General features: G+C 43.3%; 6 protein-coding genes across 15 annotated transcripts in view; 3 read left to right on the plus strand and 3 right to left on the minus strand.

The window, feature by feature from the left end:
• DNAJC2 (DnaJ heat shock protein family (Hsp40) member C2) overlaps window positions 1-14,063 on the plus strand; it is a 35,360-nt gene extending 21,297 nt beyond the window's left edge. The window contains exons 15-17 of the mRNA XM_069977876.1: window positions 9,981-10,091; window positions 13,646-13,803; window positions 13,939-14,063. Of these exons, the coding sequence (XP_069833977.1) occupies window positions 9,981-10,091; window positions 13,646-13,803; window positions 13,939-14,013 (344 nt within the window). The 3' untranslated portion in view covers window positions 14,014-14,063. The remainder of the gene's footprint in view (window positions 1-9,980; window positions 10,092-13,645; window positions 13,804-13,938) is intronic.
• A 7-nt stretch (window positions 14,064-14,070) lies between these two features.
• PMPCB (peptidase, mitochondrial processing subunit beta) lies at window positions 14,071-51,247 on the minus strand. Its single transcript, XM_069977902.1, has 13 exons — window positions 50,886-51,247; window positions 41,674-41,811; window positions 37,794-37,880; window positions 37,467-37,596; window positions 36,404-36,602; window positions 29,425-29,504; window positions 29,207-29,313; window positions 25,888-26,031; window positions 24,666-24,826; window positions 22,768-22,853; window positions 22,600-22,688; window positions 21,623-21,698; window positions 14,071-14,332 (listed from the first exon to the last, which is right to left on the minus strand). Exons 1-13 carry the CDS (start codon window positions 50,958-50,960, stop codon window positions 14,268-14,270), a joined length of 1,437 nt encoding a protein of 478 aa, XP_069834003.1. The 5' UTR covers window positions 50,961-51,247; the 3' UTR covers window positions 14,071-14,267.
• On the plus strand, window positions 44,676-77,280 carry NAPEPLD (N-acyl phosphatidylethanolamine phospholipase D). Of its 4 annotated transcripts, none has more exons than XM_069977929.1 (5): window positions 44,676-44,945; window positions 66,610-66,919; window positions 72,384-73,030; window positions 73,588-73,702; window positions 74,787-77,280. In XM_069977929.1, exons 1-5 carry the CDS (start codon window positions 44,929-44,931, stop codon window positions 74,916-74,918), a joined length of 1,221 nt encoding a protein of 406 aa, XP_069834030.1. In that variant the 5' UTR covers window positions 44,676-44,928; the 3' UTR covers window positions 74,919-77,280. The 4 variants fall into 4 exon arrangements, with proteins under 4 accessions (XP_069834030.1, XP_069834017.1, XP_069834022.1 ...); XM_069977916.1 differs by lacking the exon at window positions 44,676-44,945 and adding an exon at window positions 51,282-51,585; XM_069977921.1 differs by lacking the exon at window positions 44,676-44,945 and adding an exon at window positions 51,604-51,842.
• A 9,380-nt stretch (window positions 77,281-86,660) lies between these two features.
• ARMC10 (armadillo repeat containing 10) lies at window positions 86,661-92,416 on the minus strand. Of its 3 annotated transcripts, XM_069978011.1 has the most exons (6): window positions 92,110-92,416; window positions 91,520-91,674; window positions 90,311-90,445; window positions 88,609-88,785; window positions 88,441-88,512; window positions 86,661-86,949 (listed from the first exon to the last, which is right to left on the minus strand). In XM_069978011.1, the coding sequence occupies exons 1-6, from the start codon at window positions 92,291-92,293 to the stop codon at window positions 86,674-86,676; spliced, it is 999 nt and encodes a 332-aa protein (XP_069834112.1). In that variant the 5' UTR covers window positions 92,294-92,416; the 3' UTR covers window positions 86,661-86,673. The 3 variants fall into 3 exon arrangements, with proteins under 3 accessions (XP_069834112.1, XP_069834128.1, XP_069834121.1); XM_069978027.1 differs by lacking the exon at window positions 88,609-88,785; XM_069978020.1 differs by lacking the exon at window positions 88,441-88,512.
• FBXL13 (F-box and leucine rich repeat protein 13) lies at window positions 92,226-242,667 on the plus strand. 4 transcript variants are annotated; one of them, XM_069977951.1, is made up of 21 exons: window positions 92,226-92,693; window positions 101,150-101,253; window positions 103,914-104,007; window positions 106,763-106,830; window positions 112,358-112,512; window positions 119,525-119,634; window positions 125,746-125,850; window positions 129,982-130,077; window positions 134,652-134,787; window positions 166,480-166,532; window positions 166,755-166,855; window positions 173,072-173,201; window positions 188,010-188,108; window positions 190,684-190,804; window positions 190,877-191,039; window positions 192,390-192,509; window positions 216,957-217,083; window positions 224,076-224,159; window positions 235,426-235,560; window positions 239,147-239,310; window positions 242,172-242,667. In XM_069977951.1, exons 1-21 carry the CDS (start codon window positions 92,619-92,621, stop codon window positions 242,332-242,334), a joined length of 2,403 nt encoding a protein of 800 aa, XP_069834052.1. In that variant the 5' UTR covers window positions 92,226-92,618; the 3' UTR covers window positions 242,335-242,667. The 4 variants fall into 4 exon arrangements, with proteins under 4 accessions (XP_069834052.1, XP_069834079.1, XP_069834069.1 ...); XM_069977978.1 differs by lacking the exons at window positions 239,147-239,310; window positions 242,172-242,667 and adding an exon at window positions 224,243-224,279 and having other exon boundaries at window positions 92,228-92,693; window positions 235,426-235,469; XM_069977968.1 differs by lacking the exon at window positions 92,226-92,693 and having other exon boundaries at window positions 101,159-101,248.
• On the minus strand, window positions 139,673-173,277 carry LRRC17 (leucine rich repeat containing 17). Of its 2 annotated transcripts, none has more exons than XM_069977991.1 (4): window positions 173,142-173,277; window positions 147,625-148,455; window positions 144,493-144,648; window positions 139,673-140,207 (listed from the first exon to the last, which is right to left on the minus strand). In XM_069977991.1, exons 2-4 carry the CDS (start codon window positions 148,361-148,363, stop codon window positions 139,804-139,806), a joined length of 1,299 nt encoding a protein of 432 aa, XP_069834092.1. In that variant the 5' UTR covers window positions 148,364-148,455; window positions 173,142-173,277; the 3' UTR covers window positions 139,673-139,803. The 2 variants fall into 2 exon arrangements, with proteins under 2 accessions (XP_069834092.1, XP_069834102.1); XM_069978001.1 differs by lacking the exon at window positions 173,142-173,277 and adding an exon at window positions 172,544-172,615.
• Window positions 242,668-243,793: the final 1,126 nt, after the last annotated feature.

Below are 243,793 nucleotides of genomic sequence, written 5' to 3' on the forward strand. Positions count from 1 at the left end.
CTCTCCACAGGTGTAAAGGGTAAATGTTACAGCGTTTATTACTTATTTTATATCACATCTCATGGTGCTTGTTCTGGTAAAAATTCGTTTCTTGTGCCTGTCATTGGGGGACACAGCACCAGTGGGTATAGGCAACTGCCACTAGGAGGCGACACTAGACAGAAGAAGTGACTCCGCCTGGCAGGCTATACCCCTCCTACAGACACCAGGCGAACTCTGTTTTAGTCTAGTGTCCGTAGGAGGTTGACCCAGGTGCCATGCATCTCCTTTTTCTTTTAGGTTATCAGGGGGACCGTCGGCGTGGGCTGCCACATCAGACTTAGTTCCCCCTGAGGGTGCACGGAAAGTTTTCCTTCCCTGCGCCGGTCACCCATCCCCCAACGCCTGCTCCCTGCAACAGGATTCCGGTGCCCCACCAAGGTTTGAGGTGACCGAAGGGGTGACCCTGCGCGCACCTGAAGACGCCGGACAGGTGAGTATTCCTGTCCTTAGCGCCCCTTTAGGTCTCTCTTTAGGGGGTGGGGGGGGGTCGTCCCAGGGCACCCAAGTGCTGTCCCTAATCTCCACAGGGCAGCCTCCTCTAACCTCGGTGCCAGCCTTCACTGCACCACAGCCCTCTCTCCCTCATCTGCAGCCACAGTAGCTCCATAGGGGACCACCGGAGGGGTCATGGGTTTTTTCCGCCTTCCCTCTGGCGGCCACGTTTTTGCCATTCCACGCTGCCACTTCACGGCAGCCGGCCCACAAATTTAGTCCCCGGCTTTGTCCGGAGCTAGGCCGCATCTCCGTGGGCCGCACCTGGGGCTTTGCTGCAGCTTCATAGGGGAGGTTGCTGACTCTCTCCTCTCCCTTTCCTCCGGTGGGCACGTTTGCTCTGCGTCGCTGCCTCGCTACCGCCGGTTTGCCCCATAAATTTAGTCCCCGGCTTTGGCTGGAGCTAGGCCGCATCAGCGCACAGGTGTGACGTCACTGGGGGCGGAGCGCCCGCCCCCGCGCGTCCTGAAGCGCATCGAGGCACTCGGGGGAACCCGCCATTCTTGTCGCTCCTGACTGGCCGCACCGGTCCTGGTACGCCGACGTAGTGCACCTCCTGGCCGATGCACCCTGGCGTCTTCACCTGCAGGCCGACCTCCTTTCACAAGGGCCAATATTCCACCCCAATTTACCTCAGCTGAGTTTAACAGCTGTTGAAGCCGCGGTATTGAGGTTTCGTGGGTTCTCGGAACCAGTCATCCAAACCATGCTTAAGGCCCGTAAGCCTCAGTCGGCTCGGATCTACCATCGGGTGTGGAAGGTCTTCTTTTCCCTATTCGCCCTATGACAGCACCCCTGGAGAGCGTCCCTCCCCTTCCCAAAAGACAGGAAACAGCCGCCAAGGATGAAAGCTTTAAAGGGGCAGGACCGACCCCAAACTCCAGTTCTGTTTCCTGTCTTCTAGGAAGAGGGAGAGTGAGACCGCAGTCTCACTCTTCCAGGAAGAATCGCCGAGGAATGAGAACTGAGGCGCCCGGTCCCTATGATTAGTCCTCAGGACAACGGGTTACCTGTGCCTGGCGTAACTCTTCTGGGGGAAGCCGCCGGCCAGTCTGGATTGTCCCGGTCCGTCGAGCCTCCTGTTCACCCTCACCTCTCGCGCGGAAGTTAGCCGAGGAGTCGCGGTGAGTGCCGGTCGGTCTGGCGTCCTTTCCTGGGCCTCCCAGAGCGGCAGCTGGGTGTCAGGTACGAGTGCTCCTAAGGAGCGCTTCCGGGGTCTGTCGGCGTTCCGGCTGGCGTGTGACGTCACTTCCGCTGGACGTCTGACGACTTCCGGTGCGGCCTAGACGCGAACGGCGGCCTTTCCTGGGGGACAGGGGGGCGGCGGATCAGCCAGGTACGATCCGGAAAACCTCCGGGCGGGCTCCGTTAGTGGGAGGGGTAGGCGAGGGGCCGTGCTCCGAACCTCCACCGGAAGAGAGAGGGGGCAAAAAAAGCTCCCTTTAAAAGGAACAGGAGGCCTAGACAGAGGTGTGTGCTCCTCGGACGGGACGCCAGCCAGTTCCAGGACCAGGCAGAGTGGAAGTTTTTCCCGTGTATACTGCCCCTTCTGCTGATTCTGCAGCATGGAGGAAGAAGAGCACACTGAATCCCAAGAGACCGGGTCGGAGGTGACTGTCATGGTCGGGTGAGAGGGGTTGTACCCCAACATGGTTATTTCCCCTATAAGGGTTTTTTTTTTTTCATATGTTTTTTAGGAGAGTTCCAAAAGACCTAAAGCTAAAAAAGAATGTGCCATGTGTAGGAAGAGATTACAGTCATCCTATTCCAAGAACCTCTGTAATACATGCATTACTAAAGTCATGCAGGAAGAAGCCCCGTCTTTTATGGCTACTGTTAAGTAAGAATGTATTTTTTAGGGGGTTCTTTTTCGGAGTCTTATTACCCCGAATGGTTTTTGTCTGACAAGTTCTTAATTCCTTGCAGAACCCTCATTAAGAATGAGATCAGATCCTCCATTTCATCTGACAAGCCTTCTACCTCTACCTCTCAGCTAGAGGTTTCGGCACTTTCTCCCTCTGTTCCTATGTCCCCTCAGGAGCCTATCCAGATTGAGGATGAGGAGGAGGGGGAATACAGGGAGTCTTCTGATTCTGAGGAGGATTCTGCTGGAAAAGCGTTGTTCCCTATTGACAGTGTGGACGCTTTAGTCAAGGCTGTTAGAAATACTATGAAAGTGGAGGAATTCAAGGAACAACTGTCTGTACAGGACAAGATGTTTGAGGGTCTGGCTCCTAGGAAGAAGAAAGTATTTCCATTGCATAAGAATATTAAGGACTTAATCCAGAGAGAATGGAATAAGCCAGACCGGAAGTTCTTTGTTCCCAGAACCCTCAAACGGAAGTATCCGTTCGATGAGTTAGAAACGGAGTATTGGGACAGGCCCCCTATGGTGGATCCAGCAGTAGCGAAAATTTGTAAAGGGGCCTTCCTTCCATTTGAGGATACTGGAGTGTTGAGAGACCCAATGGATAAAAAGGCTGATGGGTTTCTTAGAAAGAGTTGGGAGGCGACAGCGGCTTTATTTAAGCCTGTTGCAGCTACTACTTCAGTTGCTAGGTCAGTAAAGATGTGGTTAACTGACCTTGAGTCTAGTATTAAAGATGGTACTCCTAGAGATGAATTAATTAAGTCTCTCCCATCTCTTTCTAATGCCTTAGACTTTATGTCAGATGCATCTGATGATGCACTTAGACTTATAGCAAAATCCACGGCTTTCTCTAATTCAGCCCGCAGGGCTTTATGGATTAAGGACTGGAAAGGGGACATGGCCTCCAAATCACGCCTCTGTGCTATGCCATGTCAAGGTAAATTTCTTTTTGGCCCAGCCCTGGACACTGTCTTAGAAAAGGCATCTGACAGGAAGAAGGGGTTCCCTTCAGTTGGGCCTCCTCCGGCTAAACGGCCCTTTCGTGGCAAGGGTAGGGGGGGAGCCCAATCTTCCTCAGCTAGGGGAAAAAACTGGAAAGCACAGGGGAAAAGCAAAAAATTTTTGTTTCCCAAAAATGCGACAAGTAAAAAAGATGACAAGCAATGACGCCAGGCCACCTGTGGGGGGACGCTTGACCCTATTTTACCCAGAATGGGAAAAGATAAGCAGCAGCAGATGGGTGTTAGATTCAATAAATGTTGGTCTAAAACTAAAGATGTCGTCTCTCCCAGGTGGTCGTTTTGTCATTACAGATCTCAACAGGGATCCTCAAAAGCAGTCAGCTCTAGAATTAGAGATCCAGTCTCTTCTCCTAAAGAAGGTATTAGTCCCAGTCCCTCAGTCAGAGATAGGGAAGGGTTTCTACTCAACCCTATTTCTAGTAAGAAAACCCAATGGAACGTTCCGAACTATTATAAATCTGAAGGACCTAAATCAGCATTTATGCTACGAGAGGTTCAGGATGGAAACGATTCAATCGACCATCCTGAATCTCTCGAAGGATTGTTTTATGATGACACTGGACCTGAGAGATGCATATTATCATGTTCCAATTTTTCAGAGTCATCAAAAATACTTAAGAGTGGCAGTTCGTATCCAAAGGGAGATACGTCACTATCAGTTCCAGGCTCTCCCTTTCGGGCTTTGTCAGGCTCCCAGAGCCTTTACAAAAATTATTTCAGAGGTAATGGCCCACATAAGGGAGAAGGATGTGCTGATAGTCCCGTATCTGGACGATTTTTTGATCATAGGCCCGTCAGTAGAGATGCTGACACAACAAGGACTACTGGTACAAGAGATTTTAGCCAAGCTAGGTCTAGAAGTAAATCTAGAGAAATCTTGTCTAGTACCAAGTCAAATATGTTCCTTCCTAGGGATCAGCCTCAATTCTATAGTCCAGACGTCTTTTCTCCCCCCGCAGAAAGTCTCGAACCTAGTATCAAGGGTGATGGAATTAAAGAGAAGAGGTTCCTGCACCATAAGACAAGCAATGTCGGTTCTAGGGTTAATGACCTCAGCCATCCCAGGGGTTTGTTGGGCCCAATACCACTCCAGGAGGCTCCAGGCTCAGATTCTGGAGGTTTGGGACAAACACAGGTCTTCCCTGGAGATGCAGTTCTCCCTATCTCCACAGGTTTTGAGGTCACTGGAGTGGTGGTTGGATCCCCAGAATCTATCCAGAGGTGTCCTCTGGGAAAAGGAGGAGATCTTCCAGATCACGACAGATGCCAGCCCAGGAGGGTGGGGAGCCCATGCGGAGGCCCTTCTGTTGCAGGGAAAATGGAATCCCAGGGAGGCAGAAGATCCACAAAATGTCAGGGAACTAAGAGCAGTGTTTTGTGCCCTGGTAGGCAGTTTAGAAAAGATAGAAGGGAAACATGTAAGAATTCTGACGGACAACTCCACAGTAGTGGCTTACCTCAACCATCAGGGGGGGACGAGATCAGACAAACTCATGAGGGTATCTCACTTCATTTTCAGGTTGATAGAACGGAAGATTCTTTCCCTATCGGCCCTCCACCTGAAGGGTTCAGAGAACGTGACCGCAGACTATCTGAGCAGAGTCTCTCTGAATCAGTCAGAATGGTGCCTCAGTCGGACAGTGTTCAGACAGATCACGGAATTATGGGGGAATCCAGTGATAGACCTGTTTGCCAACAGAGCCAATCGTCAGGTTCAGAAATTCTACTCTCTGAATCCAGTAGAGATGCCGTCAGGAGTGGACGCATTTGCTCAGGATTGGAGCAGAGATCTACTATATGCCTTTCCCCCCATACGTATGCTTCCCAGAATGCTAAAAAAGGTGAGGACAGACAGGGCCCTTATAATAGTCATTGCTCCCTTTTGGCCCAGAAGGGTATGGTTTTCCTGGCTGAGGAGACTCTCATTAGCCAGGCCATGGGTTCTTCCAGAGACCCAGGATCTCCTATTCCAGGGCCCAGTTCTGCATCCCACATCGCAGCATCTTCATCTGACGGCCTGGCTGTTGAGAGGCAACTAATGATGGATAGAGGTCTTTCCCCATCAGTTATTGATACACTCTTAGCTAGCAGAAAGAAAGTTACTTCACAGATCTACCTAAGGACGTGGAAAGTTTTTTGTGGATTCATGGGATCTCCGGTTAATGTCCTCAATCCACCTGACATAACCAAGATTCTAGAATTTCTACAAAAGGGTTTAGAGTTAGGGCTAAGCACCAGTACCCTAAAGGTCCAAATTTCAGCTTTAAGTGCTCTGTTTGATTTTCGTATTGCAGATCACCAATAGATAAAAAGATTTATAAAAGCATCAGACAGACTCAGACCCACAGTAAGATCAAACATCCCTCCATGGGATCTGAATATAGTGTTGTCAGCCCTAGCCCTCCCTCCTTTTGAGCCTTTAGAGGAGCTTTCAGAGAAAAATCTATCCTTCAAACTTGCCTTTTTATTAGCTATAACTACGGCTAGGAGGATAGGAGAGATCTCAGCCCTGTCTATTATCCATCCTTATATGACGGTACTAGAGGATAGAATCATTTTATCTCCTGATCCAGCTTTTTTACCCAAAGTGGTTACAGATTTCCACCGATCTCAGCAGGTTATTCTACCCTCCTTCTGTCCTGATCCAAAGAATGAGGGAGAACGTAAATTCCACAATCTGGACGTAAGACGTTGTCTCTTATTCTACCTGGAAAAAACTAAGGAGTGGAGAAAATCTCAGAGGTTACTCCTTCTATTTCAGGGAAAAAATAGAGGTCAGGCTGCCTCCTCTAGATCGGTAGCTAGATGGATTAAGGAGGCCATTAGCTTAGCATACTCCTCGTCAGGATTAACCCCTCCAAGGGGTTTTGGGGCTCATTCAACCAGGGCAATCTCGACATCTTGGGCAGAAAGAGCAGCAGCATCAATGTCTCAGATCTGTAGAGCAGCCACCTGGAGCTCACCACACACATTTTTTAAGCATTATAGACTGCAGCTTCCAGGGTCAGAAGACCTTTCCTTTGGGAGAAAGGTGCTTCAGGCTGTAGTCCCTCCCTAATAAAAAAGCCTATTCTAGTCTCCAGGGGTGCTGTCATAGGGCGAATAGGGAAAACGTAAATTACTCACCGGTAATTGTTTTTCTGTGAGCCCATGACAGCACCCCTCATAATACCCACCCAGAAAGAGAGATATATAATGTGTTATAGATAAAAATTGTACAAATTGGAGAGAGGGAATAAGACTTATAAGAAGTAAGGAGAAATGAAGATAAAAATTAAACCTTAGCTTCTTTTTTTCATTTTTTTCAGCCCAAACAAGGGCAGATGGAAAAAAATTTTTTCTCCGTGAAGGGGAAAGTGTTTTCTCTGCTGGAGAGCAGAGCTCTGTTTTATTCTAGATTCCTGAAAACTTGTTGTGAACTGGAGTTTGGGGTCGGTCCTGCCCCTTTAAAGCTTTCATCCTTGGCGGCTGTTTCCTGTCTTTTGGGAAGGGGAGGGACGCTCTCCAGGGGTGCTGTCATGGGCTCACAGAAAAACAATTACCGGTGAGTAATTTACGTTTTCCTGGTGTGAACAGAATAATTTTCACCCCATGGTGTGTTCCACGCCCAAGATTCTTTCCTTTTTGCAATCCGGTCTGGATAAGAGCCTCAGTCATTCCACCTTGCGTTTTCAGGTTTCCGCCCTGTCTGTTCTTTTTCAGCGGGCTCTTGCTTTTCGCCCTCAGATGAAGACTTTCCTTCAGGGGGTGGCCCATTTGGCCCCTCCATTCCGACAGCCTTTGGAGCCCTGAGACCCTAATTTGGTCCTCAAGGTTCTACAAGGTCCTCCCTTTGAGCCTTTACGGGAGGTGTCTCTTCTCTTTTCTTGGAACGTAGCCTTCTTGGTAGCGATTACGTCCATCCGAAGGGTGTCTGAACTGGCGGCACTCTCTTGTCGCTCCTCTTACCTGGTCCTTCACAAGGACAAGGTTGTGCTTCGCCCTATTCCTTCCTTCCTGCCGAAGGTCATGTCGGCATTCCACCTTAATGAGGATATAATTCTCCCCTCTTTTTGTCCTGCCCCTTCCCATCCTAGGGAACAGTCCTGCATTGTTTGGACCTTGTCCGGGCCATACCGATCTACTTATCCGTCACTAATTCCTTCCACCGCTCGGATTCCCTGTTCATGGTCCCGTCAGGTCCGCGCAAGGGGCTGGCTGCCTCCAAGACCACCATTGGGCATTGGATCAGGGCAGCCATCACGGAGGCCTACCGTGTTCGTGGCTGGGCTCTGCCTTTTTGGGTCATCACTCATTCTACTCGAGCGGTGGGGGCTTCTTAAGCAGTTCGCCATAAGGCCTCAGTGTCCCAGGTCTGCAAAACTGCCACCTGGGATTCGGTTCACACTTTTTCCAAGTTCTATCAGGTCCATGTCCTGGCTTCCTCTGATTGCCAGTCTGGGCCGCAAGGTTCTGCAGGCCACCGTGCGTTAGGCAGGCCGCATGGGGATTGTCATCTTCTTTCCCCACCCTCTGGGACTGCTTTTGTGTGTCCCACTGGTGCTGTGTCCCCCAATGACAGGCACAAGAGGATTTTTGTACTTACCGTAAAATCCCTTTCTTGTGGCTTCATTGGGCGACACAGCTCCCACCCTGTTTTTTTGAGGTGGTTGCTCCTAGGGGTTGTTCTGTTCTTGGGTTTTCCTTCCCGGGACCAGCCTGTTGTTTTGCCTGTTGTTTTCCTTACTGTGTACTACTGCTTGTGACTAAACTGAGTTAGCCTGGTGTCTGTAGGAGGGGTATAGCCTGCCAGGCGGAGTCACTTCTTCTTCTGTCTAGTGTCGCCTCCTAGTGGCAGTAGGCTATACCCACTGGTGCTGTGTCCCCCAATGAAGCCACAATGAGTACAAAAATCCTCTTTATCACCTGTGGATTGGTATATGTGAGGGGGGGCCTCACAGCCTATGTGCCACTTAGCCCCGCCCCCATCCGTGACACCATCACCACATAGGCCCCGTCCCCTTCAGCAGCCATTGGAAGGGCTAACCTAAAGCTCTAGGCCCAACACCTAGATTCCAAAACAATTTTATAAGGGCCAAAAGCCCAAATCACATCCAGTAAACCTACCACTAAGTAAAACGTAACTTTTAATAACTTTCAAATAGAAATAATAAGTATAAAGTTGTGCTCATTAAAATCACAGAGCTTCCATAACCTTCTACAGTGAATCAACCTATATCTGTATAGTCATAGTAGCTGCAGACTACTGACTACCTCGTAGTATATTACTATCTAACTGGGCTATGAAAGCAATGAATTTAAAATCATAAGCCCTCCTCCTGATGAAGCCCATGTGCGGTTGATTTTAAATTCATTGCTTTCATAGCCCAGTTAGATAGTAATATACTACGAGGTAGTCAGTAGTCTGCAGCTACTATGACTATACAGATATAGGTTGATTCACTGTAGAAGGTTATGGAAGCTCTGTGATTTTAATGAGCACAACTTTATACTTAACTTTTAATAACTTTCAAATAGAAATAATAAGTATAAAGTTGTGCTCATTAAAATCACAGAGCTTCCATAACCTTCTACAGTGAATCAACCTATATCTGTATAGTCATAGTAGCTGCAGACTACTGACTACCTCGTAGTATATTACTATCTAACTGGGCTATGAAAGCAATGAATTTAAAATCAACCGCACATGGGCTTCATCAGGAGGAGGGCTTATGATTTTAAATTCATTGCTTTCATAGCCCAGTTAGATAGTAATATACTACGAGGTAGTCAGTAGTCTGCAGCTACTATGACTATACAGATATAGGTTGATTCACTGTAGAAGGTTATGGAAGCTCTGTGATTTTAATGAGCACAACTTTATACTTATTATTTCTATTTGAAAGTTATTAAAAGTTACGTTTTACTTAGTGGTAGGTTTACTGGATGTGATTTGGGCTTTTGGCCCTTATAAAATTGTTTTGGTATTTGAACCATCCAGATTACCTACCTTTAGGGCACTTTATTTTTGGTTTGTTTCAACACCTAGATTGTCCCACACCAATGGCTGCTGAGGGGGCGGGGCATATGCAGTGATGTCCCTGATGTGGGCGGGGCTAAGTGACGCTAGAGGCGGAGCAAAGTGTCACAAAGACCGCAAGGACCTGCCCACATATCCCAATCCACAGGTGATAAAAACGATTTTTTACCAGAACAAGCACCATGAGGTGTGATATAAAATAAGTAATGAAAGCTGTAACATTTACCCTTTACACCTGTGGAGAGCAGTCAAAATGCAAAAAGGGGGTGACAGTGTCACTTTAAATAGTTTGAACAAGCCACTGGTTTTTAGTTTTCTTTAAAGGTTCTAGTCTTAAAGGACTATGTTGGCTCTTTACTATTTAAAGTGAGGGCAATAGTATGACCTGAAACATTTTTTTTTTACATAATTTATTCAGGAAATAAGGGTGAATATTCTGGCCCTACAAACAGTAGTTATAGACGGTTGCCTTATTACCCACCTACACTGCATGTTTGCTTATAGAAGATTAACATTTATTTTCCCTTTACTGCAGATCCTCAGCAAAAAGATGACATTAACAAGAAAGCTTTTGATAAATTCAAGAAAGAGCATAAAGTTGTAGCTCAGGCTGTGGATAATGCTGTGCCTTCTGAGCGGTTTGAAGGTGAGTCTGTGAGTCCATTTTTGAGGCAGCCATAACACAGTTACATTATTACAGCAGTATGTGATGGCTTATAACAAATCATCTAAATAATGCTGTCAACTGCAACATAGTATTGCTGTATATGTCTTTTGCTGTATTTTTCTAAAAGGTTTTATTCTTGCTGGGATAGTGTCCTGGAAGTTGGACCGATGGTTCTACATTCCCTACGATCATAAAGGCCCTGTCTAATTAGTCATATCCCATTTAAATATTTATTATTCTCTGCTGACGTTCAAGCCAGCATAGCATGGCCATTGTCACACACATACGTCAAGCTGTCCCATTGCAACGCAGGCATAGTCATCTGAAAATGTCACTACAATACAGGAGCTCACTGCGCCTGTGGGTAAACAGCAGCTGTTCTACACTCACCGGCCACTTTATTAGGTACACCATGCTAGTAACGGGTTGGACCCCCTTTTGCCTTCAGAACTGCCTCAATTCTTCGTGGCATAGATTCAACAAGGTGCTGGAAGCATTCCTCAGAGATTTTGGTTCATATTGACATGATGGCATCACACAGTTGCCGCAGATTTGTCGGCTGCACATCCATGATGCGAATCTCCTGTTTCACCACATCCCAAAAATGCTCTATTGGATTGAGATCTGGTGACTGTGGAGGCCATTTGAGTACAGTGAACTCATTGTCATGTTCAAGCAGAAATCAAGACTCATCAGACCAGGCAACGTTTTTCCAATCTTCTACTGTCCAATTTCGATGAGGTTGTGCAAATTTTAGCCTCAGTTTCCTGTTCTTAGCTGAAAGGAGTGGCACCCGGTGTGGTCTTTTGCTGCTGTAGCCCATCTGCCTCAAAGTTCGACAGACATTATGTACAATCTTCTGTCTCCTACTGTCACAGAACTGTTGTTCGCGCCACACTTGTCATACATACTCCTCCCTCTACATGATTAATCAATGCTGCCCGGCCTCCTGCTCGCTCAGCTGTTAGATTGCAGATCAATCCTCTGTAGGCAGGTCATGTCTGAAAGAATCTTTCCTCTGTAATGTGTTGCAGCTGTGGTCTAGGGGTAACTCACCTGTCTAGAGACCTGACAGCAGTTCATTCTCTGGTTTGAATCCCCTGATGGAAATTAAATAGATGTCTTTATATTGTATCATTTTTAAGGCTATGTTCACACACAGTATTTTGAAACCAAAACCAGGAGTGGATTAGGAACACAGAAAGGCTATGTTCTCACACTGTTGAAATTGAGCAGATGGCCGTCATTTAATGGCAAATATCAGACGTTGTTTTAAAAAAACCAGTAATTTGCCATTAAATGACGGCCATATGCTCAATTTCAACAGTGTGTGAACATAGCCTTTCAGTCTTTCCAATCCACTGCTGGTTTTGGTTGCAAAATACTGAGCAAAAATACTGTGTGTGAACATAGCCTTAAAATGATACAATAATGAGGGGAAAAAAAGACATTTAATTTCCATCATTTTAAGGCTATGTTCACACACACAGTATTTTTGCTCAGTATTTTGCAACCAAAACCAGCAGTGGATTGGAAAGACTGAAAGGCTATGTTCACACACTGTTGAAATTGAGCATATGGCCATCATTTAATGGCAAATTACTGTTTTTTAAAACAACGTCTGATATTTGCCATTAAATGACGGCCATCTGCTCAATTTCAATAGTGTGAGAACATAGCCTTTCTGTGTTCCTAATCCACTCCTGGTTTTGGTTTCAAAATACTGACCAAAACACTGTGTGTGAACATTACCTTAAAAATGATACAATATAAAGACATCTATTTAATTTCCATCAGGGGATTCGAACCAGAGAATTAACTGCTGGCAGGTTTCTAGATAGGTGAGTTACCCCTAGACCACAGCTCCAACTCATTACAGAGGAAAAGATTCTTTCAGAGATAACCTGCCTACAGAGGACTGATCTGCAATCTAACAGCTGAGCGAGCAGGAGGTCGGGCAGCATTGATTATTCATGAAGAGGGAGGAGGATGCATGACAAGTGTGGCACGAACAACTGCTCTGTGACAGTAGGAGACATAACATTGTACATAATCCACTGCATGGAAAATTACCCAAAAGGCACCATGCTCACTGGGGGACTGCCAGCTACAGCACACTGTCAACACCTTAGGTAGTGCCCGGGAGCTGACAGATTCCTTTTAAGTTTAAAACCGCTGCAGCCTGACAGTTAATGAGCAAAAATAAAACGATCACTGCTGGCAGTTTCTTTTTTTTTTTTTTTTTTTATAGTTTGAGCTTAAAAAAAAAAGCAATGCAAAAGTGCTGATGGAAGCCTTATGTTTTCACACAACATTATTCTCTTAAAAAAAAATCACCCACCCCCACTCGCACGCTGCTTCCTAGACTTCAATCTATGGTTTGCCAGATTTTGCAGTCCGCCTGAAGAATGAGCGGGTTCATTCTTTGCGCGGACGGAGGAATCTGGCAAACCATAGAATGAAACCTATGGGATCAGCGGAGATGCAAGCGGCGGGTGATTCACCTGGATTGCATAGTGTGCACATACCCAAAGTCTTTCCTTTTATATTTTCTACTCCTAAGCTATGCTCAAACTGACTATATCTGAAATTACTGTTAGGCTTCTTCCATGCCAGTGGAAGGATGCATTTACACAGAGATTTATCTGACAGATCTTTAAAGCCAAAACCAGGAATGGATTTGAAAAGGAGAAATCTGTCTTTCCTTCATGACGTGTTCTCTGTTTATAGTCTGTTCCTGGCTTTGGCTTTAAAAATCTGTCAGCTAAATCTGTGTGTGTAAAGGCACCCTAACGTGGACGTGTTGTGTTATATTACACTTATATCACAGCTCTGATAATGGCTGTAATAGTAGATTTTACATAGCAGCAATGGAAGTCTTTGGCTGCCATGGCAACAGATCCCCCCCCCCCCCATAATTGTATCGCAGAGGTGCTGATCAGGCAGAAAATATACAGTTTGCCTTTTAGAGATGAGTGAATTTACTGTATAAGCTGGGCAGTCTGCTTATCAGCCGGCTGTCTTTGAACTCCATGCCTCTCTGCATGCCTGGAAAACTTCTTTCAGTGTCCCAAGACTGAATCGAGCCTTTCCGGGCATGCAGAGTACCATGGAGTTCAAAGGCAGCCGACTGCTGGTTTAAAGCGCTTTGCTTCGTTACTTCTAGAGATGATCAAAGATTGCTGATGTTCAGGTTCGTTCGAACCATCGGCATTTGACTCCCGCTGCCTTCCTGTTCCGTGGGGAAGGTGGAGACAGCCTGAGTACCGCCTGGAAAACAGGGATACAGCCTAGGTAATATGCTGTATCCCTGTTTTCCTGGTGGAACTTGGGCTGTCTCCACCTTCCCCACGGAACAGGAAGGCAGCGGGAGTCAAATGCCGATGGTTCGAATGAACCTGAACATCAGCGATCTTCGATCATCTCTAGTTACTACTGTAAATTAGCTCACCCCTCAGACAGGCGCCACCTTTTTGAACTTAGGCAATACAAAACTTTGTGTACAGTTATGTTGTTCATTTTATTTTTAAAAGCTCCTGGTGCAGATTCCTTCACGCCATGGACCACTGAAGAACAAAAACTTCTAGAGCAAGCTCTCAAAACTTACCCTGTGAATACTCCTGAAAGGTGGGAAAAGATTGCAGAGGCTGTCCCTGGCAGGTCCAAGAAGGACTGCATGAAAAGATATAAGGTAAGCATGTGCAGTATATAAAATTGATCTGGACAGTAAAAAGTGAAGCCATGTCTATTGTTATACACTCTCACACATTGTAAATGTGTAAGGAATTTGAGATTTTTAAACTGTTTTTTACTATTTTCCCCATAGGAGCTTGTAGAAATGGTGAAGGCAAAGAAAGCTGCTCAAGAACAAGTACTTAATGCAACCAAGGCAAAGAAATAAACCTATCCTATCTGTTTGTGTGTTATGTTTTATAATAAAATAAGAAAATGCTGCACAATTTTTGGATACTTTTTTATTGTATATTTAAGACTAAATTTATGAATTTGTCAGTACTTTACAGAAAACAGTAAAAGTGGTAACAATTAGGAGACCTACAAGGCTCATAAAATACACACGAAAAATCTGAAGTTACAAAATACCCCAGCAAATTACATGGAATTTTAAATATACATCTGCAATTGTAATGGCTTTGATTACTGTCTAATCCAGTACATGCCACTGCAAATCCGATCATATTCAGGAAGCTGCCCAATGGGCCCTGATAAAAAAAAAAAAAAGTTAATACGTTAATACACATTTTCTCTACATAAAACCCAAAGGGACAAACGTATAATAAAAAATGAACCAGGACTGACAGATATCATGTACTACATTTATTGAGCAGGTTTTAAAAAGTATTTAAAGAAAGGGGTGTGGCTAAAGTCCTAAAATGTACCCGCTTTATTAACAATGGGCATTTGTGGTGCAAAATACAGTTGTAAACTAACATCTCTATTCAGATGCACCATTAGCTTGTCAGGTCAACTATTAAGCTGTCTCTGTTTAAAGGGAACCAATCACCTAAAATACCACTATTGAAATGTGATGCAGCAGTGCCCAGCACACTTTATATTCCCCAAACGTTATATTCTTGGCGTGCTGTATGCAAATCCCCTGCAAGCAGTCATCTTGCCCGGAGATCCAGCAATGAGTTCAAGGCTATTCTGCACCTGCCCAATATAGCACGGATCAGGGCCGCTGTACTGTGCAAGCACGGTGTAGTAAGAACATGGGCGCACCCCCTGAATGACGTCAGGCTTATTATCCAGTTTGAATCACGCCCCTGGGCGTGATTGATGTAGAGGAACACCGAGGGGACCATGACTAGATGCTGTTGGCTCACCGCCTAGATGACTACTTGCGGGGGATTGCATACAGCGGGCCAAGCAGGGCTGTGGAGTCGGTAAGCCGCAGCTCCGACTCCTGCTCCTTCATAAATGGCCAGTCATATACCAGGGGAGTTATTTATCACACTGGCTCAGCAGCTTCTCCCTAATGTACTACATGATCCTGGGGCAATTTCTGAGGGAATAAGGAAAGATATAAAGCAGCTTCTCCTGTGTTTGCAGTGGATGCAGCCAGTCTCCATGTCCTGAACAACTCACAAGTAGACTAGAAGGAGCAGGTGGTCTTTTCGTTTCTAACTAAATATTCACCATACACACAGAAACACTGCTAACAATGTCAAATACTTGTAATATAAAGGTCAGCCATAGTGATATAGAGGGCTCACTGTGGGTGTGGGGGCACGCCATAGCGCGCACACACAGCCTGCTGCAGCCATAGAACACTGAAGAAAAACACCACAATGAGGACAGAGGTTACTGCTACACTACTTATGTCATCTTCTTCTCCTCCTCCTCTACAATGTGTGAGTGATAAGGTAAGAATTTTTTTGTTTGTCAGTTAAAGGGGTAGTGCGGCGCTAAAAAATTCACAGAATAACACACATTACAAAGTTATACAACTTTGTAATATATGTTATGTCTGTGAATCGCCCCCTTCCCCGTGTCCCACCCTTCCCCCGTGTACCCGGAAGTGTGTGTTGCATTATACATTACCCGATCCGTGTCGAGCCCGTCCGCCATCTTGTGCCAAACGTCATCTTTGGACGGACGGATCGCTGCCGCCGTCACCACACACTTCCGGGTACACGGGGAAAGGGGCGATTCACAGACATAACATACATTACAAAGTTGTATAACTTTGTGTGTTATTCTGTGAATAATTTTTTAGCGCCGCACTACCCCTTTAAACTCATTGATGGTGATGTGTATCAGGGCTCTTTATATCACTGAAAGCAATTTCAAACACCTGTGCTAATTAGTTTGGCAGGTGTATTCAATTAAAGTCAAGACTACTTAAGAAGGCTGGCCCATATTATTAGGCATCCTACATTTTGAGCCAAAATGGGAAAGAAAAAGTATCTGTCGGCTGTTGAGAAGCAACAAATTGTAGAGGGTTTAGGTCAAGGCATGACTACAATCAATATTGCCAAGACACTTCATTGTGATCATCGCACAATCAAGTAGTATGTAGCTGATTCAGAGCGCACACTGATAAGGGAAAATTGAAGACTCTTTCCAACAGGCAACTACGTCAGGTTAAAAGAGCACCTGCAAAAGTGCCTTGTCATGGCAGCAGACGAGTTTTTGAAGCTGCTGGTGCCTTCAGTGTCCCCCGAACAACAAGATGCAGAGTCCTTCAGAGGTCTGCAGCTGTGCATAAGCCATCCCGTTGACCTCCTCTATCCACTGCACACAAGCAGAAACGGCTCCAGTGGGCCAAACAATACATGAAGACATTCAAAACAGTTTTGTTCACCGTTGAGTGCCGTGCAGGGCTCGAAGGTCCAGATGGATGGAGTGGAGGATGGCTGGTTAATGGACACCCCATGCAAACACTGCTACGGCGCCAACAAGGAGGAGGTGGAGTAATGTTTTAGGCTGGAATCATGGGGAGAGAGATTGTCAGCCCCCTTAGGATCCTTGAAGGGGTAAAGATGAACTCTATAATGTATGTGGAGTTTCTCAAACAGCACTTCCTGCTGTGGTTCAAGAAGAACAGTGCATTCCGCAGCAGGATCTTTTTTTTTTTTTTATATTTAATGTTTGTTTTTGGGTGTGGGAGGAAACCGGAGTACCCTGAGGAAACCCACGCAAACACGGAGAGAACATAGAAACTCTTTGCAGATGTTGCCCTTAGTGGGATTTGAGCCCAGGACCCAAGAGCTGCAAGGCTGCTGTGCTAACCACTGATGCTGCCTCAGCAGGATCATTTTCATGCATGATAAAGCACCGTCTCATGCTGCAAGTAACACATCTGCATCTCTGGCTGCTATGGGCATAAAAGGGGACAAACTTATGGTGTGGCCCCCATGCTCCCCTGACCTCAACCCCATTGAGAACCTCTGGAGCATCATTAAAAGGAGGGTCTATGATGGAGGGAGGCAGTTCACATCTAAGCAACAGCTCTGGGAGGAGATTCTGTCCTCATGCAAAACAATTGAAGCAAAAACCATCCAAAAACTGACAAATTTAATGGACGAGAGCTCAGTAGCTCCTTTCTAACAAGAGGCCCTATGTGCAAATGTAACATCACCTAGAATAAATTTTTGACTTGAAAACTGCTTGATTTCAGTTTGTAATAATCTGCTAATGCTTATAATGTCACATATGACCATTTATTTTTGTTCTTAATAAAAATGAAAAAGGTTGAAAACTCTGCTGAGCATAATAATTTAGAACATGCACTTTGACTTTTTTTTTTTTTTTATATATATACTTTTATCTTAGGCAGTTTCTTCAAAAACCTTTCAATTATACTCGAATAGTTGATGACTGGAAAATTACAATGACTGCAATAATTATAATTTGGAACCCAGTGTATATTACACAGGATATCTCCATATTACACTGCTACTTATATACAGTCACCCAGCATCCAGGAAGAGACCAGCACAGATCTCCCCCCACACAATGGATTCTTCCAGCTCAGAAACAAACTGCCGAGGGGCGTGGCCTGCACTCGAGGAGACCAGACGTGTCCTGCTTGAGCTCCGGCTTTCCGGGACTTTATTGGCGACTACACAGCTCTGTTTTTACCTATTTTTGGTCTGGAGTTCCCTGAGGGACCCCTCTACCCACCTGGATGTCCTCTACATCGAGAAAAGCTTCGGCGGCAGCTCGAAGAAATGCTCAATCTTCTCTACCGACGGCGGGGAGAAAACAAGATGGCGCTGGCCCTGTGACGGACTGCTGGCGGGAGGCTCTGTTCACTGAGATGTTTTGACACATTGCGATCTCCTTCCCCTCCCGTACTTTCAGCTTACAACCGGAGGACTGGGGAGAGAGATAACGTTCCATCCCGCGTGGCCAAACGGAGATTCCGAAAAAACAGGAAGGTACATCTGAATCTCCATACTGATCAGGTCGGGACTTCTGATAAGCTACATAACCATTTATGCCCGCCGGCAGGGTCTCCGCAGTCCGCTCCTCCTCCACCAACCGGAGAATCCCCGAACTCTTGCTCATCTTCCACCGCGGACCTTTCCTTACTGTTCTCAGAAGACGTGAGTATTCCGGGGGTTCTGGATTCAGATTTACCGTCCTCGACAATACCCTCCTCTACAGCTCCGGAGCCCCCTGCACCAAAGAGTGCCAATGAGACTGGGAATCTTTCCCCGATGGCTCCTGAATTCCATCATATACTCCCCCCGGACGCTGTAGTGACTGCTTCTGACTCTCCTCCTCTACCGGACGCTTTTTCATCGTCCCCTGATCTCTGCCCTTGTCCTTCCTTACCACCACATTTAATGGCATACGTTCCGACTTCTTTGATACTACTTGAGGTGAAGAAGGACACTGATCAGCAATTTGACTGTATGCCTCCATTACCTGTCCCCCTACTCAAAGATTGGCTTATCTCGTTCAGAGACTCCTTATTGAGGGGAATGGACCGGTTCTTTTCCTCCCTGTCCTCCTCGGTGAGAGCGGTGGAGGACAGGGCTCTGATGGCCGAACTTAAATTGAGCGAAACTATCGAGGCTCATAATGCTTTGTCAGAAGCGTGCAGGCGGTTGGAGGAGGAAACTCATCTATTGAGAGCCAAAACTATGAGACAAGACGATTTTAACAGAAGGAATAATCTTAAATTCCGCAATATTCCGGAGTCGGTTACTTCATCGGAGCTGCCTGCCTTAATTCAATCTCTAATTAAGCGTTCCCTGCCTAACATACCCAATCGGGATATAATTGTGGATTGGGTGAGGAGAATTCCTAAGCCCCAACATTTTCCTGCCTCATCACCCAGAGACACCATTGTGCGACTCCACTTTCTTCATGTAAAGTCTGCACTTTTGCAAAAGTCGAGAGAGGGTACGAAGTTGCCTGAGCTATACCGGGACATTGAAGTATTCACGGACCTCTCCCCGGAGACTTTACGTGCCCGCAGGTCGTATGCTACTCTTACTAGGACTTTGCGAACCAACAACATCAAATATAAGTGGATTAACTCTGCTCAACTGATGATTGATCACGGGAACTCCAAACACCATGTTACAACAGTAGAAGATGGACAGAGACTACTCAGTACCTGGAACCTTGACTGAGTTTTTATCTGCTTGGACACCTTCTGGTCCCTTGTTAGGCTGGACTGTATACCCCTCATGCCATTTTCTTGCCGTGGATGCCCCTTGAGTGTCTCGGCACATGCTTTGAAGCTTTCCATTTACCACCTTTCAGAGCTGCTTGTTTTATTTAATCTGCGCTTTGCATCCCAGAGATGAATGTTCTTCTGCATTGGCTAGCGCTCTGCTTAGTGTAATCTTCATTTTTATGCTACATTAATCTGCCATGTTTTAGCTTACTTCTACATACTGGGATGCAAATCTACAGCTATAAAAGTATTTCTTTGTTGTGTAGCCATGTTTTTCAGTCCATCATAATTTAGCGTTTTCCATGCTATAGTACTTGCTTCTTGCCTGTTTTGCAAGCGTAGTCTATGCTAATTATGCGTTGTTTTATATGCCTATGTCAGCATCTGTAAACCTTTTGGAAAACTTGCCAATAAAAAACTATTGAAACAGAAACAAACTGCCAAATAGCGACTGACAACTTTTCCCTGACCACCCTTATCTAATAGGGCCAGTGTAATATTAGAATGTTGCTCATAATATGTATTGATGAGCAAGACTTATAAAATTCATATCAAAACTCAATTCTAAATTGTTCTAAAAAAAAAATTTTCAAAACTGGAGTCTGAACATTTTTTCCGACTCAAGCCAAAACTAGCTCCAACTCCACAGCCCTGGCGCCAAGAATATAAAGTAAGTCTGGGGAATATACATTGCAGGGAGAAAAGTTAAAGCATGTCTGCGAAGTGTGCTGAGCGATGCTGCAGCAGATTTTAATAGTGGTATTTTAGGTGATTGGCCTGTATTAAGAGATTATATCTGCAATCCCCGGGATGGGGACCCCTAGTATTTATACATATAGCGGCAAGTTGTGCCGCCACTCCACTTATTGCCTATAGAGCTGCCAGAGAGTACAATGCTTGGGTACCTACAACAGGTTCATATGCAATGAATAAAAAAAGTGGCATGCACGCACAAGTCACTGCCCTGTTCTGGAGATCATGGGGGATCTGATCGCTGGGAACTGACACTAAACCCCTTATCCTGTCCTTGTAATCTTCTCCATGGTATCTGCTAGCCTGGGGACTGGTGGTTTCCATTTAATTAAAAGCAATCTGTCAGCTGCAATTTACGTTCCAAACTGCTGACACTTATATGAAAGTTACCAGGTGTCTCCTTGATCTGTCTGTTTCCAGGATGTAGAAAAATACTTTTATTATATAATGAGAAAAGGGGCTTTCCTGAGCTCCATACCTAAGCCTGCTCAGGACTCAACTTCCAGTTGTCAATCAAGCAGGAGGGGGAGAAGAAGCATTCAACATTGAAATGCCTCTTTGTACCAGAAAATAAAAGCATTTCTTTACATCCAGAAGCACAGAGATATATATATAAGGTACTATGTGTACCATAAAAATGCTACCTAAGCTATTGGCATCCATGCTATAGAACAGAATGAGCTGAACCAGGAGTGACACTGTCCACTAGTCTCTAACACAAAATGAGCAGGGATATCGATCAACAAGTTATACTGAATATTTTCCCCTAAAATATATATCAATCTGCTCAATTCTTCCAGCTCTATAACATGATGGCGATAAATTAGACAGCATTGTCTTGGCGACAGGTTCCCTTTGACCTAACCAGCAGTGTCAGCAGTTTGGAACAGGAATTACAGCTGAGAGATTCCCTTTATGCTGCGTTTACACGAACGATAATCGTACACAAAACAATTTTTCCGTACAATATATCGTTCCGTCTAAACGCTAATAGTTATTAAGAAAAATAAAAAAATTGTTACTTCGAAATCGTTAATTGTACGATCGGGTGAATTATCGCTCCGTGTAAACCCAGCATTATTTCTCTTATAATAATAGAATGCTGGTTAAGTAATCACTGCCAGCTGAGATCCCTGTTCTACGAAAGAGTGCAGAATCCTGGCAGTCGACCCCCAAGATCTAACAATTATCACCTATCTAGTTTTATCATTTAAAAAAAACAAACAAAGGTTGTGGGCTGATATGCCTTTGATACCAAGCACTTCAGTGCTTTTTGGCTTTACCATATTGCCATGTGCTGCTTGTCTCTGCTTCTACTTAAAAGCAAAGTTAGAATGCAACATCAAACCATGTAGCATACGGCCAAGACAACCTGGGAGGTAATGTTCTTAGTGTACCCCTCCTCTCAAACACGACAACTCAGTGCATGTAATTAGGTTAGAAGACGTTTGTGCAGGGATAGAGCAGACTTTAATATAAGGAATATCCACTGCTCGGGTTACCTTCTACCCCTCATTTTTAGACCGGATCATCATAAGTGATTCAAAAATATATATATTTTTTTAAATTAAATATAAAGATAGCAATATAATGGACTTACCAACTGCGGCTACTGCTGGACTCTTGTTATAAATGTATTTGGTGCACACGTCCCTTATGGTCTGGGCATCAATTAACTGGAATAAATGATATAGGGCAACTTTATATAATGCAAGACACATCACTATAAATCACAACAAATACACTAAGGCTCCGTTAACACAGGCAGAATTCTCCAACATGGAATCACATCATCCTCAGTGTCATAATGGAAATCTATGGACATGTCCATTCTTCGGCGCGGAGAGAGGATGTGTGCGAGCTTCCCATAGACTGTGAATTATGACACAGAGGCTGACAGAGAATTCCGCCAGTTTTACTCAGTGTGAACGGAGCCTAATGTAGGACGCACTGCGCCACCAATTACAATTGTCAAAACTGTTAAGAAGACATCAATATTGACTGAAGCATTTAAAAAATTAAAGGGAATCTGTCAGGACCTGGAGCCAACCCGAGGTGTTGACAGTATGCATTAAGTGACAGTTTACTAGTTAGAGGGGTACCTTAGCATTAGCTCTTGGGAAAGGGGATGCTTCACAATTTCATATCTTCCACTGTAATCAAGTGTCAAAGAGGAGTAGTGGTGAGGCTCTCATGCCACACTCTGACACACCTCACCACTCCTTACTCCTCCCTTTTCTCCATGAATATTCTGCGCCAGACGGTCTACTGTGCGCTCATGCCAGCCCCCATGTATGCACAGTCCTGACTGTTTGCCAATGATATCACAGGCTGTGCCCACTGTCAGGACGGCATCAGCGCATGCACAAACTTGGGGGCTGGTGCGAGTGTTATAAGCACAGTGACACTTTGTCTGCTTTGTTACTTACTAGTCTAGTAAATAGTGATCAACAATACTGCCATCCACTTCTAATGTATAAAAACACCTGTACTTTCAGACAGAAACTCACAGGATTTTCTTAATGTAAACCCATGCGAAAAAAGTTTAAAAAGCAATGTATATAATTTGATACTTACATCAATTCTTGCTTCCAGTTCAGGCAAAGGTATTCTTCGGTTATAACACAACATTTGCCGGCCAATGTCTTCGCAGATGGGAGTTGAACCTTCACACACAGCAAGTGACATAATTACAATACATAAAGTGCACAGAATAAATTACAATACTCAGATTAGGATTATTACCATCCAACTGAAGCAACATGTTTGTTTTCAGCAGGTTTTTCGCTCTTGCAACTTCACTTTCTGTAACACTTGTACAGAGTCTTATCCTAAAAGTTTAACACAAAGATCAGTCACATATTATCTGAGGTTTACTATACGTTAATTATCTCAACAATATAAACAATAATAAAGTAAGATGCTGGAAAAACAAGAGAGGCCTCCCAGTGGAATATTTTTCAATAATTTTTGGTGATATTTTTTTCATTTTACTATCTACCGTATTTTTCGCTTTATAAGACGCACTTTTTTTCCTCCCAAAGTGGGAGGAAAATCTAAGTGCGTCTTATAAAGCGAAGACGGCTCCCAAGCAGTGCAGAGCACCGCATGGAAGCCGTCCCGCCCGCCCCCTGTACTGCCGCTCACTATGCATATGCATAGTGAGCGGCTCTGAGCGATCCCCTCCGCCCGCCCAGCCTGCCCCTCCATCGCCGCTCAGCTGAGCTGATCAGAAGCCCGGGAAAGTGCAATGAGCAGCACTTTCCTGGGCTCCTGATCGGCTGTCAGCTGAGCGAGCGGGCAAAGGTGGTCCCGTAACTCACCTGTCCGGCGGCCCCAGCAGCTCCTGTCTCCCGTCGGCCGCGCGCACTTCCGACATCCTCCGGGCACAGGCAGCGGGGTACAGAGACTGCCTGTGTCCTGGATGTGTTCTGCAGCCTCTATCATTGATGATAGAGGTTGCAGGACACTTCCGGCACAGGCAGAGTCTCTGTACCCCGCTGCCTGTGCCCGGAGGATGTCGGAAGTGCGCGCGGCCGACGGGAGACAGGAGCTGCTGGGGCCGCCGGACAGGTGAGTTACTGGTTTGTTGTTTTAGGGGGGGAAATGGCTGCTATGGGGGGCACAGGGTACTAAGGGGGTCACTGGCTACTATGGGGGCACTGGCTACTATGGGGGTCACTGGCTACTATGGGGGCACTGGCTACTATGGGGGCACTGGCTACTATGGGGGGATTGGCTACTATGGGGGGATTGGCTACTATGAGGGGCACTGGCTACTATGAGGGGCACTGGCTACTATGGGGGGCACTGGCTACTATGGGGGGATTGGCTACTATGAGGGGATTGGCTACTATGAGGGGCACTGGCTACTATGAGGGGCACTGGCTACTATGAGGGGCACTGGCTACTATGGGGGGATTGGCTACTATGAGGGGATTGGCTACTATGAGGGGCACTGGCTACTATGGGGGGATTGGCTACTATGGGGGGCACTGGCTACTATGTGGGGCACTGGCTACTATGTGGGGCACTGGCTACTATGTGGGGCACTGGCTACTATGTGGGGCACTGGCTACTATGTGGGGCACTTTATGGGGGATTGGCTACTATGTGGGCACTATATGCTATCTCCAAACTGTGACAATGAGCAAAATATTTTTTTTTTCTATTTTTCTCCCCTAAAATCAGGGGTGCCTCTTATCAAAAGGTGCGTCCTATAAAGCGAAAAATACGGTATATTCTCAGATAATTCTGTAATCTTGCAGTGTTCATTCTCACCACTGAAGGTCCCCACACGCTTTACACTTTGGCAGGTTTGGCCATCAGTTAACGGTCAGTACACTGTGTATGGTCCTCTCCCAACTGCCCACCAACAGGTGATGGAAAATCACCGCCTGACCCCTTCAGTATAAAAAAAAAAAAATTCTAGGTGACACATTCTCTTTACGATTTAAGGGTAACACCTACCCAAAACTCTATAATCCTCCATAAAGTATAAATTACTATATTAATAGTCATGCTTTCTGTATGATACATTAGTATATTAAAGTCCCATGCTATCAACCTTTTCCTGTCACCAACTACATTCAGGTAATGCTGAATGCATAATTATTATATTCATGTTTCTTTATGAATCTTACCATTCCTTTTGAACAAAATGCATCATTTCTTCCACTGTATTTGGCTCACAAACCATGTATAGGCCCCAGAGTCCAGTGTCAGTATAACAGGTATTGAAGGACTGGAAGCTGTGACACAAGTTCCCATGACATGTAATCTGTGCAAGTTTACTGGACAAATTCTGCACAAAACAAAAAAATATATATATCTCATTGATGCCATATATCCAATAGATTTGATGTCTTTACTCTTTAGGGTGCCTTCACACGTACGGTATCGCTGCGAGTTTCTCGCATATAAATCCACAGTGATACTGATTGCTATAAGGTCGACGTATGTGTATTCTTACTGCGTGTTTGGTGCGATTTTTACATGCGAGTTTTGATTTTCAAATAATTTTCACAGGAGAGTTTAACACCACAAAAAACGCAGCCACTTTCATGCGAGTTTTGTGCGATAAATACGCAGCCCTACGGTATGTGTGAAGGCACCCTTAACAGAATTCAGTGAATACTTCAGGTCTATGTGTCTACACTAAAGCTAGCCATACACATGCCATAGGTGTCTGTCCAACATTTTCAGGCAACAGCTTTATCTTCTGATCCCTCTTTACACACGGGGACATTTATCAACGTGCACCACAGAACCAGCTGTATCCCTCACTCACTTGATGGGTGGGCAGGATTCATGATTAATGGCACAAATTAAAATCCCGAGCAGGTGTAGATTTGTGGCGCAATGCCTGCATCAGTACAAAGAGGCGTCAGACCAGGAAACTGGAGGCAGGGCTTTTTTTTTTTTTAAGACTGGCGTACTCTTATGCCGGTCTTGATAAATGTCCCCCATAATATTTTGGCAAGACAAAGCGTCCATATGGTTTCAGTAAAGCAAGGAGGGGTAAGCTGCTGCCAGATTTCTCTGGTGGCGGGTTATCTTTCTTAGAACAAAAGGAAACAGGCAGTTGGAATTCATTATGCCTAATCTTTCTCTGCCCCAACATTATCTGTCGGGAGAATGAGGAGGCACCCAAAAACATTAGACAGTCAGCTAGTCTTGCTAAAATCAGCAGATTCATATGACTCTTTCTTATGTATATTTGAGCATGATGCCATGCATTATTCAATAAATAATCTCTTTCCAATGGTCCTTCCCCTTTTTTTATCTTTATTAACAGCAAAATAAAATAACAATTGTAACACAAACTATACAAATTTGTAACAGGTGAAAGAAAAAGTGCCATACCACACCACCTCCAAAGGATCGATCCCAGTTGCCAATCAATGTGTTGGCCACCATGAGTGGAATTGTATCTGGATGTGACCAACCAACAGCCTCAACAGAAATGGCAATATGAGCAAGTGGCATTTTGTCATCACATACACGAATCTATAAAATAAGAGAAATGTTATAACTGGAAACCTCTTTAGTAATTAAAGAGTCACTGTAATTTTTTTTTATTTTTTTGCAGAAATCAATAGTCCAGGCGATTTTAAGAAATTTTGTAATTGGGTTTATTAGGCAAATCTGCCATTATCTGCATTCAAGACTTTTCCCAGGTCCCCCCCCTCCTCTTTTCCATTCACTGCAAATTATCAGGAAATTGTGACTTGTTGCATCAGACATGTCCCTGTCTTTTCTATGGAGAGGGGAGGGGGGAATGAGGAAGGAGGAAAATGAGTCCGCAGCAGAGAGCAGAGAACAAAGGATTACACCACAGGGAGCCGCATGAAAGCCCCTATTCAGAGGTCAGAGAGGTCAGTGCTGACTTAAGAGGAGATAGCCCAGTGATGTAGCTGCAAATTAACTCTTTGTTGTCCTGTTTTGGTGCCTCATCTCCTTACACCCTTCCCCTCTCAATAGACAACCATGAAGACAGGGGGGAGAGCTTCAAACTGCTTTTTGATGATAAAAATACATTTTTCAGCTAATAAACCTAATTACAAAAGTTTCTTAAATGTTTTTTTTTTAAATGTGTTATATTGGTAAAGAGGTACTTCGTAGAATTTTTTTTATTTTTTGTAAAATAAACGTGTCAGAAAGTTTCTAAATTACTCATTTTAAAAAACTAAAGCCTTTCAGTACTTATCAGTTGCTATATATGCAGCAGGAAGTTGGTATTCTTTCCACCTTAAGGGTCCTATTACACAAAGCTATAATCGGCCGATTATCGCTCTGTGTAACAGAGACAACGATCAGCCGATAAAACGATAATCGGCTGATCATTTCTTTAGGCCCAGACTTCTACTCTTTGGCCACCAACCGCGCATCGATACATGGAATAGCAATGTGTGGCCAACGGCTGACAACTGCCCACGCAGTTTACTTTACCTGTCCACGCTCCAAGTCTTCTCCTGCTCTCTGTATGCATCACGGAACCGCACACTGCAGCTTCAGAGCAGCCTGTCTTATCTGACAGGCCGCTCAGTCAATCAATGGCTGGGACTGTTGCAACCAGTAAAGGTAAAGTAATAACTGTTTGGGCAAGGGCTGCATGGACATTGCTAACAATGTCCGTGCAGCCCTTGCTAAACGACTATCGGGTTGTTTAATAGGCCCAGTAAACGAGATAGATCTGCCTTCTTTGGCCCGTGTAATAGGACCCTTACATACAGCCATTTGCCTTACACCAGAAGATGCTCCAGAAAGGAGTGAAACTAGTTGTTGAGGTGATGTCAAGCTATTAATTTTCTATACAGATATTCAGATCTGTCTTGGTAGTCTGCAGCTTCTCTAGTTGAGTTATACATTGAACAATGATTGGTCCAATGGCTAGTAAATATATTGATTTAAGGATCAGAATCCAGGATCTAGTGGGCTAATTGGCCCTTTGTGAATTCAGTTTCAAGTGTATATAGTGTGTGTTTGTTTCTTTCCAGCATGACACTGTGCTCTCTACTGCCACCCCTGTTCATGACAGGAACTATCCAGAGCAGTAGCAAATCCCCTAAGAAAACCTGCCTACTGTGGACAGTTCCTGTCATGGGCAGAGGTGGCAGCAGAGAGCACTGTGTCAGACGGGATAGAATACAACAATTCCTGCAGGACATACAGCAGCTGGTAAGTACTGGAAGGCTTAAGATTTTTAAATTGAAATAATTTACAAATCGATATAAACTTTTAGACACCGGTTGATCTGAAACATTTTTTTCCCTGGAGTACCCATTTAAATGGAAGCAGTGTTACGTAACGTTTTGTGAAAAAAAGTTCCAGAATAGCTAGTCTTTCTGATTGTCTCATGACAACACAAGATATGGGTTAAGAGGAAACTAACAGCAGGTGCACAAAACGCTGAGGTTGAAAGAATTTCCTACCTTCATCCTCTGTGCAGTTTTTAGGAAATCTTTATTTCATAAGCAAATAAGGTGGTTTGGTGCACTGGGGGTGGGACTACCATCTATAATACACCAATGAAATTATGGGCAATAGTGTTCTAGATGGCAAGCATTTGTTCTACTGTAAGACAATAAAAAAACAAAACTCTACAAACATTTTCATTAACTAGAGTCCATAGACAGCACAAACTGCCCACCCATGATAACTTGTTATTGTAAAAAAATACACTGGCTCCAGTTGGGTATTCTACTCAGTTATTGACAGCTCTTTGTATGCATCAAGTTATCCTGGAACCTTTCCCACAAAAATATACAGTGGTACCTTGGTTTAAGAGTAACTTGGATTAAGAGCGCTTTGCAAGAAAAGCTCACAATTTTTCAAAAATGCAACTTGGTTTAAGAGCATTGCTTTGGTTTAAGAGCTCCCTGTACTAGGTGGGACGGGGAGTGAGGGAGCGGCATGGCCTGCATAGCGAGGTCTACAGCACTGTACACTGACCCAGGAAGTCTCCCTCACCTTCCAAATCATAGCAGATCCACTTCAGGCTGGGGCTTGCATCAGGGCACAGGACTGTGGAGGCAATCTCTTCATAGGTTTAACCCCTGTATGTGCCCACATCTATCCTGCTCATTTCTTCATGCGCCCTGCAGTCTCTGTCAGTCCTTGTGTTTCCCACCCTCTCCATTCCTGCTATAATGGGTCTGCACTTACACTCAGCTATACACACTGCTGCTATAATGTGCCTGCACTTACACTCAGCCATTCACACTGCTGTATAGAAAAGTTTCTGTCACTGTCCTCCTGCACAGCTCTGTGATGCTCACTTCCTGATTGGTCCATGCTGTACACACCCCACCCCATTACTGTTATGTGATACAGTCTCATCCTGTATCTACAAACTGCTGCAGTTTTTTTCAGGTTTATACACTTACTATACATTATACTCCATATGCTGATTGCTATACTGTACAGTAACTTACGATATAACATTCAGTTGTTTCTAAATGTTTGTTTCATTTGTTTTACATGTTATTCAGAATTTTTTAAAAATCATTTTTTTGGGAACCAATTATCTGCATTTCAATGATTTCTTATGGAAAAATTTGCGTTAAGAGTGATTTGGATTACAAGCATGGTCCTGGAACAAATCATGCTCGTAATCCAAGGCACCACTGTATATATACTCAATGTGCATAACTTGTCTTCTGAAGCATATACAAGTACTAACCTCACTACCAGTGAAGGAGCATAGCGGTAAAGTCTCTCCTTCATAGGTTGCTGGCAGGTTACCAAAATGAAACTTGGCTAAATCGTGCAGCTCTGCGTGTGAGATGCCTGAAACCAGAAGTATTTATGAACATTCATGAATTAGGTTAATTTAAATTATGTGCTTTTTCCAATATGCATCATGTCATATAGATAGTTACAGCATCCCGGAACACTTACCACCAGCAGCAGCCAAAACAATCCTAGGTCCTTTATAGTGTGTTGTTATATATTCAACCAAGTCATTTCGGTTTATAGATCTGTAATCATAAGATGCATGAAATAAGTATACACCAACCAGCAAATCATAAACTAAAACATATTCATGTAAGCTTTATAAATAGATAGTAACAGTGAAGGCTGAAATTTAATTATAGAAGATTTATGTAGAAGACTCTTAAAGGGGTATTCCCCCCAAGAGCTAAAAAAATGAAAAGCCCCCAAACCTAGCTGGTCTTACTCACCAAGTCCCCCTGAGTATTTTGAGCCGTCTCCCGTCTCTCTAGCTGCTGCCATTCCTGAGTTACAAGTTTTTCTGAAAAATGGTCTATAACCAAGATAGAAAACTACATTTCCCATCATGCAGTGCTTCTGTCTGATTGGTCCATGATACAGTAAAGTTGAGGCAGTAGAAGGGAGCAGAGATAAGAGTGTGATATAGCAGAGCAGAGAGAGTGTGATAAAGCAGGGCTGAGAGAGAGTGTGATAAAGCAGGGCTGAGAGAGAGTGTGATATAGCTGCGCTGAGAGAGTGTGATATAGCAGGGCTGAGAGAGAGTGTGATAAAGCAGGGCTGAGAGAGAGTGTGATAAAGCAGGGCTGAGAGAGAGTGTGATAAAGCAGGGCTGAGAGAGAGTGTGATAAAGCAGGGCTGAGAGAGAGTGTGATAAAGCAGGGCTGAGAGAGTGTGATAAAGCAGGGCTGAGAGAGTGTGATAAAGCAGGGCTGAGAGAGTGTGATATAGCTGCGCTGAGAGAGTGTGATATAGCTGCGCTGAGAGAGTGTGATATAGCTGCGCTGAGAGAGTGTAATATAGCTGCGCTGAGAGAGTGTAATATAGCAGGGCTGAGAGAGTGTGATATAGCTGTGCTGAGAGTGTGATATAGCAGGGCTGAGAGAGTGTGATATAGCAGGGCTGAGAGAGTGTGATATAGCAGGGCTGAGAGAGTGTGATATAGCAGGGCTGAGAGAGTGTGATATAGCAGGGCTGAGAGAGTGTGATATAGCAGGGCTGAGAGAGTGTAATATAGCTGCGCTGAGAGAGTGTAATATAGCTGCGCTGAGAGAGTGTAATATAGCAGGGCTGAGAGAGTGTGATATAGCTGTGCTGAGAGTGTGATATAGCAGGGCTGAGAGAGTGTGATATAGCAGGGCTGAGAGAGTGTGATATAGCAGGGCTGAGAGAGTGTGATATAGCAGGGCTGAGAGAGTGTGATATAGCAGGGCTGAGAGAGTGTGATATAGCAGGGCTGAGAGAGTGTGATATAGCAGGGCTGAGAGAGTGTGATAAAGCAGGGCTGAGAGAGTGATATAGCTGCGCTGAGAGAGTGTGATATAGCAGGGCTGAGAGAGTGTGAGCTGAGCTGGGGGAAGAGAGAAGGGTGAGGGGGGGGTTGCGTTAGCCGCAGGTGAGCTGGGGGGAGAGAGGAGGGTGAGCAGTGGCAGCGGGTGAGAGGATGGGGTGAGCGGCGGCCGCGGGTGAGCTGGGGGGAGAGAGGAGGGTGAGTGGCTGCCGCGGGTGAGCGGATGGGGTTAGTGGCAGCTGCGGGTGAGCTGGGGAGAGAGAGAGGAGGGTGAGCGGTGGCAGCGGGTGAGCTGGGGGGAAAGAAGGGTGAGCGGTGGCAGCGGGTGAGCGGATGGGGTGAGCGGCAGCTGCAGGTGAGCTGGGGGAGAGAGGAGGGTGAGCGGCGGCCGCGGGTGAGCTGGGGGGAGAGAGGAGGGTGAGCGGTGGCAGCGAGTGAGCTGGGGGGAGAGAGGGGGTGAGCGGCGGCCGCGGGTGAGCTGGGGGAGAGAGGGGGGTGAGCGGTGGCAGCGGGTGAGCTGGGGGGAAAGAGGAGGGTGAGCGGTGGCAGCGGGTGAGCGGAAGGGGTGGGCGGCAGCTGCGGGTGAGCGGATGGGGTGAGCGGCAGCAGCGGGTGAGCTGGGGGGAGAGAGAGGGGTGAGCGGTGGCAGCGGGTGAGCTGGGTGGAAAGAGGAGGGTGAGCGGTGGCAGCGGGTGAGCGGATGGGGTGAGCAGCAGCTGCGGGTGAGCTGGGGGGAGAAAGGGGGGTGAGCGGTGGCAGCGGGTGAGCTGGGGGGAGAGAGGAGGGTGAGCGGCGGCCGCGGGTGAGGAGGGGGGAGAGAGAAGGATGAGCGGTGGCTGCGGGTGAGCTGGGGGGGTGAGAGGTGGCAGCGGGTGAGCTGGGGGGAGAGAGGAGGGTGAGCGGTGGCAGCGGGTGAAATGAGGGGACCACACAGTGACCTGTCTTCCCTCACTTCAGTGAGCAGGGTTAGAGGCGCTAACCCAGTCCATTGAAGAGACTGAGGACACGTGATCCCGACACGGAGGGTAGGGGCCAGGAGCAGGGAGTGTGTCGGGTTGGACTGAGATTTGATGATTTTATGTGAACAGAGGTGGTGAGTGCACCTAGATAACAGCAAAACTATGCAAAATCCATAATAGATTGATATTGGAAAGTTGGAAAGCTATGCTTGGGCAATGTATTAATGCAAAAATAATTTTGGGGGGAATACCCCTTTAAGGCCCTTTAACGTGTAGCGATAATCTGCCGACTTAAAACTTGCTTAAAAATCGTCCTCCGGCCGTGCATCGTTAGGTGTAGTCATTGCTGACAATGAAAAAATAATTAAGTTTATACTTACCTTTTCTTCCCCGTTGTCCTGCAGGCTTTTGCCGTGTTCCCCACTCACCACTGACGCTTCTGGCCCAGTCTCTTCAGTGACAGGCTGCGGCGCTGTCCCGTCTCAGCCAAAGATTGTCTAAGCAGCCTTTTACCGAAGAGAACGAGCCAGAAGCATCAGCAGTGAGCGAGGAACATGGGCAAAAGGCTGCAGGACAACTGGAGAGAATAGGTAAGAATAAACTTTATTATTCTTCATGTAAACAGCAAGGGCTGCACGGACATTGCTAACAGTGCACAATAATCAAGCCGTGTGTAGGCTCGGTAAGCGATTGCTGGTCCTTATACACAATAAAAGTTACACGTATTATAGATTTCCTTCATTACGTAAATGAATCAGAACAAGTAGTATGTTAATGTCACAAAAACTATTTCTCTATGCTGCTGGTCATAAAAGATTGAGGACATACTTTAACCCCTTAAGGTCAAAGCCAATTATATTATGTGATGGCTTTAAAAAAAATTCAAACCATTGTTAACAAATATATGTTCCTTAAAATCGCTCCATTCCCAGGCTTATAGCGCTTTTATCCTTTGGTCTATGGGGCTTTTTGAGGTGTCATTTTTTGCGCCATGATGTGTTCTTTCTATCGGTACCTTGATTGCACATATACGACTTTTTGATCACTTTTTATTACATTTTTTCTGGATTTGATGCGACCAAAAATGCGCAATTTTGCATTTTGGAATTTATTTGCGCTGTCGCCGTTTACCATACGAGATCAGGAATGTGATAATTTAATAGTTCGGGCGATTACGTGCGCGGCGATACCAAATATGTTTATTTGTTTATTTATTAATTTATATTTATAAAATGGGAAAAGGGGGGTGATTTGGACTTTTATTAGTGGAGGGGATTTTTTTTATTAATAAAAACCCTTTTTTACTTTTTTTTTTTACATCAACTAGAAGTCCCCCTGGGGGACTTGTATATACACAGCAATGATCTCTCATAGAGATCAATGCTGTGTATATACACAGCAAAGATCGATTAGATCGGTCATAAATTGCTTTGGCCTGCTGCAGGCCACAGCACTCTATTGCCGAGCCGGGATCAGCGTCATTGCGAAGCTGAGGCCTGGCACGGGCAGAAGAACGGATCTCCGTCCCACTAGACACCATGGACGTGAGGTCTGAAGCCCTTCAATACAGCTGTCAGGTTTGACAGCTGCACTGAAGTGCTTAATTAGAGGCGCTCCCCGGCTGCAGATCACAGCCGGGAGCAACGCCATTCAGAGCGGGGTCCCGGTAGAGAATACAGCGTGCTGTGAGGTGTTACAGGTAGAGAATACAGCGTGCTGTGTGGTGTTACAGGCAGAGAATACAGCGTGCTGTGTGGTGTTACAGGTAGAGAATGCAGCGTGCTGTGTGGTGTTACAGGTAGAGAATACAGTTCTGTGTGATGTTACAGGTAGAGAATACAGAGTGCTGTGTGGTGTTACAGGTAGAGAATACAGCGAGCTGTGTGGTGTTACAGGTAGAGAATACAGCGTGCTGTGTGGTGTTACAGGTAGAGAATACAGCGTGCTGTGTGGTGTTACAGGTAGAGAATACAGCGTGCTGTTACAGGTAGAGAATACAGTGTGCTGTGTGGTGTTACAGGTAGAGAATACAGTGTGCTGTGTGGTGTTACAGGTAGAGAATACAGCGTGCTATGTGGTGTTATAGGTAGAGAATACAGCGTGCTGTGTGGTGTTACAGGTAGAGAATACAGTGTGCTGTGTGGTATTACAGGTAGAGAATACAGCGTGCTGTGTGGTGTTACAGGTAGAGAATACAGTGTGCTGTGTGGTGTTACAGGTAGGGAATACAGCGCGCTGTGTGGTGTTACAGGTAGAGAATACAGCGTGCTGTGTGGTGTTACAGGTAGATAATACAATGTGCTGTGTGGTGTTACAGGTAGAGAATACAGTGTGCTGTGTGTTGTTACAGGTAGAGAATACAGTGTGCTGTGTGGTGTTACAGGTAGAGAATACAGTGTGCTGTGTGGTGTTACAGGTAGAGAATACAGTGTGCTGTGTGGTGTTACAGGTAGAGAATACAGCGAGCTGTGTGGTGTTACAGGTAGAGAATACAGCGTGCTGTGCGCTGTGTGGGTGGGACCACAATGAAATCATAAAATTACTGCAAATAATTCAGTAACACAATGAAACTGCAATATGTGAACACAGCCTAGATGTTCTGCAACAGTGGAGGACTGTGATGAACAGCTGAGGGAAAGCACACACACACACACACACACACACACTTCTATGGTCTATGGAGGGGGCAAAGGGGGATGAGTGAGCATAGGATGAAGAAAAGTCAGCCCTGCATGGCACAACATCCTGCTATCTTATCTCACCAAGTTCCCAGACCAGCACTGAGCAGTCTAACCTGTGACTCCAGCCAGGGGCATAACTAGAAATCATGGAGCCCCATAGCAGAAAAAAATACAGCTGTCAGCCAGTGCATCTCATTGCAGATCAGTTCTCTGTAGGCAGTTTATGTCTAAAAGAAACACTCAGGTATAGTTGAATCTCTGACTCCAAACGTGTTGGAGCTGTGGTCTAGGGGTAACTCACTTGTCTTTATTTTTTCTGATTATTGTATCATTTTTAAGCCTATGTTCACACACAGTATTTTTGCTCAGTGTTTGTGTCAGTTTGTTGCATTCAAAACCAGGAGTGTGTTAAAAACACAGAAAGGTTATGTTCACACACGGTTGAAATTGAGTGGATGGCAGTCATTTATTGGCAAATAACGGCCATTATTGTAAAACATTGGTGTTGTTTTAAAATAACAGCGATTATTTGCCATTAAATGGCGGCCATCCACTAAACTTCAACAGGTATTTGAACCAAAGAATGAATTGCTAGCCGATCTCTAGACAGGAGAGTTACCCCAAAACCACAGTTCCAACACATTAGGGTGTGGCACAAGCGACACTTTGACACTTCATTATAGTAGGATTGTGCATAATCCCCTGCACAGACAAATTACCAAAAGGCATCATGCTTACTATGAAACTGCCAGCTACAGCACACTGTCAGCACCTTAGGTAGGGCCCAGGTGCTGACAGATTCCCTTTAAGCACTGGCAGTGTGGATGGGGGACACAGCTTCTACCTAAACCCTTATGTACTGCAGTGTGTCACAAACTTCACCTACATGCTGCAACACAAAAAAGGGGTTAAAGAGCGGAAGACCAGGAGCTCTCTTGCTTCACTGCCCTGTGAACTGATGACCCCTACCTCTGCATGGAGCCCCCGTACTTCATTCTTCCTGCGGGCAGCTGGAGAACAGAAGTAAGGGGGGTTATCAGTACAGAGCAGTAAAGCACAGATCTCCTTGTCTTCTACTCTTAAATCCTTTTTTTCTGCTGCAGCATGTAAGTGAAGTTTGTGTCACTTAAACATTACCAGGTCCACAAGCTGGAGCACGGAGCGGTAGTGTATATACCGGGCCCGAGGGGGTTAAGGGGGCTGCCTTGTACATACTTGCAGCGGGATGACAATTCCGCTGCGATTATGTAATCTCATTGAAAGTGACAGTGAAGGGATCTTCAGTGGATTTCACTGCGAACTCGCAGCGTGAAATCTGCTGCGCATTTGTTATGTGTGAACCCACCCTAAAACTAATCTGAGACTTTCTGTTCTGAACAGATAATTTTCCCAGCAGTGCCCTTCTTATCAACACAGACAGAAGTGCAGTGAGAAGTGACACCCTCTACAACAGTGTTTCTCCACTCCAGTCCTCAAGACCCACCAACAGGTCATGTTTTAAGGATTTCACAGGTGATATAACTATAGTCAGTGCACCAGTAACTGCCACAGCTGTTCGCTGTAACTGCCACAGCTGTTCGTTGTATGGGATATCCGCAAAACATGACCCGTTGGTGGGTCTTGAGGACTGGAGTTGAGAAACACTGTTCTAGAATGACCGCCATAAAGGTTACTGGGCATACATAGTAGTCCTTCAAATTTATCTGAATGGGACAGGTCTTGCCTGTAGTCCAAGGGGCTTGCTGTAAATCATATCAATAAAATTGTTAAAACAGCTCAGGCAAGATGGCAGCCCCACAATAGTGTACAAAAAAAATTAAATAAAAAAAGATACAAGCAGAAAATAGAAACATATTAGAGACAGATACTGGAATAGGAATATGTTCTTGTTACTACTATTTTGTGCATGAGTTAAAGTGGAGAGTGAAACAAGCTAGTAGCAGGCAACGCAGAAATTAAGATGTTGTCTATGTGAACAGACACTATTTTCCACCTACTTGATGTTTTCTGTAGGGCCCAAGATGGTTCTTCCCAGAGCAGTATTGTGATAAGCAGTAGCATGTAGGTAGTCAAAGACAACTTCTTGTAGATTAGTCTCTACTTCTTGCATCTCGCGTAGGATGACCCCTCTTTCACGCTCAATCTCAGCTTCTCCCAAGGTACTGTTCTGTATAATGTCTGCAAGGATCTCCACCGCTGCAATAAGATTTCAAATAAGACTGAATATGCTATTATTTCTTTACATAAGGTATACTGGAATCCTGATGAATTATATAGTAAGATTTACTCAAAAGAAGCCCTGAATATTCTGTTGCAACTTTATTTTTTTTTTAAATGCTTATTATCTTGACAAAGGATGTTTTTTTAAATCAAATTTTCCACAGTGCGAAGCTTATTTTGATAAACTTCACCTTTGAGCATACCTCAAAAGGAAGAAATTTGAGCTGACATGAGGCGAGTGTGGTGACCAAAGCCGCTTTTAAATCCTCTTGCACAATGGGTCTTTTTTAAGCCTGAACTGTTCAAAAATGTCCAGGAACATAACAGTGTCCACAGTGGTGTCAAAGAAAATGGAGTGCAACTGAGACATCACACTTGAAACACTGACTTGCTACTGTTACCCATGGCAGTTAGTTGTTATCGGACACCAAGGAATCATTCAAACCAAGCATACAAGCATATAAATAATTAATATGTGATATGGATCTCAAAATATGGGCACATTTCAAGTGCCATGGAATCAGTATCACATTCGTATTTCTAGGCTTCTTCTAGGCATAAAATTGAACTATGGTTTAAGGGGTTGGAAAAAGTGCAACTACTTCCTTGCAAAAACAGCACCACCTCTGTCCCTAGGTTGTGTGAGGTATTGCAATTCAGCTCAGTTCACTTCAATTGAACCAAGCTGCAACCCCCCCTCCTCCGAGGACAGTAGAGGTAATGTTTTTGGAGGAAAATGCTATGTTTTGCTACGCCTTAAAATCCTTTGGGAAAAAAACAGATGCAAATAAATTAATCAATCACTGAAACAAACGAGTGATTTTTTTTTTTATCACGTACCTCTAGGCAGATCTTTGGAAAATGCCTTTGCATAATACACAGTCTGTTCTCTTGATGTATATGCATTCAAGTGAGCACCCATGTTTTCTATTTCAAGCTCCAGATCCAGTTGGGAACGTTTCTTTGTTCCCTAGAAGAAAAGGCAAAGAATTAGAGGTGAGCGATTTTCTTCTACTAAAATGAAAAATCCCTTTTAGCAGATTAAAAAAAACAGGTTGGGCCAAAATGGGTAAAACTGCCCTATGTCTTCTGCTATCTGGGCCTTTTCTGTTACAGATCCCATTAAAAGTAAGACTGTAACATGAGTTTTGTTGTGCTCAAACTCACCTTAAATGCCATGTGCTCCAGAAAGTGGGCAGTCCCATTATTCATCTGATTCTCATATCTGCTTCCAGCATCAATCCAAAGACCAACCTAAACAAAATGAGAGATACTTTATGCCAAACAGAATCTCTAACATCCTTAACAAATAGCTCTCCCATATCTTTGCCCCCTCATCTTACCATCCTAACAAGGGTATAGGTTCAGGTTATTACTTGAGTTAAATTAATGTAATACCTTACCCAAAGGCAAAAAATGGGGACACAAAAAGGCACTGAATGTGCAGAACATTAAACCTGTGGGTAAGGGTGCATATACAAAATGCTTAGTGCATGCTTACCTGGGCAGGTCATACTTCAGGCATGATTCTATTAAAGTGGTGATCCAGCAATAGGGAAAAAAAAATGGCCACTTTCTTCCAGAGACAGCAGGGACCATTTTTTGCTAACACTGGATAACCTCTTTAAGTGCATATGCTTATCAATTGGACTACTCCCTTCCACCTCCTGACGTCCCACATAAGCACTTCGGTAGACAATAGAAACCAACGAAATGAAGATGGTGGATCCGTGTGGCGCGACTCCCTCTGAGCCAGACTGGTTGAACGGTCCACGGGTGATAAGGAGGAAAACACTGGGACGAGGACCGTGAACAGTCAACTGTAGTTTTATTAAAATGCAATACATATCAAGCGCTTTAAGCACGTTGCATCGAAAAGTACAGATCATTGTAGTCCCTGCTTTGGATCCCATGCTATGTGCCAGACTGTGAGCAGCTCCTCAGAATTTAGGAAGCACTGGTCTACGTATTACATGCATTAGTTGGTTTACTTTGCAACAAAATGTTATGCGACAATTTTACTGCCGTGCCTCCTTCTCCAGTAGAGGTAAAACCCTGGTTTATCAAAGTGTGTAAAATAGAAACTGGCGTAAACTGATCAGAGCAACCAATCACAGCTCAGCTTTAATTTTACTAGAGCTGAAAGCTGAGCTGTAATTGTTTGCTCTGATCAGTTTACGCCAGTTTCTGTTTTACTCTTATTTACCTGTAACTGCTCCTGTACTGTAATCCTCTCTGACATTATTAAACTTAGTGTTATTTCATTACATCTAAAAAAAAGAAGGTTTCACCATCCTAACAGACAGGGAGTCTTTACTGTAAAAGCAGTGAGACTATGAAACTCTGTCACAATGTCGTAATCTGGCTAACTCATTTAAGGGAATCTGTCAGCACCCGATCCCTACCACTGGTATTGACAGTGTGCTGTAGCTGTCAGTCCCCTAGTGAAAATGTTACCTTTAGGTTATTTGTCCGTGCAGTGGTTTATGCAAAATCTCACGTCTCCTACCGTAACAAGGCGTCAAAGAGGAGTTAAGCCTCAGCGTTTGTGCAGCACTCTGCCATGCCTCATCACTCCTTCCTCCTCCCTCTTCACTCACGCTGTCAATCAGTATCTGCCAACAGAGGACTGATCTGCAATCAAATATAGTTGAATCTCCTAGCCTGTGTAGCAGCTAAGGTCTAGGGGTAAATTAGCCATTTAGAGGCCACAAGCAGTTCTTTCTATGGTTCAAATCCCCAGATGGAAACAAAATATAATGATTTAATTTTTTTCATTATTGTATCATTATTCACTTTTCGAAAAGATACAATAATGAATAAAAAAAAAAAAGACCTATATTTCATTTTCATCAGGGGATTTGAACCACAGCTCTAGACCACAGCTCCAACACATTAAGCTTAGAGATTTAACTATATCTTACGAGTTTTTTTCAGACATAAACCGCCTATAGAGGACTGATCTGCAATTACAGACACTGGCTGACAGCTGAGGGAGCAGAAGGCCGGGTAGTATTATTAATAAAGAATAGGAAAGAGGAAAGAGTGGTGAGGTGTGCTAGAGTGTGGCACAAACACTGAGCCACAACTCCTGTTTGACTCTTCATTACAGTAGGAGATGTGAGATTACCAAAGGGTACCATGCTCACTAGGAGACTACTAGCTACAGCACACTGTCAGCACCTTAGGTAGGGCCTAGGTGCTGACAGATTCCCTTTAAATAAGTTAAAGGGAGGAAAAACTAACAGAAAAAGGGCAGAAAAAGAGTACTGTATATTATTATATTACAAGTTATAGGTTCTAGATTACAAGTAATAGAATGTTGATCCATGGATTTATTGTGATTGCCATATTCCAAGCAGGGAAGGATTTTTCTCTGCCTGTAAATGTGCAATTGGCATCAGCCTCATGAGGGTTTTTGCCTTCCTCAGGATAAACACAGTGAGGTTATAGGTTGAACCTGACAGAGTCTTGTCTTTTTTTTTCAACTCTATTAACTTTGTAACTATGGAAACTACATGTGAACAACAGCCAGAGTGTATCTACATATTTATTTCAAGACCTGCACTGAGATCCATGATGCCTAATTAACCCCTTAAGGTCCAAGCCAATTTTCGTTTTTGCGCTTTTGCTTTTTCCATTTTATGTTTAAAAGTCCATAGCGCTTGCATTTTTTCACCTAGAGACGTATATGAGCGCTTATTTTTTGCGAAACCAATTGTACTTTGCAATTACAGGCATAATTTTTCCATAAAATATGTTGTGAAACCGGAAAAAAATCATTTGCGCTGTCAAATTGAAAAAAAAAAACGAATTTGTTTTGATTTCGGGGAGTTTTGCATTTACGCCGTTCGCCCTATGGTAAAACTGACTTGTTATGCATGTTCCTCAAGTCGTTACGATTACTATGATATATAACATGTATAACTTATATTGTATCGGATGGCCTGTAAAAAATTCAAACCATTGTTAACAAATATATGTCACTTAAAATCGCTCCATTCCCAGGCTTATAGCGCTTTTATCCTTTGGTCTATGGGGCTGTGTGAGGTGTCAGTTTTTGCGCCATGATGCGTTCTTTCTACCGGTACCTTGATTGCGCATATACGACTTTTTGATCGCTTTCTATTACATTTTTTCTGGATTTGATGCGACCAAAAATGCGCAATTTTGCACTTTGGGATTTTTTTGCGCTGACGCCGTTTACCGTGCGAGATCAGGAATGTGATTAATTAATAGTTCGGGCGATAACGCGCGCGGCGATACTAAATATGTTTATTTATTTATTTATTAATTTATATTTATAAAATGGGAAAAGGGGGGTGATTTGGACTTTTATTAGGGGAGGGGATTTTTTATTAATAAAAACACTTTTTTACTTTTTTTTTTACATACACTAGAAGCCCCCCTGGGGGGCTTGTATATACACAGCAATGATCTCTCATAGAGATCATTGCTGTGTATATACACAGCAAAGATCCATGAGATTGGTCATAGATTGCTATGGCCTGCTGCAGGCCATAGCAATCTACTGCCGAGCCGGGATCAGCGTCATTCCGACGCTGAGGCCCGGCACGGGCAGAAGAACGGATCTCCCCCCCGTGATCGCATCGCGGGGGGGAGATCCGTGCCACTAGACACCAGGGATAGTGTGCATAAAGCACTTCAATGCAGCTGTCAGGTTTGACAGCTGCATTGAAGTGCTTAATTAGCCGGCGCGGCAACGGGACCCGCGCCGGCTAACAGAGGCACTGCCCGACTGCACGTGTCAGCCGGGATCAGCGCCGTTCAGAGCGGGGTCCCGGCGGGACCCCGCTCTGAACACCCCCCGCGGCGCCATGACGTATTAGATACGTCATGGGTCACTAAGGGGTTAAAGAATCTTTGCTATATGGTGAAGAGTGTAAAAGAGGTAAACTCCTGAACAGATGTACGATTATTTCCATGTAGTAGATTAGAGCTGTAAAGTGAACAGTCTAGCCCTTCTTTAATACTATACTAATACTATCAATAAACTGTGGCTGGAAAGAAGAAAATCTTATCTTACCGTACAGGTAGAAATTCCTGAATCTTCAGAGGCAACTCGAAGCCCATTTTCTAATGTGGTGACTTTGGTCTCTGGTACATTCAGTATTGCTTGTGTGGCTGCCTGGGTAGATCGGTGTTTGCTTATACCAAACTGAATCTGATAGGATATTGGAAAATTAGATATAGGAAAAATAAGGTCACACTGTTAAACACTGAAAATTCTTAGTATCTAATATGTCCCCTATCCATATATTAAATGGATTTTCAGAACAGGGATATGGACAAAGAGCTTGCTCTGTCCTCTCCAGGCATTGAGCTGGTATTGCAGTGCACAAAAAAACATACTGATAACTCTGCTAAGTAGCATCACCTGAGTACATTATTAAAGTGCATGAAATGGCTAGATTTTATTTTACTAATTACAGCTAGATACTGAAACATGAACTTCCTTGTAATCTGTTAATATTTTCTGATTGTAATTTTTGCATTTCACGTTTTTATAGGAGTAGCTATCTTGTCTGTATTTTTTTAACAGCATTTAGTGACATGCCTTACAGCAAGCCACATGAACAATAATAGACAGGACCCATCCCATTGAGGTGAATGTGAAACATTACTGAGCATACTCTGAAGAGGTCATTCCACAGGTAGCTGTGCTATAGTCTTCTATCTACTGGTGTCACATGTCGCGGTAATCCTTTCCAATTCCTCATTATCCCACCCCATCTGGTCTGTTAAAATCATACAAATGACACTTTGCTGTATTAGACATTGAGTAGGGTAGTAACAATGCACAAATGATTTTTACCCTCTGCAAGATGTCAACTTGTATGCTTTAATGCTTTACTTTAAAAAATTCTTTAATAAAAATTAATATATATATATATATATATATATATATATATATATATATATATATATATCAAACACCAGGGTTGGGTCAGCGGAAAACACTTCTCAGATGCACAGTCCTCACGAGGTCCGGCTCAACACCTCCATAGGTAAATAGAAGAATGGGTTGAAGACAGCATCAATCTCGAATTAAGATCAGAACTTTATTGTGCCTGTTCGCATATACAAAAAGGTGCAACGTTTCAGCGCATATCCTGAGCCTTTCTCAAGCATAAAACAGTGTTGTACATAGCTCACTTTATATCACCCTCCACCAATTACACACAACAATCAATTAAAAAGTATCCAATGGGAGACAGCAGAATGGGCGTACATAACATATTAACATAATAAACTTCATATCCCAGACTTTCTTCAGAAACAAGCACCGTAAACACATAACATATTTAGAGTTCATCCAAACCCTCTAATGTACTTCATCCTGTCCTCCGATCCCCTCGGCTATGGACTCCAATCCATTCACGGTCATGATGTTGATCACGGCATTCCGCTTGTAAACAAACCAACGGAGGCTGCGCACAGTCCATTCAAATATTGGTATTCCTCACTGACGTCACATACTCACAGATCACATGTCAGGTCATCTGTTCGCCCGGACTTCTGTGCAACTTGCTCACACCTGCGCAGAGTGCTATCTGCCATGGATAGAGATGCCGGTATCTTGTGCTACGTCACAATCATGTGTTGAGTCACATGCTTCTTGCTATCAGCACTAACAGGTAGTCTTAGCAACATCGGACGCTCTCGCCAGCCGATCGCTCAAACCGTATCCACGGCAACACAGATCGCCAGCTTTAGCACGATCAGTTCATGTGGCTCACTGCACTCCGCCGATCACTGCACCATCCATCTTTAATTATGGTACGGAACAACCATTCTCAGTCGTTCTGTTGAAAAAAAACTTTTTCAGATCTGCTCAAAAAAAAGTTAATATCAGTTCACACACCTCTTTGGCATATCAACGGGCAATTGGGTGGAGAGATCATCATAGTCCAACAGTATCCATGTCAGGTAAAAAAAAACAATCGTCTCATGATTTTCTAACCATCGTTGAGTTCTTCTTGCAACTATTTAGCAGGTTCATTTGTAACCATTAGGCAGATTCATTGCAGCCCCGCGGTTGTAACTCGGGATATACCGTGAAGACAACATCCATGCCGATCCGTGATGTGTCGAGGCCGACAGAGGACCAAGAGCCACCAATCTGGATACATCTAAAAGGTAAGTGGAAGGCATTATTAAAACTACACATAATTAAAACCAAGATAAAAACAACAAAATGAAAATGTATCAAGACAATGGGAAAAGAAAGCGGAAGATTATCTCATTTACTAAAACACATTTAAATTAATATCTATATTCATGCCTTTGGGCCATATACAGTCCATTGTGTTATATGTATATTGTGTATATGGCCTAAAGGCATGAATATAGATATGAATTTAAATGTGTTTTAGTAAATGAGAATCTTCGGCTTTCTTTTCCCATTGTCTTGATACATTTTCATTTTGTTGTTTTTATCTTGGTTTTAATTATGTGTAGTTTTAATCATGTCTTCCACTTACCTTTTAGATGTATCCAGATTGGTGGCTCTTGACTCTCTGTCGGCCTCGACACATCACAGATCGGCATGGATGTTGTCTTAACGGTATATCCCGAGTTACAACAGCGGGGCTGCAATGAATCTGCCTAATGGTTACAAATGAACCTGCTAAATAGTTGAAAGAAGAACTCAACGATGGTTCGAAAATCGTGAGACTATTATTTTTTTACCTGACATGGATACTGTTGGACTATGATGATCTCTCCACCCAATTGCCCGTTGATATGCCAAGAAGTGTGTGAACTGATATTAACTTTTTTTTGAGCAGATCTGAAAAAGTTTTTTTCAACAGAACGACGGAGAATGGTTGTTCCTTGCCATAATTAAAGATGGATGGTGCAGTGATCGGCAGAGTGCAGTGAGCCACATGAACTGATCGTGCTAAAGCTGGCGATCTATGTTGCCGTGGATACGGTTTGAGTGATCGGCTGGCGAGAGCGTCCGATGTTGCTAAGACTACGTGTTAGTGCTGATAGCAAGAAGCATGTGACTCAACACATGATTGTGACGTAGCACAAGATACCGGCATCTCTATCCATGGCAGATCGCACTCTGCGCAGGTGTGAGCAAGTTGCACAGAAGTGCGGGCGAACAGATGACCTGACATGTGATCTGTGAGTATGTGACGTCAGTGAGGAATACCAATGATAGAATGGACTGTGCGCAGCCTCCGTTGGTTTGTTTACAAGCGGAATGCCGTGATCAACATCATGACCGTGAATGGATTGGAGTCTGTAGCCGAGGGGATCGGAGGACAGGATGAAGTACATTAAAGGGTTTGGATGAACTCTAAATATGTTATGTGTTTACGGTGCTTGTTTCTGAAGAAAGTCTGGGATATGAAGTTTATTATGTTAATATGTTATGTACGCCCATTCTGCTGTCTCCCATTGGATACTTTTTAATTGATTGTTGTGTGTAATTGGTGGAGGGTGATATAAAGTGAGCTATGTACCTCACTGTTTTATGCTTGAGAAAGGCTCAGGATATGAGCTGAAACGTTGCACCTTTTTGTATATGCGAACAGGCACAATAAAGTTCTGATCTTAATCCGAGATTGATGCTGTCTTCAACCCATTCTTCTATCTATCTATATATATATATCTATCTATATCTATATCTATATATATATATATATCTCTCTCTCTAAATATATATATATATATATATATATATATATATATATAAATAATCTATCTCAAACCTAAAACAAGTTTTAGTGATACTGTGTTTATTCAGAAAACCAAAGACAGATAGATAGATAGATAGATAGATAGATAGGTATGTTTAACTTAAAATATGATTTAAACAATAGGTCAGGGGTGTAAAACTCAAATACACGATGGGCCACAATTAAAAAATTAGACAAAGTCGCGGGCCAACCTTGATATTTATTAAAGAGGGCATGCGGTGCTCCTGGCACTGTCAGATTAGTGTGTAGTGTTCCTGGCACTGACAGTGATGTGTACTATGATAAATGATAAGATAAATTGCTATGATATGGTTAAACCCCAACCCCAATGGTTACCCATTATTTCCCCCAAGCAGTAGGTAATCCCATAACTGTGCCCTATGCAGTAGCCAACCCCTCCAATAGTGTCCCACATAGTGACCATCCCTCCCAACATTGCCCCACATAGTATTTAGCCCTACTATTGGTGCCCCTCATAGTAGCCAGTCCTCCCAATGGTAACCCATATAATAGTCACCCCTCCCCCCCCCAAATGTCCCATATATTAGCCAGCCCTTCCAGTAGTGCCCCATATAGTAGCCAGCCCTCAATAGTCTCTTATATAGAAGCCAGCCCTCCCCAATAGTGTCTTTTTATAGAGGCCAGCTCTCCCGAATAGTCTTATATAGAAGCCAGTCCTCTCCAATAGCCTCTTATATAGTAGCCAGCCCTCCCCAAGTCTTGGATATAGTAGTCAGCCCACCCCCATAGTCTCTTATGTAGTAGCCAGCAGGGCTGTGGAGTCGGTAAGCCGCAGCTCCGACTCCTGAATTTTATCAGGACCGACTCTGACTCCCGATTCAGACTCCTTCATAAATGGCCAGTCATGTACCAGGGGAGTTTTTTTATCACACTGTATTACATGATCCTGGGGCGACTTATGAAACATACAAAGGAAGCTTCTCCTGTGTGTGCAGTGGATGCAACCAGTCTCCATGTCCTGAACTACTCACAACTAGACTAGATGGAGCAGGTGGTCTTTTCCTGCTGACAATCTTCTATGTTTCTAACTAAATATTCACCATACTTAAAGAAACACTGCTAACAATGCCAGATACCTGTAATATAGAGGTCAGCCATAGTGATATACAGGGGGTCACAAATAGTGATATAGAGAGGGGTCACACACAGTGATATAGAGGGGTCACACATAGTGATATAGGAGGTCACTGTGGGGGCACGCAATAGCACGCACACACACAGCCTACTGCAGCCATAGCATACACCCACACAGCCTGCTGCAGCTATAGCACACACACACAGCCTGCTGCAGCCATAGCGCACACCACACACACACACAGCCTGCTGCAGCCATAACACACATACACACAGCCTGATGCGGCCATAACACACATACACACAGCCTGCTGCGGCCATAACACACATACACACAGCCTGCTGCGGCCATAACACACATACACACAGCCTGCTGCAGCCATAGTGCTCACACACACAGCCTACTGCAGCCATAGCACACACACACACAGCTGCAGCCATAGAACACTGAAGAAAAACACACAATCTTCTCCCAGAGAGAAAACACCACATTGAGGACAGAGGTTACTGCTACACTACTTATGTCTTTTCTTCTCCTCTATATTACACAGGATATCTTCATATTACACTGCTGCTCATATACAGTCATCCAGCATCCAGCGAGAGAACAGCACAGATCTCCCCCCACAAAATGGGCATTTCCAGCTCAGAAACAATTTGCCAAATAGTGACCGACAACTTTTCCATGACACCCCTTATCTAATAGGACCAGTTTCCTATTACTGATATATTCCCTGACCACCCTTATCTAATAAGGCCAGTGTCCTATTACTGATATATTCCCCAACCACCCTTATCTAATAAGGCCAGTGTACTATTACTGATATATTCTATGACTCCCTTTATGTAATTGGGACAGTGTCCTATTAGAATGTTGCTCATAATATATATTCATGAGCAAAACTTGTAAAATTCATACCAAAATTCAATTCTACATTTTTTAAAGATTTTTTTAAAGCTGGACTCGGTACATTTTTTTCCGACTCCAGCCATAACTAGCTCCGACTCCTCGACTCAGACTCCACAGCCCTGGTAGCCAGCCCCCCCCCCCCCCCCATAGCCTCTTATGGAGTAGTCAGCCCTCCCCCATAGCCTCTTATATAGTAGCCAGCCCTCACCCATCCGGCGCGGGAGGTGCCCGGCACCAGCCGCACGACGACGTCATCGCGCCTCCGGCACTGGACGCGCACGGACGACGTCACCGCGTTTCCGCTGCCTGGACAATTCTTACATACTGCTAGGCCGCAGGCTAAAAAATGCCTGCAGCCTACAAGATTATAATATGGGAGGTCTGAGCGGCCGTTCGGACCTCTCATATTATATTTCGCGATGTCGGCAGGCCAGAATATATATAAGAGTGGAATATTGTGGCGGGCCAAAAATAATGGCACCGCGGGCCAGAGTTTGACATGTCTGCAATAGGTCATTTTCTGATAACACATTCCCTTTAAGAAATTACCCTGCAGCATTAGCCAATTAGTGTGTATGGGAATCACTAGACTCTTCCCTAACAGCAGATGTTTGACGAGAGAAGGATTAAAGGGGTGGTGACATGAAGCAAAGAAGGTATAATCAGATGTGTACCACATACACATATGTACAGGAGAACAAATGTGCTGTTTTTGGTGAAGTCACTGTACTATTTGTCTTCCCCTTGTATCTATTTACATCCTGGTTTCCTCTCTTAAAGTGACTGTACCACCAGGCCCAGGCTGAAGCACTGGAGGTGGGCCGACCCACCCATGGGAAGAAACTCCAGCCACTCCATTACGTCACTCTATTAGAATCAATGGAACCCTATCAAAGAGGGGCTAGGGTTTCCTCCCACTAAGGGTGGGTCTGCCAGCCTCCAGTGCTTCAGCCTGGGCCTGGTGCTACAGTCACTTTAAAGGGGTTGGCCACTTTATAGTAAAATTGTTCAGTGGTGGACACTGGGGGGCGGGGCACAGTCACATGCTACTACATGTCGGACATCTTATGGACAGAATCACCACAGAGCAGGGCAGCCCAGCCCGGAGTAGGGGACTCTGATTTTAGTTATAGGAGATACACAGGGAGCTGCTGTCAGTAAGTAATGTGAGTACAATTACTAATACTGTAATTACTTATACTGTACCCTGAACTATTTTACTATAAAGTAGCCAAACCCTTTAGTTGTGACCCTGCTGCTGCCATGCAACTGTGCAGACACTTTCCTACAACCCCACTTGTCTGCATGTGAAGTGAAAACTGACAGGACTTATAGGACAGATAATTAGACAATGGAACTAAGCATGTGTGACACAAGAAAGTGGATGCCTGGTGGGCCATGACCAAGGGCAACAGATAATGAGACAAAACAGCACATGGGGGATTATTGGGAGTCTAGATCTTTCAAAAGATACATATTAAAGGGGTAGTGCGGCGCTAAGAAATTATTCACAAAATAACACACATTACAAAGTTATACAACTTTGTAATGTATGTTATGTATGTGAATCGCCCCCTTCCCCGTGTTCGCCCACCCCCGCACGTGGACCCGGAAGTGTAGTGTACCATACATACCTGACGCACGTTGTCCCCGTCCCTGATCTTCTGTCAACAACGTAATTTTCGGGAGGCCGGCTGAATCGCTGCAGCCGTCCCTGATGCTGGCTCCCCTCTGCCGCGTCATCAGCTGCTCAGCCGCGATTGGCTGAGCATAACTGTGCTCAGCCAATCGCGGCTGAGCAGCTGATGACGTCAGGTATGTATAGTGCACTATACTTCCGGGTCCACGTGCAGGGGTGGGCAAACACTGGGAAGGGTGCCATTCGCATACATAACATACATTACAAAGTTGTATAACTTTGTAATGTGTGTTATTTTGTGAATAATTTCTTAGCGCCGCACTACCCCTTTAAGAAATGCTTGAACATTGGAAATATGTTTCATTTTACATAATGTATCAGTATAGAGTCTAGACTTAGTTTTCTTCGAGACACGCACCCTTTAAGTATGCTGAAATCACACAGAGCAGGATCCAACAATACATTCTAAACAATAAAAGAAATTATGGAAAGCAGAACAAAGACTTTTACTTGAGAGATGTCTAGCCTAGTGGTTCCACTCATCCTCTCCTACAGAAAACCTGGAAGCTTCAAGAATAAACTATTCACCTAACATGCAAACATCCAGAAGATCTGGAGGCCATCAACAGGACTCTATGGCAAGTGGGGTGTCCGCTAAGTTCTCCAGCATAGACAGTGCTGCCATTGACCTGCTCAAATGCTCTGGCAGCAAACATCTTTGGGTTCTATCTAATTCAGCATCTGCAAAAGGTTATCATCAAGAAACAACTACATAATAATTATAATGTGTAACCCTGTTTAACTTCAGAATGTTTCTATTAAAAGTGAGAAAGGCCACTAACATCCCTAAATAGTAATGTATTGTACATGTTCCTGGAAAAGTATCAGCCCTTAGTCATAATGTGCACCGGCCCAGCTACCATGGTGGCGTGCTGCAGCTGCTATGGGTCCCAGACAACCGTGGCCTGTCTCCATGGTGGTACAACACTGACAGTCCCCCCACTTCCCCTAACATACTGTCCGAGAGCTGCCCACAGGGACTCAGAGCAGCCCCCACCACTACACACACACAAAAACACACAACTCAGGCCAAAGTATAATGGCAATCACCCAGCTTTCCCAGCATCTTGTATTGTAGACAGTATAATGGCAGTCGCCCAGCTTTCCTAGCATCTTGTATAGTAGTCAGTTTAATGGAGGTCACCCAACTTTCGCACCATCCTACACTCAGTACACACTGTTTTCTTACCATTTTGTACTCAGCGACTGACTCAGAGTGGCCCCCAGTGGGGCCTCACGGACTCAGAATGGCTCCCACACCTGCAGGAGCAGCCTCTAAACAACACCCCAAAGCCACCCCCCCCCCCAACACACATTGTCTTAAAGTGGCCCGCACCCCCATCACCCAACAGGGACTTCAAGTGTGCCTCAGGGCCCCCCCAACCAGCAGGGACTTCAAGTGGGCCACTACCCCTTGCCCACCCCAAGGCACAGTGTCTACAAGCTGCCAAAGGGGCACAGCACCACTGCCCGGGACAGGTGAGGATGTTGGGGGCCCCCCATACAGTTTTTTGCTATGGGACCCCATGGATCCTAGTTATGCCCCTGGTATTTAATTATTCATGTTGCCATTAACTATATCAGAGCTCAAAACTATTATATGTGACAGTATCAGTGATCTGTAATAATGTAGTATACATGTTCCCGGTTACAGCATCAGTAATAATGTATTATACATGTTTCAGACAACAGTATCGGTAACAATGTAGTATACATGTTCCCGGGGACAGTATCAGCCCTCAGTAACTTATTGTACATGTTCCCGGTGTTATCATCCCTGTCCCTCCCTTGTATACTTTGCTGCTCACCCGGCTCCTTACCTGGGTTCTGCTCGCTGCGTTGCTTATAACACTTCGCCCCAGAGCTCTGCCAAGTCTCAGCATGGAAGCCGCCATGTTCGCAGCAAGTTTCGCTCACTAACGTCACTTCCGCCCTCAAACTTCCCTAGTCATGAGGAATAAGCAAATTCCCAGCTTCCCTGCTGGCCGGTGTGATGTATGGGCTAGTGGCGGCCATTGCTTTGTACAGTAATATTACGCTTTTCCCTGTGTAGTCCTGTGTTTTAGGTTATAATACATTCAACTGTATACAAGACTGACGATTTTGCAGCAGGTTGCTTTAGGGCTGGTGGATAAAACCGGTAACCCTGGAGAATTGTCAGCCAACCACATTGCTGCTTTCATTTTCATAGGAGTCTGTAAGAACAGAGCCCTGAACTATAGGCAGCGCTCTATGGCGGTGCTGTCACGTGGTGCAGTGGCTGCAGTACGGGCCGGCAGCGTGTGGGGTGAGCCGTGCCCGGTGAGCGCGGTGTGGGCGGGGCCGCAGTGACATGGTGCTGCTGAGGAGGAGCTGCCTGCACGTCCTGGCTGCACTGTCTCCCGTAGCCTCCGTCTCCCGCAGGCTCCGCACTGACAGCCGCCTCCAGAGTATCAGGCCCCGCGGCGAGCTGCACCCTGCGCTCCAGGGGGGCATCACGGCAGACATGGCGACGGCAGCGGACGGGCAGGAGGCGGACAGGTGAGAGCCCGGAGCGCCATACAGTCCTATGAGACCAGGCTGTGACGGGTGTAGGAAGTTGTCAGCTCTGCCCTCTAACTTATATGGGGAGGAATGGGACTGTCAGGTGGAAAGTCTATGCAGCCTGTCCGGTCCATGTTCTAGATGACAGTCCTGACCACGGACACTACTGTATCCAATGCCGCCAGCTCATCATAGCGGACAATAGAGGCTCGGGCAATGCTGCTGCAAAGCTACTACTTCCTTCTGCTGCCCAGGTATGATGGGAGTTGTAGTTATGCGCCAGTCAGAGATCAGGAAGTGAAGAGGAGGATGAGCAGGGACCTGAGTGCTGTGGGCAGGTGACACACACACCTATAGGTACAAAGGTCACTGACCAGCAGCTCTTGTGTAGGAATCCTTCATAGTAATCCTGCCTGGGATGGCAATGAGATTATTCCAGAAACAAACACCACAGAACCAGAAATGTCAGTCTATTCTGGGGGTTGGATACTACACACAACACTGTTGAGCTTATAGAGTCAAACATATCCGTCTTCTTCATTTTAAAAGCAATTCATAAAGAGAATTACTCACACTCAATATGTAGTATATTTACAATAGCAGCAGATTCATGCATTACCACCATACACTGATACACAAACCATATTACTACAGCAATGGGGCGAAACTCCTCACTGTTATGTACAGGTGTCTAGTTAGTGTGTCCTTGTAGTCCAGCAATACTAATGGTGCCTTTACACAGACCGATTTATCTGTGAGTATTGGAGCCAAAGCCAGGAACAGGCTATAACCAGAAAACAGATTATAAAGGAAAGACTGAGATTTCTCCTCTTTTTAAATGCTTCACAAATCTGTCAGATAATCTCTGTGTAAACACACCATTATTTACACAGTCTTCTTTTCTGATGACACATTCCCTTTAACAAGCACATGAAAAGAAAACAGTGAAATGGCAATGATCAGTTGTAGGGTTTCTTTCCTGGAGGTATAAAAAAAGTCATAATAAAGTTGTAAAAGTGGATGCTCCAGGTTTGTTATTTTTTAGGGAATACAAGTACATCATAAACTTCCCCCAACTCAGAGTGCTGTGGAGGTTGATGATCTGCTCCAAATAAAATGGATACTTAGCAGTGGTCACTTCAGATGACCTGCTTGCCCTTTATTCAGTAAAGAAATGCAGATAGATGCAGAGCATGTCACTGCAGAACGCCCCCCCAATATTCAGTAGGAGGGCAGGCCAGCTGGGGGGCGTAGCGGTGCAGTGAGGGTGGTGCCCCAAACCACCTCATGTACATATCTAATACAATACAAGAAAATTACTTTCATCCCCAGCGCTCTGTGTCCTATAGGGACATATCGGCAGGTAAGATGCTTCTAACCTGCTAATAGTTTCCTGTTAAGATTTATTTATTTTTTCTAGTTAAAATCGGTTGTATTTTGTGCAACATTGTAAATGTTATGTAGTAACTGACCCTATAAAAAGTGTGGGCTGCAGTATTCATCCACATTTAGATCATTCCCCCTTTGGTTACATGCCTGCAGCACCATGTGTTCCTGCGCTATATGTGGCTGTCTCATTCTGTTGCAGAAGACTGCTTTTTGATTTGTATACAAAAAAAATGAGGCTAGTTAGCAAATAAATCTTATGTTGTATGTATTTACTAAATGAAGTAAGTTTTATGCTAGCATTTTATACATTTTCAGTTTTGGGGGGTTAAAGGAGAAGTTTGGCCAAAAGTATTTTTAATATGTTATTTCTTATTGAAAGTTAGACAAATTTCTAATGTACTTTAATTATGGGAAATGCACATACACTGCTATTCCCCTTAATTTAGTAGATCATGGAGACTTCAAATTCTGTCAAAAACCATGACATCACGAATCAGTTGTAATTCCTATGGAGTGTCCATCAGGGGGCGCACTATATATAGAAGTCAATGGTACTGATTGACAAATATATATACACACAAATATAATCAGTACCATTGACTTCTATATATAGTGCGTCCCCTGCTGGACATTCTATGGATTCAATGGATGTTTATGTAAAAATGTAATGTAAAGTATGTTTTATTGAATATATTTATGGAATACTTTGGGGAGCAAGTGTCCTTGCTCCCCAATGTATTTAATAAATACATTTGGAGGGCACCGAGCAGGGAGGGAGAGAGGTGCCTGTGCATCTATCTCCCCCCTCCCTCCCTGCTCGGTGCTGGACACATATACACTGCACTACTCCTCCCACCATCTGCTCATAGTATGAGCAGATGATGGGGGAGTAGTACCAGGGCTATCCCCCATCACCTGCACATCCCTGCCGCCACTGATACTCTTCTGTTCACATGCCCTGCCTGGGACTGACTGCAGAGCTCACAGCCGCCCCAGCCTCCTGCCGATTCGTTCCCTGATGTCACCCCCAGCAGGTCGGGTGACATCAGGAAACGAGTCGGCAGGAGGCTGGGGCACAGTGAGGTCATGAATCAGTTGTAATTCCTTTGGAGTGTCCAGCAGGGGGCGCACTATATATAAAAGTCAATGGTACTCATTAACATCTATATATAGTGCGCCCCCTGCTGGACACTCCATAGGAATTACAACTGATTTGTGACGTCATGGTTTTTGACAGAATTTGAAGCCTTCCTAAACTACTAAATTAAGGGAAATAGCAGTATATGTGCATTTCCCATAATTAATGTACATTGGAAATTTGTCCAACTTTCCATAAGTAATAACATTAAAAAATACTTTGGGCCGGAGTTGTCCTTTAATGTTGATGAGGTTTACTGGACATAATTATTCATTGAAAAACTATAAAAACTTTGGATGTTAGAATTGTCCAGGTGGAATTAAAGGGGAACTATCAGTAGGTTAGACAAACCTGCCGATAGCCCCCCTATAGCGCCCGGGACGCTGAGGAGAAAGGTATGTGTCTTGCCTTCCTTCTAGGTGCCGGTCCCGCGCTGTTTACACAGAGCGATAATTTGCCCAATCAATCGTTTATCGATTGTGAAGCTATGATTTGATTTTTATAACGATCAGCATTTAAACGAAGAGATAAATCACTTAAAAATCATTTTTGCGATCGTTTTAAGATCACTTAAGCCCATCTCACACATTAGGATGAATCTGTGAAAGACCGTTTAGATGAAGCAATCTGTGAATTTTTAGCAAACAACCAGCAACGATTTGAGAACATTTTTAAAGACAACGATGAACGATTTCTCACTCGTCACTTGATCGTTTGCTGTGTTTACACAAGCCGATTAGTGTTTAAATGCAATTATTATCACGAAAATCACTGTGTAAACGCACCATTAGTCGGAGCAATGTTTGTCCGGTAGTACTGTTAAGAGAAGTGCCCACCCCCACAGCGTCATCAGCCTGCCCCCTTTATTGATAATCCCTGTGCTTGTGCTGTGCCAGTTTCTTAAATCCCTGATAGATAAAGGAACATTTATTGCGGTATTGTAAACGGTAAGGCAGAAATAATTTCACAATTAGCCATTCAAAGATCTTGCATATGATAATCTGAAGCTGACAGTTTTCTTAGGCTAGTAGTGATTTATCACCTGAATGACCCAAAGTTTACCAAATCACTGTAATATGGTATTCAAACACTTATCACTGCGCATGTAAGCTAATGAGTAACTTTTATTGGATATATGATAAAATAGTAAAGTCCAAGAACACAATAGTAGAACATAAGGGTCACTAGGCAAGAATACAAAACAAAATTCTGTGGCCAAGTCTCAGTGTGTCAGGTATAATAAATTATTTAGCATACATCATTTGATAGCCATAGAGCAGAAATTTGTACATAGGACAAAAGACATTTGTCAAATTAACAAGAAGTAATGATAGACATATCAGATCTGATCAGATATGCATAATGCCTGGGCTCATTGGAGCCACTCACGTGATCCTGTATCCAAATAGGAGAAGCTAGAGGTTGCCAATCTTACAATGGACAATGGGGGGAAAACAAAAACACTGCTGTTTGTATTTGTCACATTTTAACATTTCCCAATTCAGTTGCAGGAGGACTGCGTGCATGTAGGCCTTGGAACAATAGGGTTCAAGGGAACACTTTTTTGCAGCATGACCACAATCTGAATCATGAACAGGGACATGAAACATACTAAAATACAAATAGTTAATGCAATAACATCCATCTGTTGGCTAGCTAGATGTACAACCATTCAGGTTGCAGCACCTGTTGCTTCATTCAGCACAACAAGGCAACATGTTGTAATAACACCTTACTCTCCCTAAGGCTTTGTATAGGTATGGGGAAAAAAATAGGAGAAAGTTAGTGGTTCCGTTGGCGCACACGCTTTAGCAGGAACCTCATCCTGGACACTGTAGTTCTCCACAGGATTTTACACAGATTTAGAATATAGATCAAAGATGATGTTTTATTGTCTTAGCAACACATTTCGAGGATTTAAAACTGATTCAGGATATGCATCAAAGATGACATTTAATTGGCTTAGTTTTGAACCTCAAAACTAAGCCAATAAAATGGCATCTTTGATGCATATCCTGAATCCGTTTAAAATTCTGTGAGGACTACAGTGTCCAGCCATCGACTTCTACATATCTAGTTCTTAATAGAGCTCAATGGCAAGCTGCAGGAGGTGTAAGCTGCAGCCCGACTGATACTTAAAAGGACTCTGTACCTGCAATCTGCCCCCTCCTAACTGCTTGTACCTTCTTATAGCTGCTTTTAATCCAAGATCTGTCCTAGGGTCCGTTCGGAAGGTGATGCAGTTATTGTCTTAAAAAATAGAGAACTTTTACACTTGCAGCCCTGTGTCACATTGGTGTGGCCTAAAGTGTCTGTGCCCTAGGCTTGAACCGCCTCTCCGTCCCTCCTCCCCACCCTCTTCACGATTAGGAATACCCCAGGCAGGTTTTTTTCTATTCATCACCTGTCTGAACACTGCACATGGGCCTGAACAATCCAGCTACTGTGCAGTGTTCAGACAGGTGATGAATATGAAAAATCCTGCCTGGGGTATTCCTAATGATGGAGAGGGCGGGGAGGAGAGACGGAGAGGCGGTGCAAGTCTAATCCACACACACTCTAGGCCACGCCAATTTGACACTGGGATGCAAATATAAAAGTTTTTTTTTTTAGGACAATAACTGCATCACCTGCTGAGCGGACCTCAGGACAGATTTTGGATTAGCAACTATCCAATGGTACAAGTGGTTTGTGGGGGGCAGACTGTGGGTACAGAGTTGCTTTAAGGGTACAAACACACACACCGTATATGCAGCAAATACGCAGCAGATTTGGTGGTGCAGATTTGATTCTGTGTTTAGTTATTTAGATTTAATCTGCTGCGTATTTGTTGCGTTTTTGCTGCGTATCGCAGCAGTAAATACGCTGCGTATATGGTGTGTGTGTTTATACCCTAAGGGTACATTCACACATACCGGATCCGGAGCCGATTTCTCGCTACGTATTCGCAGCGAGACCCACTTCGGATCCCTGTCCAGTAAACTCTATGGGCAGACAAACTCACAGCAGGATGCACATTCCTCTGCGAGTTTGTCAGCAGCCCGCCCTGTTAACCCCCCCCCCGCCAGAGCATATATATCACCTGGTCCCCACTCCGGCTTGCTTCTGGGCTCCTGGTGTCTTCACGTGCCAAGCGGGACGTGCCGAGAACCCCCGAAACATGCCGGAGCGGGAACCAGGTGATGTATAGGCTCCGGCGGCGGGGGGTTAATGTGGCGGGCTGCTGACATACTCACAGCGGGATGTGCATCCTGCTGCGAGTTTGTCTGCCCATAGAGCTTACAGGGCAGGGAAATCCACTGCAGATTCGGTACGTGTGAACATACCTTATGCGTTAAATATCGCTAAGTCTGTTTGTGTATGACTACGCCAGGTGAGCAATCACAAGAAGAAATTCCATCACTCGCTTGTTGAATTGTTATTAATGAGTTTTATTCACTCATAAAGTATATGCATATATGCTGCATGCATTCCGATCACAACAGTTCTCTTTGACAGCATACAAAGTATAGGTAGTCCAGCTCACCACACCTGCATGTAATTCTTCCTCCTCAGGTGCACGGAGGTGCGAGCTTCACCAATTCAAAGCAACAGAAGGAAGGATTCCAGCACTAAGGAAGTCCATAGCAAATTCTTTATTGTGACACAGTATAAAACAATAAAAACCTGACTGTAGCTTGGCAAAAGCTGATGCGTTTCGATCTATACAGATCTTAATCGTAGCATAGGTATATACAATGTATTACAGCTTATATGGATAATGCAGGTACATGGTAACACCTCCTTTCTAATCACACCCACCCACAAGGGGAGGGGACTCATTAACCCTTGCAATATATGCTACTAGTACAAAAAGTAAATATATGAATGGCATTTCATAAAATCAATGTATAAATTCAAAAAGGGATAAGAGTAGGGATAAGAAAGAAAAACATAGGAAAAATGCATCATAAAGGACATACAAAAGAAAAAAGTATATGATTCATCTAGTCTGGTGATGTAGCGGCCATACCCACCCTAGGAGATTACTTCAACACAAACACATTTAATTTAAAAATTTACGTTACAGTGGGACAAAATTAGTATCTCCTTTCTGGATCCACCGACCAGAAAGTGGAAACAGTCACCTACCGTAAACCCACATCAGGCAATACAATTTTGTATGCAAAATCATGCCATCCGCTACACACAATCAAAGCGGTGCCTGTAGGGGAGCTCATTAGAGCTAAACGTAATTGTTCAGACCATAACAAATGGCCACAGCAGAGAGATCAGGTCTTGGATCGCCTCAGTGAGCGAGGCTATAGTGGTTGGATGTTGGATCGGGCTGAGAAAAAAGTGTCTGCCCGATCTCGGGAGACGCTCCTGATGCCTAAGGATACAAAACACATAACCCCTCCAGCACCCCCACTACGGCATTGGTCACACCATATAGCACAGACTTTAGCGATGTAAAGCGTATTTTTTATAAAAACTTTCAAATTCTTCATCACGATGAAACATTGCATGACATCTTGAGCCTCGGCACATCTATTGTACCCAGTAAGGGCAAAACCTTGGGTCAACGTCTGTCACCCAGCATGTTTTTAAGCCAAAAACAAAAAAATAAAACTTGGCTACACACCACTGGCAATTTTAGATGTGGACACAATATTTGCAAAACTTGTCATCATATGCAAACTAAAACTACATTTAAATCCTTGACATCGGGAGTCACTTTTCCTATTAAAAGTTTCATTAATTGTAATACCACCTTTGGGCTGGGTTCACACACAGTATATTTCAGGCAGTATTTGGTCCTCATGTCAGGTCCTCATGGCAACCAAAACCGGGAGTGGATTGAAAGCACAGAAAGGATCTGTTCACACAATGTTGAAACTGAGTGGATGGCCGCCATATAACGGTAAATAACTGCCATTATTTCAATGCAACGGCCGTTGTTTTAAAATAGCAGCAAATATTTGCCATTAAATGACGGCCTTTCACTTAATTACAACATTATGTGGACATAGCCTTTCTGTGTTTTTAATCCACTCCTGGTTTTGGTTGCCATGAGGACCTGACATGAGGAACAAATACTGCCTGAAATATACTGTGTGTGAACCCAGCCTTGTAGTGTATCTGATTACCTGTAAAACTTGCCAGTTACAATATGTTGGTTGCACTACAGGTGCACTTAAAATACGCATGCGCAGACATATGTCTGACAGCAACAATGTTAATATGGTCAACATCTCCGCGGGTTTTAAGCATTTTTCCTCTGTCCACCAGGGTGATTTACGTAGTTTTTCTTGCACTGGCATTGAACACGTTTTCCAGCCCCCCCCCGTGGTAGAGACAGACGGAAGTTGCTTCTTAGCCGCGAGGCCTTTTGGATTTTCACTCTAAAGACCAGATATCCTGTGGGTCTAAATCACCGCTATGATTTGATGTATCAATACTGACTTATATATATGTCATTATACTTTTTTCTTTTGTATGTCCTTTATGATGCATTTTTCCTATGTTTTTCTTTCTTATCCCTACTCTTATCCCTTTTTCAATTTATATATGGATTTTATGAAATGCCATTCATATATTTACTTTTTGTACTAGTAGCATATATTGCAAGGGTCAATGAGTCCCCTCCCCTTGTGGGTGGGTGTGATTAGAAAGGAGGTGTTACCATGTACCTGCATTATCCATATAAGCTGTAATACATTGTATATACCTATGCTACGATTAAGATCTGTATAGATCGAAACGCGCCAGATTTTGCCAAGCTACCGTCAGGTTTTTATTGTTTTATACGGTGTCACAATAAAGAATTTGCTATGGACTTCCTTGGTGCTGGAATCCCTCTTTGTCAGCATAAGTACATCATTACAAATGGCGATTTAAATCAGAAAAAAGAGACAAAAACGTACAAAGATGTCATCACGTACATGTCGTTTGACTTACAAACTGGAATGATATTCAGCTGATCAAATTATCCTATTCAGTGAACAACAAAGATCACTACATGGCATAAAGTAACATAGCTGGTTAGTAAAATACATCACATTATCACTCAAGAGAATGTCGGTGTAATCAGCTTGTCCACCGATATGTAAAGGAAAGAAAGACAACTAGTATCAGTAATCAAGTGGCTAAATGAGAGATTTCATAATCCCTATTCACATCCTGCGGACATTAGAACCGCAAGGTATGTATCCAAAATGCTTCGCTTGCTTCAAATCACCTCATGTCTGGGTAAAAGAACTTGCTTAATTACTTGGTATTGGAACTGTAAGAATGGTTACATTGATCAAAGTGATTTGGGACTGGTAACAGAAAATTGCAACGCCTAATGTTCGATTTATGTTGGACAATTCTGTCTCATATTTTCTGCATTGTTTCTCTCGCATACAGAAGGTCACAAGGGCACTTCGGCCGTCACACGTGAAGTAATCTCTGATATTATAAGGTTTGCCTGTTTGGGGGTTAAAAAATACATCTCCCTTTATTACATTAGAGCACTGCATACATCTCAAGCAGGGGTTAGTGCCTGCTGACCAACTTTTCTAACCTTCCTAACTTTCAAAGGACCAACCTCTTCTCTCACCAATAAATTCCTCAAGTTGGGTGCCTTCTTATTACATATCAAGGGGCCATGTTAAAACTCTCTGATTGTTGGATGGGTGTCTGTCTGTCAAAATATGCCAATACTTTTAAATAGTTCTGTCCATTATGTAATTTATAGGGTGGAATTCCATAGAAAAAGGAATGTGGGACCCCACATTCTCTTGTTCTCCACAAGAGGACCTTGTGCAATTGGTAAGAAGTTTGCGAGGATAACCTCATTGTCTGAACCTGTCCGTCACTTCCAATAGATGTTCCTCCTGTTTAGATGTATCTGTGACAGTGTGTTAACTCTTTCAAACTGGTAACATGGGATCGCTTGCTTTACAGAATAAGGATGCCAACTTGTGAAATTTAGTAAACTGCTGTGCTTTGTATGTTTCTTAAATATGTTATTAGGATACCCGACTGATATTTGATCATTGTCGATAAAATGCTGGCATATTTTATCATATCTTTTAAAATCGGAACAACTGTAAACATACTGTTCCTCAAATTCTGCCATATAGGTGTTTGCTTAGGGACTGGCCACATTGGACCCATCACAGATCAACTGCATTGTATATAGAAGGTATCGCCTAACACGAAGAAATTCTTGCTCAGAACAATCTCTAACAGATCCACAAAGATAAATTGTTGTTGGGGTGTGTAGTCACTTTTCAGTAACATTGTGAGATCTTTTTGGCATGGACGTGTCCAAACTTTCCATGTTGATCTTCACAAGCCAGGCATCTCTAGATATGGGGCCTAGATTTTTGATAACAGACAAAAAATGGAGCAAAAAAATCAAGCAAAAAAAAAACACCTTCTCTAAAACAAAATAAAGGACTTTCATTGGTGCAATGATTGGACGACTAGGTGGATGCAGCTTGAGAGAATGTATACTACAGGTGATCAGAAATTCATACATTCTAGCATCAATAACCCCTTTATATTTATTCAGTACCTGTTGTATTTTTTTGTTTAATATGAGGTGTTGGATTGCTAGAAATTGATCTGTCTGCCAATTGCCGATATATCTCTCTTAAATATCCATCCATGTCCATTACAACTATTGTACCGCCTTTGTTGACGGGTTTTACGATACAATTTTTGTCTTTGAACAAAGATTACAAGACCAAACACTCATATTAAGGTTTTTCTGAAAACGCAAAAGTTCCATATTGTTTTCCATTATGTTGTCATCTGGTCATTTCAGTCATTGTTAACCCCACAAAAGTTTCCACAGCATGATCTGTTTTAGGAGGGTTAAATGTACTACGATTCCTCAGACCTATAGTAGATCTATTGGATATAGGGTCTTATTTGAAATAGTATCCAGAGGGATCTTAAAGTCTTTCATGTCCTTGGCGGAAAAAAATCTTTAAAGGGTTTATCCAACGAAAATCTTTTTCTTTCAAATCAACTGGTTTCAGAAAGCTATATAGATTTGTAATTTACTTCTATTTAAAAATCTAAAATCTTCCCATACTTATCAGCTTCTGTATATCCTGCAGGAAGTGGTGTAAACCGAGTGAATATGTTCTCCTTCAATTTAGTATACTCCTCCGATGACAGTATGTCTTTTAATTGGGTCTCTGAAATTTTAGTTCTATAGTGCCTTTCTGAAGTCTCGTGATGGTCAAGAGCGTAATATCATTAGTCATTGCAATATTAATCATCCGCAACAAAAAAAAGTTGGGCATAACTTAACACGCATTCCTCTTGGGATCTTGTGTGTTCTTACATATTCAGCATTCAGCGTTTTCTGAATTTACTAGGTGGTATTTTCAGGAAATCACCTGCTTGAGTATGCATGAAGTCTCATCAGCGCTGAAGGCTTTTGTAGTAGACATCAAGATGACTCCCGGTGCACAAATTGAAGTAGCACAATGTCAATGAGTTGACCAGCAGTCTGGTAAGAATCTATTAGAAGTGAAGGACAGGTTCAGACAACAAGGTTATCCTTGCAAATGTCTCACCGATTGCACATGGTCTTCTAGTGGTGACAGCCTGAATGTTATCTTCACACTGAAGTGCCCTTGTGGCCTTCTGTATGCAGGAGAAGAATTGCAGAAAATATGTGACAGAATTGGCCAACATAAATAGACCATCAGGCGTTGCAGTTTACTGTTACCAGTCCCAAGTCACTTTGATCAATGTACCCATCATATCTCACAATTACGGACATGGAGTGAAAGGAGAGCTGCACCTCACACCTATGGCACTAATGCTTCTCGGCTACATTTAAAAACCCATGCCAAGATGTTGGTATATAATTTGATCAAACAATTTTGCCTCATGTACAACGTGCAGGTCCCCTGGATCACATGAGTCCCTACACTAACTCAAGACTGAGTCAGTCAGAGACCGCTAACCCCGCAAAGCGAGCGCAAGCAGGGAAGGGAGACCATAGAATGGCCCTGCAACCCCAATGTCACAGGACCAAACCCCAAGGGCCCCCCAAGCCGAGCTGGCACAGCCGGCGGAGAAAGCTGCCACCAAGCAACACAAGTGTGAATATGGTCTTACTACTTACCATTGCTCCTGCAGGTAGAATGGCAAAACTAGGAGGTACTTGCCATGTGTGCACAGGTGCTTCCTGCCAATTGCGGCCATATGGGTCTTATCGGAGAAGTGCGAGCGCTGAACCTCACACCTATGGCTGACACTAATTCCCCTCGGCTACATTTAAAAACCAAGGCCAGGATGTTGGTATATAATTTGATCAAACCATATTGCCTCTCACAATTACGTTACCAAGTAATTAAGCAAGTTCTCTTACCCAGATTTAGAGGTGATTTGAAGCAATGCGAAGCATTTTGGATACATACCTTGCGGACATTAGAATTGCAAGGTATAAATAGGGATTACGAAATCTCTCATTTTAGCTTCTTGATTACTGGTACTAGTTGTCTGTCTTTCCTTTAGATATCTGTAGATAAGCTGATTACATTGACATTATCTTGAGTGATAATGTGATGTATTTTACTAACCAGCTATTTTACTTTGTGTCATGTAGTGATCTTTGTTGTTCACTGAATGGGTTAATTTGATCAGCTGAATATCATTCCAGTTTGTCTTGTGACATGTACGTGATGACGTCGACTGTCCTCTCCCTTCTCTCCTTGTGATCTTTGTAAACTGCCAGGGCAACGCTCCCCTCTCTTTCATTTTGCCTCTGTAGGCAGGCAGGAGCCAGAGGCCTGATGTGTCCGTGGCTACAGTGAAGACTCTGCGATCACCTTGCAGAGCCCCGTTGGTGAACAGAGGGAGAATTTTCCCTCTGTACAAGGAGAATTTTCTCTCCGCTGACCGAAGCATTTATAGAGTTAACTGTCAGCATTGGATAGTGGATCCAGTGATGACAGTTGTGGCGGGCCACAGCTAACACTGACAGCCAGTACCCACCACAAATGACACAGGCACAGCTTCTCTGTACCCATGTCATCCAGAGAGTGCTAATTACCAGGGAAGAAGGGGGGGTCCCAATGGCTGCTGGAGTTGCTCCCCGCAAGGCACCACAAGGCTGCTTTGGGTGCTGTTCCTAGACACTATGGAGCCCCTTCTTCATCCTCCCAGCTCAGCCATGCCTCCTCCTTCTGCCCTCCACCCTCTCTCATCCTGCTTGCGTGCTCCCTCCTTCATCATGGCCCTGTCAGTGCTGTCAGGTTGCAGTTTTAACTTGTAAGTCCTGCTTCTGTTCTTCTATAAGAGAGAAACTGTCCATAGGAAATAATGGTTAGAAAAATCGGTCCTAAAAAAAATCGTCTAAAACAGACATGTCAAACTCAGGCCCTCCAGCTGTTTTAAAACAACCAAAGCTAAAGCTGTCCAGGCATGATGGGACTTGTAGTTTTGCAACAGCTGGAGGGCCTGAGTTTGACATCCCTGGTCTAGAAGGTGGTGGTCTTCGCAAAGAAGTGGTCTGCTCCGAAGGTTTCACTCTATGTACGAGTAAAGCATGGGAAGACCTAAATTTACTGTTTGTTTTTTTTTAATTCAACCCAATCAATTACCACTTCAGATCTGCTATAACATGCAGTTGACAAAAAAGAGTCATGTACATAAAAGAAACAAAAACTTGAAAAATAATAAATGAGCAGGTTTACCTAACCTGTTATCTCCCTATAGCACATTGGTGCCGAGGTGGCCGTTTTCGTGCGGTTTGTGATTAAATCCCTAGGCTAATAAGTTGTTTTAGTGCACTGAATTTGGTTACTTGGAACAGGTCTGGGTGTTGCATCTGTAATATGGACACGAAAATACAGCTACATTATGGCTGTCTGAAATTGTCTGAGAGGAAGCCGAAAATATTTGGGACAAATAACAACAGCCTAGCTTATCTAACTGTTGCATTAAAAACTAAATCGTATGGCCTGGTAGATTTTTGCCTCTTGAAGAAATATGGATTTCGGTTTCATCATAGACTCCATTAATTTACTTTTAGGTTGTTGGATGTTTTTTTAATTGGGTGTGTGTTTTACTTGAGGGATTAGGTTATTTACATGCAGATCTTAACAATTTGTATTTAAATATCTTCATATGTTTGTCCATTCTGATAACTGCAGTAACAGGTACATGTTTTGTGTGTGTGTATATATAATTAATTTTTTTAAAATTCTTCTTCTAGTATTTTGTTCTGCTTCACCACTCACTGATCATTTGTTGAAAAGAAGCTCTATTGTTCAGCTCTGATAAATACCTCTTTTAGAACAGTCCACAGTATACTGGTGGTGTCTTGCTTGCTGAGCTCAGCTGTCACATTTTTATGTAAATGGCTCTTTTCTCTTCTTTCAATTCTTATATTTTTCTTCTGGCTCCACATCTTAATAATAATATACATTCATTCCTTCGTTTTTTCCTTTTACTGCTAGATGTTGACTTAGACGTTCTAAGTCGTAGAGATAACTCATAGTCGTAGAGATGTAGAGATATCTATACTTTTAGTTGTTTTATATTTCTATATGTTGTGGAAAACAGTTGCATTACAGACCATGGGCCAAGCTGGACACAATGTATTCAGCTTGACTTTTCTTCTTCTTGAATGGACTCTGTCACCTCCAAAACACCCGCTAAACTTAAGTTATCAATAGATTATACATCAGTAGAGTATAGAATACTGATTCTATATCTTGCATTCCTTTGCTATAAGCCATAAATGAAGGAGTCTTAAGTAGTTCTCTCCATCATATTCTTCAGCTAAGCAGTCCTCTCCATTATATTCTGTAGCTAAGTAGTCCTCTCCATTATATTCTTGAACTAGGTAATCCTCTCTATGCATTAACATGCCCAGTTTTTAGGCTTACAGAGGGGGAATACAAAGCAGTAGAAAGCTACACATTACAGATTTGGAATCAGCATCCCTTATCCTACTTACAGATGACTTTAGTTTAGGGTTTTGAGGAGGGTGGGTTGGAGGTGTCAGAATCCTTTTAAATGAAGGGTGAATTAAAAGATATACTAACTCCTTTGCTTTTTCTATTCAGGGCCACTTTTTATGGGCTGAATGTCCAATAGTGAATAGTTACTTTCACTTTAAAAAAAACTTGACATATCAACGACTTGGGGAGAGCAGCAAGTCGGGGGTTAGCTTTATCTAGTGAACAGTTGGCGTCTGAACACCCAGATCAAGACTTTCAATCTTTTGACATGTCTGTGGTGTGATCCACCATCTAATGTGGATGGGGCCCACCAAACTGTTTCAACAGCTGTTTTCAAAGGAGCGTGACAACAACCACTCCTATATCCATTAAGAACACGTGGACTCTCTGCTGTGCCGAGATTGTACATGCAAAGCTTTTTCTGGAAACATTTTATATTATACATTTAAAAGGAGCGGTACGCAGCAGTGATAACCCACTTATAAATGGCAATTTTTACATATATACTTACTGATCAATATCTCATCTTAGATTACAGAAGCTTTTAGAAGCAGATGACATGGATGAAGATTGTTTAACCTCTACCAACCAGTACCCTAAAGAGACTGTACGCAAACGTCAAAACTCAAATCACAGCTCCAGAAGTAGTGACTCCTCACGGTCTTCAAGAAAGAGTTTCAAGCTTGATGCCAGATTGGAGGAAGAAGTCACCAAGTCAATCAGGGGCAAAGATGGTCGATTTGTCAACCCTTGGCCTACGTGGAAGACCCCTGCCCTTAAAAATGTTGCGAAATGGGCTGTAACTGAGAAGAATAATAGCAGTGTGCCAAATTCAAAAGAGGTATTTCCAATGCAAATCCTACACATACCCTGTACACGTTGATTTGAAAGCATGCCCCTTTCCCTGCTCATACATTCTCAACGCTTACATGACTCAGTATGCAACCATAAAAACACATAGGTTTACACAGAAAACAAATTAAACTACTTTGTAATTCATTTTATGCACTGGAGCACTACGAAAAATAGATACATGTAGACATATGCCTAAGATATCTGGAGAATTTAACAAGTTTTTACAACTTCATTCCTCTTTTAAACAGAAGCACTCTATTGTCCCATACATTTGTTTATATCCTAGTATCAGCAGCATTGGTAGTATACCGTCACGTGTAAATTCATGGTCTCCAACAACAATGTTTAGGTATAAAGACATAAATTAAAAACACACAGCATTTTGTATTTATGTATTGTCTGTGTTAAGAGATTACAGGCAGCATTAAAGGGGTACTCTGGCCTGGGGCTTTTTTTTTTTTTTAATGTGGCCGGGGAGGAGGTGGGCTGAGGGCAACGACGTTCACTCACCTGCAGCAGGTCACGTATTGCGGCGCTCCAGTCCCCGCTTCCCGGCGGCTTCCTGGTGTCTGACGCAGGCTTGAGACGTGACGTTTTAAGTCCACTCAGCCAGTCAGTGATGGAGGTGGGATCCCTTAAAACGTTACATGTCAAGCCCGCGTCAGACACCAGGAAGCGTCTGGGCAGCAGGGACCGGAGCGCTGCAATACGGGACCTGCCGCTGGAACTGGGGAGGTGAGTGGACATCGTTGCCCTCAGCCACCTCCTCCCCGGCCATATATTAAAAAAAAACAAAAAAAAACAGGCCGGAGTAACCCTTTAAAGGTTTTTGATCAAGTAACTTTTAACTAACAATCGATGCTCTATACAACTTTAGTTGAATTTATTCCAGCCTCTCTTTTGTTAACTAGATATTTGTGGCTTGAAAGTGCTACTTTTCACAGTAAATGACAATAACTGTGAGGATAGGAGAGCAATTTGTGTTGCTGATGTGTTTAACACACAAAGGATTGTATTCACTGGATATAATTGTAACAAACTGTCAGGTGTGAAAATGATCAGTAAGAACTTAAAAACAATCTATATTAGAATGATGCAATGTACAATAAACTTATTGCCATATTCATGGTTCAACACTTGCATTATATGGGGAATTTCTCTTAGGCTTATGTGCACAGCCTCAGGTATATGTGTTAGATCACTGCCTCTACTGCTAATTCCCCACATTATTACCACAGTACCCACCACTGCAGAGGTATTGGGAAGAGCTGGTTACCATCAGTCCCCTGGTCTGGAGCAGTAGCAGGCTAGTATAGGCTGGGAAGGATGAAAAATAAGTAGCCCTTCCTACCCTGGTGTTACTAGGATGTCTTTACCTGGTTGGTTATTGAAAAAGGGAGGGGGGAGCTACACACTTAAAAAAAAAAAAGTGTTTAATTTACAGCCCCCTCTATTCCATAACCAGCCAGTAAAAACCAAAGCCATTTTTCATTACGTGCAGACATGACAGTACCACTTAGAGACTGATCCCATTAGGCCTAATAGGAACAGGAAACACAACAGGCTGCTCCCCAATCACCCCTGTTTTTCTGTTCCTATCAGGACTTACCTGGAGATTTATTCTCTGTCTTGTGTCCCACATCGGGTTGCGAGGCTCTGCTCTGCCTCTTGGTCCCTTCATTCCCCTGCTGCCGCACTCCGGAAGCCTAGTCGGCAGGGGCACCGCTTCTCTGGCCATCAGCCAGGACTCAGGCACACGCGTGTGCTTCCCCTGGCTTCTTCCGGTCCCAGCCTGCTGGAATGCTGGGACCGAAAACTCCTTCCCCAAGATGGCATCATCCATCAGAAGTTCAGCCTCCATAGAGTATGAAAAGGGCGGTATAACATTTGCTTGGTGCCACGTTCAAACAGCTGACTGATATTATTTAGGTAAGGATCTCCTGGCATCTATTCCTATGCTCAAACTGGCCAAAGACATTCTGTTTGATGTCTCCGTCAAATCAGTCAGGTTTGCCGCTAAGTCTGTGACTATTTTTGATGCCGCTAGAAGGGTGCTGTGGTTAAAAATTGTCAGGGGGATAATGTTCCTAAAAGTAAACTCTGTGCCATTCTCTTCAAAGGTTGCCTGGTCTTCGGTCCTGCCCTTACACCATCCTAGAACAGGCAGCTGACAAAAAGAAGAGCTTCCCAGAGCATAAAAACTCCAGGGGGAAGAGAAATTTTCATTCGTTTAGGCAGAATCTAAACAAGAATTACAAGTGTAAAGATAAAATCGGCAGGTGGAGCTATCCTAAGGGAGCAGTGGCGCCATGCCAGTGGGAGGGAGGCTTTCCCTGTTCTAGCATCAGTGGAAAAGCATTACAAAAAATCCCTTGCTATTGAAAACCATAGACAGATGTTACAAAATAGAATTTTTAAACCCCCTCCATTAATGTATTGTATTACATCTCTCGGGTCAAAAACCTTAAAAAATCAGTTATGGAACGGCATCTCAGAACTCATAGCTTTAAAAGCTATCATACAGGTTCCCCTAACAGTGGAAGGTCTACATCACTATTCCAAACTATTCTTAGTGCAAAAGCCAAATGGGTCCTTCACAACCATAATAAATTTAAGACTTTTAAATCAGGCCATCATTTACAAAAAATTCAAGATGGAAACTTTGAAGTCTACCCTTCCTCTCATACGCAAAGGGGTCTGGTTAGCCACTCCGGACTTAAAGGATCAGAAATATCTAAAGTTTTCCTTCATTCACAACCTGCAAACTGTTCATTTCCAATTCAGAGCCCTGCCATTTGGAATTGGATTTGGACCCCGGATTTTCACCAAGGTCATGGTCAACGTGGTATCCCACCTCAGACTAAAAGGGGTCATGGTCATACCTTATACTGTAAAAAAAACAACCTCCTGTTATTGTCTCAGTCCAAAGCTCTGTGGAAAAAGACATCAACCTAACCATATCATGTCTCCAAAGATTTAGGGGGATTGTCAACCTGGAAAAATCAGACTTGAACCGATCTCACAAGAAGAAGTTCCTTTGGATGATGTTAGACATGGAACTGCAGATGACCTTCCTTCCTCAAGAAAAGATCTCTTCTCTTCTAGACGAGTTCAGGAGGTCCGTGAGAATGTCAGTAACCAATCAGAAGGAAATGTCAGTCATCAAAGCAGTTCTGTGGTGTCAGAGCTACTGTCGTGTCCTTCAATCACATATCCTAAAGGCCTGAAATCACACTCTGCTATCTCTGGACCGGAGGATAACCCTGTCAGGACAGGTTAAAAGGTCCCTAGACAATTTAAACAAGGATCTACTTTGGCTCCCCCTGAAATAGCGACTCTGACCACAGATACCAGCCACTAGGGCTGGGGAGCCCACATAAAAGGTCTTCTCTTCCTGGGGCAGTGAATGGAAGAAAAACAGTACTGTATACAGAACCTAAAAGGCAGTGTAAGATCATCTTACTCTCCATCATGTCAAGGTATACTCAGACAATTCCACAATGGTGGCATACATAAACATCACTGCGGTACCGAACAAAAGCCCCTACAAAACACAGCAACAAAGATCTTGGCCTGGGCAGGGTTACATCTTGCATCTCTGTTTGCTGTACACCTGAAAGGCTCCCTAGACATTGTAGCAGACTTTGAGTCGGGGAAAAGATCCATCCAGGGGAATGGAGCCTCAATCAAGAGGTCTTTCAAAGTCTAAGGTCAAGATGGGGATGTCCAGGAAAAAACAGGTGGTGAGCCGTTTCTTCTCGTTAAAGGGAGAGCCCATGGGCATTCAACCTGGCGTATGCATTTCCTCCTTTCACTAGTGGTGATCACCTTACAAAACTACTGACAGGCCACACTTAAGTAATATTCGTAACTCTGGTATGGCCAAAAAGGAGCTTGTTTTGAATGCTAAAACATCTGTGTCTAGAAGAGCCAATCCTTCCCCTCCCCCCCCCCCCTAAGGAGTGATCTCTTTCTCCAGGGCCCTCTAAGGCACCAAGGGTAAGAACACCTCCACTTAGTAGCATGGCTGTTGCCTGGAAGGGGTTGTCACTAAAGGCCCTATTACACGAAACGATTATCGTCTGTATTCGGCTGATATTGGCTGTAACGGCCGATAATCAACTAGTGTAATAGAAGGTAATGATCAGCCGACATGAACGATGTGGGCTGATAATTGCTGTCATTTGTCTTTCAGCATATTGAAAGACAAACAACTAATATAGCAACAATCTGCTGCCGTCGCTCTTTGGAATAGGAGCAGGGGCAGCATGACACTGCTATCTGCTATAGGCTGCCTGTACGATTTACCCCCCCCCCCCCCCTGCAGCTCCCTGCGGCCCCCCCTGTACTAACCCGCTCGCTGCCAGCGCGTGTAAGCTAGCAGGGAATGAGGAGCAAGAAAGCAAGCTGACATTGCTTGTTTGCTCCTCTCCATCGCCCCTTGTAATAGGGGCTTTAGAGTGATAGATACCATGTTTAAAAGCAAGCAGGCAGTCACTTCTACCATATATCTGCAATAGTGGAAGAAGTTTTCTGCATTGTGTGAAGATAACCCTTCTGACCTGCATAATACAAATTTTCCTCAGATTGTAGACTTCTTACAGGATGGCATGGACAAAGGACTCGTTCTGAGCACATTGAAGTCCAAGTTGTGGCGTTGGGGTGTTTCTTTGACTCTCCTGTTGCTGATCATAAGTGGGTCAGATGATTTTTCAAAGTGGTAGGAAGAATGAAGCCAAAAATTGCTTACCTTTCTCCTCCATTGAACCTTTACCTTGTGTTTCAAAGTGTGACCCAAAAAACCTTTTGAGCCTCTGGATAAAGCATCCATAAAATTTTTCAAGTTAAAAAAATGAATTTGTGAAATCCAGGCTCTGTCTACGGGAGAACCCTACCTGACTATTCTTGATTATAGAATCATCCTCAAATTGGATCCTTATTTCCCTTCTAAAGTTGTCTCTAATTTTCTCAGGTTATAGAATATAGTACTACCTTCCTTCCTTCTGTCCTTTCACACTCTGGATGTACGCAGAGCTGTGATTGCCTACTTGCAAACAACCAAGAAATAGAGAGAGGATTCAAATTTACTGATACAATTTCAAGGGCTTAACAAAGGCAAAAAGGCCTAAAGTGCTGAAAGCTGTTTTCCCACATTGCGTTTTTAACATAAACACAATGTTGGAACACAGCCCAACACCTTTTCTGCTCCTTTGGTCGTTAATTTAGGGTGTCAGCACTCAAAGTGCCTAGGGCAGCATGAATAATAAATAATAATAATAATATATTTATTTATTTGTATAGCGCCAACAGATTCCGCATGAACTCCAAATACAAGCCTGGAGAGTACCCCTTGTAATGTACATGCTTTAAGTAGAGTATTATACATTTGATATTCTGCAACGATTACAAAATATGTTTGTCATAATGCCTTTTTTTTTCTTTCTTTTTAGGAACTTGACAGAGAACTTCCTATTATTGAACCATATTTTCTGCAGCACCCTGAACTTACTGGCAAGACAAAGAATGGCATAAGGATCACATGGTTGGGGCATGCGTCCGTCATGGTGGAAATGGATGATGTGGTATTTCTTACTGATCCTGTCTTCAGTCAGAGGGCCTCTCCATTTAGCTTTGCAGGTCCAAAACGGTTTCGAGGACCACCATGCACAGTAGAGCAACTTCCCAAAATTAATGCTGTTGTGATAAGCCACAACCATTATGATCACCTGGATTACAATACTGTATTAAGCCTGAATGCTCGCTTTGGTACCGAGTTGAGGTGGTTTGTTCCTTTGGGTCTCTTGAACTGGATGCAGAGCTGTGGCTGTGAAAATGTGATCGAACTGGACTGGTGGGAACAAAACTGTGTTCCTGGACATGATGAGGTGACCTTTGTTTTTACTCCATGTCAGCACTGGTGCAAGAGAACACTGTTTGATGACAACCGAGTACTGTGGGGTAGTTGGTCTGTACTCGGACCATCAAATAGGTTTTATTTTGCAGGAGATACTGGTTATTGTGCTGCATTTGAACAGATTGGAAAACGATTTGGTCCTTTTGACGTAGCTGCAATTCCTATTGGAGCCTATGAACCAAGGTATGCAGTGTATTTAGTACTTAAACCATGTTTCTGAATATAAATGATACTTAAAGGGCAACTATCAGCAGGTTATGTGAATCTAACCCACTGATATATCACTACATCACAGGAGACGCTAAGAAGGAAGGTATGTGTCTTACCTTTCTCCTCTGCGCTCTTCTGGTGCAATTAGTCTTTTGTTCCATGGTCCGGTGAGACTGTTAGGAGCACTCATGCACCCATTAGGAGCACTGCCGGCCTCATAGCGCCGATCCGCCCCTGGACGGCCTTCCCTTTTCTAATGATAATAAATAGACTTGTCTAACCTGCTGATAGTTCCCCTTTAAAGAGGTTGTCCAGCACAAAATAACTGAGTAGACGCTAACTGCTTCTGGCCCCATTCTCCCTGTAGTGTGGGTGCCAAACAGCTGATTGGCCAGGGGGGGTATTGGTGTGGGGGGACATTACCCTACCGTACATACAGTAACATCGCTTGATATATCTCCCATATAAACACTTGGTAGTGAACACTTGAATGGATCTAATTTTTTTAATCTTTTTATTTTACTGCCTAGGTGGTTTATGAAATATCAGCACGTTGACCCAGAAGAAGCAGTGAGAATCCATGCTGATATTCGTGCCAAAAAATCTGTCGCAATACACTGGGGAACTTTTGCTTTAGCAAATGAGGTTTGTTCTAGCCTTTAGATTTGATGCTGAAAACATTAGCCACCAAAAATCTATATATATAGGAATGTCACTAACAACACCCACAGATGACAAAAGCAAGTGACTTTGGACCCAAACCATTCAATCTAATAATTTCTTACTGTAGATCCCCTGGTGTTCTTGTACGGCATCAGTCCAATGTAGAGATATAATGGAAGCCGCACTTGCCATCCAACGTTTACAATTCCTTATTTCATTGCAAAAAAACAACAGACACCGTGTGGACAAAGATCAGGACTGACACCAGGCAGGTAAGGTAACAGTTTGTTTCACGCTATCGTGGTTCTACAGACTGTTCTATGGTCCGTAGAAGCGCGATAGCGTAAAACAGGCTGTTACCATACCTGCCTGCCGTCTGCCCTGGTCTTTGTCTACACAGTGTCTGTTGTTTTATACAATGAAATAAAGAATTGAAAACGTCAGTTGGTGAGTGCGGCTTCCATTCTATCTCTACATTGGACTGATTTGTTATAAGCTTTTGTTATGGAGCCTACACCACTTTGGACTTTTACTCCTAGCGGAACCTACATGAAGTAAGGTTTGTAGTGCCGAAGTCTCTGACTTTGTTCTTCTACGGCATCTTTGGATCCAGACCAAGACTATTCTGCCTCTACCTCTGAGACGGACTCATCTTGGCAGTGACAGCCCTTTCAGCCCATTACTGGCAACGGCAGTGATTGGCTAAGTGGTCTGTAACCCCCAAGATGACTACATCTCAGAAGTGCAGTCGGGTTTGCCAAGACCTGAAGATGCTGTAGAACACCGGGGATTGATACACTGTAAAATGGGTGCAAATTCAAGTATAAAAAAGGTGCATGGTTTTTTAAGATCAGCTGCAGTTTTTCAGACGCAAAGCATGCCAAATCCTTTGTAGAGGTCTCTTTCCCATAAATGGGAATGTTTGGCACAGCTTGTGCTTTCTACAGGGAGGGGTAAGTCGAAACCAGTCAGCTCTGTCGTGGACCTTAACATTCTCTTGCTTTTTCATAACTGAAAGACACAAGGTAGATGTACGCTTACAAGTTTTGTCTGCTTTCTTTTGTAGCACTACCTGGACCCACCAATAAAATTAAAAGAAGCCCTTGAGCGGTACGGCCTTACGTCACAAGACTTCTTTGTATTGAACCATGGAGACTCCAGACTCCTGAACACATATAATGACCCATCTGAAGGATGAGTGAAGAACCTAGAGGAATGATTTGGATCCTGATTGAGATGCAGTGTTTTCTATCTGGAGAAGTTTTTATTCTACTTTTTTTTAACAACCAAAGTGTATTTACTTACTTGGAATCAGTGATTTACTTGAATAATAATTATTTCATTACCTACGGTGTTCAAAAAAGCATGAGTTTCTCAATTTTCTTTGATCTAGCCCATTAGCTGTATGCATATTGCTTTTAGATATTTTTTAATAATTGTGCCTTTTGCAGAACAGGATAACACAAAACAAAAGGTGGCAATTCCTATTTTGTATGTTAGATAGCATTGATTGCCCATGCTCTTATTCAGCATGTTTAGCTGTATTGATTCTTTATCCTCTTAGGGTCCTTTTACACATACAGATAAATCGCTTAGGCACCCGGTTAGCAAATGTCAAGCAATGATTTTTTTTTTTTTCTTTTAAACATTAGGCGTTTTGATAAATTGCTATGAAAAGTTGTTAATGTTATAGTAATTACGTTTGTTCACAGTAAATAGATAGGAATACAATTACAATCATTAGAGATTAGCGAACCGGGGTTCGGGTTCGTACGAACTTAAACAATCGGCATTAGAATCTCGCTGTTTTCCCATTCCATGGAGAAGTTGGACACAGCTCAAGTCCCGCATGGAAAACAGGAATACAGCCTAGATCATAGGCTGTCTCAACCTTCCGCACCTAACGGCAAGACAACGGGATTCAAATGCTAATGGTTTGCTCATCTCTAATGATCGTAATTGCATTCCTATCTGTACCGTGAACAATGAGTATTTACGCTGAAAGACTTGAGAACGATTAACAATGATTTTGAGGTCAGTTGAAAAGCTGCAATCAACATCATATGAACGAATTTTCCTTCATAGTTTGATCATTGCCGCATTTACACCAGAAGATTATTGCTTAAATTCGAACAACTTAAGGGTTTTTTTACACAATAATCTGACCGTGTAAAAGGCTCCTAATACTTCTATTGCAGTGCAGTAATGTTTTAACATATTTTGTACCATTTTGAAATGATCCTTAGGCCCTTTAACACGGGCTGTTTATCCGCCAAGAGAGTTGCTAGAAATGCTCCTGCTAAAGAGCAAACAAATGCCCAATCACATCTTTTGTTCATGCTCTAAAATCTATTGGTTTCAATAGCAATAGATTTAAATGGCCATATGAACAATACAGCAATAGTTTCTGCTGTCCAGCCGCTCAATTTATCTTACCTTCTGAAGGCACTGCAAACAAGTGTCGACCTCACTGGCACTTGTTTGCGGCCTAAGATTGGCAAGTGTAAAAGGACCCTTACTGGACTTTGTATATCCCCCTATGTGTAAGAGCAGCTCTTATCTAGTCACCTCCTGCTGCTTCTAAATGGCACGATATAGCTGTTACCAGAAGTTTCCCTGGTGGACTTTTTCCGTAAACAACCTGGTATGTCACAAATATGTCTGTATTTGTTGTTTCTTTGGAAACGGCATATTTGAAAATGACTTATTGCCAAATGTCATCAGGAATGATGAAGACTGTTCATACACTGCTCAGTTTTGTCTGGATGTATGGGAAAGTTAATGAAGACTGCTTTGAAAATGTGTGTGATGAACCTTATACAGTATGTTACAAAGCTGTCTGGGGTGAGCTACAAAAAAAGTTGAAACAAAGCAGTTAGCAGTGAGGGGGGGGGAGGTGAGTTTTTTTTTTTTTTTTACTCTGTGGATAAAAGTGGCATCTTTCTCACTTTTTAGTAGGCTATTTAGTCTTACATAGATTAAACGGTACCTCTGATTTTACACAAATTACATGATTGAGTTAGGATGAGAGGAACCCTTTAAATACCCTTTTCAGCTGACCAGAAATCTGCCTTCAGTTAACTAAAGGGTCTCAAAAGTAGAGAAAAGAGGTTGTAGCTGGAGAGGATATGCCATTGTCCAGTGCTATCTATAGCTCTATAAGGAGTTAGGGCATCTGGAAACAATTGCTGAAAGCAAAGAAAGAGCCTTACAAACTTTTGCTGTAAAGATGAATCCTGCAATTACAGATACAGAAGGATTTAACAATGCCCACAAATTACGCATTACAGACCAAATAGCTGCAGTACATTATATTGACTGCTAAGGTGTTGTCCACACTGCAGTTTTGCACCCCTTGGGGGAATAAATTAATAAATTAACTGTTTGATTTGCCCATAGCAACCAATCAGAGTTCAGGCTTCAGTGTAACAGAACTTGTTAAGAAATAACAGCTGAGCTCAGTTTTTATTTATTCTCCCCACTATCTAAAAATATATATATTTTTTTCTTTTCTTTTCCCTTTACCCTGACGGTGCTGGCGCAGTTTTTTTTTTTTCTTTTTAAATAACACCCATTCTGTGACGTGTACCTGTTAATTCTAATGGATGTGCGTCACAGAGCGGAGGGGATATCATCACACTAGTGAGCCTCAAGTGCACAGACAAGCGTGGGAACCGGGTGGCATTTTGAAAAATGTACCACGCCACCAGAATCACTATGCCAGCGCATTAATGTAAAAATGATGGTACATTCGCTTTAAGGCTTGACCTTGATTGCATTGCTGCTGTGGATTTAGAAGTGCAATAAATTTATAGCATAAATAAATACAAATCTATTTGAAAGGATTCACACCAAAATCGACAACTGTGGATTTATTGTAGATTGTGACTTCCGTGTTGAAGTCTATGGGGAAAATCTGTGACCTAAATTAACATGCGAATCCTAAATTGCCACATACAGCTATAGGCTGGGTTCACACTATGTATATTTCAGTCAGTATTGTGGTCCTCATATTGCAACCAAAACCAGGAGTGGATTGAAAACACAGGCTCTGTTCACACAATGTTGAAATTGAGTGGATGGCCGTCATTTAATGGCAAATATTTGCTGGTATTTTAAAACAACGGCTGTTGTATTGAAATAATGGTCGTTATTTACTGTTATATGGCGGCCATCCACTCAATTTCAACATTATATGAACAGAGCCTTTCTGTGTTTTCAATCCACTCCTGGTTTTGGTTGCAATATGAGGACCACAATACTGACTGAAATATACGTAGTGTGAACCCAGCCATAACCTGTATAGCTATAATATGCCTCCATGTCTGCAGGTAGGATACAGTTGAGCTCTATTTACAAGTCCACAAATATCTCTCCTCTTGTGGATAGTTTATTGGTGGTACTCACCAATTTATTTGTGGCCTTTGTTTAGAGCTCATGCAGGTAAAACATAGGCAATGGTCAGTGTGTGTCAGATAAATACATGGTGAGGTTCGCTAAAAGAATACAACAGGTACAATACAGGGTTCCTGTAGGTTGGAAGTGCCTTTCTGTAGGGCAGGAATGGAGAACCTTTGGCCCACCAGCTGTTGCAAAACTACAATTCACATCATGCCTGGACAGTTTTGTTTTGCAACAGCTGGATGCCCAACGGTTCCCCATTCCTGTTGAATGTGAGAACAATGTGCATACTTAGTTACAGGTTAATGTATGTTCGGAAAGAACACTACTCTTAGTAGAAGAATGTATGTATAAAGAAAAAAAAACTAAATGGAAATGGTTGAATGTATGATTAAAAGTTATATAGGAGTCATAAAAAAGAAAATTGTGATCACTAGTTGCTTCTCTGGTTAATTCCTTCTTCAGATGTTTGCAATTCCTCTACAGTGACTGTTTCCTGTGTATAGTGTTAAACAATGGAAAAGTCACAGGACAGTTAACACTTTACCACTCCTTCTGGAGTTTATCTTTAATATTTCAGCATGTACTGATTTTTAAAACCATACAGTTTTTTAATATTTTATGTGGAAATGCATTATTTAATGCTAAATGAAGTGTATTCTTAAGTCATACCAAACAGGTGTTTATATCTCATTTTCTACAACTTTTATCATTTGAGTAACATTTAAATACTATCAGTAATTCCAGCTTAAGTCCAAGCTGTTTCGACTAAGCATGAGTGTTAAAAAGAAAAAAAAAAACATTTGTAAAATAAAATGTTGAAATAAAATGTTGAAATAAATACTATTTGTGATCACGTGTCATCTTTTTTCCAACTTAACAAGGCTGTTCAGGGCTGTTTTCTTTTTACAGCACATGCTACTATTACACTATTACAAAAAATATAATTTTTCATACGACATAGACGCTGACCAATTAGTAGAATGAGCCAAAAGAAGTCTCTCCCACCGTGGGGTTAATTGCACAAGATGGCCTCCCAAGTGTATTGTGCTGCCTTGCTCACATAGGCACAGGGTGGGCATGCCTCTCTACTCGCTTCTTCTGCTGATTGGTTTGGGTCTAAGTGTTAGACCCTGACTGATTTAAGAATTTTTGACACGTCATAAGTTTTTTTTGTTTTTTTTTTTGTTTTGTTTTTTTGTAAAGTGTATAGTTTAATACAGTTGAGGCTCTTGTGGAATCTTAATCACTATCTTAAGGCCTTCATGGTCCGTATAAATTCATCCGTATTTGCATTCGTTTCTATAAAATTTGAATAGTACTAGTTTGCTTATATTTGTTCTGTGTTATTGTGACATCCGTGAAAAATACGGATCCCATTGGCTTCTATTGGTAATCTGTACCGCTAAAAAAATCCACATTAGAGCATGTCCTTTTTTTTTTTGTCCCTAAAGGAACAGAATATGGATCAGAATTGAAGCGGACTGTGTGAATAGCCCAATAGAAATTAATGTGCTCTAAGTTAAACCGTGATTACGGATCTGCAATTATGTGAATAAGGCCTAAGTGCAGTAAGTAGTAGACCAGTGATACATAACTCACACTATAAAGTATTCTCTCTCCATTACTGTAATTCTTACAGGAAAGCAGTGTTGGATATCGTCACAAAGGACATACTGGAGACTCAGTAACAGCAGTGTGAGCCAGGGCAGTGTTATAAGGCTAGGTTTAAGCTGTTCTGTTTCCATTTAACTTATGTTTTATACATGCATATGGAATCAACTTCTCATTGACTTGCATCATAAAAAAACAGCTCATTTTTTGTGGTTGAGTATACAATGTGAACCCAGCCTAAATCTGCAGCTAATCAATGTTTGACCTTGCCTAATACTGTATATCTCTGCACTTCTGGTTCCATACAGATAGAGCGCTATTCTGTAAATGAAGAACATAAAGGTATGGACTAGTGGGCTGTGCAAAGGTCCGAGAGGGATCTGATAAATCATGATGTAATCCCATAGGTCAGGGGCCGTAGGCTGACACAGAAAATGCCATTTAGGCACAAATCATATTTTAAGAAATTCAACGCATAAACAACATAACAGACATTGATTGTGGTTACATATAAGGGACTTAAAGTGTAACTATAATTTAAGTAGCCAAAAAATTAAATTTATCCAAAAAAAAGCGCCCAGATTTTACCCTTTAAAAAGAGCCCTAAACTGCGTTGAGAGCTTGTGCGCTTCCTGAGATGTCTCCAGTTTTGCTTATAAAAATAAACAAATTTTTCTTTAGGGTGCATTAAAATCAGGCGTGGTCTCCCCCTTTCCATTGCCGAGTCCCTTCATTCACTGACCAGCTCTTTAGCTGATGGTATACCACACACGGTGAGATTGGATACAGAGCCCCAGCAGATGGTCACAGTGGGATCAGATACAGTGCCTCAGCATGTAGTATCACACAGTAAGATTATATACAGAGCCCCAGCAGATGGTATCACACACGGTGAGATTGGATACAGAGCCCCAGCAGATGGTCACAGTGGGATCAGATACAGTGCCTCAGCATGTAGTATCACACAGTAAGATTAGATACAGAGCCCCAGCAGATGGTATCACACACAATGAGATTAGATAGTCACCTGCTCTTATAACACTGTAGGATAATGTTAGCCATGCAGGTGGGGCACCTGCTGCAGATATCTGATAATGTTTTGTGTACTATGGAAGGACTACAGCTGTGTTGTGCTGGGGTTTGTAGTCCTCCCCTCAGTGACTCACTCTCCCTCCGTACACCTGAGTCATGGCTCACATGTTCCCTCTTGTTGAAGCACATTTGTCTCTCCATCCAGCACTTCCCAGCGCTGCTCCTCACACAACACCCGGGACATCAGTTCTGCTAAATGAACCCTGTGAGGGAAGGGGAAGAGAACATGCTTGCTGAGTGAAGGAAGTGGGGGAGGATGTTTTGTTTTTTAGGGTCCGATTACACGGAACGATTTTTAACGACTAACGATAAGCGATCGCAAACGAGAATGTTTGTTAACCTAAAATCTTTCACCATATTACACAGAACGATGGTCATTATTGCGATCATTTATTCCTTCTGATCTCAGGAAAACAATGGGCAATGTGCAATTACACTGAACGATTAGTAAACAAATGCGGAACTTGACCGAACGTGGAATTACAGCAAACGATTAACAATAATTTTTGGTTCAGATCTTAATCAAAGATCGACATACGAACGATTTTTCGATTGTTGCCTGTAATTACACAGAACGATAATCGTCCCGTGTAATAGGGCCCTTAGTGAAGTCCATTCGGAGGATTGGGGAGGGCTGCGTACTCTGAGCTTACATATAGTAATAGGGCAGAGTATGGGTTTCCAGGGGGGTGTGGCAAGCAGGAAAGAACAAGTAACACAGAAGCAGACACAGGGCTAACAGGACATTCAATTGTTAATGTACATTACAAAAATTCTTATCATGGGCTAAGCTCACTAAAACTAAATGGTCAAAATATTTTACTGTTATGCTTTAACTCCTTCGGGACCAGGCTAATTTTTGTTTTTGCGTTTTAGTTTTTTCCTCCTTGTGCATAAAAGGCCATAGCACTTGCATTTTTACACCTACAGACCCACATGAGCCCTTATTTTTTGCGTCACTAATTGTACTTTGCAATGACAGGCTGAACTTTTGCATAAAATATGCTGCGAAACCAGAAAAAATTGAAAAAAAAACACAATTCTTTTTCTTTGGGGGGATTGTGTTTTTACGCCGTGTGTCCTATGGAAAAACTGACACATTTTATATGTTCCTCAAGTCGTTACGATTAAAACGATATATAACATGTATAACTTTTCTTTTATCTGATGGCCTGTAAAAAATTCAAACCATTGTTAACAAATATACGTTCCTTAAAATCGCTCCATTCCCATGCTTATAGCACTTTTATCCTTTGGTCTATGGGGCTGAGTGAGGTGTCATTTTTTGCGCCATGATGTGTTCTTTCTATCGGTACCTTGATTGCGCATATGCGACTTTTTGATCCCTTTTTATTACATTTTTTCTGGATTTGATACGACCAAAAATGCGCAATTTTGCACTTTGGGATATTTTTGAGCTTACGCCGTTTACCGTGCGAGATCAGGAATGTGATTAATAGTTCGGGCGATTACGCACACGGGGATAGCAAACATGTTTATTTATTTGTAAATGTAGAGTAATAGAATCTCGCACTCACCAACTTCACAGCTGCAGGTGGTTTATTGCAGACACATCGGAGCTGGTGCAGCGGGGAGAGGGAAGGTGGAGAAGCAGGTGCGTTCACAGGGGAGCAACAATGTTTCACGCCTGCTACGGCGCTTCGTCGGGCTCGGAAAAGCGCGTACGTGAGGGGGAGGTGCATATATAAAAGTGAACAATAAAGTTACAAAGGTATCAATAAAGTTACAATAAATTACAATGCAGGTAAACAGATGGCAAAACATCAAAGGAGAGTGTTAAGATCGTTTCTCTCGTTGAGGCCACAAGGTCCTGTAGCGTCTAGACGCATAATCCATAGAGTCTCACGTTTGAGAAGGAGTCTTAGCCTATCTGTGCCTGTGGCAGGGGGGTTAACCCTTTCTAGGCCGATGAAGCGAAGCAGCTTAGTGTCACCTGAATGTGCAGACCGTACGTGTTCTTTAAACCTTGTCCAAAGAGGACGTTTGGTTTTACCTACATAGTACCTGTGGCACGGGCAAAGGATGGCATAAATCACGTAGGTGGTCCTGCACGTAATAAAATCGCGAATTAAGCAATCCTTGCCCCCTAGATTAATGAAGGCGAGACACAGCATTTGGGGACAATATTGGCAAGTGCCACACCGCTTATTACCTTCCGGTAGACAGCGGTCGAGCCAGTTCCCTGGTCTAGTGGTCTGACCTTCTGTTAAAGCATCTGCTATAGTCTTGCTTTTCCTAAAAGTAATCAGTGGCTTGCGATCTGCCACCGCTTTCAGGTCGCTATCCTGTTGCAATAAAAAACAGTGGTTTTTGATGATCTTCATCACTGTATCGTTGAGATTACTATTTTGTAATGCAAATGTGAATCTTTTAGTATCTGCACTGAAAGTTTTTTTGGGGTGGCTGCTGGATCTGGAACGGGTAAGGGAAGATCTATGGCGAGCGATGGCCTTAATGAGGGCTTCCTCCACTAAAGGTCTGAATTTTTCACCTGTAATGGATGGGAACTATTAAAGTGAAGAAGGGAGTTGGCGGCTGTTTTTTTTACGGAACACCGAAGTGCGGAGGCCCTGTCCTGAGGCTTCTACCATAACGTCTAAAAACTCATGAGTAGCACCACCAAAACATGAAGTGAAAAACATATTACATGTATTTTTCTCATTCAAAAAGATAACTCATTAAATTTGACTGCTGTGTTTTTCCATATCACGTAAATATCGTCAACATAACGATGAAACGAAACGATATCAGTGATAAAAGGATTACATGGTGCAAAAATAAAGTCCAACTCAAATTGTGCCAGGAAGAGATTGGCATACGTGCAGGAGACCGGTGTGCCCATAGCAGTGCCGGTCTCCTGCCGATACCAATCTCCCCTGTAGGTGAAACAGTGGTTGCCAAGTACAAATAATGAGTCCCGAACAAAATGGGTCTGTCTCAATATCTAGATTGGGCTTTGCGCCCCATCCTATCATGTTTCGTGTCATACCTCAAGGACACTAACGATTTCTTGCAGGTTCTGGATAGCACCCATTGGCTCCCTGGTTATTCTTTGGCTTCCGTGGACGTCGAGAGCCTCTACACCCGCATCCCTCATGATGCGGGTGTCGAGGCTGTCGATCGCATCCTCGGTCGCCTAGGTAAGCCACCTGTTTTCAGACATTTTGTTCGGGACTCTTTATTATTTGTACTTGGCAACAACTGTTTCACCTACAGGGGAGATTGGTATCGGCAGGAGACCGGCACTGCTATGGGCACACCGGTCTCCTGCACGTATGCTAATCTCTTCCTGGCACAATTTGAGTTGGACTTTATTTTTGCACCATGTAATCCTTTTATCACTGATTATCGTTTCGTTTCATCGTTATGTTGACAATATTTTCGTGATATGAAAAAACACAGCAGTCAAATTTAATGAGTTTGTCAACTTTTTGAATGAGAAAAATACGTGTAATATGTTTTTCACTTCATGTTTTGGTGGTGCTACTCTTGAGTTTTTAGACGTTACGGTAGAAGCCTCAGGACAGGGCCTCCGCACTTCGGTGTTTCGTAAAAAAACAGCCGCCAACTCGCTCCTTCACTTTAATAGTTCCCATCCATTACAGGTGAAAAATTCCATACCTTTCAGCCAGATGTTGCGCTTAAAACGTATTAATAACACCGAGAAGGGCTTTCAGCACCAAGCCGCCGCATTGAAATAACGTCTATTAGATAGGGGTTACCCCAGACCTTTAGTGGAGGAAGCCCTCATTAAGGCCATCGCTCGCCATAATCTTCCCTTACCCGTTCCAGATCCAGCAGCCACCCCAAAAAAACTTTCAGTGCAGATACTAAAAGTGAAACATTGTTGCTCCCCTGTGAACGCACCTGCTTCTCCACCTTCCCTCTCCCTGCTGCACCAGCTCCGACGTGTCTGCAATAAACCACCTGCATCTGTGAAGTTGGTGAGTGCGAGATTCTATTTCTTTACATTTACATTCGCTTACAGCCGCAAATCTCCTGTCCCATACGTCCTGACCTAGTGTTCCCAATATCAGCTGGTGCCGGTCATCATTTTCTCCACACCATGTTTATTTATTTACTTTTATTTATAACCTGGGAAAAGGGGGGTGATTCAGACTTTTATTAAGGGAGGGGGCTTTTTATTGATAACAACACTTTATTTTATTTTTTTACACATATACTAGAAGTCCCCCTGGGGGACTTCTAGTATATACACTTTGATCTCTCATTGAGATCTTTGCTGTATAGTTATACAGCAAAGATCAATGAGATCGGCACTCGTTTGCTTTCGGCTGCTGAAAACAAACGAGTGCCGAGTCGGGGACGGCGCCATCTTGGAGCGGTCCCCGGCTGGCTTCAGTAACGGAGATCGCTCCTCCGGGACGCGATCTCCCCCACTAGACACCAGGGGACGGCTGAATCCGGTAATCGGAGGCAGCTGTCATCATTGACAGCTGCCTCCGATTATCTAATTAGCGGGCACAGTGATCGGACCGTGCCCGCTAATAGCCGCGATCCTGGGCTACATTAGGCACCCGGGATCGTGGCCCCGCTCTGAACGCCCGCATGAGGACGTACAGTTACGTCTTCATGCGGGAAAGGGTTAAGGACATACCAATATTCCTTAACACAAAGGGAAAAACAACTCTGAACTCCCATGAACAAGCCTGGGATGGTAGGACAGAGTTCTGATGAGAGAAAAGCACAGAATGGGAAGGAGGAGGAGGAAAGAGGAAAAAAAAAAATGGACCCGCCACATCACTGAGCTACAAGAGTTTTGTATTCGTCCGTTTTGGTGACTTGGTCCTAGTAGAACTGGGTAAGCAAGAAGCAAGAGGAATGGTCATGGAATTGTGCCATGAGGTTTTCCATATGCTTGATGTCCTCAACCTTGTGTATCCCCATAGATATGCTATGAGGGTATGGGTTTCTCCACAGTGTTGGTATGCAAGACCGAACAGTGTTGAGCAGGTGGCAGAAGATAGAATGGCGATAAATCTTTAAGGACTTGTCAGATATATGCAAGAGGAAAAAAGGGGGGTTGAAGGCAAGTTAGCGATCCGTAAAAGTCGAGATGATATACAATATCTCCTTCCAGAAAGGAACCAATTTAGGGCAGCTCCAGAAAGTGTGCAGAAGGGAGCCATCTTCCCCACCGTTCCTCCAGCATAGTGGGGAGTTTTCTGGGAACATCCGATGAATGCTGGTGGGGACACGGTACCAGTAAAAGAGTTTAAAAGGGAGTAGGTGTCCAGACGGGGAAGGAAGAGAAAGGAGGAAATGATGGAGCTGCAAGGCTCTCCCGAGAAGAGATTCTGGATTCCACAAGACAAAAAAAAATCAGCAATTTTACACTTTGGGATTTTTTGCGCTTACACCATTTACCGAGAAAGATCAAGAATGTGATTGTTTACTAGTTCTGGCGATTACGCATGCAGTGATACCAAATTTATTTTAAGTTTATTTATTTAGAAAAGGGGTTTTTTCACACTTTTAATAGGGGAGGGGACTTTTTTTTTTTTATTAAAACAGCTGCATTTGAATGGCTTAAATGGCTATTGCCTGTAGTCCTTGACTGCACATAGCAGCCGATAGTCACAGGCTGCAGAGCCTCTGAACTCCCTTAACCCAGGCTAGCTGTTGGCTAGGAATACTGTCAGTCAGAAGACATTACACTAGCAGCCAGGTTTATTCTATGAAGGTCTTAAGGTCTTTGCACTACTATACATTAACACAGGGCTATGAATTTTTCTCCCTCGAATGTGTGGATATTGGTGATCACTTGGAATGATGATTTGAAGAAAAGAAATACCTATCAGTGTTTAATGTTTCAGTCTTTCAACATTTCTAATACACCTATTGACTTGTTCTTTTATTTCCATATCAGAAAAAAGTAATAATTGTAATATAGTTCCTTGGAGTACTGCTGGATCTTCAAACAGAGTTCCATAGAGAGAGTCTTCTTTGTAGGAACACGGTCTATTATCTTGCTGTTCTCTGACCAGGTTCTCAGAAAGGTTTGCTGCAAATGTCAGCACCCTTATGAGAACGTCCCTATTAATGTTCCTGTCAAAAAGAAATATCAGCGATGCTGGTGCCTGCAAAGAGACAAATGTTGCTTGTTACACAATTATTTTCCATGTGCTTCACATCACTTCTTACAGCTCTATAAGTACACCTGGTGTACATCTAAATACCGATGAACAAAACAACATTCAGCCTCCTTCCACTTAACCCCATGTAAATTATCAGGCCATATGCCAACCCATTACCATACTGATAAGATCTATGTCAGTATTAATGTAGTATTCAGCCGCCGACCACCCACCTTCTATTACACAAAACAATGGGGGGGGGGGGGGGGGGGGGGGGTTGTCAACCGATGATTTATCTTTTCCTGGCTCCTTGGCTGAGTGGCCTGTTTTTTGTTTGTTTTTTTAATTCATTTTATTGAAAATTGTACAGAGAACAATAAAAGTGTACAACAGAAACATGAGTGTCCATATTCACTAACCTTGCAGGGGTGCGGCACATGCATACTCCAACAGTATCAACAATCTCAGGAACAGAACCACAAAAGTAATACCACTGCTCTGTGCAGACCAGGAGGGTCTAAACTTCTATAATGCCTATTTCCTAGCTAGACATTGTTGCCATAATAGAATCTCTGACCATTCTATAGTTGTGTGCTGTGTACAGCATCAATGGGTTTGCACACCAAGGACCCCATACTTTATCAAATTTTTAAGGATGCTTCCTGTTTTTAAACAGGATTTTACTTGAGAAACTAGTATCATGGTGGGACCAGTTTTTTTCATCGAATATTCTAAATAAACACGCCAATGGCTCCAGGAGAATAGGTTTGGAGAGCACCTCTTTTAATAAGGCAACTACATTCTGCCAAAAAGAGTGTACATACGGACATTGCCTTATCGTATTACAAAAGTCTGCTAGGGGAGTGTGACATCTATTAATTAATGGTAAGTCAGATATAGGACATCGGGTTGGGAAATTGACTATTAATAGCCTGTCGTAACTGCAGGAATTTGTAAAATGATTCTCTGGGAACAATTTGCAGTTTGCAATTGTGTAAACGACTTGATGTCCAATGGTTGTCACACTTTGTGCCTGCCAGAACCTTGGGTCCAATGCGGTTGTCATGAGTGTAGTTTTTATTACATGGGGTGATATCTGCCTGATTGGGCAGAGAATGACCCCATAAAACAGGATCCCAAGAACCCATGAATGGTCATATTTGTTTGTTTCCTAAACTCTGGATAAAATTGCAATAAGTTCTAAATTAGTCAATAATGTTCCTAAACCAGAGATTATTGGAGGCAGGGAAAGGATTGTGCACCTTATAGACACTTTTGTGAAAACTGCCTCCCCAACGCCCTGCCTTGAGAAGCATTGGTCTAGATGGTGCTATCAGCCAAGCCCTCTCCATACCTCCTTAAGAATGCCCTGACATATATAATTCATTAAGACATTAAAGGGTCAATACTTTCTGGTGCATTTACAGGTGACAGCAGTAATTCCTCAGCTCTAAGTTACATTATGCAAAATAAAAAATATTATTAACACTTTACCTTACTAGCAAGGAGAGGTATAGTCATCAAAGGATTTGCAGATAAGTTCACAAGAATTTTTAATACGTGTATCTGATGGTGAAGAATTTTTTTTTATATTAAAATATATATCCAATATTTTATATACCTTAAAATACAGATTTTATATTTAATAATGGTAATGCATACTTTGGTAATGTTGTTCCCTTTATCCACTAAGCCGAGTAAACTGGGGATAGACTCTTCCAACTTTTCATGGTAGTTATCGGTCACTGACATATTAACTACCAGTCTCAGGCCAGCCAGCTGGACTTCAGAATTTAATGTAGATTCCTTGATATCCTTTAATATGTCAATTAAAAAAACCTGGATATCAAAACAAACATATTGGCTAAGTGGCTATAATGCACAAAAAATGAAGCAACAAACACCATTTTGTTTATACTGGAAATTCACTCATCTCTAATTTTAAGAAACTTCATTATGTAAAAAAAGAGACACACTACCATAATACTGTTGACGAAGTACAATGTGAAATCACCCCCCTTGTCCAATCCCAAAAACAAGATCCTGACTGCTGTGCTCTGGCAGTTTCCCATCGCTACTATAAAATCTGTTTATTTTCAATAATCAATGCATGCCCAGGAAAAGAACAGCAATAGACCAAACAGTCACCTCAATGTTTTACCATCAGTGACACAGTGACAATAATTGTGTTAGTGGTGAGTGGACAAACTGTTCAGCTTCAGCAACATTCAACATTTCACTTGCCCCAGCTACAGTAGTTGGATGCAGCCTTAGGGAGTCCTGCAAAACATAGATACAGCTAATAGCCATTTATTTCCAGGACTTACTAGGCTGCTTCTAACTTCTGCAGCTGCGGGGAATCAAATCAAATGTTCATCTCTACTCCACAGTAGTCTTAAACATCACTGATTTTACCTTCTTAAACTCATCTACAGTACATAGGGGTATTTAATTTGTAGTCTGATTTTAGCGCTTGAATCATATTTCACAATAACCATTCATACTACGAAGATTTCCTGGAAAAAAAAAACTGCTCCTAAAATCCCTTGGGCTCACTCACCGCCTCCCCGGGGGTCAGTTTGACACCTCACCTGCTCTTCCACACTGCTCCCATTGTCTGTTTCAAACTTTACTAAATCCTAGTTAATTTACAAAATAGTGCTGCTCGGGAAACTACATTTTCCGTCATGCAGCACATCTCGTTTTTTTCTACTACATGCCCCCACCCCTGCCTCTGGGCCAGGTTGGCACTCGCTTAGTTGAACTAACCTGGTGAGGAGGATTTAGGGTTCTGCATTTATTACCTTGTTTCTCCAAAAACATAAGGGTCTTATTTTTTACCTTCTTCACCCATCTGTGATTGTTCCCCTTTACTGCATACATCCTCCCTCTGAAGGTGGTCCCCATACCTTATACCCCCCCTCCTTCTGTAGTTGGCACATGTACTCTCCGTCCCCCCATATTCATCGTCCCCTACTGTGCTTCTTACCGCTCCTGTCTCGCCTGCAGCTTGAGGTGATCAGGTGGGGGCAGGGCATAACAAGTCTGGCACTGATTGGCTGATGCTCAGCCACCCAGTGTCAGGGATCTGGTCAGCAGACTGTTACTAGAGCTTATTTTTGGAGTAGGGCTTATATTTCAAGCTTACCTCAAAAAGCCTGCAAAATGTAGCTGGGGCTTACTGGGGTAGGTTTTACTTTCGGAGAAACGGTAGTATTAAGAATTTTGTGGCCGGAGGTTTTTTACAGTATTGCACATGATTATTTTCTTCCACTAATTCAGGGATATACAAAACAAAAAGTTCTATATAATCTGCAGCTTATGATGACAAAAACTAGTATAATGTCACCTAAGGCAATCTCACCTGTATTTGTTCCTGATTTTGTAGGTTCATACTGAGGTTGTTGAGTGCATTCAGTGCACCAGTTTTTATTCTTGGATTAGAATGTGAAAGTGATTCTCCAATAATATGAATACCATTGAAATTTCGAATGATATCCTAAAACACACAACAAATCAAGATAAAATTATTAGTATTTTTTTGGGTCTTACCCAGAGAGACAGGGGTTCAAGGTATATCTGGTGACTTCTCTGATCAGTTGTTTACTTTAAAGCGAATGTACTAGCAAGTACATCATTTTTTCCCCATTAGGCTCAGCTCTTTGCACCAGTGTGCCGATATACCCTCCCCTCTGTGACTCAGCTCCATTAGAACCAAATCAATGGAGCTGCATCACAGAGGAGAGGGAAATAGTCACACTGGGGGGTGGCGGGCCTGCCCCCAGTGCATGGCAAAAGATCCCGGCGCCAATCGCATAATGTAAAAAAAAAAAAACAATGTTCCCCTATCTTTTCTATCCTGCTCACCAGACCTCTACAACAATTTCTTCTGATCAGACAGACACACATATGTATGCACACACATGCATGTATAGATACACATATACAGACACAAATGGGGGAATTTATTAAAGGAGAAGTCCGGCAATTTTTTTTAATTAAAGTATTGTATTGCCCCCCCAAAAGTTATACAAATCCCCAATATACACTTATTACAGGAAATGCTTATAAAGTGCTTTTTTCTCTGCACTTACTACTGCATCAAGGCTTCAGTTCCTGGATAAAATGGTGATGTCACGACCCGACTCCCAGAGGTGTGCGGACTGTGGCTGCTGGAGAGGATGATGGCAGAGGGACACTGAGGGACACAGGGCACTGGAGGGGCACTAAGCATCCCTCTGCCATCATCCTCTCCACCCGCCACAGCCCGCACAGCTCTGGGAGTCGGGTTGTGACATCACCATTTTATCCAGGAAGTGAAGCCTTGATGCAGTAGTAAGTGCAGGGAAAAAAGCATTTCCCTTGATAAGTGTATATTGGTGATTTGTATAACTTTGGGGGGGGGGGGGGGAGTACAATACTTCAATAAAAGTTTTCTCCACACTTCTCCTTGGACCTCAAAATACATCCTAACAAAGCTCAATGCAATCTGTCCTAACGTATATTTCTAATGTTTCATCCCGCGCCTGACATATATACAGTAGATATTTCCCTTTGGATACAGTCAGCTTACATGGTTTGCAGAGAATGCTGCGCTGTTACAGAGGGTGACCAGGATTTGCTCTTGAGTTGAGGAATGGGAGCAGCTTGACAGAATGTGAAGCAGTGTTTGTAAATGATGTGCTTCCAGATCCCCAGCAGGCTTAGGAATATTTTCTGATTTGGTTTCTATGGGAAAAAAATATTGTGTAAAAATTCAGCTCTGCAGAACACTCTGTGATTTTTACCGTAAAAATAAGCAACAATCATTCCTATGTATCCACCATAGGAGGCTGCGATTAGTGCTGTAGCTATAGGGGATGCAGGCAGAGCTCAGTGCTGCCCCCTATCAGCGTGCAGGGTGTGGCAGGACGAGTCCGGAGCAGAGGGGGTGCTGGTGGGTATAGGGCCTGTGATGGAGTGATCAGCTCTGGTTCACACTGCTGACAGATAACGGAGCAGAACCGTGTGACGCTGTGGTACATTATCAATAGACCTGCCATAACCGGACACACCGGCATGGGACCTCCCACAGCACACACATGGGACCTCCCACAGCACACACGTTTTCCTATCCTATGTGCAGCACATCCTAGGTGTGTCCGGTCCAGGGCCCGTACTCACCTGGGCTGCCCCCGTTCACACCTGCCCGCACAGTCATGCCCGACACTCTATCCAGGATCCCGCCGCCATTTACGTGTTTCTTCCCCCTCGTACATAGCGCTCTATAGACGCAGTAACAGACTCCCGTACCGAGCGCCAGGGCCAGCAGGCTTCTCGCCACCGTCACCCTCCCCGCCTGTGACATTCCGCTCCCTGAGCCCACACCCGGCCCGAACCTTCCGCGACCACACGTGACGTTACTCCGCCAACTTCTGCAGACACGTGACGTCCCCGCTGTGGGCCTCTGCGCCTCCTCTGACCACGTGACAAAGCGAACAGTACAGTGATTTCATGGGCAGTGTACAGTATGTAGTGTGAGGAGTACAGGGTCCATTGCCGTAAGTGGGCGGGTTAGTGTAGGGGTGTGTCTGACCTCACAGAGAGGTTTGGCTGGTTGCTAGGGGACGGTAGACGCCACCATCCTGGGACAGGGCACCGAATGGAGTGACAACCATTCTATAAGCAGTAACATGGCATCTCTACGTAATGCAGATGCCCAGCTTAGGAACTATATCAAGCAGCACTCCCTGCCACACGTCTATGAGGTAACAGCGGCCAGCAATGCTGAGTATTACAGACTTGTCTAGTGTAATGGGCGGTAATAGAGAGGATGTGTGGGATTCCTGAGGGCTCCTCTAAGAAGCAGCCTAGCCATGGCACAGGCCATCACCTCCAGGATTATTATAGTAACTGCTTACTGGTGCCTGATGTTATTTAGAGCAGCCTAGCAGACAGGTCACTATGAGGGCCAGGTACACATATATCTGCTGTCTTAGATGGGGACCAGTCCACTTATATGCCAGTCTTAAATTAAGCCCCGTCCCCATTCACCTCCCCAGATATAGGTAAATCCGGCGGCACAGTGGCCGCCAAAATCTGCACCTGCTCCGGATTTCTGGCTTCTAGCTGGTGTAAATCATGGTAAATTAGGCACTGGTGGAGGCCAACCCCCCTCCATTCATCAGGCGACTGAGCCATACGCCACAGAAAAGGCGCAGATGTTTGCACAATTCTTTTCCATAGCATACGTCAGGGGCTCATTGGATAAATGTGCCCCTGTACGTGACATTTTTTGATCCGGTGCCTGCGTGCTGGGTAGCAGCTTTGCTATAACATGACATAAATGATTCCAACCTAAAGGAAAGTTATAGGTTGCTGGATGCCCTGGAGGGAATTGTGTACAGTGGTGCCTTGCATTACGAGCAGGATTTGTTCCAGGACCATGCTTGTAATCCAAATCCACTCTTAAACCAAAGCAAATTTTCTCATAAGAAATCACTGATGTGCAGACAATTGGTTCCACACCCCAAAAATAATGACTTATTATTTTGAATAACATTTTAAAACAGATGAAACAAACATTCAGAAACAGCAGAATCTGTGATATTATAAGTTACTCTACAGTAATGGAGAGGATGGGAAACTGACAGAGACTGCAGGGAGCATGAAGGAATGAGCAGGGCAGATGTGTGGGCACATACATGCAGCACTCTCTGTCCTCCACAGTCCTGTCCCCTGATGTAAGCCCCAGCCTGAAGTGGATCTGCTATGATTTGGAAGGTGAGGGAGACTTCCTGGGTCAGAGAACAGTGCTGTAGACCCCGCTGTGCAGACCATGCCCCTCCACGCCCTCCCACCCAGTACAGGGAGCACTTAAACCAAAACAATGCTCTTAAAGCAAGTCACAATTTTTAAAAACTGTGATCTCTTAAATCAAAACGCTCTTAAACTAAGTTACTCCTAAACCAAGGTACCACTGTATATATATATATATATATATATATATATATATATATATATACAGGGCTCCAGACTAAAAAATTTACCTGGGAGCCATTGGCTCCTAACCTGAAAAATTTAGGCGCCAAATAGAATATTTGGTCGCCAACATTTTAAACCATGTAAAATTAATGTTATGTTACATGGGACTTATTGTGTGCAGAGGCCACGGCAGCATCCTCCTCCTTTAGATCCTTTCTTTTCTTAGTTTGAAAATGTTCAACATGGAAACTTGCAACTTGACAACCATATACAGTCTGACTCAGTACTTCAGCTTCACTTGGCTAGCCTTTTAATGAGGCTTACTCTTCTGAACTTGAACTTAAAGGGAACCTGTCGACCCCTGTGCCGGGGTGACAGGCTCCCAACCCCCCTATACTCACCTCATCGCGCCGGGTCCCGCTTCTGAAGATGGTCGGGTCACGGAGATCTCAGCCGCTGCAGCCCGGCGTGCGCTGAGAGATGAGTCCAACGCTCATAGAGAATGACGGGAGAGTCCAGTGCTCCGTCATTCTCTATGAGTGTTGGACTCATCTCTCAGTGTGCGCACCGGGCTGCAGCGGCTGAGATCTCCGTGACCTGACCACCTCCAGAAGCGGGACCCGGCGCGATGAGGTGAGTATAGGGGATTCTAACGGGGGGTTGGGAGCCTGTCACCCTGTCACCGGGGGTGACAGGTTCCCTTTAAAAGCTTGCAACAGTCTATACATACTGAGCTAGACTTATGACTGCAGCCATAGTGACCCCCCACAAGATGTGTATATAGATAGATATATCTCTCACCTAGTGACTAATGCAAGTGACCCCCTACAATACAGACACCTGAGGGGCCCTGATAATAATAATTGTGCATATATCTATCTCCCAGTGTCTGCAGCCAGTTTGCCCTACACTTAGATGGCCCCCTCCCCTTATAGATGACCCCCTCCTTTTATAGATGACCCCCTTCTTTTATAGATGACCCCCTCCTTTTATAGATGACCCCCTCCTTTTATAGATGACCCCCTCTACCCCCATTATAGATGCCCCCTCCTCCCCCATTATAGATGCCCCCTCTCCCCCCCATTATAGATGCCCCCTCTTCTCCCCCCCTTATAGATACCCCCTCCCCTTATAGATGACCCCCTCTATCCCCATTATAGATGCCCCCTCCTCCCCCCCATTATAGATGCCCCCTCCTGCTCCCCATTATAGATGCCCCCTCTTCTCCCCCCCTTATAGATACCCCCTCCCTTTATAGCTAGCCCCCTCTCCCCCCCTTGAAGATGGCCCCTCTTCTCCCCCCATTATAGATGCCCCCCCTTCTCTTCCCCCCATTATAGATGGCACTCTCTTCTCCCCCCATTATAGATGCCCCCCCCCTTGAATATGGCCCCTCTTCTCCCCCCATTATAAAGCCCCCCCTTTCCTTTATGCTAACCAGTATTTAAAAAAAACAAACACACAAACTCACCTGACAACCCGCTCCCCCGGCGATCCTCTTCTTCTTCGGACGCTGTCCCCGGCTGATGCGCGGCTGCCGGGGGTGTCCCGTCCTATCCCCGGCAGCGCGGCGCGTCAGTGAGCTCTCTGTACGCCGGGGCTGTGACTTCTGACACAGGAAGCGTCTCTGACGCGCGCTTCCTGTGCCGGAAGTCAGGGCCCCAGGCAGCTCACTGATGCGCCGCGCTGCCGGGGATAGGATGGGACACCCCCGGCAGCCGCGCATCAGCCGGGGATACTTAAAGAGACAGCGCGCCGCCGCCGGGGCCAGTCGCAAATGGCGCCCAGATTAATAAATCTGGGCGCCATTTGCAAAATATCAGTCGCATTGGCGACCATTTTGGTCGCCATCTGGAGCCCTGATATATACATACACAGTATGTATATATATATATATATATATATATATATATATATATATATATAGTTTTTTTATGAAATCCTTTTTTTTAAATTAATTATTAATAAAATGGCCCTATTGTGATGCTTATAACGGTTTTAGTTTTTCACCTACAGGGTGTTTTTGTGGCATGATTTCTAGTTTTTATTAATAACCTATTTGTGTAAATTGGACGTTTTGATCACTTTTTATAAAAAATTTTTTAATATATAATGTAACAAAAAATTGGTAATCCTGGTGCTTTTGTCCCTCTTTTCATTTACGCCATTCGTGATGCTGATTGTTATATTTTAATAGATCAGACAATTACGCACTCTACGGTATATAGCATGTTTATTTATTTCATTATTTTTATATGTATTATTTATAAAATATGATGGGGGTGACTTTAATCTTTATTGGGGGAGGGGCTTTGGGGTATTTTTAAAAACATTTTAACTTTTATTTTTTGCACATTTTAAGTTTTACATGCAATCAAAAGATTGCATACACTGATCATTGTTATACCATAGGCATAGCATTGATCAGTGTTATAGGCACCCTGCTGATTAACCCTGCCTGTGGCAGATTCAATCAGCAGAGCGCAGAACGGACCGCACAGAGGAAGGTTAGAGACCTCTGGCAGTCTGTGAAAGCGGTTGTGAGCCCCGCAGTCACACTGCAGGCATCCCGATCGGCAGGGCCGTTTCTAGGTAATTTTGACTACAGGGCGAATCCTGCTAAAAGCGCCCCCACCCCCCAAAAAAAAAAAAAAAGAACAGTTCAGTGACTCACAGGCGATGTCTTCTTTGATCTGAGGCATCACTTTCCCTTTTCCTCTCCATCTGGCCCAGTCCACCATGATGATTTCTTGCAGCAACAATTCCTGCCAGACAAACATCTTAGGTTCCGCACTTTTACAACTTCCACTTCTTTTGTGTCTTGTGCAGTAAGTCAGTAAGTATGTGAGTTGCCCCCTGTATGTAGGATCCCCTGCTGTGCCTCCATATAGTAATAATCCCTCTTTGCCCCCCCCCCATAGTATTAATCCTCCCTGTGCTCCCCCCATAGTAATAATCCCCCATGGTTTGTTCACATATAGTAATAAACCCACCTGTGCAGTCCCCATAGTAATACCCCCCGTGCACTTCCCCCATAGTAATAATCCCCCCCCTGTGCTCTTCCCCCATAGTAATAAACCCCCCCGTGCTGCCCCCCCATAGTAATAAGCCCCCCTGTGCTCCCCCACCCATAGTAATAAGCCCCCTGTGCTCCCCCACCCATAGTAATAAGCCCCCCTGTGCTCCCCCACCCATAGTAATAAGCCCCCCTTGTACTCCCCCACCCATAGTAAAAAGCCCCCCGTGCTCCCCCACCCATAGTAATAAGCCCCCCGTGCTCCCCCACCCATAGTAATAAGCCCCCCTTGTACTCCCCCACCCATAGTAAAAAGCCCCCCGTGCTCCCCCACCCATAATAATAAGCCCCCCGTGCCCCCCCACCCATAGTAATAAGCCCCCCGTGCCCCCCCACCCATAGTAATAAGCCCCTCGTGCTCCCCCACCCATAGTAATAAGCCCCCCTGTGCTCCCCCACCCATAGTAATAAGCCCCCCTGTGCTCCCCCACCCATAGTAATAAGCCCCCCTGTGCTCCCCACCCATAGTAATAAGCCCCCCTGTGCTCCCCACCCATAGTAATAAGCCCCCCTGTGCTCCCCCACCCATAGTAAGAAGCCCCCCTGTGCTCCCCACCCATAGTAATAAGCCCCCTGTGCTCCCCCACCCATAGTAATAAGCCCCCCGTGCTCCCCCACTCATAGTAATAAGCCCCTCGTGCTCCCCCAGCCATAGTAATAAGCCCCTCATGCTCCCCCACCCATAGTAATAAGCCCCCCTGTGCTCCCCCACCCATAGTAATAAGCCCCCTGTGCTCCCCCACCCATAGTAATAAGCCCCCCTGTGCTCCCCACCCATAGTAATAAGCCCCCCTGTGCTCCCCCACCCATAGTAATAAGCCCCCCTGTGCTCCCCACCCATAGTAATAAGCCCCCCTGTGCTCCCCACTCATAGTAATAAGCCCCCCTGTGCTCCCCCACCCATAGTAATAAGCCCCCCTGTGCTCCCCACCCATAGTAGTAAGCCCCCCTGTGCTCCCCCACCCATAGTAATAAGCCACTCGTGCTCCCCCACCCATAGTAATAAGCCCCCCCTGCTCCCCCACGCATAGTAATAAGCCCCCCTGTGCTCCCACCCATAGTAATAAGCTCCATGTGCTCCCCCACCCATAGTAATAAGCCCCCCTGTGCTCCCCCACCCATAGTAATAAGCCCCCCTGTGCTCCCCCACCCATAGTAATAAGCCCCCCTGTGCTCCCCCACCCATAGTAATAAGCCCCCCTTGTACTCCCCCACCCATAGTAATAAGCCCCTCATGCTCCCCCACCCATAGTAATAAGCCCCCCGTGCTCCCCCACCCATAGTAATAAGCCCCCCTGTGCTTCCCCACCCATAGTAATAAGCCCCCCTGTGCTCCCCCACCCATAGTAATAAGCCCCCCTGTGCTCCCCACCCATAGTAATAAGCCCCCCCTGTGCTCCCCACCCATAGTAATAAGCCCCCTGTGCTCCCCCACCCATAGTAATAAGCCCCCCGTGCTCCCCCACTCATAGTAATAAGCCTCTCGTGCTCCCCCAGCCATAGTAATAAGCCCCTCATGCTCCCCAACCCATAGTAATAAGCCCCCCTGTGCTCCCCCACCCATAGTAATAAGCCCCCTGTGCTCCCCCACCCATAGTAATAAGCCCCCCTGTGCTCCCCACCCATAGTAATAAGCCCCCCTGTGCTCCCCCACCCATAGTAATAAGCCCCCCTGTGCTCCCCCACCCATAGTAATAAGCCCCCCTGTGCTCCCCACCCATAGTAATAAGCCCCCCTGTGCTCCCCACTCATAGTAATAAGCCCCCCTGTGCTCCCCCACCCATAGTAATAAGCCCCCCTGTGCTCCCCACCCATAGTAGTAAGCCCCCCTGTGCTCCCCCACCCATAGTAATAAGCCCCCTGTGCTCCCCCACCCATAGTAATAAGCCCCCCTGTGCTCCCCCACCCATAGTAATAAGCCCCCCTTGTACTCCCCCACCCATAGTAATAAGCCCCTCATGCTCCCCCACCCATAGTAATAAGCCCCCCGTGCTCCCCCACCCATAGTAATAAGCCCCCCTGTGCTTCCCCACCCATAGTAATAAGCCCCCCTGTGCTCCCCCACCCATAGTAATAAGCCCCCCTGTGCTCCCCACCCATAGTAATAAGCCCCCCCTGTGCTCCCCACCCATAGTAATAAGCCTCCTGTGCTCCCCCACCCATAGTAATAAGCCCCCCGTGCTCCCCCACTCATAGTAATAAGCCTCTCGTGCTCCCCCAGCCATAGTAATAAGCCCCTCATGCTCCCCAACCCATAGTAATAAGCCCCCCTGTGCTCCCCCACCCATAGTAATAAGCCCCCTGTGCTCCCCCACCCATAGTAATAAGCCCCCCTGTGCTCCCCACCCATAGTAATAAGCCCCCCTGTGCTCCCCCACCCATAGTAATAAGCCCCCCTGTGCTCCCCCACCCATAGTAATAAGCCCCCCTGTGCTCCCCACCCATAGTAATAAGCCCCCCTGTGCTCCCCACTCATAGTAATAAGCCCCCCTGTGCTCCCCCACCCATAGTAATAAGCCCCCCTGTGCTCCCCACCCATAGTAGTAAGCCCCCCTGTGCTCCCCCACCCATAGTAATAAGCCCCTCGTGCTCCCCCACCCATAGTAATAAGCCCCCCGTGCTCCCCCACGCATAGTAATAAGCCCCCCTGTGCTCCCACCTATAGTAATAAGCCCTATGTGCTCCCCCACCCATAGTAATAAGCCCCCCTGTGCTCCCCCACCCATAGTAATAAGCCCCCCTGTGCTCCCCCACCCATAGTAATAAGACCCCCTGTGCTCCCCCACCCATAGTAGTAAGCCCCCCTGTGCTCCCCCACCCATAGTAATAAGCCCCCCTGTGCTCCCCCACCCATAGTAATAAGCCCCCTGTGCTCCCCCACCCATAGTAATAAGCCCCCCATGCTTTGTCCACACAAAAAAAACAAACCATTATACTCACCTTGTTCCAGCATACAGCAGGTCCCTCTCTCCTCCTCTCCAGCCTGCGGGGAGCAGGCCGCCGTAACCCCTGCACACATCTTCTCTCTTCAGCAGCCGCAGTGATATGACGTCATTGCGCCTGCTCAGGGAGAAGATGTCTGCAGCGGCCTGCAGAGTGCTTGGCAGGGTCCGGCCGGTCCATGGGGAGCGGAGCTACGTTCGGGCGGGGGCGGAGCTACGTTCGGGCGGGGGGCGGAGCTACGTTCGGGCGGCGGGGCGGAACAACGTTCGGGCACCAGTCTTGCCCTGTGATGGGGCACAGAGGCAGGGGGTCACAGAGCTAGGTGATGGGGTGAGCGGGCGGGCGGCCAGGGGTGCGCGCAGCTCAGTGGAGCCACCAGCGCCCCCTAGATGTCGGCGCCCCGTGCGGTCGCCCGGCCCGCCCGCCTCTAGAAACGGCCCTGCCGATCGGTAAGTGACACAAGCTGCTCCTGCCACTTACACTTAAACCCTGTGATCACTGTAGCCTGTCATTAACGGTGAGGGCCCGGCTGCTAACTGCAGATCGCTCTTCATAGCTGCTTAGTGACCCAGGACATACAGTTACGTCATGGGTCGTCTGGTGACAGACATCCATGATGTAACTGTACGTCCAGGGTCGTCTAGAGGTTAAATGACAGTTAACTGTAATAAGTAGTCTTCTTTACATAGTTCAAATGTTTGAAAGAGTGAAAATGTTTATTTTCTGCTACATTAAAGGGGTAGTCCAGCTATTTAAAATTTTTGGAAATTACCTAACGCTCCGCTGGGGTCCCTCTCCGGCATCATCAGGTCCCCTGCTGAATGCTCGGGCCATTACTTCTAAGATAGACGGGTTCTGGCAGTGACAGCCTGCTCAGCCAATCACTGACTGAAGCAGGACAGTGTCGCAGCAAGTGACTGACTGAGTGGGCTGTCACTGCCGAGACAAATCCAAAAGTAGTGGTCAGAGTGTTCAGCAGAGAACGAGAAGATGCTGCTGGAGAACCCTGCCGGAGCGTGGTTAGGTAGGAATAGGGGCCCAGATTTATCAAAGGGTGTAAAATATAGACTGGTGCAACAGCAACCTATTACAGATCAGCTTTCAGCTCTGGTAAAATGATCTCAGCAGTTGTATTGCATATATTGTAAATTCTTTTGTATATAAATGTATTGCATATAAATAAATTGATAAATGGATTCAATTCTCTACATCTTTTTCCAGGCTCTACTATGTGGACTTTGTGCTATGTGTCCTGAAAATCCACTCCAGTTTTTGGAGGAGAAGATCAAGGAGATGTTAGAGAAGGGTCATCATTCTCTTGTGTGGTACTAATATAATGTTAACTTTGTAGTGATAGTCATTCCCCAAGCCTATTAGCAAGCTCTAATGCAGGGGTGGGGAACCTTTTCCTTGTCAAAGGCCTTCGGGCATTTATAAACACTGCTTTTAATGTTATACTGTGCGCAGCAGTGAAGTAGCCTGGGTTGCCAGCACTCGGGTCAAGGCTAAGTATTCTGTCCCTAATGCCCCTGTTATTGTAGTTAACCCCCAGTGATGCCCCAGGTAGCTGTAGATTACCCCTTATTGGTAGTCTAACTAACCCTCAGTGATGCCCCTGGTAGTCCTAGTTAACTCCCAGTGATGCCCCTGGTAGCTGATGTTAACCCCCAGTGATGCCCCTGTTAGCTGTAGTTAACCCCCCAGTGATGCCCCTGCTAACCATAGTTAAGCCCCCAGCGAGGACCCTGGTAGTCTAACTAACCCTCAGTGATGCCTCTGATAGTGGTAAATAAGCCCCAGTGATGTCCCTGGTAGTCCTAGTTAACCCTCCCCCCCCCCCCCCAGTTTTGTCCTTTGTAGTCCTTGTAAACCTGTAAACCTCCCAGTGAAGCCCCTGGTGGCTGATGTTAACCCCCCAGTGATGCCCCTGGTAGTCTAGTTAGCTCCCCAGTGAGGCCCCTGGTAGTGTAGTTAACCCCCCCACCCAGTGATGCTCCTGGTAGTCTAGTAAGCTCCCCAGTGATGCCCCTGGTAGTTTAGTAACTCCTCCAGTGATGTCCCTGGTAGTCTAGTTAACACTCCAGTGATTTCCCTGGTAGTATAGTTACCCCTAAGTCATGTCCCTGGTTGTCTTGTTAACCCCCAGTGAAGGCCCTGGTAGTCTAGCTAACCCCCCAGTGATGTCCCTGGTTGTCTAGTTAACTCCCCAGTGATGTCCCTGGTAGTCTAGTTACCCCTCAGTCATGTCCCTGGTTGTCTAGTTACCCCTCAGTCATGTCCCTGGTTGTCTGGTTAACCCCCAAGTGATGTCCCTGGTAGTCTATTTAACTCCCCAGTGATGTTTCTGGTAGTCTATTTAACCCCCCAGTTATGTCCCTGGTAGTCTAGCTAACCCCCAGTGATGTCCCTGGTTGTCTAGTTAACCCCCCAGTGATGTCCCTGGTAGGCTAGTCGACCCCCAGTGTCTGTACCAAATAAAAAATTTACCTCCCACTCACCTTTGCTCTGCTCCCATGCTGCCCGGGTCCTCTTCTCTCTCCTCTAGTCTGTGCCGTTTTTCACCTGCAGGAGGTGCAAAAGCAAATGACGTCATCGGCTGCGGTGGTAGGGAAGAAGCCGGCATGCACAACATCCTTCTGTGTCTGCCAGCCGCTGCATTCATGGACACAGGAAAATGTTGTGCATTCTGGCTTCTGCCTTACCCGAGCGGCGCATGTCACAGGAGAACTGAGGCCTGCATCAGGAGATCTCAGGGGCGGATGCGGCCCGCGGCCTAGAGGTTCCCCACCCCTGCTGTAATGGAACATGTTATTTTCTTTACTGGTCGCTAAAAATGAAAAGTAATTCTCTAGCACAGTCTGCAAGACTGTTTATTTATAGTAAAAACCTAAGTACACCCTGTACATACTGTAGATTATAAATGTCTAATTATATACATCATTTGCAAAAATTAACTAAAGCTTGAATATCAGGTATAAGCGTAAATGATTATTGTTGCCAATGTAGAGTTATATATCCTGTAGCAAAAATGTACTGTAGAAGGTGCTGCCCCAGGCACTGGACCACCAGTACCTAGTGGAAATATGGCCCTAAATAAACCCCCAATGACCAGTCCGTAATTGCACTGCAACACTGCACATTTATTGTTAATTTTAAAATCCCCAATTGGCGGCACACAATGTCATGCTACCCAGTATGTTTCCACTATGTGACCATAGCATTTACAAAAAAAAAAAAATCTTATTCATATGGCTGGATTAGTAATACAGTGTGGTTTTCATATACATTAATCCAGAAGGGAGTTCTGAATCAAATCTGCATTCAGACATACTTATATTACATAATATTCTGTGAGCAGACATTCTGCTAAGCACAGACATATTCTGAGCAGTGTTCCAATTATACTGTGATCTGAAACAACTAGTTTGTATTATCAACTTCAGTATTTGCTGACATCTAGTGGTAAGACTATGTAATTAAAATCCAGGATTGTTTTTTGTTTGCTACCATCCACGCGCCAAATTAAATCCATTCTTTCAGGAACTACACTTGTCGTTGAAGACACAACAGATATGATGGAGGAGCTGTGTAGGAGCTCTATTTACTGCAACTGGGAGCTATATCAGTATGATCGTACTGATTAATAATAATAATAATAATAATAATAATAATACTTTTTTATTTATATAGCACCAACAGTTTCCGCAACACTTTACGATTCTGGGGATGGATACATAGCTGAGCTTTGATTGGTCTCGGATTGGATGACACAGACAAACTGTGTCCAATCAGACAGATTAACAAATCTGGACCGATGGTACCAATTGAACAACTTTTTATTAAACGGTCAATAATTTTTATTTGTTGAAACCATTGTACAAATGTGAGATACAAAGAAAATACTAAAATACTGGTAAACTCTTTTCTGTTATTTATTTTCTTTTCCTGGATCAATAGTCAATTGTCCCTTTTTCCTTTCTATTAGGGATTCATACATAGATGATTCAAGGAAACCCAAAGTAAAGGCAATGGCTGGAAGCTACTTAGAATACCTTTTTGGTCAAGATGAAGATCAGTTGGTAATTTCTCTCTGTTACTTAGAACTCTGAATACATTTATACACTGTTAAAAAAATAAAGGGAACACTCAAATAACACATCTAAGATCTGAATGAATGAAATATTCTCATGAAATACTTAGTTGAATGTGCTGACAACATAATCACACAAAAGTCATCAATGGAAATTAAATTTATTAACCAATGGAGGCCTGGATTTGGAGTCACACACAAAATTAAAGTGGAAGAACACACTACAGGCTGATCCAACTTTGATGTAATGTCCTTAAAACAAGTCAAAGTGAGGCTCCGTATTATGTGTGGCCTCCACGTGCCTGTTTGACCTCCCTACAACACCTGGGCATGCTCCTGATGAGGTTGCAGATGGTCTCCTGAGGGATCTCCTTCCAGACCTGGACTAAAGTATCTGCCAATTCCTGGACAGTCTGTGGTGCAACGTGACGTTGGTGGATGGAGCGAGACATGATGTCCCAGATGTGCTCAATCTGTCACATCTGTCACATGCGCTCAATCCTGGTGTTCTCTGGCAAAAGGCAAGTGTCCTGCACAGTGTTGAGCTGTGAGCACAACCCCCATTTGTGGACGTCTGGCCCTTATACCATCCTCATGGAGTCAGTTTCTAACCATTTATGCAGACACATGCATATTTGTTGCCTGCTGGAGGTCATTTTGCAGAGCTCTGGCAGTGCTCCTCCTGTTCCTCCTTGTACAAAGGCGGAGGTAGCGATCCTACTGGGGTGTTGCCCTACTACAGCCTCCTCCATGTCTCCTGGTGTACTGGGCTGTCTTCGGGTGGTCGCGCCTCCAGCCTCTGGACACCAAGCTGACAGAAACAGTAAACCGTCTTGCCACAGTTCGCATTGATGTGCCATCTTGGATGAGCTGCACTACCTGAGCCACTTGTGTGGGTTGTAGAGTCCGTCTCATGCTACCACGAGTGTGAAAGCACCACCAACATTCAAAAATGGCCAAAACATCAGAAAGCATAGGTACTGTGGTCCCCACCTGCAGAACCACTCCTTTATTAAGGTTGTCTTGCTAATTGCCAATAATTTCCACTATCAACCAGTGTTGCTTCCTAAGTGAACAGTCTGATTTCACAGACATTTGATTTACTTGGAGTTATATTGTGCTGTTTTAGTTGTTTATTTTTGAGCAGTGTACATTGGTAGTACATGTTCCAAAGAATTGGGTGTCCTTTTTAAAAAATCTTGGACTTTAATCATTTTTTTTTTGAACATGGATGCAAGGAATCGGCCAAAAGAGCATTACTGGGGTTCACTTCTAGTATTGGGTGAAAAAACCTGTTGTGCAGTGGAGATCCTTATTTATTCATTGTGGACTTGCTTTCTGAGCTGTATGCTTAATATTTAGGCTCCTTCACATTCTCAGCAAGCCATGAAAGATGCATGAATATGCTGAAATAGGAAATGAGCTGTAACATACTGTTTCCAAAAAGTTGGAAGGAGATCATTTCTCTTCAGTAGAGCTAACTGAACTCTGCAAAGCCATAATAAAAATATGCATATAACTTCATATCCACCACACTTTATACTAGTGCATTTGTACAAGAATTGTGCCATCTATCACATTTGCCAGTAGACAGCCAGATGGTAAGACATGATTAATGAATTCCTAAAATAATAGTTTGCATTATTTAAAATCTAATTGAAGTATATTTTCCGCACTTCAGCAAACTCTTGGCTTTCTGCTTGTGTGTGTCTTGAAATCCCAATCCCATTTAGCGTTTAAGTCATTATTTTTTTGTTGTACCCTAGCATTACTTACAGATATTGTTATAGTGCATTTTGCATCTAGACAGTTTTAATATGCCACACATGTCAACTTCATTCTCCATAGTATACATAATTTCATGGCTGACCTGGATATGGCTATGGATGGACATTTACTGTAGTAGCATGTAAAGCTCACCAAGGCAGCTCTAGGTGGCCATACAAGCTGACTGGTTGGAATAAAAGCATACTATGACTGTCTTATTATGAGTGCCTCTGGTGTCTTTAATACTACTATTGCCAATGTTAAGCTATGGAGATTGCATGTTTGCATATATTAATGTGGCTGAAATAGCCATTTTGAATAAAAAGTTTTTAATTGAACTACAACTCTTAAAATGCCCTAAGCTTATAAAGCTCAGGGTATGCTGGGAGTTGTGACTTCTGAGAGGACAACCCTTTAATAAATGGTGATCTGGTGTTTGTGTAGAGGGACCTAGAGTGTCTTTGCCCCAGGTCTGCGACACCTCTCCTTTCTTCCTCCCCACCCTCCTTTATCATTAGGAACGCCCCCCAGGCAGGATTTCTATTCATCACTCGTCTAAGCTGCACCTGCTGCACTGTTTAAACAGGTGATGAATAGAAGAAATCCTGCCTGGAGGTGCTCCTAATGATGAGGAGGGTGAGGAGGAAAAAAGGAGAGGTGTCTCAGACCTGGGGCAAAGACATCCTAGCCCACACCAGTATAACACAGTGCTGCAAGTTTAAAAGATCATTTTTTTGCTCTAATCAAGGCACTGGGCACATTTTAAAAGACAGGTACCGGTACCTCTCATCAAAGAGATGGTACTAGTGGTTTGGTGGGGTGGGTTTGTGGATACAGAGTCGCTTTAAATCTAAACTTCTGCCAATGCGCCTTTAGAAGTTGAAGTGATTACTATATGTACATTGTCCTGGATGCAGACCAGCAGATTTTCCTATTGCTTAACATTCCCTTGACACAGATCTTCTTTTTCCATTCAGGTGTCGCCAGAGCTATTTAAAAAAGCGTACTCATTTTACATCAACAAACTGCAGAAGCTGTACTTTGAGTGAGTACTTTACTGCCTGACTAAAGAGGATTAGTTGCTAAAAGTTAAGTAAAAGGGGGTGGGGGGAGTAACAGTGTATTAGAGATGTCCAGTCTGTAAGGCCGTCAAAGTTTTGCTGATGATGGAAACTCTACTATTATATTTACTTAATATTGATTTTGGAATGAGCTTTTGGTCCTCTGCCAATAATATGTACGCTATTTTGAGCAGTGATTTACAATTGCAGTAAACAAGTTCTATTTGTATAAGTCAATAAAAGGAATTTACTAAAATCTAATTCTTGGAGATTACAAACTTGATGGACAGTCTTCATATATATCTCTAGACAGCTTAAGGCCCTATTCCACGGAACAATTATCGGCCGTTACGGCCGATAATGTTCCCATGGAATAAAGATCAATTCATGTCGGCTGATCGTTGCGTCGCTTGTTATTCAAACATGTTGAAAAACAAGTGACTGTTATAGCAGCTATCTGCTGCCATAGCTCCATGGAATGGGAGCAGCGGCAGCAGACTGCAGCTATCCTCTATGGGCTTCCCGGACGATCTAGCGATCACCCGGGCGGTCTCCCCACAGCCCCTCCAGTACTCATCCGCTCGCTGCCAACACGTGGAAAAGCTGCAGCAGCGAGCGGGGAACGAGGAGCAAACAAGTGCTGACAGCACTCGTTTGCTCGTCTGCATCGCCTTGTGGAATAGGGGCTTTAGTCTAAAGGCCCTATTCCACGGAACGATTATCAGCCGATATTGGCCGTTACGGACTGATCTTGCATGGCAAACAGCATACGCATAAAAACCAGCTAAAGTGCAAAATTGCTGATTTTTGGTGACATCACATCAAGAAAATTTTTTATAAAAAGTCATTAAAAAGTTTCATATATGCATATGAGGTAATAATAAAAAGTACAGATAATGGCGCAAACAAATTACATACAGCCCTATAAACCAAAAAATAAAAACGTTATAAGGAGCAGAATAGAGCAATTTAAACACATTTATTTTATTTTAAACCAGTTTTACCTTTTTAAAAGCAGAAGTTATATAAATTTGGTATTGTAGTCGTACTGACTTGAGGAACATAGATAACATGTCAGTTTTATGACCCCCAAAATGAAAAAAAAAAATCTGCACCAATTTTTTATTTACAGTTTTGCTGCATATTTTATGCAAAAATAAAGTCTGTCATTGCAAAAGTACAATTGATGTTGCAAAAAATAAGACTTATTGAGGGTCTGTATGTGAAAAAAATGCAAGCGGTATGGCCTTTTAGACACGAGGAGGAAAAAAACAAAAGTGCTAAAATGAAAAGTAGCTTTTGAGGGAAGGGGCTAAACTGCATTTTTAATATAGGTTCCTTATAAGCGGCTTCATTATACAAGAGGAATCCTTTGTTTTTTCATCTTTTGTATCAAGTACCAAACAAAACTAGATGTGCAGTTCCTGGATAAAATACGTAGTGCTTGAAAAGAGCGCCCTTTTAACAGTGACTTCCCTTTCAGAGAAAATTTAACCCTTGATATCTTCCTTTTAAGAGCGAACTTGTTACCTTCCCTTTAAGAGCTACTTATGTATTGTCTATTTAAGAGCAACTTTGGTGCCTCCCCTTTAAGAGCTACTTTTGTACTGTCCCTTTAAAAGCAATTTATGTACCGCCCCTTGAAGAGTGACTTTGGTGCCGCCTCTTTAAGAGCAACTTTGGTACCATCCGTTTAAAAGTGACATTGGTACTAGCCCTTTAAGTGCTAATTTGTCCCCGTCCCTTTAAGAGCGAATTTGGTACCTGCCCTTAAGAGAGCGACTTTAGTACCGCCCCTTTGAGAGCGACTTTGGTACTGAATTCTTAACAGTGACATCCACAGCAGCCTTATAATGGTAAAGAAAATTGCTCAGTTACCATGACAATCTTGTGGAAATCTGTATTTATGTCAGTGAGGCAAAATTGTTAAGGACCTTCCATCTTCTACATGTTCTATTGGCCAATAGGGAACATGTGACAGTGTGGATGTTGTCAAGCATTGAGTGAAAGACCTGCGAGTTTCTATTGGCTGTTTGCATATGTGCTGCGATTGGCTGGTTAGTCTGTGCTCTGTACCGTTTGTGATGTGCTGGACATTCAGCCACTAATTCCTATGGGAAATTTTGGGTCTTTAAACCTGAATTTCTTAAAAATGACAAATCCAATTGAAACGAAAAATACTTAGCACACCTATCACTGCCAAGGGCTTCGGAACACAGTTTGAACAGAGTATGTGTGCGGTTCTGACAGTATTAATTGCAGAAAAAAGCTAGAAGAAAAATAAAGAATACGGATTACAATATAGTGCTTTTTCAAGCACTATAATAATATAAAAACTGAAAGCAAAAACTGTCAGGTTTTGCATATAGCAATCAACCACAGCTCAGATTTTGTTTTGTAATGCTGCGTTTACACAGAACGATTATCGTGCGAATTCGCACGATAACGGTCAAATTCGAAGGATAATCGTACGTGTAAACGCAGCGAACGATCAACGATTGATCTTTCAACAGGTTCTCAAATAGTCGTTGATCGTTCACAAAAAATTTGCGGATCGTTCCATGTGAACAGTCGTTCGTCGATTTTACCAATGTGTGAGATAGCAAACGATCGCAAAACGAATTTCCGTACGATATATCGTACCGTCTAAACGCTGACCGTTATGAAAAAAAAACACGTTACTCCGACATTGATAATCGTACAATCGGGCGAATTATCGTTCCGTGTAAACGTAGCATAACAAGCTCTGTTAAACTAAAACCTGAGCTCTGATTGGTTGCTATAGGCAAAACCTGACAGTTTTTATTTCCTTTTAATATGTTTGGGTAAAAAAATGGTTGAACAGTAAAGTGTAACCTGTGTAGTACCACAAAGTTGAGCTTGTAGTCTGGTCTTTTCTTTTGAGCTGAACCCCTTGACTTCATGGAAAAATTAGTGCTGGCATTTCAAAGTAAACTTTACTTGATGTAAAGCATTATTGCTAAGTCTTTGTGATGCATTACTAAGGCAACTGTCGGATAATATATAAGGGTCAGTATGAGGTTAAAACTAATGCAGACTTTGTCTTTCATTTTCTTCAGAAGTACAATAAAATATGGTTCCAGTACAAAGAAATAATAAGCAATTGTAAAAGCCTTACAAGATAATCCTAGCTCCTTTTTTTTTTGGCTGATTAGGCTTTTGGGACATTCTGAAAATTTTTTGTCTGTCAGCTGCACATCTCCCTGTGTAGTGTGGAATATGTGGCCAACAGTTGATTGTTAGAAAGATCCGACAAATTATCCAGTAATTGTTTGTGTGAACCGACCCAACGATTGTTGATTGAGACCTTACTTGAATGGGTCTCTCTCAACCATCCACCACTGCAGCAAGAGCTCTCCAAATGCAGCTTATTCCCCCCCCCCCCCCCATAGAGAACACAGGAATGCTCGGCCGTGAAGATCGTTCTTGTGTATAGGGAGGAAGGAGGCTGGACTGGAGAGATGACTGATTCCCAAAGGTTAGCACATGAGAACTAAGCCGCGCAGGTGCAGTGACATGTCAGTTCTCCAGTGCCGCTGCAATCGCTCCGGCACAAGTGCAGTATTTTAAGTAGGGCTGAATAGGAAAAATCCAGCCCAGAGGCATAAGTAAAGACAAGGGGGCAGAAGGAAAAAGGAGGAGAGGCGTCCAGGGCAGGGACGCTCTAGGCCACACCTCTTTGGCACTGCAGCTGCACAATAAAAGATAATATTTCAACCCCAACCATGGCACCAGGTGCATTTTGAAAGGCTTGGACAGGAAATTTATATTTTTCAAACAAATGGCACGAGTGGTTTGGTGTTTACAGATTCACTTTAACCCATAGCTGCACCAGGACGTTATTGAACGTCCTCGTGCCGCTATGGGAGTTCAGAGGGGGGTCGCGCGGCGACCACCCTCTGAACTGCCGCGATCCCGGGTGCCGCATGTAGCCCGGGCTCGCGGCTATTAGCGGGCACGGTCCGATCGCCGTGCCCGCTAATTAAGTACTTAGAAGCAGCTGTCAAAGTTGACAGCTGCTTCTAAATACTAGCTAATCTCCATACCTGGTGGTCTAGTGGGGGGATCGCCCCCCTGCGGCGCGATTGCGGGGGGGCGATCCCCGCATCCATCCCGGGCCGGGGTCTGCTCCGTAATGGCGCTGATCCCGGCTCGGCATTCTATTGCTTTTGGCTGCAGCAGCCAAAAGTAATAGAACACCGATCTCATGGATTCATGCAGTATAACTATACTGCATGGATCTCTATGAGAGATCAGAGTGCATATACTAGAAGTCCCCCAGGGGGGCTTCTAGTATATGTGTAAAGTAAAAGACAAATGTATTTTTAATAACACAAAACCCCCTCCCCTAATAAAAGTCTGAATCACCCCCCTTTCCCCATTTTATAAATAAAAATAAATAAATAAATTAATAAACAAACATGTTTGCTATCGCCGCGTGCGTAATCGCCCGAACTATTAATTAATCACATTCCTGATCTCACACGGTAAACGGCGTCAGCACAAAAAAATCCCAAAGTGCAAAATTGCGCATTTTTGGTCGCATCAAATCCAGAATAATTGTAATAAAAAGCGATCAAAAAGTCATATATGCGCAATCAAGGTACCGATAGAAAGATCACATCATGGCGCAAAAAATGACACCTCACACAGACCCATAGACCAAAGGATAAAAGCGTTATAAGCCTGGGAATGGAGCGATTTTAAGGAACGTATATTGGTTAACAATGGTTTGAATTCTATACAGGCCATCAGATACAATATAAGTTATACATGTTACATATCGTTTTAATCGTAACGACTTGAGGAACATGCATAACAAGTCAGTTTTACCCCAGGGCGAATGGCGTAAAAACACATTTCCCCCAAATAAAAGAAATGCGTGTTTTTTTTCAATTTCACCACACATATAATTTTTTTCTGGTTTCCCGGCACATTTTAGGCAAAAATTACATCTGCCTTAGCAAAGTACAATTAGTTGCGCAAAAAATAAGGGCTCATTTGGGTCTCTAGGTGGAAAAATGCAGGCGCTATGGCCTTATATACACGAGGAGGGAAAAACGAAAACGCAAAAATGAAAACTGGCTGTGTCCCCTAAGGGTTAATTAAAAGTAATTTACAAATCTGCATAACTTTCCGACACCAGTTGATTTGAAAACATTTTTTCCCCTTTAGATTTTCGCAGTAAACAGACACCTTACAGTTTAAAAGGCTGTATCCACTATTTTCAATGTCTCATGACAGAAGTCCTTTATAGTTTGGGTAGTTTGTTTCAACATTGCATATACAACATTAAAACCAAGATCATAACAATCAATTAATGAAATGTATCTATTTTCTTTTGCAACAATATATAGACAGAATCTTTGCAAAGCTTATGGGCACCCTTTCATTAATGGTTGGTTATATGCCATGTTTCAGATTAGATTACATGGATTTAATTTCATGCATTGAAAGCCTAATAAAATATTTATTCTTCTTAACGTGCAGTGCATGGATGGAATATTGTGCAAGAAGGAAAGCTGAAAGACTGGACACACAGGTCAAACTGCAGAATGCAGAGGCTCATCATACCCAAAAATTTTTGCAATCCATAATACGACGTTGGGATAAGTGGGTGAAATTTCGCAATAAGCAGCATATCCGTAAGTTTTTAAACTGATGTCCAAAATATTATGGTGTGGTCTGTAGAGTCATTCTACAAATAGTTTGTGTTAAATGTTTTTGATTGCTTTTTGCAGTATTCAAAAAATGGTAACTTTAAATTTTTGTCTATAGGTTTCAATCATATCTTCTGTTTATCTACAGCAGCACTATTCTTACTGTCAAAAAATTCTGTTCATGTCCATTAATCAGGCCAGCTTATTTTCTTGTCTGTGTGCATACCTCAGGATCCAGGGGTGGCTTCATGCACTGTGCATAAATGGGAACACCCCAGGGAGCGGAGTCTAAGGGGCCGCTGGTTTTCACCAGAGCCCGCCGCAAGGCGGGATCGACTTGCTGCGGCAGGCGACCCCCCGGTCGCTACCCCTGTCTTGGTTGCTGGTGACGGCAGGCGAGGCGTGGCAGGAGCAGTAGGCAGGAGATGATGCTGCAGAGGTCAGTGGACGTAACCGCAGGTGACAGACTGTACACCGGAACAGTGGTGACGCAGGGGAACTGGGACCAGGAATAAGGACTAGGGACCAGGTGGCGGATAGGAATCAGGAACGGGGACTAGGAACCAGGTAGCGGACGGGAATCAGGAACAACAGGGAGCTGGGCCAAACGCTAAGGAAGCATGTAGAGGCTCCAACACCTGTGGTGGGGCAGGGCTGGAATAAATAGGGAGTGATTGGTGCAACTGTCCAATTAGGAGCGGACTGGCTCTTTAAGCCTGAGACAGCCGGCGCGCGCGCGCCCTAGGAGGCGGGGACGCGCGCGCCGGCCGGCACAGACGGAGGCAGGAGCGGGACCAGGTAAGGTGCCCCCCGGGGCCGAACATGTAGCAGCGCCAGGTCCCTGCACAGGGACCCCGGCAGCTGCATGGGATGGAGGGAGGTCGCGGCGGCGGCCCGGAGCACGGGACGCCGCGGCCGTGACAGTACCCCCCCCCCTTTGGCCTCCCCCTCTTTCTAGCCTGCTGGAACCTCTTGATGAGATCTTGGTCCAGGATGTTAGCCTCGGGTTCCCAGGACCTCTCCTCAGGACCAAATCCTTTCCAGTCCACCAGGAAGAACCTTCTCCCTCTGACAGTCTTCATGGCCAGAATGTCTTTAACAGCGTAGACGTCGTCAGAGACGGCTTGAGGAGCAGAGAACGAAGACTTATCTGAGAACCGGTTCAGGACCACTGGTTTTAAGAGGGAAACATGGAAGGAGTTCGGAATCCGCATAGTGGGGGGTAGGCGGAGCTTGTAGGTGACAGGGTTGATGCGTCTTAGCACCGAGAAAGGACCGAGGAATCGAGGCCCCAACTTGTAGCTGGGAATCTTGAGTCGGACATATTTGGCCGAGAGCCAGACTTTGTCACCTGGGAGAAAATTTGTGGCAGGTCTCCTCTTCTACTGTAACGCCTGGAGTAGTGGATCCACTGGACCGTCACCAGCGATGGCACTAACCTCCCCAGGGAGCGGAGTCTAAGGGGCCGCTGGTTTTCACCAGAGCCCGCCGCAAGGCGGGATGGACTTGCTGCGGCAGGCGACCCCCAGGTCGCTACCCCTGGCTTGGTTGCTGGTGACGGCAGGCGAGGCGTGGCAGGAGCAGTAGGCAGGAGATGATGCTGCAGAGGTCAGTGGACGTAACCGCAGGTGACAGACTGTACACCGGAACAGTGGTGACGCAGGGGAACTGGGACCAGGAATAAGGACTAGGGACCAGGTGGCAGATAGGAATCAGGAACGGGGACTAGGAACCAGGTAGCGGACGGGAATCAGGAACAACAGGGAGCTGGGCCAAACGCTAAGGAAGCATGTAGAGGCTCCAACACCTGTGGTGGGGCAGGGCTGGAATAAATAGGGAGTGATTGGTGCAACTGTCCAATTAGGAGCGGACTGGCCCTTTAAGCCTGAGACAGCCGGCGCGCGCGCGCCGGCCGGCACAGACGGAGGCAGGAGCGGGACCAGGTAAGGCGCCCCCCGGGGCCGAACATGTAGCAGCGCCGGGTCCCTGCACAGGGACCCCGGCAGCTGCATGGGATGGAGGGAGGTCGCGGCGGCGGCCCGGAGCACGGGCCGCCGCCGCGGCCGTGACACATATCACAAGTTTTCTAATATAATTATACCTTCAGGTCAAGACATCAAAACAAATGTATGTTTATCATGTGTGTGATCCAAAACCACATTGTATCCATATGATTGTTACAGCAAGAACCGTATGTGTTTTTTGACCATATCAAACTGCAAATAAAAAAAGTTTAGCTTCTGTTTTGTGACACTGTATCCTCGGTGGTGGAACCCACCCCTGGACAAACAGGCACTTCGCTTAAGGTTTTCATAACCCGAATGTGAACAAGTCTGTATGGGTGCAGGTGCAAGAAATAATTGACTAACATCCAATTCTTGTAGAAACTTCCGTGCAATACAGAAAAAAAACACTTTTGGTAATCTTACTGCCTTTTGCCTTATAGTGTTGGGTTACCTATCCTGCTAAGGTAGTACAAGGTCCCAGGTCCTTGCACTGGGTTGAGCAAACTTTCCAAGACGTCACAGAATAGTTGTGCATTACAGTAGGATACGTAGGCTTACACGCTGCTTTGTCCTACTGGGTTCAGTACCTATCTCCAGGTTTACTGCCCTGTATGTTGCTGAAGGTATCCCTGGCATGGACAAGGTTTTCCTTAGAGGACGTCCTCCCTCTTAAGGGTCTAGCACTGCACTCAAGGGGTAGTTACTTGCATAGAAAAGAATAAGTCTCTTGGTCCCTGACAAGGGTCCTGGCCTGAGCCAGGCCCTGAGTTCACTACAGCAGTAACTGCTCTCTGTGTTTATCTCTCTCCACTGACTCAACAAGAAGACCCTCCCACCAGGAACTAGCACCTTTTTATAGGGGTACCTTAGCTAGTGTGTGATTGGTAGGGCTGTGTTTGAGAAGAGAGAAGAAAGAGGATAGGCAGAAAAGTTAGAAAAAACAATCCTGCACCTGTGATAGAAAGAGACAAAGCAGGTTACACAAAACTTAACCCATGTAAACAGTTAACCCAAGTTCACTAATTACACCTAGTGGGGAAAAATACACAATACAGACTCCTTCATCTCCTTCTGTGAGTGAGTTACTTAACCCAGGTGTATAAAGACTTAGTGGCGCACCTTTGGTGGGACACTACATTTTTAGGTAGGTAGTTTCTCCTACTCTAGTTGGGAGTTACGTCTTTAGGTAGAAGTAGGTAAGTAGGCAGCAATGTCCTTTGCTAGGTGGCTACTGGTTGGGGGAGTACCTATCTAAGGAGAACATACCTGGTTACTGAGGGGGCTAACTATTTAAGGACATAGCTGACTACTGGCCTATCCAAGGACTAGGTGGCTACTGAATGTGTGAATACCTATGATCTTAGATAGGTATTCTACCCCCAGTGAGCATGTCTTTATTTGGGAAACCCCACACACACCAGTTGCCAGGTACATTCCTAGACCCCCATCATAGCCAGAAATGTCCCCCCACTTGCCAGTTAGGTCCTTAGGTAGGTCTTTCCCTGAACCAGTTGCCAGATATGTATCTAAATAGATATACAGTGGTGGCTTGGATTACGAGTATAATTAGTTCCGGGACCGTGCTTGTAATCCAAATCCGCTCTTCAACCAAAGCAAAATTTCCCATAAGAAATCATAGAAATGCAAACAATTGGTTCCACACCCCAAAAATAATGATTTATTATTCTGAATAACAGGTAAATCTATTGAAACAAACATTCAGAAACAGCATAATATGTGATATTATAAGTTACTATACAGTAATGAGGAGGATGGGAAACACAAGGGCTGACAGACTGCAGAGAGCATGAAGGAATGAGCAGGGCATATGTGGGCACAGTATAACAGCACTCTCTGTCCAGGGAGAGAGGGATTACAGATATGAAGAGATTACCCCCACAGTCCTGTCCCCTGATGTAAGCCCCAGCCTGGAGTGGATCTGCTATGATTTGGAAGGTGAGGGAGACTTCCTGGGTCAGAGTACAGGGCTGTAGACCCCGCTATGCAGACCATGCCCCTCCCCCATTCGCGCTCCCACCCAGTCCAGGGAGCTCTTAAACCAAAGCAATGCTCTTAAACCAAGTCACAATTTTTAAAAACTGTGAGCTCTTAATCCAAAACGCTCTTAAACCAAGGTAACACTGTATCTCCCCAGTAGGCAACCCTCTTAGTAGGCAGCAATCTTTTCACGCAGCGCAGCCTGGCCACCTCCTTCTTCCTCCTCCATCATCAGCATTTGCACTGTATAGGGGCACTTGTTGCAGTTTTTGCTCTTAGTGTAAGTCACAGCTTTCAGCCACAGCAGGCATCAGTACTCACAGACCTGGGGATTTGGGTCTAGTGTCCTGGGTTCCCCACAGGTAAGTTAGCACCATAGCAGATTAATAATATTCATAATAACACAGTTTATTTATAACACTCCAACAAATGTTGCTGCACTAAAGAAACCTGAGGGTAAATAAAATGGCAATCTGACATCTCTAATTATTGAAACAAGAGGAAAAGGGCCCTTCTAGCAAAAGCTTATAATCTATGACTGATGCAGCAGACAGTGCTATTTTGTATAATGCTCTAGCCAGTTTATTAATAGGGCACTGCTTATAAAGGTAGATGAGCCAGTCACTAGACAGTCTGTGTGTGCACATACAAAGTGCATGAAGCATAGAGAAACACTGCTGACTGAAAGATTGAGGTGGGGGGATAGGGAATGCTCAAAGTCTGACTAAAGTAATGAGTGTTTAGGGCACTCTTAAACTGTGGGTATAGGGAATAAGTCTAAGGGTCCTTTCACACAGCCCAATGGATGGCTGCAAAGGTTTGCAGTCTATTTGCATGTCCCCAAGAATTGTGCGACTGGGCCACACAAACAGTTGCTGTATCTTTCATGCGGCCATTTAAATGCATTAGTTTCTCTGATTGTCAGCTGATCACTGGCTCCTTTATGTGGGCTAATTACCAAGTAAATGGCTGTTCCTAGGAATAGCTTTTACCGATAATCGGCCTTTCTAAAATAGCCTTTAGTGTTTTGGGTATCTCGTTCTAAATTATAATTAGGGATAGGCTTTATCCCAGTTTTCCAGGCGTTCCTCCCGCTGGATCAGACAGCGGGTATCTGCTGCCGAGCGTTCGGGTTCATATGAACCCGAACCTCGGCAGGTTCGGACCATCCTTAATTGTAATGGTCTGCTCTTTCCCTTTTTATTTCACCTTTTCCTTTCCATTGCAAGCATCTAGAAGCAAAATTACTGTTTTATAGCTAGTCTGCTTTGTATAACAATGAAAGGAACAAGTTATAAACATTGCCTGCTTTACTTTGAGAAATTGGGCAATTGTAAACAGGCCAATGTGGTGGTTTTGTAATCTAAAGTTAAACCAACAGGGGGCAGCCCTCAGCTGTATGTTTCCATTTGTAAGCTATTTACTGCTGGACACTATCAAGACAGAAAGCTTACCCTATGTTCACATTAGGAATGTGCTATATGCCAGTATACATCAGAAAACCAACTAAAAGGTTTTCTGGTCTATACTACAGTCTTGAGTTCATTTGTAAATCTCAGTATACCGTTTATTTGAGAAACTGAAAAGCATAGTCTACTAACCTACAGAGAACAGAGATTATGGTGATACAGATAGCAATAAAGTTGCAAATATACTATTTTTGATCTGTTTGGGCATGTCATAGTATTGTATTTGTCCCTTTTTGCTCATTTTGTATCTGTGTGGCGTAAAGCACTTTCTTAATATGAACCCATCCTAACAGTTTTTTTCTTTGTAACAAACATTGTCCCTTACCTGAAATGATGGTTTAAAAACTTCACCAAGAGGTTGTAAAGTATGGGCATGGCTGGGTCACAGAACTGCCGCTGTCTTTGATGTTCACCCGGCACATTAGGGTTTGCCCGAACTCCAATTAGCTGTAGCACACAATGTAAAGTACAGCAAGGAGTTGTGCACAGTCTATTTTGTGCAGCCACTATTCACTGAATAGTGGCCACACAAAATTGACATGTCAGTTTTCTGTGTAGAGTGTATACACTGCAGCTGTTGTTCTATACAAACTAGTGTGATTTCACACTGCTAATAAACAGCCGCTGTTGTTGCAAACTGCAACAACGGCTGTTGTCTATTCTAAAAATACAGTGTGTGAACTTAGCCTAAGGGCGATTTCCACACAAAATTTAGATAGTTCATCAATATCAGATGCGTTGAACAGCAATTCAAGTTTTGTTTATATGCTTTATTTGTTTTAATTGCTTTCATTACTAAAATGTTTAATGAGAAACAGTGCATTACTATATGTTACAATTACAGAACTCTGTACCTTTCAATGCATCCACTGTTACATCTCTTCTGATTGCTATATGAAAATATTTTCTTATATATATATATATATATATATATATATATATATATATATATATACATACATATATATATATATATATATTTTTATTTTTTTTCTTTTTTTTTTTTCTTTGTAAAAACTAAAATTGAAAAATCTAATAAAATGTGTTTAAGAATATATATTAGATCATGGGCTGTCAATAACTGGCTTTCCTACAAACACCTACTGTCTACTGAAACAGAGCCTGAAGTAGATGGCACCATAAATTGTGTAGTGGACAAACTCAGCTCCTGTTGAAGTGAACGAGCTGCAGTAACCCAGTATGTCTACTAAACAATGTACAGAGCCATCTGCTTCCTGCTCTCTTTTACTATGCTGACATCATAGCTCTTTTCAACAGCTGATGTTGATCTCTGTTATTTATGACTCATCTTAATCAATACATTCTACCCAGAAAAAAAAAATGCTGGGTAGCTTGACACGTACCGTATCGCAGTGGATTTGATGGTCGGATCCAGATTCGACCTAAATAACTGAACACAGCATCAAATCTGCTGTGAATCTTGTACATGTGAATGCACCCATTAGATGTAAAACACTTGCATTATTAGGGGATAAATTTAAAAAAACTATTATATTTTTCTAGAGGCTTCAACCAGAATTCAGAAGGTTTTTGATGATGCTTTCATAAAGAAAATCCTAAGAGCATGGAACGCTGAAACTCAGGATTCTAAAAAAAAGAGAGAATACTTTGAGGTATGTGTAAGCCTAACAGTTGTAATGTTGACATAGTCTAAAATTAATTTAGACACGTTGAGTAAGAGACTTAAAACTGTTATCTGGGGTCTAAAAATACACTGCGTGTTTTCATAGTGACTTGGACATATAAACACACAGAACTTTTCCATTAGCAAAGCTTCCTTTAGTTAGGGCATGATTCTTTTGGAGCGCAACATTCATTTAAAGACACTCTAAAGGGTGCCCCCATACACAGGTTTTTAGTGGTGTTTTTCTGGCCTCCAAAAATGCTGTTTTTGCAGTGTTTTATTATTTATTTGTGTATTGTGTTCAGTGCAACTTGCCGTTTTTTCGAGTCAGCTTTCGTATCAGTTGAACACATCACTTGCCTCTTTCTCCTGATATGCTGATCTTTCTCTCCTATTGTTGACAGCTCGTTGTCTGGGTTATGGACCAACACTCTGCTTTAAAAGCAGTAGTCTGGCTGGTGTATTTATAGACAATGTAGATGTATACAGATATTGACCCAGATGTACTAAGACTGTCTCATTTTCTACATTACCAACCAACACTCTGCTTTAAAAGCAGTGGTCCGGCTGGTGTATTTATAGACAGTATAGATATATACAGATATTGGCCCAGATGTACTAAAACTGCCTGTTTGCAAACTTAGAGCAGACAGTCTTCAAATGCACCAGATTTATCAATGTGGCACAGGCTATTTTTGGGTGCACAGTTGTTGAACTTAAGCCATGCCCCCTTTTAACCTAGGCTATGTCATGTTTTATGGCCTGGAGAGTCGGCTTGCTTCTGTTTACAGCGCTGGTCCACATATTACCTCGGTTTTTAATTTTTTTCCATTTTTCTTGGTATGAACACGGGCCCCACATTTGGGACCATCCAGTTTTTGAGGTATTTTCTGGCTTTTGCAGTCCCAGATCTCCAGGCAGCAGTATGCCTCCAGGATCTATACCCTATTTTAGGCTGATATGCTACTAGCCCAAGGGGCTATCAGGTGAGCACGCGACTGACCACTGATTCATTAGCCTATGTTACGGTAACAAGGCGCTTGTGCCTTTTCCTTTTGTCTCAATCTTTTTAGACTGTTACCATAGCTTTCTTAAAGGGGTATTCCCGCAAAATCATTTTTGCATTAATAAATAGCCCACCCATAGCTTTACACTTTTGTAAAATCAAGCTATGCACTTGCACCGTTTGGCTGCTTTTTAGCTGCACTGACCCCCTCTGGATGCATAAAATCATCTAAACTGACAGCACCTTCCATTCTCCAGCGATTGCTTAGTCATTGTATTGATGATTTTCTGTGCTGTACCCCTGTTGTGCCAGTGTTTTCAGTGTTGTGTCGAGGCGGCAGCAGATCTGTTATTTCTCCAGGTCTTTATGGGAGAAGAGGGAGCAGTGACAGTGCTGCATCGCCAAACCCATCCTGGGATTGAACGGGGATGGGGGACTGAGGGGGGAGGGGACACAGCCCTAAGAAAAATACATAGGAGCACAGATGCTTGGCTCCCTGGGACCACCAAGCAGCGGGCTGTGGGCTGTGAGAGACAATGATGGAACCCTCTACTCCAGCCCAGGGTCAGATCCCCTGGCTGGAGTAGCGGGCGCTGTCACCGTCACTCAATGCCTCCACAGCCTGCTACAGGATAACTATAAACTTTGGTAACATCCCCCTCTGCTGCTAGGGGACAAGTTGGGAACTCTAGTGTGGGTGGTCCAATGGTCCATCTGCGCTCCTATTTATTGCCCTCAGTGTTGTGTCCACTTCCCCCTTACTCCCCTGTCCTCAAACCTCAACACTCCCCCCACCCCTGTCTCTGTTCCTGGGATTACTGTGCGATGTTGTAATGACCAGCAGTGGGCAGGAAAGAAAGTTAAGGGGGTGGGTACACGCATGGACCAATTAGGAAGAAGCACTGCATGATGGGAAATGTAGTTTCCTGGCCTTTCAGAGAAATTTGTGACTCAGGAACAGTGTCAGCTAGAAAGACAGGAGATGGCTTAAAATACTCATGTGGACTTGGTGAGCAAGAGCAGATAGGTTCGGAAGCATTTCTTTTTTTATCTCATGGGGGAATATCCCTTTAAACTGCAACTCATCTTACCTGAGTATGGTTTCCCCATTACTGTACCATACAGTAAAATTTCTTCACGATGCCCCCCTGTGCCCTATACAATTATAATGCCCCCTGTGGCCACCTATGGTAATAGTTTCCCAATACAGTCCCTGAGTGCCCCGATATAGTAACAGTGCCCCTTTTGCCCTCCTATACTGTAATAATGCCCCCTGAGCCCCTACATTGTAATAATGGCCCATGTGGCCCCCATATAGCAATTGTGGCTCTCTTTATTAATTATGCCCGCTGTGGCCAAAAAAAAAGAAACCAAAAAATTTACTCTAGTTAGTCAACAGCTGTTTGGGCCATTTTCAGAGCATGCCTACAAACGTTGACAGCTAGGACACATTGCTCATAGTAGAAGCCCTTAGTGTACCACAGATGATTAGAGGCACAGGGTTTTTAATGGCTACAGTTCACGAAGCAGAGGTAATCCCAAGCAGGTGTTATGACATAATTTTTCTGAATGTTACAGAACCCTAGGCGTCCCTATTTCCCAGCTGATTTAAATTAAACTGCACTATGTGAACGGGAAAAAGTCAGCAGTGTTTGAAATGCTGCCTCCCTTCTATGCCTTTGTTTTGTGGTCTGCTGCAGAATATTTAGATTATTTGGGTTCTTCATATTGCTCTAATATAACATTTCCTCAGCAGTCATTAATATAAAAATGTACTTTTGGCTTGTTGTAACAAAGACATGACATTGCTGTTTCTTTGGCAACTACAAAGAATAGCGTCTGAACAGTATAAGTTAGAGCTTATATTACAAATATTTTTCTGGTTAATTTTATTTGTTCCCTATTTGTATAATTTACATCAGATAATACCTAAAGTATTAGGGGAAATGGTTATAAAGTGCTTTTTTCCCTGCACTTACTATTGCATCAAGGCTTCACTTCCTGGATAAAATGGTGATGTCACGACCCGACTCCCAGAGCTGTGCAGGCTGTGGCTGCTGGAGAGGATGAGGGCAGAGAGATGCTCAGTGTACCTCCAGTGCCCTGTGTCCCTCAGTGTCCCCCTGCCATCATCCTCTCCAGTAGCCACAGCCTGCACAGCTCTGGGAGTCGGTCGTGACATCACCATTTTACCAGTAAATGAAGCCTTGATGCAGTAGTAAGTGCAGTAAAAAAAACACTTTATAAGAATTTCCTGTAATAAGTGTATATTGGTAATTTGTATAACTTTTGGGGGGCAATACAATACTTTAATAAAAATTTTTGTCTGACTTCTCCTTCAAGATCGAGCGGGAAAGTTGGGGGCTGGGCCTAATGTAAGACTGACATATGAGTAGGCTGGTCTTCATAAATGTCCCCCTGAAAATTTATAGTCATGCACAAAATACAGCAGCTGTGTCTCCCAATACCCTCATAAACGTCCATGCTCAAGTTTGTTTGATGCGCACCTTCAACAATAGCTGGAGAGCCAGTATGTGTGTGTGTGTGTGTGTGTGTGTATATATATATATATATGTGTGTGTGTCAGTTTGGTTTGTGTATATATGTATATGTCAGTGTATATGTATGTATATGTCAGTGTGTGTATGTATGCATGTATATATGTGTATATATATGTGTGTGTGTGTTAGTGCTGTGTATATTTGTGTGTTTATATCTCAGTGTGTGTGTTCTTGAGGTGGTCACCACTATAGGCAGTGTGGTAATGCGGTAACCATAAACACTTCCGTATGCACATGAAGAGTTATCGAGGGAGATAGCTGTTGCCAACTTTAACCCCATGCACTGGGGGGGGGGGCAAATATAAACTAAAGATGCTTATAAAAGCGGCTATGATAGAATGGACCCCGATTCTAATATATATATATATATATATATATATATATATATATATATATATATATATGATCCTATGATTAATTTTTACACTCCTGCACCAAACCATTATTTTTAAAAGTGACTGATCAATTTTTGATATCTGCAACAGGTTTAAAGAGGTTGTCCTGGAAAAAACTTTGATAGCCTATGCACAAGCTGTTTGGTGCCCACACTATCCAGAGAATGGAGTAGAAAACAGTTGGTGCCTTACAGTGTATAGAAGCAGCAGCAGCAGAGCTGGGGTACTGCAGTCTCGGCTTCTATTAAAGGGGTTGTTCACCAATTTTTTTTTCTTTCAAATCAACTGGTGCAATAAAGTGCCAGAGATTTGTAATTCACTTCTATTAAAAAATCTTAAGTCTTCCAGTACTTATCAGCTGCTGTGTGTCCTGCAGGAAGTGGTGTTTTCTTTCCTGTCTGACACAGTGCTCTCTGTTGCCTCCTCTGTCCATGGCAGTTACTGTCCAGAGCAGCAGCAAATCCCCATAGAAAACCTCTCCTGCTCTCCAGACTGGAAATAATACAACTTCCTGTTGGGCATACAGCAGCTGATAAGTACTGGAAGGCTTAAGATTTTTTAATAGAAGTAAATTACAAATCTCTGGCACTTTATGGCAGCAGTTGATTTGAAAGAAATCAACCCCTTTAAAGTAAAATAGGAGCTAAGGCTGCAGTGCCAATCCTGTAGATATGTTATCAGTAATCTAGAAAACTCCATTGATATCCCGTTATCACAAAGTATAGGAATTGCTGTGGTGAATATAGTAAATGTGAAACAGTAGTAAAATGCTGTTTATCACTACCTCCTAACATGACAAGTTCTGCAGTGCATGAAAACTTTAGTAGAATTAAAGCTGCCAAATCTTGAGTACTTACCCTTCTAACAGCCATTCCCGATGAATGTTTTACAGGCTGAGCTATCAAGTGTTTAATGTAGACATAATAAAACTTTTATTGTTTTAGAAGATCTCAAGAACAGTTTTTTTTATAGTTTTATGGTTAAAGAAAGGAGATTTGGTACACTGTTTTAGGGGGAAAACATGCATAGACAAATGGTTAATGTTCTTTTTTTATTGAACAGCATTACAAAATCACATGGGGTTTAATGCTGGTACCCTGTGTAGCAAAGCCAGCATGGACTAAAACATGTGAGCCATTGACTTAAAAACACTGAAAAGCAGTAGCAGGATTGTTTACAACTGCATAGTTCTTTAGTCTGGGACTGTGTTATCTGGGGTACATTTTGCCTGTGTTTTGGACCTAAAGGGCAAAAACTATTTTACATCCCATATCACATGCCAAAACTTCTACTTCACAAAGGCTCATTGTGATCCAAAATGTCGTATGTATGCTTGACTGCTCGATAAAGACTTTAAGATTTCATCACGTGGATGTTGTTTGACACTCTTTCATCTGTATCTGTATTGTGAGTGTTCCAGCACGCATCTATAACTTTGCTCACCATAGGGAACATTTGGTGCTGCTGACTCTCACTTCTGTTATGCCAAAATCCCTCTCAAAATACTCCAAAAGAAGTCCGATAAAATTAAAAGAGAAGTCACATGAAACAAAAAGAAAGGACAGAAAGGCAGGGGGTGCGAGAACATAATAAACAGTGTATACTTACCGATCCCCATGCCCCCGTAGCACCACTTCTGGGTCTCTGACCACCGCCGGCTGTCATTTTCTTTTGGCATGTAACGCACCCGGCTCCTCCAGCTGCAAAGTCATGGCCCCGCTGATGGATTGCCCGCTCAGCCAGTCAGTGACTGTGGCGGTATCCTGCCCCAGTCACTGATTGGCTGAACAGGCAATCCATCACCAGGGTACGTGACGCAGCTGGAGCGGCTTCAGGGGGCTGGCGGCTGACAGCACGACCAGGCAGCTGCACTACAGAGCATGGGGATCTGTATAACAGCCATAATTTACAGCCATAAGTTGTGTAACTATGAGGGAACTAAGCAATTGAACTCAAAATGACTGTTTTATGGTCCAAAAACTGAGATAACTTGCCTTACAGTAGACAGAACCAAAACTGACTTACTTTTGTTCTGCATTATTATGAAACCTTGGGTTGGGTTTTCCTTTCAGACAGCTCATATTTACTCATATTACTGCATTTATCTATTAATTCTATACTGATTTCATTTTCACAAGCGTTTAGAAAGAGGTGACATGGATGATTTGGGAAATGACAGTTCGTCTGCTATGAGGGAAGGTGAAGATGATATTTCACAACTACCACAGAGGGCTCTTTTTAAGGTACAGTCCTATTTTAATGCGTTCTTTACTGTCTAAAATGATAATAATTAGATTGAAATTGACATTGCTTTACAATCTGCAGAATGTCTGACTCAGAATTATACTTATTATACTTAATTAAACATATATTATTAAATATGGCAAATGGATGTGGACCTTTTACCTGTTGTCTTACAGTCAGTGCTGTGTGTAAACCATATTTTTAACTTGATTCTCTAATATACTGCAATCAACGGCATACAAACAAATTAGCATTCGTCGTTGGCTGACCTCTAGCCCTTTTACATAGAGCAATTACTGGCTGAGTCAGTTGTTAGGAAGTCTCCCCCCAAGTGCCAGTCACTGTACTAGTTGCCCATTAAGTCCAGAATTCAGTTCCAACTCCTCACCCATAAAGCTCTCCACAACTCTACCACTCCATAATCTCCTCCCTTATCTCCACCTACCATCCTCCACATGCTCTATGTTCTGCTACTGATCTTACACTAACATCTTCCACAATCAGAACCTCTCACTCCCACCTCCAATACTTTACTTGTGCTGCACCAGTAACGCTTTACCCAAAGACCTGTAACTCATTCCCAACAGTCACAGTTTCAAACCTGCCCCAAAGACTGATCTCTCCAGGCACGCTCATGACATTCCCTCTCCCCTTCTGCTGTCTCTTCACCTTTTACTCTATATCTCCAACGGTTCCATGCACACCATACCTGTACTGGCTCACCAAACACTTACAGACACTTTCTGATTCTATGTACAATGGCTGGACCATTTGCAAATAAAGCACTTACTGGCTCGTGTGTCGCCCCAGTCCTCCTAGTTTGTAAGCTCTTGCAAAACAGCACACAGGTTATGTCTTGACACACAATGCAGAATTGTTCAGCCTATCACATCGATTGCTGTTTCGGGGAGAGCTGTGGAGAACAGCAGTCATTTTCTCTGAATCATGTCAATATCCTCGTTGATCCTTTTCATGTTAGTGCATATTGCCAAGGTGATGAAAAGCTACTCTAAATTTCCCCTTCCAGCATAAGCAAGGTTAGGATAAACAGCCACCTCACTTTGTGTCTTAACGGGTTCACTGTTTTCCTGATAAGATGCCACAAGAGGAGTTGTGGTGTAGTGTTTGTGCTGCGCTCTCATACACCTCACCACTCCTCCCTCTTCTACTTAGAATAATCTGTGCTGGCTGGTCTCCTGTTCCGCACATGTGCCACTGATGTCATTGATGACGGCGAATGTTGGAAGCGCATGTGGAATGGGAAGACTGACATCAGTGGCTCATGCATGGACTGGGCACACAGTGCAGGATCTGCCTCAGGCACCACAAAAGTTAGAATTGGCCCTGGACTGGAGGTCACTTTCTTAATGTAACTCTATAAGATTCACTAAGTATCCCATAGACTTACATTGGGAGAGTTTCTTTGGTTCCTGACAGCAAGCGCTGTGTCAAACAGCATTGCAGTGTGGACCAGAGCTGACGTCAGTACTGTTAGGAAAATGAAGCACCCAAAAAGAGGTGAACCAGGGCAGCCATATAGCCTCTGCAATAACTTGGATGGTAAAATACAATTTTTGCTAGAGTGCCAATGTAAAAACAGAACATTTTCCATCCTTTTTTTCCTACAAAAAACAAAACAGAATGTAACTAGTGACCAAAAATTAACAATTAACATACAGTACAAAAGCCTAAATGTATCAATTAATACAGAGACAAAAAAGTATCTGACAGCAACTATTCATAGCTCATTCTAGGTAACAAAACATGTGCTATGCTTGGTTGCTGTCTGTCTGCGACAAAAATCAGACACATTGTTGTCTCCAACAGATTGATAAATGTGGGCCAATGTATCTCAGAATCGCATGGATAAGTACAATATTCCACAGTTATTATCACATAAAGTGATATATACTGTACAGATTTATACAATGGCCAAAATCTGCCCATTCCTGACAGAGTTAAAAGTTACAGAGAAGTTTTGTCACTAGGGAGTTGGTCACTGCTTCTCTTTTAGATGTAAGTTTAGACTATTCAGTGTTGTGTTCTGTCTAAAAATTCTGAGGTTTTGGTTCTATAACATTATATAATTTAGCTGGAATGTATGATCTGGTCTCTTGGATATTTGTACTAGTATATAATTACAGTGATTATATGTAAACATTCATTGAAGAGCTTTAACTTGGAGCTGTTTTTGTAAGTCCATTTAGTGGCCCTAAAATATATATTTAGCTGTTATGTACACAACATACCTAAGACTATACCTATTAGAAAGTTTCTTCCTTTCTAGTTGGAGATTCTTTACTGAATGAAGTTCCATCTTCTCAGAAAATATTACTGAATTGAATTTTACAAATATATTTCAGAGTTATTATCCAAACGGCTCCTCCCTGCTGTGGAGTTATTGGAATCAACTGCAACCCGCCGCCTTTTTTACCCATAGCAATGAAATACATTGCAGCTTCCATTTCTTACACTGCTCTTGAAAAATGAAAGCTGTTCTGTAATTGGTTGTTATGAAGACTTTTTACACTAATGGCATTGAGTAGTAAACAAAAGTTTTGAGCAAACCAGAATACACTTTGCATTTTAGAGTTTTCAAAGTAGCCCGACTTATTAATTTGTTTAGTTCTGCTACAACACCATGCCAGTCTAATATGAGACAGTTTGTATCATGGAATGCTGAAATCGAACAGTAAGAATATCCTAGTAAGATCCTCTGAAATCCTATGACCCAGGGGATTGTGGATTTGTAAAATACTCCATAGTACTCCAGTGTTTATTGCAAGGTGCAGGTAATAACCTGAAATTTAGTTGAAAAACTTCTCATGGACTCCAAATAACTACAAGTCAGACAGGTGGTAACACTTTCAGTAAGCAGATCTTCTCATCTGTTTAGGCTGCGTTCTCACATACCTAGGAACACATGCAGTCAAGACCACCCCCATGTATTACTGACAATGCGAGCCATATAGATACTCCCACCTTCCTTTGGGAAACTGCAAAAACAGTGTTACACATTGCACATCTATTGGGGGACACATGGAAGCATGGTTACAGCTATATGCATTCCTATTTATGTGAGAATGCGATAGTGATAGTAATAAAACAATTAACAAAACATAAATGTTTTCAATTGTACTCCCAAGGATCTCCAATAAGTCAAACTTGATCCTGACAGTTTGAATTCCTTGGCTGAATTCCATTGCTGAAGGTGTCACTTTTTGTTTCCCCCACTATTACAATATCAGACAGAAAGCCACACAATAGCCAATCTCTTAGAAAGCCAAATGAACTAATAGTGTAGGAGTTAGAACTGGTAGCATGCAGACAAATCATCGCTTTAGATGACAGCTATTTAATAGGAACCAATGGGAACCAATAGAATTTGCTGCTAAAGCTACTAGCTGCGCCTGATAGATGTGCTAAAATGCTCCCTTACCATGTCTTCTATAGTAATGTTATCTGCTGAAATGCAGTCTTTTATTCTGGCGAGCAAGGCAGGGAGAGAGCTGGAAATTAGACATCTGGGTGGAGGCCGGGCTGTAACTAGTCTTTGCCTGTCAGCTCACTCTGCCGGGGTGATTGACAGAAAAAAAAATTCTAACGGGCCTCTTCATAAAAAATTATCTTTATAGAAAGTCTATATTTTACACTCTTTGATAAATCTCCCCCAAAGGGTTGAACTTCACTTTACTTTAAATCATTGGAGAATATTAGTGGGGTCTACTTGAATTGTTTGATTACAGCATGGTTTTGTATTTTACTCTTTATAAAGATCTTAACCATAAGTGGTTCAGTCTAAAACCTGTACATTTTAAAATATATAATGTAACACTTGTATATCAAGGAGGTCCCTTATAACACTTATTGCATGTATTTACTATGTTTGTTCTTTTTAGATGCACTGCAAATTTTTCAAGGGCTTGTACATTGTACACAATCTACACTTTAGTTATGTTAGAGGCATTGTGGAAATGTCCTGCTGTGTCTTCTAAAAACACATGTCTCCATAATACAGTTCATATTTATATTGTGGTCAAACAAACACTGCGCTAGCTTTATGTTTTCCATTTTCATCTTTTATATTTTCCATATGCTTTTATAATTAGCTTTGCTGTGTTTTCCTACAGATATTTGGCTTTATGGATTTGATAGATCTAGCAAGGAGTGCTCAAGTTTGCAGATCTTGGAAGATAATAACTCAAAATAGTTCACTCTGGAATAGTGTAAGTAAATTTTTTTTATAAAGCATAGAAAAATAACCACTACTTTATTAAAAAAAAAAAAAAAAAAAACACAGGAAGAAAGAAGCGTACACAGAAAGGAGTGGGAGAAAGGGAAGGATTTTTTTCTTTTTAAAACTGGATCAAAACAAATTTTCTGTAATCCTTTTTATTTTTATGTACATAATCGAGTAATTCAAATTAAAGGAATATTAAATGGGTTCTTCAATTTCAGATATTTATGGCCTAACCTCAGGATTAACTATCAATATCTAATCAGTAGGATACCAACACCCAGAACCTGCTCTTCAGGTGTCTGGCAGAGCTGTCAACTAGGCATTATACACATGCAGAGAGCCTTGTTTGGTACCTGGCACCATGAGGGGAAAAAAAGGGACAGCACAGTGCACCAGTGAGAAGAAAAGGGACAGCACATTGCACCGATGAGAAGGAAAGGGACAGCACATTGCACCGATCAGAAGGAAAGTGACAGCACAGTGCACCGATCAGAAGGAAAGGGACAGCACAATGCACCCCTGAGAAGGAAAGTGACGGCACAGTGCACCAATGCGAAGGAAAGTGAAGGCACAGTGCACCAATGAGAAGGAAAGGGACATCACAGTGCACCAATGCGAAGGAAAGTGAAGGCACAGTGCACCGATGAGAAGGAAAGGGACAGCACAGTGCACCAAAGAGAAGGAAAGTGAAGGCACAGTGCACCGATGAGAAGAAAAGAGACAGCACAGTGCACCAGTGCGAAGGAAAGAGACGGCACAGTGCAACACTGAGAGGAAAAGTGACGGCACAGTGCACCGATGAGAAGGAAAGGGACAGCACAGTGCACCGATGAGAAGGAAAGGGACAGCACAGTACACCGATGCAAAGGAAAGGCACAGCACAGTGCACCAATGAGAAGGAAAGTGAAGGCACAGTGCACCGATGAGAAGGAAAGGGACAGCACAGTGCACCAATGCGAAGGAAAGGGACAGCACAGTGCACCAATGCGAAGGAAAGGGACAGCACAGTGCACCGATAAGAAGAAAAGAGACAGACGTAGCTAATTATATCCACACGCACTGGAGGATTGAGATACCATTCTCCCCTCAGGCCTATCTCTTTCATCAACTAAGACCCCCAGAGGAAGAGGGCTCAGTGAAGGTCCCAGGCATAGTCCACATAGTCATACATGTAGCGCTCCGATGTCTCTTTCAGGAGTGGCTGACGAACAGGGTCCCGGAAGTTCCCATGGTAGTTTCTCAGTTAAAACGGTTGTTTGGTATAGACAGGGTGTACGCAGAGAGACACAAACATTCCGGGGTCAAGAGGTTTCTCCAACGCTGGCGATCCTTCTTGGAAACCCATTACAGTACTCAGGACATACACAACATAATGTATCCTTTTAGGTACACTGAATGGTACTGTCAGCAAGATGTGGCGGGCACTCTGGGACGCTTGCGAGTCCCATCGTCGTCCGCAGTAGCTCTCGACCGGGGAGTGGCACCTTGAAATCCTCACGGCCCATTCAATTATTGTTGTACTATGCGGTTTATCTTGCACTGTTATTCCTGCCTCAGGTTGTAAGCCTGTATCTTGAGAGACATTGTTATCCCCATTGCTTCCTTTGTTCTTTGTGTATGTTTAAGTTTATCCTTCCTTTTTAGGGAAGTTTTGTGTGTAAAATCTGAATAAAAATATATTTAAAAAAGAAGAAAAGAGACAGCACAGTGCACCGATGAGAAGTACAGGGACAGCACAGTGCACTGATGAGAAGGAAAGAGACAGCACAGTGCACCGATGAGAAGTACAGGGACAGCACAGTGCACCGATGAGAAGGAAAGGAACAGCACAGTGCACCAACCTTATTGACTGAGCCAAAACACTATCTTCCTCTTTTCTTATTCCTTTTTTTTTGCTTACATGCTTACAAACCCACCTGAAGCTGATCGCTGAAACAATGAGTCAGCACCTCTGAAGACTGGGATACCGATTATCCCTGATTCTGTAATTCAGCTGTGTTTTTATCAATAGGATCATCAGAACTCAGAACTGGCTGAATACCACCACTTCATAATGTATATATTCAATGCTGTTTTAACTATATGGTTTTTTTTCTATGAAACATCACTGGAGCTCTTTTAAATGAGAATTGTCTCTCCACACTTCGACACCATTGGCACTGATTGGTCATTGTCAGAGTGTGTATGTACATAGCCTTCTGACAAGGGTATTGGTAACACCCACTCTTCAATAAATGTATACATTTACAGGAGTAATAACAAAGGATTGCCACAATACAGAGTTATGAGAAAATATGTGTTAAAATTGGCAATTGGCAAAAAATACAAGTATTTATTGAAATAAACATTTCAATTGTCCCCCATCTAAAAATGTCCCCCATTGTGGCTAGGCAAATCTACTGTAGATTCTTCAAATAACTTGTAGAATGTAGAGCTTGTCAGAGTGGTGGTAGGTCTATACAGCATAATCAAAGGGGATTCCCCTTTAGACAACAGGGGAATTCCCCACAATCAGCCCTGGGAACCTTGAAAGGACCCCAGGGCCGTCTGTTCAGTGTGCCAGCTGCTATGGCACATTCTAAACAGGAGATTCACAGCCAATAACAATATATTTAAATGGACACACAAACAATACAGCAATCGGTTCTTCAGCCTGGTCATTCGATTAGTTGTGCCGTGTAAAGTGAGCAAGCACTACAAATGAGCGTGGATCTCGCAGAATGGTGCTTGTTGGGGACCATTCTGGGCCACATAGCGGGCCGTGTAAAAGGACCCCCAGTGTAGCTCCAGCAGCAGCCTGTATTAAAGTGACACTAGGTATATTTTATTAGCATACAGAAGTATGCTTATACATTATAACTATAAGGGTATACGCAGCACACCGTATACGCAGCAAATACGCAGCAAATACGCAGCAGATGTGATGGTGAAGATTTGATGCTGTGTTCAGTTATTTAGATCTAATCTGCTGCGTATTTGCTGCATATTTGCTGCGTAATCCCTAGTAATCCCTTATTATGATAAAGATCTAAAAATGTAATAAAAATGTATAAAGTAAAAAAGTCTGAAAAATAAAATAAAGTGATATAGTATTAAAAGCACATTTTATGTTGCATGCATAAAAAAACATCTTTAATAACCTTTAGAATTAGTTTAACAGGTTAGTTTTAATGTTTACCATGAACCATATAAAAAATAACTGAAAGTAAGATTTGGCTGCTGAAACACAAGGAGGCAAAAACTGAAATAATTAGCTGCTTATTAAGGCCTTTTAATGACTGGTCATTAAAGGGTTAAACCTACCACATGTGCGTGTAAACATACCCTGAAGGATACCATACCTTACTGTGTGCATTTTATGTACATTACATTTAATGACATCTTAGTGCTTGCCTGGTATATTTAAAAAGTGTTGAACATTTCTTTTTCTTTTTTTTAATTCTGTGTTTAATAAAAGTCAGGTTATGTTCACACACAGTAAAGTAAAAACAAAATATGACCGCAAAATAGGTATAAACTGCGGTCGTATTTGGAATCTAGTAATGTGCTACATTACCTCTTCATGACTGAAAGTTATTGATGCACGGATGTCCAGTTCACCATGGAGTAGTGCTCTCCTTCTCGCCTTCAATGAGCCATAACGCTTTTAATTTTCCACATACAGGGCTGTTGTGGATGTCATTTTTCACGCCATGATCTTTTCTTTTTATTGGTATTATATTGATGTAAAAGAAAAATTTTGATTGCTATTTGCTACAAAATCCTCAGCAATCCTGGTGTCAGCAATCCTGGTGTTCTTTCCCCCTCCTTTCATTTATGCCGTTCACCATGCCAATATTGTTCATGTCGGCTGATCGTTGAAGTTGTTTGTCTTTCAACATGTTTAAAGACAAACGACTTATATAGCAGCGATCTGCAGCCGCCGCTCAGGGCAATAGGAGCGGCGGCAGCAGACTGCCACTTTATCCTATGGGCTGCCCGGACGATCAGCGATTCCCCAGGCAGCCCCCCGTAGTTTCCCCTGGCCCTCCCCAGACTCACACGCCCGTGTAATAGCGGCGGCAGCAGCGAGCGGGAAACGAGGAGCAAATGAGCGCTGACAGCGCTCGTTTGCTCCTCACTGTCGGCCTGTGTAATAGGGCCTGGAGAGAGGCTCTACAAAACATTAAGATAATATTGTAATGATGAGCAGAGAATATATGATGAATTTGAGTGGGAAAATTGTGGGAAAAGAGAAAGGGTGCGTTAACACAGAGAGATTTATCTGACAGATTTTTAAGCCAAAGCCAGGAACTGACTATAAACAGGGAACAGGCCATAAAGGTAAGACTACGATCTCTCCTCTTTTCAAATCCATTTCTGGCTTTGGCTTTAAAAATCTGTCAGATAAATCTTTCTGTGTAAACGCACCCAAAGGCTAAGACACCAATATTTTGAAATAAAATAGATAATTCAGAAGCTCCTCCATCCTGTAAATGTAGTATATTTCCTTGAACCAAGAGGTTATGAGGTATGGAAGTAGATCTCTAAATGTTCAACATTCTTTTTATTTGTTCGTAGATTGATTTCTCCTCAGTAAGACATCGCATTCAAGACAAATTTGTCATCAGCATCTTACGGAAGTGTCGTCCTTATGTCATACGTTTAAATTTCCGCAAGTGTTCCACACTACACTGGTCGACCTTTAAAGGCATAGGTAGGAGTATTTTTATTGACATTTTTACAGATGAAAAGCTATCAAGAAATTGTTATAATACACTCAGGTGTGAAAGCACCCTTACTTCACTTAAAGGAGAAGTCCGGCCAAAATTAATTTTTGATATGTTATTACTTACGGAAAGTTATAAAAATTTCTAATGTACATTAATTATGGGAAATGGGGAAAAAAATTTATCGCACTGGAAGCCTTCAGGCTAAGTCACTCACTATTGGGTCTCCACTGACCCTCCAATACCAATATCAGAAAAAATTAGTGAGAGTATATACATGTAACGAAGGTACCTGAGTGTCATAGGATAGTAATCCTCTTGTTGAGCGGGATACCCGTGTAGAAAAGAATCCAAACACTGGTGCTGCAATCCAATTTGGAAGGAGGATGAGGAAGGAGGAGCTTTATCCTCCGAAACGTCCGCAGGACACCAGGTGGACGCTTGGGTGTGTGGATCAGCCGGTGAGCTGAAGTGTACTGAGTATATTGCCAAAAAATAAAGCAGCAAATTGGATTGCAGCACCAGTGTTTGGATTCTTTTCTACACGGGTATCCCGCTCAACAAGAGGATTACTATCCTATGACACTCAGGTACCTTCGTTACATGTATATACTCTCACTAATTTTTTCTGATATTGGAATTATGGGAAATGCACATATAGGGCTATTTCCCTTAATTTAGTACATCAGGAAGTGTTAGAATTCTCTCAGATACAGTGACGTCACGGCGAAAGGTGTAATTCCTATGGAGTGTCCATCAGGGGGCGCTCTATATGCAGAAGTCTATGGGACTTTATTGTTTCTATGGATTTCTATGTAAAGTAATGTAATGTAGTGTACCATATGCTTTATTGAATGAATACATCTATGGAATACTTTGTGGAGCAAGTGTCCTTGCTCCCCAAAGTATTGCATAAATGTATTCAATCAGTACATTAGGTTTATCACAGTAAGCCCGCCGATCCGCCGCACTCCCGCCGATCCGCCGCCCGCCGATACACTGAACTACTGCTCCCATCATCTGCTCATTGTATGAGCAGGTGATGGGAGTAGTAGCTGGGTTATGGCTAACACTTGCCGGGCGCAGGGGGGAGCCGCTCCTCACACAGGAGCGCTCCCCCCTCCTCCTCCTCCTTCCAGGATACCTTCCCCCTATACCACTGCTGACTCAGCCCTGGGATAGGGGGGAGGTATCCTGGAGGGGGGAGCGCTCCTGTGTGATGAGCAGCTCCCCCCTGCGCCCGGCAAGTGATAGCCATAACCCAGCTACTACTCCCATCACCTGCTCATACAATGAGCAGATGATGGGAGCAGTAGTTCAGTGTATCGGCGTGCGGCGGATCGGCGGGCTTACTGTGATAAACCTATTGTACTGATTGAATACATTTGTGCAATACTTTGGGGAGCAGGGACACTTGCTCCACAAAGTATTCTATAGATGTATTCATTCAATAAAGCTTACGGTACACTACATTACTTTACATAGAAATCCATAGAAACAATAAAGTCCCATAGACGTCTACATATAGAGCGCCCCCTGCTGGACACTCCATAGGAATTACACATTTCGTTGTGATGTCACTGTATCTGAGAGAATTCTAACACTCCATGATCTACTAAATTAAGAGAAATAGCCCTATATGTGCATTTCCCATAATTAATGTACATTAGAAATTTGTATAACTTTCCGTAAGTAATAACATATCAAAAATTTATTTTGGCCGGACTTCTCCTTTAAGCAAATACAGAATTGTCTTTAAAAGTAATCATACTTAATTCACAAGTATTTGAAACTGTTGGTTTCAATCAACTTTGTATTAAAGAGAAAAAAAGAGTAAAGAATTTGCTGATAATGCAAAGAGTAACATTCAATACACTCAACAGCAAGTAATTTCCTGTTTAAATATGTCATTGGTTTGTGTTTTTGCATAGTTTAAAGCACAGCAAGGCATTATAATACAAAGCTAACAATCTCATATACACATTGTATCACTATATATACAATTATCATAATAAAATATTCTTTAAATTATTGTAGGTTGTTATTATTCTGCCTTACAAATACAGATGTAATGCAGTTTAAAGGGGGTTTACAGGCAAATGTAACATTTAACCCTGTGCCTCCCTGTACAAAAAAAAATAATAAATGATTTTCAGTCCAATATTAATGGGAATTGTCAGGCACTTTAATGACTAGGATGGGAGGTGTTTAATAGCTGCTTATCCCTCTGTCTGATATAAAAAAAAAAAAAAGTTTGTGGCTGAATTTTTCTTTTGGCTAACTATATACAGTACTTTTTATCTGTAGTTTATCATAACTTGAGAGAGAATGTTTTAGAGAGTATGTAGATATAGGAGTATATTGTGAATTCGATGTACATTGTCAGTAAGAAAACAGTTTTTGTGTGGTTTGGCAGGAAATCTCTAGAAATTTGACAGCCTCAGACTATTCAAGGTCATTGAAGAAGGGGCAAGGCAACATTCACCCCTAGGGTAGATCAGCTCTTCAGAATGCTACTTCTTACAAAAGGAGAACCAAAAATGTCAAAACTGTACATTTACTCATGTTAGTTCAGTTGTGTTACAAGAGTGTTGCAAGATAACCTACTATTAATTTGAGTAGTCACAAGTAACAATTATGATCATCTGACTATCCTATCACTGCAAACATGCACCGGACAGCATTCATTCACAGAGCCTTAATAAGGCTCAATAGTGCAACCAGGCCATATGAATGTTCACTGTATTGGCAAACAAAGTTCATTACACCATCATACACTGTGGGTGCTACATGTCTAATACCAGAGTCGCCTTCACACCTGAATACCATATAACACGAATAAATGCACAGACACAGTTGTATGTTTTCAAATCTCTTTTTTTTAACTCTCTTTAGTGAATATCACAAAAGCAATACAAAAATGTCCAACCTTTTGCGATTAAACAATTCTCATCAAACTCATTAAAGGGGCTTCTGCTTCACACTCAGCAGGAGCACTGGTAAAGTCCGTGTGTTCTGGTCGGCAGAGACCTCCGTCCTGGACGGGAGGCCAGTAGCTAGCGTGGTCACGCTACGTTTCGGAGGCCCAACCCTCCTTTGTCAAGCGTTTCGACACACGGACTTGACCAGCGCTCCTGCTGAGCGTGAAGACTGAGCCCCTTTAATGAGTTTGATGAGAATTGTTTATCGCAAAAGGTTGGACATATTGGTATTGCTTTTTTGATATTCACTAAAGAGAATTTGAGAAGAGATTTGAAAACATACAACTGTGCCTGTGCATTTATTCGTATTATAATAAACCAATAAGAAAAACGGAACCTCTAAACAATCAATATACAAAAAAGCTATCTTTATTAATTAAAAAGCACATAATCGATATAATGCCAAAGGAAACAGTGAATCATGACTGGAAAGATGTTTAAAAACAACAAAACAACAACGAACATACAAGCGGGGGGTAGTGCGAGTGGACCAAGACCACACACATGTAATATATCCAAAGCTGGTAAATATAATAATGCAAGAAATAATAGTAGTACACAGTATATTACCAAGGGTAGAGATGGTAAAGGTGTCCACAGGCAGCACCACAGGGGTGGGGGCTGCCTGTGGACACCTTTACCATCTCTACTCTTGGTAATATACTGTGTACTACTATTATTTCTTGCATTATTATATTTACCAGCTTTGGATATATTACATGTGTGTTGTCTTGGTCCACTCGCACCACCCCCTGCTTGTATGTTCGTTGTTGTTTTGTTGTTTTTAAACATCTTTCCAGTCGTGATTCACTGTTTCCTTTGGCATTATTTCGATTATGTGCTTTTTAATTAATAAAGATAGCTTTTTTGTATATTGATTGTTTAGAGGTTCAGTTTTTCTTATCGGTTTATTAGTTTGCAACTAGAACCCAATATTTTTGTGTGTAAGCACTAAACACTAAGTCCTCCATCCGCAGTACTAGGATTCATGGTCCTGGGTTGGGGGAGATCTGCGAGACTTATGTTTGGTTTATATTCGTATTATAAGTTGACTGTATTGTTCATGCAGCCTATTTAGTTGGCCACACATCCTCATTTACACAGGAAGCTATGCAGCTGAATAACCATAGTTTAAATGGCCTGCAAAAGATACGATAAGTCATCAAAGTAAAGATTTTTCGTTTGTCTGCTACTCGCTGGCCCTTTTACACATGCCTGTTATTGGCAGTGAGTGCTCCTGCCTGCCGATAATCGCCTAGTTTAAGAGGCCCTTTAGTCTGTTCATATCTGTGTTGTTACTTCCATTGTTCTCCTCCATCATGGGAGCAGAATAACAAAAATGATAACCGTGCTGGAGACATCACAACGGGGCACCCAATGGACTATTAACTATAATAGTGTATATTCGGTTTCCCTCATGGTGTCCACCATTTTCAAACACATTTTTTTCAACATTTTGAAACCTTTAAAGCAGATGTCAAATCAGCTTTAAAGGGGTTACCCGGCGAAAATCTTTTTCTTTAAAATGAACAGGTTTCAGAAAGTTATATAGTTAGAATTTACTTCTATTTAAAAATCTCAAGTCTTCCCATACTTATCAGCTGCTGTATGTCCTGCAGGAAGTGTTTTTTTTTTTTCATCTGACACAGTGCTCTCTGCTAACACCTCTGTCCATGTCAGAAACTGTCCAGAGTAGCAGCAAATTCCCATAGAAAACCTCTGCTGCTTTGGACAGTTCCTGACATGGACAGAGGTGGCAGCAGAGAGCACTGTGTCAGATGAAAAGAAAACACAATTTCCTGCAGGACATACAGCAGCTGATAAGTATAGGAAGACTTGAGATTTTTAAAAAGAAGTAAATTACAAATCTATATAACTTTCTGAAACCAGATTTTAAAGAAAATTATTTTTGCTGGATAACCCCTTTAAACTCCAACCAACATTTCAAAATGCTTGGAGAATTTAACAAGTAATTATTTTTGTCTTTAAACAAAAATGTGAAAAAATAAAGTAAGGAGTAAGTTATGTTAACACTGTTAATAGGACACCACGTGTTCTTTCTGATTCAATCTGTGTTGTATCTTTCTTTCCTCCTTCAAATTTCTCCCACTCCTCTTCATTCATCCCTGTATAAACCTGGAATTTCTCATTTGGACATTCCTCATAGTAACTCCTGACATATTTTCCAACAAACCATCCTTTATACTCTTCTGGCTCCTTACATTCCAAGCCATTGTAATTTACATTGTAATGATGCTTTAGCCAGTAGAATAAGTAATGGATGTGATAGTCACACCTCCACGGGTTTTCTCTCAGCCATAGCTTTTTCAAAAAGTACAAATCCTCCAGGACACCATACTGGAAATTGCAGAGCTTGTTTTCTGACAGATCTAATTCATGAAGGTTCATGAGTCCTGCAAATGCAGCTATGAATAGGAAATATAAAACAAAGGCTGTGATTAGTACTGAAATACAGGGTAAACTACTCATGCATTAATCATACCTATAGCCAGCCCCTGGAATGTTTCAACCATCCCTCAAGCATTTTGGGAGGAGATGATTATCAATTGCATAATAGATATCATTCTTACTAAAGGGCTGTGTTATTTTGACAATAATTTGCCTTCTCAGATGCATATGGGTTAAAACTATGTGCACCCAGTAGCGGATTACAATAGGCTCTGAGCTCCTGGGGGGCCCATGGCCACCCAAAAAAACGTATACTTTCAGTGGTATATTGTCTCCTGGCTACATTTCTGCCATGATTTGCAAAAAATTGCTGCTTTTTTACAGCAATTTTGCACAAATCAGGGCATCATGGTATTATCTATCCTGTACTATGAACACCACGCTAATGGTGCCACAGTTACAGTGTGGGGGGGGGGGGGGCAGGCTTGGTGAACAGCCTGGGGCCTATGGTAAAGTTAATCTGCCCCTATGTGCACCCCTAAAAGAACATTGCAAATTAAATAAGAGAATTTGGAGAAACCTTCGATCTTGGCAGATTAATCTCATATATAACATGGTAAAATAACAACTGCTGCATTTAAGGAAACTGTACGACTCTGAAGTCAGTGACTCAATTGCGGGGTGCTGATGGCTTTCCATTGTTCCAGTATATTAACATGCCAGGGGTATGGCTGTACACATTGCTTGTCAACATTTTTCATTTTTAACTTGTCCTACTAGTTGACAATTACCAGCAGCCTTTTGATCATTGATATAATACATAGCACTACTATTATATAAAGATGAAAGTCCCCAAGCTAGTTAAAATAAAAAAAAAACACTCCCTAGCAATAATAATGCATATTTCTTTCTTACAAATTATATTTTTAAAATTACAAATATTTTACAACATCTGTAACAACCTGAACTATAAAATTATATCTTTATTTATCCTGCTTGACAAAACACAACGCGAGAATGGGGGTATTTTGGTAATCATCATCCAAAAAACTGACAAGATATCAATTAAAAAGTCATATATACCCAAAAAGGATACCAATAAAAGCTCCAACTCATGGAATGTGGGGGCACGTAATAAAGTGTTTCAATTGCACCAAAGTAGTCAAACTTAAAGGGGTATTCCAGTATCAGAAAATATACACAGAAACATATACATATTTGTTGTGACATCTAGGGAAAATGAGGTGTGTTTACAGCATGCTTCCTTGTGATAAAACGCCTCAGAATAGACCTCAGAATAAACACAGCTGGAGCTGCAACCTTGGTGTATGCAGTAAAACGAGATATTATGCAACAGCTTTAAGTGGGCAACTGTCAGGGGAGCTGAGGAAGGGGAGTAGGCAGGGTAGGAGGGCTGTGATGGAGAGCTGGGGGAATGCAATGCATTCTGGGATTTGTAGTACTGAGCAATTGCTGAAGCAGGGAGTACAACAGGGAAGTACAGTACTAAGACCCCCAAATAAATAGAGAGTACTATTCCTGTGATGGCAGCCGCCATTACAGGACCAGTACTCTCCACACTTAGGCAACACTCTCTCCATCAAGAAATGTCTCACCTTTCTTCATTGTGCACCGCAGCTATACACCTGCTTGACAAAGGTCAGAATGCCCGAAACTACCCATCTAGGGTAAACTAACAACATGTGAGAGTTGATTAACCTAAGTAATGGTGCGTTTAAACAGACAGATTTATCTGACAGATTTTTGAAGCCAACGCCAGGAATGGATTTGAAAAGGGAAGACATCTCAGGCTTTCCTTTATGATCTGTTCCCTGTGTATAGTCTGTTCCTGGCTTTGGCTTCAAAGATCTGTCAGATAAATCTTTCTGTGTAAATGCACCATTAGGGTCCATTTACACAGAAAGATTTTCTGACATTATCTGCCAAAGATTTGAAGCCAAAGCCAGGAATAGATTTGAAAAGAGGAGAAATCTCAGGCTTTCCTTTATGACCAGATCTCTGTTTGCAGTCTGTTTCTGGCTTTGGCTTCAAATTTTTGGCAGATAATCTGTCAGATAATCTTTCTGTGTAAATGGACCCTATGATGTGCATATACCTGATTTTTTTTGCCTTGAGAGTAAGATGAATAAAAGATGGCTTAATCAGCCTAGTTTTTCTGGAGTTGTGTGCGGTTGATACAAGACCGCTTTGGATGACTTCAACCAATCAAACTACTGCTGATTGGATAAGTCTCAGCTTTCCATGTTTTGAAGTAGAGTACATGCCTCTTTTTATATAGGCGTCTAGCATGTTATCTCTTTTTACATGTTGCCAACATATACTGAGACAAAATAGAAACATCTCCTAATTTCTGAGAAGGACACCAGTAATTCTGGAGTTGACTGTAAATAGGAAGCTTCTAGTACAACCAAATTGAAAAAAAAAATAGTGGCACTAAAAAGAAATTGACACTAAAATCTAAACCCAGCATACTTTGGTAGAGAAACAGGATTACCTAATGGGGATTTGATTTTGTGACATGTGCCAAAATGGAAAACTTGACAGTTCTTACTCCTGAGTCATGTGTAGTAAATGTGCAAATTTCCCCTCCTCCAGCATTCACACTGCGCAGAGATATGCCTCATTGACTCTATGCCTAGAGCTGTTCTCCTCCACGAATTAAGAGTAGTATGCTTATACCTCTTAGTTGTCAGGTCTTTGGAGGCACAATTCCTACTTTTTACCCACACCTATTTGTCCCTCTTTAGTGTTTAAATCTTTTTGTTCTGGCACTGACAAATAGATGAGTATCACTCAATTTATTAAATTGCTTCAAAAGGAATCTGGCTTTTTTTTCAGGAGATTCTTGCTTACATTCCAATTATTGTTCGTTTGTTTGTTGGCTGATGACAAGGATCGTCGGATACTAAAAATTATTAATCAGCCGCACACCTCCCTGTCTGCACAAACAAGGGATGTATGTCCGACAATTGTCAGTAAACGGCTGCACAAATGTGACAGTAGTTGATCATGCGACCCAGCACTTCTATCGGGCAGAGTTTTGCCCTTCTAAAAGGAGCTTAGTTGTTAGTAATAATTGGCCTCTCTGGATTTTGAGTTACCTATGGCCAAGACAGCATAAATCTACTGACAGACTCTTTTTAAATTTGGAAAAAAATAAAAATAATAATTAAATATGCTCAGGCTCCATGATAAAAGAAAAAGCAAACAAACATGTACTTACCTTCCTCGTTCCCTCAGCCTCCGTTGTTTTGGTGCCGCTTGCCGCTGGATTTCCTAGTGCTGGGGTTGGCACAACACACTGGTGCTCAGCCAATCACTGGCCACAGTGGTGTCCTGCCTTGAGTGGCAATATCAGCACCAAGTAGTGGAGAGTATTGAATACTACAAATGTACTAGTGTTTCTGTACCTCTTTCCATTGAACTCTTCACTAGTAGAGATGGGAGACAGATATTATTGCTCCTTGCAAAGTGTGTCCATTTGTCAGCTCTCCATTGGATAGTAAGAAAGTGATTTATTTACCAGCAAACACACTGCAATTGATGCACTATAATTATTGGTAATAAATCACTTATTTTCAGTATCAATTGGAGTGCTGATAGATATGTGATAAACAGTGAAAAACTTGTAAGCTCCAGATTAGAAGTTAACTCAAAGGCAACTGCTGGATGAGTCATCTATGGATTTAGGTGAGAGCAGTATCTTGTTTAGCCATAGGTTACTGGGGTCATGTGCACAATGAAGGGAACTGCATTTTCTCCTATATACTTGAATAGGACTTAGCTGCAATACCAAGCACCGCTAATCATGTGGGCAAGCCACTGTAATAATATAAACAATAATGGGAAAATATTGTTGCAGGAGCCTTTCTATTGTGAAGACAGACCAGGGTTCCAGATGACACATTATTGGCCTGTTATAAGAAGAGACCAATAAATTCAGAGAACCCAATTAAAGAATATGGATATGTTTGAATATATTCTCTGTTTATCACTATTTTGGAAAAAAGCCAAAAAGTAGCAATGTAAGCCAGAAGCTCTTTTTTATCTCCCAAATACCACGGTACACTTGCATATTTGGATCAGATAAGTGTTAAGATTTACTACTATAGCGAAAAGGGAGTTGGTCACTGCCAACCAAGTCCGGCAGTCCTTTTTAAAATTAAAGGTGACCTGAAAATTAGGTTTGGTCCTGTACAGCCACTACTGAGAATATGCCATCAACATTGATATCTTAGGGAAAAAAATCCTTTTTAAAATCTATTTTTTATGTACACTTACCTGGGTCTATAAATTCTATACCATTGTTGCTCAAGTTTAAAATCTCCAGATTTGAAACCTCTTTAAACTGGTTTGCTTGCAGTCGTTTGATTTTATTGCTTGAGAGATCCAGTTTTATGATGTCTGGAGAAATATCAGTTGGAACTTGTTGTAATTCTGAAAGAATGAAAATGATCATTGTTTGTGGTTCTATCATTCTCACTTAGATACAGCTGTGATTGTCTTACGGGATGATTCACTAATGCATAAACCATTCTCCCTAAACAACTATAGCTAAGGATTCATTTGCAGACACAAACCATTTTTGACTACTTACAAGTTTAGGAGTAGTAATCCAGAGAAGGAAACATTGGAAGTATAGTACTGCTGACATCTGGACATTCAAGAAATGCACAAGACATTTTTTAATAGTTTATTTACAAAGGCAACACATTTAAAGGCCCGGCATATTCATCAGCCCAAAGGCTCTTTAGATGAATGTTGCATATCAAAGTGCTGTCTGTTTTGCATTTTCATAAATGGAAAGTGACTTTTTTGCAGTATGCTGGCATATACAGGCCATACAGAGGTCTACTTGGCAATGAACCCCTATGGAGTATTTTAGGGTACGTTCACACTTACCGGATCCGCAGCAGATTTCATTTAAGTAACTGAACACAGTATCAGATCTGCACCATCAAATCTGCTGCGGATCCTGTAGGTGTGAAGGCACCCTTAGGGTGCCTTCACACATACCGACTCGCAGCAAAAAACTTGCTGCAAGTTTCTGCTACGAGCCGAGGTCCTGGAAGGCCCCTATCACTACATACAAGCAGTGGTCTGAAAGACCGCTGTGTGTATGTAATGCAGCCGCCCCCTTAACCCCTTCGGCTCCCGCACCGCTGTCTCCATACATTACCTGGCTCTGGCTGCACGGGGTCCCGGGGTCCCGCTCTGCCGCCCAGCCAATCAGTGGCTGCGGCTGGGCAACACACTGATTGGCTGGGCGGCAGAGCAAGACGCCGGGACCCCGTGCAGCCAGAGCCAGGTAATGTATGGAGACAGCGGTGCGGGAGCCGAAGGGGTTAAGGAGGCGGCTGCATTACATACACACAGCGGTCTTTCAGACCACTGCTTGTATGTAGTGATAGGGGCCTTCCAGGACCTCGGCTCGTAGCAGAAACTCGCAGCAAGTTTTTTGCTGCGAGTCGGTATGTGTGAAGGCACCCTTAATGTGTATTTTGGGAACTTTTCTGCAAGCTAAATGGGCAAGATGTAATGCGGAAGGGGCCTTATAGTGGATAGTTTTCTTTAGAACATGTTTTACATAGGTATGTAACAATAATTTTTCCTACAGTGTAAAAAATGAAAACAATGGCACTTGGAAAATAGCTGAATAATAATAATTGACTACTTTCAGCAAGAATTATAATGTTTGCTGACAAATCCATTTTAACTAATCAACCACTATGCAATCATTAGTATCAGGTGATTATGCAATTCCAGGAAAGAAAACTATTGATGCCCTATCCATAGTACCCTTGTAATGCCACTACACAGGGAATGCCGCAAACTGCTGCCTGCTCTGTACTTAGTCCCATACAGTGCGGGTGCCATACAGATAGGAATAAGCTATCAATGTTTATATTAACATACAGTATAAAGTATACCATGCATAAAATGAAGCCCAGGTAATTTTGTATCCTAGGGAACACCGTTGTCAATGAAAAAGTGTACCCTATCATCCCTCTTTCATTGCTCTATCATGTTATCATAGTTAATATTTTGTTAACAACTGGGGGTTGGGGTTAACTTAAAGGAGAAGTCTGAGCAAAATAATTTTAAGATATGTTATTGCCCAACAAAAATTATAAAAATTACTAATAGACACTTATCATGGGAAACGCACATGTAGTGCATTTTCCCTGCACTTACTACAGCATGGCCTGTTCAGCTCTCTGTAAAGTTGGTGATGTCACGTCACATAAACTGCCGACTCCAGCTGCTCCAGTCTGTCCCATCGCTACAACAGATGTCGGCAGTTTATGTGACGTGACATCACCAACTTTACAGAGACCTGAACACACCATGCTGTAGTAAGTGCAGGAAAAATGCACTGTAGGTTCTTTTCCATAGTAAGTGTCTATTAGTAATTTAAATATGTTATTGGGCAATAACATATTTTAAAATTATTTTATCCGGACTTCCCCTTTAATAAAGTGGTATTCTGGGAAAAATTAACTTTTCCTCTATCGACACGAAAGAGGAAAAGTAATAGATTGCAGGGCTCTGACCCCTGAACCCCCTGGCGATCTCTGTATCAGATCCCGCCGGCTCTGTTATGAATACGTCGCACTCGGAATAGGGGAAAAGTAAATTTTTCCCAGAATACTCCTTTAATGGTTAATACATTTAGTTTACAGGTATCTGAGGTTGGTATAAGGATCCATCTGTTACTATTTTTCCAATAATAAATAAATAAAACTTTAAAAAAAAACAACTAATGGACCCAATTTATGTCAATAGAAGAAAGCAATCAGTAAGAACAGAAACCATGATACCAGTGTAAGCAGAGTTTTTCCAAAAACAGATATTTAAACCTTTTCCCAAAAATGTATATGACTGGATTGGGTAATCTTTTTGGTGCTAAATACCTTGATATATAGTAACAGATGGTATTGTACTGTGTAAGCCAGAAAACTCCATGCAAATACTTTTGTGTAAAAAGGACTAGTAAGTATTTTAGGTGTGATATTTTCTTTGGTTAGCCAACAAAGGTATATTTACAAGCTTTTGAAGTACATAGACTTCTTCCTGAAGCAAGTTTACAACTCAAGGCATCTGGTGGTGGGGTGGTGGAGAATACATCATTAGGATAAGCTAAAGTAATAAAATTAAGGTATTTTTTTTCTTACACAATTGAAAGGACAACAGTTTATTTAGGAGCCCAGAGATCTGGGGTCACCCTACAGAAGGTTGCGAATCTAATGCCTGGATTTATAACCCATTACATGGACACATTTCACAATTCACAGCAGAGTTACCCCAGAATTCTGGAATCCTAAGTAAACTGTTGTCCTTTCAATTATGTAACAAAACCTCAATGTTATTACTGTTCCCTTGCATTTAAAATGAATAGATATGTTTTCGTACCTTTTCTTCTGCAGTCTAGTGTTGCAATTGGATAAAGATATGTATGACAAAGTGTTGAATCCACAGAAGGTTTAGTGACCTTGGATCCTTCTAATTGTTTTGGTTTTCCGTCTTCTTCTTGGCATATCACTTGAGGTGTGATCTGTTTTAATTTTTGACCTTTCAACCCTGCTGGGCTCTCACACTTGGCATAATTTCCAAAATTCCTGTTTCGTGGAATCTGTAGTAATGTTACAAGTGACTCTAGCTCACAGTTGCAATCCCAAGGATTGTCATAAAGCCGAAGGTAAGTAAGTCGTGGCATTTGGATAAATACTTCCTCTGACAATGTTTTTATCTGGTTATGTTGCAGTAGAAGAGTTGTCAGTCTTTTTAACCCAAAGAAAGCCTGATGCTCAATTTTTCTGATTTCATTTTGTTGCAAATCCAGACTCTTTAAATTTTGAAACTTAGAAAATGCATTATTTTTTATAATACGAATTCTATTTCTTGCAAGCAAAATGTGTATCAGGTCTTCTGGCCAATCGTTCACTACAGTTGTCTGCCTCCTCTCCTGGCAGTCCAAATATTTTTCATTAACATATGTGTATATCTCACATGGTAATCCTGGGGCATAGCGTTTAACAGTACTAGAGGATTTTCTTGATTTGTCATGACTTCTTAGGTTATTTTTTCTTACTTTCCTAAACTCAGATGCTTTACAAAAAAAAAGTAATATTATTAGGGTAACCACTTGCATTCTTACATCCAAGCCGACTCTTATTTCCCAATACTGCAGTGAAATATTTTTCTTGAAGCTGATTCACAGCTGAGATAGTTGAAATCCCTCTACTGAAAAACAAAAAAAGGGAATGTGAACTTTAATTAGACATTTCAATAAAACATTAGAAAAAAATTCTATGGTACTGTGTTAGCCAGAAAAACCCACATGGTGGTAAATACTTACAGTCAAAATATTTTTGGAGTGATACCTTTATTGACCAGCAAAACAATGCTTACTTCACAAACAAACAAATCTAGTTCTGGAACTAATTTAACATTTCCTACACAAAAATAAAATGTATTATTTGTACAGAACATTAACATTGTGATAGCTCTAGTACTTGTTTTGCTATTGTTTCCAGTTTGATATTTTTTTGCAAGAACATTTATGAGGATTTATGCTTCATTGGAAACCTGCGCTTTATGGGCACTAGTCATTTTGCAGTTTAGAGTAAGTGAATTTGTAGCTAAAAGCTATATTTCTGCTCTATAAGACAAGCTGAGGTGGTAGAGGAGAGGGTACACAAATCAACCACTTGAAACACAAATCCTTGTAGGTCCTGTAGCTAAACTGTAGTCAGATCTACCATACTGGAGCTGAGCAAAAAAGCAGCTAAGTAACAAAAAAACAGGTAAGCATCCCCTGTAGGTACACTCCTGAATGGAGAGTAATTGTGATATACAATATTCACACAAGCAAAACCCCAACAGGCTCTCAATAACTGTCTTGTCTACCCTTTTGAAATCCATATAGGAGCATAGCACTCCCTTGGAGCATACTTAGCTAATACCTAAAACTTAATTGTAATGTGCAGTGGTTTTGGCCCTGTTATGCCACTGAACCAATTTGTTTTTAACCTCTATCCTGCTCCAGGATACGGAAGCTGGACTTGACTACTACTAGTACACCAGGTTGCTCCGCAAGTGTGGTCTTAGTGTGGGTAGCAGCTGGTCCTGAGGACCAGACAGTGCCTGAGCTAGACACTGGGGAAACAGGTAATTTACGGTGAAGTCAGCAGGCTGGGTTGTTACCAGGAGATTCAGACGGAACCAGGGATGAGGCAGCAATTTAGTCAAAACAGGTGGATGGTCAGGGCAGGAAGCTCAGATGAAGGTTTGGCAACAGGAAAAATTAATGGTACAGAAGGGCTTAGGCAAGTAGGGGTAGCCAAGGAACTAGTAAGGATATAACAAAATAGAAGACACAGAAACAACACCTTAGCTTGGAAATGCAAGGAAACCAACTACACTATTACACTTAAAAAAAAGTTTCTGAATAAGGAATTTGCTGGTGGAATATCAGTAATTACGAAGACAGGAAGCAGTACATGTGGATGTTGTTCAAACATAATATAGAAAGAAGAAGGTCTGGAAGACACCATAGGATGGTTATTGTAACAGAACTTTGCCCAGGGAAGAAGTTGCACCCAGTCATTGTGATGCGCAGAGACAAAATGGCATAAAAAATTTTCTGGAGTCTGGTTCACTCGCTCTATTTGGCCGTTAGTCTGAGAAAGGTAACCTGACAAGTAATGTCCAAAACTTTAAAGTGAACTGCATTTCATGATCAGAGACAATATTAAGAAGTACAAGTCCTTCCTTAATATTTCCCATTCCTTTTAAATCCACTCCCAGTTCTGGCTCAAAAACTGCAATGGCAGTTTTACAAAAAAATAAAATAAAATAAAAAAACCTGCTATGTATGACAGCAGCCTAAGTGTCTGTTTTCTATACAGGGGAGGAATCAGAGGATGTGTGATAGTAAATGGCCCTGGAAAGGAAGACAGCAATATTTACTTTGGTGGTGCTCTTTATTATCATAAGATACTGCACATTTTCCAATGAAAATTCATTTCTATGATGTAGACCGAGACTGAGGTGAAATACAGTGTTAAAATACAATTATGGAATTAAGGAGCCAGTGAATACAAAGCCTTCTAACAAGAACACTTACGCCAAACAACAGGCAGCATGTGCAACATGCTTGTATATAGCAAACACAATGGTTGCACCTGTAAGAAAGTTTGGTTTTGGAAGGCTAGCACATGGGTGCATATGTATGATTTGTCAAGGCCTGTGCTCCTATTAAGAACAGAAAAAGTGTACTAGCGGGGGGGGAAATTGCACTAATAATACATTCCCCCCATAATCTGTGATATCTCTTCATTGATTTTGGTCAAAATTGATTACTAATTTAATACACTGCACTACTACTGTACTGCAGTTTATTATGCCAGTCAGCATATTATACATTTATGGCAGGCCTCCAGCTGCCATAGAAACCCATCAGCACCTAGTAATTGTATCACCAGGCTGTGATGGAGTGAGAGAGACCCACAGATCTGTTATATGCCGTGATCATGATTTGACTTTGGCTTGTAATGTGTTAAACTGATAACATCTGAGGCTTCTTTTTTCCTGGCAGTCAGTGTGGAAGCCTTCTGTCAGTGTGATGGGAGACTGCCCCCCCCCCCTCCCTTCCCGTCAGGCTGCTAGGCTGACACCTTAAAAAGACAGCAGCCTATCAAACAGTCCCTGTGGTCACTAACTAGTTAAATAAGGCTCATATCCTTAGCTGCTTGCAATAATATTACGATTGCTCACTATGATTATGAAGACAACTTAGAGTGTGTGGCATATGATATACAGTATTTCATTACTGTTTCCTGGATGTCTTGCTGACCTTGCTTGGATAAGTAGAGGCTGGCTTAAGCTGTACGCTGACTAACAGGGAAAACCCTGGTGGAAAGACATGCTGATAGGAATGACAGCCAAGTAGCCTAAAACATAATTGGGACATGATGTTTCAGTTATGGATTTAGGCCTTGTCCACACATCCGTACTTTGGGTGCACAGTTGCGGATCTCAGGACACATTAAAGTCTATAGCCCAATGCAATAACAGTGCATGCCAAGGTCTGTGCATTTTCTAATTTTCGGGTATGTATAGTGTATTTAAAAAAAATAATAATTTGGGGGCAATTCTGAGCAATTCTGCATTTTTTACTAATATGCTGAACATGTGAGGAGCCTCCAAACCATTAAAACATGAGCCCAGTGTTCTATTCAACTACCAATTAAAATGGCAGAACTAAACAAAGGTGTGTATACCTCAATAATCATGTCTGTTTAACGATAAATTGTGCATAATTTTAGTTGCAATGCTAGAGGCTGTAGGAAATAGGTTCCTTTTATAAGCAATAAAATGGTTGGGAATTGGGAGGCTATTTAGGGCTATTATAGTGAAAGTTTCCATCATCAGGAAGGCTGAAGAGACATAGCTTGCCCACAGACATACCATCAGGGGCGGATTAACTTTACTATGGGCCCCAGGCTGTTCACCAAGCTTGGGCCCTCCCAACCTACTGTAACTATGGCGACACTAACTTAAGTCTTTTTTCTCAATAATGCAGCCTGTAAAGGACCTGTGGTGACATCATTGTCACATGATAAGGTCCTTCAATATATTCTCTAATGTTACTGCATTGTCTCCTGGCTGCAGTTTTGCCCTGATTTGTGCAAAATTGCGGTAAAAATCAGAGATTTTTATGCAAATATGACTGAACATAAGTCTGTTTGGGGGGCCATGGGCCCCTCCCCTCAGGAGCTCAGGGCTCTGGGATACTGCCCGAAATGGACCTATTATAATCCGCTACTGCTTACCATGCACATAGGGGGACATTTATCTAGCCATCTGATGTTAAGGGTCCTATTACATGCCCAGAATTCTCAGCTGTGGGGGGCGCAAATGAGTGTCAATTGGTGGCTCGTTTGCTGTGCCTTTACACAGCACAAGAAATTGCACAGATGGGTTGCATTGAACAATCCATGTATCGCTCTTGCAGCCCTGATAACTGACAGCACAGATTGGTATGTATCCATGCTGTCAGTTCCCAGATCGCAAGCAGTAGTCTATACATACCAGCCACGCTGCTTGTGATCCAGGATCTAGCTCTCTGATCCTTGCGCTGGGTGTATTTTCAGACCCCGCCTCCTCTGGTTATCAATCATTCCGGAGGAGGAGAAAGCAGCCTGAAGTTACAGCAATGGCCAGAGGACCGTGCTGTCAGTTTCTCTTTATCTTTCTCAGCCACACAAACTCCTGTTTACACAGGACGATGCACTGCCGATAAAAAGAAATTTGTGAGCAGGCACAAAAAGTGGAATCAGCAAATAATCGTGCATTTGCCTGGTCTTCGGCTGATTGATGCCCATTTTACGCAGGCCGATTATTGGCTGCAGGAGCAACTATAGCAATGCTCCTGGCCAATAATCAGCCTGTGTAAAAGATCCCTTAGATCGGTTTTGTTACCGACAGAAACCAAGCAGTTCTCAGCTTTGATTTCTCAAATTGTGAGCCATAAAATTTAATAAGTCTCTTCGTATCTATGGAACATTTATAGATAGTAGAAAGGAGGGTTTAAATTGGTAGTGGGATCCCTAGTCTACTGTGATGCTGTGTAGGCTGGGCTTACAGAAACAGCCAGGAGTGTATTGTCCCTCCCTATATACAAAGGGAGGGACATATCACTCAAGGCCAGCACGATTCAGCTCTTGGGGCTACCAAATGAATAGAAGGAACCCTATTTCCCTCAGCTATTAAATCTATAAATTCTCTGAAACACAACTAGAGATTAACGCAACTTCAGCGTGCTCGAATCTTATCGTTCGTTTGAATACCAGTGGCTAAAGAAGTTGGATGCAGCTGTAGGGAACCCCGGAAAACATTGATGCAGATACCGAATGATAAGACTCTAACCAGAACATTGCAGTTTTTTATGGTGGTCTCGAAGAAATTTAAATCTAATGTTTGTACCACAAAACCAAAAACTGATCACCAGAAAATACTACCAATCATATAACATTTTTTGCAAGTTCCTGGTTTGCTTGTTTTTATGCCAGAAACGTTTTTTTTTTTGTTTTTTTTTTAAGATGAAGTAAATATAGCAGTTTCGCTGTATTATAAAGTTAAGGTCCATTCAGTGAAATGGTTGTTGTTGTTGGCTAAGTAGGTCTTATATTACCCTGTCATGTTTTAACTTGATCATCTGGTTTTCATATTTCTTTCAGTTGTTTGGACTAAAGGCTTATTTGGTTAGAACTAACCCTGCATTGTTTTTTTTTTAAACTGGGTATCCAATAAGTTTGTGTGTTAACAATGCTGTTTCAAAATATCCCTCCAATGATGTCCAAAAATCTTCTGATCAGTTTCCTTGGGGTTCCTTAAGTATACACTATGCTTCAGGGCACACAGAAAGCAGTTTAAAGTAAATCTGCTGAAATTCAAGTTTCGAACAGCAGACACTGTTAGATAGCTATTAGGACAAAGAAACACATTGTACCATTCATGTATCCCTCTTTGTCTCCATAGTGTACAAAAATGCTTTTATTCTCTTGTGTCAGAGGATTTTCCAAGCTCCTCAAGTCCAGAAAGCTGGAATGCCCCTCCTACCTTTCCCATCTCTATCCCTGCTTGAAAGTTAGCCAGAAATAGCTGAAGTCCCTAACAGGGTCAGGTATGGAACTGGGGAGTAAGGAGTTGTTGAAGTCCTCAGCACTTCAGGAGCTTGGGAAAGCCTCTGTCTCTGCCCTGGAGAATAAAACAGTTTTGGGCCATGTTCACACAATGTAAGTTAAGTATTAATCACACCCGTTGTTGTCGATTTGCAACATAGCCGTGATTAATACTTAACTTACATTGTGCTGCAGCTAGAGGGAATCCTGGCCGGAGTGTATACACATAGTATAAACTCCGGCCGGGAACGCTAGTGGCCACGCAAAAAACTAACATGTCAGTTTTCTGCGCCCGCAGATAACCTGTCAGTTCACGCAATGGAGTGTGCGGCTCCGGCAATGGGGAATTCGGATGTCAATGTGCGCCCGCATCCGAATTCAGTAGAAATGAAGATCATCCGTCTGGTATTGCAGTATTGGCCAGAATGATCTTCAGTAACACCGGCCTTTCTGTGACCCGGCAGAACTACGTGTGAACATGGCCTTGTACATTATGGAGGAACAGATGGAAACATGAAAGGCATAATGTGTCTCCTTGCCCTAACAGCTATCTAACAGTGTCAGCAGTATGGAACTTGAATTGCAGATGATAGATTACCTTTAAGAATTGAACATTATATTAATACTTTTTCTATTATTAGTTCTAATTAAATGACTATGTTTTCAAATGATTGTAAATGTAAGTAAAGCACATTAGTATTGGTAGGAAAACATCTGCACAACTTCTTAAACCTATTTTAAATGTTCTCTAATCTCTGTTACAACATAATAAAAAAGACATTCCTAGCTCTCCTTCCATATTTTATGTAATTTTAAAGCTCGATCTTTGTAATACTTTGGGAGACAATTTTATATCTGAGGTTCGAGTCTTATGTTATGCAAGTTTGAGAAAAACACAGCTGAATCTGCAGCAGATTTCGCTGCAAAGGAGAACAGTGCAGTGATAAAGTTTTTGTTTCTGAAAATGATGTCAGCCAAAGACATTCACTGTGCTATGGTGCAAACATTAGGCAACATGAGCTTTTACTGCACATAAAAAAAATTGGCTGCAAAGCTTTAAAAATGGGTACTTTAACACAAAGACTGTTCTGGGAGACACAGTTATGTAGTTACATAGTTAATATGGTTGAAAAAATATAAAAGTCCATCAAGTTCAACCTGCAGAAACCCTACTGTGCTGACCCAGAGGAAGGCAAAAACCCCTATGAGGCAGATGACAATTGCCCCATTACAGGGAGATAATTCCTTCCCGACTCCAATGGCAATCAGAATAAATCCCCGGATCAGCGTCCTATCACCAGAAATCTAATGTCCATAACCTGTAATATTATATTTCTCAAAAAAAGCATCCAGGCCTCCCTTGAACGTATTCAATGAATTAGCCATGACAACATTATGTGGCAGAGAGTTCCATAGTCTCAGTGCTCTTAGGGTACTATTACACGGAACGATAATCGGCCGAATTGGCCCGATTTGGCCGATTATCGCTGCGTGTAATAAATGCAACGATCAGCCGATGATCGTTGTCATCGTTGATATAGGTTAGACCCTATTTTCGTTGGGCGCCGACCGCGCACCGCTGCGTGTAATAGCGGTGCGTGGCCGGCGACTAACGATATACATTACCCATCCACGTTCCAGGGCTGCTCCTGCCGTCCGCTTCTCCCGGGGTCCCGCGCGCGCTCTAGCTTCACAGAGGCCTGTCAGCTGATAGGCCGCTCAGCCAATCACAGGCCGCGGCGGTCCCGGCCTGTGATTGGCTGAGCAGCCTACCAGCTGACAGGCCGCTGTGAAGCTAGAGCGCGCACGGGACCCCGGGAGAAGCGGCCGGCAGGAGAAGCGGCCGGCAGGAGCAGCCCTGGAACGTGGATGGGTAATGTATGTCCTTGCAGCTCTTGTCAAACGATTATCGGGCCGTGTAATAGGCCCAGTAAACGAGCAACGATCTAGCAGATCTCTGCTCGTTTACAGGTATTGTCGGGCCCTGCTCGGCCCGTGTAATACCACCCTTACAGTAAAGAATCCCCGTCTGTGCTGATAGTGAAACCTCTCGTCTAGACATAGCGGATGTCCCCTTGTCATAGTTACAGGCCTAGGTATAAAAAGATCACTACAAAGATCTCTGTACTGGCCATTCATATATTTGTACATTGTGATCAGATTGCCACTTCATCCTTTTTATAAACTAAAAAGCCCCAATCTTGACAGCCTGTTTTGGCTCTGTAACCCACCTACTTCCAAATGACCTTGGTTGCCCTCCTCTGCACCCGCTCCAGTTCAGCCATGTCCTTCTTATATACTAGTGCCCAAAACTGTACACAGTATTCAATATGTGGTCTTTTTGAGGGGACCAACATTTTCAGTTTTAAGTCTTATTATTTATATAGGTGAAGAACATTTTGAGATTCTTTTTACTTTCCCTGATAATCCTTCTTTCTGTTGCAAACTTTGCTTCTTTTATTAACACACAAAAACACAGAAACTACACTACAGACATGAAAATAGTTAAAAGCAGCTTCTTTTATTAGTTTTTTTTACTAGAGACGAGCGAACCTCGAGCATTCTCGAGTCCATCCGAACCCGAACTTTCGGCATTTGATTAGCGGTGGCTGCTGAACTTGGATAAAGCCCTAAGGCTATGTGGAAAACATGGATATAGTCATTGGCTGTATCCATGTTTTCCAGACAACCTTAGAGCTTTATCCAAGTTCAGCAGCCCCCACTAATCAAATGCTGATCGTTCGGGTTCGGATGGGTTCGCTCATCTCTATTTTTTCTACAATCTATTCTTCTGCCTATACTTGTTCGATGCCTACCCACTACCTTCTTATTTTAGTAGTCTGAATGCATGTTTTTATCTTTTATTGCACCCTTAACAGCTGTAGTTAGTCACATTGTTTTTCTCCTCTTTCTACTACGTTTATTCCATACGTGATGTGTCGTTTACAAGATGTACCCAGGATGCTCTTAATAGTGTACCATTTCTCTTATGTACTTTCACTTCTAAGGACATTGTCTGAAGCTATGTTCCCAAGGTCCCCTCTTAGTTTCTGGAAATTAGCCTTCTTGAAGTTTAATGTTTTTGTTGCCCCCCCAAGCATTTTATTAAAGGATGAATGAAAACTTCTTATGTTGCGGTCACTATTTCCTAGGTGACCCCCCACCTCTACTTTTGATATTCTGTCCAGCCTATTAGTTAAAATTAGGTCCAGAAGGCCCCTCCTCTTTTTGGTGCCTGTACTAGTTGTGAAAGGTAATTGTCTTTTATTATTTCCAAAAACCTCCATCCTTTCCTGGAGTTGCAGGTTTCTGCGTTCCAGTTTATACTTGGGTACTTAAAGTCCCCCATAATAATGACTTTACTCTGCTTTGCTGCCTCATCTATTTGTCTTAAAAAATGATTTTCTGCTTCTTCCACTATACTTGGAGACTTATAACGCACTCCTATAAGTATTTTATTATTTTTTCCTCCCTCCCCTTATTTCCCCCCTAAGAGACTTCACGTTATCATCACATATATCCTCCCACAGAATTGGCTTAAAGCAGGATTTAACTTATAGGCAGACCCCTCCCCCTTTCTTGTATTTACAATAATTTCTGAACAGTCTATAACCCTGCAGATTAACCGCCCAGTCATAGCTATCATCAAGCTATGTCTCGCTAATCCCCACAATATGGTATTCCTCTTCCACCATTATCAGTTCTAATTCGTCAGCTTTATTAGTTAGGTTTCTAGCATTTGAATACATACATTTAATATGTTTGTCCATATTTGCTTTCTTCCTATCACTAGTGACTGTTCTATCCCCTTTCGCTGCTTCACCCCCAGTTCCACAATCTAGCCCCAGCTCTCCATCTACTCTGTCTTCACCTATTATATGGTAGTTGCCCTCCCCTGTCCCTAGTTTAAACAGTCCTCTAACCACTTAGCCTTCTTTTCCCCCAGTACAGCTGCCCCCCCCCCCATTGACATGCAGCCCGTCCCTACTGTACAGCCTGTAACCAACAGAGAAGTCGGCCCAGTTCACCATGAACCCAAACCCCTCTATCCTACAGCAGCTTTTTAGCCACTTATTTACCTCCCTAATCTCAAGCTCGCTCTCTCTCTCTCTCTCTCTCTCTCTCTCTCTCTCTGGTGTGGCTCATGGTACAGGTAATATTACAGAAAATATAACCTTGGTGGTCCTAGTCTTAAGCTTGCTCCCTGAAACTGTTTTAACCCGTTAGCGACCCATGACTTATCTGGTACGTCATGGTGCCGCGGGGGGTGTTCAGAGCGGGGTCCCGCCGGGACCCCGCCCTGAACGGTGCCGGGACCAGCTGTGATCTGCAGTCGGGGAGCGCCTCTATTAGCTGGCGTGGGTCCCATTGCCACGCCGGCTAATTAAGCACTTCAATACAGCTGTCAAAGCTGACAGCTGCATTGAAGTGCTTCAGACCTCACGTCGCTGGTGTCTAGTAGGACGGATCTTCCCCCCGCAATGCGATCGCGGCGGGGGGGGGAGGGGGGGGAGATCTGCTCTTCTGCCCGTGCTGGGCCTCAGTGTCGCAATGACGCTGATTCCGACTAGGCAATAGATTGCTGTGGCCTGCAGCAGGCCAAAGCAATCTATGACCGATCTAATCGATCTTTGCTGTGTATATACAAGTCCCCCAGGGGGACTTCTAGTTCATGTAAAAAAAAAAAAAAAAAAGTAAAAAAGTGTTTTTATTAATAAAAAATCCCCTCCCCTAATAAAAGTCCAAATCACCCCCCTTTTCCCATTTTACAAATATAAATTAATAAATAAACAAATAAATAAACATATTTGGTATCGCCGCGCACGTAATTGCCCGAACTATTAATTTATCACATTCCTGGTCTCACACGGTAAACTGTGTCAGCGCAAAAAAAAATTCCAAAGTGCAAAAAATTGCGCATTTTTGGTTGCATTAAATCGCAGAAAAAAAAGTGATCAAAAAGTCGTATATGCGCAATCAAGGTACCGATAGAAAAAACACATCATGGCCCAAAAAATGACACCTCAAACAGCCCCATAGACCAAAGGATAAAAAGGCTATAAGCCTGGGAATAGAGCGATTTTAAGGAACATATATTTGTTAACAATGGTTTGAATTTTTTAAAAGCCATCACATAATATAAAAGTTATACATGTTATATATCGTTGTAATCGTAACGACTTGAGGAACTGGATAACAAGTCGCTTTTACCATAGGGTGAACGGCGTAAATGCAAAACTCCCTGAAATCAAAACAAATTCCTTTTTTTTTTCAATTTGACAGCGCAAATGATTTTTTTCCGGTTTCGCAGCATATTTTATGGAAAAATAATGCCTGTCATTGCAAAGTACAATTGGTTTTGCAAAAAATAAGCGCTCATATAAGTCTCTAGGTGAAAAAATGCAAGTACTATGGACTCTTAAACATAAAATGGAAAAAGCAAAAGTGCAAAAACGAAAATTGGCTTTGACCTTAAGGGGTTAACCCCTTAACGACATCGGGCGTAAACTTACGCCCTCGCGCCCTGGTACTTGGCGCATCAGGGCGTAAATTTACGCCCGATGTTTCCCCGATCGCTGCGTGTTCACACACAGCGGTCGGGGAAGATGGCCTGCTATAAATCATAGCAGGCCATCTTAGCTTCACGGCACGGGGGGTGGTTAACACCCCCCGTGCTTACGATCGCCGCTATAGGCTGATCAATTCAGATCAGCCAATAGCGGCGATCGGAACCTTTCCGGGTCATCGGCGACCCGATGACCCGGAAAAAAATGGCGGTCGGTGCTGTCCGAGGACGGCACCGACCGCCATTACTGTAAAAAGCAATGGTGATCGCCGTGCCACCGGCCCGATCGCCGTGAACGGCCGGCCGGTACCGGCCGGCCATTCACGGCGATCGGGCCGGTGGCACGGCGATCAGAGTCCCACAATATAGTAAATACCTGCCCTGGACCCCTCAGCTAGGTAGCCGAGGGGTCCAGAGCAGGTATTTGTACATTACTCACCTGTCCCGGGCTCCTGATCGGCGTCTTCCGGGTTCGCGGCATCCTCGTCTTCGTTCGGGTCTTCGGCTTCTTCCGTGACGTCACGTTCGGCTTCTCTCGGCTATTTTCGGCTCCAGCGTCGGCTCTTTCCGTATTTTGCGCTCTGCTGCCCTCTAGCGGCTGATATGTGTAATACACTTATCAGCAGCTACAGGGATGTTCAAATGTAGAAATTTTTTTTTTTTTTTTTTTTCAAATTTTTTTTTTTCTATTTTCCGCACCCTATCGCCGCTGAGTGTTGATCAGCATCGCACGAAAGTGCGCGGCTAATCAGCAACTCCTCCTTTTTGGCGTAGGGTGTTTTTTTTCTATATTCTACTGCCACGGTCTGCTTATAAGTGCCGCACATAAGTGCGGCATTTATCAGCAACTCCTTTGTTGGCGTAGGTTTTTTTTTTATACTTACTGTAAAAAAACACGTAAAAAACACTACATTACACCACACTACATTGAATAAAGTTTGACACTACACCACTACATACCCCATATACCAATCCCCGTATAAAGATGGCCCCCAGGGTGTTTTCGGCGTCAGAGGGATACGTTATTATTGCCTCCGACACCGAAACAGCCAGTGAGGATGAATGGGGGGTCCTTCGTTCCTCCATTCATCCTCATCATCCAGTGACGTGTCTGGGGGTAGCGTAGCGTACGCTGCCCCCCAGACACATCTTTTCCGCCAGTACCGTCCCAATAAGAGATGACGGTATGGTGTGAAATTCTATAAACTCTGTGAGCGTGCCTTAGGGTACACTTACAGATTTCGGGTACGTGCACACTGCGGAATGGCGAAGGATAACCCTTTGTGCATTCCGCAGCTGGCACCCGCCGGTGGACTGATGCAGGCATGTGTCTCCACCCGTGTCATAGAATCCATTCTATGCACGGGCGGATTCCATCGTCCATCCAAAGAATGAACACGTTGGACGGAGAGCGGAATCCGCCCGTGCATAGAATGGAGTCTATGACACGTGTGGAGACGTGCGCCTGCATCAGTCCGCCGGTGGGTGCCAGCTGTGGAATGCACGAAGGGTTATCTGTCGCGATTCCGCAGTGTGCATGTACCCTTAGAGTGTATGTAGGAAGGGACACCCGAATCCAGCCCCCAGATGCCCCCCTCCCCCCCATCCTCGGAGTTAGTGGGAAGATCGTCCGGGAACTGATCTTCCCACTGCTGGATAAAGGTCACCACCTGTACGGGGATAACTTTTATACCAGCGCCCCCTCTTCCGGTCCCTCGCTGCCCTGTAGCTTGCGGCACGATCCGAACATATCAGAAGTAGTAATAGAGCCCTAATATTTAGCAGCCATGGAGCGGACCCAGCGCTTCTGGATATGAAGGACCCCGTATCGCACCAGGGCAACATTTTCCAGGTGACGTCCCCCACACTGGAGAACGGGAGACCCCAGAAGAAGTGCAGAGTGTGGCGTAACAGGGGGATCAGGAAGGACAACATTTTCCAGTGTGACGCCTGTCCTGATCCCCCCGGCCTCTGCATACTGGATCGCTCCAAGGCGCACCACACGTCACTGGGGTTCTACATTATCTAAATTCTGTCCCTTATTCCTATTTCAGGGGTCACGTTGATCCGGGGATTATTCTGATCGCCATTATGGAGTCGGGAAGGAATTTTTCCCCTGTGATGAGGCTACTGTCGTCTGCCTTAAGAGGGTTTTTTGCCTTCCTCTGGATCAACACAGGTTGAGTTTGATGGACACCTGTCATTTTCAACCTTATAAACTAATAATTGGCCTAATACCCCCAAATAAATTAGAATTGTCCCTTTTCCCCAGCTAAGTAGGTATGGCCGCCATTCCCATTAGAGGATGCCATGATGCAATTACAAAGCCTCTGTGCGGCCAGGACAGTAGAAACCCCCCACAAGTGACCCCATTCTGGAAACTACACCCCATAAGGAATCTAAGAAGGGGGGCAGCGGGGATATGGCCCCCTGGTGACGGCCACATTTGGGACGTGAAAATGAAAAAAATTGTATTTTTTATTTTCTCGGCACATGTTCTACGTAAGTGCCCGTCACCAGTGGGGTCCATATGCTCACTGCACCCCTTGTTAGATTCCTTATGGGGTGTAGTTTCCAGAATGGGGTCACTTGTCGGGGGTTTCTACTGTCCTGGCAGCACAGGAGCTTTGTAATTGCGACATGGCCTCCATCCTCCATTCCAGCCTCTAAATGGCGCTCTGTCCCTTTGGTGACTTGCCCTGTGCCCATATGGCACATTATGTCCACATGTGGGGTATTTTCGTACTCAGGGGACACTACCCTACACGTTTTGTGTTCATTTTCTTTTTTAACCCCTTGTGGAAATGGAAAAAAATCAAGGCTAGACCAACATTTAGTGTAATTTTTGTAAAATTTTTACTCTAAATCATTAATCTTGTCATGTTTTTTCATTTTCACAAGGGGTTAAAAGATAAAAAAAAACATTTAATGTGTAGAGCAATTTCCCCTGAGTACGGAAATACCCCACATGTGGACATAAAGCGCCATGCGGGTGCAGGGTAAGCCTCCGAAGGGAAGAAGCGCCATTTGGTTCTTGAAGGCTGGATTTGGATGGAATGGATTTCGAGGGGCCATGTTGCATTCAAAAGGCCCCTGTGTTGCCAAGACAGTTGAACCCCCCCACAAGTGACCCCATTATGGAAACTGCACCCCTCAAGGAATGTAACAAGGGGTGTAGTGAGCATATGGACCCCACTGGTGACGGACACAAATGTGGAACAATGTGGCGTGAAAATGAAATATTACATTTTTTACACTATAATGTTGGTTTAGCCTTGAATATATCATTTTCACAAGGGGTTAAAAGAGGAGAAAAAAAACAAAATGTGTAGCGCAATTTCCCCCGAGTCCGTAAATACCCCACATGTGGACATAAAGCGCCATGCGGGTGCAGGGTAAGCCTCCGAAGGGAAGGAGCACCATTTCGTTTTTGAAGGCTGGATTTGGATGGAATGGATTTCGAGGGGCCATGTTGCATTCAAAAGGCCTCTGTGTTGCCAAGACAGTTGAAACCCCCCACAAGTGACCCCATTATGGAAACTACACCCCTCAGGGAATGTAACAAGGGGTGTAGTGAGCATATGGACCCCACTGGTGACGGGCACAAATGTGGAACAATGTGGCGTGAAAATGAAATATTACATTTTTTACACTATAATGTTGGTTTAGCCTTGAATTTATCATTTTCACAAGGGGTTAAAAGAGAAAAAAACACACAATATGTGTAGAGCAATTTCCCCCGAGTCCGTAAATACCCCACATGTGGACATAAAGCGCCATGTGGGCGCAGGGCAAGCCTCCGAAGGGAAGGAGCGCCATTTGGATTTTGGAGGTTGGATTTGGCTAGAATGGATGATGAACGCCATGTCGCATTTACAGAGCCCTCCTGCTGCCAAAACACTGGAAACCCCCCACAAGTGACCCCATTCTGGAAACTGCACCCCTCAAGGAATCTAACAAGGGGTGCAGTGAGGATATGGACCCCTTGATGACGGGCACATTTGTGCCATGAAAGTGAAAAAATGAAATTTTTCCCTTTCACGTCACATTGTTCCACATTTGTGCCCGTCACCAGTGGGGTCCATATGCTCACTGCACCCCTTGTTAGATTCCTTGAGGGGTGTAGTTTCCAGAATGGAATCACTTGTGGGGGGTTTCCAGTGTTTTGGCAGCACGAGGGCTCTGTAAATGCGACATGGCCCTTGAAATCCTTTTCAGTGAAATTCAGCTTCCAAAAGCCAATTGGCGCTCCTTCCCTTTGGAGGCTCGTCCTGCGCCCCCTTGGCACTCTATCGCCACATGTGGGGTATTTCTGTACTCGGGAGAAACTGCGCTACAGATTTTTTGTCTTTTTTTGCCTCTTATCCCTTTAAGAAAATGAAAAATTGAAGGCTAGAACAACGTTTTAGTGTAAAAAATAAATTTTTCTTTTTTCACGCCATATTGTTGGGAAAATCTGTGAAGCACCTGTGGGGTCCAGATGCTCACCGCACCCCTTGTTACATTCCTTGAGGGGTGTAGTTTTCTAAATGGTGTCCCTTTAGGGGTGTTTTTTAGGTTTTGACACCCCAGAGCCTCTGCCAACCTGAAGTGGTACAGTCAAAAATGACCAAATATAACGGAGGCGTTGAAATTCACTAGGCGCTCCCTTATATCTGAGGCTTGTGGTTGCGTCAAATAGCGCAATAGGGCCACATATGGGGTATTTCTATAAACTGCAGAAACGGGGCAATAATTATTGGGGTGCATTTCTCTGCTAATAGGTTTATAATTATGAAAAATATTGGATTACAATAAAATCTCTGCACAGAAAATTAAAATTTTCAAATTCCTTACACACTTGGCTTTTATTTCTGTGACTCCCCTAAAGGGTTAAAACACTTTCTGGATGTGCTTTTGCAGAGTTTGGGGGGTGCAGTTTCTGAAATGGGGTGCTTTGTGGGGCTTTCTAACATACAGGTCCCTCAAATACACTTTAAACCTGAACAGGTCCCTAAAAATATCTGATTTTGAAATTTTACTGAAAATTTGGAAATTTGCTGCTAATGTTTTAAGCTTCCTATCGTCTAAAAAAAATGAAAGATAGTTTAATAAATACCGCCAACATAAAGTAGACATGTTGCTAATGCTATTTAATATATAATTTATGTGGTATAACCACTTTCTGTATACGCAAAGAAGTTTCAAAGTTGGAAAAATGCATTTTTTCACATTTTTTCACATTATTTGGGTTTTTTTCATAAAGATTTGTTATGAGTATCGACTCCAATTTACCAGAAATGTAAAGTACAATATGTCACGAGAAAACAATCTCAGAATCAGCCGGATAGGTAAAAGCATCCCGAAGTTATTAATGACTAAAGTGACACTGGTCATATTCATAAAATTTGTCTCTGTCATTAAGGCCATTTCAGGCTCTGTCCTTAAGGGGTTAAGGACCCTCCACCTATCTCTAATTTTATCATTGGTGCCAATGTGCACCATGGCCACTGGGTAATCGCCAGAACCTCCCAGTAATCTGTCAACCTGATCCGCAGTGTGACAAAGTCGAGCACCACACTGTTCGACTATCCGAGTCTTTCTGACAGATTGCCCTATCTGTTACCCTATTAATTGAGTCCCCCACTTCCAGAATCTGTCTAGCCTTCCCTGCACTTACTGGAGCAGACACCCCCCTGGCTTTCAGAGGCAGTGTCCTGCAGCAGCAATGCCACTCCGGAACCAACATCTCTCTTCAAGTTGTTGGTGGGTGGCAGATCAGGACTTGCCTCCCTTGCATTCTTCCCTCTACTCGGTTTTGTAACTGTCACCCATCTAGCTGCCTCATCATCCTGCACCTCCATGCTATCACTCTTTACCCCATCTACCCCTGCAAGTGCTTGCTTAGTGAGAAAAAGACTCCTTTCCAGTTTGCCAATGGCTCTCAATCTTTGCAGCTGCTCATTTAGGTCCAGAATCTGGGCTTCCAAACCAGCAACATGCACACATTTCACACAATGGTATGCACCCTTGGTCAGCTGATCAAGGATTGCATACATCATACAAGATGTACATTGGACCGCATTGTCAAACACAGAGTTCATATTTCAGTGGGGATATATCTGAGACAAACACACTTTAGAGCAAAAAATCACTTAACAGAGCAATATAAACAACTTAGCCGCAGAATTAGCTGCTGGTGTCTCCTCTGTTGCTAAAGGGGACACCAATGGTAACCGTTTCAGAAAACATAAATGCCATCCATGACATAATTTTTGAGCATTAGAAAATTTCTCCTTTGAAGATATTCGGGCTCTGAACATTTCCAGAAAAAGAGTTATGTCCATAATTCACAATCTGGACATTAGGAAGGTGTATGGCAAGGGGATCTTAAAATGTTTGTCAGCAGTTTGTAACACAGTGCCAGAGCAAGCTGACTGACCTGAGTTTTAAGGTACTGGATAATCCTCCTTATTCGCCTGATTTGGCACCCTCAAACTCTTCTTAATTGAGGAAACACCTCAAGGAAACCTAATTTGACTCCATTTCTGATGCAATTTCAGCTATCGAGGCCTGGTTTGCCACACAACCAAAATCTATCTGGATGTTTCAATTCTGCAGTCAGAAGTGGATTGATATCCAAGGGGACTATGTTGGAAAACTGTGAAAATTGTCCTTTGTCAATTTGTTTTGGCCAAAGCCAAGGAATTATAAACACTCCCTCATATATTGCCTGACCTTTTACCACAGTATAATAATGATTATAATGTTTTTTATTTTTAAAGCGCCAACAGATTCAGCTTCACTTTGCAATTCTGAGGGTACATACTTATTTACGTAATTTTCAAACTATACATGAGAAGTAAGGGCCTTGCCCGCAAGAGTTTACAGACTATGAGGAGAGGATAGAGACAAAAGGCAGAGGGGCAAAAGTGCTTTACTGTTACTATGGTCAGAAAAAAAAATTGAAAGGGGTTCTTTTTGTATGAAAATAATTCATTACATTTCTTTACTTAATGTGTTGGTGAATTGCAGGTGAATGCAGAAATCTGCAAGATCTGAATTTGTCAGAGTGCCGAAACTTAAATGTAAGTGTATTTACAGTATGTACAATGAAAAAATATTTTACATAATTAAATATGTAACTATTATGTACATTTTTTTTCATGGTAGCTGGTTTTATCACATGCAGGCTATACATGAAAATATAGAGTCATAGTGGTGTGGTCAGGGCACTTCAATTTCCCTTTAAAGTGGACTTTTTGTAAAAATGTTTTTTTTTTTTTTTTTAATTTGTTTTCTTTTGCCAGGAAGAAGCAATAAGAGTTATTTGTGAAGGATGCCCTGCACTTCTTTATCTTAATTTATCTCATACTGATATAACCAATACTACCATACGGGCCATGTCGAGGTAAGCTTTGTGTGATAAATATTCCTCTTGTCAAGCAATACCAGGCATAACGTATACCCTCTACACCAGTGTTCCTATGCAATGCTTTAGGGGTCTCACATGGCTCTTACAACCCCTTTCTATTTGTTCACTGGTGTAAATGTTATTGCTAATTGGTGGCGTTAGGGAGGTCATGGCATTACAACTTGGTGCTAACATCAAAATCATATCACTAGCATTTACTACTATGGTTAAAAAAAAATAAACATTTAATTTGAACTTTATGTTCAGCAGGTAGACTGCTAACCCTAAGGATATGTTCACATGTACAAAATACATGCTTATTAGAGATGAGCGAACCGCGTTCGGGTTCGAGTCCATCCGAACCCGAACGATCAGCATTTGATTAGCGGGGGCTGCTGAACTTGGATAAAGCTCTAACATTGTCTGGAAAACATGGATATAGCCAATGACTATATCCCTGTTTTTCACATAGCCTTATGGCTCAGATGGACTCGAGCATGCTCGAGGTTCGCTCATCTCTAATGCTTATGTAAAGTGCTGCACCATGAGTCTCCTACAGACTTAGATCATTACCATATAGAAATTAATTGGGATGTCACTTTTTTGTATAATTCCCTGTCTCCCTGTCTGGTGGTACAGGTTTTTGATGAGGAAATATTTTTTTTCTCCACGTCAACAAATCTGTCACCCCAGGCAGCCCACCCCTGTAATTTACTATGGCCATCGGACTCATCTTCACGGTGGGACTGGGAGTGGGACTGCGATGCCCTGGCCCCTGGGGGCCACTTCCGCAGTGCTGGTGTTATGAGCGGGCAATGACCGGGGCAGCTGCAGGGGTTATACTTGTCACGGTATAGGCCTGAGGGCGGCACAGCTGTAGGGCCGGTCTGTGGAATCTGCGGGTGATGATGGGCATGCGATTCCTCGCTGCACCTAGTCAGGGCACCAGTTAGTGGACACCAATGCCAGGGTTCAGTAACAGCGGTTTTATTATAGATGAGGTAACTAGTAGCAACAGTTCTGTCCGGATGCAACCGGGTATATAGCAGGCTTTGACAAATAAAGCAGGAGTGGTGCTGCATAGGCTGTGAGAATACGTGCCGGATGATGGGAGTAGGAGTATGAGAGAAATAGCGTTGCTGGGTGGATTAGCTTGAGAGTAATACTTGCTGTGAATCCTTGCAGCGATGAGGAGAGATAACGGAATGACACCCAGATGAGAGAGAAGAATCCGGTCACTTGAGCAGGCAGAAACAGCCGAAGACTGGTATATAGCAGCAGACTTAGTCACTCTTCTGTGGGAGAGGATAGAACCACACAACCTCCTTGCTTGGAAGCCGGGGCTCAACTCTCTGGTCAGCAGGAAGTGGGAGGTCACATGGTTGCTCCTGGCCAGAGCTAGTCGGCCATTGGAGGAACCATGGTTACAGGTCACGTGATCAACAGCCTTGCATACCACTGTACACTGTAATACACAGGAACACATGAGAATACACATGAAAATGCACAATACCAGAGAATACTAGGGGAAAACCAGCAGCAGTTGCAGTGCAAACACTTACTAGAACAGGCATTGACACGGCAAGAGAAATGGCCATAATAGGAGTAGTAGTCTGCATGTTCTGGGACACTGCAGGACATGCAGGAGCAGGTATGTATGTGGGGCCCTGTCCAGGAGTGGGGTGGGTCCGGGGGGCTGCCAGAGGTGACAGAGGTAACCACTTGTGATGAGCAAACTTTCCGAATGTTCAGGTTCAGCTGAACCAGAATGTTCAGTATTTGACTCCTGGGGGCTGAACAAGTTGGATGCAACCCTAGGGAGTCAAGGGATACATGTTTTCCTGAAAGCCGCTGCAGTCATATGCTAAAGGTTTGGGTTTGGGTATTGGCAAACTCAAACATTCAGCAAGTTCACTCATCACTAGTAACTACTCATTGACAGCCTAGGCCTAGGTGCAAAGCCAATATTCAAGAAGGGGTCAAAAAGTGATACTGGAGATTATAGGCCTGTAGGTCAAAGATCTATTGTGGGAAAAGTATTTGAGGGTTTTCTAAGAGATGAGATACGGGAGTATCGTAGTGAAAATAGCTTTATAACCCAGCACCAGCTATGAGGAGGTCAGTTATAGCAGTGCTTCTCAAACTATTTCTACTGGAGCCTCACCCAACAGACCAGGGCAATGCCTGGGCCTCACCAGACTGACCAAGAGGGTGCCTGGTCCTCATCATCTGTGGTGAAAGTCCATTTAAAAGCTGAAAATAATGCTAGGACTAGCTTTCATCTGTGTCCCAAGCTCTAGATAATAATAAAACAAGTATGAAATAAATTAATAATGTTACAAAAATAGAGATTTTGGAGGATTGTGCAGATCATAGTTACTTTTGTGAAAACTGGCTCCCCAGCCGGGCCTCACCAACAACTAGGGGGCGCCTCACTGGTGAGGCCCGCCTCACAGTTTGAGAAGCACTGAGTTATAGAATGAACCTGGGAGAGGCTGTAAATGTTATGTATCTGTATATTTTCTATAGCATTTGATACTGTGCCATATAAAAAGTTGGTACATTAAATAAGGATGCAGGGACTAGGGGAAAATATATATAAATGAGAAAGTAACTGTCTGAGTTATAGGAAACAGAGGGTGGTAATTGATGGAACATGCACTGATTAGGTCACAGTTATAAGTGGGAATTGCAGGAGTCAGTATTGGTCCACTTTTTTAATGTTTGTTAATGACCTTGTAGAGGGGCTGCAGATACAGATTTAAAAAATACAAGCATCTTACAGACATAATTCACTGGCACTGTGGTGTATTTTATATCTCATCAGACAATCAAATAGTTAACTCCCCTAGTGGGACGGTAAAAAAAAAGGAGTAAATTTAAAAAAATAAAAATAAAAAAAATAACTAAGAATCGCTTGGATAAGTTATAGCATCACATAGTTATAACCACATAAAGTAAGAGAGGTCAGATTTGAAGGCTCTGGTCCTTTAAGGACACAATTAGCCAGATCCTGAAGGGATTAAAGAGAATGTTACATGAGGTACATTTTCTTTAAGAGTAGGTTATCAATGGAACAGTGCCGGTGCTGTGGTCCTTTTTTAGAACTGCAGCCCTTTTCCCGCGTACGACACCATTCTATTCCTGGACACAGGCCCGGGCTGAAGCCCTGGAGACAGGCTGGACCACCCCCAGTGGGAGGAAATCCCCGCCCCTTTTCTAATGTTGCTTCCTTTTTACTCATTCCTAGTGTGGCTTTGCTTTAGCAGCAGTCTATGTGCATAGAAAACTGCAATTATTCTTATCCAGCACTGCTAACATCTGTTTGAGGCTGTTCTCTTCCCTCTGTGTTTCCCTGGTTGCTGAGGAGCAAATCTCCATCCCTATAACTCCCTTCCATCCTATGCCATTTCATTCTTCTATAACTACTAGTGCTGTTACTGAGCATGCCTGACCATTAAGCTGGAGCTGAGCTACAGGTTATAACGCTAGGTGATGAGCTTTAAACATCCTGGGGGACATAAACTAACCTTGCGCCAGGTGCAGATCTGCTACTTCTACCTGGCATACGTCTGCCGTATGCGCTTGCCTGATGGCCGGGTAGGGGGGCACAGCAAGGTGGGGAGGAAGCATGGCCTATATACATGGCAGATATACTTGCTCGCAGGCGTAAATCATTGCAGAAATCTACATCTGCTCAGGAGCAGATGTAGATTTTTGTACCCACTCTACGGCAGGCGCAGGTCAGGCCGGATTCACTAAGAGGATTCACTAAGAGGCATGCAAGTACGTCAGTCTTCATTTATGTTCCCCTGTTTTTTAAACCAATAAGAGGTTATGGGGAAAATTAGTACAAATATTTGATTACTATATTCTGAGGACCAGGGCCGTTTCTGCCATGAGGCAAAATAAGTTTATTGCTCAGGTGGCAGATTTGTAGAGTCTCTGAAGGGCGGCAGATTTTAGGGAGTGGCCATAAATTATACTGTCTGCCACACACCTCTGACTTCAGTAATCTCATGACCTGCAAATGATAGTTGGACACAGACATAGAATGCAAGGAAGTCAGGACTGCAAACACTTTGCAGGTATTGTTATATGCTTCAGACATCACTACACTACAGGTGATAACTGTTTCAGGTTTCGCCTCAGGCAGCAGAAAACCTAGAATCGGCCCTGCCAAAGAATTTGTATCGCACATTTGCAGTAGGAGTCAAGTTTTGTAAACTGAAATAATCTTTAGGCTGGGTTCACACTATGTATATTTGAGGCTGTATTTGTGAGGCTGTATAGCAACCAAAACCAGGAGTGGATTGAAAACACAGAAAGGCTCTGTTCACATAATGTTGTAATTGAGTGGATGGCCGCCATTTAATGGCAAATATTTGCTGTTATTTTAAAACAACGGCTGTGGTATTGAAATAATGGCCGTTATTTACTGTTATATGGCGGCCATCCACTCAATTTCAACATTGTGTGAACAGATCCTTTCTGTGTTTTCAATCCACTCCTGGTTTTGGTTGCTATGAGGACCTGACATGAGGACCAAATACAGCCTCAAATATACATAGTGTGAACCCAGCCACAGGGTAGCTTCACACGTACCGGATCACCAGTTGATTTCATGCTGCGAGTTTTCATTCCGCTGCCAGTATGTGACCGGGCCCTTTAACCCCCTGCCGCCCCCGGCCTGCACCCGGAGCATTACCTGCTCGGCGCCGCGGCTGTGTGTGAGGCGCCGTGGCTGTGTGTGGGAGCTTCACACACAGCCGTGGCGCCAAGCAGGTAATGTATGATCCGGGCCGGGGGCTGCGGGCTGGGGGAGGTGGGGGTTAAAGGGTCCGGCTTACATATCCAAAGTGGAATTAAAATTCCACTGCCGATATGTAACCCCATAGACCTTAACATTACCAGGATCCGCAGCGGATTTTGCTGCAAACTCCAAACGGATCCAGTACGTATGAAGCTACCCTTATTGTTGGCATAAATGTTCAGTAAATTGGTGTCTTTACCATCCCTAACTGGGATTCTTTTAATTGGAAACTCAGTTTTAATTATAGCAACCTAAAATGCACAACACTTTCTTGTTCTTATACTATAAAAAATATTTCCTGTATCTACATTACTGTTAATGACACCATATTTGAATGTCTTAATACAGGCTATTCAGACATAAAATAAACATTAAGATACACATGTTCCAAATGCACAGCAGTCCACAGTGATATTTTATAAGTATAGTTTGCCAAAAATAGCATAAATGTCTACTGAACAGGATATATTTCATGGCTAGTAAATGGGCAATCCCTGTTTAAGACAACATTCTGTGAAAAACAACCTTCACATTTTTACTGGTCAGTAGACAATAGAGTATTCTTATTTTCTACAGTTCTTAATAACATATTACAGCCAGTTCAGTAAGTGCATTGCAATACAGCTATGCTTTGACTACTTTTATATAAACATTTACAATATACTAGCAGAAGATAGCAGTGTAGAACCTAGTAATGTGTTAGCAATTGTTTTTTTTTTTTACATAAAGATGTAAAAAGCATGTAAGTCACATCCTCCACAGGACAAGACAATGAACTGCTGGTTACACAAATGTATCATGGTCAGTTACCGCTCATAAATGAGGTACTAAACATTCAAAAACGAATAAGTTTTTGCCAGTTGCTAGCATACCTTATGTTTCTTTAAGAATACATCCACAGCTATTTAGGTTGAGTCATAAAAAAAGTGAATTGAGGTGTATTGGCAGAGACTTGCATCTCAAGGAAAGACTGGCTCCCCTGGCACAAAAGGAGCTTGTAAAGAAGCCATAGTAGATCTTGTTTTATGTTCAAGTACTGGTTGTTCAGCTTGCTCCAATATCCATGTTTGTGAATAGTCCTTCCTACTAAACCTCCTGCTTCATTGAGTCTGCTACAGGGAAACTCCAGTCAAAAGTTTATTTCTGCAAACCATTACATTTGTAAGTACACAGGAGGTTTGGAGTTTGGTGTGTCTTGAAATGCATTTCCAGCTCATACTGAGAAACATAAAAGAACTCCTACACTGTGCTCTCTAACAGTTTGTTGTAGCAATGAGATCGGCATTCATAACAATGAACTGGTTTCTACACCGAGTGTTTTCTGCTTCTATCTGCAGTGTTTTCTTATAGAACTTGATTAATGTATTCCTGTTATTTCTGTTGTCTTGTTTTCCTGTTAGATACCTACTCAACTTGCAGTATCTCAGTGTAGCATACAGTCGAAAGTTTACAGACAAAGGCTTACAGTACCTGGGATCTGGAAAAGGTTGTCACAAGATCATCTATTTAGATCTGTCCGGCTGCACTCAGGTTGGTCTTTTTGGCTTTCTTTTCATGCATACAGAAAGGGAATCCTTGGAGCGAGGAAGGGTGTCTCGCTCTCATTGTGCATCCAACTAGTGCTGGTCCTTCAGGAAACTTGAGCGGTTTTAAATTACAAGGCTGCAGCTGCTTAGGCTCTCCTTAGGCACAGCACTATATGCACTGGCTGAATTCCAAGGCACTGTCATGCTTATAAACAGCGAAGACTTACTGGGTAATGAAAAAAAGACTAAATCTTTTCTCCAAATCTTTTCCCTTTGTTATGAATAAGCATTCACATTTACTTCTTTTTGAAGAATGAGTTTAGAAAGATAATAGGAAAAACATAGTAAATTTTATTGAAAAATGCAAACAGTTTTTGTTACATAAACATTTCCCTTTCCAGTGAGAATGCCATGTGTAACAAAAGGATTCATGAAACCTTGCTGCCTGCTTAGGTTTGAGTAATTAGGTGTGAAATAAGCATCAGATCCTCAGTGGATGTAACAACGTCTTGTATGTTGTTAATGGAGACCTTGTCTGGTGTTTGGTGGACGGGGCTGTCTTTTGTCATTTGTTTCTACAACTGCAAGTGCTTATTTTAGGTGGTTACTTTTGCTAAATACATAAGGATAGTTTGAAGAGTTACTGGCACACTTTTAAATAAGGGTTTCCTGTTTACAGCCTACAATTAACAGGGAGGGTGCCTTCACACATACTTTTTGTGTGATGTTTTTCAGGCCTCCAAAAAAACCACCAGAAAACCTGCCAATGTGTTTTTGCATGCATTTTTCTATTGCATTTTTTCTTACGTTTTTGACTTTATATGTGAATGACCTTTTCATGGTTTAGTGTGCTGAACTTTTTTCCCCCTTTGGTATCACATGACCTAGTTGCTGAACCACAAAAGGTGACAAAAACGCCATATGCACAGCAATGGCGTTTTTGACATAACCAGAACAATACCATTAAAGTGGGAGAAAAAACTCCACAGTTTGCCCAAAAAAAGGCCACACCCTCAACATGCTGTGTTTTAAAAAACCTGCCAAAGAGCCACAAAAACGTCAGAGAGTAGAGAAAAATGGCACCCAAAAAAAAACGTAATGTGTGTAAGGCATATCATGAACTTCCATTGACCCCCAGCTAACATCTGGCCACTGGCGTTTCTGCAAAAAGGAAAAAAAAACGCCATGACGTTTTTATTGGCCTTTTTCCAAGATTTTAAGGCATTGTGAAGCCAGCCTTGTGGAGTATTAATCTAAAAACATACAAAACAGACAGAAAAGACATAAGCTATGAAAGCCATATTCAAATATTCTCCCTGGAGTATAAAGGCCCCTAGACTTGCCATGCATATGCCTTTATACAGCTGTACCAGAAGTGCAGCCTTTTAGTTTGCCTGTTAGCATAGTGCTGACAGGCATAATACAGTGCACTAAAGTAGTGGTGCAGTATATTATATGAGCAATCAGAGGATTGCAAGTTAAAGTCCCTTACCGAGCTAAGAAAAGACAAAAAAATATATATATACAGTGGTAGCTTGTTTTAAGAGAAACTCGTATTAAGAATGTTTTGGAAGAAGAGCTCACAGTTTTTCAAAATTGTAACTTGGTTTAAGGACATTGCTTTAGTTTAAGAGCTCCCTGTACTGGGTGGGAGGGCATGTGGGGGAGGGGCAGGGTCTACATACAGTGGTCTACAGCAATGTACTCTCACCCAGGAAGTCTCCCTCACCTTCCAAATCATAGCAGATTCACCTAAGGCTGGGGCTTGCATCAGGGGACAGGACTGTGGAGGTAATCTCTCCATAGCTGTAACCCCTCTCTCCCTGGACAGAGAGTGCTACTTTGCCCACATCTGCTCATTTCTTCATGCTCCCTGCAGTGTCTGTCAGCCCTTGTGTTTCCTATCTCTTCATTCTTGCTATAATGTGCCTGAACTCACACTCAGCTGTACACACTGCTGCTATAATATGCCTGCACTTACACTCAGCTATACACACTGCCACTATAATATGCTGCACTCACATTGAGCTGTACACACTGCTGCTGCTATAATGTGCCTGCACTTACAATCAGCTATACACACTGCTGCTATAATGTGCCTGCACTCAAACTCAGCTACACACACATTGGTTTCTGTCACTGGCTCCCACACAGCTCTGTGATTCTCACTTCCTGGTTGGTCCATGACGAACACACCCCCTTCCCCTTAGCTGTCATGTGACCATGCAGACCTCTGACAGCATTGTGGGGATCTGCAGTTCTATACTGTATAAACTGCTGCTGTTTTCCTAGGTTTATGCACTTTACTATACATTATACTGCACATGTTGATTGCTATTCTGTACAGTGACTTATAATATGACATATTCATCCGCTTTTAAATGTTTGTTTCAATTGTTTTACATGTTATTCAGATTTTAAAAAAATCATTATTTTTGGGGTCTGGAACCAATTTTCTACATTTCATTAATTTTTATGAGAAAATTTGCTTTGGTTTAAGAGTGATTTAAATTACAAGCATGGTCCTGGAAATAATTATGCTTGTAATCCAAGGCACCACTGTATATATATTTTTTTATTTCCTGAGGCAGTCACTACCTTGTTAATTTAATCTTACCCAATTCCAGTCACTGGAATATTATAATAAACTGTACTTTTATTTTCTTTACTGAATGCCACAACCTCTCTATATGACCTTTGATATGATATATCATATGATGTTTGTCATGACTATGCTTTAATTCAAGCAGTCCTCAGGCTTTAAATGGCATAAATTTAAGGGGAAAACAAATTTAATTTGTTTAAGGTGAAAATAAATTTAAGGTGAAACAATCTTCATTTTTTATATTAACCCCCCCCCCCAAAAAAAAAAAAAAAATAATAATAATAATACGTTATGTAAACTCTAAGCTTGCACCAGTAAAAAGTACTTTTCTCACTAGAAAAAAAAAAATAAACAATAAAAATAAAAACATTATAGGCCTTAGAATGCAATGATGAAAAAGACTGAACAAAATGGTTAAGTTTGATCACTAAGGGCTTAAATTGAAATACACTGCTCAAAAAAATTTCATCTAAGTAACTGAACACAGCATCAAATCTGCACCATCAAATCTGCTGCGGATCCTGTACGTGTGAATGCACCCTTAAAGTGACTGTACCACCAGGCCCAGACTATGATAGGGTTCCATTGATTCTAATGGAGTCACGTCATGGAGGGGTTGGGGTTTCTTCCCACTGGGGGTGGGTTGGCCCGCCTCCAGTGCTTCAGCCTGGGCCTGGTGGTACAGTCACTTTAAACACACAATATACCTCCATGAAAATCAAACTGTCCACTTAGAAAGCAACACTGATTGACAATCAATTTCACATGCAATTAGCAAGACACACTCAATAAAGCAATGGTTCTGCAGGTGGGGACCACAGACCACTCCTCAGTACCTATGCTTTCTGGCTGATGTCCACTTTTGAATGTTGGTGGTGTTTTCAGACTCGTGGTAGCATGAGACTACACAACCCACACAAGTGGCTCAGGTAGTAGAGCTCATGTAGGATGACACATCAATGTGAGCTGTGGCAAGAAGGTTGCCTGTATCTGTCAGCAGAGTGTCCAGAGGTTGGAGGCGCTACCAGGAGACAGGCCAGTACACCTGGAGAGGAGGAGGAAGACAACAATCCAGCAGCAGGACCGCTACCTCCAACTTTGTGCAAGGAGGAACAGAAGGCGCACTGCCAGAGCTCTGCAAAATGACCTCCAGCAGGCCACAAATGTGCATGTGTCTGCACAAATGGTTAGAAACCGACTCCATGAGGATGGTATGAGGGCCCGACATCCACAGATGGGGGTTGTGCTCACAGGACGCTAGACATTTGCCAGAGAACACCAGGATTGGCAAATTTGCCACTGGCGCCCTGTGCTCTTCACAGATGAAAGCAGGTTCACACTGAGCACGTGACACACATAACAGAGTCAGGAAACGCTGTGGAGAGAGAGCTGCCTGCAACATTCTCCTGCATGACCAGTTTGGCAGTGGGTCAGTAATGGTGTGGGGTGGCATTTCTTTGGAGGGCCGCACTGCCCTTCATGTGCTTACCAGAGGTAGATGAGATCCTCAGACCCCTTGTGAGACCATATGCTGGTGCAGTTGGTCCTGGGTTCCTCCTAATGCAGGACAATGCTAGACCTCGTGGCTGCAGTGTGTCAGCAGTACCTGCAAGATGAAGCCATTGAAGCTATAGACTGGCCCGCCTGTTCCCCAGACCTGAATCCGATTGAGCACATCTGGGGCATCATGCCTTGCTCCATCCATCAACACCATGTTGCACCACAGACTGTTTAGGAGTTGGCGGATGCTTTTTTCCAGGTCTGGGAGGAGATCCCTCAGGAGACCATCCGCAACCTCATCAGAAGCATGCCCTGGTGTTGTAGGGAGGTCATACAGGCACGTGAAGGCCACATACATTACTGAGCCTCATTTTGACTTGTTTTAAGGACATTACATCAAAGTTGGATCAGCCTGTAGTGTGTTTTTCCTCTTTAATTGTGTGTGACTCCAAATCCAGGCCTCCATTGGTTAATACATTTTATTTCCATTGATGATTTTTGTAAGATTTTGTTGTCAGCACATTCAACTTTGTACAGAACAAAGTATTTAATGAGAAGATTTAATTCATTCACATCTAGGATGTGTTATTTAAATGTTCCCTTTATTTTTTTGAGCAGTGTAGTTAAAATATTATTTGTATTAGTGTAATGTACACTTTATTTCAGTGCTTCTCAAACTTTTTTAACTGGGGCCTCACCAGACTGACCTAGAGGGTGCCTGGGCCTCACAAGACTGACCAAGGCAGGGCCTCACTATCTGCGGTGAAAGTCCATTTAAAAGCTGAAAATAATGCTAGGGCTACCTTTCACCTGTCTCCCAAGCTCTATACACTAATAAAGTAAGTACAAAATAAATTAATAATGTTACTAAAATGAAGATTTTTGCGAACAGCAAAAGGACTGTTTAGATTATAGTAACTTTTGTGAAAACTGGCTCTCCAGCTGGGCCTCACCAGCAAATAGGGGGCGCCTCACTGGTGAGGCCGGCCTTACAGTTTGAGAAGCACTGCTTTATTTTATATGTAAGTTTTATGAACCCCAAAAGGGTGCCATTTGTGTATTTGTGTAAAGCATAGTCTATTTATAGCAAGCTAAAAGACATGTGTCACCATGTATTTCTTTGGTGATCCCCATTCAGTACTAGCAAGTTCAAATCATCCACCTATACTGGCTATTGTCTGCTAAACATAAGGCAAAAGAAAAAGAGTATTACGTTCTATAGGTGATATGAAGTGACCCAGGTTTACTATTCTGACAGACAATACATCTGTATTGGAGTTGCTCTGTTATAATCTAATAATTCTACGCTGTAGATTAATTGGCATATGTATTTCACATGCTGACTTTCTTGATCCTAAGGAGTTTTCCCTCTCTGTGAAATATGTTTCCCAAGTGTGATCAATACTGCCCTGTAAGTATCTATCTTTCACATGTTGGTAGTATTCGTAAAACAGACCATTTCTCCTTTATGATATATTGCAGGCTGACAGGGGGCGTAATAAGGCCTGTTGGAGTATACAGCTAATGCATTGCAAAGCTCCATGCTGACTGGACTGCAGTAGCAATGCCAAAGTAGAAAACAAACAGAAACTCTTTTTGTGCACTTAAGTTTTATATTCTTATTGCTGCAACACTTGATCCCTGACTAGAATACAACTGTTTCTATTATGAGTACAGGAGACTAAACACCTGATGCACAGATAGTATCTCCTTGTTATTGTCTTAAATTCCATATTAAAGCCCTTCCCTCCTAAACCTTATGTAATTCTTCCCATTATTCCCTTCTTTCCTTTAGACTATACAGTAGAAGTGAGCAAAGCAGCTAAAAATCCTTTCGCGGGGTTCGCAAAATTTGGGTTGGATTGTATAAAATTTGCGAATCAAGTGCAGACAAATCTCACTCATTAACAATAGGATCTTTTTTCCCAGCGCCACCCCTGGTCACTGATGTAAGCGAATTGGTGTAACACATGGGGGAGATTTATCAAACTGGTGTAAAGTAGAATTGTCTTAGTTGCCCCCAGATTGCACCTTTCATTTTTCAAAGAATCTGTGAGGAATGAAAAGTGGAATCTGATTGGTTGTTAGGGACAACTAAGACAATTCTACTTTACACCAGCTTGATAAATCTCCCCCTATGAGTTGAGTGCGCCCAGTACCTTTGGGAGTTGAACACTCAATTCAATGATGTAAGCAAATTGGTATAAAAGTTGCATTTTTTTATGGAAAATGGCCAGATGCGAATAAATTTATTTGCAAATGACCGTTTTGTGAATAAATGTTCACATTGGGACATTTTCCGCCCGCGGCGCCAGGGAGGCGGGGGTAGAACTGGGGGAGCGGGCTCTGGGTCCGCTTAATTTATCAATTTTTATGACAAAAAAGGAAAAGGAAATATAGGGTTCCTCGGCGCACACGCTGGTGCACATGGGATTTATGTAGAGGCAGTGCGCCTCTACATAAATCAGCAAAGTCACAGCAAAGGGACATTTTTAAGCCAGGTGCGGAAAAGCTGGAATTAATAAATGTCCCCCTATGAGTTTACAGCGCCCAGTGAGTCAATAGTATGGACTTTGCCTTCACTGCTCCTAGTGACTTCATATAATGCACAACAGGCACCAAGTTACTTGGTAAACTGGATACTGATACTTCCTACATAAAGTCACCCAGAAAATCTCCCTGCTCTGCTATAACTGCCTGCTGAGATCCAGCTGTCCACTAAACACACGGCCGACTCCTCGCCTTCAGGAAGCTAATCACCCTATAAAGACGGTGAGGGGTTTGCTGACATCACAGTGGGATTTGCAGGTGATTGGAAGAGTGCAAGGGATTATGGATAATCCCTTGCTCCCGCCAAAAGACAGAACCTTAACCTATGATATGCGACCGCCATGTTTAACTAATTTGGTTAACGAATCGCAGAACAAGTGAATTGACAGTAAATCTGACTTAATCGGGTCATCTCTACTGTACAGTTTTAGTTCCTATCAGCAAATACATGTCAAACAGAGGTGTAGCTACATGCTCATGTGCCCTGCTGCATAATTTCGGTATGATGAATGTAAAGGATTGCATAGGCTACAAATTTTCCTTTACTAAAACTCTAGTGGCCGCACACCCGGGGATCGGAGGGGTGGAGTACAACCACAGACAGGGGGACTATTCAACTCAGGTACAGTAGAACCACTTACTCGCTCCCTTCTTTTTTTTTTTTTTAACCCACTTAGGTTGGAGTACTTTACATACCTATGTCTGCATCATTAACAGGTATTATGACCTGGACCCCTTTTTTAGTACTGCCCAGGAGGTGGTGGGTCAAAAAAATAACATCCACTTATCTGCTCAACTCTTGCCTATATTCCGGCGCTCCAGTCCCCAGATTTGCCGCTACTTCCTGGCCTTGAGACGTGACAAAGCAGAACTGCTCAACCATTCAATAACACCGCTACAGTGACTGAAAGGCTGAGTAGACCTGCTACATCATGCTGCAAGACAAGAAAGCAGCCACACACCTAGGGACCACAGTGGCGGAATGTAGGAGCCAGGTTGGTAAGGGAATGTTGTTTTTTTTTCACCCATCCCTTTCCCTGGCATTACCAAAAAGGGGTCCTGGCGATAATACCATTTTAATAATGCAGACAAAGGTACGTAAAGTACTCCAACCCAGGTAGATAAAAATTTTCGGATAGGGATTTTTTTAAAAATGGAGTGGGTGAGTATCTGTATCTGCAGACTAAAATATCCCCCTGTCTGACCAAGCACATGAACTCAATCCTGACATAAAGGATAAGGGGAATAAGGAATTAAATTAATGGGGATGCTGAGGAGTATAGCCCAAACCTTGTGGCACATGTATGTCTTGTAAAGTTTATAGGACCCAGCAATGGAGTGGATGGATGGGTTGGAGAAGAGGGGAGGGACACTATAGAAAGGAGTTTTGATGAGTAGGTGCCAAGCACCAAGTTTCTATTTCTGTCTAATTACAAGCAGAGTATCTGGACCACAAAGAGATGTGGCAGAGGTAAGTTGCCAATATTAATGGTGAGTATTTTGGATTGAAAGCCATCCTGGGTCTTACTACTCTTCAGTACCATTTTCAGTAACCTTTGATGTTTAGAAGCCCAAATAAACTGTAAAATTGCTCATAGTAGATTAGGAGATTAATGGATAGGGACTTAGATAGACAGAGTCTCAAAGAAGTTTCAGTAATATTGTTATCTTTACTGAAGCTATGTGACCCAGGAGGGAAATAAAGTGGGTCCTCCACTTATAGAGAAAAAAAGTCCTTATTCCTCTGAAGAGGCGGGGGAAGTTGGCTGCATATAGGGAGGTATAAGTAGGAGTTAGACAAATACCCAATTTTGCAAAAGATTTAATCATAATCTGTTCCTTATAAAGCGACTCTGTACCCACAATCTGCCCCCCGCCCCCCAAACCACTTGTACCTTCGGATAGCTGCTTTTAATCCAAGATCTGTCCTAGGGTCTGTTCGGCAGGTGATGCAGTTATTGTCCTAAAAACAACTTTTAAACTTGCAGCCCTGTGTCAAACTGCCGTGGCCTAGAGTATCTTTGCCCTAACCTTGCACCACCCCTCCGTCCCTCTTCCCCACCCTCTTCATCATTGAGAATGCCACTGGCAGGATTTTTTCTATTCCTCTGCAGTAAACACTGCAGAGGTGTCTTAACAATTCAGCCCATGTGCAGTGTTCACACAGGTGAAAAATAGGAGAATAACTGCCTGAGGCATTCCTAATGATGAAAAGGGCGGGGAGGAGAGACAGAGAGGTTGTCCCAGGCCTAGGGCACAGACACTCTAGGCCATGCCAGTTTGACACAGAGCTGCAAGTTTAAAAGTTGTTTTTTAGGTCAATAACTGCATCACCTGCCGAACGGACCCCAGGACAGATTTTGGATGGATTAAAAGCAGCTATCTGAAGGTTCAAGTGGTTTGGGGTGGGCAGATTGTGGGTAGAGTCACTTTCGGCTTTAATCATGGATGCAGCAGATGATATCTCTAGGAGTTCCTAAAATAGGTTTTGGCTTTGGGGCTTAATGCACTCTGTCAAATTCTGTCAAGAGTGGCCAGCAGATCTTCCTCCTGGGTAACTTTAGAGAGTCCCTAATCCTGATGTTATTGTGTCTCCCTGAGTTGTTCAGGTCTTTAACATGGTGCTCTATGTATTAGACAGTAGAATGTAGCTGGATGATGTATGAGCAAGTGGCATCATGATCTTCTTCCACACAACTTTCATGACCCTTCTGTCCATGGGTGAAAAGTAGAGTACTGCTGCAGACACCCAGACTGGAGACCAGCCTCCTAAAGTGTACTGGTTCCCAATTAAAGGCTCTTCACTTTCCTACAGATGGTCCAGTGAACCCCTGAGGAAATCAGACAGTGCGACCACCCTGACTACAGATATTTCTTCATCCTTAACTTCTGAAATTAGAGACTGAAAGTGATTCTTTGTATTAGATAATAAAGGAATCCCAACACTCGCTAGTTGCTTTGCTCTTGTAAGTTTTATTGCATCAAGCTGCACATTTTCCAACCTGTAGCGGTCTTTGTCAACAGCTATTGACAAAGACCGCTATAGGTCAGATTGGTGCAGCCTGATGCAATAAAACTTACAAGAGCAAAGCAACTTGCAAGTGCCATGATTCCTTTATTATGTGGTACTATGATTGCTTCTTGCACCGCACCAGTTATTTGAAAAAGGCAAGATACTGTATTGGAGGCAATCCTGCCTAAACTTCTTAGTGTTTCACTGGACCAGCTGGAGGAAAGTAAATGCGCGGCAGTGCCTTTAACCAGACACCAATGCAGCATAAGAGGCTGATCTCTGGTCTGGATATCTGCAGGAGTACTCTGAGGGTTTCCCCTGAGCTTTTTCTCCATTGACAAAAGGGTCAGGAAAACAGTTTTCTCCCATCAGCAGTTTACTTAGCTTCCCCTTATATGTATTTTATGGGGTTATCCCATAGATCATTCCTCAATATCTTTATTTTATTTGGTTATCCTAGAGAGAATTTAAAGCAGATATTTCTTCATTTTCATTGTGGTTCCTGCTCCTAAAATTTTGTCCTTAGTTCTTCAATGCATGTTTCCTTTTCATTATATTCCAAAACAAGTAAATCTGCTGTTCTTTACATTGTACCAGCTATTTAGCTCTTTAGAAACAGACACATGGCATTAATAAGCTAATGCATATATTGCATTTAGAGTCATAGAATAATTTATTATTGTAAATAATTTGTTTAGTAGCAGTTAAGTAGTAAAATGAATATTGTCGCGAACGTTGGACATAATATGTAATTACAGTGGAGATGACAGCTCCTAAGTGCTCAAGATTTCCAGAGGCAGTCATTACTTTTGTTAATTTAATCCTAGCTAATTCCAGCCACTGGAACATTCTAGTAACCTCTACTATTATATTCTTTACTTTGCTCCTTGTTTCCCCGCTAGCTGCAGCCGCAATTACACGAGGTGGCAACAAGCAGGTGAGGGCAGGGGTGGCCACGGGGGGCTGCCCAGGTAATCTTTTCATGTAATAGGGCCTTAAGGGTATGTCCACTATGGCCACTTTGGAATTCTCCATGGATTCCGCAGCTCGCCCCTGCTCATGCCTGCACACATCTCTGCCTTTGCCATTGACTCCATTCTATGCACGGGCAGATTCCGACGTCTGTCCAGAGGATGAACAGTTTCATTCATCTGGTGGACGGTGGAATCTGCCTGTGCATAGAATGGAGTCTATGGCACCCAGGCGAATTAACTTTACCCTAGGCCCCGAATTGACCACCAAGCCTGCCCCCCCCCACTCTAACTATGGCAACACTAGCATGGTGTTCATAGTACAGGATAGATAATGCAATGATGCCCTGAATTGTGCAAAATTGTGGAAAAAAAACAGGAGACAGAACACAACTGAAAGTATAACTCTTTTTGGGTGGCTATGGGCCCCCCAGGAGCTCAGGGCCCCGGGCTACCGCCCGATAAGGACCTATTATAATTCACTACTGATGGCACAGGCAGAGATGCACATGGCCACGTGGCGGGGTCTGCGGGATCCGCAGCAGGTCATCCATTCGGGTTCCGTAGTGTGCACATACCCTTACTCTGAGAGCTTCCCATTAAGACAGCCTGGCAGATACACTGATGCTGTTCCCTGCTCTATACTCTCGCACAGTGTTCTCTCAAACTTTGTGCATGTCTTAAAGGCATATACACAGCTAACGGTCACACTCGCCTGGGGATCTGTGACAAAAATTCCTGGGCGGGCCTCCCGTCTTCTGCAGGCCCAGTTGCTGTGAAATGTGGCAGCCGCTGCCCTAAATGTCTGCTGTGAGACTGGCCTAAATGGAGTAAGGTTCCATTTTCATTCAAAACAAGAAAATCATTCTCCAAGTTTACAAGTTTAATGGTATGCTTCCTTTATTACAAGCATTCTTATGTCATGTAATGAGGTTAAATGCCAATTGCATATACAGTAGTAAACTAATTATCAATTACATGGAATGTAGCTATACAGTTTTGCAGTAATGAATTTGGAACGACCTTCTTATTCTCTGTGATTTTACTGCAAAAGGTTATTGCCCCTGTACATTGTGTTGTTGCCCCCAGACATTGTGCTTAGCAGAGAGAAAGTTTTTGTTATCATTGGCAAAATGTGGATTCAAGTTTCATTGTTGTTGATAAGGACTTAAAAGAATGCATGTTATAACCTTTTTTTTCCGACTGAAATATGAAAAATTTTAGTTCCAGGAAGCTATATCTTTATTTTCATGACAAAACTACAAACTGGGCATACAGCACAGGTTACAATGTTCTGATATACAGTATATCATCATTACATTCACACATAGGGGAAGATTTATCAAACATGGTGTAAGGGTACAAACACACACAACGTATACGCAGCAGATACGCAGCAAATACGCGGCACATCTGCAGCAGATTTGATGGTGCAGATTTGATGCTGTGCTCAGTTATTTAGATCTAATCTGCTGCGTATTTGTTGCGTATTTGCTGGGTATTGCAGCAGTAAATACGCTGCGTATATGGTGTGTGTGTTTATACCCTAAAGTGAAACTAGCTCATTTGCCCCTAGCAACCAATCAGATTCCACCTTTCATTTTCCAAAGAGTCTGTGAGGAATGAAAGGTGGAATCTGATTGGTTGCTAGGGGCAACTGACACAGTTTCACTTTACACCATGTTTGATAAATCTCCTCCATAAAATTAATTTGATTCCAACAACTCCTTCTTGATGCATTATTTGTTTTCAATGACAGTGAATTGTAATACAATTGTTAAATTGTAATACAAACTTATCACATGTAGGCTATATTCACACATTTAGGTTATGTTAATACCGACTGGCTGGTGGCTGTTTTTAATGGATGACCAACAAATAATGGCTGTTATTTGCAGTTAAATGATGGCCTTCCAATAAAAACAGCCACCATTTTGATGGTGTGAACTTAGCCTTAGACTGTGTTTGCACATGTTTTTTTTGTTACACTTTTGATGCATTTGGCTTTTACTGCACAACTGTGGTAATATAGCATAATTGTGCCATGATTTTGCCAAATACTACACAATACAATACTACACAATATAAGGCAATTTGATTTAATATTGTGGCTCATTGGGGTTAAATGTTTAGTCTATGTTCACACTTGCATTAGTTCTTTTACATTAGGTTTCTGTTGCTGTTTTACAGTCTGACCCATTAGAATTTAATAAGGTGGGGTGAGGGATAACACCAGTGCAAGCAGAACCTTAGCAATATGAATTTTTAAAGCTCTTTTTTTCAGATAAGTTAGTCAGCTATTTCTTTCATTTATTACCCTCCTTATATTATTTGTACGTGAGGGAAAAGGTTAGATTGTTGCATGAATGCACAGGGAGGGGGCACAATGCAGAACCACATGGATCTTAAAACAGTTGTATATGAGGCCTAATGGTGCGTTTACACAGACAGATTTATCTGACAGATTTTTGAAGCCAAAGCCTGGAATACATGTGAGAAGAGGAGAAATCTCAGTCTTTCCTTTATGACTTGATCCCTGTTAATAGTCTGTTCCTGGCTTTGGCTCCAAAGATCTGTCAAATAAATCTGTCTGTGTAAATGCACCATTAGCCAGTTTATTGAACTAAAGTTTATCTAGATTCTTTAGGGTAAATTCACATGGGCGGATCCGACGGGAGTCTCACGCAGCTAATCCGCAATACATGTATTATTCTTATTATTTTTAATACGTGTATTGCAGATTAGCTGCAGATTAGCTGCAGATTTCGTGCGTGAGACTCCCGGCGGATCCGCCCGTGTGAATTTACCCTTAAAGCGACTCTGTACCCACAATCTGACCCCCCAAACCACTTGTACCTTCAGATAGCTGCTTTTAATCCAAGATCTGTCCTGGGGTCCGTTCGGCAGGGGATGCAGTTATTGTCATAAAAACAACTTTTAATCCTACAGCGCTGTGTCTACTGCCGGGGCTTACATTTGTATATGCATTAGGCTGGCACACCCTCTCTGTCCTTCCTCCCCACCCTCCTCATCATTAGGAATGCTCCAGGCAGATTGCTTCCTATTCCCCACCTGTGTGTATAATGAACATGGGCTGGATCGTTAATACACCTGTGCAAAGCTCAAACAGCAGTAAATGTTCCTGGATCATTCCTAATGATGAGGAGGGTGGGGAGGAAGGACAGAGAGGTTGGTGCCAGCCTAATGCATATACAAATGTAAGCCCCGGCCGTTAGACACAGCGCTGCAGGATTAAAAGTTGTTTTTATGACAACTGCATCCCCTGCCGAACACACCCCAGGAGACCAAGGACGGATTAAAAGCAGCTATCCAAAGGTACAAGTGGTTTGGGGGGGACAGATTGTGGGTACAGAGTCGCTTTAATGAAATTGAGGGAGTTCTTTCAGTACAAAGCATACATGCTGCCAAGTTCATTTTATTACTACACTTTTTTTGCCGTTTACTGGACAGCACAAAAACAAGGAATCTGTTATGAATTACTTTGTATCAAATTAATCCTGCATCTGGCTGTATACTTGTAGAGTGTTGAATTTTGAAAGACTCCACTTTCACCAGTACTACTAACAGAAAATGTTTTAATAAAACATAATATGTTGTAATAGCCGCCTAGAGTTTTCACTGCAGTTACTAAATTAGCAGCTTTGTTGTTAATAAAAACTATTTGATAATTTATGTGATGAATTTGTTAGCTTTTAATTTAAAGGGAACCAATCAGTATGAATGTGCTGATGTGGTTCCTAGCAGCACCATATAGATCTGTGCAGCTACCTGAAAAAGATGTTTTATTACGTTGCACAAGGCCGGGAGAGGAGCAGCAACTAGTCATCAAGACTGGAAGCTGCCCGTGACTAGTCACAGTTCTCTGCTTGTCAGCATGCAGTGTGAGAATGATTGACAGGCAGAGAAGCCACCAATGGGTCTTTCTGCCTGTAAATTATCCCAGCACTATGCGCTGACATGCAGAGAGCCGTGACTAAAAAGGTACAGCATTGGGTTTTTTTAGGAGTTTTAATGTTTGAACTATTAAAAGGGATGTGAGTAGCATCATGCAATGGATTTAAATTGAGCTTTGGTGCTACATTTTTTAACTGTGCGCTTATGCAATAATGTCCTCATAGACTGAAAAATGATCAATGTTTTCTTTCTCTTCAGATTTCAGTTGATGGTTTCAGATACTTAGCTGATGGATGTACTTCTCTTCAACACCTAAAAATAAATGACATGTTTACCCTGACAGACAGTTGTATCACAGTAAGTAACGCTTGCAAGACTTCCTGTCAATCACATCAGTGCTCCTCGTTCTTCATGTTCAGAGTATAGTCCAGCTCTCTTCATATGTGTGATTTGTGTCAGGGCCAAGATTTGGGTTCTGGAGCCAGTGGACCTGTGTTAACCTCATTTACAGACTGAGTACATCTGGATAAAATATGTTCCACATTATATATCGATGTTTTCGAATGTTTTGAGTATATAGATTTATGTTGCGTGGATACATGTTCTTTTGAAGGCATCTATAGGCATGTAAGGAACAGCAAAGTATCTGCAGATTTGCTGCACATATTCTTGCTAAAGAAAAACTTTTAAAATTGTATCAGATATGAACCAAGTTGACCTTCTAGAAAAAAACCCAGTAAAATTAAACTTCTAAGGATACTATAGTTATGCAAAATTTAATTAAATTTGTAATAAGTTGTACAAATAAAGGTTATTGTCCAACTTATAGTGGGATAAAATAATTAGCAATGTTCTGCAACAGGTCTGGGTGGAAGGGCTGGCAGGGTGGCAGGGCTATATAAGAGAGCAGAAAGCAAGGCATCCTTTAAATTGTAGTACTGAGAAACTGATCAAACAACAAGTATAGAACTAAGATCACCCAAAACAAGTGGATTCATTGGTGGTTTTGGAACGGTTTTGGATGGGCAAGCAATGCTAAATGCTTCTGTAGCATGTTTATTTTTTAACTTGATATTTGAGCACCCCTTTAATGTTAGTGGATAGGAAACGTTTACCAAGATCATATTCATACACCTACCCTATTGGCCTGGAAACAGCAAAGGCTCTTCTGTTTAATAGTGCTTAATAAGTTATCGTGATTGTTTAAAAGCAGCTCGAAATACGGATAGAACTGATATGAAGACTATTTCCAGTGCCAAGCAGATGAATTATGGCATGATTCCTGGAATGCGCCTTTGTGTAAAACAATGAATTAAGAAAAGGGTTTACATATTTCCTAAGTGCACAGTAGGATTGTTCAGATTTTCAGTAGCCTTTAGTCATTCCTATGCATAGTGGCATAAATAAAAGCTTAAAGTGTACCTGTCATTTAAATGTCACTTTTTAGAAATCAATAAGTATCAATAAATATCAGTACTTAAAATCTTAAAATCTAAGAAACTCGGAAAATCCGTCTTCACTTTAATCCTGTGTAATGTAGACAACTTTGCCTGATAATGAACAGACAGGAAGTGATGCGGGGGGCTGTGAAACAGCTTTTTGAGTATAGAGGCATTTTTGCCTAATAAAACCTAATACAGAGTTTCTAAAAATCGCTTGTTCTATTAATTTCTGCAAAAATATTTTAAATGACAAGTACTCTTTAATATATCTTCTATAAAGCTTTTATGTTGTTGCCCAGTAAGGATAATGAGTTTCATGTATCTAAACTGTATGGGACAAAAAAGTGCAGTCTAGAGCTGGGTTCACACTACGTATATTTGAGGCTGTATTTTTGAGGCTGTATAGCAACCAAAACAAGGAGTGGATTGAAAACACAGAAAGGCTCTGTTCACATAATGTTGTAATTGAGTGGATGGCCGTCATTTAATGGCAAATATGTGCTGTTATTTTAAAACAACGGCTGTTGTATTGAAATAATGGAAGTTATTTACCGTTATATGGCGGCCATCCACTCAATTACAACATTATGTGAACAGATCCTTTCTGTGTTTTCAATCCACTCCTGGTTTTGGTTGCTATGAGGACCTGACATGAGGACCAAATACAGCCTCAAATATACGTAGTGTGAACCCAGCACTTAAGAACTGTGGACATGCAATAAATGACTACAGGGACCTTGTGTTTTGTAATAAACACGTTTGTATGTTCATCTTTATTCTAAGGAGAAGTCTTGTATGTAGTTATCTATGTATGAAGCTTGTCCACAAAGTCACAGTACTCAGTATAATACATGTTAATACCATATCACCACTGTTTACAGTGCATCATTATTTCAATATAAAATATAAAAACATTGAGGTCAATTATCCTGAGTAGCAGATGCAGCAGTAACAATTTAGTTAATTCCTTTTTTTATTTTTTTACAAACTCATGGTATGTATCCAGTACAGTATGTTGTTAATTTAAACATTAAGGCTATGTTCACACAACGTCAAAAATAGAGAAAATTAACTGACTGCAATGGCAATGCACTGAAATTAATAGAAAGGCAGATGTCCAATGCGCACAATGTATTGAATAATGGGCGTTATCACCGCGGACGTCAAAATAATGATCATGACAATTATTTTCAGAAGTCTTTTGCAAACAGTGGACGTTTTTTATTAGTTGTTCACACACAGCTTTTCTTTTGTCACCGTTCTTTCTCAGTTTTTACTATTAAATTCACTGGACTTTTCAATTTGGCCACATTGCCGTCATTGCACTAAGGGGAGGCCAGACAGCTAAATGACGTCCGTTATTTTAGACTCACATCTAAATGACGGACGTCATTTTACACGGTGCTGAAAAAACGTGTGAACATAGCCTTACATTGAGCTTCTTCACTACTTCTCCTTCAAACATTTCCTGTTTGATTTTTTATTTGTAGACTTTGCTTGAGAAGTGCCAGAACATTGTGTCTGTATCTCTGCTGGGATCACCACATCTTTCTGATTCAGCATTCAAAATCCTGGCGCAAGGACGGAAGCTTGAAAAGATCCGAATTGAAGGTAGGACCCTCCCCATTTGTTTAACAACTTTCACCTTAATATTTTCACCAATATTACACTATTCTTTAACAGGCAACAGTCGGATTACTGATGGCAGCATCAAAGTGATCAGCAAATCCAGTCCCTACCTGAGCCATATTTACATTGCAGATTGCCAAAAAATTACTGATATCAGTCTTAAGAATATTGCATCACTGAAGAATATAACACTGCTGAATGTAGCAGACTGCATCAGGTAAATACATACACCAAAGTCTAGTTTATCATTCACTTACCAATTATTAGGGCTAATGGTTGGCATCCCTAAATGTAACTGACCTACAGCTCCTACAAATGTTATCCTAAAGAGACAACCTGTCTCCATATAACAAGGTACCTCTCTGGCAGACATTTTTAATACAGCACTATGAAAAATATTAGAATAAAGTGGCTAACCCCATCTATACCATCGTATTAACTTTGCAAGACAACACAATTGTCCTAACATTTTTCAAAGATCATTAAATACTTTTTATGCATGCTTTGTTCTTAATAGATTTATCCTGGATTAGAAAAGACACAGATACTTTTTTTGCTAAAACAATACCACCCCTGTTGTATGTATGTATGGTATTAGGCTAGGTTCATACACAGTAAAATAAAAGCTAAATACAACTGTAATTTGGAGTGAAAATAAAACAATGTGAAAACAAATGAAAAAAAAAGTCTGTATTTTGTAAAAGGAGGTCATAAATAATGAGCATGTTCATTACATTGATGGTCATATTCAAATATGGAGGCTATTCTATACGGTATGGGCACTGTCGACCAATTTCCTATTGATTTTAATTGATTGAGCGCATTATTATATTAAAAATACAGCTGTATTTTTACCTGAAAAGTTTTATTTAATTTATGGTGTGTGAATATAGCCTAAACAATTCAGCTCCATTCACTTCAATTACACTGAGCTGCAAAACAATACCAGAACTGGGGACAGGAATGGTGCTGATTCTGAAAGTGGCCGTGTCTGTCTAAGCCTGGAAAAACGTGTGTATATATATATATATATATATTTCAAAAATGCTGTGCTTATAGACTTTTGTGATTGTGCCCAGTAAGACAAAATTAAAGAATAGTGATTACAGGTAAAAAAGAGGCCTTCGCTAAAAGTGTAAGGCTCCATTCGCATTACATTTTCAGTATATATATATTTCTTGATATGTACACCAAACATATGGCTCAGATTACCTCACTTTGTAATTAATTTAATTATTATTATTATTATTATTATTATTATTATTAATCAGCATGTATATTTGATCTGTCTTCGTTAGTTGCTATACTGCATCACCCTTATTCTTGTGTGCACTGGATGTGTATATTATTAACAGGTCTGAGATTCAAGCTTGAAAACTATAAACCATGGATGGGGAACCTTCAGCCCACCAGCTATTGCAAAACTACAATTCCCATCATGTCTGGAAAGCCAAAGCTATAAGCAATGATATCACTTTTCACTTTCACAAAAATGCTAGAAATAGGACTTATTATGTTTTTAAGTTATTTTCCTAATTTAATCTAAAACATACATTTTCCCTTCCAGAATCAGTGACCCAGGGGTACGACAAGTTGTAGAAGGACCTTCTGGAAACAAAATAAGAGAATTAAATCTAACAAACTGTCTACGTGTCAGTGACTTATCGCTTCTGAGAATAGCACAAAAGTAAGAAATGGTAAAATACTCTTTTAGGTTTTTCTTTCAAATACAGTGGTACCTTGGTTTAAGAGTAACTTGGTTTAAGAGCGTTTTGGTTTAAGAGCTCACAGTTTTTCAAAATTGTGACTTGGTTTAAGAGCATTGCTTTGGTTTAAGAGCTCCCTGTACTGGGGTGGGAGCGCGAGTGGAGGAGGGGCATAGTCTGCATAGCTTGGTCTACAGCCCTGTACTCTGACCCAGGGAGTCTCCCTCACCTTCCAAATCATGGCACATCTACTTCAGGCTGGGGCTTAGATCAGGGGTCAGGACTGTGGAGGTAATCTCTCCATAGCTGTAACCCCTCTCTCCCCGGACAGAGAGTGCTGCATGTATGTGCCCACATCTGCCCTGCTCATTTCTTCATACTCCTTGCAGTCTCTGTCCGCCCTTGTGTTTCCCATCCTCTCCATTACTGTACAGTAACTTATAATATTACAGATTCTGCTGTTTCTGTATGTTTGTTTCATCTGTTTTACATGTTATTCAGAATAATAAATCATTATTTTTGGGGTGTGGAACCAATTGTCTGCATATCAGTGATTTCTTACGGGAAAATTTGCTTTGGTTTAAGAGTGGATTTGGATTACATGCATGGCCCCCAGATGAATTATGCTCGTAATCCAAGGCACCACTGTAGTTTGAAAAACTTATGTTAATGTGGCTGAGCTTTACAGCTAGATGCAGCATATGGACCAAAGTGGCACTGTTTTGGGAAGAAACCATCCATGCTAATGTGATACAACTCCTTGTGTATGACAATTAAGGAAATATTATCCTGGCGGTATTCAGTTAAATTACATATCTTATTTTTTAACATCCCGTTAAGATGTTTTTCTTTTTTTTATCAGGAAACTTTACTAAGGTGGTTTAACAGAATGTGCTTATGTATGTGAGCTTGTTGACTTAAAGGAAATTAATCACCAGGTTTACTCTATCTGTCTAGTGACAAAGACCTTGATTCAGATGCTAGCATTTTGGTAAAAATGAGATTTATAAGCTAAGACTACAAAATATGCATCTGACAGACTGTCAGCCATTGGCAGGAGGGCAATCCATGGAGACAGCTCATGAATCAGCATCATAGAATACAGAGCATGCACTCAATAGTCCCAGCTAATAAATTTTACCAGAACTATAACACGGAAAGAAAAAGGTGCCTTCAGTATAAACTTGTTGGCAAATTCCTTGTAAACGCATTGGACAAGTATGTTAGGGCTAAATAAGGTTCAGGAGACAACTGGGCACAATCTAAATGTCCGCTTGCGGCAGATTCAGACATCAATCTAAGGTGTATGGGGCTCTCTTAAACAACCACAGATAGATGATGTTGGTGGTGACAGGGGTTAGGTGTAATGGAAAATCACGGCCAAATTCTTTGTTTTGGGAGCTGCAGCGAGACCTTGGGAGCTGCAGCGAGACCTCTCTCTCGCTGCAGCTTACCCCTCCCCATAGAGAATACAGGAATGCTTTGCCGTGCCAATCATTCTTTTTTTTTTGTAAATCTGAATTTTATTAGAATTTTCAGTACACAAAGAAAGGTGACTAACACCGGGAACAGCCCCGGGAAGAAGTATACAGCATATAGAAAGAATAACCAAATCAGCATGCTCCGTGCCAAAAGCTAAAAATCTTAAAAACGATGTCCTTCACTTAGAATTCATCAGTTATGGAGGGCTGTGGGATGTGGAAACAGAAATAATTGTGGCACAGGCCACCAATGGTCGATGAGCCGTAACCCTGAAGTCCATGCCACTCCCAGGTAGCAGCACAGAATACGTAGGTAGCCTGCAGGTATAGCTATGAACCCAAGTTATTCGGTAAAATGCAAACTGGTAAGTCAGCACAGGCAATATAAAGCATGAACCTGATGTGAAGAAAACCTCATAGTAACTACACAGGAAAGAGCTAGTTGGCGAGCCCCTATCAGGGCCACCAAAAAAGATAAGGGGAAAGCTGAAAAAAGAGAAAGAGGAAGAAATGGAAGTATGCCCGGAGTACCAGGCAATGAGAGAGATCATATTGTAGAATCATCCTATCCCACATTCTAAGCAAGTGGCTAGTCAAATATGTAAAAGACTCTATGTGTGGGCGATTAATCGGAAAAATCCATGGGAGAGACTGCAATACAATGAGGGAAAGCTCTCTTTCTATCCTGACCCATTGTTTGCTCTTAGTGTTGTGAAGCCAATCCACAAGTCTCAGAAGAACCGAGGCCTTGTAATGCAGGGAGAAATCAGGGAGACCAGCTCCGCCGCTTAACTTGTCTTGTAAGTGTTTTGTATTTAAGGCAAGGCCTTATTGATTCCCACACAAATTTTCTCAGCAAAGTCTGAAGTTCTTTGAAGAACGTAACTGGCACGGGTATGGGTAGTGCCTGAAATATGTATAAAAACCGTGGCAGAACATCCATTTTTTTTATTTTTTTATTTTATTAAATGTTTTTATTTGCATTTTCAAAAGAAAACAGTAAGAACGCAACCAATAACAATATAACATTGCTAGCGATTAATCAGTATTCGATGGTGCATAGACACAAATCATTACATATTTATAAAAGCATGACAGGGTAAAAAGACAGCAGGCAAGAGATGGTACAGTACACAGTCCACCAAACAACAGGGGCATTCTGGTTCACACGAGTCCTACACTTGTGGCAGTTTCAAAGGACCAAGGGTCCCCGCCAAATCAGCTTTGCAGTACCAAACAGTGAACCGAAACGGCCTCACAATGTCCACTATGGATTGTTGGTCATAGTGTGTTATAATAAAGACTCGCCATTTCTGAAAGAACTTTTTGGTAGACTTGTTTTTGTGCCGTTCTGTGTCGACTCTATCAATGCCTAGAAAGAGCTTCAGCTGGTCTATGACCATGGGGATGTCTGGAGGGGAGGAAGATAGCCAATTGAAGAGCAGACAACGGAGAGCTACTACAAGTATGACAGGTATCAATTGGGGGGTATAGCTAACGCCATCAGTGTCATCTGGGGGGCGGGGTTGATGGAACAGGAGGACCTGCGGGGTTAGTGGGAGTCGGACCTTCCAGTGGGTGTGAACGTAGTCAGTCACTTGTTGCCAGAACCGCGAGGTGAATGGGCAGCTCCACACCCCGTGCCATAGGTTGGTTAATGGTGTCTGGCACTTGGGGCATGCAGTGATTCTGTCCGGAAAAGAGGGGGACGGCAGGATGTTGAAACCGTAGAGGGCCCCGTGGGCCAGCTTAAAATAGGTTTCCCGCCATCTCTCATTAATAATGCATTGTCTAACCTTGGCCCATCCTACCAATATAGTGTCTGCGATGTCAGGATCTTGTGTCGCCCAGGTCTTAAAGAGGGACGTCTTGTCAGGTCTTTTAGTTTGAACTTCATTGCGGATGGCCGTGTATAGTGAAGAGATAGAGGGCTTATGGGGTGTGGACCCTATGATACCATCAAGGGCATGTGTGGTCGCCTCCTTGGAAAGATCAGACAACCTGGCAGTGCAAAAGGCGTGGGCCTGACTTAGGAATAGGGACCAGGAGGGAGGAAGGCGATATTTGGATCTAATTTCGGTAGGAGTAAGCCATTTACGATGGTCATAGTCTATGAGATCCCCCACTGATGTTGGGCCCTGCAGTGACTCGCGCCTCAGCCATGGAAATTCCGGATGGCGTATCAAGGGCATACGGTTTGATACAAGGAAGGGAAAACCAAAGGCCTTCCGTATTTCCTTCCACGTCATGATGATGTCGCGAAAAGGAGCTGAACATTTTACAAAGGAGGGCAATTTAGCATAGGATGTGTTAAGAAGACTCCGGACATCCCAAGGATGAGCGAAGGCTTGCTCCAGATGTATATTAGAGAAAAAGGAGGAACCATGAACCCAATCAAGTATGTTCCTGAAGAGGCAGGCGAGGTTGTACCCTCGTACATTGGGAAAATTTAGGCCTCCAACCACCTTGCTCAGCATAAGCTTTGTAAGTGATATCCGTGGACGCTTCCCCCTCCAAAGAAATCTAGTGAAGGCCCTGTTTATCGTGGTAACATCTTTGTGTTTAAGTAGAAGGGGAAGGGTTTGTAACGGATAAAGCAGGCGGGCAAAGCTTATCATTTTGATTAAATGACACCGGCCAGCTAAGCTCAAAGGCAGGCTCTCCCAATTTTTCAGCCCTGTGGTAACCTTTTTTATAAGGGGTAAATAGTTGAGAGCATATAGGGTATCTGCAGTTTTCCCTATTTTCAGCCCTAAATATGTTATGGAGGAGGAAGCAACCTTAATATTTAAGTGGTTTAGACAGTGAAGCCAGTCCGGTCTGGCCACTTTTCACTTTTCACTTTTTCACTTTTAGTCACATTAATTTTGTAGCCCGAGAAGCTTCCGAAGTTACTCAGGAAGTCTAGAACCTTCGGGAGGTGCTGGTCGGGTCTGCTAAGGAAAAGGAGGAGGTCATCAGCAAACATAGTTAGCTTAACTGTTTGCGAGCCTATCCCGATCCCCTCGAAAAGGGATGATTGTGTCAGATGCCTGTTAAGGGGTTCTATAGCAAGGTCGAAAAGAAGAGGAGACAGAGGGCAACCCTGCCTCATCCCCTTTTCCAGCGCAATGGGGGTAGACAGGAGACCTTGAGTGTGAATGCGTGCCGTGAGATCCGTGTACAAACCACTCAGGAAGGTACGAAACGCCCCTGTGACACCAAATTTGTCCAACACCGACCCCAGCCAGTCCCATCGCACGTTATCAAATGCTTTTTCCGCATCCAATGTTAGGATAGCGGGGTGCTCCCCTGGCTGAGGTCGATGTCGGACGCGATCTAGTACCATGATAACCTTGCGGATGTTGGTTACCGCAGATCTGGTCCTCACAAAGCCCACCTGATGGTCTCCCACCAATTCCGGAAGCAGGCAAGCCAGCCTGTCAGCCAGGATTTTAGATATGAGTTTGATATCCTGATTTATAAGGGATATGGGTCTATACGACCCTGGATCTTGGGGATCCTTCCCGGGCTTTGGGAGGACTTTGACGTGCTCCAGCTTAGCTGAGGCCGGGATATCACCTGTGTGTAGTATGCCAGTGAAGTAATCTGCCAATACCGGAGAGACCTGTGTCGTGAGAATTTTATAAAACTCCCCCGGGTAACCATCCGGACCCGGGGATTTGCTGTTGTGCAACGACTTAATGGCGGCCGCACTTCCTCCTCCGCAACATCTGCATTCAACATGTCCCTTTGTTCCTGTGATAAGGAAGGGAGGGTTAGGCTGTCCAGGAAATGGGGCCCTAATGAATCATCTACCGAAGTGGTTTTGTAGAGATTTGCATAGTAGTCCCTTAAAGGGAACCAATCACGCCGAAATTGCCCCCATTGATAAGGAAGCGTGCTGGTACATCAGCCAGCACGCTTCCCAAACATCCCCCTGTCCCCTCTGTCCCCTCTTTTGTTAGCCCGTAATCTTACTTTTGCGATGTCCCGCGCCGTATGCTAATCAGCCCTAAGTAGTCCGGGTGGGCTGAACTAGTCAAGGTGGGCTGTACTAGTCACGGGCCTGGGCGCTGTAATCACGCCCAGAGGGGCGTGATTCAAAGACCTTCGCTCCACCGACGTCATCTCTGGCCCGCGTTCACGTCGGCGGCGCGCCGCGTCTTTCGCATGCCGCGCATGCGCAGTACGGCGGGAGAAGACGCTGACGTACTGTGCGTGCGCGGCGTGCGGAAGACGTCGGCGTTGGAACGCAAGCGCCGCTAACGTCTTCCGCACGCCGCGCACGCGCAGTACGTCAGCGTCTTCTCCCGCCGTACTGCGCATGCGCGGCATGCGAAAGACGCGGCGCGCCGCCGACGTGAACGCGGGCCAGAGATGACGTCGGTGGAGCGAAGGTCTTTGAATCACGCCCCTCTGGGCGTGATTACAGCGCCCAGGCCCGTGACTAGTACAGCCCACCTTGACTAGTTCAGCCCACCCGGACTACTTAGGGCTGATTAGCATACGGCGCGGGACATCGCAAAAGTAAGATTACGGGCTAACAAAAGAGGGGACAGAGGGGACAGGGGGATGTTTGGGAAGCGTGCTGGCTGATGTACCAGCACGCTTCCTTATCAATGGGGGCAATTTCGGCGTGATTGGTTCCCTTTAACAAAGAGTTAATCAGCAAGGGTTGTTTTTGCACTTGACCAGCTGGGTCCTTAAGTGCTAAAATATGTGAGGGAGGAAACCTGCCCTTTGCCAGCCTAGCTAGCATCCTCCCAGCTTTGTTGCCCTGCCTGAACAGGTCGGTATCAAAATGGGTACGATACACGCGCTCCCTCCTATCTATCCAAAGCTCAAACACTGAGCGTGCGTTTTGCCATTGGAGTTTAGCATGTGGGGTGGGGGATCTCACAAACTGAGAGTAGGCTTCACGAAGCTGTGCACAAGCTTTAATGTATTCTTGATGGACCTTCTTTTTCATCGAAGAATGATAGGCCAGTAGCTTGCCCCGGAGAATGGCTTTCGATGTCTCCCAATAAATGGGTAAGTCCCCTCTATGAGCGGCGTTGTCTGAGGCAAACTCTAACCACCATCCCCTAAGAAGCTCCTGGAATGTCTTGTCTGTATATAGGTAAGTGGGGAACTGCCATTTAAAGTAATTAGCTTTTGGGGCCGAGGTGTGGAATGTGATGGCAACTGGCGCATGGTCACAGATGACCATTATATAGCATTATACAAGCATTATATATACTGTATGACTCCCCATTGTGTTCCAACACTAAGTGAGACAGTCTCCCCTCCTGGTCGCAGAAGTGGGATAGTAATGCGAAGGAGAAGGATCTGTTGATAAGTGTAACAACCCCGGCTTTGCCCTCAACTGCTGAGGATCCGAAGATGTGCCCAACCCATTGCTTTCGCAGCCTAAAATAATCATCAGTGGTTAGGTGAGTCTCTTGCAAGAGTACTATATCGGGTTTCAGGCGTTTTAAATGCCGGAGTATCTTGACCCTCTTCTGCGGCGAACGCAGACCCTTGACATTCCAGGTCACAATAGTGATAGAGTCAGCCATTGCCTGGTGATCGTAGTGGGCCTATAAATGTGTAGTGGGCATAGCTGAAGAACAACGGGCTGAGCACATCCCCTGGAGACAATACAGCTACATAAGATACGGTAATGATAAGTGCAACCGGTACCATTTGGGTTACGAGGAATTTGCTAGCAGTATAAACTATAACCAGTAACATACATTTCAATAGAAGCATCAGAAAACTATTCAGAGAGAGAATTGGGTTGAACAACAATCCCTGGTAAAGTGTCAAGACTGGTAAAAATATAACACTTTACAATAGGGCGGAGGCCTTCCTTTTTTCAGACATGCGACACAGGAGAGCCAACCCGCCATCCCCCTTGTAAGCGAACAGTAGGCAGTCACGGATAGACAGAATTAGTCAAATATGATGTTGTAAATACCCGCCCAACAGGATATGCAATAGTGGACATGCCCGGCTCTGCAAAGTCACATCCTGTGATATAGGGCAGTGCTAATACGATCCTGCCTGTTTGGGCCAAAAGAACACATTTTTAAACAGGAACTATAATAGCTGCATAAGGTGTAGTAACTCCACAAACTGGAATAGTTGAGGTGGGAGTGAGAACAACCATGAATAAAGGAACCGTACATTACGCAGGAGATGCTCAGTCCGGTGATGGTGACCGCTCATTATCAGAGCAACGAGCCAAGGATCGCCTACGCTTCTTGCGATCCAAGCGGGTCTTGGAGCGACCAGGTCTGCCCCCGGCCGGTGAGGAGGCCCGTGCTTCCATGGGAGAGGAGGAGCGGTGGCGGTCATGGCGCTGAGAAGAACTTGTCGAGGAGACATCAATGTTCAAGGCTGAGCTTGCTTCCTCTGGGGACACATAGGTTGAGGTAGAGCCATCATTGTGGAAGACCCTTAGTGTGGCCGGGTACTGCAGCTGGAACCTCTTGTTGGTTTTGTACAGATGTGAGCAAATGGCGCTAAACGCTCTCCGGCGTTTAGTGACCTCCACAGAGAAATCCTCAAACAGGAGAATACGCATGCAGTGAAATGTGAGTGGGTCGCGACGTTTGCGAAAGGCACGTAACAGCTCAGTTTTATCATTGAAGTCCAGTAGCTTGAAGATCACTTGCCTCGGTCTGCGTGCGTTGTTATCAGATGGCCTCTGCGCAGCTTGCCTTTGATCAGGAGGAGCCCCCAGCCTATGTGCCCGCTCCACTTTGCATGGATGTTGAAGACCCAGCGATTTCGGTAAATCACGCTCGCAGAAGCCTTGGAGCTCCGTTGGAGTCACTTTCCCGCTGACCCCCACTAGCCTCAGGTTGTTCCGGCGGGACCGGTTCTCTAAGTCCTCCATTTTATCTCCGGTCTTAGCCATTTCACTCTCTAGGACAAGTAGTCAGTCAGTTACACCTTTATTTTCATCCTCCACTGTAGAGACTCTCTTTTCCAGCTCAGTTATGCGGGCTGCATGATCAGTCACTTCAGATCGGAGGTGATGTAAAGTGGCCTTAATGGCAGTCTCCACTGTCCTCTGTATCTCTGGGGCCATTAACCTTGCCACCTCTAAGGCCAGCTGCTTATGGTCAAAGGTCCCTGCCTGGGACATGGGGAGCATGTCCTGGGTAAATTGGGACAGCCCTCCATTTTGGGAGAGAGAGACACTGTCATTGCTGCTGTTAGGTGGGGAGAGCTGTGTGGCTGGTACCTGTGAGGCTGACAGGTCCTGTGCAGGATCGCCGGGCGCCATGTTAGCTGCAGCGCCCGGCATGTCAACCTGCCCGCCTGCTGCAGACAGCAGCCGAGGGGTGCCCTTTTGGACAAACTTGTCCATTTGCGGGGGTTGTCGGGACCGCCTGGAGGTTGAATGGCTGCCGGTCGGTCGTCCCGTCGGGACGGTTATTGCGGTACGGGGCGGCGGGTGCGGGAGCTCCTGTGCTCCGATGCTCACATGCCCGCGCTGGAACCGGAAGTCCCAGAACATCCATTTTGATGGCATGTATTCTGCCAAACCAGGAAAGGAGCAATCTGTTGTACGTGCTAAGATCTGTTTTTGTGTGGCCTAATAAGGTGGAGTAATTCAGGGAAAACAATGTGGAAAACTCAGCCGAGATCCACACTCCCAAGTACTTGATAGCTGGAGATTGCCACCAAAAGGAAAAGGCCTTTAATTGCGAGACCAGGGTGGACAGAGGAGATATATTTAGCACTTTGATCTTACTATAGTTAGCTTTAAAATTGCTCACCTAGCCATACCGTTCAAACTCTTTAAGGATAGCGGGAAAGGAAACCCTAGGGTTGGTTACATAAAGCATGAGGTCATCTGCATAAAGTGCAATTTTATAGTGGGAACACCCGAGATTAAGACCCGATATATCTGGGGAGGCACGTAGAGCTACCGCTAGGTGCTCCATCACTAAGGCATAGAGCATCGGCGACAGGGGGCACCAGGTTTGTTAGAGAATTTATAGAAGAACCATTTGGTTCTTTTTTTGATCCTAGCATATTTTTGATCAAGGAGTGTTTGTAATTGACCCCTTAGCCCAACGAGAGAAGCCAGCATCATCAGATCAGACAATCGTTTATGGGATATCTCTGTAGAATGAATGTCAGTAAGCAGTTGTGAGAGCTTGAAGATGTTTGCTCTTTTTAACCCCTTAGTGACCGCCGTGCTGCCTTTTCACGGCGGCCACTAATGGGCTTTATTCCGATGCGTACGCCTTTTAACGGCGTACGCATCGGAACAGATAGCCGCCCGGCGGCTGCAGAGCGGGGGATCAGCGGTCAGTGTGACCGCTGACACCCTCCTGTAACTGCCCGGAGCGGAGGACACCCCGAGATTGTCCATTACCACTCCAGATAGCCAGTAAACACTCACATATTGCCTGTAACTAAAATGACACTCCTTCCCTTCTGAGCCTTGCTGTGTGCCCATACAGTGGTTTATGCCCACATATGGGGTACCATTGTACTCAGGATAAACTCCATTACAAATGTTGGGGTGCTTTTTCTCCCCTGTTCCTAGTGAAATTGAAAAATGTCAAACTAAACAAACATGTTATTGGAAAAATTCAATTTTTTTCTTTTTTACTGTCTAGTTTTGAATACTTTCCTCCAATACCTGTGGGGTCAAAATGCTCACCACACCCCAAGATGAATTCTTTGAGGGGTGCACTTTCCTAAATGGGGTGACTTTTGGGGGGGGTTTATTCTGCAGACATTACAGGGGCACTGCAAATGCACCTGGTGCTCAGAAACTTCTTCAGAAAAATCATGCACTGAAAATGCTAATTGGCGCTCCTTTGCTTCTGAGGCCCGCTGTGTGCCCATACAGTGGTTTACGCCCACATATGGGGTACCGTTCTACTCATGAGAACCCGCGTTACATATATTGGGGTGAGTTTTCTCCCCTCTTCCTTGTGAAATTGAGAAATTTCAAACTAAATCAACATATTATTGGAAAAATTCTATTTTTTTAATTTTTACTGTCTTCTTTTGAATACTTTCCTCTAATACCTGTGGGGTCAAAATGGTCACCACACCCCAACATGAATTCTTTGAGGGGTGTACTTTCCTAAATGGGGTGACTTTTGGGAGGGTTTTATTCTGCTGGCACTACAGGGGCACTGTAAACGCACCTGGCGCTCAGAAACTTCGTCAGAAAAATCTGCACTGAAAATGCTAATTGGCGCTCCCTTCCTTCTGAGCCCTGCTGTGTGCCCATACAGGGGTTTACGCCCACGTATGGGGTACCGTTATACTCAGGAGAACCTGCGTTACATATATTGGCGTGAGTTTTCTACCCTGTTCCTCGTGAAATTGAGAAATTTCAAACTAAACAAACATATTATTGGAAAAATTATATTTTTTCATTTTTACTGTCTTCTTTTGAATACTTTCCTCTAATACCTGTGGGGTCAAAATGGTCACCACACCCCAAGATGTATTCTTTGAGGGGTGTACTTGCCAAAATGGGGTGACTTTTTTTGGGGGGGGGGGGGGGTTATTCTGCTGACACTATAGGGGCTCTGCAAACGCACCTGGCGCTCAGAAACTTCTTCAGCAAAATCTGAGCTGGAAATGCTAATTGGCGATCCTTCCCTTCTGAGCCCTGCTGTGTGCCCATACAGTGGTTTACGCCCACATATGGGGTACCATTGTACTCAGGAGAACCTGCATTACAAAATTTGTGGTGCATTTTCTCTCATGTTTATTATGAAAATGAGATACTTTAATCTTAACAAATATATTATTGGAAAATTTCTATTTTCCATTTTTTTTCGGCCTAATTGAGAATACTTTCCTCCAGCCCTTGTAGGATTAAAATGCTCATTATACCCCTAGATTAATTCTTTAAGGTGTCTAGTTTCCAGAATAGGGTCACTTATGGGGGTTTTCAGTATACAAGCCTCCTAAATCAACTTAAAAAAAGAACTTGACCCTAAAAAAAATCAGTTTTGGAAATTTTATGAAAATGTCATATTTTGCTCATACGCTTCTAAGCCCCGTAACACCCTAAAAAAGTGAAATATGTTTACGAAATGAAGCCAGAATAAAGAAGACATATTGATAATGTAACTTACTAACTAATTTATGTGATATGACTTTCTTTTTTTAGTAGGAAAGAATTTCAAAGTTCGTAAAGTGCAAATTTTTCAAATTTTTTATGATATTTTGATGTTTTTCACAAAAAACACACAAGACGGTGACCAAATTTTGCCACTAACATAAAGTACCATATGTTATGAAAAAACAATCTCAGAATCGCTAGCATACGTTAAAGCATCACTGAGCTATAAGGGCATAAAGTGAGACAGTTCAGATTTTGAAAAAGGAGCCTGGTCATTAAGGTCCAAATAGACTTGGTCCCTAAGGGGTTAAGCGGGACCCATGTCGTATCAAGACCCCTTTAAGCATGCACTTCAACGCTTCCCACTGCATGGGCAAAGGAGTATTGTCCGCAGAGTGGTCAGCCAGAAAATGCGTGATGGGTTGTTTAATATCAGCCTAACAGGCCATGTTCCGCAGGAGATTGGGGTTTAGCCTCCAGCTCCACTCGCGGGGCACAGAGTTGGAGAGCGTCAGTGTCAAAGTAACCGGGGCGTAATTGGCCAATGTCATGGGGTCTATATTTGCCCGGGGGTGCCAGGAGAGCAAGTGATGATCAGTCAAAATGAGATCGATTCTGCTATATGAGTTGTGGACCGAAGAATAAAAAGTGTAGTCTCTTACCCCGGGTAGGAGGACCCTCCACACGTCCACCAATCTGCTGTCAAAGAGAAGCTTTTTAAGGGAACGAGATTGTGAAGGGGAGAGAGATGAACTGCCTGATGAGGAGTCCACTGCTTTGTCTAGAACTAGATTGAAGTCCCCAGCGGTGACCAGGAGTCCCTCCGCGAAGTCCTGTAGAGCATGTAGATAAAGACGGCCCGCCTGTGCCTGGTTACGTTTAGGAAAGTAAAAGTTAGCTATAGTGTAAATACATTCAGCAATTTTAGTTTTTAAAAACAGATAACGACCCCCAGGGTCCACTAATCACGTATCAAGCACCGTTAGGGGCAAAGACTTGTGAATGGCAATGCTAACATCCTTTGTTTTAGCATCAGGGTTAGTGCTATGATGTCATTGCGTGTATTATCTAGTGGGCATGGTGGGAACATGCCCTGTTCTGAAATGGGTCTCTTGCAACAAGAGGACATGCATTCTTTGTTTGTTTATGCAGTAAAGCAACTGGGAACGCCTCCCTGGCTTATTAAAGTCCTGGATATTCAGAGTAGTAAACTTTAAAGATGCCATCTAGGCTGGATGCCTTCTGACAGGGGAGAAAATGAGAATGGAAAAGAGAAGGAAAGGAGAGAGAGGAAAATGAGAATTTGCAAAAAGAGACGGTTTGAACAGGCAAACGCCAACTCTAGAAACAGGACAGAACCAAAGAAGAACTGTCCACCTCAGTCCTCTAAGGACAGAGGTAAGAAGTTAGAGCAATACAACCGTGCCTAAATCGCACAGTTAAACCTCTAGTTAGGGAGTGACTGGAGACAGACCAAGAACTCTCGCTATGTCTCCAGTCATCCTAACCACGCCCATTTGTTCACGTGGCAACGGCCACCAGAGATTTAATTAAAGACATTGGGGAGGTGAGAACAGACTTCCCTTAGTCCCAACATCATGAAACATCATACAATTTTTCGAACCCCTGGTTTCTTTATGCAGGTGACTACGTACAGAGCCCCAGAATGGTAAACAAACAAACATCTTGTTGGCACTGAAAAATTAGGTAAAAACCTGCAACCAGAATAAAGGGGGTGGGGTTGAGGTGAAGGGGGAGGGCAAAGGGGGAGAGGGTAATACCAGAAGGGAGAGGGAGGGGGAGAAGGAGGAACAAAGGAAGGGAAACGAGAAAGGAGGTGCCAATCATTCTTGTGTGTGGGAAGGACGGGTGGTGAGTGAGACAGATAAGGCCAAGGCCAAAGAGATAACGGATTGTTTGGCCGTCACTTATTCAAATTGTATAGGGACCTTTAGATTGGTTGGGAGGAAAGATCAGGAGCAATATGAAAAGTATTTTTTCATTGGAAATAGTAGTAGATGCTTGGAACAAAATTCAAGTAGATGTGGTTGGTAAATCACAGTAATGAATATACATTTGACTGGGCTAAAAACATATCTGTCATAAGGAAAAATAGATTAATTAATACATTTATAAGGTCAGACTATATAGAAAAGTAGTCTTTTTCTGCTGACAGTCTTTTATGTTTCTATGTAAAGGCTGTGGACACCTTTGCATACATACTTTATTGCACTGTAAGTATTTTATTAAATATATTGTTCAAATTTAAGTGATAATTGTTTGGTGTGAAAACGGCAGCGAGAAGTAGTTTGTATATTGTCGAGGGCATATTTTTTATGCGGACATAAAAATTATTGTTAATCTTTTTTTTTAATTGTATAGAAGTCAGCTTTGAATACAATTCAAGAGAGCAATGACAACCATCTGTATTGTATAAAGACTTACCAGTTGCAGAAGACAAATATCTATTCATCCATATCCATTCAGTTTTAATTGATTTAATTGATTTGTTAATGAAAAGCAATTGTACATATTATTAATATATACCATGTGGATAAATAGGTAGATATATAGGTAGATAGATAGATAGATAGATAGATAGATAGATAAAAATCTGCAAAGGGGTCAATAGCCTATAAGCTATAAGTGCTTGAACTAAACATGGTCGCTGCTGCTCAGAATATTTCTGAGATACATAGAAGCCTCGTGTATTACACAATATACAGTATTTATTTTATCATTCTTAAATGATCAGTTGAAAGACACAGACTAAAACAGATGAAACAGATGTTCTTTAATTTCTTTAATGCAGAGTGCACAGTTGTTTTCACCATTGTTCCAATATACCTCTATAGTGATTAACTGCCTAGCTGTTTAACTTGAAATGGAAACTTGGAACCTGTTCTTCTTTGTATTGGTAGGATCCTCACCTACCACTTTTGTATTAAATGTCAGAAAAGTTATTATGTTCTGTTCCTGGATAATCCTTTGTAGTCACTAGAATGTGTTTCTTTATCATTTTGAAAAACAAAACACAGCAATCACTGAACTCAGAAGATCAGCGACAAAAATATAATGGAGTACTCACTCAAGAGTCTCCACTGATACATTGCCCCCTATAAATTTAAATATGCAAAAAAGGGTCAGTGGAAACTCGGTTACGAGTATAAAAGAAAAGAAATAGCCAGATATCCCTCCAGAGAAAGAAAAGCCTAGTTGCCAAGGGGTGCCTCCCAGTGAGGAGTAGTGATGTCACGATACCAGACTTTTGAGTTCGATACCAATACCAACTCTTTTTTTTCAATGCTCGATACCAATTCGATACTGAATAAATTATATTAAAGAAAACCCCACAAGAATAGAAATGCCCCTCCCCCCACCCTGACTGTCAGGTCAGTACAAACCAATTTAAGTTCCTTTAATTTTATTACTTTAAAAATAAAGTTTCCATTATTTAAAATGTGATTAAAAATTGCCTTTCTCTGACTCCTAACACTTTGTCATCTTTTAGCCTGTATGGCTATGATTTTTTGTGCCAGGATCTGTAGTTTAATTTAGTACCATGTTTTTATGTGATACTGAACTTGGTGTTTTTTTGCGCTTGCTCTGTTTACTGTGCGTGATCAGGAAGGTGATAATTTTATATTAAGGACAATAACACTCCAGCTATGTGGGGACAATCGGGGTTGTAGTCATGTAACACACACTTCAACTATCAGGTGGATGATGGGGATTGAAGTCATGTAATACACTTTAGCTATTTGGGGATGGTGGGGGTTTTAGTAATGTAACACTTCAGCTATCAGGGGGATGATGGGGACTGTAGTCATGTAACACACAACAGCTATCAGGGGGATGATGGGGACTGTAGTCTTGTAATACTAGCTATCTGGGGATGATGGGGATTGTAGTTATGTAACACAAACCAGCTATCAGGGGGATGATAGGGACTGTAGTCACGTGTCACACACTTCAGCTATCAGGACAATGATGGGGATTGTAATCATGTAACACACACTTCAGCTATTTGGGGATGGTGGGGGTTGTAGTCATGTAACACTAACTAGCTGGGGATGATGGGAGTTGAAGTCATGTAATATACTTCAGCTATTTGTGGATGGTGGGGTTGTAGTCATGTAACACTTTAGCTATCAGGGGGATGATGGGGACTGTAGTCATGTAACACTAGCTATCTGGGGATGATGGGGATTGTAGTTTTGCAACACACACCAGCTATCGGGGATTATGGGGACTGTAGTCATGTAACACACACTTCAGCTATCAGGGCAATGATGGGGATTGTAATCATGTAACACACACTTCAGCTATTTGGGGATGGTGGGGGTTGTAGTCATGTAACACTAACTAGCTGGGGATGATGGGAGTTGTAGTCATGTAACACACACCAGCTATCAGGGGGATGATGGGGACTGTAGTCATGTGACACACATTTCAGCTACCAGGGGGATGGTGGGGGCTGTAGTCAGGTAGCACACACTTCAGCTACCAAGGGAGGGGTGATGGTGAGGGCTGTAGTCATGTAGCACACACTTCAGCTCCCAGGGGGGGATGGTGGGGGCTGTAGTCATGTAACACACACTTCAGCTACCAGGGGGATGGTGGGGGCTGTAGTCATGTAGCACACACTTCAGCTACCAGGGGGATGGTGGGGGCTGTAGTCATGTAACACACACTTCAGCTACCGGGGGTGGGGGCTGTAGTCATGTAACACACACTTCAGCTACCAGGGTGATGGTGGGGGCTGTAGTCATGTAGCACACACTTCAGCTACCAGGGGGATGGTGGGGGCTTTAGTCATGTAACACACACTTCAGCTACCAGGGGGATGGTGGGGGCTGTAGTTATGTAGCACACACTTCAGCTACCAAGGGGGGATGGTGGGGGCTGTAGTCATATAGCACACACTTCAGCTACCGGGGATGGGGGCTGTAGTCATGTAGCACACACTTCAGCTACCGGGGGGGGGGGGGGGCTGTAGTCATGTAACACACACTTCAGCTGCCAGGGTGATGATCGGGGCTGTAGTCATGTAGCACACACTTCAGCTACCAGGGGGATGGTGGGGGCTGTAGTCATGTAACACACACTTCAGCTACCGGGGGGGGGGGATGGTGGGGGCTATAGTTATGTAGCACACACACTTCAGTTATTGGGATGATGAGGGTTGTAGTTGCACTTTTCCTTCTTTCAGGGCATGGTGACCTAAATTTGGGCGGCAGGGTAATCTGCAGGTTACAGCCCCCTCCCCCGTCAGAGCACGGGAGACCTCCTGTTCATTCCCCCACTGATGTCTTCCCCCGGAAGTTATCTGAGGGCCCGGCCGCTCCTCCTCACAGTCCTGCGACCCCCACCTCACAGTGCAGCCAGATGAAGTGGCCGCATCTCCTCCTCACCTCCAGCCTTCTCCGTCCTGCTCTCCCTCTTTAGCCTCCTCACCTCCTCTCCCTTCTCCGTCCTTCTCTCCCCGACTTCCGCTCTCCCTCTTCAGCCTCCTCACCTCCAGCCTTCTCCGTCCTGCTCTCCTTCTTTAGCCTCCTCACCTCCTCTCCCTTCTCCTCCGTCCTCCTCTCCCGGACTTTCCGCTCTTCTCTGTGCAGCTGCACATGCCACATAAATCATTTCCCTGATAACAGAGTCTGGCTGAGCCGGACCCTATTATCAGAGAGACACCGGCAGCGGGGGTCTGCTACACATAGTAGCTGACCCCTGCTGCATATGGAGCGGGCTCAGGAGGGGTTAATGCCGCTGTCAGTGTGACAGTGGCATCAACACAGTTACATAGCCGGCACAAGCAATTGCTATGTGTGGGCTATTTGAATTTGGCGCCGCCGGGAACATAGGGAGAGAAAGCAGAGGAAGTGATAGGTGGGGGCAGGGGGCGGCACATAGAGAACACGGTCGGCGCTCAGCTAGCCGCCGGCCGTGTTCTCTACACTATACTTTATGTTTAGCGGCACAATTAGGCAGCTTAACATAAAGTATCAATACCCGGAAATCCTGGTATTGAACCGTTTTTTTTGCCCGGAATATCGATAGTAGTATCGATATTTCGGTGCATCGTGCATTCCTAGTGGGGAGTTCACCAAACCACCCTGATACGTAGCCCCTTAAGTCCCACTCAGTTGCGAGTATTGGAACATAAATAGGGAACTACCAGGGTGGCCCCTTTTGCCTCAAAGTCTAACTCTGTGTTGCGAGTATTGCGACATGACAAGGCTTACCAAGGCTAGGCATCCATCCACAGACAGTTGTTTCAGGGTATTTGCCCCTCATCAGTGTGGAGCAGGATTCTGGCTACCAGGGGCAATAAAAAATAGACAAACAAAACACAGAATTCACTGAACTCAAGGAGATCAGCAGCAAAAAATCCAATGGATCACTCACTCAAGAGTAGTGATGCACGATGCACCGAAATATTGATACTACTATCGATATTCCGGGCCAAAAAACGGTTTGATACCAGGATTTCCTGGTATCGATACTTTATGTGTTGGCTGGGTTCACACTACGTATATTTCAGTCAGTATTGTGGTCCTCATATTGCAACCAAAACCAGGAGTAGATTAAAAACACAGAAAGGATCTGTTCACACAATGTTGAAATTGAGTGGAGGGCCGCCATTTAATGGCAAATATTTGCTGTTATTTTAAAACAACGACTGTTATATTGAAATAATGGCAGTTATATACTGTTATATGGCGGCCATCCACTCAATTTCAACATTGTGTGAACTCCTGGTTTTGGGTGCAATATGAGGACCACAATACTGACTGAAATATACATAGTGTGAATTCAGCCTCAAACTGCGTTATTATGCAGTTTAACATAAAGTATAGTGCAGGGAACACGGCCGGCGGCTATCTGAGCGCCGCCCGTGTTCTGTGTGCCGCCCTGTGCTCCCACCTGTCATCTCCTCGGTGCGCACACCCTCTTACCCCATCGGCGCCAAATTCAAATAGCCGACACATAGTTATTGCTTGTGTTGGCTATTTTACAATGTGGATGCCGCTGTCACACTGACAGCAGCATTACCCCCCTCCCCCTCCTGAGCCCGCTCCATATACAGCAGGGGTCGGCTACTGTGTGTAGCAGACCTCGGCTGCTAATGACTGCGGGCAGAGCAGGGTCGCGGCTGGAGGGGGAAAGCGGCGCGTCCGGGAGAGGAGAACGCTGGAGGAGGGGGCGGCAAGAGATGCGGTCACTACATCTGCACGGGAGGACTATGAGGTGGGGGCGGCAGGAGTGTGAGGAGGGGCGGGAAGCTGGGGCCAGCAGGAAACTCCCAGGGTAGACATTAACAATGTGGGGGGTTTACAGTCTCCCTGACTCTGACTGGGAAGGGAAGGGGGAAGGGGGCTGTAACCTGCAGATTACTCTTCCGCCAAATCCAGGTCAACCTGCTGGGTCAGTGATCAGCATGCCCAGACAGCAGGAATAGTGAAACTACAATGCCCATCATCCCCCTGCTTGCTGGTGTGTGTTATATGGCTACAATGCCCATCATCCCACCTGCTGGCTGGTGTGTGTTATATGGATACAATGCCCATCATCCCCCCCTGCTGGCTGGTGTGTGTTATATGGCTACAATGCCCATCATCCCCCCTGCTGGCTGGGGTGTTATATGGCTACAATGCCCATCATCCCCCCTGCTGGCTGGTGTGTGTTATATGGCTACAATGCCCTCTGATAGTTAAAGTGTTACATGACTACAACCCCCATCCTTCCCCTGACAGCAGGTTTGTGCTACATCACTAAAACCCACATCCTCCCCCTGATAGCAGGTGTGTGTTACATGACTACAACCCCCATCCTCCCCCTGATAGTAGGTGTGTGTTACATGACTACAACCTCCATCCTCCCCGATAGCAGGTGTGTGTTACATGACTATAACCCCCATCACCCTCTGATAGTTAAAGTGTTACATGACTACAACCCCCATCCTCCCCGATAGCAGGTGTGTTACATGACTACATCCTCCATCCTCCCCTTGATAGCAGGTATGTGTTACATGACTACTACCCCCATCACCCCCCTGATATCTGAAGTGTGTGTTACATGACTACAACCCCCATCCCTGGCAGCTGAAGTGTTATTGTCCATACTACCTGTCACCTTCCTGATTACACACGGTAAACAGAGCAAGCGCAGAAATAAACAAATTCAGCACCACAGAAAAACATGGTACTAAATAAAAGTACAGATCACAGCGCAAAAAATGCCCCTCACTCCCCAGCCAGACAAAAAAAAGTTAGTCAGAGTTGGGCAAGTTTTTATTTATTTTAAATAATAGGGACTTTATTTTTAAAGTAATAAAATTAGGTGACGATAAATTGGTTCATTCTGACCTGACCCGGGGAGGGCGGGGGGGGTCATTTCTATTCTTGTGTTTTTTGTTTTTTAAATATAATTTATTAAGTATCGAATTGGTATCGAGCATTGAAAAAAAAAAATTGGTATTGGTATCAAACTCAAAATTCTGGTATTGTGACATCACTACTCAAGAGTCTCCACTGATACATTGCCCCCTATAAATTTAAATATGCAAAAAGGGTCAGTGGAGCCACAGTTACGAGGCTCAAAACACAGAAATAGCCAGATATCCCTCCAGAGAAGGAAAGCCGAGTTGCCAAGGGGTGCCTCCCATACATAGCCCCTTAAGTCCCACTCAGGCTTGTATTCTCTGGAGGGATATCTGGCTATTCCTGTGTTTTGAGACTCTTAACTGAGGCTCCACGGACCCTTTTTTGCATCTTTATTATTTTGTTAACATGTTCATGCCATTAGAAAAATATGTTAGATCCGGACTTTTCAATACCTGTGTCGTGTCAGAGTGTTCAGCCCCACTGATCTCTAAAACAAGCTAGGAGGAGAACCTGGTTATGTACTTCTCTTCCCCGGTCACTGCTTTTTTTTGGTATCGCTGCTCATCACAAGATGAGCCCCGTAGACTTATAATGAAGCTCATTTCATGCAGTGAGAGTGAAAAGGGCATGGCGTTAGGCACATAACCATATTCTTCTTCAGGGTACAAACCCACTTGCCGGATCTGCAGCGAGTCTCCTTGCTGCGTTTTTGCAGCGAGACTCACTGCAGATCCCAGCCCTATACTTACATTAGCAGAGAAACTCTGAGCAGGGATGTACATCCCTGCTGCGATTTTGTCTGCAGCCCTCCCCATTAACCCCCTAGCCGCCGGACATTATACATTACCGGGTCCCCGTTCCTGCAAGCAGCCCGCCCCCCCCTGCAGCCCCGATCGCCCCCGGCCGCATGATTGCCCCCCGCACCCCCTGGCCGTACGATAGCCCCCCGCAGCCCCGATCGCCCCCAGCCCCCGCCGCACGATCGCCCCCCGCACCCCCCGGCCGCACGATCGCCCCCCCGCATCCCCCGGCCACACGATCGCCCCCCGCAGCGATCATGCGGCCGGGGGCGATCGGGGCTGCAGGGGGGGCGGGCAGGATATACATTACCAGGTCCCCGCTCCTGCTTGCTTCGGCGGCTCCCGGCACGTTCTGCCCGGCCAATCAGTGCGCTGCCCCGCCGCAGCGCTCTGATTGGCCGGGCGGGCCGTGAAGACACCGGGAGCCCCGAAGCAAGCAGGAACGGGGACCCGGTAATGTATAATGTCCGGCGCCTAGGGGGTTAATGGGGCGGGATGCAGACAAAATCGCAGCAGGGATGTACATCCCTGCTGCAAGTTTCTCTTCTAATGAAAGTATAGGGCTGGGATCTGCAGCGAGTCTCGCTGAAAAAACGCAGCAAGGAGACTCGCTGCAGATCCGGCAAGTGGGTTTGTACCCTTAAGCTAATTTTAGAGATTGATGGGAACTTAAACCCGAACTGATCTGAATATTTGACATATCTCTGTGATATGTCAAAAGTATCTCTAATGACAGGCACATTATTATTATTTTATTAGTTATTATTTAGTTAATTTATTAGTTATTATTTCCTGATACAGTGTTATGACTAAAGCTGATAGGGGGCATTTATCAAGGCTCACGTTCCAGTGTAAAAAAAAAAGTTGCCAAGCCTCACCTTGCCTAAAATTTAAAACTTTATTTTACTCTAGCTTTCTGGTGTAACCACTGATACATTTCCCTGAAATATTTGGTTAATGGAGATATAATATTTAATAGAGTTCAAGAAAATTAAAAGAACTTATGAAGAAAGTAACACATTGATCTAACCCTTGTGTGCAAGTCAGTGCTAAGAAACATTGCCAAACTGATAAAAGTAATCCCATCTTCTAACCTATCCCTTAATATGCTAAACGTTTCCCTGATGTAAGAACAAGTGGGAATAGTACAGAATGTAAACTACAAAAAAAGGAACATTTGAGAGTAATAAGCCCCAGATGTGTATACTTTACCTTCACAGATACAGAGAAATAGGCCAAGGTGCAATTAATTTGTCTGCCCCCCATTATCCCTATAGAATGGAACATTTGAAACAGCCAAGGGTTCCTGCATTTTCTATGGTGAGGGTCAAGCCACAGCCAGATTGCCTGGTGGCGGCTTATCTCTTTGAAAACAATGGGGTCGGGCAGTGATTTTCCATCCTGTCTTCATCATCTGTCAGTGAAGTGTCAGGAGAGCCCCATACACTCTATACTGACAGACGATCCTGCCTCAAAGAAAAGTATAAAGTGTATAGTGACCTTAAAGGAGAAGTCCAGCCCTTGCTGAAATCTAACAGCTTACAGGGCAAACATAACAACCAGTCCTTACTTACCTTTCCCCATTCCTGTGATCCACTGCATGACTGGCTCCGGGCCCCCCCCCCTGGAAGGCATTTTCATCTGAGTTGTGATGACCATCCTGGCTGATGAACTGTCTGCTCAGCCAATTAGTGACTGGAACAACATCCCACCCCAGTCACTGACTGGCTGAGTGGACAGTCCATCATCCAGGTTGTGACGCGGGCAGCGCAGAAGATCCCTGAGCCCGGTGAAGGTCCCAGAGCAGCGATCTGGCACTGAAGAGGCACACAGAGCAGTGAGTTAGTAGCATTTATTATTTCCCCCTGTGCCCCTGCCATTTGAAAAAAAAAGGCAGTTGAACTTTAAGACAAGCCTATGGGGGGGAGGGTGGAGCGGAGAGAGACAGCTAAAAGACAGCTCTGTTAGATCTCAACCCAGGGCTTTATACAAAGTTTTGACTGCTTAGTACAGCTTTGGTTTCCATGCTGCTGTTCTGTGTGCCGACACCATAGACCACCAAGCCCTAATTTTGGGCAAAAAATGTTATGTAAACTCCCACTCTGCACAAAATTTTATATAAATTTTATAACATATGAAAATAAGAGGTCAGATTTGAAAAATTAAGCTGTGTTCTAAAGGCCAAATGTGTCTGTTTACTTAAGGAGTTAAGGTGGGGGTATACTGGACCATAGCTGTTTCAGTGCTGTGTAAAGGGAACCTTGGCCAGCAGCAATTAGCTGCAGGGAGTTTTACTCTCATATTGTGCAGGCTGCTAAGGGGAACTCTTTGGGGGTGGGGGCCCTGGGCAATTGCCTGAATTGCCCTCGCCCTAATGCCAGCCCTGTTGACCCTTGACATTATGGTTGCTGTGTTGCTAAGTTTGTATTATGTCAGTACTGTGAAATCTGCTCCATATTTGTGGGTCTAGAAATCAATTCAATGTGATTTGTTTTGGACACACATTAATAATTCTGATGTCATCTTCACTGTTGCCAGTTATCCAGACACTAGCTGCAGTTCCAGCCAGAAATGAAATGCTGGAGTAAATTTTATAGGGCATTTTTTCTTGTCCATAATGCATTTTGGGCCGATAGGACAGGTTTTTAACTTTGTTAGTGTTGAAAGATTACACTGCTTTCTGCTTGAATAGCACACAGTGTTACTGGTATAAATAATTTATTTGTCCACAATGATAGCAATAATGTGTCTTATAGACTGGAATCTTTGAGCCTGTATTGGTCTGCTGATACATTCCTGTTATCTTAAAGTTATAAGAACAGTGGGGATAACATAAAAAGCTTTATTTTTTTTTTAAGGGAGTCCCATTCCCTGTCCTTGTTCTGAGTTCTCTGAAACGTCACAACCAAGGGTGTATCATAGATCACTGTGATAAGGGGCTGTATGGAAAACAACGTTCCTGCGGCCGTCTGTGTGTGAACATAGCCTAATAGTAACCACCATACTGTATTAAGGCCTAAGCCCCTATTGCTTTGTTGTTACTACTACAGGATACTGTCTTGATAAGTTATATTTCACCTGTCTTCTTCTCTGGTTCCGGGGTCGCTGAGTTTCCACTCCAATCAGTGGGTTGCAGCGGGATGTCAGTGACCCGGGAGCTGGAGAAGCAGAAGGGAGCATGGGCAGGTAATATATTATATATTCTATTTTGAAAATACGCTGCAAGAATGCAGAGCCATAGGACAACACTTTACCGCATATGGCAGCAGATTTGGCTCCAAGAATGGCAGTGTGAAATCCATTGCGAATGTGGTACATATGAACGCAGCCTAAAGGGGTTTTCCTGGCTAATAAAAATTGCCAAAGGGTAAGGGATGGCAGTAAAAGCAAAGAAAAGTATACTCTCCTTTCCTCTTGCTCCCGATTCCAGCACTGCTGCAACTCTAGAGTCCCCATTGGATGTTCCCTGGTGAGGTTATTATGCACTGGCCTCCAAAGGCACATGCACTTACTCTTACCCTCGAAAGTGAGAGTTATTAAAATGTGGGCAACATAATTTACCTGACTGTCCACAAATGACAGAATCATCAATTGATACAGTTTAAACCCCCAACATTGGTGAAAGAAACAATGCAAAGTCATGTTATACTACATTTATTCATGTGTAATCTTCTCCTCCTTGTAGATGTCACAATCTAAACTTTTTGAGCCTCCGCTTCTGTGAAAATGTGACTGACTCTGGCATTGAACTCCTTGGAAATATGGCTTCACTTATTTCCATTGATATTTCTGGGACCAGCATTACAGACCAAGTATGTATAAGTATTTGGCAAAATGATGACAATGTAGTTAAATAGAAAACATGAACATGGTTAAAGGGAACCTCTCAGCACCCAGAACCAACCCGAGATGCTGACAGTGTGCTTTAGGTGGTATTACACCAGTTAGCAGGTCACCTGTGGCTATTCTGTCAGTGGAGGGAATGCTGTACAATATCAGCTTTCAAACTGTAACCAAGAGTCAAAGAGGAGTGGTGAGGTGCTTGTGCCGCACTATGGCAGCCTCACCACTAGTCCTTCTTTTCCATTAATATTCTCAAAGTCCTGGGCTCTTGCATATCTTCCTGGTCTATGCAGGCAACGCTGATATGACAGGCCATATGCCTCCTGCTCTCTTTGTCACTGCCGACGCAGGGGCGCATGTGCAGATCAAAAGGATGGCATGATCATGCAGGAGGCAGGGCAGTTTGGAATATTCAAGAAGGAGAAAGGAGTGTTGAGGCTGCCATAGTGCGGCATGAGGGTCTTACCACAATTCCTCTTTGACTCTTAATTACAGTTAGAAAACGGATATTGTACAGCACCCCCTCCACTGACAGAATAGCCACAGGTAACTGATGTGATACCACCCACAGCACACACCTCAGTTTGGGTCTGGGTGTTGACAGATCCCCTTTTAATCTTGCAAGAATGGCTTTCTTAAAGACTTATTCCAGGCAGTTTAAGTCATGTTTGAAAGGAATATTCCAGGTGATTCAGATATTATGTTGCCGGAAGGCTGGTAAATAAAAAAAATACTTGCCTATCCCAGTCCCTCGCAGCTCCTTGCCCAGCAACTTTCAGTCCCCCACAGGTGTGCCACCTCTGAGAAGAGATGTCTGAGCAGGACTTGCGTACTGAGGCAATCACTGGCTCTAGTCGTACTCCAGCTTAGTTAGTAATTGGCTAAACAGGCAGGATCTACTCAGACATCTTGAGTTAGAAGAAGAAGCAAGTGAAGACCAACAGGAGACCTAAAGTCAATGGACTGGGGAGCTGCTGGGGACCAGGTAAGTAAGAACAATTTCTTTTTCATTTACCAGACCCCAGTAACACACAAAAAATGAATGTTGAATGCTGGGAAACCCTTTTAAAAAGTACTTTTCAACAGAATGTAAGAATATGGCTTGAACAGGGTTTTACAACATGCAAAACTTAAAGGCAGCAGGAGGATCCACAAGGATCGGTATTCTACTTTAAAGGGAATCTATCAGCACCTGGGCTGGTGCCGAGGTGTTGACAGTGCAGTTAAGTTGCATGTCCGTTAATGTATGCAGTATCTTTCTTGTAGCATTCGGTCCAGTAGTTTTTTTTAAATTCTTGTCTGTAACTTGTAGTGGTGAGGAGTTCGTGCCGCACTTAGGCACGCCTCACCACCGCTTCCTCCTCCCTCTTTGCTGGCTGTTCCGGCCACTCATCTGCGCTACGGCGCATGCGCGAGATATACAGGGCGCTTGCAGAAGCAGGAGGCCGGGCCGGGCAGCAAAGAGGGAAGAGGAAGCGGTGGTGAGGCGTGCCTAAGTGCGGCACGAACTCCTCACCACTACAAGTTACAGACAAGAATTAAAAAAAAACTACTGGACCGTATGCTACAAGAAAGGTACTGCATACATTAATGGACATGCACCTTCACTGCACTGTCAACACCTCGGCACCAGCCCAGGTGCTGACAGATTCCCTTTAATGGTGCGTTCACACCTACAGGATCTGCAGCTGATTTTCTGCAGCAGATTTCATTTAAATAACTGAACACAGCATCAAATCTGCTGCAGATCTGCTGCAGATCCTGTAGGTGTGAACGCACCCTAAAGGTACTTAACAGGATACAAAAAAGGTGTGAACCCAGCCTTACAGCTGTCACTTGAATGTCACCTATCTAGTTAATCCGTAGCCCACTGTAATATAAATCTCAAATGTTTCTTTGTATGTTAGAAGAGAACTTACTGATGGGCTTCCCAGTCATACAGAGTACACTAGAAATAATAAAGTATGTAATTATAGCCTAGCATGCCATGCTTTAACATGACACTGTAATTAGTACAAGTTTTCATCCACAGAGGAAATACTTATTCACTAAAAAGCAAGACAGGCAATAAGGAGACAGCTACAGACTAAATATTGTGTGTGTTTAAAAATGCACAGTCTGCTGTTTCTTCTCTACTTTTTTCTGGAGGTCTGGTTGCCATTGGATTCATGAGTCAGCTTTATTTCTTCAAAGGCTGTCATTACATTATATCCCCCTCCACTTCTTTAACCAAAAACCTAACAGTCAAGAAATTCCGTTATGGTTTTTCTATAAAGCTTATAAATGAGCTCACACTTCCCAGTGGGCTATGATCAACAGCTTGGAATTTAATCTAAGGAAAGAAAGTGATAACAATTCTATCACAGATCAAGCTCATATTTTCTACTACATTTTTTGTTGCTACCTTTAAACATATACTTTGTGCTTTTTCTACAATGGCAAACAGTATTTTATAATATCCACAACTTATCTTATTACAGCCTCAGTCATGAAGGTTTAAAGATTTCACAAATCAAAATAAGATCATCGACAGACATCATACAGTGGAGTCCAGAGACAATACATTTACAACACATTCACATAACTTAGATAAGAGAACCGTTTAAGCTGACCCTCCAGTCAAACGTTCACTTTCATAAACTGTAATGGTTCGAACAGTAAGGCTTATTATTATTTTTATGAAAATCGGCTATGGCAAAATCCTGCTACCATAATTATAGCGGTAGTCGGTGTGACTCATGGAATATGGAGGAAGCGGTAGTGTAAAACTGCCTCTTCACAGATGTCAGCACAGTTTACCTTATGTAGAGGAAACACAAATTCTGGTGATGTTGTTTACTATCACTTGCCCACCTACTCCATACTATAGCACTGGGAAGAAGGAAAGAGTTAGGTCACAAGGTACTTTAGTAGGCAGGTTTAAAATGACTCTGTACCCACAATCTGACCCCCCCCCCCCCCCCCTCCAAACCTCTTGTATTGTCTTCTGCTTTTAATCCAAGATCTGAGGTTCATTCGGCAGGTGATGCAGTTATTGTCCTAAAAAACAACTTTTAAACTTGCAGCCCTGTGAAAAATTGGCGTGGCCTAGAGTGCCCTTGGCCAAGGATTTGGACACCCCGCTGTCCCTCCTTCCCATCATTAGGAATGCCCCAAGAACAAGTTCTACTATTTATCACCTGTCTGAACACTGCACATGTGCTGAATTGTTAAGGCCCATGTGCAGTGTTCAAACAGGTGATGAATAGGAAAAATCCTCCCTGGGGCATTCCTAATGTTGGAGAGGGCGGGAATGAGGGACAGAGAGGCATCGTAATCCTAGGGCATAGACACTGCTAAAGGTGCAACTTAATAAAATATTATGCAGTTTGCCTGGTTAATGCCATAAAGAAAAGATTACTCAATGCTAGAAGTGATGTTTTTTGATTACTCCATTTTTCTGGGAGGTAAAGTAATAAAGCAGTCAAAAGGTCATATGCACTCAAAAGTAGTATCAATAAAATATACCTTGCTCTGCAATCCCTCACAAAAGTTCCATGAAAAATAAAAGTTAAAAGTGAGTGAATATGGCATTGCAATGCAAATATTTTTTTTCTTTTAAGTAGTAAAATATAACAACAACTGTAAGAATCTGGTATCACAATAAAAATAATGGACTGGAGAGAAAGGAACTGCTGCACATCCCATCTATGGCTGATACTAATGCCGCTAGGCCTATATTAAAAATCAACACCAGAGTGTCTGTATATGTTCTGATCAAGCCATAATAGCCCCGTGTACCAACGTGCAGGTTAGTGACCGCCACCCCCGCAAAGCGTGCACGTGCAGGGAAGGGGGGCCATGGAACGGCCCTGCAACCCCCATGTCACAGGACCAGACCCAAAAAGCCCCACCAGAACCTGGCCAGCACCACCGGCGGGCCGGGTTCTGGTGGGGCTTTTTGTGTCTGATCCTGTGACATGGGGGTTGCAGGGCTGCCCCCAAACGACACAAGTATGGATATGGTATTACATTTACCACTGCTGCTCTCACAGAATGGGGAAGACATAAGGTACTGACAGGTGAGCACAAGCATATCCTGCTAATTTTGGTCATGTGGGTCTTATAAAGGAGTGCGAGCTGTTCAGAGAGGGAGAACTGTAAAACACGGACTGGAGAGCAAGGAACGGCTGCACATCCCATCTATGGCTGATACTAATGCCGCTAGGCCTATATTAAAAATCAACACCTTGGGTCTGGTCCTGTGACATGGGGGTTGCAGGGCCATTCCATGGGCCCCCTTCCCTTCACGTGCACGCTTTGCGGGGGTGGCGGTCACTGACCGACACGGTGTGGAGTTAGCGTAGGGACCCGTGTGAACCAGAGGACCTGCACGTTGGTACACGGGGCTATTATGGCTTGATCAAATCATATACAGACACTCTGGTGTTGATTTTTAATATAGGCCAAGCGGCATTAGTATCAGCCATAGATGGAATGTGCAGCCGTTCCTTTCTCTCCAGTCCGAATCATAAAAATAACATGTAATGTATACCAGAAGGCAAACTATAAAAACAAACCCACAAAATTGCTTTTTTTCCCTTTTCCGCCTCACAAATAATTTTTTAAAATGGTGCAATTAAAAACTAAAATTCATTTCACTGCAATGTTCTTACTACAATAGCAAGATATGTCTCTTCCTTCTAATTGTAAAATTTTCTTGATAATTTCCCACTTTGTATGACCTTTGTAGGTCTTATCTATAGACGACTGTGATGCTTTTTGTTGTTATTTTATGCAAAACTGTAATAAAAATTTACAATGAAAAAAATAAATAAAATGAAACTTGTTCCACAAAAAACATAAAAAAACAAAGTTGGATTACAAAATGTTAATGCTGTTAATAGCTGTTATAACAGTGAAGGCATACATTTATTCCTGATTTGAAGTATGTATCTGGAAGGCTATACATTTATTCAATGTCCTCTTTGTAGAGAGAGACAATGCCTAAAACTAATAGACAGAAAACTTTTTCTGTATGCATTGTTTGGACATAAATAAATGTTAAAGGGGTTATCCAGTGCTACAAAAACATGGCCTCTTTTCCCCCTCTCTTGTCTCTAGTTCAGGTGCGGTTTGCAATTAGGCTCCATTTACTTCAATGGAACTGATTTCCAAACCCCACCCAATCTGGAGACAAGAGAGGGGGGAAAGTGGCCATGTTTTTGTAGCGCTGGATAACCCCTTTAAGGAAATAATCTCTGTGTCAGAACAAATGCTGTTCTGGTTAACCCCTAATTGACCGCTGATATGGCTTTTTACAGCTGTCAGTAATGGGCCTTATTCTTATCCCATGAGCATTTTACACTGGGATCAGAATTTGCCACACTGCTGCGTCAGCATAGCAAGGGATCAGCTGTCAGTATAACTGCTGATCTCTTGCTGTAACTACCTGGCGCAGTAGTTTACGTTACATGCTGCTGTTAAGTCAGCAGCATGTAATGGGTTTCCAATCGTGTTCGGAGGTTATACTTACTGATCAGAAGTCCCGCAGTGAAGTCCCAGCTTCTGACTGCTTCATGGCAGTCCTGGGGGGCCTTCTGAAGACCCTGGACCTGCCATGGATATGCCTTTACACAGCCATGCCAGAGGCATAGCTGTATAGATTGCCTGTCAGCATAATGTTGACATATACAATATACTACAGTGGTACAGTGGCTAATATACACTAGTGAACACTGTTACATAAAACAAAAACATAAAAAACAAAACACAAAACCCTATACATGGTTGGTATTACCGTGTCCGTAACGACCCAAGCTATAAAATTCTACTATTATTTATAACACACGGTGCACACTGTAAATAAAATAGCACCAGAATTGCTATATTTTGTCAATCTGCCCTTTGTCAAATAAACCCAAAAACTAGTTGTGTAGGACCACTGGGGCCCCTGTGATCTTGCGAATGATTCCCAGAAATCCCTGCTGAGAGAAGCTGCAGGCCACACATGCACGCTACAGCTTCATTTATTGTCTTTGGAGCCGCCAAAGACAGACAGAAGCTCCATGTGGCTCTTTGCAGTGGCTCCAAAGAGAATGAATGGAGCAGGATTTCAAGGTTCTTGTTCTCAAAATCTCGGGGGCCCCAGTGGTCAGATCCCCTGTTATTTCTTAATTATGCCTTATCCTGTGCATACTGTGGATAGGGCATACTTATCCCAGATGGGAATCCCCCTTTAAATAATATCACTCAACCATTATATATCCTCTTATTTACTTTATGCTCAGGTTACTCTCTTGTAGCAAACAGTCTGTACTCATCCACAAATCATCACTATATTGTTTACTATAATATTGTGAGCTTTCATTCTGTTTACATCACCGCGGTGGAGCCTTGATGTTCCGGATGGTACTTAATAGTAATAATAATAAAGAGGATGATGATGAAAGGAAAATATTGGACATACCAGGCTCATTAAACGCATGCACCATTGCCAGAGGTAAACTACGTGAATAGAGTGTGATAGAAAATGGCATTCACATCTGGAGCCCAGATCACACATTAGTCACTCAGCATTTTACTGCACACAGAACATAAAGCATAGTTCCTGACCTACAAGATTCTTTGCCTAAGCCATATGTGGAAAAAAAAAAAAGTTTTCCCTTCGGTTACTTTATTAAAGCCATACCACTTTGACTGTGGGCTTTTAAGGCTAATGATTTGTGATATATGGCACAGTAAGATATTTTAGCGTGTTCAAGGTGGTGCACAAATATGAGAATCCCTAACTGAAGAAAAGTCTTACCTCATCCGAAATGTATGTGAGGACAAGACTGGTATCTCTGAACAGTCAATTATCATAATTCTTTGTCAGTAGACATATGATTCAGAAAAAAGAGGGATCAGATCACCCTTTACATTCTGCCCTTTTTTTTCTTTAGACTTGAAGGAGTAATATTCTCATTATTGTATTTTACAGGGACTGACAGCTCTTGGGGCCCAAAGTAAAATAAGAGAACTTTCTGTATCAGAGTGTCACGGAATCACAGATATTGGTATTCAGGTAACATGGAAAACAGTGTATTGATTTGAACTATATAACTTGTATATGTAATAATATATTTTTCTACTTTTTGGCTGTGTCAGTCTTTTTGAATTTATGAAGCAAGCACCTACTATGAAGGTAAGGTGTTATCCAGACATACAAACATAATCTGTACAGCATTGGGCCATGTTCCCACGTAGTAAGACACCGGCGGTTCCGTGCAGTACCGGCCAAATGATCTTCACTGCCGCTGAATTCGGATGCGGGCGCATTAGTGTGCGCCCGCATCTGAATTCCCCGCTGCAGAAAATGTAGCGTGCGACTCCGACCATTGTACGCACTGACAGGTTCTCTGCAGCCGCTATTCAGTAAATAGCGGCCGCAGAAAACTGACATGTCATTTTTTTGCGGCGCCGATAGGGATCTCGTCTGGATTGTATACATTATGTATACACTCCGGCCAGGATTCCATAGAGGGCAGCACAATGTAAAGTTCATATTTATCGCGGACGTTGTTTCAAATCGGCTGTTAAGAACATCTCAGGCAAGATGGCAGCCCCCCATAATAATGTACAAAAAGTGAAATAAAAAGTATATATATATATATATATATATATATATATATATATATATATATATATATATATATAGTCAGAATATAGAAACAGATTAGAATAAAAGAACAAGTTTTGTATCTAACTCTAATCAGTAAAAGAAAATTTAGGTGACATTCCATTTAAAGTGTAACTATAATCCCTCGCTGGCAGCAGGAAACGCTGTCCAAATTCTGCTGCTGCACTCCCTGTGCAGGTGTGTGTGGGGGACGAAATTCTTCTGGCAGCACCCCTGTATACAATGCAGTCAACCGCGCTGCCAGAAGAATTTACTCTCTGGCGCACCCCTGCATAGGGAGCGCAGCAGCAGGATTTTGACAGCGTATCCTGTTGCCAGCGGAAGATGACAATTACAGTTAAACAGAAAAGTAAATTTTATTATAGCAGTAAAGAGGTCAATTTCCATACTTGTTGGTGCACCAGCAGCTTCCCATAAATTGGGTAGCCAGATCCCCTAAAATCTACCTGCAGATTGACCACTCATTACTATTTGTAGTGCCACAAGAAAAGAGGGGTTCTAGTAGTCATTTACTCTCACACACGGCAATAATAAGTACAAGAAGGTCTAATGCACACCAAATGCAACATTTTTAGCTAACGTGCAGCCTTTCTCAAGAAGGTAACCCTGCTTGAAATAGGCTGCATTTTAGCCAAAAAGTTGCATTTACCTGTCTGGGTCTGGTTGGTGAGGCATGCACCCATCTCTTTAACCCTTTAAGGACGGGGCCCATTTTCGTTTTTACGTTTTCGGTTTTTCCTCCTTGTGTTTAAAAGGTCATAGCACTTGCATTTTTCCACCTAGAAACCCACATAAGCCCTTATTTTTTGCGTCACTAATTGTACTTTGCAATGACAGGCTGAATTTTTGCATTTGGTACACTGCGAAACCAGAAAAAAATTCAAAGTGTGGTGAAATTGAAAAAAAAAACGCATTTCTTTTATTTGGGGGAAATGTGTTTTTACGCCATTCGCCCTGGGGTAAAACTGACTTGTTATGCATGTTCCTCAAGTTGTTACGATTAAAACGATATATAACATGTATAACTTATATTGTATCTGATGGCCTGTAAAAAATTCAAACCGTTGTTAACCAATATAGGTTCCTTAAAATCGCTCCATTCCCAGGCTTATAGCGCTTTTATCCTTTGGTCTATGGGGCTGTGCGAGGTGTCATTTTTTGCGCCATGATGTGATCTTTCTATCGGTACCTCCGATTAGCTAATTAGCGGGCACGGCGATCAGACCGTGCCCGCTAATAGCAGCGGTCCCGGGCTACTCGCGGCACCCGGGATCGCGGCACTTCAAAGCGCGGCCGCCGCGCGGCCCCGCTTTGAAGTGCAAGTGAGGACATATGACGTAGGGGTACGTCATATGTCCTTAAGAGGTTAAAGGACAAGTGCCATGAAAAACTTTTTCCCAGTAATTGAAGCACATTACAAAGTTATATAACTCTGTAATATGCTTCAATCACCTATCTGCCTCCCTTCCCTGTCTTTTCCCCCCTCCACCCCCCACCAGGAAGTGTCCTGACTCACACAGACCTGATTACTGTTGTCACCGTCACCAAGCTCTTCTCTCAGCTCCTTCTCCTGTTACACTAGCCTCCCCCCTCCCCTGCCTTGTCAGGTGACAGGCTTGCTTAGCTCCCATTGGCTGAACAACTGCAAGCCATCACTTGTCACATCTCACTTGCTTATCTTCCCTCAGACTGACTCCGGCACATAGGCAGCTCCCCCCTCCCCTCATACCCTCTCTCCTCCTCCCCTCATACCCTCTCTCCTGCTGCCGTGGACTCAGTGAAGGAGTCATGTCACTAGAGAAGATAAGATGAGCAAGCAGAGTCACCTGACAAGGAGGGGAGGGGGAGGCTGGTGTTACAGGACCTAGAGCAGCCCTCCTGCTGATGACTCATCCTCACAAGAAGGAGCTGCCTGGTGACGGTGACGACAGTAATCAGGTCTGTGTGAGTCAGGACACTTCCTGGTGGGGAGTGGAGGGGGGAAAAGACAGGGAAGGGAGGCAGATAGGTGATTGAAGCATATTACAGAGTTATACAACTTTGTAATGTGCTTCAATTACTGGGAAAAAGTTTTTCATGGCACTTGTCCTTTAACCTTTTTGTATGAACTGTGCTGCTGGACTTTCTTCAAGAATAAGTACATTATAAGTACATTGTTGAATTTTTGCTGTGCATTGATCCAAATATATGTAGTCTTAAAATACACATCATTTGGCTGCTCAGGGTTTGATTCTACATCTCATTATGTCTAAATAGCTTCTGTTCTGGGCAGGAAAATATTGGCAGTAACATACAGAAATCTGCACATCTTACAGTGGAAATACATTAGGGATTATAGTTGGTGTTCATAGCTTTGTCTAGAACATAACACCGTTTACCAAGTCACAGAATTAGCATGAAATGCAGCTGTGAGAATATCACTTTTAAAGTAATATGACAGCTGCTTTTTCTGTTCTTACTTTACTAGCGAGATGTAGGAAACATTTTAATATTTGCAAGATGTTAATGCTTTATGTGCCAGACAAATGCTGATGCAGCTGTATAGACAAGGTTCAGTCATTTTTCATTGTTGAAACTTTAGAAAACTACCAAGGATGGTTAAGAAAAAACTGTACATGTAATAGAACGGTAGAAAGCAATAATAATGACTAGATACAGGAGTATGGGACTGTGCAGCCTTTAGATACTGCCATACAGCCTCAGTGGGTCCCCTATACTTCTAGGGTAGAACACCTCAGTAGTGGGACAAAAAGAAATAAGCATTAATCTTAGGCCCTGATTACACTTGCATCGTGGCTTCCATTTGCAACATCATTCATAACGTTTTGTGGAATCTGTAGTATGAACATTACCAACAGAGCCCATTCAGACTGATACAAATAAACTCAGGTCATGAGATTATTTAGATCGTCACATTTTTTTTTGTGCAGTTTACAGGAAGTCATAGCTTTTCTTTCAATTTTAACTAGGGGTGGAAAATGCTAAACCTAAGACTGGCTTCACACTGTCCTAACATTTGGGACAAACGCCAATAAAAACACTATGGCGTTTTCTTTTTTTGCAAAAACACCAACAGCCAGATGTTAGCTAGAAGTCAATGGAAGTTTATGATTTGCCTAACACACAGCATTTTTGGGGGGTGTAGTTTTTCTCTGGTTTCTAGTGTTTTTGAGGTTCTTTGGCAGCTTTTACAAAAGGCAGCATGCTGAGAGTCGTGGTGTCGTTTTGGCAAATTGTGGCGTTTTTATCCTGTAGACTTCAATGAAAATGTTTGGTCATCTCAAAAATGTCATTGCTGTGTGTATGGGTTTTTGTGTATTCTTTTGGTCCAGCAACTATGTCACATGATGGCAGAGGAAAAGGAAGATCAGCCATCTTGGTGCACACAAAAACACCTAAAACACAAAAAGGATTATTTACACATGAAGGCAAAAATGCCAGAAAAAACGCAATTGCATGAAAAAAACACCATGCGCCACATTTTTTTTTTTTTTGGCCACATTGCCACAAAAAACCAAGTGTGAGGGCACCCTAAAGCATGCTGTATTAGGCCATGTTCACATGGCTTAAGAGACTGGCCGCTCTGTGATATGGCCGGGTCACGGAGCGGCCGGTCTCTGAAAAGATCATCCTAGCCGGTACTGCAGTACCGGCTGGATGACCTTTCACGCCACATCAGCATGGGCCCGCATCAGAACTTACCACAGCACACTATGAAACTTGCGGCCGAAACCGCTCGCTTCATAGTGTGCACTGACAGAGCTTTCTGCGGCTGCTATTCAATGAATAGCGGCCACAAAAAACTGACATATCAGTTGTTTGCGTTGCCGCTAGGGGTCCCAGCTGGAACGTATACTATGGGGGACATTTATTTAGTACAACGTTTTTTACGGCGGACTGCCTCTACATAAATCCCGTGCACTCCGATGCGCACGGCCGAAAACCTACGCCAGCTGAGGTCTGGAGTAGGTTTTCGGCGTATCTTTAAGATACAAAAATAATGAATCACGCGGACTATGAGTCCGCGCCCCCCCCCCCGGCGTACCCGTCAGAAAATATAAAATTACTAACCGGTAATTTCTTTTCTTTGAGCCTATGACGGCACCCCTGGAGAGGACCGCCTCCTCCCATTGGACAGGAAACAGGACCACTGGGCCTTTAAAAGAAGCATCTCGCCCCATTCACGCCAGTCTGTTAGCAAGAACCTAGGAGCGAAGGCTTAACAAACATACATGTAGAAAAGGACACACAGCAACAAGTGTAACACATGTGTGCAAGGAAAGTGAAAGTATCTCAGAATATATACTATCTTTCTATGTGCATAACCTTAATTAAGTGTAATAATTTCTAATGGGTGGGTATAGGCGGGGTGCCGTCATAGGCTCAAAGAAAAGAAATTACCGGTTAGTAATTTTATATTTTCTTCTCTCGCCCTATGACGGCACCCCTGGAGAGTAGACTAGGAATATCCGCCTAGGGAGGGACTACCGCCTGTAGTACTCTACGGCCAAAGCTAAGATCCTCCGAAGGAGAAAGTTGTAACCTGTAATGTCTGAAGAATGTATGCGGGGAACTCCAGGTAGCTGCTCTACATATCTCTTCTATAGATACTGCGGCCCTCTCAGCCCATGAAGTAGAGACTGCTCTAGTAGAGTGTGCTGTTAGAGGTAGGGAGTTCCTTATTACTACTTCTGTAACATTCCTTGATGGCCTGCCTAATCCACCTAGATATAGTCTGTGAGGAGGCTGCCCTACCTCTATTCTTCCCCTGGAAGGCTATCAGGATGTTATTATCTATTCTCCATTCCCTGGTAACTTCAAGGTAGTGTATTATAGCACGTCTAACGTCTATCGAGTGAAATGAAGCCTCCATATCATTAGATGCATCTACACAAAAGGAAGGAAGGATCACTTCCTGAGATCTGTGAAATTCTGACACTACCTTAGGAAGAAAGGCTGGATCAGGGGAGAGTGTGATTCTATCATCTCTAATAACCATGTAAGGCTGAGTGATGGAGAAAGCTCTGATCTCTCCAACTCTTCTAGCGGAAGTGATTGCTAGAAGGAATGCCACCTTCCAGGAAAGAAATTTGATCTGTATCTCTGCAATTGGCTCGAAAGGGGATGTCGTTAATCCTGAGAGCACCAGATTTAAATCCCATGGCGGCAGCTTGTTTCTTACTGACGGTTGGAGCCTCACTGCTGCGTTAACAAAGCGCTTGACCCAAGGATGCTCTGCTAATTTATAGTCATATAGTACACTGAGGGCAGAAATCTGTACCTTAATAGTACTTGGCCTGAGGTGTTTTTTGAGACCTTCTTGTAGGAAATCTAGAACCAGAGGGATGTTGGGTGGTTCCAGGACATTAATGGGATGACCAACAAATCGGAGAAAGGTCCTCCAGGTTCTGAAGTAAATGTCTGAAGTGACCTTTTTCCTGCTAGCCAGCATAGTAGATATTACTTCGTTCGAGAGTCCCCGGTCTCTCAGTAACTGCCTTTCAAAAGCCAGGCTGTCAGATGGAGGCTCTTTATTTCTGGATGGTATACTGGGCCCTGGTTCAGGAGATCCATTCGTTCGGGTAGAACCCAGGGATCCGCCAGAGACATCTTGCGGAGCCAAGTGAACCATACCCTCCTGGGCCAAAATGGAGCAATTAATATTATATGTGCCTTGTCCTGCCTGATCTTCCTGATGACTCGTGGTAGGAGTCGAATAGGCGGGAAGGCGTAGAGTAGACCCTTCTGCCATGACTGTGCCAGAGCGTCCAGTGCTAGTGGTTTGTCCGACTGGCATAGGGAATAGAATGCTTTGGTCTTCTTGTTCTGACGGGAGGCGAACAGGTCTATCTGCGGATAGCCCCATAGAAGGCAAATCTGCTGGAATACCTCCTGATTTAATTCCCACTCCCCCTGGTGCAGTTGATGTCTGCTTAGGAAGTCTGCTCTGCAATTGTCTACCCCCTTGAGATGCAGAGCTGACAGGGAGAGAAGGTGAAGTTCTGCCAGCTTGAATATAAAGTGGGAAATCTTCATTAGTTCCACTGACCTGGTGCCCCCCTGGTGGTTTAGGTAGGCTACTGCTGTTGCATTGTCCGTGAGGATTCTTACATTTCTTCCCCTGATGACTGGAAGTGCTTGTGATAGTGCCAGAAATACTGCCCTTAGTTCTCTCACATTTTGTGACTGTCTGGAGTGCTCCGGGTTCCATATCCCCTGAAGAACCAGTGAGTCTGAGTGAGCCCCCCAACCGTACGGGCTTGCGTCTGTAGTTATCGTTAGTAACTCCTGTACGTTCCAAGGGATACCCTTGTTCAAGTTGCGTCGTTCTGTCCACCAAGAGAGCGACCTGAGAGTCTGTGGAGATAAAACAAACACATCGTCTAGATTGTCAGTATCTCTATTCCATACCTCTAATATCTGTAATTGTAAGGTCCTTGAATGATACTGGGCCCATTGAACTGCCGGGATGCAGGAGGTAAAAAGTCCCAACACTGACATTGCTCTCCTAATAGCAACTTCCGGGTGGTCTATTAGTTCCTGGACCTTTTGGATGACCGACAGTATCTTATATTCAGGCAGAAAGGATCTCTGAGCAACCGAATCTAGGCAGATTCCAAGAAATTTACAATACTGTGATGGGGTCTTATTAGATTTTTCATCATTTACTTCCCATCCCAGCCTGGAGAACACCTCTTCCACTATGGAGATGTTTGCTGTCACTGAGGCCATGGACTCACCGACCATAAGAAAATCGTCAAGATATGGGATAATAATAATGTCTCTTTCTCTGACATGGGCCATAACCTCAGCCATAACTTTGGTGAAAATCCTGGGCGCCTGGGAAATACCAAACGGCATGGCCGTGTACTGATAGTGAAACACCGATCCCTCTATATTCACTGCTACTCTCAGGAATTTCTGGTGATCTGGATGAACGGGGATGTGGTAATACGCGTCCCTAAGATCAATTGTGGCCATATAGCAATTATGGGACAAGTTTAGAATAGCCGTGGAAATGGACTCCATTCTAAATTTTTCATAGGAGAGAACCTGGTTAAGGGGTTTGAGATTGATAATGGTCCGAAAGGAGCCATTGGGTTTCTTAACCAAAAAGAGGGACGAATAAAACCCCCTACCTTTCTGGTCTTCCGGTACCGGAACTAAAACCCGTTTCTCTATTAGGGACCTGACCTCAGTCACCATGGCCGTATGTCTCTCAGGATTAGGGGTAACATTAGTAATAATAAATCTTTCTCCTGGGGAGGACACAAAAGAAATCTTAAGTCCAGACTTTATTATGTCACACACAAAGGAACTGTTCGAAATAGCAAACCATTCTGAACAGAAAAATTGTAATCGCCCTCCCACAGGAATCTGGCGTCATTGTGATAGTTTCTTAGAGGTATCCCCTCCTGAAAACATGAGACCTCTACCTTTCTTAGGGGGCCTCCACTCCTTTCTTACTACTTGGGCGCCACCTCTGCCTCTTCTGCCTCTACCTCTAGAAGGCCTGGATGTTTGTGTAGAGACTAGTGGGAAGCTTTTCTTCTTATCTGAGGCCTTCTCTAGCACCTTCTCTAAGGCCGAGCCAAATAAGAGATTGCCCTCACAAGGGACCGCACAGAGCTTAGCTCTGGATGTAACATCTCCCTTCCAGTCCCTAAGCCATAGGGTCCTCCTCGCAGAATTGGAAAGGGCTGCCGACCTGGCCGATAATCTTAAAGCGTCCGCAGAGGCCTCCGCCATGAAGGAAATTGAACCCTCTATGATGGGAAATTTGTCCAGTAATTCCCCTCTAGTGGCCCCAGATCTAATCTGTTCTTTTAGTTGTGTCACCCAGATTTCTGTGGCCCTCGCTACCGAGGTAGTAGCTATGAGAGGTTTAAATGTGGCAGTTGTTGCTTCCCAATTTTTCCTTAAATAGACCTCTGCTCTTTTATCCATAGGGTCTTTCATGGATGCGGAATCCTCAAAGGGCAAAGCATCCTTCCTTGTCAATTTTGCCACCGGAGGATCAATTTTAGGCGCTGCCTCCCACGTTAATACCTCCTCAGCGTTAAACGGATATTTTCTCTTATGCTAAGGAAGGAAAAAATCTAAATAAGTACGAGGAACAATATAAGGCATTCTTTGTAAAAAAAAAACCACAATTTGTGGAACTTACAGCCCGAGGAACAAAGAATTTTCTGTCCGGGCGAGCCCATTCGTTTGCAATCAATGTCTTTAAACTCTGATGTATAGGAAAGACCGGGCGCTGTCTGGGGGCCAGACCCTCGAACATGATGTCCTGAATGGACCTAGGCTGTGGATTGTCCTCTATGGCCATGGTCTGCCTGACAGCCTTTACAATATTGTCAACCAGCTCAACTGGCATGAGCTTTTTTGCCGTATCCTCCCCTTGGGTTTCTATGGTCTGTAAAAGCTCTCCTGGTTCCTCCAGGCCAGATAGCTGTTCATCCCCTTCAGCCTCTTCCTCCTCCTCATCCTCCACCTCCTCATAGGGAATACTCGGAGCTTCCCCACTAGGACCTGGGATCTCCCTAGGAGGAATCTCCACCACGGGATCTACTGAAGGCAGAGTAGAAGTGGATGTGGAAGGGAGAGAGGCCTGTAATACACAAAAAATCCACCATAAAATATCCTCCTCTCTCTCTCCCCCTTTTTTTTTTTTTTTTTTTGGAAAAAATAAGAATTAATACACCTACCCGAATTTGCCTCTTAATTAACCCTTTCATACTTCTCAAGAATGCGGGCCCCTGGTCATCCAACACTCTATTCATACAGCCACCACATAAGGTCTTTGTGTAGGAACTACTTAGTCTCTTCTTACATATAGGGCAATCCCTAGGTTTAGCTCTGGCTTTCCTAGCAACCTCCTAGATATACAGAGAGAGAGAGAGAGAGAGAGAGAGAGAGAGAGAGAGAGAAAAAAACCTATTTTAGACTCTAATAAGAAACAAGTCTCCATTGGGGGGAACCCCTCTTACCCACACCATACCGCAATGGTCTCAGGTTAAGGATTATCCGATGGTTCAGCGCCTTGTGACTCCATGATATTCTTCTTATTGGAATTTTAAGGAGTTGAAAAGAGAAAAAAACCATCAAACAGTGGCTGAGTACACCTGTACTAGCAGCAAGCTTTCCTGGATGTACACTGCCTCAGAGACAGAATCCAGCTTTTATCTCTGGCACCTGCTGACAGAAGACCGTCTGGCTCCGCCCCCTGCCGCGGCGCTGATGCGGCACACCCTCCCGTGTGTGTGGAACTCCCACCCCCGACAGGCCGAAGCCCGGATGCTGCCGGCAAGGCCGCAGGATATCCCACTCACAGGCCCAAGCGCGTGACGTCATCCCGGGGCGCCAGCGTCCTGCGTCGTGACGTAAGCGCGCCACGCACGCCAACGGCGGCGCCAGGAATCACCAGGGCGCGCGCGCGCGTGGCTGCGCCCAGAGGTACAAACAGGACCCAACACTCAGAGGAGACAGCGCAGCTCGGGACTGGAGGCGCCGGGGTCACACGGGGATCCTCTCCAGGAGGTGCTGGGGCGGAGGACAAACTTGGCCGCGGCTCCTACAGCGGAGACTTAAACAGCCGGGATGACGGCAACATAGGTACGCCGGGTGCCCCAGTCTTAAAAAAATTCTTTAAAAAGAGAAAAACCAGCGAGCAGGAGGAAATACTCTCCTGCATGTCCTGCTCCCATGGACAGGAAACAGAAACTGGCGTGAATGGGGCGAGATGCTTCTTTTAAAGGCCCAGTGGTCCTGTTTCCTGTCCATTGGGAGGAGGCGGTCCTCTCCAGGGGTGCCGTCATAGGGCGAGAGGAGAAAGTGCCGATTTGCAAATATTTTATTCGCAAATTGCCCATTTGCACTTAAAATCATTCGCAAATCTGCACTTTCCGCCGAAAAACCACATTTTGCCGCATAATACATGTCCCCCTATGTGTATACGCTCTGGCCGGGACCCCAAAGACAACAAGCCAACGGATTTGTTCGTATTAACTACAGCCGTTGTTGCAATCAGCAACAACAGCCGTAGAAATCCAAAAAAAATATGTTGTGTGAACATATCCTTGTAATGGGAAAAAAAAGGAGAATTTCATATTCTCCTACTCTTTAGTTATCACTACATAAAAATTTTTCATGTGAATCCAGCCTAGATAGGACAGTTGTAGTGTGATAATGGCCAGATGTCCTACTGCCATTTAATAAGCATTACTATCCTTATCAGTGGCAATACCAGATTAAGGCTATGTTCCCACACAGTATTTTGCAACCAAAACTAGGAGTGGATTGAAAACACAGCAAGGCTCTGTACACACCGTTGGAATTGAGTGGACGGCCAACATTTAATGGCAAATAACAGCCGATATTTTAAAACCACGGCCGTTATTTTAAAAAATAACGACCATTATTTGCCATCATCCACTCAATTTCAACAGTGTGTGGACATAGCCTGTGTTTTCAATCCACTCCTGGTTTTGATTGAAAAATACTGACCAAAGTACTGAGCAAAAGTACTGGGTGTGAACATAGCCTAACACTGGAATCTGAGTTTGTGTTAGAAAATTTATTGTAACTCCATCTGGTTTGATACAAAACAGATACCATGTAATTAATTTTAAATGTCTGTCTCCTTGTACAGAAATTCTGCCATCAATCAAAGGATCTAGAAGTGCTGGATATTTCTCATTGCTTGCAAGTATCAAACAACACTGTGAAAACAATAGCATTTTGCTGTAAGATGCTGACATCCTTTAGTATCGCTGGATGCCCAAAGGTAAGCCATAAGAATTATCCTTAATAAAAACGAGTTTAAAAAAAAAAAAAAAAAAAAGAATTGTAAAATATCAAAAAAGCGAGGCACACAGATCTTACCAATAGGATGCAAACAGAACTTTAGCATAATATGGGCAAAGGTTTTGTTGTAACATTATAAATTGCATTTGAATCAGCTTTTGGGTAAATTCACACAGACTGATCCGCAGTGGATTTTATGCTGCGAATTCGTAGCGAAATCCGCTGCAGATCCTATGCCGAAGACTTTCAATAAGGATACATACTCGCAGTGGGATTTACGTCCCGCTGGGAGTATGTACGTGACAGCGCCATTAACCCCCCCCCGCCAGCCAGAGCAATACATCACCTCCTCCCCGCTCTGGTTTGCTTTGGGGGTTCTCGACTTGACGTCCCACTCAGCCAATCAGTGCGTTGCCTCGCTGCAGCCACTGATTGGATGAATGGAACGTGAAGACTCTGGGAGCCCCCGAAGCAATTCATTGAAAGTCATCAGCATAGGATCCGTAGCAGATTTTGCTGCGAATTTGCTGACTTAAATCCGCTGCAGATCTGTCCGAGTGAATTTACCCTTCATCAAATCTTTATTTCAGGTAGTAACAGCACAGTACCTCATTATGCTCTTAGATTATGTGTTGTTGTGTATTTGTTTTTGACATTTTTTTTCTGTAATAGGATGCCACCATTTTAATTCAGTTTATAAAATTGTAAAAAGTAGGACAGTGCAACCCTAGTCAGAACCCACCCCAGTGTCCCTATCTACTTGGACAATCTGCCCTTACTGCTGGCCCCTCAAATGACTAAAGGTGCCTATACACCAGGCCTGGGCATTGTATGGCCAGCAGGCCACATCTGTCCTGCTAACTAGCTCTGACTGGCCTGCACCAGAGCGTCTTGCTGCTAAATCAATGATAAATTATACTGCAGCATATATTAGTCTGGCCCTTGAAAACCAATTCCTCATGTGGCCCCAAGGAAAAATGTATTGACCACTGCTATACACCTTACGCTAACATCGACTAAAGCTGACAGTATAAGGTGTGTGTGTCCATAAACCTCATAAGGTGTATGAGGGATAAGCTGATGCCGTTCCTTACTGCGTAATACTTTTGGCACGATGAGCTGCCCCTTTAGACATCAATGGAGGGTTATACAAATACAAAAGTTATACAAATTACCAATATACACATATTATGGGAAATGCACATAAAGTGCTTTTTTCCCTGCACGTACTATTGCATCAAGGCTTCACTTCCTGGATAACATGGTGATGTCACGACCCAACTCCCAGAGCTGTGCGGGCTGTGGCTGCAGGAGAGGCTGATGGCAGAGGGATGCTCAGTGTCCCTCCAGTGCCCTGTGTCCCTCGGTGTCCCCTGCCATCATCCTTTCCAGCAGCCACAGCTCGCACCGCTCTGGGACTAGGGTCGTGACATCATCATTTTATCCAGGAAGTGAAGCCTTGATGCAGCAGTAAGTGCAGTGAAAAAAGCACTTTATGTGCATTTCCCCTAATAAGTATATATTGGTAATTTGTATAACTTTTGGGGGGCAATACAATACTTTAAAAAATTTTCACCGTACTTTTCCTTTAACCAGATTAGTTTGTTAAAAACCAAACTGATCACAGTGGCTTAGGCAGTTTGATAAATCTGGTACATCTTTGTTTCTAGACTAAGGGGGGGGGGGGGGGGGGTGATCGACAGATCATCCAGGCAGCCCATAGGAGACAGTGGCGGTGTGCTGCTGCAGCTCCTATTACACGGAGCGACAGTAGCAGATTGTTAACAGGCTGATTGTTGCTGTTTCAGCCATCAACCGACATCGTTCATGTTGGCTGATTGTTGTCTTTCATTGCACAAAACGATTATCGGCCGAATACGGCTGATAATTGCTTTGTGTAATAGGGCCTTTATTCACAAGTCCCAAACAATTTTAGGGCCCATTAAATCCTACGTGTGCATTCATACCATCCATGCCATAATCCTTGCCTTTAAAACATAGGACAGGTCATAGTGTAGATAGCGGCACCCGCACCCGTCTCTCAGGACTTTTATCTCCCCCACTCCTGTCTCTCCCTGCTCCTGTCAGCCCCCCACTCCGCCCCTGGACAACACCAGCACCTCCCAACTCCCAACCCAGCGCATCCAAACAGACTGTTTTTCACAGAGCGGACAAAATCATGCTCCTTGAAAAAACACTGGACATGTGAATGAGGCCTAAGGGTGTGTGCACATTACTGAATACAAGTCTTTAAGTCTCAGCGCATATTGCGTAGTGTGCATATACCCTAAGTTTAGACCAAGTACAGATTGACTGTGTCAGTAATGCAGCGTGAAGATTTTAAACAGATTGAGAGCTCCCAGAACTATAACGAATCATGATGTCTGTAATTTCATTTTTTCGGTCCCTAGCACACTACAGAAAAATCACAGAATGCGTGAATGCCCCCTAAATCTGTCATTTTCACTTTGCCAGAGCTGGTGGACAGAGCCTCATGTCAGTTGTCTCTGCACACACAAAGGAGTGGAGTTTTGTGTACAGCCTAAAAAACAGCAGCAGCAGCACTGAAACCACGATAAAGCTTTAGTGAGCTGTCTCAGCTATGTAAAAAAAAACCTTAGATGAGATTACTTACAGAGCTATTCTCTCTCTCTGCTTAAGTACTCTGCTTTAGGCTAGGTTCACATGTCAGTTTTGCTATTTGTTTAATTTATCCATTCTATGAATAAAAACAGATGGTAAAAACGGATGCTGTTCTTTGCCATATGTCTTGATCAGTTTTCCATTTACTTACATTATAAAAAAAAAACAAAGTATCAAAGTGGATCCGTTTTTTTTTAAACATTTTGTAATGTACACAGAAAACGTGGCTGATCACATTTTTCTGTATGTTTCCCAAAACGCGTACAGTGATATGGATTGCAAAATCATGATGTGAACATAGCCTTACTCGATCCCTGAATGGGAAGATGCTTAGTGACAGGAGATGGAAACATTTTTGTCAAAGTATGTTATAAAGTTGAAATAGTTCACTTGTACTATTAAAGGGGTACTCCAGCGGTATAAATTTTTTTTCAAACAAACTAGTGTCAGAAAGTGCCAGAGATTTGTAATTTACTTCTATTAAAAAAATCTCCAGACTTCCAGTACTTATCAGTTGCTGTATGTTCTGCAGGAAGTGGGTGTATTCTTTCCAGTCTGACACAGTGTTCTCTGCTGCCACTTCTGTTCGTGGCTGGAACTGTCTATAGCAGTAGCAAATCCTCGTAGAAAGCCTCTCTTGCTCTCCAGACTGCAAAGAATATAGCACTTTCTGCAGGACATCCAGCAGCTGATATGTACTGGAAGACTGGAGATTTTTTAATAGAAGTAAATTACAAATCTCTGGCACTTTCTGACACAAGTTGATTTAAAAGATTTTTTTTTTTTTTTTGCTGGAGTACCCCTTGAATCTATGCAAAGTTTGTTGAAATGACAGTATCTGTTTAAACTACACACTACCTACCAGCTGGAAATATTTCAATAAAAGCATATATTATAATACGAATTATCCACGTCTTATCTAGATTACAGATATAAGCATCCAATATCTTTCTGGTGGCTGCCGTTATCTCCATATTATTGATGTATCAGGGTGCATCCATCTCAGCGACAAGGCATTAAAATACTTACAGAAAGGCTGCAGACAACTCCGTACCATAAGAATTCTCTACTGCAAGAGTATCACCAAGTAAGACCTACTAATGAATATTGTCCCTTAACCGAAACCTGTTTTGGTAGTAAGTTGGTGCTGTAGTTCTATAGAACCTAAGATTTTCCGCTGTTCAATTATCTCTAGTTATGAGTTCTATATCTGTATTATTTCAAAACTAATATACATGTGGTATACATGTGATTCAATGAATTGTTCTTAATAGCTGTGGACACAGTTAAAAAAAAATCCAAGTTTATGATTTCAGAGGCTTTTACACAGCCTGATATGAGGCCTTGCAAGGATGCAAGTGAGCGCCTACCAGTAAGGTTGGAGGTAGTTTGCATTGGTTTCAGATGGCATGATTAATCCAGCAGCGGGGCCGCACGAATGATCACTGCATCATTCGTGCAGCCTTTTGAATATATTGCTATTGGCCGCAAATCCTGTTTACTCAGGGAGATATGCGGCTGATAGTGATAAAGTATACAGCTGCACAAAAGATGCAATCAGGCTTGAGGGCTTTCCTGCTCCTAGGTTGATCACTGTTACACGTGTAGATTATTGGCCAAAGGAGCGTTTCTAGCAATGTTCCTGGCCTATTATAGGCCAGTGTAAACAGAGCCGATAATAGTGGAATAACTGCAGCGGTGGCCAGAAGTACAGAGGCACGGCTGGGAGTAGGTATACCAAGCTGGGTGATACCCACCACTTTAAATCACAGTGGAGACAAGGGCAGGACTGGACAGCAGTGAGTTACAGCAGAAGAGTGGACAGGACCAGGATCAAGCTACAAGCAGAGGAATTGCACTGGGAGGCACTGCTAACAGGTGCATAATGTGAAGCATACAGCAATGCAATCTCTACAGGGTAGCATGGGACACACATGCAACCATCATTCATAAACAAGTAAATAAAAGAGACCACCACATGCATTAAGCCATATTGACACTTGGTGTTTTGTATTTGCAATAAAGAAAAATTACAATGGAAGTTAAAGGGGTACTCCAGTGTGAGAAAATTGTATTTAAATGAAACTATCACCCCAAGATATATAATGGTCTAATATAATGCTATTACCAATAATCCTTGCTTCGGTGGCTTTTCACCACTGACAGGAAATGGAAAATGGAAGGACTATAAAACTTGTATTTACCCCTGGCTTCTTTCACCTGTGTCATTGCATGATCTCTGATGACATAGGAGGCTTGGCTAGATCTCTGACCAACCCCTCCAGCTTACACCTGAGCAGGGAGGGAAAGACAAAAGCAGGTGCTGCAACTTCACTGATTGTGCAGAAGTCTGCAGTGAAATTAGGGCTGTGTTCACACATGTTAGAGTTTCATTGCAGTACTTCAGCATCTGCCCAAAAATTATGCAGTAACACAATTACATGATGCTAAACTGCACAAAGGATCAGAGCCAGCACTGCCAATTCCACCTGGATAAAAAACGAGGCATAAACAGTATATCCCATGTCACATAATATCGGATAAAGTCCTTATTGCAGGGCTCAAGTTAAAAGACAAAAGATGCTCGATTATAATACGTGTTGAGATGAGAAGAAGAAAAAAAAGGCACAAATTAAATTAAAAAAGATCAATACTTTATTCCAATATTGTTGTTACAGGTAGAGGATACAGCATGCTGTGTGGGTGGGACCACAATAAAGTGATACAGGACTGCAAATGATGAAGTACTACAATTAATTCAATAACACAATGGAACTGTAATGTGTGAACACAGTCTAGATCATGGGTTTCCAAACTGCGGCCCTCCAGCTGTAGCAAAACCACAATTCCCACATGCCCGGAGAGCTAAAGCATTGGATTAGGCTGTCCAGGCATGATGGGAAATGTAGTATTGCAACAGCTGGAGGGCCGCAGTTTGGAGACCCATGGCCTAGATGTTCTGCAACAGCTTTAGGCGGGGAATGAGCAGGGTGGAGGACTGTGATGAACAGCTGAGGGAAGGCATAGCATTCTGGAACCTGTAGTACTGAGCAAGTGCTCAACCAGGAAGTGCAACTAGAAAATACAGAACTAAGACCCCAAAACAAATGGATTTTTGGTAGTTTCAGAACTGGGTTAGAACTTTTATTTGCTTCTGCAGCTGGAAAGATTCTAGTTTCATCCAGACTCTTAAGAACATCCATAACACTTACAATATACAGAGCTGTAACACAAAAACAGGTACATATGACCAGGGTCGGACTGGACCACCGGGGGGCCGGGGGATCCCCCGGTGGGCCCCCCCCCTTTGAAGGGCCCTGTGCTGGAGGCGGGCCCCTGTTTAGCCTCTCCCTATGATCAGGAGATCAGGGGGCCCCCAGCTGTCTTCCATGGTGCTCTAATGATTTAAAAAATTGGCACACTGTACTAAGATGAAGGGTTTGGCACCGGTTATGTATAGTATAGGTATGTAGGGTGGGCCCCTAGAATCAATTTCCCTGGTGGGCCCAGGGACCCCAGTCCGACACTGCATATGACTGCATTCACTGACAGCAAGCAGAGATAGAATTTTAACGGTTTATATTACAGAAACCTAGGCTCAGGGACACCTGTAAGTATATGGAAACAGCACAGGTGCATGGACAAGATGCAGATAATGTCTCCTGGGGGTCGGGTTACCAAGTCAATAGACAGCTAACCTGGCCCCCAGAGAGGAAGTCACATATCCTGTGACTACAAAGGGAGGGAGAGGCAGCAGAGCGTGGTCAGTGTGGACCCAGAGTAGAGGATTTTAGACATCCAGAGCGGATAAGAATGAGAAAAAAAACAAGGAAAGGGTGGAATAAAGGTTATACATGTATATTAGATTTAGGGTGTTATTGGGAAGAAGGATTGTTTAGAATATTGTTTTTGTTAACCAGATAACCCCTTTAACATTTCTTTCCACAGGGCAGCAGTTTTGAAAATCGAATCCAAATACCAAAGTGTGGAGTATGGAACAGATGATCCTCCGCCCTGGTTTGGATATGATCGACATGGTACCCTGCTGCACGGAGTACCACATGTGGAGGAGACAGAAGAAGAAGCTGCTGAGGAGTCTGATTATGTATAAACAAAGCAATTTCAACTATGATTTCAGCAATTGTGTGCAAAATGCATTGAAGAGCAAATGGGGCAGATTTATGATTGCAAATGTGCCAAAAATTCTGGTGCAGCATCAGTTAAAAACTGATAGATAATTTTAAAACCTCTCGACAAGGTGCCAAAATTTTGGAGTAAAGTAGACCAACTAATAATCTAATCTACAGAGATTTATCTGACAGATTTTTGGAGCCAAAGCCAGTAAGAGTTTATAAACAGGGAACAGGTCATAAAGGAAAGACTGAGATTTCTCCTCTTTCCAAATCAATTCCTGTCTTTGGCTTAAAAAAAAAAAAATCTGTCAGATAAATCTGTCTGTGTAAACACACCATTAGACTAGCCAATCTAAAGATTTAAAAGATATTTCAAATAGAACATACAAATGTATAAACTCCCCCCCCTGTTTTATACACATTTTATCTAGGTAAGAATAGTTTTGCAAACTCTGGGATGCTTCAGCTTGCGTGCCCCTAATTTAAAAAAACCTGTAAGCACTCGGGCCTTACCGGTGTACTTGAGTGGATTATCAGAAATCACTGGTCTCCTGCTGTAATAAATAAAAGAGCAATTATGGCTCAGTGTTTGTTCCACACTCTGACATGTCTCACCAGTTCTTCCTCTTCTTCACAAATAATCTGTACTGCCCAGTCTCCTGCTTACTCTTACAACCAGTGTCTCTTGAGTGTTTATTTCAGACATAAACTGCCTACAGAGGACTGATCTACAATCAGATTATAGTTAAATTTCCAAGCTCAACTGGGTTGGAGTTGTGGTCTAGGGGTAAAAAAACCTGTCTAGAGATCAACAACAGTTCTTTTTTTCTTTGGTTTAATCCCCCTTGTTGAAATGAAATCTATTTTTTTCTCATCAATTAAAACTAATTTGGACCTGGCTGGGAATTCTTTTCACTTTTAAAATGATACAATACAATAATGATACAATAGTAAGAAAAAAATACTATAATAAAAATATAATAAAACTATATTTATATGTGATTGTTGCCAGTATATAACAGAGGACTGATCTGACACTGTGTGACAGCGTGAGAAAGCAGGAGGCTGGGCAGTAGAAATTATTCATGATGAAGAGAAAGTAGTGGTGAGGCGTGCCAGAGTGCGTCACAAATGCAGAGCCACAACTCCTCTCTGACTCATTACAGTAGGAGACATATTGTGCATAATTAGAGATGCACAGATTTACAGTAATAACTAATCAAAATGCTTCATCTCTGAAATCCACTCATCAGCCTGCTTCCATTTAACTGACTGCCGCTCCTCCCTAAATACTGGGAAAAACTGGATCCAGTCCTGGGAAACTGGGAGAAGTTTCCCAGGACTGGATCCAGCTTTTTCCAGCACCTAGGGAGGAGTGGCAGTCAGTTAAATGTGGCTGGCAGATTCCACTTTAGGCTTTAGGGGTTTGGACGCTTC

The sequence above is a fragment of the Dendropsophus ebraccatus genome, chromosome 1, assembly GCF_027789765.1.
Source record: "Dendropsophus ebraccatus isolate aDenEbr1 chromosome 1, aDenEbr1.pat, whole genome shotgun sequence".
Classification (NCBI taxonomy): Eukaryota; Metazoa; Chordata; class Amphibia; order Anura; family Hylidae; genus Dendropsophus; species Dendropsophus ebraccatus.

What these genes read in the sequence shown, in the direction of transcription:
- PMPCB (XM_069977902.1), bottom strand. Translation starts at nt 50,960, where the DNA reads ATGGCGGCTTCCATGCTGAGACTTGGCAGAGCTCTGGGGCGAAGTGTT. An exon ending in TGTTTTGGCTGCTGCTGGTG is followed by an intron (nt 29,314 to 29,424) that starts GTAAGTGTTCCG and finishes TTCTGGTTTCAG; the next exon opens with GCATCTCACACGCAGAGCTG. An exon ending in GCTCCTTCACTGGTAGTGAG is followed by an intron (nt 26,032 to 29,206) that starts GTTAGTACTTGT and finishes CTTATTTTATAG; the next exon opens with ATTCGTGTATGTGATGACAA.
- NAPEPLD (XM_069977916.1), top strand. Translation starts at nt 51,398, where the DNA reads ATGGTGCTGCTGAGGAGGAGCTGCCTGCACGTCCTGGCTGCACTGTCT. An exon ending in ATTGGAGCCTATGAACCAAG is followed by an intron (nt 73,031 to 73,587) that starts GTATGCAGTGTA and finishes TTTACTGCCTAG; the next exon opens with GTGGTTTATGAAATATCAGC. An exon ending in CTTTTGCTTTAGCAAATGAG is followed by an intron (nt 73,703 to 74,786) that starts GTTTGTTCTAGC and finishes TTTCTTTTGTAG; the next exon opens with CACTACCTGGACCCACCAAT.
- ARMC10 (XM_069978011.1), bottom strand. Translation starts at nt 92,293, where the DNA reads ATGTCACAGGCGGGGAGGGTGACGGTGGCGAGAAGCCTGCTGGCCCTG. An exon ending in CAGCATTCTCTGCAAACCAT is followed by an intron (nt 90,446 to 91,519) that starts GTAAGCTGACTG and finishes TGTGTGTTTTAG; the next exon opens with GATATCATTCGAAATTTCAA. An exon ending in AAGGGAACAACATTACCAAA is followed by an intron (nt 88,513 to 88,608) that starts GTATGCATTACC and finishes CTTCACCATCAG; the next exon opens with ATACACGTATTAAAAATTCT.
- FBXL13 (XM_069977951.1), top strand. Translation starts at nt 92,619, where the DNA reads ATGGCATCTCTACGTAATGCAGATGCCCAGCTTAGGAACTATATCAAG. An exon ending in CTGCAGAAGCTGTACTTTGA is followed by an intron (nt 106,831 to 112,357) that starts GTGAGTACTTTA and finishes CTTAACGTGCAG; the next exon opens with TGCATGGATGGAATATTGTG. An exon ending in TACTGCAAGAGTATCACCAA is followed by an intron (nt 239,311 to 242,171) that starts GTAAGACCTACT and finishes TTCTTTCCACAG; the next exon opens with GGCAGCAGTTTTGAAAATCG.
- LRRC17 (XM_069977991.1), bottom strand. Translation starts at nt 148,363, where the DNA reads ATGCAAGTGGTTACCCTAATAATATTACTTTTTTTTTGTAAAGCATCT. An exon ending in ACTAGACTGCAGAAGAAAAG is followed by an intron (nt 144,649 to 147,624) that starts GTACGAAAACAT and finishes TCATTCTTTCAG; the next exon opens with AATTACAACAAGTTCCAACT. An exon ending in TATAGAATTTATAGACCCAG is followed by an intron (nt 140,208 to 144,492) that starts GTAAGTGTACAT and finishes TCCTATTCATAG; the next exon opens with CTGCATTTGCAGGACTCATG.